Raw genomic sequence first — 288,358 nt, forward strand, 5'->3', positions numbered from 1 at the left:
AGGTCGCGGCCCCTTCGTGATTCTCCCCGCAGCCTCTGGTCACCTTCAGGCCCCCGGGCAGCAGCAATCACGGCGTGGGCAGCCGAGGTTAAATGGAATTTAAAAATAAGCGAGGTGGGCACTCGCCAGGCTGGCAAAGCGCTCCTCAGCGCTATAATCAAAAATAAAGCGCTCGAAAGCGCTATGGGCAAATAAGCGCTCCCAAAGCGCTAGAACACAAAGTACAAAGGGTCCTTCCAGAAATGCAGCTCCACCATGCTGCACAAAGGTCCAGAGAGTCCCAGGGGGCAAAGCAAAGTCCCCCCCATCAGCCCAGCAAGGCAGAGGGGTCCCCCAGGAGTCCAGGAAAGTCCATCAGGTGCCCAGGGGCTGGGCAGAGCCAGGGATTCCCCTTAGCTCAAGCAGCAGCAGCCCCTGGCAGATTCAAGTTGAAAACAAGAACCATTTGGAAGGGGATACAACCCCTTTTTATACAGTGCAAAACCTTTGAAGTTCTTTGAAGCCCTTTGAAGCAGGCAGTGTGAGAACCAGCTGGACTGGTTTAGAGGGAAGTCCCCTTCAGTATCAGGGACAGAGGTGTCAGTCGCCCAGCGGGAGGTGGAGCCAGCTTTGTAGTTACACAGGAACAGCCCTTCACTATCAGGTGCCATCTCCTCCCACTTCCCTGGCAGCAGATGCTGCCTTTCATCCATGGGCTGACTTCAGACAACCTCCTGGGCTCTCCAGCCCCTGTCATCCTCAAACCAGACAGTCAATCCACAAGCAGGCCCATGCACTCTGGGCCAGGCTCACCAGCCAATCACACACTAGCACCAACTTGCACAAATATGCCAACTTCCAAAAGTAGGACTTCTAGACTAGACACAGCCATGCTGCATACATCATTTTGCAGCATTCATTCTCACGAGTTCTCTCATACCAAACTCGCCCCTGCACTCCCCACGCATCAGGAACTACCATGGGCATACATATTCCCCATTCATTCCTATGGGAGGGCAGGTCACTCACCATTCATCCACAGAGAGCTCAAGCACTTTACACTGTACCACAGTGAAAAAGTGCGCAGAGGCCTAAAATCACCAATACCAGGTTCCATAAATAGGCTAGGAAAACGCAAAAAGTCTAGGGGTGAACCTGCCTAATGGGCCGGGTCCAACAATGTCAATTACACGAAGATATCATGACAAATGTTGGACAAATATTATGTGATGTAGAATGTATAAAGAAATGCCTATAACAATATGTTTGAAAAAGGAGAATGGGACGTGTCCTGGTACCTCTTGAAAGGTAAGGGCTAGAAAGAAAGGTGAATTGGTTCCAAGTTCAGAGTGACCAGACCTTGGGAGCAAGCCAATGGGAGAAGAAAGCTTTGTCTGTTGAGGCTGAGAGGGACAAGTGGAAGTCTTTTTGAGGCATTGTCACAGTATTGTTCTTCTTCCAGGACCTGGTGGGACTCTGCCTTACTAACTGTGAGAAGCTGTCCGCTAGGAGCCTGCAGACACTGCTTGACTTCAGCCCCACCCTGGGCTCCTTGAGTCTCTTAGGCTGCGGTAACATTTTCTACGAAGAGGAGAATGCGGGTGGCTCCGAGGACTACGACTGCCGAACCCATCCCGGCAGCTTCGAGTCAAGGACTTCACTTTTCAGGATTTCAGACGCCTGAGACTTCTTAATCTCGGGAGCGTGACAAAAGGAGTGGATGTGAAAAGACTGATTCAACCTCTGACCTGCTTGACCGCCCTTGACCTTTCTGGGATCCAGCTGTCTGACCTTGGCTTCCTCACACAGTGGACGGACAGCCTCGTCTCTTTAGTGCTTTACAACACTGACCTGTCCGAGGATCACATCCGGGCAATCATTCAGCTGCAGAAACTCAGGTCAGCATCTGGCACCGGCTCTGCCCAGGGATGTCCTGGCTCACATTATACATCTTATTGTCCCTCTAATTTTCACCCATATTTATTTATTTATTTATTTATTTATAAAGTTTTATATGAAGCAAAGGTAACAAATCAGAACATTAGTCTAACATGGGAAATCTAAGATACACCTGGGTGCACAAAGAATGTGCTAGATGATGAAGCACAATGACTCAAGGGGAGCAAAACTCAACAATCATGTACAGGAACAACAACCAAAACCAACAAACAATGATCAAATACAAGAACAACAATTGACACCATAGTATGTCTGATGTGCCCAGAACTAAATTCCGGACACTCAAAACTCACACCCTTCATCTCTCAGCACTCCCAAAATCATGATTGACTGACTCGGAGTCTCATCCTTCTTCATAGGTTCCTTGCTTATGTAATTGAACTATTTGCGTCACTAATAGGCTGTAAAACAACCGGGGTAGGTACGCATGGTGCACAAGCCACCACCAGGGTAATGTGTACAGAAAGGCCAGGTTGCAGCTGCGCACAGTCCTAGTGGTGCACAAAGCACCTTCCATCACCCAGAGGTCGATTCATTCATCTGTCAGTGCCCAAGGACTCCAGGAGGTTCTCCATAAAGTACTATACACACAGCTCTCCTCATCATCCCTCTGGATAGTGTGGGTATTTCCTGTGCAGAGTACACTTCACAACGTGCAATGCTATGGTTAATAGCACATAGTCACAAGTCTGAACACGTTGAGATCGGCAGCAGCTGTCTGCTTTTTGCCTCTGATAAAATATTGCAGTAGCGATGCTTATGTTTGTCTCCCTCTGGGAACTGAAGACAGCAATAATATTATCCTGCGCTGTGGTCTTGTTATATCTTGGTTTTAGAAGAATTTAACAAAATGTTATGTTTGGACTATTTCACCTTCAGTCACTCGTGAGCATAATATTAGTTGCATATATGTTAGCCGGAGAAAGCAGTAAATGGAGTGTGGGTGGTAATGGATAGAATGAGGTGGCCAGGTATCGTGATGGGACAGGTGGGCTGGAACAGTCTGCATGTCTTCCATCTCTTTACCACGGGACAGGAAAAGCAGAGAAAAGATAGCACTGATAGACATCTTTCTTTCTATGGAGTTAATGGTAATTGAGCAACATTTTATTATCCCCTCATTATCCCGCTGCGCAGTAAATCAGCCCGGGCCCAGCGTGTGTAACCCAAAGCAGCCGAGTGCCAGTCACCACTCACTATTGGACATTGATACGGCCCGGTCCTCAGTCATCCGAGAATACATTGTCAGAAAATGGTGCGCCAAAATGAACGTGTGCAGCATTGGTTGTCAGGATCTGTTTTCAAATTGCACCATGTGAAAAGGCCCAGAATGAAGCAACAAACATAATAACATAATGGGATCCGAGCAACAGTTGCTCAGCATTCTTATCTCAAAGTCTGTTATGGGGTGTCCTGTCCAGCCCTGGGCAAGTGAAACTGAGTGAAAACAACAACGCTCACCCTGCCATTGCCCGGAGGCCGCCAAATCCTGCCAGGGGGCCGCCACTCCAGTGAATGATCCTTCCGATCCTCGTCCTGACGGCCCCTGGGGTTTGGCGGCCCTGTGCAGGTGCACAGTTTGCACATGCCTAGGGCTTTTTAACTTCACTTCTTCACACACTCACAAGAAAATCCAGCTCCGCTGCAGTTGCAGGCGTCGAAGCACACCTGAGTGGCACTCGGTCGCTCAGGTGGACCCCGATGATGAAGCATGTCACCGACCAGGTCGGTGAGTGAGGGGTTTATTAAGAAAGAAAGAATTCTTTCTTTCCCCATTTTTTGCTCTCTGCGCTAGATCACTGGGACTCTGGTTCCTGGGGATACTCCTTTCTTTTGTCAATGTATCTGCGACCCACATCCACACAACCCTTCCACTGTCTTAAACTAAGCTTTTCACTATAGAAAGGAGTGTTGCATGCGTTTGGGGAGTGGTAGGGATATGAAGGGGGCTTGGGACAAAGCCGCATAGGGGTACTTGTGCGGTGTTGAGGCCTGAGGCGGTGCCAGGAGGTGGGCTAGAGGGTGTTGTGAGGGAGTATAGGGATCTTAGGGGGGACATTACAATGGCGGGAAATCCGCGACCGCCGGGCCAGCAGGGAGGACCGCTGGCCCGGCAGTTGCGGATTTCCCGCCATCACCCTGAAAATTTCCACCACCAAATTAGGATGCCGGTGAGAATGTGAAGGGTACTGCGGTGGACGGAAAGACCGTCCGCCGTGGTCCCGCACAGCGGGCCTTTTCCGCCCGCCGTGCAGGACCCAGTACCATGGGGCAATGGAGGCGGTGCCGTGCAGGCACCGCCGTGGGCATTATGATGCCTGTCTCTTTGCGGCGGCGTTGGACAGGCGGAGAATGCCTTTGGGGGCCCGTTGCGGGCCCCCAGCGGGTGGGGGGTGGGATGCTGCACGTGGGGGTACCTATGGTACCCCCCTACATATGCATGTACAAGGGGGTTGTTTATAATAAATAAAAAAGGTTCATGGAATACAGCCATCACTACCAGGTGCTTAGCTTTTTCGAGAGCTATTGGGGCATTAATGCAGTTCGCAAACAAGCTGGGTGGCAGGGCTGTACGCATCTTGCTTGATATTTACAAAGCTAAGTGCGTATCGACTGCCATATGTACGAGTACCTGCGAGAAAACAGACCCCCAGGAGCCGGATCGTGAAGGAATCAGTGTCTAAAATGCCGGACATATAAATTCCGACTCCCCATAAAGACTTCATATCCCTAAGGAGGGAGCTTTGTACCATTTGAATCAAAACAACCCCCTACCTACAAAAAAGATTTTTACAGGTGGTGTTAAAGTCAAGACACACTGGTTGTCCCGCGCCGTGTGCTTGAGGACTCCGACCAATTCATTTGGTAGTACCGAGATAGAGTTTATGGTCCTGATGAGAACTCAGAAATTAAGAAGAGTTCGAAATGCGTAGACCCTGTACTATTCTATGCCATAAGATTGTAAACAAAGATAAGAACTACTTGTGAAAATTACAAATAGGTCTAAAAGAATATCTATGGCAGTATTGTTTGACATTATATTGTTTTGTAAAATTGTAAATTTGTACCTGTTTTTGTAGAGCGTGTGAGAGTGTTTTGTACAAAAGGATGTATGTGAGAGTGTGAGTGGGGGAGTGTTTTAAATGTACATAAGGTATTTCACAATTTTGTATGTTATATGTTTTTGCAAAATGACTTTTGAGAATAACTAAAAAATTCAAATGAAGTAAAAAGAAAATAAAAAACTAACGATTCATTCTATGAACTTAGATCGCCTCACTTCTTGTTTCAATCAAAGGTGAGATTTAGACTGTATGACAAACAATGAAAGGCAGCATTGGCATTCTTTTCTAGTGTTGATATATACGGGGCCGGCATTTGGGGCATCTCAGACTGTCAGGAAATCCAGGTGAAGTAAAATAGCTTTCTTAGATATCTGTTAGCCGTCCCTAGGTCCACCCCAACCTATGCCTGCCATAAGGAACTTGCCTTGGTTTATATCACTGATTTAATTAGGACCAGTCCAGTGTTGCTCTGGCATAAGATCTGGACCTCCACTGAAACGGATCTTAAGAGGGCGATCATTGCAGACTGCATGAGACTTTAGGGGTCAAAAAACATACAGTGGCTTTCTTATGTTAAGGATTTCCTAACAAATATTGGGCACCCAGAACTCTACTATACGCCTTTACTGATAAATTCCATCTCCAAAAAAACGCTTAAAGAAAAATGTACCTCTTTTCTGGCTGATCAACGCTGGTCTGTTGAGGGAAAGAAGGCTTCCGTCCTCTACCATCATTTTTTACTGCAGGAGCCTGGCCTGCAGCTTTATTTGTGTCCTGAGCTGGGTAGTTATGACAGAATGCTATTAGCACGGCTGAGAATGGGTAATATCTTTACGATGGTTACCTTCCCAGCCACAAATGATTGGTGTAAAAACCTAAGTAACTGCCCATGCGATGACCTCTCAGTGCAGTCTACCACTCATTGTATTCTCTTTTGTACATTTTATGGGTGGGGAAGGACAAGATACTTAATCCCCTTGTTTAAGCGCTGGGGCTTAAGGCAGTGTAGACCGGCTCTTTTCAAGATTTTTCTACTTCAGGATGAAATAACGATTATCACTGTATCAAAGTTTTTTAAATTCATCATTAGATGTAGAACTTCTATGAGCTAATGAATTTTTGAACTGCATTAGGCACTTTGTGTAAATAGTCTGGAAATGTATCGATGTAGTCGAACTGTATTTGTTCGTATCAAATCAAAATTGAATTTTTACTGTTTTAATGTTTTTTTTATATGTGCTTTTATGATTTCTATGGAATCAAATAAAGCTATCTTTGACTTGACTTGACCCACACACTGACCTGTCAGACCAGCCCATCAGACACCGCCTGATTGCCCTATGGGCAGGGCACAAGTCCTTAAAAACGAAGTGGAGGGATGCTGTCACCTTTCGTGACGTCACGACAGGAAGTGACGTCATGAAAGGTGGCTTGCACCAGCGGGCTCATTGCCTCCCCTCGCTCACCCTTTAGATGCGATTGTTCAACGCTCGGTGGCTCATGTTGCCTCTCAGGACCAGGGTCACATGGTCAGATTCCACTGCCTGTTCTCTGTGGCGCTAGCTTACTCGGAAATAACTTTTAAAGCACTTGGCCTCTCTGGGACGAGAACCAATTTCGTCCCTGAGAGGCCAAAGAGTGAAGTCCAGCTATTTGGCAGGGTGACGGCGTCCACCTGGTAAAATAAGTGGGGGGACGCCGTCTACCCGCGTGGTACCTCGACTCGAGCCCTGCCTATGGGCCAGTCCGACACTGCAAAGGGATTCGCTCAGCCTAGGGGCCTTGGGCTGTTAGAACTCCTGACACGGGTTCCGGCAGTTGTGTTAACAAATCGTCCTTTGTACCTTTAAGGACACCTTGTTATTGTCCGGGCTCTTGCTCGGGACACTTGTGTTTATCTTTAAGTCTGACCCGCGCTCCGCTGCTCTCCCTGGGGGTTCTGCTCGAACTCCTGCCGTTGGAGCAGTTACACCGAGGACGCCAGAGGGGCGGGCGGAGGTTCCCCGCTCTCCCGAGCCTCTAACATTAAATCTTCTTCTCTTCATCTGGATTTCTTTTCCGACCTCACTTAACGCCGGCTGAAGAGAGTAGTGCAGGCTTAGTGCGAGAGGCCTCGGGCGCTGGCGGGAGCCCGGAGGGGAGGGGAGGGCGGCTGTGGGCAGAGCGTGGAGAGGAGGCGGTAGGAGGGGGGCTGAGCGCCGGAACCAGCTGCAACCCACTCTCAGTCTACCCCCCCTCCTGAGATCCGCTGCGGGCGGGCGCAGGCACCAGACTATCAGCAGCTCAGGCTCGGGTTTCAGAGCTCAGCTGAGCACAGAGCAGGCTGGGACAGGCAGCAGAGGCGAGCAGGCAGCCAGTGGAGCCGACTGGGCACCTGAGAGCACGCACAGCAGGCAAGAGCCGGATTAGAGAAGGTAGCGCAAGAAAAACCGTGGAGCACAGCAACCGGAACAGGAGGAATCCGGAGCAGGCGCCGGCATCGCCCACCCCGGGAGCAGCGTAGAGACCATAGGAAGCAGAGCACCCACCGCCAAGACAGGCGTAGAGCCCGGGGCCGGCCGGCAAGAGGGTGAGCAGCACCGTGCAGGGCCAGAGCTGGCACCCAGCACTGGCAGCAGGACGGGCAGCATCCAGCCCCAGGAAGACCAAGCGCCTAGAGGCGTGTAGCGCCCAGAGGAGTGTAGCGCCCAGAGGCGCCTTGCACCCAGACAGTTACTAGTTAGATCAGTCCGAACACTCCGGGGCCAGCAGCAGGGCGGGACTGGACTGTGGCACCGGAGCCATGCCACCTTAGGGCACCCGGCAGTGGCATCAGGAGGCCTGGGCCCCGGCGCCCGAGGAGTGACTGAACTTGGAGAAGCATGGCAGGCATGGAGAGGCGACCCCGCGGCGAAGAGTGCGGGCACCCCTCCTGTGGCACGGGCCAGAGGCCAGGTATGGGCACCGTTCAGAGGGTGGCCGCGAGCCAGCGGATCAAGAACCCCGGCTACAGAACTGTGCTGAGGTCAGCGGGGTGTCAGGGAAGCCGTGACCCCGAGAACTGCACTGTGCTGGCACCGGGGTGGTGCCCGGGGCAGACCGGATCGCAGATCGGACTCGCCCGGACACCAGTTCGATATCAGGGGACCAGGCACCCCCAGATAGCAGCCCTCCTGCCTCTAGCCTGGTGTCAGGATGAAAGAGCCCCCCATAAGGGGCATGCCCATGCACCTGTGGGCAGCCATGATAGGCTGGCGGCACTGGCAGCGCACAGGGACCCGGAAAGGGAGCTGCTCTGGGCCCGGCTCTTTGACCAGCTGGACACCAACAAGGATGGCCGAGTGGACATTAACGAGCTGCGAGAGGGGCTGGCAGCGATGGGCTGGCACGCATTCACCAACGTAGAGGAGGTGAGTGTGGCATCCGTGGGAGGGCAGAAGGTGAGACTGGCACCCAGGGCACGGGGAAAGGGAGGAGGGGGTGGGATCCGTGGGAGGGGGCGAGGAACGGACAGAAGGTGAGACTCTGGCACCAATGAGGAGGGAAGAGGAAAGGCTGGAAGGTGAGAAGCACGCCCATGTGACCTGGTCGGAAAGGGCCAGGGAGGGTGTCAGGGGAGCAGGCATCCTGAGGTGGGAACCCTCCGGACAGTGGTAGGGTGTCAGAGGGACAGAACCGGAGGGGGAAAGACGGAAAACGAGAGGTATACTTATGGAAGAAGAGGAGAAAGGGTAGAAGGGGAAAGTGCCCCCCGCTGGGAGGGGACAACGAAAGGGTGAAGGGTGACAGTCAAAGGAGCTCACAGGAGGGAGAGAGAAAAGGGCCAAGAGCATTGTATTGTAATTGCATTTATATAGCACTTACTACCCCTGACGAGGCGTCGAAGCGCTTTTTCGGCGAGTAGCACGCTACTCCGGAACCCATAAAAGATTAGTGGGGAGTTTGTATAGTGAAAATCTGAAAGTGATTTGAGAGATGGATATGTTAGTCAGTTATTTGGATAGAGAAGGTTGGTGCATTCATGGAAGTGCAACATGAAAGGGCTGGTGGAGAGTTCCAAGCCAGTAGGGCACGTGAAGGGTGGAAAGTGCACTCACGGAGGTGAATTGCGGTGGCCCGGTAGGTAATCCAAAAGCCCCACAGGTCCGGGAGGAGGGAGGGATGGAAGGGGATGATAGCTGGTTAGCAGTTGAAATCAGCTCCTGTGGGACAGGGACAATAAAGATCTGGCATGTGAGTAGAGCACCCACGGGTTTGGGACTGAGGATAGCTGAGGGATTAGTGGGTCAACCATAGGCAAGACATGTGGATGCTCAGTAGCCAAGAGTGGGGCCCAGAGGTGACAAGAGGGGTCCAGCTCTTCCTAAGACTTCACCCAGACACTGTTCACAACTCCAGTGCTCTGTGAGCAGCAGGTGCTGCAGGGCCTAAATAAAGTCTCACCCTCTCTCTCTTGACACCTCGGTTTTGAAGACCTTTCCTGTTTTATTATCCACTGGTCAGGTGTTTATATTCACCTTCTCGAGCAGCAAAGAGGGCAAGGCCTCTTAACTTTGTTGGGTAGCGATAAGCATCATTGTGGAAAGGGAAAGCTCGAATCTGGGCAGGTCAATGGGGTGTTTTTGAGCAGACGCATTTTTATACTAAGCAGGCAAATGATACCTCAGGATAATAAGATGGAAAAATATTTTTATGTGTAGTGCATACATAGTGGCCGCGTTAGAAAGCGTATGGGGTACTGTGTGGTCCTGTTTAAAAATATAGCGTTAAGTAGCAACCAAAAAATGGCTAAAAAACAGTCAACCTATTGTAAAGTACTCAAATTGGCTCAAAACCAGCTAACAAGGTTCAGTCTGATACTCCTACATCTGGAGTAATGCCTTCATTAGGGCACTGGCCTGGAGTTAAAAAAGGCCTTCCTCCCTTAGGAATCCACGGCTCCGTTCTTCCAGACCTTTGTTTGTAGTGACGCAGAGCGCTTTCTCTCCAGGGTTTTATTTGCTCCTCGTGGGGAGGGTTTTCAAAGTGAGCAAATAATCTTGTTTTTGTCTGGGAGCAGTTAACCCGTTCTATTGGCCAATTCAAAGAGAGATCATTCGTCTGCTTTTCACGCAAGACGTTAATAGTCAGTATCTTCCCAAATGAGACCCCAGGAGGATGGCGACTTGTGACCCCTCCTCCCATTTCCAGATTACCAACCCCCTCTTGGAGGTGTGTGTGGGGGGGGGGGGGGGTATACATCAAATGGGATCTTTCTCTTGAAAATGAACCTAGATGGCCTGGGGGTCTCAGTCCAGTCAGAGTCCACTAAAATGACATTAGGGAAAGTCATTCCCTTCCTTATGCGCCTTCCAAATAGACGCAAATCCTCTTTTCTCTAGTTCTAGGTGGTGCTGATGGGCAGAAGCAGGGGGTGTCCAGTGGAGGGGGGAACTGTGGGCGCACGAGCAATCAAGTATTGAAATGAAAGGAGTTGAGAACGAGGGGGCACCCAGGGCTGGTGAGGAGAGGCCATCTTGCATCACTTGGGAGTGAGGGGTTAGATGGGTGATAGGGGCACCCATGGTTGAACATAGGATAACCGTGATAACTGTGCAGTGTTGGGTGGAGGTGCCAGGGCAGTCACCATACAGCAGATGGCAGAGGTGCATTTACCCCTGGCTGTGGAAGTTCCTAGGGCGCAAGTGCTCTGGTGTCCTGGGTTGTGGTTGGCATTCAACCGGTTGTCAGTGGTCTGTGTGTCACATTTGTTGAAGGCCCTCGGGCTGCTGGTGCTTCAGTTCTTCTCACGGCCGCTCTTGTCCCTCCCAGGAGATCCTCAAGGAGGGTGACAAAGACCAGGATGGGCAGCTGGACTTTGAGGAGTTTACCCGCTACCTGCAGGAGCGAGAGAGTAAACTGCTCCTCATGTTCCACAGCCTGGACAAGAACAACGACGGTATGCAACAACTCCTGCCCCGCCTGCGCTCCTGCAGCTTCTCAAGGTCTCTCTCTTCTGTGTCGCAGACTGCCTCCCCCGTCTCCTATCCTTTGTGCTTTCTTACCTCTTGTGTATTTCTTACCTTGCTTGTTTCCTCCTTTGCCTGTCTCTGTCACAATCCTGCATGTTATTTCGGGCTCAAAAATTCTCTTCCGTGCCCTTAAAGAGGTGGCACATGCCTGGTTGCTGGAGTTATGTTATATTTGCTTATATAGCGCACAGCTGCCCCAGCTAAGGGGCGTCCCGGCGCTTTTAAGCCTGTCAAGCCAACTTTTAGTTGATGATGTTTCTCTGATTGGATCCAGTACCACCATTGCCCTAAACACCAAAACCCATGTGCTACGAACCCTTGTACTCAATCAAACGTGACCACATATCTACATTCGGCTGTGACCATTTACCCCAGACCAAATATTTGTGACCAGTAAGCTTTCCCCCATCCTCATGTGGACATAGACTACTTTTCTCACGTTCTACTATCCCTGATTCCCATGTGACCACTGAACCTTACTTGAACCAGGGGCGTAGCTTCAGTGGGGGGTGTTTGACCCCTCTAATAAATGTATTTTCCGATTAATAATTCGGGTATAGGTGCATTCAGTCATGTATGGTGAGGTGTCTGTAGAATTTTACCAGGACTTTTTGCATACACACAGACAGAAACGCACACATACTGTAAATGTAAATGTGTTTGTATTTATATAGCACCTTCTACCCAGAGGTCTCGTAGCGCTGTATTCATACCGCTGTGGAACCCATCCTGGCTTTCCCTGTGAGATGTCCACTCCTGGGCACCCCCAAGGTGAAGCCAGGCATCCTAGCATTGTGGGGGCTGTTGTGGAGATTAAGCAAGCTATTGCCCAGCGTTGCAGAGTGGGACTCCATGATTGGACTAGGCACCGAGGCGAGAATTATCAGGTCCGGGGAGATTGAGTCCAAGAGCCGCCGAGGCAGGAATTGAACCCTGGTCCCGGGCCAAACCTCTGCATCAGGGTCTGCCGCTCTAACCATTGAGCCACGCTTCTCCACGCTGTTCCTCTCGGTTTTGAAAGTACTCAAAAATTTTATTTTATAAAATATTGTTTTTTCTTTCACTTAGTACTTCTACCATTCTGCATTCCTCTCCTTTTTTACTGCATGTTAGGCCCCTCTTATGCTCCCTGCTTGTCCTATAATTTTCTTTTTACATTATATGCCTGCTGGATTGTTGGGAAATCTGAAGCCTACATCTTCCTAGTCTTACTGACCAAGCTACGCCCCTGCTTGAGACCCGTATCCTCATGACCCATTAAACATGACCTCAATCTAGGGAAAGCCTTGCTGTATGAGAATGTCCTTATCCTGGGTAGTATACAAAGGTAACAGTTACCAGGGAGAAGGCAAGTGCAGAGACAAGTAGGACAACATAAGATAAATTGAAAACAAAACACAATAGACCCAATCAATAACACAGTCCTTTAGCAAAGTTCTCGCCACTCCCTTAGAGCTGTAACACATGACTGCACATTGCAACATAGTAAAATTCTATTTTTTTTAAACTGTCATTATCTTTAAAATCTTATGATTTAAGAAATCTGTAGGTGGAAACTGGTAGTACACGAATATATTACAACAGCATTAGACTCTCCTCAAATTGCCCCAGCTTTCGATCAGTGCCTCTAATTAAACAAGCACTGGCGTTGCCAATAGGTCTCGCAGTAGGAAAGTTGGAGCTATTACAATTGCAAATAACAATGCCTTTTATTTTTGTTTTCATTTTAAAAACATAAAGGGCTTTGTCATTTACAAAACCAATAGCTCCAACTTTCCTAATGCGAGACCTATTGTGCACTGCACAGTGTGGGTGAAAGTGGCACTGCGTGGGTGTGAATGGCTTTGAGTGAGTGGCGTTGCGTGGGTGAGTGGCGTTGCGTGGGTGAGTGGCGTTGCGTGTGTGAGTGGCGTTGCATGTGTGAGTGGCGTTGCGTGTGTGAGTGGTGTTGCGTGTGTGAGTGGCGTTGCGTGTGTGAGTGGCGTTGCGTGGATGAGTGGTGTTGCGTGGATGAGTGGCGTTGCATGGATGAGTGGCGTTGCACGTGTGAGTGGCGTGGCGTGGATGAGTGGGGTTGCGTGGGTGAGTTGCGCTGCATGTGTGAGTGGCGTTGCATGTGTGAGTGGCTTTGCGTGGATGAGTGGCTTTGCGTGGATGAGTGGCGTTGCATGTGTGAGTGGCGTTGCATGGGTGAGTGGCGTTGCATGGGTGAGTGGCGTTGCCTGGATGAGTGGCGTTGCCTGGATGAGTGGTGTTGCGTGGATGAGTGGTGTTGCGTGGATGAGTGGCGTTGCGTGGATGAGTGGCGTTGCGTGGATGAGTGGCGTTGCGTGGATGAGTGGCGTTGCGTGGATGAGTGGGGTTGCGTGGATGAGTGGGGTTGCGTGGATGAGTGGGGTTGCGTGGATGAGTGGGGTTGCGTGGATGAGTTGCGTTGCGTGGATGAGTTGCGTTGCGTGGATGAGTTGCGTTGCGTTTGTGAGTGGTGTTGCTTGGGTGAGTGGCGTTGCGTGGGTGAGTGTGGGCTTGCGTGGGTGTGAGTGGCGTTGCGTGTCTGAAAGTGGTGCTGTGTGGGTGAAAGTGGCACAGAGCCTTTGATGTGGCCTGGCGCAGGAGAAATGCTGCTGCTGGGAACAGATGGCCTGGCCGTGAAGCAGGGGGCGGGGCAGCGCTGGGGAAGCCTGTGGGAGGGTGATTGATGCCTTTGATGTGGGGAGGGAGGAGAGCCTTTTGCGAGCCTTGTGCAGGAGAAATGCTGCCGATGCGCGTGCATATTACACTATTTCACGTTTTTCATTTATTCTCTTTTACTTGTAAAGGGGCCATTATTAGTCCCAAACTATAGAAAAGTTAGACCGAAGTGTCACTTTTGGAACATTAGTGAAACCACACCACCACACAGCATCAGCAAGCGTGCACACGCAAACTGGAAACTGATTAACAGAGATCTCCTTCCCAAAATGTCTAATTGACAACGCATTTCGTTTCACGCAGTATGCTGCTCTGTGAGCAAGGACACGCTGTACTCTGCAAATGTGGGAAAGTGGGCAATTTTATATATGAAGCTTGCAGAAACGACATCACCATAAATTATACCATAAAATATATATTTCTCGTGGCAAAATTGCAAAAACGTTTTACTTTTTCAAAAAGTCTAACACAATTAATTAAAATGTTCGAAATCGTAAAAATAAATGTGACTCAAATAACAGATGAATGAATCAGCCTGCAGATTTCAAAGGACATTATTGTAGGCGATGCGATGTGGGTAAGTATAGAGTGCAGGCACGGTGAAAGGAGATGCGTGGAGGATGGGGGCGGGCTTGGGAAACAGAGTACGGCCGGCCATGAATAATTAGGGGAGGAGAAGCCCTTTGATGTGCTGGGCTGGCCCTGAATGCGCGTGCTTGTTCACGTGAACTTCATGAAAACCGCGGGGCTGAAAGCCCTTTGGTTTGACGATGTTTTCGCCACTTGAATTCTCGCTCCGCTCGATGCGCTTGCGCACATCGATAGGTCGCGAGACCTAAAAACGCAGTTTAGAAAAATGTGTGCTGTTTCTTGTGCAACTACTCTCTACGTCAAGCTCAAATACTCTGGCCCCATCAAGAAAACAAAATGGTGGCCTGGGAGGCTTGTGGAAGGGGCCGAAAGGGAAGCAAAATAGAGCAGTTTCCCTTAAAACATTGTAACCTCCATTGGCCATAGTCCTCATCGTTTGTATGTGTGTATGTGGTATTTGTATGCCGCAGATCTAGCCTAAAGGCAATGAAGTTGGCCTCAAAGGTCAATGAGTGACTGGACGGGTAGCCAGGTTCTGAGAGTGGAGGTGGGCTCTTACCTGAAAACCCATCTGTTCGCAAAAGAGTGTTGATTTACCCTGAGCTCGCCACAGTAATCAGTTGAAAGAGCTGCGAGGCCTCCGGGTAGTTATGCGCTATACAAGTGCAATTTTTCATTTCATTTCATTTCATTACTCTGTCGTGAGGTATACTGTACTTTAAAGAGTTGTGTCTTCAGCTCTTTCCTAAATTGCAGCAGTCTTGATTGATACAGTGATATCTTTATAGATCTTGGGTGCCTGGATACAGAACACCCATTCCCTTTTTTTTGTTTGTTTGTTTCTTTGGCGGGGGTTGGCGATGGATGCAGCTGGAAAGTAACAACGTACATAAGATGCACTAAAAATGACACTTGCTCTGACAACGCAAAACACACTGGAAGTTAAGTGAGCTAATTTCCAGAAAATAAAACATTGTAAAACAATAACAGACACCAATAAAGCATAAAGAAAAAAACGCTATTGATTTACCTCAGACACAAGGACAGAGTACTAGATAATTTTAGCAATATATTTGGAAGCTTTTGCAGGCAAACCCAGATGCTGCATCTAAAGGGAGTTAATTACCAGGACTTTTGTAATGCAATTGAGATTTGGGAAAAGCTGCAAGGAGACGCCTTTGAAATCAGAAAGCACAGCCTGGCCTAGAAGTGCTGTGTGGATCAACCACTGCAAACACCTATGACGGCTGATTTGATGCTTCACATAGAAATTCTGATCTCATCAACCAAAAATGTACAGCGAAAAATCACCCACCAAAATCCACAACAGAGCTGCGGCTAACAGGATTTAGGAATAACTTCAACAGAAGGAAGCAACAGCAGCCACCGAGGCTGATTCTAAATAGAGCTTAGAAAAAATAGTGTCCACAAACTAGGGTTTCACAACTTGTTGTAACTATATGGGTGGAGGCAAGCTAGTTCCTGGTTTACATAAAAATATCAGAATGTGTTGTAGAAATATGGGTGGAGGCAAACTAGTTGTATTTATATAATTAACTTTCTGCGTTCAGTAACTGCGAAAGAGGGCTCCTCGAAGAGTTCTCCGCTGAAGGTCCAAGCTCTTTCTGGTTGTAGCATTTGTGAAAAGTGAGCAGTGTCGCAGTACGCCAATTGTTCATACCATTTAGAAGTAAACCGCGCAGCCGCCTCTCCATTTGAAGTCGTTGTTATGCTGCATTGCTGGGATTGACATGTGTGTGTGGGTGTGTTTTGACTGTAATTTGGATCAGGATCAATTTTTTAATCTTATTTAATTCAAGTAGCTCTGGGCTGCCGCGTGGCAAAGGTAATAGGCCGTTTATTTGCCAGACACTGAAGTGGGATCAGCCTATGAGATTATGGATACACAGTGTTGAGTAATACATCAAACTGAATTGTGGATTTAATGCAGGCCTGGTCGTGGCAGACTCAAGGACTGCAGCGTTTTGGGAGTTGGCTTTCACCTGCTAGACTGACAAGAACCAGAAGTGATGGGCTTCAGGATAGTTTAGACTCACACCCTAAAGGCTGAGGGAACAAAACTTTAGCAGTAAGGCATTTATTCTTATAACGCCATTTCCATAAACAAATGTACAGCTCTGTCACAAAGTAACATTTCAAAGTAGATTGAGGCAGCTAGATCTATCTACTTAGCACAAGAGGCTGTTACCGTGGTGAATAGACATCAAAGAAACAAATAATTGAATGACATTTTTTTTCACAGTAAATAGAACAAGCATTTGCAATGCAATAGGTCTCGCATTTACACAAGTTTGAGCTTTTGGCATTTTAAATGGCAATGCCTTTTATTTATGTTTTGGTTTTTAAAACATAAATAAAAGGCATTGTCATTTACAATGCTAATAGTTTAAACTTTAGCAAAAGTGAGACCTATTGCATTGCAAATGCTTGTTTAAAGAACACCTCAGACACTACTTCCCCAACCTACCAACCTTCAGCGATAGGATAAAACTGCAAGATGCCAAAAGTAAGTCAAAAAATGTGATTCAAAAGCATCACAATCTTCTATTCGTCTGGACTGTGTAAAACTTAAACCTCAATCAGAAGGTTTCTTAGTCCTTTAAAATTATCAAAATTGGTGAAATACAGACACTGGCCTGGACAATTTAAGTAGGCCTCTAGTGGCAGCAGAGTGCTTTTAACCACTAGGAATCTTAAAGATTTGCCGCGGAAGAGGTAGATAGAACCTGGAGAGTTGAGAATTAATTGGAGAGCTGGAAAGAGGAAAAGCTGAACCAGGACATTTTAACGACACTCCGCAGGATGAACTGCAATTTAAAAGGAAAATTACGTATTTTCCTTAAACAAAGAAGGGATATTCTGGGAAAAGTAAAGGGCGAACCAGCACTTGCAAAAATCTGGCATACATTGCTATTTATAGTACTCTCCTCATGCCAAACTCGGCGCAGCCATTTGCTGTGTTGCAACGAATCTGAAGAATTCTGCGTTGGCAGGTGGTTCCACCAATACAAAAGACTGACATGGTGGAGTTACCAAATACTGACTGCACCACTGAGGTACGAGTACATGAAGGCTCGGCAGAGGTAAAAGGAGCAAGTAGTTAGTAGCATTTCAATCTAAAACATGCTGCTCAACAAAAATCTCTTAATAATGCAATGCCTTTAACACAGCTCCGATCAACTTGGCTTACAGCACTATTTTTTAGGAAAGACCAACATAGCGCACCAAAAGTGCAATTATCCCAACTGGAAAGTTCTAAGCATTGGTATTGCTTTCACCTGCTTTGTAGAGAACGTAACTGACCAACACGATAATATAGCTGGGCCTCGCACTGTCATCAAAAACCGACACCTTCAAATAAACTTATGGAGGGAGGCCTTCGGGAGATCGTAATAGCATTGACTGGAAAAAGTATCACAATAACAGAACTATTAGTGTACCCAGTATAATGAAGTACTTGATACATTTAAGGCTCACATTGACAACGCAAGGTAATCATCCTATTAAGAGCAGTCGTCTTTTCAAAAGCTCCCTTTCAAAACAAGGGCTCAGCTGTTGGACCGAATGTTTCATGAATGATGACTGGGCACATAGGTAACATACTGCTAGGACCAGTTCTTCCTGTTACAGCTACAGTTTACAGAACACGTATTCAGCAAATCCTTTCAACATTTAAACCAGCGTGATCTGTGGCTCGTGCACTCGCTCACGAAGGTGACGCGCGCGTTCACAGCCCGTGTCTCCAAAAGTGCGCTAGCAGACATGGTCTCCTATGTGCCGGAAGTCCCGCCTCCTCGAGCCCCCGAGAAAGTAGAGGAAAAGTCCTCCCGCGGCCCGGGGCTCCCGTGAGCTGTGGAGAGCCCCGGAGCCGCCTGTGCAGAGGAGTAGCCTTTTGTCCCGCGGCCCCAGAGAAGAGCTGCAGAGCCGAGGAGTCACACCGGGAGCAAAGAAAAATGCTGCGGAAAGAGCCCCGAGGAGCGGGAGCTCTCGTGTAGCCCCCGCCAGCAGAGCCCGGTGAGAGTCGTGAGGTGAGGGGGGGAGGGCTGGGGGGGGGGGAGAGCTCCGGACCTTTGCCACAGTGCCACCGAGCGGCCCCACCTGGTCAGCAGGGCCGCTCCAACGAGACCCCCAAGAAAACGCTGTATTGCCCTTGCAGGCCGGTCCTGGCCTGCATGGCATTATGGGCTGCGCCGCATATTAAATGAGCGGCTCTCCCGCTGCTCCGGGGAGAGTCGCGCTGGCGCTTCGCCGCTTCCTGGGCCCTAGGTGGGGGGTCCGGCGATTGACTGAATATAGAGACACTCCGCACGTTTAAGACGCGTTGACGCCAGCCCCTTTTAAGAAGAAAAAAACCCCCAAAACTGACAATGTAGCGCGTGCACCGCCAAGCAGCCAAGGTGCCAAAGCGCGCCCACGAGGTAAAATCTCCGGCAGGAGAAGCGCGTGTCAGTCTGCTGTCCACATTCCCCCAAAAGTGATAACATTAGTTGTCTCGCCCTAGACAGCAAGCTTTGCTTTGCTTTCGTCTAGGCTCGACCTAAAAATGGTTAGGGATGGGTATCCAATACGGGGAATTCTCCCATCAACCCTTTTTGCAGAGAGTGAGATGCTTCTGGACAGGAAGCATCCTTTTGAATCCCTCACAGTTTTCTGCTCACCCCATTACTACACGGCAACTTATCCTGCCACCCTGCGTTCAGTACCACCACCGCCCTACCCCATTAATAGACTTTGTCCCATTCCAGACTTCTACCAACAGTCTTGCCCAATATGTCTTTCCCATCGGTAGGATACCCGCTGCCTCACTCGATGCTGAACAGAAACAGTATTTGGTGAAAAGTGTTTTCAACAATGTCCCAGTGCAACAGCTGCTACTATAGAGCAGTTTGCCCACCAATGGATCTAGCTAGTAGAAGTGGCCCAGTTGAGTACACAGAGTACACCCATTGTCTTTACCAATGAGAAATATTACAAATGAGCAGCCGCTTTGCCTGAGGCAATGAGAACCGACCCCAGTGAGTACACCCCATTGCCTCAGTCTATTATATGGTCTCCATTTCAACACTCCACTTTGCCTCTGTCAATGAGAAACTGTCCAATCGAGCACACGTCTTTGCCTCAGCCAATGACAAATTCTGCAGTTCAGCATGCCGCCTTGCCTCAGCCAATGAGAATCCATCCTGTATCATGTTCCAAAATGAGGATGAGTCCTTTCACATGGTCTTCTTGAAGGGCACACCTAACAAACACAGAGGCGCTTGTTTATTGGTGGGGGTCATTGTGGGCCCTCGCAACCAGTGCAGTGCTAAATCACGAGCAACATTATTTCTAGATTGGCTTTTATATAATTTTAAGCAATTTGAGTTTCAGGACCCAATTCTCTTTCCAGAAGGAGCACCATTGAAGGATGCAAACTGCGAAATGCATGATGCTTTATTGATTGTATTGTAACATTTATATAGTACCTCCTCTCTGTGGGGGCACGGTAGCACTTTCCTGCATGGGGGCACATTAAACAGAGTAGAGTGTGGTTGGAAGGGTGTTGTCTTTCTTTTTGATCTATGTGGTAGTTGTTTCCATGATGGGAGTGGTGATCACCGAAGTGCAGTTATCGTGTTATGAGACATATTGATTTGAAGTGTCATGGGTGGAGAAGTATGAGAGAAAGGCACAGAGTGCATGGTTTTCAGTAAGCTGGCAGCTTTGATCAGCCTTGCAGTTCCCGTTATGGTATTTCCTATGATCACATCCACTTAGGTGGCTATCGTACAGATCTGTCTATTTTGAGACTTGTGTTTATGGTCCTGAGCAAGCATAAGATGGAGGAAGAGATGGCCAAGATGTCTAATAAGCACACATTTGATATAATCATCCCATAAATGATTGTCATTGATATCAAGAAGCGGGCATAGTATGTAATTAGCAAACACAAGGAGCTGATGGACAGAGCACTGAAACTTTTCAGACACTCACCCCCCCCCAGTTACAGAGCTAGGTTGAATCCATCATTGTTCTTTAGCTCGCTTCGCCACCCCAGTTCAGACCCAGCCATATGAATGGAAGGTCGCAGCTGTAAAACCACTACAAAAAAAACAACTTGCGGACCCCACTACCCTCTCAAACCTACGACCAATTTCTCATCTTCCTTGTCTTAGTAATATTACTGAAAAAGTTGTCAACCATCAACTTACTACTTTTTGGGAAGAGGCCAATCTGCTTCACCCTAACCAATCAGGTTTTAGATCTCAGAGCTCTACAGAGTCGACCCTACTGTATACGGCTGAATCCCTCAGAGCAGCTCTAGAACAAGGAAAATATGTGGTACTGGTCTTATTAGACCTGGCGGCGGTGTTTGACACGGTTTCACACGTCTCTCTTCCTTTGGCATATCGCACACAGTTCTGGCTTGGCTAAAGAATTTCTTGCAGGACCGAAGACAAGTTATCACTTCAGGTCCCTATAAATCAGGAGTTAAATCAATGCTTTCCGAGGTCCCTCGGGGGTCAAGTCTCAGCCCTACTCTTTTTAATGCCGATATGGCCCCCCTAATTAGGCTGACATCGTCATTTAACATAGAGAGTATATCATTTCTTTGAAATGAAAAAACATAGAGAGTATATCATATGCGGACGATACGCAGCTAATTCTTGTCTTGGAGAATAACACAGCTCGGCATAAGAAAATCTACACCAATGTCTCACTGCTACCTTCAACTGGATGAAGACCAACCATCTAAAATATAATTATGAAAAAACAGAAATATTACCGCTAGGAAAAGGGAACTTTTTCTCTCCCAAGTCCTGGTGGCCAGCTGACGTCACCCCCACCCAACACAGTGAATTTGGTTCGAAACGTAGGAATCAAATTTGATGCCACTCTTTCCTTTAAACAACAATAACTGTCAGTTGCTGGGACTTGTTTTCACATTATAAAAACGCGTTAAAAATTCTTTGACTTGCTTCCCATTGCTGCCAGACAGAGAGTTGCTGTGTCCTTAATAACATCAAGACTTGACTACTGCAACAGCCTTATTGCAGGCACAAATAAGGCCGTTTTCCACAGGCTTCAGATGATCCAACATGCAGCTGCACATCTAGTGCTGAAATGGCCTAGGCAGTCATCTGCATCAGCAGCCCTAGAAATACTTCATTGGCTGCCAATTCATAAACGCGTCCTTTTCAAGGTTCTGCTAATCACTTTCAGGACAGTCCAGGACAAAAGTCCCCTCTATATTCGAACCAAATGCAGGCATTATTTACCCACTCGGAACCTCAGGTCCTCCAATGCCAACTTGCTGAAGGTTCCAGCGTTTAGACTCATTTAAAAAGGAGGGAAATCACTTGTAGTAATAGGGTTGAAGGCCTGGAACATACTTCCTTTCAAGCTCCGTCAAATTCAATCCGAGACTCGCTTCAGGAAAGCTCTGAAAACTTGGATCTTCACTACATCTGACTCCGTATGGAGAACTCTAATCTAATACCTTCTTCTTCGCGTCTCTTATGCATCTAGTATGGGTTCATCAGCAAGGATTTCTATGTTGCCGCTTAGAGCCATGATGCTCCTTTTGAAGTGCAAGTGCGCTTTATAAGTGCCAAATTACATTACATATGCAAATCAGTCTGACCCTGTGCCTCATGGGAACAGTCCAGCCCGAACTGCAAAGCCAGGTCCTCCCTGGACCAGAAACAAGCATCCTGGGACCGGTTTCGGGGTAACACCCCTCATCAGCCATGCTAGCTTGAATCCAGTGGCAAAGTGAGCACAGGACCCATGTCTGGGCATACCCTGCCAATGTAGGGAGGAGCACTGAAACTTTTCAGACACTCACCTGTGACTGGGGGTAAGTGTCTGAAAAGTTTTCAGCACTCCGTCCATCATCTCCTTGTGTTTGCTTTGTTCACCAAGCAGTTTAAGGGAATTTGAACTACAGTTGGCTGCACAACCGCTCGTTGTTACAGCATTAGTATTAGTGAGGGCCAATTGGTTATGTATGAATTTTACTACTATGTAATATCCAAGTTAAACACAGGTCAGCCCTTCGTAACTTTTTGCAAACATGTAATATTTGCCGTAATATTAGCCATATCACTGAAGATGTTTACAATTCCATTGTTATTTGTGAATCATGTGTGCTTACTTTCACTACATCAGCCGTCAAATCCATAACTTCTAACTGGAAAGAGGCAAACTCCTTATTTGTTCATAGTTGGTGGGCATGGATTACTTTTACAAGATTGGGTAACAGATTTTCCACTGTGACCCGTACTCAGACTCTACTTAGACATGAACTTTTTATGAAACTTCTCTATTGTTATATCTCACAAAATATGTAATTCAACAAAATATTATCATCTGTTTTTTACAGATTGTTATATACATATATGACAAGGTAGCTTACTTACTTTAATTTGTAATTATTATTTATTTAGATTTGTATTTATTTTTCTTCTATCGTCTCCCTTATCGTATTTCATCTACTAATATTCTAATATTTTCACTATATATATATATATATATATATATATATATATATAGCATTTTACTGCCTGAAACCCGTCATACGGCTACTGCAAGAATAATCGGTTTCTGCCACAAAGTTTGGGTCCGTGACTCTCTTTCCACAACAGAAGGAAGCTGGAAAGCTGGAGGGAGTCTACTTACCGATCTATATCTATATATCTATATATAATGTTTTGAGCAGAGTCTTTGCAAACATGAGGAGAGTGAGCTGGTCAAGCTGTTGCATATCAGTGGAGTGTAGATTGCGCTTGAAGAAGCAATTCTTGTTCAAGCTTCTGTCTCAAGTGACGGTGCCTTCATCATGGAAACAGCAATGCTTTCCCTTCTCTTCTGAACTGTACGTGCTCCTAGAAGCTTCAAGTCTTAGCTGGTATTGTATTCTTGAGCTTGACAGCTGGTACTGAGAAATCAGTGCCCCCTGTGGATTTCTTAGTATAAGGCGGTATGACGATCCACGGTGCAAGCCCGAAGCACAGTGTACCATTTTATGTATTGCTTGAATTTAATTTATAGGTATAGTGGTTTTCTCACGGGGAGTCTCTGATGACGATGCAAAGTGCCTTGAACCTTGCTCGTCCACCAACAGGTAGCCAGCGAAGAAATTTCAGGACTGGTGTTGTGTGTTCTCTAGGGTGGAGGCACAGAAGGAGTCTGATGGTATAGTCGAGCTTGGAGATTACAGGCATAGATGGTATCTTTTATTGGTATCCAAGCTACAGGAAGATGCGTTGCAGTGGTTTCTTTGTGGCATGTGGTATCGAGGATAGGTCTGAATTCATGGGTCGCGTACCTCTCAATGTAGTTGGAATGGCAGTAGAGTCCCTTGGTACATGTGTCATTAGAATGGTGTTTTTGCCATTGTCTGTAAATTATAGTGTCTGTCTTTGTGGTACTGAGGTTTATGTGGTTTTCTATAATCCATGCTTTACAAGCACCCGCACAGTAGTCCAGTAATGCCTTATAGAGGTCTTCTGGACTACTGATTTTTAGAATTATTTGCTTATCCTCTACATATTGTAGCAGGTGAAGTTGGGCAGTCTAATCACGTCTGGTGAGGGTGTTGGGTAGATGTTGAATAAGAGAGGAGATATGATGGCCCCCCGAGGAATGCCACAATATTTAATCTGAGGGGCTGATTTGAATGATGGGTTGCCACCAATCATTAGCTGCCTTTAAAGTATGAGGCAATCGATTTCAGGGAATGTTCACATATGTAAAGATGATGGAGTCTTTGTAGTAGTGTGTAGTAATGTACAGTGTCAAATGCTGCTGGGAAACTTCAGAAGCAATAGGGTGGCCACTCTCTTCCTGTCCACTGTGAGTTGCGGGTCATCCCATAAGGATGCCGTCTGCTCCCTGCCCCTCAGCGCCTCCCATCAGTTCACTAATCATCGTTGCTATGAATGGTATCTTTGAAGATGTTTGGAGGTCTGGATTCAAAGTTGACCCTAATGGTGTACTGGCAATGAAACTATACAGTCACGGAGGGCAAGCAGTGATATTCCATTACAGGCACTACTTGCTGAAATACCAAATCTTGACATCTGACCCACGGGACCATGTCTCTCCGCCCCAAATGTATTTGGGACCCTAATTCCTTAGCTAATTTTCCCTAATTGTGCAAAATATTTGATCCACCTTTCTTTTCATTTGTGAATGACCCTTTCCACCTTTACCTTATGTGATCCTGTTAGCTATGCCATTATCACCCTTGTTCCCTCGTGACCTTGACCCTTCTGTGTATGTTTTCTCCCTCAGGACATATTGATGTGTCCGAGATTCAGGAGACATTTCACAGTCTTGGTGTTTACATCTCCATGCAGCAGGCTGAGAAAATCTTGCAGAGGTAAGCGTACTCTAGGGCGTGATACGTGTCTGCTTACTAAACCTTAGAGCATGCTATGTGTCCCCGAACAGGTGTGTCTTCTGATCAGAGAGGGAGAGAGAGACAACGTTTCAGCAGTTAAATGTGAGGGTCTTCCTCAGGGCACCCGGTGAAAGAATGTAAAAGCATCCTATGGCTGCAGACCGAGGAGCGGGATGCCACCCCACATATAGGTCCTTACAGCTGAAGGAAATTCTAGAAAAGAGTAGATACTGAGAAACCCACACCCTAGTGAAACCTACACAGTCAACCACTGGAACCTGTTGATAATAAAAAAGGACAGACCGAAATTGTCATCTCTGGCTCTCCGTAACTCTTTGGTCTGGAAAAAGTAGTTATTTTAGTATTGAGGGGCTTCGGTTTTTTTGTTTTCCTTCTGGAGCAGCAACTGGAGAAAGGACGTCATGGAAATCAGCATTGCTAGCAGCATTGTAGAACAAGCATTTGCAATGCAATAGGTCTCGCATTTGCGCGAGTTTAAGCAATGGGCATTGCACATGAAAATGCCTTTTATTGATCTGTTTTGATAATTAACACATAAATAAAAGGCATTGTCATTTACAATGCCAAAACCTCTAAACCTATTTCATTTCAAAGATGCGTCCGCCATTGTCCTGGACTGCTTGGAATGTAAAAGCATGCATGGCACGCGGAATGCTGCTGGAAAGCATGTTGTGCCTGCAGTAGGAGTAACTCATTAAAGAAAATAGTGCTTACAGATTAAATAAAGCAAACACAAGGAGATGATGGACGGAGAGCTGAAACCTTTCAGACACTCACCCCCAGTCACAGATCTGGGTTGAATCCATAATCGTCTGAAAAGTTTCAGCACTCCGTCCATCATCTCCTTGTGTTTTCAGATTAAATAGGACATACCATGTAACAACAGAAGTAAAAGGGCCTGTTCTCATGGAAGGATACCAATGAAGACAAGGCGGTATTAAGGAGGGAGTAACAAGCCTGTTAATGAATCAGAAGCCAGCATTTACGAAGGACGTTGAAGCAAGCCAATGAAAAATACTCTAATACAGCATGTCTTGCAGAGCAGCGCAGGCGCTGCCAAGGCTTGACCTAAATATGAACATGCACACAACTTGCATGCAATAGATTCAAGCTCCGTATTTCTGGACACTCAAAATCCACACTTTAAACAAACAAAAGAAACAAATAATCTATGTATACTAAGTACTAGGGTGATATAAATAGACCATGTGTCAGAGATTGTGGCCAGTTGTCTACACTGGTTTCCAAGTGCCCTGATTTGAACGGTAACCACTAAAGTTCTGTAATAGTGTTAGTGTATTAAAATAAAATGTATTTAAAAAAAAGTCTACTGCAGGTTTTTCTGTAAATTCTGTCACACAAACCAGCCAAGGCCTCACCTTTCCCTCTGACCCTTCTCAGCACTTCATGCTGTTGTCAGAACTTTCTGTGCCTGATATTATTCCTTGTCACATGTCATTATTACCATGGCTGGACTGGTCAGCCGGGCAACTGGCAATCCCCTGGGAGGCTGGTGCATGTTACACGATCCCGGCCACAACTTGAAAGTGTTGCTCTGGTTCTATTGCGCATTATTGGCACGTCTACACATCGGGGCTAAATTGATCATTTTTGCCAGGGCTGTTCTAAGTTCCCAGTCTGACCCTGATTATTAACGTTCTAAAGGGGATAGGTTTTTAGAGAGCAACAAGGAGGCTCCTTGGCTAGATGTGTTCCCTGTCTCTGGAAGCACAGTCTATTGGGGAATAAAAACTAGGCGCTACTTCTTTTCTCAGGTTGAAGCTCCAGGTCTATCTGGACATACTAAACCCACCCTATTTTTTGTCGCCTCAGCCTGGTGCCAGTCTGTCTCTGCCAGCCTTCTTATCTCCCATCTGATCTATGGCTGAAATTTGATATGTTATCACCTTGTCAATGGAGTTTATGTTCAAAAGTAAAGCAAAGAAGAAAAAAACAGGTACACATGGGTGTCCTCTAACTGACCCTTAAAAGAATTGGAAAACGTCTGCTGGGAAATGACCATTCTAGTGTGCAGATATCGCCTAAGCAAGCCCCTTTCACACATGGCGCTGGCGCCAGGAAATTTTCCATTCTAGGAGAGAGGCCAAGGTTCGCACTAGACAGAGGAATCTTCGCACTTAGTGAGCGGGCACGTGCCCATTGCTTTGAACTTGCCAACAAAAGCGCTACTCTGCCAAGAAGTAGTGAACTTGCGTCATTCCCAACCAACTCTGGGGCTTGATCCGGGACCATCCTCCTTGGAAGTCTGGAAGAGCTTCCCCCACCCCCATTGTTTAGCCTTTACATGGCTACTAAAAGCCCATTTGTCCAAGCTAAGATCACTAGCGCAGAGAGACCCACTTTAGGTACTTCTTGTTCTATAAGTAAATTCATTCCGTCATTTGCATGCTGCGTGCCCTGTTCTCACCTGCGCTGTTTGTCATTGTAGCATGGACCAAGATGGCAGCATGACCATCAACTGGTATGAGTGGAGAGACCACTTCCTGCTGAACCCGCTGGAGAACATGGAAGAAGTCGTGCACTACTGGAAGCATTCCTCGGTAAGGGAGCATGGGGCAACAGTCGCGGGAGAGGGGTGCAGATTTTTGGGCCTTTGAAGGACTCCCGTAGATTTCCCTTTCTTCGCTCCAATGGGTCAATATTTTTGTAAACAATAATTTCTACTGAATATTTCTGTCAGACGATATTTTGATTTCCCTTCTCTGGTACCATACCCTACTTGAAGTATTCTACTGTTCACCTCTAATGGCCTAGGAGTGATGGCCCTCCGGAGAATTCCACAGTGAGTGCGGCACAGGTGGCGTAGAAGTAGTAACGGAAATTAATGAACACATGAATTAATTAAAGCTTGTGTAGCAACCGCCTTTCAGTACATTCTCTGTATGTGCCACAGCTAACACACCAGAGCCCTGTAGGCCAAGGTAACTATGTGATGATTATCCTTCATTTAAGATCTACAGCTTCTGAGCTGCTTGAACCAGAGCAGTCAGCCCTGTACAAAAAACAACTAACCACCACCCCCTTCAAAACCTCTGACATGTAGGTCTGGATCACCCTCAAAGCAAGATCCTGTTACTTGGTATCTTATTAGTGTTGCTGTGGTGTGATGAGGAGGTGCGAAAACTGTTCGTGGGGCTTTGGTTGGTCATGAATAACTATCATCTTTTAGACCCATTGTCGCTGGAGGAGTGCTTAATTTGAACCAGTGGTTTCCGGTGTCTGAGATGACCACAGCAACATTCCATTATTATTTTGGTATACATTAAAAATTACTATTACCTGTCTCCCAAGCGATTCTTGTAGCTTTGGAGGCCTGGAATAGTCTGAATTGTCACGTTTGTAAGAGTGTGATAGTTAGTAGTTGTGTTGTTACTATCATTGGAAGCTCAAACAGGGCCAATGTGTGCTGCAGTGGCCTCCTGCGAGAGCCCTGGAACTTGTATTTAAGAAAAATTAAGCACCGCACTGAAGGATGTACCACATCATTTTCATGTTTATGCTATCTGTGAATAGAGGAATATACCTTTATTTTGCGTTCCTTGTGGCGGGTAGCCATTTTGCGTTGGCTTTTCAGCAGGTGCTGCAATAGCTGCCCTTCGAGCAGTGGGAGGGAAGAGCCATCTTCTGTTGCTATGGTTGGGAGGAAGATACCATCTGCTTCTGCAGTAGTAGGCGGGGAGGTGTCCTCTTCGGTTGGTCTGGTGATGGAGGAGGTGTTGCTTCCACCTGCCTCGCTGGCTTGGGGCTGTGATCCTCTGCAGAGATGAGAGAAGACCTGCTCTCTCCAACAGTTTTCTCATTATAATTGAAAGGAAGTGCCATGTTTTACTCTTGCTGTGATTCCATGGGAGATGTCTTCATCTGCTACTCATTCTGTGATTGGAGGAGGAGTGGCATTCCACCGATGTGATTGGAGAGGATGTGACCTGTTGCTTATAACTACTGTGAATGGATGAGAAGTGCCATGCTTTGCTGTTCTTGCTTCGATTGGGAGGTGCCACAGGTTAGTTGCCATGTTATGCTTATTGTGCTGTGGTTGGCGAAGACTTGCCATGGTTTGCTGCTCTTGCTGTTATTAAATGTGATGTGTGCTGTTTTTGCTATAACCCGAAGTGAACAGTTACTTTCCACTAATGTATATGTGACTGGAATAGAGATATCATATTTGTGGCTTTTACTGTGCTTGAATGGGAGGTTCCTTTTCTAGGTCTCTCCTACCAAACAGTTTAGCTGTTTCTTTGCAAACATTTTTTTTGTTTTTTTAAGATGACCCAGCAGCTGAAGTTTTTTATGGGGTCACTACACTCCTCAAAAAGCGCTTTTGCACAAATAATGTTTTTTTGTATTTATCATCTTAAATCAGTAAATAAACAAAAAAAAAAGGAAATGGCACCTGTGTGGTGATGCATGCACAAATGCACGTCATCACATATGCGAAATCACTGGACCTTTTAGCTCTAATTATTCGGATCTTTTTAGGGGATGCTACTCGGTATCGGTACAAACTATTGTCCAATCCAGTCGGTCAACAACATGAAACCTTTGGCTTTGCCAGTGCTTGTTTCTACATCTTACTGAGGCTGTGTGCCTTGCGATTGGGAGTGGGGTGCCATGTTGCACTAACCTTGCTGTGATTGGAAGGAGGTATAATATTTTATGCCTTTTGTTGTGATTGAAGGGGTGGTGTCTAATTTCTGTTTCTTGATCTGGTTGCAGAGGAGGTACCCGGCTTTGCTTCTCTTGTTGCTGTTTTACGAGATGTAACCCATACTCTGTTTGAGGTATGAGCCATAGTGTGCCTCTTGTGCTATGACTCTAGAGGTGTTCCCATGGACTTTACAGTTAACCCCTTCGCTGCGGGGAGGGGGGGGGGGCGCGCAGCGGCGCTGTGCTGGTGAGGAGCTCAGCTTGTCATGAAGTGCAGCAGAGCTGCCCTCATGACGAGCTCAGCTCCTCATGGCCGCACCCGTTTTTGGAACGTTCAGCACAGCGGGGAAATTAGCCCCGCGTGCAAACGTTCCAACGGCCGTGACTAGCTGAGCTCGTCAGCAGCACCCATGAGTGTAAGGTGAGGTGCCATGATGCCTACAGAGATGAAAAATAAAATGGTTGTAAAGTTAATTCATTATCATTACCATTTTATTTTTCGTCACAACGTCCTGAACCGAGTGTCAGGACTGAATGGAGCCTGCTGAATGGCATCCGAGAGGAGGGGTGGCAGATGGCTACCTGTGCACTGTTTAAAGTGGGCATTTCCCTTTGGCCAGCCGTCTCGCGATGGCCAGCCAGACAAGCGCACTTTAAACCTCTCAACCAGCTGGGTTGAGAGCATGTGCGGGCATCCAGTGCCCGCCTCCAATCCTGGCGCTTCTGTCATGCTTGTTAACAGCATGAGAGAAGCACCAGGATTGGTCAAGGGAGTTAGCTGGAGCTCTGACGTCACAGAGAAGAAGAGGACCGGAGCGAGGAGGACAGTTGCTGCACGGCAAGTAACTTTTTTGTTTTATTTAATGCAATTTCCCCACCCCCCCACCTCACTCGCAGTAGTTGTGAGCCGCCACTGACTTTTCCTCTTTTGTTCTGAGGAGAGATGAAGTACTGCTCGTACTGTGGTTTCGGGGTTAGAGGATCTGTTTGCTGCTCTCTTGTTCTTGTGCTGAAAGGGAGATACTATGTTCTGTTGCTGCTATTGCGATTGGTAGTGCTCGTGCTGGTTGTTGTCTTTTGCTGCTCCTATGACAGGGTGAGTGTCATGTTTCACCGCTTTTGCTCTGTTTGGAATGAGAGTGCCAACTTCTTTTGTCCTTCTAGAGTTTTTAAGGGTCATCTACTGCATCTGGCCTTGCTCTTTTAAATACCAAGGAATGTGAGTAGGGAGCCCATTACAAGCGGTAGACGTTCTATAAGCAGCGGAGTAGTGTAAAACTGCACTGGCTGAGGAGATGCGAGCACAGTCAATTAAACAGTCAGCTCAGGAAGCAAAGATGCTCTGCTAAACAGAGTCCGCTCAGAAAGCAATGATTAACTGTAAAACAGCTCAGGAAGTAAGGGTGCACTGTAAAACAGGATCAACTTAGAAAGCAAGGATGCACTGTAAAACAGAGTTACCTCAAGAAGCAAGGATGCACTGTAAAACAGGCAGCTCAGGAAGCAGGGTTGCACTGTAAAACAGGGTCAGCTCAGGAAGCAGGGTTGCACTGTAAAACAGGGTCAGCTCAGGAAGCAAGATTGCACTGTAAAACAGGTAGCTCAGAAAGCAAGGGTGCACTGTAAAACAGTGTCAGCTCATGAAGCAAGGACGCACTGTAAAACATTCTGCTCAGAAAGCAAGAATGCACTGTAAAACAGTCTGCTCAGGAAGTAAGGATGCACTGTGAAGCAGTCGGCTCTGGAAGGAAGGATGCACTGTAAAACAGTCAGCTCTGGAAGCAAGGATGCACTGTAAAACAGTCAGCTCAGGAAGCAAGGATGCACTCTAAAACAGTTACCTCAAGAAGCAAGGATGCACTGAACAACAGGCAGCTCGGGAAGCAATGGTGCACTGTAAAACAGGGTCAGCTAAGGAAGCAAGGATGCACTGTAAAACAGTTACCTCAAGAAGCAAGGATGCACTGTAAAATGGGCAGCTCAGGAAGCAGGGTTGCACTGTAAAACAGGGTCAGCTCAGGAAGCAAGATTGCACTGTAAAACAGGCAGCTCAGAAAGCAAGGGTGCACTGTAAAACAGTGTCAGCTCATGAAGCAAGGATGCACTGTAAAACAGTCTGCTCAGAAAGCAAGAATGCACTGTAAAACAGTCTGCTCAGGAAGTAAGGATGCACTGTAAAGCAGTCAGCTCTGGAAGCAAGGATGCACTGTAAAGCAGTCAGCTCAGGAAGCAAAGATGCATTGTAAAACATTCAGCTCAGGAAGCAAGGATGCTCTGCTAAACAGAGTCAGCTCAGAAAGCAATGATTAACTGTAAAACAGCTCAGGAAGTAAGGGTGCACTGTAAAACAGGATCAACTCAGAAAGCAAGGATGCACTGTAAAACAGGCAGCTCATGAAGCAGGGTTGCACTGTAAAACTGGGTCTGCTCAGGAAGCAGGGTTACACTGTAAAACAGGGTCAGCTCAGGAAGCAAGATTGCACTGTAAAACAGGCAGCTCCGAAAGCAAGGGTGCACTGTAAAACAGTGTCAGCTCATGAAGCAATGATGCACTGTAAAACAGTCTGCTCAGGAAGTAAGGATGCACTGTAAAGCAGTCCGCTCTGGAATCAAGGATGCACTGTAAAACAGTCAGCCCTGGAAGCAAGGATGCACTGTAAAACAGTTACCTCAAGAAGCATGGATGCACTGTAAAACAGGCAGCTCAGGACGCAATGGTGCACTGTAAAACAGGGTCAGCTAAGGAAGCAAGGATGCACTGTAAAACAGTTACCTCAAGAAGCAAGGATGCACTGTAAAACAGGCAGCTCATGAAGCAGGGTTGCACTGTAAAACAGGATCTGCTCAGGAAGCAGGGTTACACTGTAAAACAGGGTCAGCTCAGGAAGCAAGATTGCACTGTAAAACAGGCCGCTCAGAAAGCAAGGGTGCACTGTAAAACAGTGTCAGCTCATGAAGCAATGATGCACTGTAAAACAGTCTGCTCAGGAAGTAAGGATGCACTGTAAAGCAGTCCGCTCTGGAATCAAGGATGCACTGTAAAACAGTCAGCTCTGGAAGCAAGGATGCACTGTAAAACAGTCAGCTCTGGAAGCAAGGATGCACTGTAAAACAGTTACCTCAAGAAGCATGGATGCACTGTAAAACAGGCAGCTCAGGAAGCAATGGTGCACTGTAAAACAGGGTCAGCTAAGGAAGCAAGGATGCACTGTAAAACAGTTACCTCAAGAAGCAAGGATGCACTGTAAAATAGGCAGCTCAGGAAGCAGGGTTGCACTGTAAAACAGGGTCAGCTCAGGAAGCAAGATTGCACTGTAAAACAGGCAGCTCAGAAAGCAAGGGTGCACTGTAAAACAGTGTCAGCTCATGAAGCAAGGATGCACTGTAAAACAGTCTGCTCAGAAAGCAAGAATGCACTGTAAAACAGTCTGCTCAGGAAGTAAGGATGCACTGTAAAGCAGTCAGCTCTGGAAGCAAGGATGCACAGTAAAGCAGTCAGCTCAGGAAGCAAAGATGCATTGTAAAACATTCAGCTCAGGAAGCAAGGATGCTCTGCTAAACAGAGTCAGCTCAGAAAGCAATGATTAACTGTAAAACAGCTCAGGAAGTAAGGGTGCACTGTAAAACAGGATCAACTCAGAAAGCAAGGATGCACTGTAAAACAGAGTTACCTCAAGAAGCAAGGATGCACTGTAAAACAGGCAGCTCATGAAGCAGGGTTGCACTGTAAAACAGGGTCGGCTCAGGAAGCAGGGTTACACTGTAAAACAGGGTCAGCTCAGGAAGCAAGATTGCACTGTAAAACAGGCAGCTCAGAAAGCAAGGGTGCACTGTAAAACAGTGTCAGCTCATGAAGCAATGATGCACTGTAAAACAGTCTGCTCAGGAAGTAAGGATGCACTGTAAAGCAGTCCGCTCTGGAATCAAGGATGCACTGTAAAACAGTCAGCTCTGGAAGCAAGGATGCACTGTAAAACAGTCAGCTCTGGAAGCAAGGATGCACTGTAAAACAGTTACCTCAAGAAGCATGGATGCACTGTAAAACAGGCAGCTCAGGAAGCAATGGTGCACTGTAAAACAGGGTCAGCTAAGGAAGCAAGGATGCACTGTAAAACAGTTACCTCAAGAAGCAAGGATGCACTGTAAAACAGGCAGCTCATGAAGCAGGGTTGCACTGTAAAACAGGGTCTGCTCAGGAAGCAGGGTTACACTGTAAAACAGGGTCAGCTCAGGAAGCAAGATTGCACTGTAAAACAGGCAGCTCAGAAAGCAAGGGTGCACTGTAAAACAGTGTCAGCTCATGAAGCAATGATGCACTGTAAAACAGTCTGCTCAGGAAGTAAGGATGCACTGTAAAGCAGTCCGCTCTGGAATCAAGGATGCACTGTAAAACAGTCAGCTCTGGAAGCAAGGATGCACTGTAAAACAGTCCGCTCTGGAAGCAAGGATGCACTGTAAAACAGTTACCTCAAGAAGCATGGATGCACTGTAAAACAGGCAGCTCAGGAAGCAATGGTGCACTGTAAAACAGGGTCAGCTAAGGAAGCAAGGATGCACTGTAAAACAGTTACCTCAAGAAGCAAGGATGCACTGTAAAATAGGCAGCTCAGGAAGCAGGGTTGCACTGTAAAACAGGGTCAGCTCAGGAAGCAAGATTGCACTGTAAAACAGGCAGCTCAGAAAGCAAGGGTGCACTGTAAAACAGTGTCAGCTCATGAAGCAAGGATGCACTGTAAAACAGTCTGCTCAGAAAGCAAGAATGCACTGTAAAACAGTCTGCTCGGGAAGTAAGGATGCACTGTAAAGCAGTCAGCTCTGGAAGCAAGGATGCACTGTAAAGCAGTCAGCTCTGGAAGCAAGGATGCACTGTAAAACAGGCAGCTCAGGAAGCAATGGTGCACTGTAAAACAGGGTCAGCTAAGGAAGCAATGGTGCACTGTAAAACAGGGTCAGCTAAGGAAGCAAGGATGCACTGTAAAACAGGGTCAGCTCAGGAAGCAAGGATGCACTGTAAAACGGGGTCAGCTCATGAAGCAAGGGTGCACTGTAAAACAGGGTCAGCTCAGGAAGCAAGGATCAACTGTAAAACAGGGTCAGCTCAGGAAGCAAGGATGCACTGTAAAACGGGGTCGCTCAGGAAGCAAGGGTGCACTGTAAAACAGGGTCAGCTCAAGAAGCAAGGATGCACTGTAAAACAGGGTTCGCTCAGGAAGCAAGGATGCACTGTAAACAGGGTCAGCTCAGGAAGCAAGGATGCACTGTAAAACGGTGTTAGCTCAGGAAGCAAGGGTGCACCGTAAAACAGGGTCCGCTCAGGAAGCAAGGATGCACTGTAAAACAGGGTCAGCTCAGGAAGCAAGGATGCACTGTAAAACGGGGTCAGCTCAGGAAGCAAGGGTGCACTGTAAAACAGGGTCAGCTCAGGAAGCAAGGATGCACTGTAAAACGGGGTCAGCTCAGGAAGCAAGGGTGCACTGTAAAACAGTGTCAGCTCAGGAATCAAGGATGCACTGTAAAACAGGCAGCTCAGGAAGCAAGGGTGCACTGTAAAATAGGGTCAGCTCAGGAAGCAAGGATGCACTGTAAAACGGGGTCAGCTCAGGAAGCAAGGGTGCACTGTAAAACAGTGTCAGCTCATAAAGCAAGGGTGCACTGTAAAACAGGCAGCTCAGGTAGCAAGGGTGCACCGTAAAACAGGGTCTGCTCAGGAAGCAAGGATGCACTGTAAAACATAGTCCTCTCAGAAAGCAAGGATGCAGTGCTAAACAGTCAGCTCGGGAAGCAAGGGTGCACCGTAAACAGTGCTGCTGTAAAAAAAGAGAATTACTGCTAAATAAGGCTCGCTCGAATACCATGCTAAACTACTTTCTCAGAAAATAAAGACCCCATGCCAAACGGTTTTGGCTCAAAAACAGAAATGCTTCACTGCAAAGGTGTTTTTGCTCGTAAAAAACAAGAATTCACTCCCAAACTGTTCCAGCTCATAAAACAAGGATTCACTGCAAAATAGTTTTGTCTCCTAAAAAAACTGGAATTCGCAGCAAAACAGTTCTGGCTAAAATGATTGATTGAAATGCCGCACGTTCATGTAGCAGAGGCCAACATTTTAAAATCTCCCAGTGGTGTCCCTTAGTTACAGGTGGTTGAGGACAGTCTGCGTATTCTGACACCCTGAAGTGTTTTGGTGCAGAAGGTTCTCTTGTTTTGGACTTGTGATGTTGGAGGTGGGTGTCAGCCTTGCGCTGTAATGGGTTGTGATGCCCTTTGCCTGCCTCTTAGTGACAGCTATCGTATTTTGCTCTTGGAAGTGTTAGGGGCATGACTTCTTTTTCTGGTCGTGAGGGGGGTGTCCTTGTTTTCTTCTCTAGGGCAAGACCTTCTGGTCTTGCAGTCACAAAATAGTAGGAGCAGAGGTGCCATCTTTTTCTGGCCTGGTAGTGTTAGGTGGAGGAGCCATACGTGTCTAGTGATGTGCCATCTCTTTGGCCTTTCCTTAGGGATGTATTGTCTTCTGGTTTTGTAGTTTTGGGTGATCCGCCATCCTCCTCTAGCCTTGTAGTGTAAGTGGAAGCAACAACATCTCATGGTCTTCTACTACGAGATGCTGTACCACCTTCTTCTAGTCTTTCTGTTCAGGAAATTGCCATTTTCTTCTACGTGTGTGCAGATAGTATGGGATTTACCATCGTAAGTTCGGTTTGTGTGTTGCAGGAGGGAAAGGAGTGTAGTTTTCTTTTGGGATTGCAGTAGAAGACAAAGGCACCAGCATCTTCTGGTGTTGTAGAATGCACTTTGTATTGGGTATGTAGCGATATCTTCTTCAAGTCTAGTTGAGCTGAGGATCCATGTTTTTGGCATGTAGTGCTGGGTGGGTGTGGCATCTTCTTTCTGTCTTATATGGAGAGGTGCAAAATCTGGGGAATGCCTAGTTACTGATTTGAAGTGCTGTTATTTGATTTAAACATACACTGTGAGACCCAATGTTTTAATCCTTTTGGATCTGATTATCCATTTAATTTTTCTTTTTTTAATTCAAAACACTTTTTATCATTTCAAAGGCGTCTGAATGTCAAGAAGACACTTATTCATTTAAACATTAATAGACGAAATTATATACAACATACACATACAATGATAATACTTTGACTAAACTTGTGAAACATTTACAACATACACAAATGCACCTATATCTGCACCCACTGGTTTTCACTAATGCTTTGGAACATAACCTTTTTTTCAAAAATTAGAGACAGATGTCATCATATTTGAATTTCAGATATTTAGATAATTATATTTTCAAACAAAAAGAGCTGACGCGTTTCAAGTCCTTATATAACTTGTGGGACTCTCATCAGGGCTTCTGAGTTATTAGTCCTCTGTGTTCTGGGTTTAGTGTGTGCATAAAATATCAATAAACAAACAAACATTACGTATTAGTGCATAATTGGTCCTCCCTTTTTCTCAATCTTTTTAGTGCTTTACAATTCAAGAAGAGTTACCTTCTTTTAGTGTGCGACGGGGATCATTTCTTATTCAATGCAGGGCTGTGGGGACAAGAGGGGGAACGGCTTGAGTGTTGGAATGGCTTATCAACAATGTTTTGTTCTCAAGGCATTTCAAACTTTCATATTAACCCGCGTACCTGGATTAAAGCAGCCTGGGACAGGACAATATCCCTAATTGTTGGGCGACCTGTTGTTTGCTTTCTTCTGTCAAACAAGATACCAACAAAGTGTCAGCGACTCACTATATTAAAAATATTCAAACTGTTCAGTTTTTCGAGTCACTCGCTTACTCGCTTACCTGATTTATAACATGCAGCGCTTGTTCATTTGGAATGCGCTGACCTTCAAAATCACTTTATCTGGCAGTCCTGATCCGCGTGCTTCTGTTTAAATGAAGATGCAACAATGTTTCAAAGGCGCAATATGTTTAAACAATTCATTATTCTTTTGCTTGTGTAACTCGCTGGATCGCGTATCTGATTATGCGCGGTGTCTGTTCCGTTGAGACACGCTGTTCATCAATTTCATTTACGGGGCGCTTCGATGTACACTACACGGACCCTGTTGGCGGCAATTCGGATCTTTTTTAATGAGCAAACCCACTCTTACAAAGATGAGAGAAATCTTTAGCAGTGGCACCTGGTTCTCTTACTTTTTAGCATGTGTCCATTCACTCATGTTCTTCCCTCGTGTCTCCTTCACAGCCTCTCTGTTTCCATTGTGGCAGCCTTGATGACTTCCTGTTTCCTCATAGATTTGAGCGGCAGGTTATCCTGTTGGATTATTGGTGTTGTAGTTTCTACTCATACTCGCGAAAGTTCAGTCATTTTATTGAGGCCAGATCTAGTGCAATTAAATTTCAACATAAGGTATGCTTCTTTTTGTAGGAGTAGTTCCTCTAGGTCTCCTCCTCTCACATTTGCCGCAATAACTGTTAGCACAGTCCATTTCAAATCATTTTCTCCATGATTGTTTTCAATGTAATGAGAAACCATAGGTGCATTTAAAACGTTCTTCCTGATTCTTGAGCGGTGTTGCACAATCCGTTGATTTAATCTGTTGGTTTGTTTTGTCAATGTAAATCTTTTGGCAAGGGCGCATTATGGCATAAATTACGTTCTTTGTTCTGGAGTTCGTAAATTATATGGAGAGGTGGCATCTTCTGGTCTTGCAGCAGCTGGAAAGGAAGGAAACACTTTGTCGTCGAATAGCGCCCCTAGGGAGAGTTGTTCTCTTCTTCAATGTCTGTAAAAGTGGAAGAGGGGGTGCAGTCTTCTTCTCACCTTGTAATGTTAAAGGGAGATTCCATCATCTTTTTTCCTCTGCGGTGGAAGGAAGGCCGTTCCGTCTTCATCTTGTCTTGAGTGTTTGGGGGAAGGGCATATCTGCTTGTAATTGTACATTATTTTTATGGCCAAAGGTGCTTCTTTATGGCTTCGTAAAGTTCGTGAGAAGGGCCTCTTTTAGTCCTGTTGTGGTAAAGGAAGGGGAGATGCCACATTCTTATTCTCTTTTGTGATCAGGGAGATATGCCTTTTCATGTGGTCCTTTATTAAGAAATTAGAATTCTTTACACAGAATAATTGCTAAAGGATGAGAGATACCATTGTCTTATCATCTTGTAGTTCTGGAGCTGGGGTTGTCCTTTGCATACGGTGTTAGAGGAAGGAGTCATTGTCCTCTGGTCTTGTGGCATTATGGGTGTAGCTCATCTTTCTCTGATTGTGTTGTAAACCAAAAAGAAGGCGCCAAGTGTGACTGGTCTTCTAATGGATAGGAGAGAAATCACCACTTTCTTTTTTCTTTCTTAGGGGAGAGGTTGCCATTTTAGGTCTCATCTACATTGCAAAAGTCCTATTGGGGGCATATCAAGAGCTTACAGTGGGCTAAAGCGCACCCATCCTCTTCTGTTTGTCCCACTCCGGGAGCATAGCCTCTTTACCGTCCTTTTGATTGGCTAACTTGCATCCTTTCACTGCTCACGTTTCGGTAACAACTTTTTTCTTTTAGGTTCAGCACACTCCCTCTCTTCTGTGCTTCTCCCAGCACCAAACTTCCCCACCACCATGCCTTTTGTTGCACTCTACCTCATGTTCTTCTGCCCATACCACCTGTTCTCTCCCTTGTGTGCTGCCTTTCTTTCTCTTCCTCCACCCACCCGGTTTTATTTATAGTTATCTCCTCCAACACCCCACTCTTCAACCCTCAGGTCCTTTAAAAAAATATATATTTTTTAAATATTTTATGTTTTTTAGAGGGCCTGGCAGCAAATTGCTGCTGGACTTTCTTCATTTAAAGTGTTTTCTCCCAACTCCAATTTTATTTTTTTATTTTTATTTACTGATCCATTGGTAAAGAAAATGAAAATGTTCCTCTGGTCATTTTGTAGGGGTTCACATGCGTGGTGATGTTTGTGTAATGACGCACGTATGCACAGATGTATTAACGGAATGTTGCCGTTTTCTTCTGGCCAGTGTGGTTTGGAATATCGAGGACTGGCTATTGAATGGTCACAATATCGTGACCGCAATATCGAGGACCAATATATCGACAAGTTTGTATAGATTTTTCTGATTCCACATATTCGTACATTGTTTACATATATACCATCCATAGCTCATAAATGATATCTTAAGAATAGCAAATCCAAATGTTGGTCACACTATTGTGACCATTCGATATTTTGTCCTCAATATTCCCTACCACAATTCATATCACCTTATAGTAATGAATGAAAACTGTCATTTTCTTTTGATATTTTACAACTGAAGGAGAAAAAGCGCCATCTTCTTTGGGTCGTGTAGGGTTGGTGCCATCTTTTTTTTTTTTCTCTGTAGTTTTAGTGGAGCTGTGCCATTTTCTTCTGGTCTAGGGATATTAGGGGAGTCATCTCACTCTACTCCGTCTGATCATGAAGTGTAAACCGATGGGAAGTGCCATTTTGTCCTGGTGTTGCTGTGCTATCCCAAGTGCCAACATCTTTTGATCTAATCTTCAAGAATTAGCAGAGTGAAAGTATCTTACAATATGAAGGCCAAGCTTTCATTTTATGATATTTTAGTGTCAGTGGAGGGGAAATTCCGACTTCTCTTTTTGTACTGATCAGAGAAGCCATCTTCAATCCATCTTGTGTTAAAGTAGGGGAGACATTTTTCTCTCATCTTTAGAACCAAGTGGAGATGCAATTTTTCTCTTATCTTATACTCTTAAAGGAGGGTCTCTTCTTCAAATATTTTGATATTAGCAAAGAGAAGATGCAAATGTACTGTTATTATGTTGTTAGAGGAGAGGACTCCACTTGTGGTCTTTTGATGTTAGCAGATGGGAATTGCAATTTAATTCCTGTATTATAGTGTTAGAGGAAAGGTTTCCTCTTCTTTTGTGCATATGAAATTAAAAAGGAGAAGTATGTAGTATTACTCTTGTCTGGGAGAGGTTATGGAGAGGTCTGCTTGCACAACGTAGTCTTAGATAAGTTCAAAAGCCATCTTCTAGTGTGCAGTTATTGGAGAGGGGCTGATATCTTGTTGTCTTGCACTGGGTGGCAGGGGAATGCTATATTCTTTTGGCTAGTGGGAGGAGAGAAGTTGCTGAGATTTTCTGGTCATCAAATGGTTGGTGACTTGCACAGTTTAGTAATAATAATGTTAAAATGTCAAAGCGTGCAGCTACTAGAATGTCCTGCCACTAAGCAGTTTAATGACCCATCATAACCAAAGATATCTACTCATTTGCCGAGAGAAATATATCCAAGACTGGTCATTGCTGGTGTTAAATTTTTGGAATGGGGTAGCGATTCAGATTACATTTTGGGAGCGAAAGTGATCAAACTGTAGGTCAGCTATTCTAAGAAGCTTTGTAGTCGCTAATCCTGCAATTTCCAAAATTCGAGAGTTTGTGATCAGAAAATGGGGTTTGGTTATTCACTAAACCCAATGTATGATTTGAAAGAGGTTTACTGAATTGCAAAAAGGGTTTAGAAATGGATACCAAATCACAGTTTGGAAGGGACAAATTTAGGGTGTCCTTCTGTTAAAAATAAAAAAAATGAAAATCACAGATCTCAGGATAGTTTATAGAACTCTAATATGCATGTAATGCAAAAAAATAGGCAACAAGTTTTCAAAAATAAGTAAGACCATGCCTAATCATCGAATGAGCGCTTCTTGACAATCAGTTGGAGCCTGAAACACTAAAATCTCTACATTTTGGTGCTACAGTTAGACACTTGTTCTCAATGCAAGTGAATAGAAGCGGGAGCGTGTGATAAAACTGAAACCTACAGATAGGCACTAATGATCAGGCGCCAAGGTTTCCTGGTGGAAACAATGCAAGAAGGCCTTAGAAGAAGATACAAATATACAAATATCCCCAGCGAGCTGACTCTACAACTTTCAAAAATTCTTGCATTGGTGTGCCAAGTTCAAAATGAGGCTATGCTTTCTAGTACTATGGTGCTAAAATGTGCAGTGTATAACACAGGGGGATAAAATGGAAACAAATTAAAAATGTAAGTGTTGAACCATCCTACGGCTTCAGTGGACTTCAAACAAGTACAGAAACGAACTAGCAATTGATTAATAAAATATAGAAGCATACATTAAAAAGTATGTCTGTGGATTAGCATTTTGTAGTATTTAAGTAATCATTAAGGCATACATTGGAGTGAGTTTACATCCTTACTTCTAATTTGTAATGCAGTATGTGCTGTATCAATGGGTTGCATCCACAGTTCTGATCGCAAACCTTTTCAATGTTACTGACACCTCAATGAAAGTGATAACTCACTTGTTTCTTGGGGTGAAGGCAACTCTCAAACACATTTTTTAAAAGATACACTTTTTTATTTAAACACAGCCTCGTTTCCCTTAGGGTAAACTGGCTGCATTTAAAAAGAAAGTTAACTTTATTTATAAGCGACTCCCAGGCATGGTGGGCTGCTGATTCTAGCAGGCCACCATCCATCTGATGGCCTCCAATTAGTGACCTCATTCATTATTATGGGGTTGGTTGGAGTGTGCCCAACCCCACTCTGAATGACAATTTCATGAACCTACTTAATAGTACATATGGCAGGTTTGCACATCACAGTTCATTCACAAAAACTTCACGCTGTAAGAATATTTTGGAGATTCCATTGCCGGAACTGATATTCTAAGCACGCTGCAGTCTCTGGAAGTCTGTTGCTTCGTGACTTAAAATGTGTGTTTTTTTTTTTTTTTTTTGTATTTCGTGCATTAGAACCTTCCAAAAACGGCGCACCTGACAAAGCTACTTACTGCAGGTGCAGGGGTGAATGAAATCCCTGGGCAGGCAGAGGTGGGGGGAGGGGGGAGGGGGTGAGCAGCAACCTGAGCTGTGTTCAGCACTCTGATCCCTTCGCCCTCTGCCCTCGCTGTTCTCACGGGTAGGAGTGCAGAGGTGGGCACCTTGCCCACGGCGCTAACTCGCCAGATGAAGTCTGAGCTCGCGAGGGCTGTGGCTAGAACATATAATCTGCATAGTGCCAATATCGGCGCGCCCACCATCCCTCCAAATACATGAACCCCCATCAAAATAATTGGACAAGACAACTTGTTGTTGGGAAAAGTAGTCGCAGGTTTATTAGCATATCATTGCTAAAACATGGTGGGTTAACTTACAGATGATCCAAGGCAAGCCGCCCCTCGCAGCTTGCCACCTGATAGGCCAAGTAGCCCGCGGCCTTGGCCTTGCGGTGCTTAGCGGTTGATGGTGAGAGGGTAGCCCCTCACCTGTCCGGTGAACCATTGGTCCACCCTCTAGCCCACGCCCCCCCCCTACGAGGGGCGGAGCGTTCAAGCAACCCCCGGTTGTCCAGGTAACCAACCGCCCGTAGGATAACGGGGCGCCGTCGCACCCCCAGGGTCCACCGCACGGATCTCCCAGGGATAATAGGCCTCAGCACCCTTTGTGCTTCTGCATAGGGTACTCCTAAGTACCTTTCGCCTCTGGATCATCATGTAACTCCTCCTGCAACACAAATAACAATTCATTAAATCCTAAACCCCCCTTGCCACCCGAGATGTAGGGTAAGCGGCAGGGAGGGCAACATCGAGGGCAGTGAAGACAAAAGAGACTGCTCAGGGGCGTGTAGGAGACCTAAATACCTTGTCCCCCCACGCCCCCCAATAAATACCGATGACGTCATGGCCTGGGCAGCGGCCTCCGGCCACTGGACCCCAGAGGGCTGGTGCGCCGGTTCTCCTGTGGCACTAAGGTGCCCGCCCTCTTATGAGGGTCACCTGCGGCTCCGTGTCGGGCGGCCTGCATAGTGCCAATATCGGCGCGCCCACCATCCCTCCAAATACATGAACCCCCATCAAAATAATTGGACAAGACAACTTGTTGTTGGGAAAAGTAGTCGCAGGTTTATTAGCATATCATTGCTAAAACATGGTGGGTTAACTTACAGATGATCCAAGGCAAGCCGCCCCTCGCAGCTTGCCACCTGATAGGCCAAGTAGCCCGCGGCCTTGGCCTTGCGGTGCTTAGCGGTTGATGGTGAGAGGGTAGCCCCTCACCTGTCCGGTGAACCATTGGTCCACCCTCTAGCCCACGCCCCCCCCCTACGAGGGGCGGAGCGTTCAAGCAACCCCCGGTTGTCCAGGTAACCAACCGCCCGTAGGATAACGGGGCGCCGTCGCACCCCCAGGGTCCACCGCACAGATCTCCCAGGGATAATAGGCCTCAGCACCCTTTGTGCTTCTGCATAGGGTACTCCTAAGTACCTTTCGCCTCTGGATCATCATGTAATTCCTCCACAGCCCTGTATGTGGCGACCGTCACAGGCAGGGCCCCCCACCATATCTACCTCCTATATGCAGCCCGAAGAGCTTAGTGCCTCCTGAATGTCCAGCAGAAATAAATCCATGCCTACGTTGGACAAGTGGACGCCTTCCTCGTCCAGGCAACCTGGGGCTTTGGCATGGAGTTCCCCATGTCGGATAAAACCAAAGCCCATCAGCTCAGCGAATTTACGCATAGCGCAGTTTACTTTTCTTCGCGCCCCTTCCACTGCTTGCCCAGAGCGAGCACCTGCCCAACACCGGCGTGGTGTGATTTCCGACCACCAAAGATCACAAGGACCCAATAGATTGCTGATTTTGATGATGTTAACTTTCATGTCCCTTAAGAGAAATCTTTTCCCCAGGCAAGGCAGGTCGTTCCCTCCCACGTGCAGGATGAGCACGTCTGGGGGCTGAGCGTTCCCTTGTAACTCCTGTGTTAGCAAACCAAGCACCCCGCTCCATCGTAAGCCAGTGACTCCATGCCAAAGAAACCGAGTTTTGTTAAACCCATGTTTCCACTTTCTCTTCTCTGCCCACTGGGCGAACCTGGAAACCCCTTTGTGTCCCAGCACCCAGACCGTTGTTCCTGGTAATTAAAGAGAAGTTTTGTATGTAACTATTTATTAAACACACCTAGCTGTTCCTTACTTGCTATAACTAGGGTCTCTTCCTTAATCGGAAAAAAAAAAGGTCCATGCCAACGTGGACCGCTGACCCCAGGGTCCAGCAACAGCAATGGAGTTTGGCCTGTAGCACACATGTAAAAAAAAAAAAAAAAAAAAAAAAAAAGACCAAAACTCTGCTCCAAATATTTACGCATGGCGCAGCACACCGCATGCGAGCCAGCTGCCGCACTGTCCCGGACAGGGCATCAAGCCACGGGAGCTTGGGATAATAAATCGGACCACAGAGCTCACCTGTTACCAATGTGTGGCCAATTCCCCTTGTGCTCTAACTCTATGGTGCATGCTAGCCCCAGAGCCCAGGCAATAGACAGTAGTTCTCCATAGCTCCCTGGCGACACAGCATGGTGTCACAACAAGGTAGAGGGAAAGGTGTGCTGCCTGTGGATGGTACTGAAAACCTCCATGACGGGCCAACTGGTGCGGTCTACCCTGCTTGCTGACCCTAAGACCGGACACAGAATCCCGGTCCACAGCACAGGACCTCCTGCGTGTTGGCTCCGTCGCCTCCCCTGACTAGCGCCTTGCCTATAGAGATGGCGACATGTCTGACCGCTTAAAAAATGTAATGGGAACCTCCACAAAGGGGCAACTAGGGCAGTTACCCTGCTTGCCGACTCAGTGACCGGACACAGAAAACCCGGTCCCTGTTAACCACCCGTGTGAGCGTAGATACATCCACCAGGCCGGAGTCGGGCTATCAGGTTTTGTGTCACCTGCTTAGCAGAGATCCCATAGGGGGATCCGCTGGTACCCAAAAGTGTCCCAGCAAATATTGCGTCCTGCACTAGGCCCCTAATGACCATCTCAGTACCCAGAGGACATCTGAGCGCCCGATGCCCCATCACAGCTTTAAGTTAATGGCATAGGGCCCCGCACCCCCAGTCAGTGTGTGTGACCTGCATTAATTGAAAGTGACCAGAAAGTTTGAATGACTTGACCGATCACGCGGATCAACCCCTTGTCCATGCCTGCCCCCATCACCTAATACATTGGTTGGGCAGCCCACCGCTGGTCGCAAGCTTCCTCATCAAGCGTATGGGGCCAGTGAACGATTCGCACAGGCAGCATCCCTTATGGCATTGTGCAGGGATCTCCTCGTGTTAGACACTTGTGCAAGTCGTCCCACTGTGCCTGGACTGCGTATTACCCTAGGAAGCTTAAACAAGCAGCCTATACAACTGAAAGTGCATCCTGAGGCACTATGGAAACTAAAACTTCCTCATCTCACTACCTGGTAGTGAACACTGCCAAAGGAATCCAGACTACCTTACCTGAAAACACCTAAATTGATATTGTCTGGGTGAAAAGCACCCAACTGAACAAGGCCGTTGTCCGCGGGAGCCGAAACCTGTCTGCCTGTCTACAAGGAAAGCCTAGATACTGTCTGGGCAAACTAGCAGGACCAACTCGTGGTGCATGCCTGCCCATCCATCCTCCCATCTGTCGACGTAGACAAAGCTCTTTAGTTGTGTAAGCCAACAAAGCCACACTTGGAGATATCATGCATACCCGCCCCCGAGCTGGCCACCCTTGGCCGGGCCGCACGGTAACCTTGCTATGTGTGAGGATTTCAATGGTACAGTACAAAGGGGGGGGGGGGGGTAGGTTCACTGCCGTTCACAGGCCGTAAAGAGTTTGCCTAAGTCACATCCCTTCAACGCCGTGCAAGGTACTCCTAATACTTGTAAATAGTACCAAAGCGACCCCCTTTGCCTGTCTTACATTGGGCCCTAAGCATAAAACCAGCAGCCTCACCAACTGTGTCAACATGCATTGCATCCAGAAACACCACTGCTCGCTCACTATTACTTCCCGGCCTGCTAAACTACACAAGAAAAGGGGCCCCACTACGGTACCTAACAATTCCTAACTGGAAAATTGTCATGGAACCGCCTACCCGTGGACATAGCCACTGGCCCTCCCAGCGTCCCTTCACATAAAAGCTAAAACAACCGTCTACATGGCCACGAAGTGCCAACCTGGGACCCATGTTAAAAACACGTAAAGGTTAGAAAGTATCAGCCTGAAACCAAAGGAACCAGACCAGAGAGGCAACGGTGAGCTCGACCATAAGGGACAGGGTGCTAAAGCAGGCCCCAAACTCAGAGCAAATTGGTAAAGCGTTACCCTATTGCCACCATGCCGGGGTATGGACCACTGGCGAATCAAGGTACAATTGTGGGTTTCTCAGCGTGGGCCAACCTGGGACACTTCCAAGTCAATACAGCCGCACCCCAACGCCTAAATGGGCCAGATAGCGGTAAGTTGTATCATCCGGACCCGGGGCGGAGCCAGACTTGGTCCTATTGGGGTCAGGCTGAAGGGGGTATGTGCGTCTACATCAGGCCCAAATTCTGTGTAAGTTGCCCAAGCATCCTAGGCGCGGATGGGCCTGCGTCAGGAACTGGCGCGACTGAGATACAACAAAAGAGAGTCTCGGCGCGGGCCAGGTAACGGGAGGAAAAGTGTGGCTAAAGCGAGCCCAACAAATCAACCGGGCTACCCAGCGTGTACAGTCAAGAGCCAGGAGCTAGCCTGGAAATTCCCAACTATACCCTTGCCTCACTGTAAGTACCCACAAAAGGGGCACTGCCTCGACTGCCAGCCCCTCCGCTGGCAATGTCCATGCATCCTCGTTGCATCAGAAAACGGAGTAACCAAGGCACTACCTGCGTAGCCCAGCTATGGCTAGCCGCCTCCATAAAAGGCTGCCAACATTAAACTACCAAGTGTGACACTCATCCTGATGGTGCGGACTAGTGACCAGAATAGTAGTGCTTGGTCTAACTAGGAAGTGGAAAGGTAGGAATAAGTCTCCCCCTGACAACTAACGATCATGAAACAATCCAAGTATCAAAAAACAGGCAGACACTGTCTCCCAAGTGGGGTGACCCCTCCAAAAACCCCTCCAGCCCATTTGCATAGTGTGAAGTGGGCAGAACAGTAAGTAGGAGGTGTGGCGATCTAGTGTTTGAGAGTCCGCCATATAGTGCAGAAAGTCCTTCTACCTGCGATTGGTCCTCTATTAGAAACATGCACACGTCACTGACTCCTGTAACATGCTGATTGCTGCCTCTTTAACAAACTATGCTTCCAGTACGTGCACAAGTGCCAACATTGCCTACGGAGTCTGTTGGAACTGTCTGACTGTCTGCCATGTAATCCATGGAAATACCTCACTTGCACATTGAAAGCGTCTGTAACTGCGTACAGGTCCCATTCTTCCTGAATGCACCTTTTGCTACTTCTTGTGGGGCATGAATGAATTAAAGCCATGGTCGTCCTAGTACCTCACACGGAACTACATATCGTAGGCAGGAGACCTACTTTCACTCTAACGCTAACCAATACTCGATGTGAAGGGTCTCTACTTTGTATGCTTTCAATGATACCGAACGGCATCCACCTGCGTGCAAGCTCTCTTCACTGACTAGGGCAACAAACCTAACCGCACACCTGCACAGGATGCCCATCAAACGCCGCGCCCGGTCAGCCTTACTCCCGCAAATGAACATCCCTGCAGAGTAAGTACAAGTCGGACCTGGCCAAATAATGACACCACCTCACCTAGAAAGAAGTAGCGTGACCTTAGGCTGGACCAGCCTCCGGCAAAACACGGGGAAGGAGCATGCCTCAGAGAGGTGCCTGCTCACCGGACCTGGGGGCTCGATCCATGCTAAAGGGATAAGTAGGGAGTCAATAGTGCAAGGGTGAAGTCTACCCTAGGTAACACGCATGTACCCAGTGCTTGATAACGAAAGAGTTGACAGCAGAGAAACGATGACTTCCCGCAAACCACCGCTACACTGCAGTGTCACCCCGTGGCTTGTCATGGCGCAAGGCCCTAATGCCACACGATACCAAACCACCCAAATCAAGTGCTGTACTCACTGGCGGGGCAAGCCTGGCGCTATGGCTATCCCAGCCGTAAGGCGAAATAACGGTGGAACATGCCCTAAACTAGACTAGGCCCATGTCACCTAACTGAAAATTGAAGGGCAATAAAGCACGCAGTGGCGGCCACTGCCAACCACCTGCAAGCACTCACACCCACCCAGCTCTCCGCAAGCTGCCCAGCACCCACTGTCCCCCGTGTCAGCCCCAGCCATGGGAAAACCAGTGGATGTGATGTTGTCATTATGAATCTTACTAAGTTCATCACTGAAAGAGCCAGGGTAAGGCCTACTAAATTGAGCCTGCCTAGGTCGCTGTCGTAAGGAAGACAGATCCCGAGCCCCGCACGAAGGCCAAAAGCAAGGGGAAAGTAAACCAGGAGAGCAATGGCTGACATACGCTTTGGCCCAGGGCACAGAAAGGGTAGACTGAAGGGCGTCTGTTGAAGAAAGCGGCCCGCAACCCGAGCCCCCGTGCCGCAGGCCGGTAAAGAAACCTCGAGAGCGACAGTGTCCATCTCTGCTTACTGTGTTGCCTGATTGCGCGGCCCAAAAGCGGGTCCGTGCCCTCCTAGCTCAGTGTGCATTGTCCTCGAGGGGGGCCGCCCGCTTTGTAACTGGCCTATATCATACCTAAAATGTGGCAAGGAGCGAAACCGCAAGTCAGCAGCCTGAAAAGGAGCACCCAAATACCAATTAGAATGCCGACAGGCGTATTCCCCCCAAATAACTAGGAACTGAAGCAGATGGCTGAAACCGGCGCCAATCCCCACATGCGCCGGACATCTCGCAAAACGTTTCCCATGCAACTGGCCGCCATAACCAACGTGTGCCGAAAATAGTAACGCATACAGACCATGAAAATGGCCGATGCCAAGCCCCGAGGCCAGCTTGCCACCTGATAGGCCAAATAGCCCGCGGCCTTGCCTTGCGGTGCTTGGCGGTTGATGGTGAGAGGGTAGCCCCTCACCTGTCCGGTGAACCATTGGTCCACCCTCTAGCCCACGCCCCCCCCCTACGAGGGGCGGAGCGTTCAAGCAACCCCCGGTTGTCCAGGTAACCAACCTCCGTAAGCGGAGGCAGCGTCCCAACCCACTGAGCTATAACGATGCTCCCCATAGCCCGCGACCGGGAAGCCGAATGAGCAGTGTGGCGCCCCCCGCTCAGGTGGGCCGCATGTCCTGATCGAGGGAGCAGTCTTATTTACAACGGCGGGGCGGGAGGTGGTAGTGACCAACCTCACCGCATGTATCCTCCCTACCCGACCGTGCCTCTGACACCAACCCGCGCGCCAACACTCGCGCCACCGGGTCCCACACAACATGCAACAGCCAAAGACCCGCAGAGAGGGTACATCAAAAGCGGCACATTCCCTGACCCCGAGAGTCAGGTCAGGCATACTGCCCGCCGCCCCCACACCCCCGCTCCCAAATGCCGGGGGAATTCCAAGCCCGGGAAGGGCCAAGCGCTCTGGAAGTACCCTGGCCCTCCGGACCTCGCGGTAAGGGTTCCACCGTTTAATGTTCCCCCCAAACCCGCCCCGCAATAGGCACAAATAATTGTACAGACGCGCACAAGGATTCAGCAACAGAATGCTCCCCACAACACGCCCCGCAATCGGCACAATTAATTATTCAGACGCGCACAAGAATCCCGCAACCTACTGCCCCCCACAACCCGCCCCGCAATAGGAACAATGAAGGAGGAAACAGACGCGCACCAGGGTTCAGCTATTGAATGCTCCCCACACACCCGCCCCGCAATAGGAACAAATAATGAAACACTGCCCGAAACGGAAAGCCTTATCCCAAACCCTGTGCTCCGCAACAATCCCCCACATAGACGGACCCAAGCCCCCCAACGGCGCCCCCCCCCCAGGATGCCAGGCCCAAACGGCTCTCACCTTAAGTCCGTGACATCCAACATCGAGGGCAGTGAAGACAAAAGAGACTGCTCAGGGGCGTGTAGGAGACCTAAATACCTTGTCCCCCCACGCCCCCCAATAAATACCGATGACGTCATGGCCTGGGCAGCGGCCTCCGGCCACTGGACCCCAGAGGGCTGGTGCGCCGGTTCTCCTGTGGCACTAAGGTGCCCGCCCTCTTATGAGGGTCACCTGCGGCTCCGTGTCGGGCGGCCTGCATATATATCCCTTTCGCTGTCAGGCACAGACAGGATTACCCTGGCAGAACTGGGTCAGGTGAAGTGACCCCTGAGACACTGGCTCACGTCAGAAACACGGGCAGAGGTACGGTATGTCGGCAGAATGAGAGAACATTGCAGAGTTTATGACAGCTGGAAGAGTTAAGAATTGTTTGGAGAGGTAGGGAACGCTTGGAGGTGAAGGGAATGCTGGGAGTGTAAAGAGAATTGGAGGAAAGCTGCAGTGCTCTGGGAAGCTGCGAGACTTGGGAAACACCGGGAGAGTTAGGAAACACTTTGTGCTGGGAGAGTTGGGGAATGCTGGGAAAGTTGGAACCACGTGTGCGGGTGGATGAAAGGTAAAGCAGTAAAAGAGGTAAATTGAACTTTCACTTAGGAGCGGATTGCTGGCAGGTGTAAGCAGTGCTTGGAAAGGTAAGGGGCTCTGGGAAAGGCAGGGAGATCTGGGAGCGATAGAGGCACGCTGGAAGAGTTAGGCTGTGGAACACTAACCTAATTAGTAACTTGAGGACACTGGCAGAGCTGGACAAAGACTGGAGGCGGGCGTGGGACGTTGAAAACCTGCAAAAGATTCAGGGGAGACGTTGAGAGAGATAGGCGGGCCACTGGTATTATGCGATTCTGACACCAATGCGTTTTCTGCATAGTTATGGACTTGCCGCTTTTGCCACATAAACCTCTACCTGCTGCTTAATATGCAAATGTAAGAAGCGTGTTTTCATCTTAAACTGTTTAAAATTTACTAAAACTGCAGCAGTACTTATTGCTACCCAGTGGATGGCCCTTTCCAGCGATCGACAGGTCCCCTTTCCATTGTTTACTGCTATATTTGAGTGTTAAACTGGCACTAATGAGGCGAAACGTTTGCCAAGGCAGAGTTCACCTGCGTAGAAATGACAAAATAAAGAAATACTACTATCACAAATTATGCTGCAGTACGCCGCATATTTTGGCTTTTCTAGCCGCATAATTTAGTCCTCTCCTGCCGCATAATTTTTGGTGGCCCTGAACATGGGGTATGGCCATTATGCGAGGATGCTGGCAAAGCTTGGAACCGCTCGGACAATTGAAGGTCTCGTGCAGAGTGCAAGGTTGTGAGAGGAAGAGGGATGCTGGGGGCTGAGAGGCGGAAGGAAGATGATGGGAGAGATAGGAGGGAAGTCCTGCACAGTGAAATACTTCAAGATGGGGGCTGGAGTGGGGCGCTAAGAACGTTAGACAAAACAACGCAGGCAAGGCTGGGAAATGCTGGCAGAGAAAACTAAAGTTGAGGGAGCACGCCTGCTGCGAGGTTTAGGAAATGGCGGGAGAGATCAGGGTCATTGTTCGAGCCGGGGTGGCGGGGCCGCCACTGAGCGGCCTTTAGACTCCGTGCCTCGTGTTCCGTCGGGTTGTCCTTGTTTTATTCTTGTCCAAAAGAGCTGTTTCAGAGGGTAAATACCGACAACAAAGCGCTGCAGCAACAAAGGCCTTGCTGTTTTTATCAGATGAGACGTGCTTGTCGCTTGTTCGCTTTTGTGAGGCTTTTTTATAATGTATCCCTGCATGTTGAGCCTCGTGTGCGCTTTGTGCAGTTTCCTGGCCGTAGCAAGTGACAGAGAACCAACCAACTAGCCCGATTTATTCATAGTTAAAAACCTAAAGAATGTATTCATTGTGCGAAAATAAACTCCTGTTTGTATCATTGTCACTTTTTACGACACAATACATTTCATAGTGTACATTTTAAAGTATGCTGTTTAAAACATCCTTGTATACGACACAGAATTATTCTTCAAAATATTGCAATTGCCTAAAAACCAAAGCTGTTATGTGTTTAGCTGTTAAATTTTAGTCTGTGTTATGATTGCCTTTACAATGGAGATATTTTTTTGATTCTTTTGAGCAAAATTTAAAACACTTTGAACTGTGACAAAGGCAAGAAACACTGCTAGAGAGAGGAAATAATTGCTTTTCCTGCCCGAGCCATTCTCTTCCTGTATTTTCTCTTCTGCTCTTCCTGCCTCCTCCCCTTTCCTGATCTTACGCCTTCTCTTCCTGAGTGCCTATTTTAGGTTGAGCCTACCAGGCAGCAGAAGCCATCTGTTTGCGAAAAGACTGATTGTCCGCTTGCAGCGGAGTCGGACTCCGCCTCTTGCTGACCATTGGTTGGCTTAATTGTCACTCTCCTGTGCTTACTTATTATTTGTTAGCTAGTGTGGGCTTTCCTTCTTCTTTTTTATGGTCTGACTTTACAGCGCAGCTGTCGCCAGACAGTTATGTGAGGATGACCAGAGAGAGGCTTTGACTCCGCCCACATGTGGGAGCCAGGAGTACATGTTTTGATTGAGCAGAAGTTGTGTGCTTCCATGGAAAAAAGTCATGCAGCACATTATACTGGGTGCTGCAGTATCGACTGCAGCAGTTGGGTGACCACTCCAAACACTGTTTTCAAAATAGTGCAGTGAGCGTCCCCAGCAATATAATAAATGTCACCTTATTTCGTGTTGTAAGGGTGAACATTGCACAGTTCTAGTTTTACACCCAAACGTACAATAAATTCAAGAACTCGTATGCCTCCTGTGGCCACCTGTGGAACAGCCCGTAGACTATCCATAACCAGTAGTTCAAAGTACCTGCCTATGCTGGACCTAAAAAATACTGCAGTATATAGGAAAGGATTCGCTCAATTACAGCACGAGACGAGCTCGCCTTCTCATCTCCTTCCCTATTCAGCAGAGCACAGCAAGTGTCAAATGCATCTCTCCTTGGACCACCTACAATGCAAGGGCCATGGCATAGACTTGGCATTTGAGTATGTGCAAGCTTAATAAGTCACCACAGCCTGCAAACTCAAGTGATAAAGTGTGTACCCTTGCACTGGGCTTTCCCAACCTGGGCACATTCACAGGCCAACAGGGTACACAAGCGACCTGTACATTCTTGTACTGTGCAAGCCAGCCGGGCACACAGGGCACAGGAAATGGCATACAACATTCACCTTAAACACCAAAGGCCCGATTACAATGAGTCTTGGAAGCCTCTGACTGCTGTTCGAAGGCTTTCCGAGCCTGAACACGGTTTCAGTTTCGACCGCCGCATTACAATGCAGGCGGTCAAAACTGATACCGGACAGTCATTCTGGATGGATTCTGATGGGCTCAAGGAGCCCGTCAGCCAGTCAGAGACCGGCACGTAATCCCTATGGACGGCATTTCAGTAATTGGGATTGCCATATCAGTTTCGACCAGCTTTCCATGTCGGGCTTTCTGACAGGGAAAGCCTGTCGGAAAGCGACATTGGGGGTCCCTAGCAGGGCCCCCTTCACCGTGCGGCCTCTGGTTGGAAGCTGAGGGGGCATCTATGGGGCCCCCCTGTTGATGCATGCACTGTGTGGCAAGCACCCTGAGGTGCCTGCCACGCTGTGCGGGGTTGAACAGATTTTCTGACTTCTCTATCAGAGCTTGTGCTACGGTCGGTATACGGCTGCAGCACAAGCTCCCATTGGGAAATGGGAGTGTGCGACCACACCATGTGCGTCACATTGTAATAACCGACCCATACTGATAAGACATCATAATAAGACCCTTAGTGTTATCCAGCCGTCTGCGCCATCAATTCTGGTTAACATATCGCAGACCTTGACATAAGGCCCTCCATCTTCACCCTATCCATAATTAGCAGCAATACGCCACGAGTGATGCACAACTCTCACCCCCCTGCCACCGATGGCAGCAGGGCAGTGCTCATGACGTACAAACCTCACTTTTTCTGGTAGGAAGGCATGGCAAGCGATGATATAAAAATCACATTGACCACCTCCTGTACTTGGAGCGCAAGTGAAATGCATACCTCACCCATGCCCTTCCCAGAGAGCAAAACACAGACAAATATTTTTAAAGCACCTACCACGCCCGCAGCGGAGCTTTCTCCAAATAGGCCTGTGACCGGGAGAGCTGGGATTGCACGGAGTCCGACCCCTCTCTAATGGCTGCTCCCTGGGGACATCCTGTCTGTGTGAGGAAGGGTATTGCTGTACTCCAAACACTATTTTGAAGATGGTGGGGCATTTACTTATGGTCACTGGAAATCAATGGATCACTGTAAGCCTCGCTCACAAACAAAGAGGTGGTGTTGTGAATAACACGGGAAAGAGTGCTGGTTCTGGAAAATCAGAGCCGGGGGGGGGGGAGGGGAGAAAGGCTAAATTTGAGTCTAACACAAAGAACCTACCATGCGCGTAGCAGAGAGACCTCCAAATAGGCCAGTGACAGGGGGAGCTTCAGTGCACGGACCCACTATTTTGAAGAGGGTATGGCATTTGCTTAGATCATTGGAAGCGTTGCGCACACAAAGAGGTGTTGTGATGAATAAATAAAAGTACGTAACACAGGGAACCCTTGCTGAGTGGATGAGGGGGCGGGGTAGCTCCCGTTGTGTGAAGTTGTTGGGGAAGTGAAATGCTGACTCCAGAGTGTTTTAAGACTAGAAGCAGCGCCGTGTGCCAGAGAGCGGCAAGGAGAGGGGGAAAGAAAGTAGTGCACTAAAACAAAACATTTGGCCCATAATGAAAGGATCCCTGTAGCAGGGGCGGTCGCCAGGGTGGAAACAAAACAGCCACAAGGTGGGACAAATGTACACTATTCACCAACGAAAGCAATGGATTTTGTAAAGGCAAACCAATCAACAAATGAAAACATGGTGGTCATGTTGAAATCCCCCAGAGAGATTATAGCATGCTTCACAGAGCAACACGTTCGTGCTGCCTCAAGGCTCGACCTAAAAAGCACTTTTGCACTTAATTTTCTTCTTTTTATTTATCAATCCAACTTCAATTTCTAAATAAAAAGAAAAAGCGCATGTGTTATTTTGTAGTTGTGGGCATGTCTACAAAATGAAGCGGCTGGCTGTGTCGTAGCCTTTTTTTCCTCTTTAGCCATGCTTCACAGCATCTTTGATTCTGTACTATATCACTGAAAAACCACTGGGAAAGCCAATAGGTTAAAAAGCTAAAACCTGCTTGCTTTGTCGAAATGTTTTGTGCCCTAGTCACTCCTTTTCTTGTTCTTGCCCACTTAGTCACCAGTTGACCTCCCAGCCGTAGCCTTTCCTTTTCCTGTTCTTGACCTTTCTCTTCTTGTGTCAGATGTTTGCCCCAGTCCCTCTCTTGCTGTTACTGTCCCTCATCTTCCTCCTGTTACATTTGCTGGGCCTAATTGGCCTTCATGCCTCTCAATTATTTTTCCAGTGAACTTCAGCTTAGACAGGCTGCTTTCAGAGGTGGATGGGTTTCTATGACTCAACCATAAAAAAGACTCCATGATGGCATACTAGTTGTGGCCTCCTGCGTGTGGGGCTGGTTTAAATATGTTTGCGATTCTGATAATGGTGTCCAGTCCTTACCAGTACATATCTAATTCTGGCCTGTACTGAACATGTTTTTGGCCCTCTTCTTCCTCCTTGACATCTCATGCTTTTGTCCCTTTTCTTCCTGATTTTGACCTTTCAACCTAGGTCTTGCCCTTTCCTGGTACTGCCCATCATCTTTTTCTGCTATGTTTACTCTCCAGATCCTTCGTCTCCCTCTTCTGACCCACCCTTTCCTGTCTTGTTACTATCTCCTCTTTCAGTTTTTGCTCTTCCTCAGTTATCTTTCATTTCCTTTCTCGTCCTTTACCAGTTCCTTCTTCTCTGCTGTTCTCGCCTTCTTTACTGCCAGTTCCTGATTTCTCCTACTCCCCACCCTCTTTTTAGTAATCCTCCTTCTTAAGTCCCGCTCTACCTGCACATGGTGTGCTTTTCTTTGTCCACCCTTAATCCTCCTTTGGCGCTTTCCCTCCCGCCTCTTCTAAATATTAACTATTTTTTGTACGTTTCTAATTTGTTGCGGTCATAAAGTCAGTGAAGGGGAAGTGAACATCTTGTACGTTGGACACCAGCCATCAGAAGACCTAGAATTACTTTGTGTGCCACAAACACACCTTAGATCCTAGTGTTCCAGGAGAATGGCACCACAGACCTACATTGACCTACCTCAAGGTCACCATTGGGATCCAGGTGAAATATTGTCCCCTTTATTTCTAGGTCACCTCTAAATGTGATTATTCTCTTGGAGGATTAGCCTCTTCCATACCCAAACACTCTTGTGTCTTTGAGAGATTCTAGAGCCCCCTCTTTGTCAAGAACATTCTTGATGTCCTTTTCAGTTATATATTGCCTTCTGGGGTGTGTACATTCGGAAACCTTCCTGCTCTCCCCTAGACGAATTGTGCTTCGTATCATAGACTATTCGTTCTCTCTGTTCTGGAGATGGAATTGGCTGCTTCCTTTCCAGAGCTAAGAACATTTCCTCTGTCCCCAACTTAGAATGCGCTATTTCCTCTACAGAGCACACCACCTGTCCCTAAGATGCAAGAGCATGGAACATTCTGCTGTCCTTGTGATGAAATATGTCTTCTTCGCCTCCAGTGAATGGAACGTTCCTGCTGCCTCCAGGGTGGAATAGGCTCCCTCCCCTTCTTACCCCAGAAACCTCCTATTGTTCCCTGGATGGAGCATCACTTCCTCCTCCCCAGAGAAACAGAAAAGCCACGCTGCCCTCCTGAAATTGGACTTGTCTTTCCTCCCCATGGCACACACCATTCCCGTTGACCCTGTGGTGGAACCCTGTGGTCCTTAATCCACAAAGCACAGAACATCCCGGTTCCCCTACAGAGCACAGTATATCTCGGCTGTCCCCAGAGATGAGGGTGAAGTGGGACTTGCTCCTTTCCAGAGCGAAGAACATTCCTCCGGTCTTCAGGATGGAATGGGCTTGTTCCACTCTGTAGCACAAAACATCCCTACTCTCCTGGAGAATATTCCAGCTGTTCGCCAAAATGGAATGTGGCGCCTTCCTTTACAGAGCTCAGACTAAGGAATGAGACAAGCTCCCCTCAAACCAGAGAACGTTCCCTCTGACCTCAGCATCCAGTGTGTGCACTTTCCCTCCAGAGCGCAGAACCAGGATGGAATCGGGTTTGTTCCTCTTCAGAATACAGAAAGATCCTGCTGTCCTCCGTATGGAATGAATGCCCTCCAAAGGCACAGAACACTCCTGCTCTCCCCTGAATGGAATGGTTCCGATCCTCTCCAGACCATAGCACATTCTCGCTGTCCCTGAGATGAATTATGACTTATTTATCTCAAGGGCACATTAATTCCTTCTCTTCCTGGAGTGGATATGGCCTCCTTTCCCCCTAGAACACAGAACATTCCCATTGTTCCCTGGACGGAGTGGGACTCCACAGTACAGAAAGGTCCTGGTGTCTCCTGGAATGGGATAGATTTCCTTCCTTTCTATTGCACAGAACATTGCTGCTGCCCCTGGGTTGGAATTGGATTCCATACACTCTAGAACACAGAACATTCCCACTGTCCTCTGGACTCGTTAACCTCTACAATCCTTGGAACAGTTATGGAATGTACACTCTCCTCTCCACAGAACATTTGGGATGGAATATGTCTCCCTTCTCTCCAGACCACACAGCATTCCTTCTCTTCCTGAAATGGAAAGTGATCCTTCCTCTCTTTCTAGAGCACAGCACGTTCCACTGGTCCCTTGTTGGAATGTGATTTTGTTTTATTGTTCCTGCTGACCCCGTGACAGAGACTTGCCAGTCCATGCTGACCCTGCCAACCCTTCTGCACCGAACCGAGGGCATTTACTAAGAGATGGCAAGAAGGGGCCAGTGGAGTCAGAGCAAGTGTTCAGGGGGCATTTGAATTCCATGAACTGCCCCTCCGGCTCTGTGCTGCACTAACTGCCTCTGGTGCTCTCTGCTGCATAAACTGCCCCGCCTCTGTGAGTTCCATTAACCACACCGGGGGCTCTTCGCTCCATTAATGGCCTGCTTGGGATCTGAGGTCAGAGGCAGAGTCAGGTAAGAAGGGCCCGGGGATATGCGGAGCGGTGAAGGCAGGTTTCTCAAGACGCTGGGAAGGTCTGGCTGTGAGCCCAGGCAGGAGGAAACCTGTAGGCAGCTGGCACAAACTGGCAGCATACCAGTGTGCGCAGCAGGGATTGAAGAAAGAGAAGGAGGAGAGGAGGGAGCGACGGGTACTAACAAGTGGGCGAGAGGAAAGAGAGGGACCGAGAGAGACAGCAACACGGTAAAAGAGACAAGACGCGCGAGAGAGGAAGATAGAAGAACATATCTGGGGAAAGAGGGGTACAAGAGGGAGAGAGACTGGCACAGAGAGAGAGAAGAAGCTATGGGTAAACACATGGAGGGAGAGGTGAACGGACAAGAGAAGAGAGAAAGAGAGAGAGAGCAAGAAAGACTGAGATGAGAGGTCCACTAAGAAGAATCACGAGAGACTGCCTGGTAATACCCCTAAATCCTTGTGTGTGCCAAAGATGTTTGGGGGCCCCTGTTTGGCGCAACTTTGAATTTTGTTGGCCACTTTGTACTAATTAAAGCCCTGTGCTGCCTTACAATATTGAATTGTACGTTGAAGGTAGAGTTACAAAAATATACAGAAGTGAGCTAGAGTGAATGTTCACTTTCTCGGGGGCCCTGGGCAATTGCCCAATTTCTCCATGCCTTAAAACTTCTCTGAGCATGCCGCCATGGTCTCAGGCACCAGCCTGACACCGAGATACGGATAGGGCATTGAAGCAGTGGCCTGAATGTGAGGCACTTATTGTGTGTGGCACAGTGGCAGAGATATCTGGACCTCTGTAGTTCTATGCATTCTCTGTACCAAAGACCACCAACACACAGCAATTGACAAAATGAACTGCAATACCTCGTCACTTTGGTATTCCCACCAACGAGTGGCAAAAAGTAGCTGCTAAGAAATTGAATCGGTGACCAGTGCCTGATCATCCCTCTTGCAGGGAGTGATTGAGCCCGACTGGCCTGTGGGTCGATGAGAGGTGCATAGAGAGACCGGTGCTTCCAAAAGGCCAGTAGAGCTGGGACGGAGCCAGGCAAGAGCTAGGTGTATGACAAATCTCTGATTTTTTTTCTCCAAAGGTTGTGATCTGTCCGCAAACACTGGCCTACCTAAGATGCAGAAATCTCACAATCGATTAAATTGTAGAGTAAAATAACTGAAATATTCAGTGTAAAATCAAGATAGGAAGAGTTTGATAGTCGGGAGGTGTTTCGTTCACACTGCTATTGCTATTAGTTATTAAAGGCCTACGGTGTCGGCCTCCTTAATGTCTTTGTGAGCCAAAACCCACAACACATTAAATGCATAACTGTACTGAGCTGGTGATTACCAAGACCAACAGATACTTTGTGAAACTAATCAATGAATCAATCAAGGGTTTATGAAGCGCAGCTACTCGCCTGAAAGGGTCTCAAGGGGCTGAGGGGGGGGGGGGGTGAGGGGGGAGGCGCAGCTCCCGGAACTTCACGACGCTCCGTATAAGAGCCAGGTCTTAAGGTCCTTCAAGAACTTGGGGAGTGACTGTAGGAATGGCTCTGTATATACTATACCAAAGTGAGGTATAGTGTGCACAGAGTCCAGTGGAACCTTAAAGGTAGGCAGAGGTAAAGTTAGATAGCACATCACTCTCTATTTGGGGTAGTGTGGTTGAGCAGTAAGGCTTTATGAGAGAACAGTGTTAAGTTACTTTTAACATTTCTTTTCTTACACAGTGTAGTATACCTGGATACTACACTCTGATATTTCCTGTAAACAGGTAAGTAAAATCGTTTTTGTTAGTACAATTTTAAAGAATTTCTTTAGGTTTTCCAACTCTACACTTAAAAACTTTTCATAGAAAAACAGTCAGTTATCGTATGGAGGAAAATAGTGTTATCAGTTTAAAGGTAAGTACTTTGTTGTGGGAGTTGGTGTTCTGGGGTTAGACTCAGGGGTCCCCAAGGTTTAAGGATGCACTCTTGTTACACCCTCAACGGCACTAGGGCGGCCAGGTGCAGAGTGCTGAGGCCTAATATTATCCAATGGGTGATAGGGGGCCTCCGGTTGGTGGCTGCTGTCGAGCAGGCCACTGGGTTGTGGGAGCAAAGCTCCTGGACTTAAGCTCAGGGCAAATGAGGGTTTAGGCCTGCACAAAATTTGCACCCTCAGCTGCCCTGGGGTGGCCGGGTGCAGAGTGCTGTTTTGGCATCAGAAACCCTGTAACTTTCAATGGGAAGTCTTCGGTTTGCAAAAGCACTGCAGGCTCAGGGACATAGGTCTTCTGGGTGCGACCACCACTTGGAGAGGTAAGTTGGGATCTTGGGGATCTTGGGGGTTGGTTAGGCATCATCGGTTGGGGCGTTTGGTGCAGGGGTGCCTTTGAGGGTCAGATCGTCTTACCAGCTCCTGCTTGAATTGGTTGGGGGGACCTTCCGGTTGGAGGCTGCAGGCGTCCGCTGGAGGCTTGAGGCAGGTCAGGGGTTGCCGGATCTCGGGTCAGGATCGCTGGGGGGACCTACTCTTGATGTTGGGCCACTCGAACTCGGGCAGTGGGAGTCGGGTGCAGACCCGCGGATCCTTGTGGAACTGGAGTCTGTTGTTTGAACAAATCCAGTGTTCAAGGGAGAAGGAGACTTTGGGATTGAAGGCAGACAGGTCCCCCGGGTTTGTCGAGGTTGCTGGCTGCAGGTCACACTGGGATTTCACTGGAGCAGGTGCGAGGTGGGGACAGGCCGGTAGGGCTGGGGCCAAGTCTGTGGGCGTCCTCCTCTTGTTAGATTTAGCACTGCTGTTTGGTCTTTCTTCTTCTTTTCTTCTTGCAGGTTCTTGTCTGAGGAAGCAAGGTTCAGGGGTGCTCCTAAATACTAGATTTAGGGTAGTTACAGGTAGGTAAAAAGGTTCGGACCAATGGGTCCCTTCCCTAGGGTGGGTACCTCCGCTATTATACCACCCTGCAGTGGGACGGGGGCAGAAGCCTTTCCCTGGTTGGCTGAGTCCCCCCATCTGCAAGATGGCGGGGACTGAGATTTGTGCTTCACCTCCCCTCCCCCACCTGAGGGGTGGAGTTGGCAAAGGTGGGCACACCTCTCTTCCTCACTTGTTTTTCCCGCCAGTTCTCCCACGCAAAGTGGGGGTCAGAATAAATGGGCACCAGTTGCTGAAAGTAGCAGGTGGCCAGGAGAAGCTCACAAAGGTGGCAAGCCTTTGAAGCTTCCCCTTCTTCGTGGACCCTGCCCATCCTGAGGGAGGAGGCTTGGCACCTCGTCCATAGAATGTGCATTGTTTCAGGCCCCCAAGAGCAGCAGGCTCTCGACCCAGGGGTCCAGAAACATGCCTGGTGGTGGCTGCTGAAGTCAGCCCCTTAGCCTGGACACTAGTGGTACGTCTTTTTCAGGGGACATGTCTAAGATGCCCTGTGTGTGAATTTTTCATTAAATCCCACACTGGCATCAGTGTGGGTTTACAGTTTTCAGTGTAGCCATTATGGTGCTATGGAGTTCGTAATGACAAACTCCCAGAACCATATACTCTTAATGGCAGCACTGTACTTACAATGTCTAAGTATGGACTTACAACATTAAAGATAATGGGGTGACCCGGTGTCCCTCAGAACCTGGATATTTATAATATATAAAACAATTGGTTCTGTTGGGTGATACAATTGCTGTGATTGCTGTATTCAATACAAGGATTCCTTATTTCCTTTAAAAGTAAAACACTTTTAGATAAGAGCACACCCAGAAGACATAGGTTGAGTTGATTGAGAAGAATGGACTTAGACACTGTAGGGGTACAAGGCTCATGCACCTGTACCCTCACCACTGGTATAGTGCACCCAGCCAGAGGGGTGACTGGTCTATGCCAGGGCAGTAAGTTGTAGGCATGGCACACATTTCTCACAATAGTCACTTTTGTATTTTTGCAATTTATTTGTGTCTATGACAGCCATTTAATATTCAATACCTTTTGAGAATATAAGAGTAAATCAACTCAACCTATGTCTTCTGGATGTGCTGTTATCTAAAATTGTTTTCCTTTTAAAGGAAATAAGGAATCCTAGTATTGAATACAGCAATCACAGCAATTGTATCACCCAACAGAACCAATTGTTTTCTATATTAAAAATGGACTTAGATGCTGTAGGGGTACTCGGCTCGTACACCTGTACTCCCACCACTGGTAGAGTGCACCCAGCCAGAGAGGTGACTGATCTATGCCAGGGCAGTGGGTTGTAGGAATGTGTGCCATGTCCACTCTTCACTTTGTTCTGTACCAAGAGACGCAGCCTGCAGAGGCAGTGTGTGAGTGTAATGGTACAGGGCCTCTAAGGGTTGCGCATTAAGTGCTGCAGCCCTTAGAGGTCTTGCCTGGTCACAGTGCCTTGGGTACCTGTGGAACCATTTACCAGGGGCTGACCTGTGGCCAGCGATGCCAATTGGTTTTGTTTTTAATTCAAGTTTAGGGAAAGAACATAGGCCCTTGGCACCTGATTGGCAGGAGCCCAGGGCACACTCAGTCAAAGCACATCAGCAGTTAAGCAAAAAGTGGGGGCTACCATTCAGAAAGAGGGCACTGTCTCGCAGTGACGGTGTCTGTCTGAGGTGGAGCGGGAGGGTGTGTCATGCCTTGGCAGCGAGAAGGGAGAAGGAGCATCTTCCTTCTCTGGTCTTCTTGATGCAAGGTACAGTCGCAAGGGAGAGCTGGGCCCAGCGGAGGGATCTTTGGGGTGTGTGGAACGCGAGGATGTGGTTCATGTAGGCGGGTCTGGTGTTGTGAAGGGCCTTGTGAGCGTGGGTGAGAATCTTGAAGGTGATTCTCCTCTCGACGGGGTGCCAGTGTAGTGTTCGTAGGTGTTGGCTGATGTGGCAGTGGCGTTAGTCGGTTGAGGACTAGTCTGGCGGCGGCGTTCTGGAGTTTGCAGGTGAGATTCTTGTTGATCCCAGCTTAGAGTGTGTTGCTGTAATCCAGTCTGCTTCTGATGAGGGCGTGAGTGTAGGTTTTCCTGTGTTTGGGGGGAATCCAATTGAAGGTCTTTTGAAGTAGGCGGAGGGTGTGGTAGCAGGAAGAGATGATGGCTTTGATCTGGTGGTCCATGTTGAGTTTGGAGTCCAGGAAGATTCTGAGGTTGTGTGCGTGGTCTGTGGGGGAGGGGGAAGTTCCCTAAGACGGGAGGCCACCAGGTGCCGTTCCAGACGCCGGGTGCAGGTTCATGATTAGCACCTCCTGTTTTGTCCATTTTTAGTTGTAGGCAGCTGTTCTTCACCCATCTGGTGACTGCTTCCATTCCGTCTTAAAAGTTGTGTTTGGTGATGTTGGGTTCATTGGATAGGGAGAGGATGAGTTTGGTATCGTCTGCGTATGATACGATGTTGAATCTGTGTGATCTGACGATGGATACGAGCGGGACCATGTCAGGGTCGGACTGGGAATCAAAACCGGCCCTGGCAAAGTGCTCGCCTGCCCCCCGAGGGGGAGGTTGGGGGTGCGACCGAGCTCTTTGCCGGGGCCGGTTTTCGGACGATTTTGTTACAGGGACGATTTTGCAGCTATGCTGCAAAAACTGCCCTGTAACAAAAACGGCCCCCACCCTTGCGGCGCTCCGGGGGATTGTCCGGTGCCCGCAACGGCCAGTCCGGCCCTGGACCATGTAGACGTTGAACATGGTCGGGCTGATGGAGGATCCTTGTGGGACTCTGCTGGTGGCTGGTGTGGCATCCGAGAGGAAAGGAGGGAGTCTGACCCGTTGCGTTCTGCCAGAAAGAAAAGACCGGATCCAGTCGAGGGCTTTGTTCTGGCTGACCTGCGACGTGGAGTGTGAGGGCTAGAATGCGATGGGAGACTGTGTCGAAGGCCGCGGTGAGGTCCAACAAACAAAATTTAAATGTGCTGAGAACTAAATTATTTGCAAGTGCATTCTGGGAAAAACATTTTGAGTTAAAAAGTCAAAAATCACCCTCCAACATTTCAGTCTTTGGCCAGTGAATTGCACACACAGCATTTTGACAACCAGATCACCAGCTTCGAGCCCTTTTCTCGGGGTTCTGAGCATTCCAAGGTTCTGGCTTAATGGCTAGAGCGGCTGATTTTGAAGCTGGGGCTCCAGGTTCGAGTCTGGCTCCAATATTCTGTGATTCTGGGCACATCACAATCTCCCCGCGCCTAAACAAATGTATATTTCAGTCTGTAACGCAACTGGTGCTCTTGTAAAGTGTGATACTGTTACGTTGAATTTCGCGCTGTATAAAACGGCAAAAAAATATAGCTGGTAGGGCTAGTGATGTTTACACGGCTGTCTACGCCAAGCTCAAACTCTCGTTTCACTTCGGAATTGATTACTAAAAAATCAAATTATAGCCATAAAAATTGCAATTCCAGTAAATCCCATTCTCTGACTTTCTTAGACATTTTCTTGGTTATTCAGGTGGTTGGCCACTAGCGACCACAACGATAACATTTCCTATTTCTAGAGTCCTGTGACCAGTTAAGTGTGCAACTTTTCACTGAATGAAGGTTGGCACAAATAGTGGTCAGGTCCCTACTATAATGTCCCAAGGGTTTGTTTGAATAATTTAAAAAATGTGGCACAAACTGTCTTTAATTAACAGTTCATAAATCAATCGTTTAAGTGGATTGCAACTTTGTTTTGTATTGATTTCCAAACTGTGAAGATCGTTTAGGCGTACTGGGATAGCCAAACGTCCAACAGAATGCAGTGTTTGCCTGAAAATAGGCACTTAAGGGGTATTTGCTTATAATTGATTGTGAGGAAACTAAGATGAATGGAAAAACCCTCACATCAGCTTGAGTGCGACGTCAACGTTCCAAGTGGCGTCACTGCGTTTCAACTGACGTTACAACATTCCATCTGACCTCACAGTAAGACTGGTCACCCGGACTCCCTTTGACCTCGCCGTGTTCTTGTGACCTCATAGCCCTCCATGCTGGGTTGCCCTGGCGACGGCCTCGGCCGTGTCTCTACTGTGTTGGGAGCAGGCACTGGCCTGACTCGCCTGGAGGTTGTCTGAGCTCTGAGCGCTCACCCCCCCACCCCAACGGACCGAGGCCGAACAACAATGGGAATCCGGCCTGGAGCTTCTCTCTTCTTCTACATTCATTCTGGATCTGCCCTACTGGAGGAGGAGGTAACACCCCGAGCCCCTATCCCCATTTTCCGAGCCAGGACCCGCCCCTACCTGTATTACATCCTGCTGGGCCTGAAGCCGGGGTAACGCAGCGAGAGGTGCAGGGGTCTATGTACAGCGAGCTTCCCAGGCCAGCTCTGCCAATACATCATAATCCTGACCAGCAACCCCTCCGCCCTCCCCGCTGAGTGCTTCAAGTATATGAAAAGTGGAGCGATTTCTAACTGGATTAAGGAGTGGGTGTAGCCTAGAGAGGCCTTCGTGTGCAGTAGAGTTTACGGCCTAGTATGAGGGCTAGTCTCCTGTGCTTCTTAAGTACGCCAACTAAATCATTCTGAATACAGAAAATGAATGTATTCCCCCCCCCCCCCCACTGCTCGAGAAGCTAATAGCGGTTTCCCCACAATTAAGAGGCCTTTTCAAGGTAGGGGTGAATAAAGAGAGGGAGTACTATTATTACCAGCAGGTAAGGTTAGTGGCAACTTTCTAAATTGGTCGACACACGGCAGTAGTAAACACATTTCTTGAATCAAAATCAATCCTCTCTTTCTCTCTCAAACGCTCACCCCCTCCCAATTGTCCGACCAGTCTAGACATAATTGACCTCGGGAGCCATTAGCTGCCCCAATTTCATTCCTCGCGTTTCTACCTGAGCTCATCTCATGCCCAGAGGGGTAGGAGGATTCTCATAGCGCAGAACCTGAATGGCAGGTTCTAAAAGAAATCGTCCTCATTATCTTCATCGTCCTGCCTCTTACCTCCCAGCTCTAGGTGACGCTTAAATTCTGGAAGGAACTCTGCACCATTTTTTTTCTTCCATACTTTTAACAACCCCCCCCCAAAAAAAAAAAACACTCGTACTCCTGCTTTCTGTACTATATGTATATGTTTTTGAACTAGTGGTTTGTATTTGCCTGCTATCAAAACCCAATAAGAAAGCCCGCACACATGTTAATCAAAAGTTAGAGAAATGAGAGAACCAAGTGTTGAGATATATGTCGACTCGATGACCTGTGGGTCATCTTCCGGCTCCTTCTCTTTTTTGCTAGTTCCTCGAGGATGTCACAGAGATCCAATAACTTGCAATGCATGGGTTTGGTTATTATCTTAAACTCACTTCTCTTTCTTCTTGTCACCCATTCCCAGTGGCACAGTACCGAGACTTTACCTTTACGTTGCCTAGGTTTTAGCTATAACGTTTAGACCCACTACAAATGACATATGTCACTGTGTAGTGCAGGGGATTTAAAGTGAATCGAAAGAGCCGATGTTGGTGGAACAAGGGCCTTCACAATTGAGGCAAGACAATTTTTGACGGTTTTAATTTAACAGGTAAGCTCTTATCTGTTGAGACTCGTACTGAGTTGTACAATGATCAAAAAGGGCGAGCCTTCCTAGTGTCTTTCCTTTATTCACAGTTGGAATTAAAAGGACTCAAATTAAACATTTTGAGTTAGTCCCCTGCATCATTTGTATTCTGCTGTTAGTGCTTACTGTGACGCAGTCCTTGCTGGTGTTATTTTGGCTTGCCAGGTTTTTGATACATCCACTCCTGAACATGCCACTAAATCTACTTAATTGGGTTGACTTAGTCTCTGGGAAAGCCTGCTCCCTGAAGGTTAATGTAGGAAAATGGGTTACTGGTTGAGGGAGGTGAAATTCTTCTCAAGAAGCGACCACAATTCTCGTCGAGGTGAAACACAAGCAAACCCCAAATTAACCTGTGGTGCTCAGCCCCCTGGTACCTTGGCCCAAAAGCAATCAGGCCTAACTTGAACGCAATGTGTAAAGTATTTATGCAGCACCTCAAACAATAATAAAGTGAGTAAAATGTAATTGATTATTTGAGACCAAAACTACAAAAATCAAATCCGTAGAACCGGTGAAATGTAGTTTTAAGGATATCAGTGAAAATAGTGCTTGGAAGCACAAAGCAAAAACTGTGGATATCTAGTCATGCCTGACCGGGACAAAGTCACAAGTTGACGTTGACTGCGATGGACGCAGGCCGGATACAGGAGCAAAGTAAAGCCTATAGAACAAAATACCTTAAAGCAAGGTTAATGAGCTTTGCCAGATCCTGTTTCGAGGATGCGTCACGCAGCGCCTACTGAGATGTCCTGCATTGTGAATGTGCTACGCAGCAGTTATTCTGAGGAGCTGCGGGGCTGCAATGCGAGGTCCTGCTTTGAAAATGCATTGCACAGCAGCAGTTCTGAGGAGCTGCATTAATGGTGCATCCCACAGTGGCAGTTCTGAGGAGTTGCGGGGTCCTGCGTCGGGGATGCATCTCGCTGCTGCAGTTCTGATTTGGGGCTGCGAGGTGATGTGTCACTCTGCATTGGTTCTGCCTCAGAGAATACAGCTGGGCTGGCAGAGCATCTTCAGACCCACTTCCAAGGGTCTAGGACTGAGGTGGCACCACTTGGGGAGGCAAGACTCGCAGCTGGCAGTTTCCAGGTGTGGGTTCAAGGTGGTTGGAGCCTTATTATGGGCCTGAGGCTCGGATCAGGAGGCCAGCCAACTAGCCTTGGAGTCACTCTGGTTTTCCTGGGTTCAAGATGCAAGTCCAGTCCTTCTCTCTCAGGTAGCAGGGCAACAGAGTAGCAGTCCTTCTTTCAGAGCAGCACAGTAGTCCTTCTGAGTCTTCCACAGTTCCAGACTGTTACTGAAGAGTTTGGTATTAGGTCCAATATGTATACCTGGTGCCCACTTTGAAGTAGGAGAAGTTCCTAGAGGCTTCCACCCCAGAGGTAATCAGAATTTCCTGCCTCCCCGAACTATCTCCAGTTTGTCTGGGATTACAAAAGACTAGTGTCAAACTCTTTGCTTATCTTGAGCCTTTGTGATGTGTAAGTGTAGTAGGTGACAGCTCCCCCCTCACCTAGTCAGAGATGGCCCATCCTGCCAACACCTATTCCTCTATTGTCTTGCTGTCTCTGAGCAATACTCAAAGACCAACTGCCAGCTACACCCAGTCATGTGACCCGGGATATAGGCTGCAGGCACCAAATAGGACAAGAAAATGGTAAGATTCTAAAAGTGTCATTTTCAGAATTGTGACTTAAAATTTGTCTTTACCATTAAAGAGAGGTTTCAATTACAATTTCTTAGACACCAAACTCAACATTGCTACCTGCTCCCAATTGAAAGTTATCACTTATTAAATGTAACAAATTAGGCCAATGTTATCTTATAGGAGAGGCAGGCCTCGCAGTAGTGAACAACACATTTCTGATGGATACATCTGCCAGTGGATTCCTCACCTTGTGAATATCCCCCTGCGTCAGCAACGTTCGGAAAATTCTTTTGTAGCACGCCGGCGTGGACGACGTCACAGGAGCACGGCATCGCGCTCGACTCCGACTGACATCACCGACTCCTTATAAGGCCTACGTCGGCGTGATATCAGTTCCCTTTTTTCCTCCTCGTCGACGCGAACGGTTTCTTGGGATCTTCTGTGTTACGGATAGTTACTTTGTTGCTATTGTGAACTTTTGTTCTGTATCTGCTTAGTTTTGCTGTCTTCCGTCGAGATGTCAACGAAGAAGACAGGATTTAAGCCATGCAATTCATGTGGGAGGATGATGTCCATCACCGATCCACATCAAGAATGTCTATGGTGTCTGGGTTCAGATCACAACGTCAAGGGTTGTCGATCCTGTTAAAAAATTAACCCAAAGGCTCTTCGGGAACGGGAGGCAAAACGTCTAGTTGCCAAAATGAAGGGTAAGGGCGCTAAAAGGACTTCGAGGTCAAGATCGAGACGTTTGAGGTCGAAGTCTAAATCGAAGTAGAGTTCGAGGTCCCGATCTAGGTCGGCATCGGGTCATAATTCTGGTTCATCTAGAAAGAATCACAAGAGAAAGAAGCACAGTTCGAGACACCATTCCGGCAGGGAGTCGGACTCGAAAAAGAAGTTATCTACTCGAAGACATCTTAAGGACACGATTTCTCCCTCTCCAGTTCGTACTTCTGAAGGTGAGGCCACACCTTTACAGTCTCAGGAGCCTGCACCGGCTCCGGTATCGAATCCGCCTCCGGATCCGTATCAGTCTTCGGTGCATGATGAAGGAGAAGAAGTTCCTCAGGGATCGACTACTCAGGTACGACGTCCCGAAGAAGAAGAGGAACAGGAGGAGTCTAATCCAGTGCAGCCTCCTCAGGAGCAGCTGGTAGGCTCTAACCCTCAGTTTCCTGGTCAGGACCCATCGCATTTTCTAAACACTATGTATGGCGTTTATGTGAGAGCAATGTTCCCCTATGGTGCACCCGCTGGTCCCATGGGTCCATTGGCTTACAATCTGGGTGTGCCTCAGGCATATGCTCCGGCTCCTTTCCTTCCGTTTATGCAGACGCCGACTCCACCATGGCATCTCTCGGCGCCACCGAGGTCGTCAACTCCGTACATGGCTTCACCGGCTCCGGAGCGACCTCCAGCTTCTCATTCAAAGGCGGCTTCAACTCCTCATTCGACGCCGGCTCCGGCTCCATCGGAGTCGTTACCGGATTGGACGACGTCGGTTCGAATAGAGTGGTCGAGGCGTAGAGCGCAGCACCTTTTGGAGGAAAGAAATTTTGGAGAAGCTGAGATTGAAGAGGGCGAGCTTCGGGATCAGGAGGATTATTTTGAAGAGTTGCATGATGCAAGTGGACTGGAACCTTCACCAGAATGGGAGTGTCCCACGGTATCTGATGCTCCTTCTAAGGATGTGGCGCCTTACCATGTGGTAATTAAGAAGGCTGCGGAGCTCTTGAATTTGACTTTACCATCTGTGGAGTACAAGTCGAACATCCTTACTAAAGTTCTCCATTCTCCATCCTCAGTGGTTGAGCCAACTCTTCCATTTACTGAGGCTCTTACTGATCCCATATTGGAGGTATGGAGTAGACCACTTACTGCTCCTGCAGTGTCAAAGACAGTAGCAAGAGTATAGAGTGGTGCCTGGAGATCCAGAATTCTTGTCCACTTATCCTTTGCCAGAGAGTTTGGTGGTTCAGGCTGCTTGCTCGAAAAGATCTGCAGGTGCTTTTCCCCAGGTTCCTGGAGATAAAGACTCTAAGAAGCAGGATCAGAATGCTAAGAAGGTGTTTTCGTCAGGCAGTATGGCCCTAAAGTCTACTAATGCTCCTTGTCTGCTAGGCAGATATGTCCATGCTTTGATGGATACAGTGAAACAGCTATCGCGTAAGCTTCCTGAGGAGGATAGAAAGAACTTTAATGAAGTAATATCTGACACGCAGGCGGCAGCTCGGCAGGTCATACAAAGTGTTATGGACACAGCAGATTCAGTGGCTAGGATCATGGAGGCTTCGGTCGCCACTAGAAGAGCTGCTTGGCTAAAGACGTCCGAGTTTTCTGCGGATGTTCAGGCTGCTCTGATGGATTTGCCTTTTAATGGCTCTGGCCTTTTCGGAAAGAAAGCTGATGCTGCTTTGTAAAGGTTTAAGGATAGCAGAGCGACGGCAAGATCTTTGGGTTTGTAGACTAGAGGCTCTGTCTCCAAAAGGTACAAGGGTTTTGGAAGGTCTACTTTTCGTTCCTTTAAGCAAACCCAGCAGCAAGGTGATGGCTGCACATCTCAGAAGGTCAGGGATTCCAGTATTCCCTTATCTGGACGATCCGGAGGTAGTGCTCCATCATCTGCAAGAGACAACTCAGTTGTTGCACAGGTTGGGTTTTTTGATAAATGTACCCAAATCTCACCTGGTGCCCTCCCAGCGCAACCTGTTCATAAGTGCGGTACTGGACACAACTGTGTGTCGTGCATTCCCTCCACCTCTAAGGATTCACGACATACAGGAAATGATTCCTTTATTTTTCAATGGAGCGGTTGTTCCTGTCCTTAAGGTCCTTCGCCTGCTCGGTCTGATGGCTTCCTGCATTCTGTTGGTCAACAATGCATGCTGGCACATGAGGGCACTCCAGTGTTGCCTCCGCAGGCAGTGGTATCAACACAACGGAGATCTCAGGGAGTCTGTGAGGATCTCCAGAGAAACTGCGGCGGATCTGACTTGGTGGGGAGTGGAAGGCAACCTGTCTCAAGGTAAGCCTTTTCAACTGCCTCCAGCTATGGCCACAGTGATAACGGATGCATCCACTCTAGGGTGGGGTGCTCATCTGGAGGTCAAAGGTCTTTGGTCTCCAGAGGAAAGGTTGCTTCACATCAACCTTCTGGAATTGGGGGCGATACGTTTGGCACTCTAGGCCTTCCTCCCTTCCCTTCGCGGTCGGTCCAAGTCCTGACGGACAACACCACAGCGATGTGGTATGTCAACAAACAGGGAGGAGTAGGGTCGCAGTGTCTCTGCAGAGAGGCTCTGCGACTCTGGTCCTGGGTTCAGGACCATCAGATTTGTCTGATGGCCATCTGGCCGGAGTTCTGAACGTTCGTGTAGACCGTCTCAGTCGGCAGTTCTCAGCCGACCACGAGTGGAGGCTCCATCCGGAGGTAGTTCGTCACGTTTTTCGGACGTGGGGAACTCCTCAGGTGGACCTGTTCGCCACTCGCGAGAATGCTCACTGCCCGTCATTCTGCAGTCTCCAGTACCCGATGCAGGGAGCTTTGGGGGACGCGTTTCAGTTGAGTTGGGACTCAAGACTCCTTTACTCGTTTCCTCCCATACCCTTGATTCCTCGGGTTCTGAGGAATGTGGTAAATAAAAAACGAATTATTTACGCAGTTCGGAATTTCTATAATTACCCAAGAAAATGGTAATGCATAAAATGAGGAGCAGAGTCCGTGGTCTTCGAGTTGAAAGGGTTTTATTCCAGAACTCGAGTTAAGGGAGAGCTCCTTCACCAAGCGGGTTCAGGAGTAGTGTACTTTGCTTGAAACATAACAGCACTTATATACAGTACGAGTACAATCAGAAAGAAGGAGTTCCCTTAGACTTGATTCAATCATTCATGATGTAAGCATACAGAAGACATAGCATACTTGTTCTCGTTTAAAGAATAACCTGAATAGCATTTACACATAGACAAACATATTGCATCGGGGTGATTGTGGTGACAAGTTACAGAGTTGCTAGTATCTGAGGACAGAGAATCGAGGCATTCTCACAGGGTAATTTCTGTCGGAAAGGTAAAGAGGACGAGGCATTGTGCGTTCTTTACTTCGTACACAAAGGTGGTGATGTTTCACAATGGTATGTGTGTGCAGCGGGGAAAAGGAAGAATGGGCTGTAGTAAATTATTCTTCTTCGTGGCTGTCTCGTGTGTTTGATTAGGTTTTCCCTTGGTTGTTAACCCAACCCGTGGCTGTCCTCGCAAACTAGGAAATCATTGACGAGCGAGAGCTGCTCGTTCGGTGACAGAGTTAGGGAGGGGGGTTTTCCGAGTCAACCATCCGACTGACTCCGTTCTTGTCTAAGGGAAAATATCGAACGGGGCGGAAACCCGTAGGTTACATGGTAGCTGGACATTATTCTTTGCATGTGTCAGCTTTACGAGAAAGAGAGCAGGCAAGAGGGGGTACAACGGGGTTTGTGCTTGAAGTAGGAGGATCGGCTTGCCTGGTCGATGTCAGGGTGGATAGGGTGCATGATGGGACACTAGGGGAAAAGGGAGCTTTTTAGTCAAATTCCACATTCCCTCCTTGTCCCATAGAAACCCTATTACAGAAATTCTTAATCAATTTCTATATTCATCAGGTCGTATATTTGCTCCTGTAACATGATCATTTCATTTTTCTTTCCTCTGTTTCGTGGACGAGGAGTACAGGAAGTGGCACACAGTCCAATAAGGGCGGGGCCACACTGGACACATAGGCAACAGGTGAGGATAGTGGCGAAAACGAGTCCCAGGACTGTTAGTGCCTTCCACCCCCAGGTGGACAGGAGATCCCATAACCAGCCGGTCAGGGACCATGTGCCGGTGTCCATATCCAATTTATCGGATAGTACATGGAGGCGGTAGATAGCAGAATAAACTGATGGGGCGTTGTCTGGAATAAATACACAACAACTGGACCCAATTACCTTACATACACCACCACGGTCGGCTAACAGGACATCTAAAACTATACGGTGCTGCAGTGTCATGAGCCTGTCTGCAGCGACCTCAGCTGTAATGCTATTTAAGGCGCCAGTTGTTTCGTCTATGGCGGCCTGAACTACACTGGTTAGTTGCCGGATGTGGCGACTATTTGCCATAGGTCCCCAGAAAGGGAGAAAATCTTTAAAGAAGTCTCCTACTTCTTGTCCTGTAGTATCTTCTGCATCTATGACCCCCCTTCGTTGTCTTCTAACTTGGGTCAGAGGGTCAATCAGGTGGTAATTGGCGGGGGCTGTGTAAGTCGGTGGTAATAGGAATGCGATGTAGCACTTTCCAGACCAGCCTTGGGGCAACCAGGTGCGCGCATGGGGTTCACAAATGAAATAGGTGTTTGGGGGAGTTACTATGGTCGGAAAATCGGGAGCGGGCAGTGTGTATGTCCTGTCACACTCGCTGTTCCCCATTACTTCCCCTTTTCCTTTCCCCCTTATGCAAAACCGGACGTTTTGCGGTACTACCCAACCTCCTTGATCTGTCCGTCTTTGATCGACGGAAAACATTTCCCTGAAGGAAGCAATGTCATGGAACTGGGAGTAACTGATATTTTCATGATCTTCGGCCCTCCCCCAGGTAACAGTGAGATCCACCATTTTAGAAACAGCCTTTACTATTTTGGTCTTTACCTCGTTCCAATTACTTTCGTTTTTCAATTTGGTCGGGGGAATGTTTCTGACTGAGGCAGAGAATATCATGGCTAAGGCATAGGCGGATCCTGAATAACCAAACGGGAGGGAGAAAAAGGGCATTCCCTTATGTACGGAATGTGGCATCAAGCCACAAACCCAGCAGTTGGTCTTGTTGACTATGAGCTGGTGGAAATGGAGGGTGGAAATGAATGTATTATTTATAAATTCCTTTCTTCTGTCCTCGAGGTGTGGGGGAAGATCAACATAGGAATGCATAGTGGTATTCTTTACAAGTGTGGAAGAATGTGGAGGGAAAACTGTACATAAGATTCATCCCAGGCAGGCTGCTACACAGCAAACAAGTAACATTGTAAACAGAAAGATCGAGAACCTGCTATGCAGTAATTTGACATAATTAGTCTTTTTCCATTGACGCACCGCGTCATTTCTCCTCATGATGTCTATGGATTTAATATCAAGATGTCTCTGAACACGAGATCAAAACGTCTCCCAGGAGCCGCTTCGCCAAGAGCTTGTTCCTGGGCTTAATTAGCCACTGGTGCGTTATGATCAGGTGCAATGTCTTTAGTTTGTTTTTGGTGAGATCGCAGCCGCGATCTGTATTCCTGTTGAGGAGTGAGTTCTGGAATTGGGGAAATTATATCCGGGGCGTTTGTAGCTGTTGAACAAGGTACAGTGTCTGTGGGTGTAGGTCCAAAAAATTTCCGACAGTGGCTAGCGTGGAGCCATCCTTTGCGTCCTTCCACTTTGACGGCGGTCCTCGTGGTCAGGAGGACCAGCTTAGGAGCTGTCCATCTCTTCTCCAGGGGGCTGGTACGATCGAAATTTCGGACCAATATCCAGTCGCCGGGCCTGATGGTGTGTTCTCCAGGCGTGGTGTGGTCTGGAAATGCTGCTGTAACCTGTGAACGACAAGATTGGAGTGCAGACATCAAGGAAGCCAGGTAATCTGTAAACATATTAGAATCAATGTCAGTCAGTTTTTTAGGAGAAGGGACACCCCAGATGTTAGGAGGTCTCCCGAATGTTATTTCGAAAGGGGACAGTCCCGTCTGGGAATGTGCCATCATTCGCATATAAAAGAGAGCGACCCAGTCTATCCCTTTTTCTGCACATACTTTGGCTAGTTTTGTTTTCAAGGTCTGGTTGTGCCTTTCTACCAGGCCAGCTGCCTGAGGGTGTCGGACACAATGGAATCTCCAGGAATATCCCAACAAAAGAGAAACAACCTCCATCAATTTGGAGGAGAAAGGCTGTCCATTGTCCGAATAAATGACCCTTGGTAACCCATACCTGGGGAAGAATTCTCTCACTAATTGCTTAGCGGTTGTCTGGGCACCATAGTCTGGGACGGGATATGCTTCAGTCCATCGTGTCAGTGTACACACTACCACTAGCACATATTTGTACCCTCTCCATCTGTCCATCTGGATATAATCCATTTGGAGGACTTCGAAGGGATGATCAGGAGGCTGGAATCCACCTTGTTCCACTGATACACCTTTACCAGGATTAAATTGGGAACATATCATACAAGTTTTTACTTTTTGCTTGGCTGCAGATCTCAGATGTTTGTTAAACCAGATATTCCGTAAACTATCCAGCATACCTTTCTCGCCTAGGTGGGCGGGACTATGGGCCGTGTCAATTATGACTTGTACCATGGAATCAGGGAGAAACCACACTGTTCGGTCTTTGGTCATCCAACCTTGATCTGTCTGGACCCCTCCTTGTTCAGCCCATTTCTTTATTTCATCTGTGGTGGCATGTGTCTGTATGTCTAGCACATCCTTCAAGGGGTCTCTCACTACCATAGTGACAGTCTGTGTTGGTACCTGAGAGTCTGATGTGTTCACTGGACTCTGGGCTGTCTGTTTAGCAGTCCGGTCCGCTAAGTCATTTCCTTTGGATATGGTGTCTGTAGCTTTGGTATGTGCTTTGCATTTCAGAATAGCTATGGCTGTAGGTAGGTGTATGGCATCTAGTAGGGCTTGAATCAGGGGACCATGTTGTATCTTGGCCCCATGTGAGGTAAGGAAACCTCTTTCCTGCCACAACACTCCAAAATTGTGAACTACACCGAATGCGTACTGGGAATCGGTATAGATGTTCACTTTCAATTGTTTTGCCCATATGCAGGCCTGTGTCAGAGCGATGAGCTCTGCTGCTTGGGCTGACAGAATGTCAATTCTTTGGGTCTCTATAACTTTACAGTCCGTTGTTACTGCATAGGCTGCCACTAACTCTCCAGCACTTGTCCTCATGCACGACCCATCCACATAGTGTTACATCAGGATCTGGGAGTGCAACATCTGTTAGGTCTTGTCTTGGTTTTGTCACTACGTCGATCATTTCCACACAGTCATGTTGTGTCGTGTCATCTGAGCTTGAGGGCAAAAGGGTAGCAGGATTCAACATGTTGCATCGTCTGATCTCTATGTGTGGCTGAAAGAGCATTAGTTCGTATCCTGTCAGTCTTGCTACAGTCAGGTGTTGGGTCTGCGTTCTGTTCAAAAGGACTTCCACAGCATGTGGTACTTGTACTATCAGGGGATGTCCTAACACTATTGAATCACTTTGTCTTATGGCCAGGGCTGTAGCCGCAACGGATTTCAGACATGCGGGCAAAGCTTGTGCTACGGGGTCCAATGTGCTAGAAAAATAAGCACAGGGTCTGTTTCTTCCTGCTTGGTCTTGTGTGAGGACGGATAGTGCTGTTCCGTCACGTTCTGTCACAAACAGGGTAAAAGGCTTGCTGTAGTTCGGGGTGGCCAGAACTGGTGCTTGACACAGAGCTAGTTTCAGAGCTTCAAATGCTTGGGAGTGTTCCGACGTCCAAGGGAGAGTTGTATGAGTGGCTGCTTCCACTGTGGTTAACTGTATGAGTGGCTTGACTATGTGGGCATACTGAGGGATCCATTGTCTGCAATATGAAGTGAGACCAATGAATGCGCGCACTTCTTTCTGTGACTTTGGCTGTGAAATTGTCGAAATCAGTTGGATTCGTTCTTGTGTTAGTTGCCTACCCTCTTTCGACAGTAAATGTCCTAAGTAAGCTACTTGCTGTGCGCAGAACTGTAATTTTGAGGGAGATACCTTGTGACCTTTGTCAGGAAATGTAGGACTGTGAGATGCTTTTTCACATTCTGGTTCTGTCCTTGCTGTGACGAGGATGTCATCTACATACTGTATCAACGCTGTGTTGGCAGGCATATTGATACTGTCAAGTTGTTTTTTTAGTGCTTGGCTGTAGATGCTTGGACTTTCTGTAAAGCCTTGGGGAGCTCTAGTGAACCTGAAGCTTCGTCCTTTTAAACTGAATCCGAAAAGATATTGACTGTCGGGATGTATAGGAATGCTGAAAAACGCATTCTTCAAGTCGATGACTGTGAAAAATGCAGCTTCGGGATCTATGGCAGTCAATAGTGAAGAAATATCTGGGACCACCGGATATTGTGGGATCACACATTTGTTCAGTTCTCGGAGATCAACCACCAGTCGGTAGACCGGGGGTGCCTGAGGGTCAGTCCTTTTGAGGACCGGAAGAACTGGAGAATTGCAAACATTTGAATCAGTCTCTATCACCACACCATGCTCTGAGTTCTTGGATTATTTTTAGTAAGGCTTGTTCAGCCTCGGGTGGAATCTTATATTGTCGTATACGGGGTAAGACTACACCCTCCTTGAGTGTGACTTGATGTGGGGTGATGTCCATGTATCCGACATCAGTCGAGCTTTTTGCCCACAAATGTCCTTTAGTCTGGGGTCGAGTTCTTTGACTGTGAAATGTCCTTTGAAATCTCGTAGGAACAATTTTACTCCTTCCGGTGAACAGCATATTACTGCTCCTAGTTCTTTGAGTGTCTTGATACCTAGTAAATTCTCTGGGCACGTTTCTGTAAGGACCAAATCAGTAGTACGTGTCAGAGGGCCTACTCCTAAAGAGACTTGTTCAGATACTTTGTTTATGATCGGTTTTCCTGAAAATCCCAGAGATATATTATGTGAGCCAGAGAGAGGAACCTCTGGGACTTCCTTATGACTTATGGTAGTCCTACTCGCCCCTGTATCTATGAGGAATTTTCTGTCTTGTCCCAGTAAGTGAGCTTGTACATATGGACCTTTCTGATCTACTGGAACTGGAATAAGGGGCAAATCACTTTCTCTCTCAAGGCTGTCTCATGCACACGGTTCAAACTCGGGGTAATCTGATTGGGCGTACTGGTACATCTGTGTGGTAGCAGTAGCGGCCTTCTGAACCTGTGGCGACGTAATGGTTTGAGGCTGCTGAGTGTTACCTGGTCTAGGAGTGTGAGGGCGTTCTTTCGTCCTTCCTGTCGCTATGTTATGTTTCAGAACTGGACATTCTTTCACAAAATGGCCCTGTTGTTTGCAGTAGTTACAAGTACCTTTATTGGCCCAACATTACCTTTGGGGCCTGCATTTACTGGTGCCGTCTGTGCAACCGGTACCTTCATTTTTGGGTCTTTTACTCTTTTCTTTTCCTGTTCCTATTCCTCCCTTATTCCGTTGTGGTGGTACTGTAACATCTGTAACATTTATGAAGGACTATTTGCTTGCCAGGTACTCTCAATTTTCAACACTCTATTCCTGATGTGGGGTAAGGCGTTGTCCACCAATTTGGACACAAAAAGATGAGGATATGCCTCGCTGCTATGTGCGAGACCACTATTTATAGAAAAACATTTCTCTAATCTGGTGTAGTAATCACCTGTATCCTCGTCTGGCTTTTGTTTACAGGCAGAAATGGCATCCCAATCTTTATTTTCGTTGTGAACAACAGAGGCAAGACCTGTATGAGGACACTGGGCAGTTCTCTCACGCGCTCACCTAAACCTTCACCTGGTTTTCTGTCTGTCTCTTCTTGTTCTAGGGCAGTCCACGTGATCTTTTTACCACCCACCTCCCAATCCTTTCCCTTCAATTTGTCAAATATGCCTGTAGGTAGAATTACTTTAAGGAGTATTATTATATCTGGATATGTAAAACTACCCGTTTGGAGGATATCTTTCAATTCCCTATGAAATCCTCCGGGATCTTTTTCGTGAGAGGGCACCATCTTTTTCATTTCCATTATCTCGAATTTGGTTAGGGGAGTATACACATGTATTAGTTGCAGTGTACCATCTGGCTGGGGTATGGGGTGGACTTCTCGTAAAGGATATTGGCCTATACTGTAAGGTTCATGATCTGAGGAGGCTAAGGTAAGTTGGAGGAAACGGAGGCGCAGATCCAGAATGGTGTTGATCAATTCCGGTCCCCGAGACCTCCATCTATCTGTCACTACTTCTTGTAACAATTTGTATAGCTTGTCTGGTCGGTGGAAGTTATTCTCGTATAAGGTAGCCAGGTGTTGGACCAAATAAATACCTGCTAGTCGTTGTTCTGCTCGGGGGAGAGTCAAAAACATTTGCGCTACTATATCTGGGCCATACACCCGATGCTGTGATATCCAATGGGTGGCAGACCGGGCCAATTCTTTTTCTTGCTGTGTAAGGGGAGGCTCATTGTCCATCCATTCACCTAGGGCTCTTTCTGTGGACTGAAAAAGATCTTCCGAAGAAGGATCTAATCTTTTAATTTTCTGCGACATTCGTGGGGTTCGCCACTTGGAGCCAGGACAATGTCGCGCTACACCCAGGAAATTCATTCTATCTAGTGTCGGACTATCATCTTCCTCTGAGTCGTCCTCCTGTGTGACTTTCTCAGAGTGAATAGTGACAATTTTCTTAACCAGTCTTTTAGTTATTTTGTCGATCTGATGTCCCAGATCGTGTGCTCCTCTGTGTATCTGATCGCTAAGATCTATTAACTCAGAGTCTACGCTTCCATTACCCGGGTCTAGTTCCCGGATCAGACAATTTATGATGAACCGCAGGAGCAGTCCACTGATGGGAACTTTTCTGTTCTTCATGACCTGGACCAGAGTATCCGGACCTTCACCTGTCCGTATGAATTCGTAAACTCTATCCAAATGCCTTGTTATATCAGTGACCTTTTGGAGTTGACCCACGACTAGTCTTAATCTTTCTGATATCGTGGTCATTGGGCCACTACCGGGTTCGGGGTCGTAAGGACACTCAAGAGGTGGGACATCATCTTTATCCTCAGCCCCGTTCCCGGACACTCCTAAATCAGAGGTAGAACCACCGGTTACTAGTTCAGGAGTACGTATGGACGGGCGTGTTCTAGGCATGTTTACATAAGCGGGGTGGTGGCTCGGACAGATAGGCAGGGAGGAAATTTTTGGGAGCAGTGGGAATTACTTTCACCGGGGACTTGGGGTGTTCTTCTACAATTTTTTCAGACAAAACGGGATAAATACCAGTAACAAGAGTGTTTCTCTCTCTCTCTCTACCTGTTCAGCTAGGACTTTCTCACCTTCTTCCTGTAATTGCTTTTGTTTAGCCTGTTCCGACATTCTCTTACTTTTCTCGACTTTCCCTAGTTCTTTCTGGGCCCTCCTATGCGCTTCCTTACGCCATAACTCAATGGCTTCTGTCTGTGAGGGCCTCGCCTTTCTTTTCCATAACTCTTCCTCCACTCTCATAATGCATTCTATATCCCATGTACCTGTGGCAGGCCACCTATACGCCATCTCTAATTTCTTAGTATAGTCTACCCAAAGGTCTAAAAACAATATGGCACTCAATCCATGTTTGTTGTACATGAAATATCCAGGAGTATCTCTAGGCGGAACTTTAACTGGTTTTTCTAACAGATTCTTTTTGGTGCCAATTGTACGTAATTTGGAAAATAGAGGCATTCTTAAACTCAACAAATTACGATTTAAAAGACTTGGAATATACAAAAACAAAACGAACACTTTATACACTAGAATATAGTGCAACCGTATCGGTTTCACGAATGAAACACGTCTTTACCGTTTTCCAAAAATGGAACCCGTCTTTATACTATCTCAGTGGTACTCACCAAGAAGCAAAACTTGAAGACCTGGTCATCGGACTCTTGACGCTTGCGCAGGAATTCGGGGCTCCAAAGACCTCGGACTCGGCACTTTCACTGGCCAGGCTCTGGGTTGGGACACTCCGCTATCTTCTTCACCGCCTCGTGTGGATGATCAGTCGCAGTCTGCCTCCTCCTCGTCTCGAGGGAGTTAGCGGGAACACCCCGCTGTTGTGCACTTGAAGTCCGTCGAAAGTATGGAAAGGGACAAGGACCCGACTTACATCGCCGGCGCGTAGGGAAGAGGGAGCATCCCTGTTCAGGCGCCAATTAATGTGGTAAATAATAAATAATTATTTACGCCGTTCGGAATTTCTATAATTACCCAAGAAAATGGTAATGCATAAAATGAGGAGCAGAGTCCGTGGTCTTCGAGTTGAAAGGGTTTTATTCCAGAACTCGAGTTAAGGGAGAGCTCCTTCACCAAGCGGGTTCAGGAGTAGTGTACTTTGCTTGAAACATAACAGCACTTATATACAGTACGAGTACAATCAGAAAGAAGGAGTTCCCTTAGACTTGAATCAATCATTCATGATGTAAGCATACAGAAGACATAGCATACTTGTTCTCGTTTAAAGAATAACCTGAATAGCATTTACACATAGACAAACGTATTGCATCGGGGTGATTGTGGTGACAAGTTACAGAGTTGCTAGTATCTGAGGACAGAGAATCGAGGCATTGTCACAGGGTCATTTCTGTCGGAAAGGTAAAGAGGACGAGGCATTGTGCGTTCTTTACTTCGTACACAAAGGTGGTGATGTTTCACAATGGTATGTGTGTGAAGCGGGGAAAAGGAAGAATGGGCTGCAGTAAACTATTCTTCTTCATGGCTGTCTCGTGTGTTTGATTAGGTTTTCCCTTGGTTGTTAACCCAACCCGTGGCTGTCCTCGCAAACTAGGAAATCATTGACGAGCGAGAGCTGCTCGTTCGGTGACAGAGTTAGGGAGGAGGGGTTTTCCGAGTCAACCATCCGACTGACTCCGTTCTTGTCTAAGGGAAAATATCGAACGGGACGGAAACCCGTAGGTTACATGGTAGCTGGACATTATTCTTTGCATGTGTCAGCTTTACGAGAAAGAGAGCAGGCAAGAGGGGGCACAATGGGATTTGTGCTTGAAGTAGGAGGATCGGCTTGCCTGGTCGATGTCAGGGTGGATAGGGTGCATGATGGGACACCAGGGGAAAAGGGAGCTTTTTAGTCAAATTCCACAGGAAGATTCGCCAAGACCGGGCCCAAGTCATATTGGTCGCCCCGGATTGGCCAAGAAGGGTGTGGTACACAGATCTTCTCCACCTCTCCTCGTGCCCGCCGCTCTGTCTCCCTTTCAGGGCAGATCTCCTCTATCAGATGGCGGGGCAGGTTCTACACCCCCACCTCCAGACCTTACACCTTCATGCCTGGAGATTGAACGGGGAAACCTGAATTCCTTTTCTCTCCCACCTGATGTGGTGGATGTCATTCTATCGGCCAGGCGTGACTTCACCAAGTCTATTTATTCATACAGATGGTCTAAATTTGTCACTTGGTGTGGAGAGAAATCTGTGGACCCATTGAAGGCTCGTTTATCTAATATACTACAATTTTCTCTTTCTTTGGCGCAGCAAGGGTTTGCTGTTGCCACTGTCAAGGGTTATCTTTCAGCTTTGTCGGCTTTTCTTTGTTTGCCGGATCAGCCGTCATTGTTCAAATCTCCTGTGGTTTTAAGATTTTTGAAGGGCCTTACAAATACATTTCCTCCTACTCCCTTTATTGTGCCTCAATGGGACTTAAATCTGGTGCTTACTTTCCTGATGGGTTCTCCTTTCGAACCTTTGCACAAATGTCCCTTGAGACTTTTGTCTTTTAAGACGGTTTTCCTGGTTGCTATTACCTCAGCAAGGAGGGTAAGTGTGCTTCAAGCTCTTAGTTCGAAGCCATTCTTGACCATTCATGCTGAACGAATGGTTCTTAGGACCAGGGCTGCTTTTCTGCCTAAGGTGGTGACTCCCTTCCATCTAGGACAGTCTATTACCCTTCCTACTTTCTATCCTCCCCCTCACCCTTCCAAGGAGGAGGAGAGACTTCATCGCCTGGATCCTAAGAGGGCGGTGAGCTTCTACCTGGACAGAACCGGAGAGTTCAGGGTGGATGACCAGCTCTTTGTTGGATTTGCTGGCTGCAAGAAAGGAAAAGCAGTGCATAAGCGCACACTTTCAAGATGGATCATACTTTGCATCAAGATCTGCTACTCCCTGGAGGGTAAGGAACCTCCAGAGGGTATAAGGGCTCATTCTACTAGAGCAAAGTCTTCAACATCTGCTTTGTCTAGGGGTGTGCCTGTAGAGGATATTTGTAGGGCAGAAACTAGGGCCTCCCTCCACACTTTCGCGAAGCATTACTGCTTGGATTCTGAGGTGAGGAGGGACGGCCACTTTGCGCGTTCTGTCCTCCAGGATTTTCTGTTATAGGGGAGGGGACACCCTCCTCCGGGATTGGGGACTGCTGTGGGACTCTATTCACAAGGTGAGGAATCCACTGGCAGATGTATCTATCAGAAGAACAAGTTACATACCTTCGGTAACGCTTTTTCTGGTAGATACAGTATCTGCCTGTGGATTCCTCACATGCCCACCGCCTCCCCGTTGTCCACTCTTCTATACCTTAGATAAGGGCAATGTTTTAATGTATATATGTTATTCTCAAAAGTAGTGTTTTATTCTACTTGAATTACTGCATTGTATTTACACTGTGTGTGTTATCTTGACTATTGTATACTGTGTATATATCTACTGTTGTTGGTCCGCCCGTGTGCCTCGATGGCACGGAAAAAAGGGCGGAACTGACGTCATCACGCCGGCGTGGGCCTATTATGTTGTCGGCGGAGTCACGCGCGATGTTGTGCCTCTGTGACGTCGTCCACGTTGGCGCGAAGCTACAAAAAAGAATTTCCGAATGTTGCTGACGCAAGGGGATATTCACAAGGTGAGGAATCCACAGGCAGATACTGTATCTACCAGAAAAAGCGTTACCAAAGGTAAGTAACTTGTTCTTTAGGGCTTAAAAGAATTGTAGATTTGGCCGCCCTTAGACCACTTGTTTACTGGGTTCGATTATGGGTCACTCCGGAGTTAAAGGAATTTAGAGATTGCCTTGTTGAATTGTTATGTATTAGGGGTGCCAAATCAGTACCATCTGTCAAATTTGTTTCTGAATGGTTTAATAAGCTGGGACTGACCAGGCCATGCATCAACCCAGACAGAATGTCTAAGACTGATTTTAATATCATGAAATCTAGTTGCAGGATTTACATTCAAGATACTAGTTTAAATAACCAATTAAATGGTACCTTAACAAATAGATTTTTAAGATATTAAACCGTATACCCCGTTATGAGACATTTTTATAGTTTTTTTCGTCCCCTCTCGCTAAAAGTCTTTATATCCGTTTTCGACTTGCCACTTTACCCCTGAGATCAATAACTAAGTCAATGGCATAAGGCCCTCGCATTTGGCCGGCATGTGGCCTGGCAGACGAAGATGAGGCGCACATATTATTTTTCTGTCCTAGTTATCATGGCCCGTACCGGAAATTGATTATTCCCATTTGTTGAAATCTGAAATTGACAAATTATTTAGCGGCTTTTAGAATATTAAAGAGTGGCCCCACCAGAAGTAATTGTCATTGCTATGAGCACATTTTTACAGGCTGTCTGGCACAAACGTGGCAGACTACTGATTGTGCCTTCAAGTGAGTAGGTCACATTTTTAACTACTGTTTTATTCTGACAATATTCATTTTATATATAGAGTTGAAACATAATTTTTGTGTTTTTATGTACTGGTTGCTTAATTTGCACATAGCTCTGCTTGACCTTTGCTCTTAATTCGGACACAAGTAATGGCTATAGAAAATGAATTCTGAGGAGTAGTATTGTTTTTAAAGGAATTGTGTTGTGACATGTCTTAAAATGGTTTTTGGATGTATTTTCGCAATGTTTTGCACATGTGCACTTTGATGGTACTTGGCTACCGAATAAAGTATATTAGTACTACTACTACTATAGCAATGTCCTTGTTCCTGAGTGCCTAGTTTACCCTACACAGAGGAGAATTTGGGCACTAAGATTTTATTTAACTTCAGGTCTCTGAGCCCATGAATGTGCATGTTGCCAGTTGGTGTCTATCTTGTTTGTGATACTGAAAATATTTTCTTAGTTAATGGGTTACATTTCTCATAGCTATCGTAGTGGGCTCCATGCCCAGAAAGTGCTCTTTTTCTGGTTGGAAAATCACATTCAAATGGTTTAAAGAGGTTTTTGCCAAAATGCTGCCCTTGCTTAGGACATCTTGCACAACTAAAAAGGCAGTCCTTTCATAGGAGTTTTGTTTGTACTCCGTTGTCTACAAGCTAAGATGTAAAAAACACATCGAGCAGGCTAATTGTCACAGAGCACCCCAACAAGAAAGCCAGCCTCTGGTGCAGTGGCAAGTTGTGAGCAGGGAGATTCATAAGGTCACCGAAGGGAAGGCGGTGGTACAGTTAACTAAAAGCAAAAAAAGTCAAATGTTTGCTAGCAGTCTGTGTTTCATTGACGTGTAGTGCTGGAGGATTTAGATAGACGTGACCTGCATCTCCCTACTGTTCAGTGGTCCATGGTGTAGTAAGTAAGTAAATTTGCTGGGCCTGAAACATCACCCAGGCAGGTTTCAGTTACTGCCACTAAGTTCACGTTGCTGCTGGCATTAAGGTAACACAGCAAGCAGTGGCGCACTGCCTGCCAAATGTTATCACTAGTAACCTATTGCTGGTATCTAAAGAGGCCATCTTCCAGATAGTGTCACTCTACACTGCGCCTGAAATTACTGAGTAAGCCGAAGGTCTTTAAGGTAGTAAGATAGAACGGAAACAGATTTTAAAACAGATTGTTCATCCTATGATATTAGATGTGGACAAAATTAAGAATTTCTTTCCCACTCTTTCGAGCTGCCTGGGGCTCACTCCCCTCACCTGTGGCACCGTTGAGGATTCTGTGGACTTAACCTCCACTTGGGCTTGCAGGAGTATTTAAGGGCAATACTTTTACCTTGGAGATACCCAGCAGGGACCATCTCACAGGGAAAGCCAGGACGGGTTCCCCAGCGGTCTACAGCGCTGAGATACCCCATGGCAGGGTGATACATGCGCTTTACAAGACACCATTACACCATTCCTTGGCCTGATTCCCTCCTGGAAAGCATTTGTAGATTTCTCCATATGTTATTTCCATTAATGGTAACACAAATATGGCGCTAACTGCTGGATGTCTGACATTAAAACTGGACTTTGTGTTGGCGATAGCCTTGCACAGAGCATCCGCGAACTCCAGTTTTGCTCTTTCTATCCATGGACACTTATCAGAGACCCTTTGGTGCCTTATACCCACCAGTACAACATATTTCTGTAGTCAAATGTCTATCTGAATCAGAGATTTTGCTCCTGGTGTTGTTGTCTAATCTTCATTTCGCTGGTCTTCAAGAATGTCTGCACTATCTGAATGTAAAGGAATGTAGGCGTTTAACCCTGACCTCATAAATAAATTCAGCTTCACTTTATTGGTGTGCTCCATATGGGTGCAGAAGTAGAACTATGCTCTGGAAAGGTTTTGTCAGTTGTTTCAGAGCGCAAACAAATGCACTAATTTCTCAGGAGTTGGTTACAAAAGAGAGAGCACAGATTCAGAGGATCAGAACTGTTACAGGTAAATAACAATTTCCCTTCACTGCTTGCCTTTTTGGATTCAGGAAAAGGAGACCTTTGCAAGCGCCGTTTGTATAATGGCAAGAACATGGAGTACTTCCTCGCCCTAATGGGATGTGAACTACACATTAGTGTGAGGCCTGTTTTGGGGGATCCTAGGTCAGTCAAAGATTTCTGGGTAATAACTTTAACCATTAGAAACTCAGGCGCAATAACTTGAAACTTCATGAAGCTCTTTACTTTGTAAAAGAACACCACTTTCTTAAAGATATGTAAGCTATTCTATGTTCCAGATCTACAAAGAAAACCAGAAGTGCCTAGCAGCATCTGAGATTGCGAAAGCTTTTCTCGCTCCTAGGCACTAGGAGCCAGATGTACAAAGCAGTGTTTTTGTCACAAGCATTCCGATTCGGAGTTTGCGACCAAAATGGGTTTAGGCGTGTGCTATACGTCCCTTCCAGATAGAAATTCCTAGCCATGAAAGGTTTAGAACTGAAATAGCGTCTGTTTAAGTGGTAACCTATTCATGAAAGGGAATGGATCACTTCAGGACCCTTCCCCTTTGTGAATGTTAAAAAAAAAAAAATTGGGAGTGGCAGCAGGGACGGCTCCTCAGCAATGACCGAGGAAAGTCGCCCCACTGCTTTCAAGCTGTGCAGAAGCAAAAACATAAAATAAAAATAACTTTCTGTTATCATTTTATGTTTGGCTGATTTACAGGCCGGCGGGTGGGAGGGGCCTCTTTGTGAGCAGGCAGTGGAGGAGTAGTTTGCCCACTCCTAAAAGTGTGCAGTGACTGTTTGGCCACCCAAACCAGTTATGCGCACTTTCCCACTTCTCCATGCAGGCTGTATTACAGCCTGCATGGAGAGCAGAGCCTCCCCCCTACAACCCCGGGCCGTGTCACTGTGCTCAGACCAATCACAATGCTGGCTGCTTCCTGTTCCTGAAATCAGAAGCAGGAGAGCAGGAGCAGTGACACGGGACCGGGCGGCGACAAGGTAAGTGATTTTTTTTTTTATTTCCCTCGCACAACCACAACCCCCCCCCCAAACCCCCACTCTCCCCAACCCCACACTCCCCCAAACCCCCTCCCATCCCCCCCCATGCCCCCCGTCTGCATTTTTTAAAAAAAGGCTTACTTTATTAAAATGCAATCCCAGACAATGTGGCTTGCTGTCCCCAGCAAGCCACCATTCCGGGGATGGTATCCAATCGTAGTGATTCATAATTTATGACTCACCTCATTCAAATGAATCAGGTAGATTGGATTATGACCCACTTAGATTCATATTTTTAATTTGTATATTAGGTTGGTTCTTTAAAATCTACTAGTTGCAAACATACTGATTGCAATTTATGACCAGTAATTTGCAATTCGATATTGATACATCTGGCCCTTGATGTTAAGTTTTTTTTACTTAAAGTTAAGCAGAAAAGTTAATGTTGTCCTATCGGAGTTTGTTTGAATAATATCAAGATTCCTCTGAAGGGTTTGGGTTCTCTATCAATCATGGAGAAGAGGAGCAAGACAGGAGGACACACAGTTACAACATTGTAACTGATATGTCCGGCTGTCTTTTAGCCAGCAGCTGAGATTTCAGATAAAGGTTTTCGACAGAATGTCAGGAATACACCCTGTGCACCTGCTGTGATCCTTAACGCCCAAACCCAAAGAACCCACCACCCAAAGAATGAGGTGCCCACCATGCAAATACTTGTAGGTGATACTGGGGCTCTTTTTAGGGGTGTCCAATGATGTGCCGTGTCCGGTCACCAGTGCCCATTTGCGGGGGCATCATCAAAGCACTAGAGTCTTAAGTCCAGTAGCCTCTGAATTAGGGGTTTGGGATACTTGGCTGTTTGGGGTGCTGGTACACGTTAAATGTCCCTTTGTAGGTGGGCGTAGCTGTGAGGCCTGTATCTGTAAAATCACTAGTCTCATGAAAATATTTTTTTCTGTGGTGAGGATGTGCTCACCTTGGCCCTTCTAATACAATGGGATTCAGGAGGTCCAGTGGAGAGTTGGCTACTGGCTTTGCCAAGGTCTTGATAGTGGCCTTAAACTGCAATATCTCCAGAGCTGCTACAGCTAGGAAGACAATTGCTACCGTACCAAAATCAGGGTACCATCCTGCAGCAGAATAGAGAGCTCCCACATCCAAGAGTTTAAGTTAGCATTGCTCTGTTCTCTCAGGGATCGCTAGGGAGGGAGGTAACAGCACCCTACAGAAATTTAGAGCTTCAGGGATATGATGCAGGGTCACCATTTTCGATTGTGAGCACAATGTAGCACCTCTTCAACCCGAATGGTGTTGATGGTTCAGAGGCAGCTTTATTGGGCAACCTCAGGCCCATCAGCAGAACCTTAGGTTTCGTCTCTTCCCCCTATCGCGTGCACTCCAGCTCCCCTTGCAGGTAAGTTTGTCCTTTTTTCCACAGGCCCAGCGAGTCTTATCGTACAGTCCAGAGGAATAATAGCAACTTCGCAGTGGTTCAACAACTGACTTTCCAGTGTACTTGTCTCCTGATGCTGGTGTGCGAGACCTGTTTGGTGATGAGCTGAATCGAAATTTGCCTAGCTTACGTAACGGTAAGTTTCAATTCTATTAAAGACACGGAGGCGAGGATTATGCTATATCTTCCTTCGCTTTATTAACATAAAGACTCCACAGCAGCTTAGGAAAAGATATAATAAGAACAAAAATGCTTTAAACATAAAGCATTAACGTAATGTTCAACAAAAATAAACAACAACTCCCAAGAGTCTCTTGCGTAACAATAGTCCATAGTCCTTTTACTCTGTCCATCATCACTATATAACCGAACTACTCATCATCTTCCTCCTCTTTCTTCGCGCAGATCACGCTTGAGCCTCATTGGTCCTGCTTAGCACCGTCGTTGCCTGTCAAAAAAGGAACAGCGTCAGCGAGGTGGCCCAAGAATGCGACAACAAGGCGAGGAGCATTCAGTGAATAACACAGTACTGACAATGTAAAGGAAAACGCTTTACTTACTGCCATACGGGTGGGTAGAGACACCACTGTGGCCCGGGTGGGATAATCCTCGCCTCCGTGTCCTTAATAGATTTGAAACTTACCGTTACGTAAGCTAGGCAAATTTCGATTCTATGTCAGGACCGGAGGCTTCAGATTATGCTAGTTTAAAGCTTACTTACCACCAACTGAGCCAAATCCACCACCGGCTTAAAATAAAACCTCTTGAAGGTGGAATCCGAGGACCAATCCGCCGCGCGCATTAGGTCCTCCAGACGAGCACCCACCGAGAATGCCTTAGAGGCCATGGCCCCCCTGGCGGAGTGTGCTCCAAAGAGAGAAGTATTGATGCCCGCTTCTTGCATGACCCATCGCACCCACCGAGCAATAGTAGGCGAGGAGACAGCTTTGTGTGGCTTCCGCAGGGCAATCAACAACTGACGCTCGCCCGGAGGGCGCAGATCCAAGGTCAGGTCCTCATATGCTTTGAGGCATTGCACGACACACAACTTAGGAGTGTCAGTGAAGGCTGGATAAGAAATGGAACGCGACGACGTCTTAGTACGCCGGCCCACGGTGAAAGTAACCCCATCCGGGGAAAAAATGCGTGCAGAGACATCCAGCGCGCGCACGTCCGAGACGCGCCTACAAGAAACCAGACATAACAACATGGCTAACTTCGCCGACAGCTCCTTAAGAGACAGATAAGAATTGGCTGGCCACGACAGGAACAAATTCAGAACCAAATTAACGTCCCAAAGGACGGAGTACCTGGGTTCTGGCGGCAGTGCGAGGCGAACAGCCCGCAGAAGCCGACACACAAAAGGATGTTCCCCTACCGGGTGGCCATCGATGTTATCATGGCCCGCAGAAATCGCCGACCGTATAGCATTGATCGTCCTATACGCTAGACCCTTGTCGGCCAAATGCGCCAGGAAATTCAGCACGGGAACAAGGCCTGCGACCACGGGATCCAGATCCCTTCGTAAACACCAACGCATCCACTTAAGCCAAGCGGATCTGTAACGCTTCGTCGTACTGTCGGCCCATGCTTTGGAGAGCAAGTGCTCAGCCGACCCCGAAAGGCCCGGGAGCGCCCAGCGTCTCCTGAGAGCCTCCACGCCACGAGGCGGAGAGTGTTCTGCACGATGAGAGGGTGAGGTTCCTGATCCGGGTTCGTCAGGAGCAGAGGAAACCGGGGGAGTAGGATTGGAAAATCCCAAGAAAGTTCCAGAAGAACCGGAAACCATACTTGAGACCTCCACAGCGGTGTAACCAACACCAGTTCCGCACCCTGGCGGCGTATTTGAGCCGCCGTTCGCATGATCATGGAGAACGGGGGAAACGCGAACGGCTGATCCCGACTCCAATCCTGCAAGAACGCGTCCGTGGCCTCCGCTAGAGGGTCCGGCCTCCAGCTGTAAAACCGCGGCAGCTGGTGGTCGAGACGGGACGCAAAGAGGTCCACCGAGAAGGGACCCCAAAGGGAGTGTAGCCACTGGAAGACTTCCGGATCCAGTTTCCACTGGCTGGCGTCCCTGAGATGTCGAGAGTGCCAATCCGCTACCTGATTGCACTGGCCTGGCAGATACTCCGCCGTCACCGCAATGTGACGAGACAGGCAATAATCCCAGAAATCCTTCGCTAAATCCGCCAAGGCGCGGGAACGAGGACCTCCTAGGTGGTTCACATACCGAACCGCCGAAATATTGTCCATCCGTAACAGGACACAAGCCTTGACCGAGTCTTTGGTCCAACAGCGAACTGCGAAGGAGCCCGCAAGGAGCTCCAAACAATTGATATGTAATTGTTGTTCTTCCGACGACCAGGCGCCGCCGGTGGAGAAATCCCCGCACCGGGCGCCCCAGCCCGACCTGCTGGCGTCGGACTCTATTATCAGGTCCGGAGCCGAACCGAAGATCGCTCGCCCATTCCATGCCTCCATGTGAGACAGCCACCATGACATTTCCTCCTTCACTTCGTCCGTGAGGGGAACCCACTGGTCGTAACACATCCCACGGCGCAGATGCTGCGCCTTCAAGCGTTGCAGAGCCCTGTAGTGCAGCGGGCCCGGAAAAATCGCCTGGATGGAGGACGAGAGAAGGCCCACCACCTTGGCGATATGACGCAGTGACGTACGCTCTCTTGCGATCGTCTGCCGAAGCAGGTGTCGAATCTTCGCGACCTTCCGACCCGGCAGGCTCAAGACCGCCTGTACCGAGTCCACCACGAAACCCAAAAAGGTGATCTGCTGAGTGGGAACCAAAACCGACTTGGAGCCGTTGATGACGAACCCTAGTCTCTGAAGCAGGCCGACAGCTTGACGCAGCTGGCCCGCCAACACCTCCGGGCACTGCCCCATGAGGAGGATGTCGTCTAAGTATACAAGCATCCGGACCCCCTGACTTCTGAGAAACTCCACCACCGGGTGGAGGACCTTCGTGAAGCACCACGGGGCCGAAGAAAGACCGAACGGCAGGGCGGTGAATTCGAACACCTTGTCGTCCCACAGGAATTGTAGGAAACGACGATGAGGGGGGTGGATGGGAACGACCAAGTAGGCATCCTTGAGATCCAGTCGTACCATCCAATCCCGAGGGAGGAGCACGTCTCGAAGGAGGTGGATCCCCTCCATCTTGAAGTGACGGTAGACCAACCACCCATTGAACTCTTTGAGATTGATCACCGTCCTCTTGCCCCCATCCGTCTTGTCCACTAGGAAGACGTTGCTGAGGAACCCATGTGGGTGGCGCGTTGATAGACGGATGGCTCCCTTGCGCAGCAAGTTTGAGACCTCTTCGTCTATCAATCGCGCGTCGGATTCTGAAAAAACCATCGGGCGCGGGGGCCTCGCCTGAGTTGGCTGGTCGTAAAACTCGATATGGAAACCTCTTACAGTTTGCAAAACCCAAGCGTCGGCAGTGAGCAATTCCCACTCCCCGTAAAAGCTTGCCAGCCGCCCCCCAATCGGAACTTGATCCAAGCAAAGTACACTTACCGGGGGCATTTCCTTGTCCGGAGTTCTTCTTGAACCCTCTGCCACCATAGCGCTGTCCCCTCGTGGGGTAGAAGTTGGTGTAGTTGGCTGAGGTCTGGTACTGACCTCTTCCGGAGCCTTGTCCTCGGTTGTTGGTCTGCTGACCACGGCCGATCGCGCGGCCCCTGCCGCGACCGGCCCCTCCAGAAAAACGCTGGTGGAAGACCTTCTTGATGCTGGACTGAGCCTTGTCCAGCGACGTGAACGTATTCACGAACTTTCCCAGCTCGCGGATGAAAGGCTCACCGAAGAGGCCACCCTGAGTCACGGCACCTGCCTCCGACGAGGCCAGGTCCCCCAGCTTCGGATCCAGCTTGATAAGGAGCGAACGCCGCCTTTCCGTGGACAGGGCACAGTTGGCGTTGCCCAAAAATACGATCACCCTCTGGGCCCAGTTAGAGAGCACCTCCGGAGAAATGGTAGTGCCATTCACTCGAGCCTCCTCCGCCATATCGAGGATCTTCGTGGCGGGCCCGACCGCATCCAACAACTTGTCCTGGCAAGCCCGCCAGGACCGGTCGATCCCCTTCCTGGGGTCCTTCATGAATTTCGCCAGGAAGGTGGCCATCTTGGGGTCCAACTCTGGTGTCATGGCCACTTTCCCTTCCAGGGTAGGCCGAGGGCATTCCCCACGCAGGCAACCCCTCGCCTCCTTTTCTAGGGGCTTGCGCAGCCTGCCCGCGACAAACTTCGCCACCGTCTCCCCCGGGGCCCAGGCCGCGGATCGGGGGTGGACGATCTCGTCCGGGTCCAGCATGCCCGACTCGTCTCGGGGCATCTCCTTCGCTGAAGGTGTCGGAAGCCAAGAGCGGGTCGACTCCCCGTCGTCATCCGAGTCCGGAGAGTCGTAGATCGGGGAGGCGGGCGCCGTAGACAAGTCGCCCGAAGTGCCAGGATCCACCAAGGGTGCAGGGGGCACCGCCGTCGCCTTGGCCAGGAAGGCGTCACGAAGCCGCTCGAAAGCGCCCCTGTCCACGCCTTGGGCCTCTGATGAAGGTCCCTCCCCACGAGGTCTCTTCGGAGCGGGTGGCAACCCGCCGGACGTCCCCGGGAGTTCGGGGGACGGAGGCACCTGCGCCGCTGCCAGCTTCGCGCACTCCTCCACGATGCGGGCGGAAAGGCGGTCCTCCATGGGCCCTACCACCTCCGTCACGCAACGATAGATGGAGTTGTCTACCGCCTGATAGAACTCATCATCCTGCAGATAGGGGCAGGCTTCCTCATCGTATTCCCCTTCCATCTCGGAACCAAGGGCAAATGCGGGGCACCCAAGAGGGCGGCAACCGAGAAAGTTCTCGAATGTGGGCAGGCCAAGCGGCTGCGATCACGTTTTGGGCCAGCTGACGTGGCAGGTGGGCTGCACCAAGCGCGCAGACCCTCCTCACTGGGACCGGGTCTACGTACCCCTCAAGCGCGCTAGGCCACACACGGGTAAAGAGGTGCACAGATCTCGCCCGAAGGCGATTCACGCGGTCAGAACCGCCATACAGACCCCAGAGGGCGTCAAAAAGTGGGCAAAAGTACTGACCCGGATCACCAGGTGTCAGAGGGGTACGCGAGGATCGGCCCCCGCGCAAGCAGACCCTACGGCGTGGCTCCTCGCACTGCGGAGGCGCGCCGGAGGGTCGGCGAGACGACAGGCCGCCCCCTTGCGGTCTATGTACACACCGCACACAAGTGGGAATAAAGTCGCGTAGGAACGAAGAACGTTCCCGCAACTGGGGACTCTGTAAGGGAATAAACCATGCAAGGAGTCCCCCCCAAAGATCGTACACAAGACAATCAATCACAATGAAAAGGCAACAAATAGAAAAGCACTTATCTGGCTGCGGGAGCAGCGAAGAAAGAGGGGGAAGATGATGAGTAGTCCGGTTATATAGTGATGATGGACAGAGTAAAAGGACTATGGACTATTGTTACGCAAGAGACTCTTGGGAGTTGTTGTTTATTTTTGTTGAACATTACGTTAATGCTTTATGTTTAAAGCATTTTTGTTCTTATTATATCTTTTCCTAAGCTGCTGTGGAGTCTTTATGTTAATAAAGCGAAGGAAGATATAGCATAATCTGAAGCCTCCGGTCCTGACATAGATTCAGTTCAACAAAATACCAACTCAGGAGGCCAATATGAACCCTCCTCTGCTGGCCAGGCCTGGACAATCAAGGAGATTGCAAGCTTTGAATTTCTTGGTGCTCCTTCCATCCTGGAGCTGCATACTTCAGGTGTGATTTCTTCACCGGGTGGCCATGCAGCCTAGCATTCTCCCTGTCACCCATGTTGGCAGTGTTAAATAGATATAGAAAGGCTCCAAAACATGGAGGCGCTCTTACAAGGGAGTGACAACCATTAAAAAAAAAAGGAAAGAACAGTAGGTTGTCCTCTTGCAGTGAAGCTGCGACTACATCCGTCAAAGAGATCCGGCTGGCTACCTCCCCCCATCTATTGGAAATAACTTGTTTTGTGGCGAGGGACAGAAGATATGTATGTGCATGATTCCAGTGGCAGAAAAAAACATAAACAACCATGCACAAAGGTGACCAACATTATGTGTAGCACTCACACGTTCGAGCACACTCGTCTTATGCACAAAGACCTATGTGGCAAGGCCTTCCAGGCCATATATCATGAGGTTAAAGTAGTATGAACTCTGGACATGAAGGTACTCCTTCAGCTAGTTCATCAAATTCACCCCTTTTGATTCATTTTCTCGCCATTAGACAAGGCTGTTATTTTTTCAAGCATTTCATATTATCTCCTTTTCCTAGGGATAGTGCTGTAACTTATAGATCCATCGTAAGTGCTCAATAAAGAGGTACTAATGATTGCTGTAGCCACCTTCTGCAGAAAATTCAAGTACTGAAAGTACAAAAATAAAGTCCCACTAGATTTCTACTGGCATATTTTTAGAACAGCGCTGGGTACCCCCCCCCCCCATTAATTTAGTGCATTTGTTATTTTTTACTGAATTTATTTAGGTGCTCCATCACCCAATATATTATTTTTCTGCCACTAGTTTCCTTCTTTCGATGCTCCTTTGAGCATCAGTTCTGTCCATATCGGTCTCTAAGCTTTCATTAACTCCTTCGTTTCTCGTTCTGATCAGTGTCAAGGTCTGAGTGCCAGGCGTGATTTCTTGATATCTGTAGGCTCTGAATTGCTAGTGAGCCTCGTCACTTCCTGTGTCCAAGGTCCACAGCCTTGGGGTTGTTTTCGACTGCAGCCCAACACGTGACCCTGACTAGTGCTCCAGGCAATTGGAGATTTTGCAATTTAGTAAGAGCTCAAACCACTCCATAGGTGGTGTGATCTTGTGCCTTAGGGAACCAAGACGTCTAAGCTCTTTTTGTGGCCTCACGTCCTGACGACACTTAATGATCTTTAAAAAAATCAATATCACTTTCTACTCCAGTTTCTCTTCTCTCCACTCAAGGCATTGAATCGGAGACACGCCTTCATTTCAGATCGATTAGACTGTGGTGACATTTTAAAGAGATTTTCTGTGTGTCTACGTGTGTACAAGAAAAATAAACAATACTTGGGATATCCTACAAAATTTACCACGCGTTTAATGAAAAAAAAGTTATTAAGCAAGAAAAGGTAATGCAAAGCGATTGCAGTTTCAACAGACCAGAGCGTCGCTCTTTATCAGCTGGAGCATGTAATTCGACTATCTGCACATTTTCAAGTATATTTATACAATTTTTCTAAATACAAGTGAATGGATACAAGAATGTGACAAGAAAGGAAACTAACGGAAAGCTATTAATGAGCAGGTGCCAGTATCTTTTTGTGAGGCATAATGTGAGAAGACCAGGCAGACAGAGAAAGTTAATACTAACAGAAACTGACTCTACTGTCTGAAACCCTTGCTTCCTTGTACCAACTTCAGAACGAGACTACGCTTTACTAGCATGGTTTAGCAAATGTGCAGTTGTACAACAGGAAATTATAAGGCTACATTACATTTAAATACAAAAGAATGCACATAAATACTAAGATTTTAGTGCTTTTAAGCTGATCTACAAAGGAAATAATGTAATAATGAAATGTAACAGTGCATGTTAGTGTGCACATGAGCAGTGCCATTTTCTTAGTACACGTGTACATTGAGGCGCGTATATGGGTAAATCCACTTTCTCACTCCAGTTGTTCCAAAATGTGGCAACCCAAACAGGGAACTGCGTCTCTGCATTCAAAAATAATCCCCTCAGCTCTCTGTGATCTGCCCTTACCGTTCCTGCCCTTCAGAATCAGATTTAAGATGGCTAAAAAGACTAAGACCCAGACCTTCAATCTGCAAATCCCCTTCAATCGACATATTCCCTCAAGGGCACCACGTAAGGCCCGAAGAGCCTGTCAGACTGCTATACACAAACATGTTACGCCCTGCTTGATGAGGGTGTGCATTCTCTCCTAGTGTGCTGAGAGGTTTCACCCTACCGCGAGACGGCAGTCATTCCTAAGTGCATCTTCAGTGGTATTTGCATAGTAAGGCATTAACATGTTTTAATCAGTTGTGCTCAGGTAGTGGCAGTTAGTGGACACACAGCAATGCAGGACGTGGCAATGAGAATGTGTCCACCGGTGAGCTTAGGGACATAAGAGTGGAAACTGGGAAAGTCCTCTCAATTTCTTTGGTCTAATTGCTGATATTGACGTTGCCTGATATAGCAGGATCTGGGCAGTGGCACATGTTTGTAGAGGTGTAAATTGAGCTGACTCCTAACACTGCCATCTTTGCTCTCAGGTTTTGGACATTGGCGAGAATCTGACAGTGCCTGATGAATTCTCAGTGAAGGAGAAGAAGACTGGTATGTGGTGGAAACAGCTGATGGCTGGCGCGATGGCAGGTGCCGTCTCCAGAACTGGCACCGCACCACTGGACCGGCTCAAGGTCTTCATGCAGGTAAACCTCTGTCTGCACACCTTTCATTGCTCTTCCATTCTATACTGGCGTCCTACTTTGTTACCAGGTGCCCCGTGCAATTTATTTTATTTTACTGCCTAGTATGCCTTAGTTTCCGTCACATTAAATGTTGTCTTGTGCAATAATGTCTTGTCGCAAGGAGTTCCTTGCATTCTGCCATGTACAGTGCTGCGTCTTTACATTTAGAAACCTTTACTTTCTACACTGCAGAATGTTGCATGGTTTTATATAGCGATCCTTACAGTCTGCCATGTGGGATGCCGCCTTGCATGACTGTGCTGCATGGAAGCTACTTCTACCACGTTTCATGGTCGCTTATCCTCATTGAATGTTTCCTTATGCTAGGGTGGTTTTTCTCTTTTGCCTCATCAAATGTCTCTTATGCCAGCTATAATCTTAGAACAGTGTGGATGTTTGTTCTTCCACAGTGTGAGTTCCTGTTCCTTACCCATTGCGAATTTATGACCTTTCCGGTGTGTTGGCTCTTGGTGATCGACAGTGGGGGTCATCGACCATTCAGCGCTCTGAGCTCATAGCCCTTTTACAGTGTGGATTGTTATCCCTTCCATAGTAAGGTCTATTGTCCTTTCCATGATATAGCCTTTAAACCTAGAGTGTAGGCAGGGCTGTCACAAGGGGAGGGCAGTTGTGAGTCGTTGTCCCAGGTAATCTGCATTTTCAGACCCCATTCTCCTTTTACAACGTGTTTGTAGATGTCCTAGAACAGAAGGCCTAACCTGTTACTTAATGCAGCTAACACAGCACCTACACTTGGTGGTGCCAAATTCTGTGTTTTCTGTTTCACCAGAGTACATGTCTTCTGAATACCGAGCTGCTCGTTCGATCAAAATACGCAACAAAAATTGTTGCTGGCCCCACAAAACCTTCTGACATGTATGAGTGCGGGCTTTTGTAAAGCACACAGACACTTGTCTGGCTTTTTACAGTTGATGGCTGACATGGAGTTTACATGATGCTGTGGGTGTGATTTTGTTTATGCCCATGTTCATGACCGTGTACCTGTATTCCAGGGTACCTTCCTACATCACAGTGCCTGTTAACCAGTTAAATGCCAGTATCCCACTGTTGATAGTCAAGGGTAGTGCTTGTGTCCCAGGGTCAATGCCTAGGACCTGGTGCTTCAGTGTCCATGTCTGAACCTCCTTGCCCCTTTGTCAGTATCCCAGATTTCTTGACCCCCCCCCCCCACTCCATAACCCCTCGTCAGACCGATTTCTGTATCTTGCCCACTCCACCAACACAGATTAGGCCTGTTAATCTAGCAGCTGACTAGACTAGCCTACACTTTCCAAACTTAAGGTAAAGAAAGGTACCAGGGGGTCAGCTCACATGTCTCAGGAAAAGTGCAAACCCTGCATTGGATCACAACAGCAAATTGCTTCCAAACAGAACTGGAAACCTACTCTGTGTACTGGTATCCAACCTCAAGTATACACTGTGTGAGAAAATCTCTTCACTGCATGACTGTTTGAAGAGCGCTGATGCTGTGTGAGTTAGCAAATCAGCAGCTGTTTTTCAACTCGCTAATTTGATCATCTCTACTTACTATATCTCCTATCCTTCCTCTTCCCTGATCTCTCTGCACATTTCTCAACAGTCTATCATGGATGCTAAAGAACGCTTTTGCATCCTGAAGGTTGCTTGCACAGGTGCTAAATTTTTCTCCTCGTATCTCTCATACTGCTCCTGAATTTTCTGGTGCCTCACTCCACTCCTGCCTGCCTACTCCTGTTCGGTACTACATTATACCTTGAAAACTCAATTTTAGAGAAATACCAAGCTGTTGAAAAATCAGTTAAACAGAAATTAGATGACTTTCAAGGAAAATGTGTATTAGACCAGTGATGGAGAATATATATATATATATATATATATATATATCCACACAAAATCCAGTGAAGACGTTCTTTTGTTACAAGAAAAAACCGGAGCCGTGGCCACAATAGCAAAATCTGTTTATTTTGCAACGTCTAGGTCCCGACGTCTATCTGAGTTACATCACTCCTTTCTCACGGGTATGTATTATATATATATTTTTTATTTATTAATATATATATATATATATATATATCCATATCCATATCCATATCAGCATTTCCCCGTTCCGGAGCCCCAGACTCTTCAGGGCGGCCTCACACAATGAGCACGGAGCAGCCCATCAAAAACACACAGGTCACACAAACACCGTGAGGCCCAATACTGTCAAAGTGGCTTTATTTCCAAAATCAAGCAGGGCCAGATTCCATTTGTCTAACGTTTCGGCACCATTGCCTTGATCACAGACTGGAACACAAGCGCCCAGGTGCGCTTGGGCGTACTTTAACCAATTGCATCACGTGACTGACATCACCATACTACTGATCCCACAGTGCATTGTAAGGGTATTTTATAAAATGCAAGCTGGAAGTCCAAAGATGTTAAGACCTTCGTGGTGATTATTTCGAAATACAAGCGCTGTTGTTGCTGTGGGGTTATCTTTAAAAACAGTCAGGTGAGTTTGTACATACCGCAAATGTTCTCATGGCATGTTACATTCCAGAAAGATAGCTTTTCACTGCACGATCATAACAGGATATCGTCCTGTTTGAATCCCTTCCATGCGCCGTTCTTTTTTTTTTGCTCTAGTGGCATTCCTTAGTAGGTTGAATATATATATATATATATATTTTTTTTTTTTTACCAAGAAAGTAAGTTGCGTTGCTAAGTCAGACTTGCAAATGCTATTGTATTGTTGGGTTTATCTAGCACTCTATGACCCTAAAGAGGTCACAAAGCACTCAAGCGTTCACAGTGAAAATTACAAGGAAACCAGTTTGACAGAAAGGGATCAGCAGAACTGGTTTCACCAGGTTTGTTTTTCTCCAAACTCACCTACAGCCATCCTTTTCCTGCAGGTGTCCTTCATGTTTCTGTCTTTAAGGCTGTACTTTTCATGCTGTGCACCAGTTGCTTAACTCCCCTTATTACCTCATTTGGTTTCTCTTTACCTCGCTGCAAAAACACACTTGCCTCTTTTCCTCCACTCCACACACAAAACAGCAATTGTCTTACAGCTGTACACCACCGGATGTTCATTGTTCTCTTGGCTTCACTCATCTAGCACTGATCTTTTATACTTTCCAGCCACTTCCACACCTACTTTCCATTCGTACCATTTACTATTCCTATTCCTCACAATGACGTATTCCCCCATCACTCAGAAACCTTAAAGAATTCTTACACAAAAGGATAGGACTAAACTTCTCAATAACTACAACTGCTGCCAGATTCCAGTGGCTCAGTATTAGATACATTAATTCTAGCTTCTCATTTCATGCCACCAGGTCACCCATAAAATACTAGTCATACTAGTCATGAATGTGCCTGTTCTTGCGTAGAGGCCTTCAAAGCCTTCGTCCCCGTTAAAAGTATCCGATTTGTAAAACCAGTGCTATTTAATCTTTCACACTATCAACTTTTCTCTCATCTTGCTGATAGCTGGTAGATGTGCCAGCTACAGAGTTCATTCAGGCTCCTTGTACCAATTTCCAAGGCAGTTCATGGCCTATCTCTTCCCCTTTACCTTGCCAGCTCTTTCTTCTGGTATTCTTTCACTCAGTCACTCTGCTCACCTTGACATCCTCTTTTTTCCTAGACCCTTCTTTACTCCATGCTGCTACTGCTCGTTCTATGCACAGTGCCTCCACCTCAAAGGGACACTTATACAACAAGGATCACTCTCTCCTCATCCGTTTTCAACACTTTTCTCAAATCCCATCTTGTCACCCTGATACTCACGAATACAACCCGCCCGCTGACCTGCTATCCTTTTAACTCACAGAGTTCCATACACACTCTTGGGTTGCCCACATAGGTCACTGAAGCAACCCTTCCACCTATTCACATACGGAAACATCTTGTATCAGTTAATTTAAATATGTAAATTACTTTTGTGTTATGCAGTTAGTTGATTGTCTCTTCCATCACCTCTCAAAATTTGACTTAGTGCCCTGGTTACATACCAATAATATTTATTATCCTTAGTCTTTAACATCCTCGTCGCAATCATTATATGTGGGGTGGAACCCACATCATGACGTGACAAAAACCAGGAAGTAGAAGTAGATATGCTATGAGCTGAACCCCAATGTTTAGTATAAAGCATAGCCTACCCATAACGTTTCCTGTATATAGCAAACCCAACCTGAGGCCAGCAGTTCTAGAGAGACCGGGCCGGCAGTAATCACTATGATGAGGATATTAAGGACTAAGCTTAATTAAGATTACCCCGTGTACCACAGCATTATCCCCTTGGCCTACATTTTCGCCTCAACCATTACATGTGAGAATACCAAAGCTCTGTTCACCAAAAATTACTCAATCATCCGTGCAAAAAATATCTCTATTATGCTGAATCTAAATCCTTTAATAGGGAAAAGCAAGAAGTCAAGACAAAATAATTTTTTTAGATCATCAGTCGGTAAACTACGGCATCACTGATTTCAATACTCTGTTCAAAACTTACACTAGCAATTCTCAAACCTTCAATTCTATAATGTTTTAGAAAAGTGTGAGGCACTCCCATGTGCTTGCTCTGCAAATGTCTGTCAAAGAAGTTTCATTGAATTAAGACAACAAAGCTGCAACACTCCTGGTTGATCTAGCTAAGATCCGATCAAGCACCTTAGCAGTCTCATAAGCAGTTTCAGTTGTCTCGTTAATCCATCTGCTTGTAGAAATCTTGGAAGTTTTATTTTCCTGATATGAACCACCAAAAATAATAAACAAATGATCAAATATCCTATGCTTAGAATTGGTGGTTTGCATAGTAGGGCTCCCATTCAATCAATTCTTCTTTCTGTGATTAGCAGTACAAGACAAACAACTTTTAAAGTCTAGAATTTTAATTCAACTGATTTAAGAGGTTGGAAAGAAAACCATTGCAAACACTTGAGAACTAAAGTTAAGTCCCAAGGTCAGAAGAAAGAACAAACAACAGTTCTGGGTAGAGTTAAACTCTTAAAGGAGTCTAAATCAAAGATTTCCATTCACAGTAAAACCTCCCTACGGTTCACAAAATGCATTAATACCTGCCGATTGTGCCCCCAGAGCCCTTAAGGTGGTGACTGTTAATCCCTTGTTAAAACCCTCAAACAAGAACTGATGCACCAGTTAATTCCACAATATACAGAAAGAAACATTCTTTTAAGAACACCACTCCTGAAACACTCTAATGTCTTGAATAATATTTTACTATCGGGGGGGGGGGGGGTGTCTAGACAGTTGAATAGCTAGGAACTAAAGTTTACAAAAAGTGATGGCTAGAAAGCTTGAATTAATCTCAAGCACACTGGTAATTACTCTACTACATCCCAGTCCCTCGTTATTTTGAACATCAGGCTACCTCAGTTTGGACCCAGATTAATGCAAATCAGTCTTGACCCTGCTACAACGGGAATCGTCTGGCCTGAGCTTCTAAGTCAAATCCCCCCTGAACCGTAACAGGGGCAACCTACGATTGGTTTCACCCTTGTTATGTGCTCATCGGCCCAATATAGCGTGGATCTCCAGTATTAAATCTTTCATAGATTCACATAGTTTAATCTTCCCCGTCGTCATAGTTGGAGCCCCAATGTATTTAAAACAAGCAGTCTCATGTAAATACATTAAAAGCCATAGAGAAAGCAGTTGACATTGTTAACAAATTCACATTGTTTTAATGGACTCAAACTTTAGCCAATGAGAGGCAAGACCCTGGACCATTCTTTCCCTGCAGAGCCACCATTCCTCAGATTTTCTAACCGCAGGTCGTGTGTAAGGGAGTCCTTCGGAGCTTTGCTCAGTTTGTTACAGTTGTGAACTTTTGACCCTCCTTTCTCTTCTCAAAATATGCATCAGATACAACTCTGAGGTACTGCCTCAATATTTTCTCAAGTATGTCTGAAAAATCCATGAAAAGACTTTTAAGGCCATGCAAATCCTGTGGCAAGCCTTAACTTTTTCATGAAGATCCTCACAAAGAGTGCCTATACTGTCTGCATCTCTGCATCCCAGCCATAAACCAAAGGATTACAAGCACTGCAGAACTTTTTCTGCCAAGACACTTACGGACAGAGAAGCCAGGCCAGGCTTCTACTATGGCTTCAGAGGAAAAAGTCCAGATCAGACTGGCTCTGATGAAGAGGAAAGTCCAAAATGTTCCCCACTTGAGGGAAAGCGCAAAAATGAGGGTTCTAACTCATATGCTAAGGACTCAAACCCATCTAGGATTGCTGAAAAAACATCTGATAAATCAGCCTCTAAAGACTCTTCTAGTCAGTCACCGAAACGGTCTGCTGCTTCTTCTGTTCCAGGCACACCTCAGAAGGATTTAACAGCAGTACCAGCATTCACAAAAACATTGTTGTCAATATTTTCACCATCGTCAATATTTACATCGGCTGCTCCTTCAGTGACCATGGTCACCTCTACCACATCCATGACTGCTTCGTCGACAACGGTTTTCAAACCCGTCTACGATGTATTTGCAGTGGCCATTTCCATTCAGAAGATCCTCCTACCGTCTATGAGCCCATCAACGAAACAGAAAAAATGGCACTGTTGACAGAAGGTGCATCAGCACAATTGAGACCAGATATTACTTATCCAGGTAAGGTTTTCCCTCTGCCTCCGGTTCACTTGCTAGACATAGAAGAGTCTGGTGATGAAGAACATTTTGGCCTGGCTTTTAGCCCTTCTCAATTGTGGGCAAAATGCCAAGAGTCAGAGGATGACTTAGATCATGACAGGGACACTTCTCCTTATCTGGAAAGGGGTTTCTCAATCACTACTCGCCAGCCACTCGTTTCCCACAGATATAATACTTTCCAGGAGAACTATCCCTAGCAAGACCAAGATGATGAACTCCGGATTTCGAGGAAAGACACTATTTCGGTGCCCATTTCCTTGGTCTCTGATCTGAGGCACATGATCAATGACTATTATAAGCGCTTCCCTGAGTCAGCAGTGCCAGTTTCTCTAATTCTGGCCGAAGCACATGTGCAGTACGCAACACTTCGACCTAAAAGTCCTGCACCTCTGTGCACGCAAGACTCCAGGGTAGCATTTCCTCCCATTACCATCAGAGACGATTACATTGAGAGTGATCCAGATGACCAACCTGAAGAAGGTGACATTCTTCAGGATCTAGGAACAGTGGGTAAAAAAAGGGATGATTACGTAGCTTCATCTTCACAGTTACCAGCAAGTTCCCCTCCTGAGTACATCGGTGGGTTTCATGAGCTACTGGAGCATGCATAAAAGGGATTTTATCTGCCTCTCCCGTGAAAACAAACAGCTTTTTTCTGGGTGATTTTAAAGACTATGCAATAAAGTCAGTCAGATCGACACATAATGTCAACTACATATGGAAAGACGGCGGGAAGTTAATTAAAAATCCATCTTCTGCCGTTGCTGTAGTCCCACGTATGGAACAAAAGTACAAAGCACCGGACTTTTCACCAGCCTGCTTTATAGGGCACCCACGTCCAGATTTGGTGATAATGCAGGCTACTCAAATGCCTTCCAGGAATCTATCTGCCCCTTGCTCATCGCCTCCAGACAAGGAAGGAGAGAGGCTTGGCAATATTGGTAAGCATTTTGCAGCTATGTTAGCCACTTCCATCAGGGCTTCAAATGCGGTAGCCATTTTGAGTCGTCCCGATCGCCAAATGTGGTCCGACTTCTCTTCTCTTTCGGAGCATTTCTTAGAGGATAAGAAAAAGGAGGTAAGAGAAATCTTGCAAAAGGGTTGCAAATCGTCCTCGAGATTATTGACACGGTCATGGACATCTCATCCGTTGCTTTCCGGCCGATGGTGGGTGTTTCAGTTCTGCACTGTCAGGGCTGTTTGAAGCCATCTCGTTCTGCCCTGAAGTTCAAACTAAAATTATGGACATCACCTTTTTTAACACATATTGTATTCATTTCCAGGTTTTTAATATGCACAATACATCTTTAGCTTTGAATACATTTTCAGTTTAACCGGTATCTAGCGCAATATTTCCATTCCTCTATTACTTATACATAATATCGGATATATTCATGTTGCTGTACTCCTCCACTCAAGTCTATATAGTGAAGTAATACATACATATATCAGGATGAGCATTTTTGGTAAACCACTTGTTTAACTCCAACCCCCCCCCCCCCCCCCCCCTTTTAAAACAGAACAACTAAATAGAAACCACTACGGTCTGAATGACTGTTTCGTGTATGATATCCATATGAAATGATAGTAATGGAATGAGGGGTGGGGGGGTGGCCGGGCAGGGACGTACCCTCAAACCAGTAATTGATGACAATACATTTAACATACGCTATTACATTCTATGCGGTTAAAGCCATGGGAGGGGAGGTGGGTCTTTAACATTCACTCATTCTCCCTGATCAGCTGTAGTATTTATTTTGAACTGTTCTACCAAATGGGCCCACTCCATTTTAATAGTTTTTTTCCTAAGTCCCCTGTACTCCTCGCGCTGTAGCGCTTCCCTTTCGGCAGTAACCCACTTGAGGACTTCTTCTCTCCACACTCACTCACACGGCGCTCCGTGAGATTTTCATTGTTGCGAGATCAATCTCTTGGCCAATATTAAGGAAAGCCCCGTAAAGTGGTGCAGTACCTTCGCCTTTTTGGGGAGCGGGGGAAGACCCATGAGACCTGCCTCAAGAGTGGACCAAGAAGAGTGCTCGGATATTTCGATTTGGCCCAGTGTAACCTCATTCCAAAACCCCTTCAAGGAGGGACAGGCCCACATCATGTGGATGAAATCAGAATCCGATCGGCAGCACCTAGGGCAGTCTGAAGAAGCAGTTGGGTACATTGATTGTATCGTCCGTGGTGTTAGATAAGCCCTGTGCAAAATTAGTAGCTGTATGAATTTAAGTCGAACATTGAGAGATACTCACTTGGTATACTCTGGAACCATTGCCCATTCCCTATCAATGAGATCCCTTTGATGGGAAAATTTTATTTGGCAAACATGTGGATGAGGCTCTTCAGACCATCAAGGCAGACACGGAAACAGTGTGCTCCCGTGGAATGCTGCAACAGAGGCATTTTCAGCCTTTTCGAAGAGGAAGAGGCCAATATGGTCAAAGACCTTCATATCAATCTTACAGATACCAACCATATACTCAGCAATGTTGTTGTTGCCCAGTATACTGGGATCAGTATACAGCAGTACAAGTCTTCCTCATCGGTTTACTCGAGACAGCCAGCGCATGCAAAGAGACAGTGATGTTCCTCAAGCACCAGTCACTTCTTACCTGCATCAAACCTCAAACTATAGTCTCTCCATTTACCATCAATAGCAGAGCATCACCACAGACAAATGGGTGTTAAACATTATACATCAGGGTCACACCCTAGAATTTGTTCCAAACCCCCTTACCATCCACCTCCAAAAAAAAGCATCAACATCTCTCTTTCCTGAAACAGGAAGCATCTCTGCTTCTCTAGAAAGGGGACATAGAAGAAGTTCCTTTCCGACAGCATGGTAAAGGTTTCTATTCAAACCTCTTCCACATTAAGAAAAAGTCTGGGGAATGGAGAGAGGTCGTGGACCTCCGACAGCTAAACAAATATAGCAAGAAGCCACCTGTCAGAATGCTGCCACTCAGGAAATTGTATTGCTACTCAACAAAGGGGATGTCATGACATCTCTCGATCTCTTTGATGCATATTTCCCCATTTCCATTCATGTGTAGTATCGACGTTACCTGAGGTTCAAGGTGGCAGGGTGCCACTACCAGTTGAAAGTTCTTCCTTTTGGCATACGGTTGGTCCCCAGAGTTTTCACAAAGTGCATGGCATCGGTAGCTGCTTTCCTGAGAAGAAATGGGCACCAGGTATTCTCCTACCTTATGACTGGTTAGTCTAAGGATGCTCGTTCGGCTCTGTAGAAGTCTTCTCTCATACCAACACGATCGCTTGTGTTTCTAGGGGCCATTATGGACAGCAAGGTAGAAAAATCCTTCCCATCTACAGAACGGGTCCACAAAATAATGGACACGGCTGCTTCTCAGATAAAAAGAAAGTCTACTCCAGTAAAAGTTCAAATCCATACCGGAGATGGTATCCTCGTACATTAGCCTACACCTACACGAATTGTCACTTAAACATGAGGCCATTGCAGGACCAGCTGGATGCGCAATGGGTTCAAAGCCACGTTTCATTCAAGGATATCATCAACATCACCCCTGTAATGAAGCAAGCATTGTCATGGTGGGGAAAGCACAGCATTTCAGTAAAAGCCGAGCATGTCCCAGGCATAGAAAACGAATGGGCGGACTCTCTCAGCAGAAGGCGACACAATGCCACATATGGGAAATAAACCAAAAACAATTATCTCAAATATTCAAGTAGTGGGGTACCCTTAATCTCAATCTTTTTGCAAAACAAGAACTGCTAAATGTTTGCACCCAGATTGCCTCAAAAAGGGTCTATGGGGAATGCTCTTCAGATACAATGGTCAGGAATATTCCCTTATGTGTTTCCACCCTATCCTCTGGTTCCCACCAACAGCCAAATATTGCATCTTTAGATAAAGTCTCTTGCTTTATGTACATGTCACCTCATGAACATGAGTTTGGGTCTCTAACTATTCCAGAAGAATGCAGATCTATCCTAGAACAGTCCTGTGCTGTTATAACTAACAAGTCCTATGTGGCCAAATAGAAAAGATTCTGTTGCTGATTTTTCAAAAACCATAGACATCACTCTTCTCCGGAGCAGCTGTTGCCATATGTCCTTCACCTGGCAGGCAGCTCATGAAACTGCCTTTTGAGCCAATAAACAAGGCGACTGTGAAATATGTTTCATGGAAAACATCCCTTCTATCGGCTCTCACATCTGCCAAAAAGATCAGTGAGGTTCAAGCTTTTACTATCACGGAACCGTTTCTACAGTTCAGAGAAGATAAGGTGTTGTTGAAAACCAACCCCAAATTCACCCAGAAGCATCAACTTCTTTGCAGAATGATGACCCCATTATTCTGTCAACATACTTTAAGAACCCTTCTTCAGCTGTGGAGAGGGCTCACCATTCTCTGGATATCAAACTGTGCTTGAAATTTTACATTCACAGAACTAAGACTTTCAGAAAATCGGATCAGCTTTTCATCACTTTCATGCCTCCCAGAAAGGGCAGCGCACTCTCAAGAAACAGTATAGCAATTTGGGTGTCGTTTGTGATTGCGCTTTTTGTCACAACAAGGCTGGAAGACTGCTATCCAGGAAGGTAGCTGCACATTCTATGAGAAAGTGCCTTGTTTGATGGAGTATCGCTTCCAGACATCTGTAGAACAGCAACGTGGTCGAATGTTCATACCTTCACCAAATACTACTGTTTGGATTTAGCATGGAAAACAGATGCTGCGGTCAGACAGGCAGTTTTGAGTTACCTGTTACATTAAGGTACAGACTGTTATTCTCTTTATTTCACTGCAATAATTTTCATGATGATCTACTGTTCATGCTTATATTTCCATTATTTGCACCTTCGTTGTTTTTACTTCACAAGGTATCTTGCATTTAGAGAATGGTTTTTGCCTAACCCTTCTCCAAGTGTTCTTTTCTTAGTACTAGCTACTCTGATTCAAGCATGTGACTCTATGAAAGATTAGTAGAGAAAAATCAAGTTACTTACCTGTACACTGTGGTTCTCCAGTATTGATATCTTTCATAGATTCACATGCGGCCCGCCCTCCTTCCATTTAGGCACACCACTTAGATACCTCACTGATAAATATTTACACTTGTGCTCGAAATCTGAAGTATGGTGGCTCTGCAGGGGAAGAGTGGTCCAGGGTCCTGCCTTTGATTGGCTGAAGTTTGGGTGTATTTAAACAATGTGAATTGTTTAACAATGCCACTTGCTTTCTCTATGTCTTTTAATATAGTTACATGAGACTGCTTGTTTTAAATACTGTGGGGCGCCAACTATGACGACATTGAATATTCTAGCATGTGAATCTATGAAAGATATCAATATTTGAGAACCACATTGTACAGGTAAGTAATTTGTTTTCTCCAGTGACAGTGTGCATGGGACCAACATTTGGGTATACCCATCCTATTTAGGGGGACATACTCAAGTATACAAAAAATGATGGATGGACTGCTTGAATTAATCTGAGCCACTGGTAATTAGTTGGGATTGCATCCCAGTCCATGATTACTTTGCACACTATCCCATCTCAGTTTACACCCAGCTTTATGTAAATCAGTCTTGGCCCAACTGCCCATCCAGATCCTCCCTGAACCGGAACACAAGCAACCCAGGACCAATTTGGGTTTAGCATGGTTCCAGTGACCGTGGGCATGGGACCCACGTGATGGGTATGCCCAGACTTGGGTCCTGTGCACACAGTGTCACTGGAACCGAGCTATGCCTGACTGATGAGCTCATAACAAGGGTGAAACCATTCCCATGTTGCTTGGGCTCGACATGGAACTTTACACCTACTCCCGAATCTAAGCCTGGGACAGGAAAAATAACAAGAAGGATTAGGGCTAAACGATGCTTTATATCCCCGCTTAAGGTAGGTGGGTGTATGACAAATCTACTTTTACTGCTTGGTTTTTGTTGTGTTCATGAGGTGCAATACATAGGACATAGTAAAATTGCATCTGTAACCACTGAAAAACAGCTTTCTTTTCTGTGTATCTCGATTTTCAGCTGTGTAAATCATTGCCTCCCTGCAAATACCTCTCTCAGCGCATGTTTGTTTCCTGGTGTTTAGTTCTTTCCTGTGCATCAGTGTCCTTATCTTTGCATCCTTAGGCTAATATCTCTTTCCTAGAGTTCAAATTTACACACATTTGTCCCAGTGCCCATGTCAGCATTAGAATATGTCCCCTTGGGTCTGTCTGCTGATGTCTGTGTCTTTAAACCTTTTACCCTGTGTCCATGTCTGTTTTTTAGTGTTATTGTCCCATTATTCTTGTACCACTGTCCATTTTCATGCTCCAGTGTCAGTGCCCATGGAAAGTCAGTGTCCTCTTCCATGGTCTGAGTTCTGTGTCCATGTCCAGTGTCCATTTTTATGCCGGTGTCAGTGATTGCATTTCTGTGACTATTTCTATTTTTTCAAGTGCTAGTGTCTCCCTGTTTCTGATAGATACATCTTCCAGTGGATTCCTCACCTTTTGAATATCCCCTGCGCAGCAGCCTATCGGAAACTTTTGTAGCTCTCCACGCCGGCGAGGTCATGGACGACGTCACAGAGGTTACGACTCCACTCGCGCCCCGCTGACGTCACTGGATCCATAATAGGGCCTCGTCGGCGTGATGACGTCAGTTCCCTTTTGTCCGCGCCGTCGATGCCAACGGTTTTTTGGAACTCTCCGTAGTTACATTGTAATTTCTAGTGTTCTCGTCTGTTCTTCTTGTTTCCTTTCTAAAATGTCGGGAAGAAAATCAGGTTTCAAGCCCTGTAGAGAGTGCGGGAAGCAAATGTCCATCACTGACCCGCATCAGGACTGTGTTTGGTGGTTATCTTCCGATCACGACGTCGAAGAATGTGCGTGCTGTAGGAAGATGAACCCGAAGGCATTGAAGGAAAGGGAGGCGAAATTGTTTATGGCCAAGATGAAGAACGAGGAAAAGAAGGCGAGTAAAAGTAAATCAAGATCAAGGTCGAGGTCTCATTCCGAATCCAGGTCGGGTTCGAAGTCGGGTTCGGGGCATTCGAAGTCGAAAAGACTTAAGAAGAAGAAGCACTCTTCGAGGCGCCACTCTGATAAAGAACCGGCGCCGAAGTCATCTTCTCCTCAGTGTCGCAGAGATGACGTCGATCCTTTGCATTCGAATCCGGCTTCACCAGTGAAAGTTGTGACTTCTGAAGTTGAGGTCTCTCGATCTCTGACACCGGCTCCCTCGGATTCGGTTCACTCTCCGGATCTTGGTGAGGTTGAGCCAGAGCATGAAGATCAGGAGAAGCCTGAGGAGGTTCCTTTATCGGCGCCGGCTGGCCAGACGCCAGGAGCACCGGCTTCAGAGACGGCGCCGGGTAATTATCTTCCATTCCCGGCTCCAGGTCAGGACCCATCATATTACCTTAACGCAATGTATAGCGTCTTTGCCAGGGCTATGTACCCCTCTGGTGCACCTGCGGGTCCCATGGGTCATTTTGCCTTTAATTTGTGTGTTCCCCAAGCTTATGCCCAGGCTCCATTTATGCCCTTTATGCCAGTGACGCCGTCCTGGAACTTTCCGGCGCCGAGGGCCCCGACGCCGTATCGGGAATCTCCGACGCCGTATCGAGGTTCTCCGGCGCCGTCTGGACGTCCTCGTTTGGAGTCTGTGGCGCCGTCTAGTCCGCGTTCGACGCCGTTCCCGAGGCCGACGGAGTCGGTCGTGGAGCCATTGACTCCAGCCCCCAGGATTCGCTTCAGGAGGAAGCCCAGAGGGCTGTAGAGGAGGAACGCTATCGGCAAGAGATGGAGGAAGGTGAACTTCCTGAATCTGAGGACTCTTTTGCGGAGTTAAAGGACGCAAGTGGCCTTGATGTCTCGCCTGAGTGGGATTTTTCTCCTGGTCCGGATGCTCCATCTAAGGATGCAGCTCCCTATCATATGGTGGTGAGAAAAGCTGCGGAGTTATTGGACATTATTCTACCTTCCACTGAGTTTTAGTCCAAACTTCTGACTGAAGTGTTGCATTCTCCCACATCTGTGTCTGAACCTCTATTACCATTTAATGAGGCAATTTTGGAGCCAGTGTTGGAGGTTTGGAAGAAGCCTTTGTCTGCACCTGCGGTCTCCAGGACTGTGGCACGGAGATATAGGGGGGCACCTGAAGATCCGGAGTTTTTGTCGGCTCATCCTTTGCCTGAGAGCCTTGTAGTTCAGGCGGCTTGCTCAAAGAAGTCTTCAGGGGCATTTCCTCAGGTTCCGGCTGAAAGGGATTCAAAGCGCATTGACCAGTCTGCCAAAAAGGTATTCTCATCTGCAAACATGGCGCTAAAATCTACAAATGCTACTTTTTTGATGGGAAGGTATATCCATGCCTTGATGGATTCTTCTAAGCATTTGCTGCCTAAACTGTCTGATGAAGATAAGAAAAATTTTCAGGAGGTTTTGGACGATACCCAGGCTGCTGCTCGTCAAGTCATCCAGAGCGGCCTAGATACGGCTGACTCAGTGGCAAGGATTATGGGCTCTGCAGTAGCTACGAGAAGGGGGGCTTGGTTGAAGTCTTCAGGCTTTTCTTCTGATGTGCAGGCTACTCTGTTGGACTTGCCATTTGATGGAACAGGACTTTTTGGTAAGAAGGCAGATGCCGCTCTTGAGAGATTCAAAGATTGCAAGGCCACAGCAAGATCACTTGGCTTGCAGACTCCATCTAGAGGAACTTTTAGAAGGTATAGAGGTTTTGGGAAGTTGCCCTTTCGTCCGCAAGGACAGCCTCGGCAGCAGCAGCAACAAAATACGCTGTATAAGTCCTATAGAGGAAAAGGTAGAGGTCGTCCAGGAGGTCGTCAACCCTCCTCCTCTTCTTCTTCTACATCACCCCCTATCACCGCAGCAAAGCAGCCCTAGATTCCCCATTCTCAATCATATTGGTCCTGTTGGGGGTCGGCTTACCCATTTTCTGCGGGATTGGGAATCGGTCACTAAAGACCAATGGGTTGTCAATCTTGTGGCAAATGGGTATGCTCTTCCCTTTCGGGAATTTCCTCCAAATTACCCTCCTTGCCAAGGGGCTTGCTCAGAAGAACATCTCCGTCTCCTACAGGAGGAAGTTCTGACCTTGTTAAAGAAAGGCGCAATAGAGGTGGTTCCGGAGCAGGAAAGGGGTCAGGGATGCTACTCCCGGTATTTCCTGATTCCCAAGAAGGATGGCAGGTTGCGTCCAATCCTAGATCTCAGGATCTTGAACCTTTATCTGAAACAAGAGAAGTTCAAGATGCTCACCCTTGCGCAGGTTCTTCAAGCGCTGTTGGAAGAAGACTGTATGGTGTCGCTCAATTTGCAGGACACGTATTTTCATATTCCGATCCTGGAGTCGCACAGGAAGTATCTCCGCTTCACGGTGGGTTCGCAGCACTACCAGTTTGCGGTCCTTCCGTTTGGAATTACTACTGCGCCTCGAGTCTTTACTAAGGTGATGGCAGTGGTGGCAGCACATCTCAGAAGGTCGGGGATTCCGGTTTTCCCCTATCTGGACGACTGGCTGACCAAAGCGGAGTCTCCAGAGAAGGTGCTACATCATCTGCAAGAGACAACTCAGTTGTTGTACCGATTGGGTTTTCGATAAATGTACCCAAGTGTCACCGGGTGCCCTCCCAGCGCAACCTGTTCATAGATGCGGTACTGGACACAACTGTTTGTCGTGCATTCCCTCCTCCTCAAAGGATTCACGACATGCAGGAAATTATTCCTTTATTTTACAATGGAGCGGTTGTTCCAGTCCTGAAGGTCCTTCGCTTGCTCGGTCTGTTTGCTTCCTGTATTCTCCTGATCAACCATGCACGCTGGCACATGAGGGCACTCCAGTGGTGCCTCCGCAGGCACTGGTATCAACACAACGGGGATCTCGGGGAGTCTGTGAGGATATCCAGAGAAACTGCAGCAGATCTGTCTTGGTGGAGCGTGGAGGGCAATCTGTCTCAAGGAAAGCCCTTTCATCTGTCTCCATCGGCTGCCACGGTGATAACTGATGCATCCACTCTAGGGTGGGGTGCTCATCTGGGGGATCTGGAGATCAAGGGTCTTTGGTCTCCGGAAGAAAGGTTGCTTCACATCAACCTTCTGGAGTGAAGGGTGATTAGTTTGGCACTCAACGCCTTCCTCCCTTCCCTTCGTGGTCTGTCGGTTCAGGTCCTGACGGACAACACGACCGCGATGTGGTATATCAACAAGCAGGGAGGAGTGGGATCGCATCTTCTCTGCAGAGAAGCCTTGCGTCTCTGGTCCTGGGTTCAGGACCACCAGATTTGTCTGATGGCAAATCATCTGGCCGGAGTTCTAAACGTTCGTGCAGACAGTCTCAGTCGGCAGTTCTCAGCCGATCACGAGTGGAGGCTTCATCCAGAGGTGGTTCGTCACGTCTTCCGGATGTGGGGGACTCCTCGGGTGGACCTGTTCGCCACTCATGAGAACACCCACTGCCTGTCGTTCTGCAGCCTCCAGTATCTGATGCAGGGAGCCGTGGGGGACGCGTTTCAGTTGAGTTGAGAACCGCAACTCCTTTACGCGTTTCCCCCCATACCCTTGATTCCTCGGGTTCTGAGGAAGATTCGCCCAGACCGGGCACAAGTTATTTTGATCGCCCCGGATTGGCCAAGAAGGGTGTGGTACACAGATCTTCTCCACCTCTCCTCGTGCTCTCCGCTCCGTCTCCCTCTCAGGGCAGATCTCCTCTCTCAGATGGAGGGGCAGGTTCTACACCCCCATCTCCAAACCTTACACCTTCATGCCTTGAGATTGAACGGGACAACCTGAATTCTTTTTCTCTTCCACACAATGTGGTGAATGTCATATTATCCGCCAGGCGTGACTCCACCAAGTCGATCTATTCCTATAGGTGGTCCAAAGTCTATTGACCCCTTGAGGGCTCGGCTCGTTTGTCCAACATTCTTCAATTTGCTCTTTCTTTGGCCCAACAGGGTTTTGCTGTGGCGACTGTAAAAGGCTATTTGTCGGCCTTGTCGGCATTCCTTTGTTTGCCGGAACATCCGTCTTTATTTAAGTCACCTATTGTTTTACGTTTTATCAAAGGTCTTACCAACAAATTCCCTCCAACTCCATTTATTGTGCCTCAATGGGACTTGAATCTAGTCTTGACTTACTTGATGGGTTCACCCTTTGAACCCTTACACAAGTGTCCCATGAGACTTCTGTCTTTCAAGACTGTTTTTCTTGTAGCAATTACCTCGGCAAGGAGGGTAAGTGAGCTTCAAGCTCGGAGTTCAAAACCCCCATTCCTGACCATTCATGCTGAGAGAATGGTACTTAGTACCAGTGCTGCTTTTCTGCCTAAGGTGGTAACTCTCTTCCATCTGGGGAAGTCCATTACCCTCCCTACCTTTTTATCCTCCCACTCACCCTTCCAAGGAGTAGGAGCGGCTTCACCGTCTAGACCCTAAGAGGGCGGTGAGTTTCTACCTCAATAGGAATAAAGACTATCGTGTGGACGACCAGCTTTTCGTTTGATTTGCTGGCTGTAAGAGAGGAAAAGCGGTGCAGAAGCGCACTCTGTCGAGATGGATAATCCTGTGTATAAAGATCTGCTACGCCCTTGCTGGTAAGGAACCTCTAGAAGGTATAAGGGCTCACTCTACTAGAGCAAAGTCATCAACGTCTGCTTTATCTAGAGGTGTACCGGTTGAGGATATTTGTAGAGCCGCAACTTGGGCCTCCCTCCACACTTACTGCTTGGATTCCGAGGTGAGGAGGGATGGCCTCTTTGCGCGCTCTGTCCTCCAAGATTTCTTGGTATAGCAGAGTGGACACCCTCCTTCGGGAGTGGGGACTGCTGTGGGATTCTATTCACAAGGTGAGGAATCCACTGGCAGATGTATCTATCAGAAGAACAAGTTACTTACCTTCGGTAACGCTTTTTCTGGTAAATACAGTATCTGCCTGTGGATTCCTCACTGGCCAACCCGCCTCCCCGTTGTCCTCTCTTCTATACCTACTAAGTGTATATTTGTTAAAAATTTTAAATGGATATATTTATATGTTCATGCACATTGCATTGATTTCACACTGTGTGTGCTGTTTTGAATACTGTGTATTATGTATACGATATACGATTACTGTTATGTCGGTCTGTCTGGAAAAAAAGGGCGGAACTGACGTCATCACGCCGACGAGGCCCTATTATCGATCCAGAGACGTCAGCGGGGTCGCGAGCGGAGTCGTACCCTCTGTGACGTCGTCCATGACCTCGCCGGCGTGGAGAGCTACAAAGGTTTCCGATTGGCTGCTGCACAGGGGATATTCACAAGGTGAGGAATCCACAGGCAGATACTGTATCTACCAGAAAAAGCATTACCGAAGGTAAGTAATTTGTTCTCCTTGGACATATTGTGATAGGCCAATACCTTTGTTTCAATGTTGTTCTCTTAATGTAGTTATAGGTGGGTCTTGTGCACTAGTATTCATGACCCTGCATTCTTTTCCCATTATGCATGTCAAAGTTTCTCTTTGTTTCTAAGGCAGTACTTAATTTGTGCTGGTGCTTTCCGGTGCTTAGCTCCAGCACTTAATTATTAGTCCCGGGTCTACACGCAATGCTGCACGTCATTGATTATAACGCCTCTGCACAGAGTGTTTTGTCATGGAACTTGAAGTAACACTGACTACACACCAGGAAGGGTCCGATTTGGAAGGCAGCCCTATGTGTCATCTGCTCTCATCCTCCTGGACCTCTCGGCCGCCTTCGACACGGTCTGCCATCGCACTCTAAAAACACGCCTCCAAGAAGCCGGTATCCAAGAGAAGGCCCTCGACTGGACCACATCCTTCCTCTCCGACAGATCCCAGAGCGTCCGCCTCTCACCTTTCCGATCCGAAGCCACCGACATCATCTGCGGCGTCCCCCAGGGCTCCTCCCTCAGCCCGACGCTGTTCAACATCTACATGGCCCCCCTCGCACAAGTAGCTCGCCACCACAACCTCAACATCATCTCCTACGCTGACGACATTCAGCTCATCCTCTCCCTCACCAAGGACCCACGCACCGCCTAAACCAACATCCACGATGGAATGAAGGCTATCGCCGACTGGATGAGGAGCAGCCGTCTGAAACTGAACTCTGACAAGACGGAGGTCCTCATCCTCGAACCCAACCCCTCAGCCTGGGACGATTCCTGCTGGCCAACCACTCTGGGGACAGCACCGACACCCACCGACCACGCACGCAATCTTGGATTCATCCTCGACTCCTCCCTCTCCATGTCCAAACAGGTCAACGCCGTCTCCTCCTCCTGCTACAACACCCTCTGCAGGATCTACAAGTGGATCTCGACCGAAACAAGAAGAACAGTGAACAGGCCCTCAGCAGCAGGCTGGACTATGGCAATACACTCTACGCCGGAATCCCAGCCAAACACCTACGACGACTACAGCGCATCCAAAATGCCTCCGCCCGACTGATCATCAAAGTCCCCCGCCGCTACCACATCATCCCCCACCTGAGGAACCTACACTGGCTCCCCGTCGACAAGAGGATCACCTTCAAACTCCTCTCCCACGCACACAAAGCACTCCACAACGCTAGACCAGCCTACCTGAACAGCAGACTCAGCTTCCACACCCCTCGCCGCCAGCTCCGCTCCGCCAGCCTCGCCGTCGTCCCCCGCATCCAGCGAACCACCTCCGGCGGCAGATCCTTCTACGACCTCGCCGCCAAGGCCTGAAACACCCTTCTTACCCGCCTACGGCAGACCGAAGACCTACTCGCCTTCAGAAGACTCCTCAAGACCTGGCTCTTCGAACCGTAGCAAAGCTTCCACCCCCCCTTCCACCCCTCTCAGCGCCTTGAGACCCTCACGGGTAAATAGCGCGCTCTACAAATAGATTGATTGATTGACTCGAAAAAAGTCAGTGTGCTCACTGCTCCTTGAGTTGAAACTGAAACAGAATGGACATTGGATCGTCTGGCACTGCTAAGGAGCGGGGGGATACTGTGACATGCCAGTAAGAGGGTACTGACTGTAACATCATAAACAGAGTGCCTGCGTAGTGCGTATACTGCCTAGGTGCTGCTAGAGCTGTGTTCTGGTGTGCCGCCGGGCAGGCCAGTGAAATTAAAAAAACGTCCGGTAAGGCGACATGCAGGAAGCATCACGCCGGTCAGTTTACTGCCCGTCTGCTCATGCTGCGCTGGTATCTGCAAGTATGGAGGAGACAGAGAGAGATAAGTTAATGTCCGTGTCCTGCTTCTCGTCCGCAGTGCCAGTGCAGTCACTGTCTGACTCTGACTGTGAGTCTGCTGAGCTGAGCTTGACTGTCTGTCTCAGGCAGTGGTCTCATCGGACCCGACACATCACTTTTTTCAAGTCGGTGAATGAGTCAGTCGAGTCCACCACGCACAGTCGGCCACAGTCAGTAGTACTGGTACTCCGGTCCGGTCCCTTCCAGCGAACTGTGTTGCGGGCTGCCCGGCGGCAGCTGTGCCCAGGCCTGCACTGGTTGAGTCAAGAGGAGAAAATTGAGATTCATGAATGAATGAATCTCAGTTTTCTTCTTCTCAACCATTAATGACTGAAATTCTGCAGCGGCTGCCAGTGTCTGTCTCATATGTTGATGGCGTGGTGCCGCACTTAACAGTGTTCCTGGCCCTGCCGGTGGGCTGAATTGGGCTAGATTTTAGTTCTGCGGGGGCTGGGGATGTGCGACAGGAGCGAACGTGCGCAGATTTCAGATTGCGCATCCATTGCCATGCCCCAGCATACCTGCACGGCCGCATCCCACCACCAAATAATCGTGGTTTAATCAACAGACGGCCAGCCACGGCCTTCAACTCGGTCACTCTGAGTGCCAGCCAGCGCGACCCACCCACCCGACAACGACGTTGGTGTTAAAGGGACTGGCTGGCAGTGGCAGCAGAGCAGTAGATAGTAGCTAGTACCGCCCGGCAGCCAACAGCACCCAGGTGAGGCAGGCCGCTGGCAAGATTAGTGGCACTGTGGCACGCGCCTGGCACTAGGCCTCACCGCCCCCAATCAGTTAATAAAGCTTACGCGCAGCAGCCTTAGGCAGTGGCAGTGATGTGCACTGACTCTGCAGTCAGAAGTTCAGGCCCGGCTCACCACGAATGAACCGCGCTGCCGCCAAGGTTAAGCCAGTGAGTTAAGCTGAGCACAGACACAGTAGAAGTAACTTTAACAGTTAACTACTAATAGCGTAGTAAGTAGCCGCCTTGCACCCGCCCCATAATTCCACGATCATCAATCATGATGCCAAGAGGAGAATGGATATTCATGATGCTGAATGAATCTCTTCTCAATTTGATATGTTGATGGCGAGGCGGCTGTGGCCCTTAGTTTAGTGTTGCTTTCCTGGTGGGCGGGGTGGGAGGGACACTGATTTGGGCTCGGTTTTGGTTCTGCAGGGTTTGGGGTTTTGCGCAGTTGGCAGTGTGGCATGTGCAGTTTCATTTTTTCAGATTACACATTGACACACCCCAGTAGACCCCTCACGGGCCGGCCGCAGCCCACCACACCGAGTCATCCTACTGGGTCTGACCCGTTCGGCTACTTCAACACCAGCAAACCAGTGCTACCCGATGATGACATTTGCATTGAGGAGTCCACGACTGGCAGCAGTCGTACGGTACCGCCGGTAGCAACAGCACCAGGTGAGGCAGGCATGCAGTGGCAGGCAGGCGGCAGGCCTAATGCTGCCCTAAGCAGCAGCCTAAGGCAGTGCTGCACTATCTGCACTGCACTCAGTGTGTCTCGGCCCAGCATGAACGAACCACTAAGTTTAAGTTAGCAATAGACAGCAGTAGTGTTAAACAGTACTGAAGATAAGAAGTTGATCCTAGTTTGATTCCTGAGGCGGAAAGCCAGGAATCCAGACGCTTATTTTAAATTTCACTGTATTGTTACTTTATGTTCCACTAACCTGATACTTGCTTTTAAGAATTGCGGGAAGGGCAGATTTACATGCTCTCTGCTTCATTGGGGCATAATTGTTGCAGTTTCTTTCCTTAGCGCTAATAGTGGGCGCCATCTTGCTAGAAAGACGAGTTAGCGGGCCAGTCATTGGCGACATACAACACCTGACTTCCGGGATAAAATGATACCTCATACCCGGACGTGCAGCGGACGCGTGCACGCCGATGGCGCGCCCAAGGCAAGCCCGTCCGCGCCGGGCCACGACGGGGGATGAGTAATGCTGGCCAATTGGGCACCGACCCTTTGACTTTCACGAGTAAAGCGCTACGTGGCATCGGAAAGAGGGCCCCAAACAACCAAGAGAAAACCCCCATCTGTTCCACTATTCTACCAAATATCTTAGAAGGGCCATTAGGGTGCAGGGCTTGTAGGAGCCAATGAGAATTAGGGGATATCGCCCCCGCTGCAACTTATGAAGGATCGAACTACATTTTATGCAATGTTCGCTCACTGATAAAACATGCTATTCAAATTTGGGATATTTTATCTTCGCTTTCCCCAGACATATGTTTCCTGACAGAAACTTGGCTGACCCCCCATAGCACCCCGGCAATTAATATAGCGATTCCGGATGTCTATAAGCTTATCCACTTGGACAGAGCGGGGAAAGTGGGAGGGGGAATTGCCATTGCATTTAAAGAGAATGTAAAGGTCCAATGGCTAGACACGCTTAGGAATGAGAAGCTAGAGATAGGTCTTTTTAGGGTCAGCATCTCACCTACCAAGACCTGGGAGGGCGCACTTTTGTACCGTCCACCTAGTTCAAAATCGAACTTTGTCAACCTTGTGACAGAGTTCATTGCCGCACAGGTCGTAGCCTCCAGGAGTTTTATACTGTTGGAAGATTTTAACTACCATGGAGAAGCCACCCAGGATCCAGAAGTGGCGCAGCTGCTTTCAGGACTATCAGACATGGGTCTGGGACAATACGTCCTCTGCCCTACACACACAGCTGGACATACATTGGACATGATATTTTCGAATAATGAAACCCTAGTAGTTGCGAATGCTCAGCCTCTGACCTGGACAGATCATTATTTGATCTCTTTCAGCTGCCCAGAGGAAATGAAATATGAACAGGCGCAACCACCCAGACTAAAAAAACCTCAGAAAGCCAGACCTTGGCAGAAACTTACCGTAGAAGCATTTGAGGGAAAGTTTCAGATCTTTGAGAATCAGGTTGAGGAATCGAGGGACCACGATACGGGGGCGCTACTGGCAAATTTTAACCGGGCTTTGACTCAGACACTGGACGTGGTTATCCCGGAAAAGAACACCAAGCCTGGGCTTAGCCGAGTCTCAGCACCCTGGTACTCAGGGGCTCTAAAAACTGAAAAATCCTCCTGTAAAACTTTGGAGAGACAATGGAGACGATCCAAAAATGAGGGGGACAAAAGGACCTATAAAAAAAGCTCTAGCAGGCTACCACCACAATATCAAATCGGCCAGATGCATATACATCCAAAAGCAAATAGAACAGGCAGAGAATTCTGTAAAGACATTGTTTGATATTGTGAAGGGCTTCTCTTCCCCGCAGGCCTGCATGCAACAACCAATGGAAACACAGGAGCTCTGTGAGGCGTTAGCCTCCTACTTCCAGGATAAAATCTCCCTGATATATGAGAACTTTCCTAAAAATAAAAGCACCAGCTTAGTTGAACCTTGTGCCCATATTGTGGTGCCGGGAAATGGCCTCAACCAGTTTGAGCCTATTACCCGGCAGGATGTCATTCGTCTTCTCCAAACATCAAAGTCAGGATCCCCGAGTGTCACTTGCCCGCCATATGTCATGGCCTTGATTGCAACCAGCTGTGCGCCGGCTATTCAGGAGATCTTTAACTCCTCGATGGCCAGCGACTACATTCCCATGACGTGGAAGGAAGCCCACGTGCGCTCTATCCTTAAAAAACCTTCAGCAGATCCTGCAGTCCTTAGCAACTATAGGCCCATATCACTACTCCCTCTGCTGGCAAAGATATTGGAGGCACACATTAACACTCAATTGAGCCAGTATCTGGAGTCCAATAACATTCTGGATACATCGCAGTCCGGCTTTCGGCCGGGATTTAGTACAGAGACTGCCATTTTGTCAGTCACGGATTCCATCAGGCGAACGCTGGACGGAGGGGGATCCGTGATGCTTATTCTTCTGGACCTCTCCGCAGCATTTGATACTGTGTCACATCAACTGCTGGCGGAGAGGCTGCAGGATTGCGGAATCGGGGATCTGGCACTGAAGTGGCTGGCCCACTTCCTGGCTAACCGGAAACAACAGTTTATGATGGGCCCTTTCAGATCTTCCAAATACCTGTTGGAGAGAGGGGTCCCACAGGGTTCGTGCTTAAGCCCGACCCTCTTCAATGTATGTATGGCTCCACTAGCCAGAATAGTGCGGCAGTATGGGTTTGAGGTCGTCTCATATGCAGATGACACTCAACTGATTTTCCCTATTGGGAAAAATCTGGCAGAGGAAAGAGCACGTTTCGCACAAGGAATGCTGGCTATTGCAAACTGGATGGCAGAATCCTGCCTCCAATTAAACCCGGGAAAGACAGAGCTAATGTTTCTGGAAAAAGACAGGAACTCGTGCTGGACGACTGGTGGCCAGCAGAGCTGGGCACCGCCCCAGTCCCCTCGGACTCAGTGAAAAGTCTGGGAATCCAGCTTGAAGAAACCTGTCTATGAAAAAAAATGTCAGCAATATAATGAGCTCTTGCTATTACAGCCTACGGCTCTTGCGGAAAATTATTCCTTATCTCCCCTTGAGCCATCGCAGGACGGTAGTCCAAGCATGAGTAATTAGTGGAATGGACTATGGCAATGCTCTGCTGGCGGAAGTAGGAGTCACGCAGCTAGCAAAGCTCCAAGTCATTAAAAACACGGCCGCCTGGGTGGTTCTAAATCGCCCCCCGGGTACCGCTTCGCTCCCCCTTCTGAAGGAACTGCATTGGCTGCCGGTCAAAACTAGAGCTTTCTTCAAAACCTGCTGCCTAGTCTTTAAATTACGAAAACAAAGGTCCTAAGCCTAGAACAATATTTCATGCCAATGTTATATAGACCACAATAGGCTGCTATATACTTTTCCTTTTCCCAGCCGGGAAAGGGATTTATTTGTAAAATATAACAAGTGTTCAGAACTTGGAATACATTTTGACAACAAACATTTTTGTTTGCAGTAAAGCACAGTCCTGTGCCGTACTTGAAGGTGAGAGTAGATTAAAGAAAAAGTATGATAGAAAGAAAAGTTTACTTCAGGCAAGGAGAGGTGAGAAAACTGGGTACTGTTTTACATCAAAATTGACAGTGATTCCTAGAGTAGTACATACAAACAGTAGTATACATTAATTAGCTGTATGTCTACTAAAAAGAGTCGACGGCGTTTCGATCCCGGGCTCAAATTATAAAGGGATCATCTTCAGGACTTAGAAATTATATTGCCTGGTATAACAGTATGTACGCCTGTTAGGGAAGAAAACAGGGGAAAAACAGAGAAGCAATAGGAATTAGGTTGCTTTCTGATGCTGAAATTAGAGGTCAACTGAGTAGATACTTACATAATTCGGAATCGCAGTGCAGTGAAAGTGCCAGCAGACGTGTTGTTTAGATAAAGGTGTACTGGAGTGCAGTACTGGTGCTCGCCAAAGATGCTGGGGTCACAGCATCTTTGGCGACCCGTATAAAACCTCCTGCACGACTAAAACTAGTGCCCACATAACCGAGGGCACCAAGCACCAGCCTATTGTGGTCTATATAACATTGGCATGAAATATTGTTCTAGGCTTAGGACCTTTGTTTTCGTAAATTAACGGATACACATGGTCCATAGTCACCTAGTGGGTCCCCCTTGTTTTGAGAAAAGCCTAGTCTTTAAAGCCATGAGGGAAATTGGCCCAAAATATCTACAAATCAAACTATGCAAACTGACATCGTCTTGTAATTTAAGATCTAATGATAAAGCTCTCCTAGCGATGCTGCGTATCTATCGGAATCGCCTGGGAGGTAAAGCCTTTTCATACGTCGGCCCCAAATACTGGAACTCCCTACCGGAAGTGCTGCGAAAGTCCCCCTCTTACCTGACTTTAAGGAAACATCTGAAAGCCTTCGTATATTGATGACATGCTCTGGGTTTTCGCTGCTCTCGGCAGCTGAACTAGGTAGCGCGGAGATGCCCCCGGGTGATTCATGCGCTTTACAAAATACCAAATACCATACTTAGTTAAGTAACTTAACTAGTAGCGCGGTAGCCACCATGCACCCATGCCTTGAATGATCATCATCATGCCAATAAGGGGCCGCCCATGCCATGCCAAACCAACGCTGCTTTTTTGGGGGGGGAGCGTGACGGTCGTCAGAAGGTCACTCGCACGCCACTGTGTGGTAGTACTGTCTCTCTGTGCAGCATGCTGCATGAATGAATGATGAGATCAGTGCAGTGCACTGCCTGGCCGGCAGCTGCCTAGTACTAGGCTAGCCGCCGCCGGCCATACAAAGGCACACATGTTTTTTATGCTGGCCTCAGTGTGGAAGTGGAACCCCAGGTTGAAATGTGCCGAGACTACTGATGCTTACTGATGATAGCTCGGGGTCTAAATCCTTTCTGCGAAGACTCAAACAGAAGAGATCTGAGGGTCAGTGAGGGTCATAGGTTTAGCCTAGGACAGGTCCATGCTGAGATGACCTCAAGACTCCCATGTTCGTAAGGGCAGGCTCAGGCTGATATTACTGTATGCATTGGCATGCCATCAACGCGGTACTGCCATTGATGGGGCGGCAAGTGGCAGCTGCAAGAGATTCTCCACTCGGTGCTGTTTGCAGCATGGTAGTGGTAATGAGAACCTGTATCACTAAGATGCAACCGCATGTCTCTTTGAGACTTTTTAGATGCCCTGCTAAATGTGGGTGCATCTCCCGCCACATAAGATGCAACTGCATGTTTCTTTGCCAGTGGAGGTAGTGGGCGGAGCCTGAGAAAAGTAGGTGTGGCCTCCGACAAACATTTGAGCACCTGCACTTCATATTTTACAAATTAAGCACTGTTCTACGGGATCATTGTGGCCATCTGTCTGCATGTACCAGTATACATGTGCATCAGTGTTTGTTTCCCAAGGTATGTACCTGTCTTATACATACTTGTTTCAGTGTTTGTATCTTAATGTGCTTCTACTCATGTGTGCCTGTGTTGGTGTTCATTTCCTAGTGTACGTGTCCCTGTGCCATTAAGATAGGCACCTTTCAGTGTCAATGTCCAAGTGTCCATGGTACAGTGTAAATGGTCAACTGTTCCTGTGTACATGTTCAAGTAGACCTGTTCCATTGGTTCTAGTTTCCATGTCCAAGTATTCGTGTTTTTGTGTTAATGTTTCAGTTGTTCTAGTGTCTATGTCCTGTGTAAGTATTCAAGTGCACATGTTTCATTGGTTCTTTCATCCACGCCCAAGTGTTAATGTTCTAGTCTATAGGTTCCTGTGTGCATGTCAAGTATCCATATTCTAGTGTGCATGTTCCAGTGATTACAGTTTCCGTGTTTACCTGTTCATGTTCTAGTGTACATAATCCAGTTGTTCTAGTGTCCTTGTTGGAGTGTATAGGTTCCATTGGTTCTAGAATCCATGCCCAAGTGACCATGTTCAATAGCACATGTTCCAGTGTCCAAGTTTTTGTGTCCATGTTCTAGTGTGCTTGTGCCAGTATTCCTGTCCAAGTGTCCATGTTCTGGTGTACATGTTCCAGCAGTTGTAGTTTCCACATCCTTGTGTTCATGTTCTTGTACGCAGGCTCAATATCTGTGTCCAAGTAGCCATCTTCTACTGAACACAGGTCTGTGTCCATGCACACTTATCCATGTTCTAAAGTACATATTCCAGCGGCAATATTCAAATGTCCATGTCCAATTGTCCATGTTATCGTGTACCTGTTTCACTGTCCTTGTCCAGGTGGCCATGTTTTAGTGTGCATGTTCCAGTGGTTGTAGTTTCCATGCCCAAGTGTCCATGTTGTAGTGGACTCCTTCCAGTGTCTTTGTTCTAGTGTACATGTTCCAATTCCCATTTCAAAAGTCCATGTTATAGCATACATATCCTAGTGTGCGTGTCCATGTGTTTGTTTTCCAGTGTATATGTTCCAGTGGTTCTAGTGGGTGGGATTCATTGGTTCTGGTCTCCAAGTTCTCATGTCGGTGTTCGAGTGTGCAGATTCCATAGGTTCTAGTATCCATGCCCAATTGTCCATGTTCTAGAGCATATGTTCAAGTGCCCATGTCCAAGTGTCCATGTTCTAATATTCCCATTCAACTGTTGATGTTCTTGTGCCCATGTCCAGGTGTCCATGTTGTAGTGTGCATGTTCAAGTGGTTGTAGAGTTCATGCCCGCATATTTATGTTCTAGTGTACATGTTCCAGTGGTTATAGTGTCTATGTCTCCATGTCAGTGTTCAAGTGTACATGTTATTCAGAAAACAGCAGCCAGGTTAGTCTGCAATTTACGAAACAGATCACCATAGCTTCAGACCTTAAAAACACTTAGCTATGTGCCCATGCGCAGGAGGACAATGTTCAGGTTGATCTGTCATGCTCATTGGGCCTTCTATAGATCTGGCCTTCTTTATCTGAGCAGTATAATTATAGAGTTATCAGCCAACAAGAGCCTAAAGATATTCAATTCACGCCTTAATCAAGCACATCTGGATCTGCAGAGCTAGAATTGGCTCCTATTTACCAGCAAGACGCTGGAATAGTCGACCACTTGGGATAGAACTCATCCCTGAGATGCTTCTCTTCAGGAAAGCCCTAAAGAAACAACTGTTTAATTTTTAAACCTCGGTTTTTTTCGGAGTCTCTATTGCCTATCCTGATCACACTTGACCGTGCAAGGATTATCCCTTCAGGGATGAGTTTTTATGCATTTACAAATCAGATTAACATAATTTAGTATCCTTGTCCAGGTGTCCTTGTTCAGGAGTTCATGTTCCAGTGCTTCCAAAATCCATGTTTCAGTGTCAGTTGTCAGTATTCCAGTGCATGGTGTCTTTTCTCCGCTCACTGTGCTGTCTCTTCTTATCCTGTTAAGGTTCACGCCTCGAAGACGAACAGCATGAACGTGTTGAGTGGGCTGCGCGAGATGATCAAGGAGGGAGGTCTTGTGTCACTCTGGAGGGGGAACGGGATTAACGTTTTGAAGATTGCGCCAGAGACCGCCATCAAATTCATGGCTTACGAACAGGTGAGATTTTTACACTGCCATGTGTGATAAAAAAAAGGGCCAGTTTGAGATGGCATCAGATTCATGAGCAGGAAATGTGTATGCAATTACCAAGTGGCTAGGCACGAATGTCATTATAAAATACCACCAGGTCCATGACGTATAACAGATGACGTCTGCATCTCTTGAGGCAGTTGGACAGGAGAGGTCATTGTGGGACACCTTTGGATTTATGTAGCATGCACAGGTGAGTCCTTTGCACCTACGAAGTTATGGTCAGTGTGCACTGCCAGCATGTTATTAATGTACAAGCAGACTGTGCAGTTCCCCCAAGACGTCGAATGCGTGGATTAATCTGAAGCGCCATCAAGTTGATTGAGTAGAATAAGCAGGTGAGATACTCTGTATTTTAGGGCTGTCATAGGTGAGCTCAGTGCACAAATTTGCTGCAGCAGCCAACAGTGTGACTAAAAGGCCCGTGTGAGTCCCACCGACAATCTTAATGTGATGCTTAGTCCTAGTTTGATGTCATGCTGTGTACTAAAGGTGTGTGACATTGTCTCTATTTTGAAAGTGCCGTGCTTGCATGCAGTGCTGGAATTGGAAAAATACATCTGGAACCTACAAATCGGGGGTCAAGGTGTGGCAGGTGAAAAGGGGTGGAGTCACAAGGGGGCAAGGGCAAGTCATGAAAAGTGGAGTCTGAAAGTCAACTTATGCATTTATTTAGAAAACATTCTGCTGTACAGACATTGGCAACAATGCAAACCTGACAGTAACTTTGTTCAGGGTTACTTAATTGATCACAAAGAAGCTGCACATTAAGATCTCGTAAGGAGTTAAGGCACCTGGTGCAGAGATCCTTGTGTGCAGAGTACATTTTGGGGATTACGTTAAAAGCAAGATAACTCTGGTAGCCAATGCACTTACTTGAAATATCTGTTTTTTTCTAGTCAAAGTTTAGACTCATAAAGTAGCATAGAGATTTAATCTCAACCACTGCGCCTTTTAACCTATGCCTGCTCATGACCATGATATATATTTAAACAAAATCTCCCTCAATGGAAAACCTTGTGTAGTAACCAACTAAGTGGACTATTAACATAAGAAAATACAATAAGGGGACCTGCAGAGCTACTCAAAACTGCCAGTATATTGAAAACCATAAACTACGTGCCTGTCTCTCCCCTCAAGCGCAACCCAAGGGCATGAGCCCAACAACATGCTAGCTGGTACACAGAGGTACTCAGACGGACGAAAAATAACTGCAAGCAACTGGAGTGCAAGTGGAGAGCGAGCCAAGACCCGCAGACAAAACATCTTCTAACACACCTCTAGGTGCTACCACCAGCCGATCCATAACAACAAGCGCACATCTCTGGCAGACGTCGTCAACACCAGCATAAACATCAGCAAGGACATTGTTTGCCATCGTCCAAGATTTCACCATGCCTCCAGCCACTTCCAGCAACATCAGCCCTTCGTAAGACCTCTTCAACAAACTCAATTTTTTTTTGTTACAATATCACCTCGATATACTGCAACTTTTGCCCTTAGCCAGAAGCCAACATCCTTGCAACTAAACTTCCCATCATGCCCGAAGAATGTACCCTGACCTCAGGACCCGCTGTCACTGCGAACGAAACTGCCACACCATAAAGTCCATCCACGCGCTGGACCACATCGGACCACTGCCCCACCAAAGCTTTACCAAAGGACTACGACCGATTGGCGAAGCATTAACACCCATCCTCAATGTGTCTTATCGACTCAGCCACTTTCCTGACACCTTGAAACCTGCCACAGTTACACCCCTGCTCAAGAAACTATCTGCTAACCCATCCATGCTTGCTAAGTACAGAACTATCTCCCTCTTACCATACCATGGTCTTAGAGAAGGTCTTAGAGAAGCTCATCAACCAGCGCCTCACCGACCACATCAGCAAGTACCAACTCCTCAATGCCACGCAGTCTGGCTTCAGGCACAACCAGTGTACAGAAATTGTTGCTCATCGACACTCCAAATGACATTTGCGTGATCCTGTACACAGGAGAAGCTGTAGCCATTATCCTTCCCTCCTGGACCTTTCTGCAGCATCGAACAAGGTCACACACCCCATCTGCATCAGACACCTCCACAAGACTGGCATCTAAGACGCCACTCTCCGCTAGACCTCCTTCATTTAAAAAATATATATATGTTTATTGTATTTTCCATGTTTAGAAAATCCACATTTCACCTACAGTACCAACATCTGTGGTCAGAGAAGGGACATTGCTCTTGCTTGATCATAGCAATATCCAACATAACATGATCAGGCCCTTCACTCCCCTTACATAGATACTATTCATTATGGAGGAGCAAGAGAGCCGAACTGGCATAACATAAAGCATATATGTTAGGTATATAAGAAGAATCAGTAGAATAAGAACTGCAACAAACATATTTGTGTTTCATCATGAACAACATCAAAAAGATAGAAACAAAAATGGTATAACAAACTAAACCCTGTAAGTGTATATCCAGCCTCACCCCACCACCTGTGCCACCAAGTTCCCCGCTCATTTCTCGATTTCCCCATTAGGGCTCCCTCCTTCACACATCACCATCCCTGCTTAGCAACATACATTCAGTTCCTACACCACCGGTCAGCATGGTGCCACCATGGAGCAAATGGTTGGGTGATCTGATTGTCCCCCTCATTCTACACTGCTCTTCAGTTGAGCTGCATGTGTCTTCACGGGGCTCGGTCATCTGAGTCTACCTCCAACTTCTCCAGGTAATTATCCCATGGGCCCAGGTGGGTCCTCCCCTCTTCCCCTTGTGTGTAGCATCTATGTATCGCTAGATCAGCTACAGCCCATTTATGCATTTCAGCTTACCACCGGCTCAGAGGGGGAGCCGTGGTCGATTTTCCACATCATGGCGATACATCACTTGGCAAGGATCAAGGCCTGGTTCTGCAACCGCAGTAGTCCCTTCGTCTTCTTCGAAATATATCCCTTGTCCAGTAGACACCAGACTTGGTCTAGTGGGAACAGGCAGCCCGTCACCTCCGCCACACTCTGTGCCACTTGCAGCAAAAAAGGGGACATACGACCACACCATGAGTATAAAGTCTGCTTCATTCGTCCCACACCTAGGGCATGTTCATACTCGCCACAATACTAATTATAACCTAGGTCACAGGCAATCTTCTCTTAAACTGTTTAGAAATGATATCCCTCACGTTGCAATCAATTACAACTACCTCCCCTCTTTTAATGATTATGGAGTAGGGGGTATATCAATCTCGTGCCCAACTTAAAAGTGCCCGTCCCTTTAAAACAGACAGATGTGAAACCATATACCACTGTGAAAAAAAGTGTGTGGAAGCGAGATGGCACCTCACGGGCGCACCACCAATGGGGCACCTGGCAGGTACTCACCAGGATAGCCTGTTATCATCATTGGTGCCATCAAGCTCAGAGAAAAGTGTCCAAGTGAAAACAAATATGTGTTTGCGAGAGCAAGTGCAGTGGAAAAAACAAATCACACAAAATAGTGTCGCACAACATAAAACATACGCATACAGCACGGACACACAAACTTTATTCCTGTTCTTTCGTGCTGATTGCATAATTAAAAAAGTGAATCTGGCTACTACTTATGCAGCCATATTCTACTTGCCGACAGATTTCATTGCCATAGTGTTCGTCTGGCAATTTATTCAGGGCATACAGTTTTTTAAGCCACTGCTTTGGACACCGGGGCTTCACAACCTCTAACGGCAGCTATCTCTCATACCGGCCGAGAGATACTAAAAACACGTATAGACTAACTCCTCCTGTGAGTCGAGTGAATGCCGGCTGGTCTCCCACTATCGTTAAGAATACGAAGGGCACGACAGATAACTCACAGAAGGAGTTAGTCTATATATGGCTGCATAAGTAGTAGCCAGATTCAACATACGTATGTTTTATGTGTGACACTATTTTCTGTGTTTTGTTTTTTCCGCTGCACTTCCTCTCGCAAACACATATTTGTTTTCACTTGGACACTTTTCTCTGAGCTTGATGGCACCAATGATAACAGGGCTATCCCGGTGAGTACCTGCCAGGTGCCCCATTGGTGGTGCGCCTGTGAGGTGCCATCTCGCTTCCACACACTTTTTTTCACAGTGGTATATGGTTTCACATCTGTCTGTTTTAAAGGGACGGGCTCTTTTAAGTTGGCACAAGATTGATATACCCCCTACCCCATAATCATTAAAAGAGGGGAGGTAGTTGTAATTGATTGCAACGTGAGGGATATCATTTCTAAACAGTTTGAGAAGATTGCCTGTGACCTAGGTTATAATTGGTATTGTGACTTGATGAGTGGAGGGCGACCTAGGTCCTGAATTCCCTCTTTGCTCTTTGTTGTTGTTGGCATGTGCTACTCGCCCCTGGATACATCCTCCCATTCCTCTTTGGGGTTCGGATATGCTTGGTGATGGTGGTGTCACCTTTCAAACCAACTGAATTCAACAGGTCCACACCTTATCCAATATATCACCGGAAAAACCAACCTTCCACCAGTCCCACAGTGTCTCAGTTTGCCCAGTGGAGTGTTGCGGCTGGGCAGTGTATAAGTAAGTGATAGCTTTGGTGGAACCCCCCTGTCAGTGCCACCTCCAATGGAACCCCAATGGGTGGTGTCCCCTGATCCTTGCCCACGTCCCATGCATCACATCCCTGAGGGCAGAGTAAAGCATAAACAGCTTCATTCCCTTTCCCTAGTCAAGCATCAGTTCTTTGAAAGTGTGCTAACCCTCATCAGACATCACATCAGCCCAGGACCAGATCCCTACCCCTTCCCAGTCTCTAGTCCAGTATGCCACACCCGAAATTGCACACTCAGGCATTGTCCATATGGGAAGGATGGGAACATAAGGCGTGGATTTCACACCTCCACAAGCATAGACACCGTCGGAAGCCCTGGGCGGAGTGGTATCCACTAGCCTTTGTAAGAGGGGTCACTCCCAATTTGTCCACCAACCCGCATATTCTAGGGCTCACACTAACCATCGCATTGGACACTGCAGCCGGGCAGCCGCGTAATGTAACTCATAATTGGGGGCACCCAGTTCGTCCTCGTCTAAGTGGGATTTGGGATTATAGGATACCAAGGGCCACTCAACGTCTGCCATCACCCCGTATTAGGGTCGTCAATAATCCCTGCAGTTCCCTAAAAAATGACTTCCATATGATTATCAGAATGACTGCAAAAAAATAGAAAAGTCTGGGCAGCACCAACATTTTAGAAATGGCGATCTTGCCCATCAGCAACAGTGGAAAGCCAGTCTAGAAAAGAAGCAACCAACAAATGGAGACCATAGCCCTTGCTATATTTCCCTTCAGTAAGGCATCCACCCCATCATATACCTGCACTCCCAGATATTTAATGGTGTCAAATTGGCAGGTCAGACCAGTGCGTGGCAAAGCCTCTCTCTGGCCGGCTGTTGGTGTTGTCAAGGGAAACAGGCATGACTTGTCCCTATTGATACAGAGCCTATGTATTCTCCCAAAGTCATCTATTACTGACATCACTCCCGGAAGCACATCAGGGTCTACCATCAGATACACCAGTGCATCATTTGCATATAATGATATGACCTGTGGCTGCCCCAGTATACCATGAGGCCCTGCTGCTGCCCCCCGATCTTGTAATAGGCATGCCAGTGGCTTTATCACCAGGGCAAATAAAGGGGAGAAGGGGCATCCCTGTCTTGTCCACCTGGCAATTGGGAATGGGTCAGAAATTACTCCCCCGGCTCGCACCTGTGCGACGGGGCATGGTATATAACCGTGCCACCCATCTAAGAAAGGACGACCCAATTCCCATTTGTCGTATGACCGCCATGAGGTTTGGCCACACCAAGGCCTGGTAGTCACTGTAGAATTCAGTTGGGAAGTCATACGTGCCCGGTACCTTCCCACGTGCAATCTGTGCTATCGCCCCCTTTATTTACTCGAAGATTAATGGACCATCCAGTTCCTGTTGGTGTAGAAGGTTGGTTGTGGGAATTCTCACCCTCATCAGATATGCGGGAAATGTGTCCATAGTTACGCAAGAGGCCTCCTTATATAACCCCATGCAGTATTCCTCAAATGCTGGTATGATCTCAAGCTGCAAATTCACCACCTACCCCGCCCGAAGCAGAGAGCTGATATGGGACCACTAGGGTCTCCAACCACAACAGCCAAGCCAATTAGCATCCGGCCTTGTCTCCTAGCTGGTGTTATCGCTGAAGGTAGGTTTTATAATCAAATTTCGACACCCTGCACAAATGTGCCCTATATTCCTTTCGCAGCCCCACCAGCACTGCATGATGATTTGGGCATGTCACACATTCTTTTTCTAGCACCCAGGATGGTCCTCCATTGTAAGCATTTCTACCCTCAGGCCCTGTACCACACCATGCACCATTTTCTGATAGATAAATCTGCCGTGTGGATTCCTCACCTTGTGAATATCCCCCTTGCGTCAGCAACATTCGGAAATTCTTTTTGTAGCTTCGCGCCGACGTGGACGCGGACGTCACAGAGACACGGCTCCGCTCGCAACTCCGCTGACGTCACCGACGCCTACAATAGGCCCACGCCGGCGTGATGACATCAGTTCCCTTTTTTCCGCGTCGTCGACGCTAACGGTTTTCGGGGATCGTGCTGTAGCTTTTCAGTACCTTTGTTACTATTTACCTGTTATTCTGTATAACTTCATATTCTTCGAGATGTCGTCGAAGAAGACTGGTTTCAAGGCTTGCGGCGAATGTGGCAAGACTATGTCCATCACTAATCCACATGACTGCTGTGTCTGGTGTTTAAGCTCCGACCATGACGTCGAGGACTGTGCTTGCTGCAAAAAGATGACTTCGAAGGCGCTGAGCGAAAGAGAGGCGAAACTCCTTGTGGCTAAGCTTAAGAGTAAGAAGGAAAAGAAATCTTCGAAGTCTCGAACTCGTCGTTCGAGGTCGAGGTCTCGATCGAGGTCACGCTCGGAGTCGTCTTCAGCTCACGCTTCGAAGTCTTCGAGGAAGAAGCACAAGAAGAGGAGCCACGAGTCACGTCATCACTCCGGAAAAGACTCTGGTTCGAGACCAAAGCACCAGGTTAAGCTCCTGAGTAAAGAGGTGGTGGTTTCGGAGTCGGAGCATGTCTCTGTTGGTGAGGCTTCACAACCAGGTTCGCCCGAGTCACAGGAGCAGGTCCATTCTCCAGTTCCATCCAATCCTTCTGGTCAGGAGGATGAAGGTGAGGAGCAGGGGGCTGGTGAAGTCGAGGTTCCGGTGCCTGCGGGTTCGTCGACCCCGGTTCCAGGACTCGTTGAAGAGGTCGACGTCGTCTCGACTCCGCCTCCTCAGGAACGACCAAGAGATTCTTATCCTGAGTTTCCAGCTCCAGGTCAGGATCCATCTCAGTTTCTGAACGCCATGTTTGGTGTCTATTCTAGGGCAATGTTCCCGTCTGGTGCACCTGTTGGTCCCACGGGTCCTAAGGCTTTCAACTTGGGTGTTCCCCAAGCTTACGCCCCTGCGCCCTTCATGCCCTTTATGCCGGCTATACCACCGCATTGGCATTTTCCGACACCTCTGGTGTCGTCGACGCCGAAGCGCTCGACGCCGACTCCGTCGACGCCAGTCACATCGACGCCGATGCCTACGACTCCGAGGCGAGATTCTGTCCGACCTCGAGCTGAGAAGCCTCGTCCGACGTCTGGTTCGACGCCGGCTCCGGCGCCGTCGGAGTCGATTCCGAACCCGTTGGCTTCGGTTGCGAAGGAAAGGTCTCGGAGAAGGGCTCAGAGACTCCTGGAAGAAAATAGGTATCAGTATTCAGATACTGAGGAAGGAGAGTTACGGGATTCTGAGGATCCTTTTGAGGATTTGTGTGAGGCCAGTGGGCTTGAACTGTCACCTGAATGGGAGTTGGCTTCAGTTTCTAATGTGCCATCAAAGGATGTGGTGCCTTATCACACTGTTATTAAAAAAGCAGCGAGCCTTTTGAACATTACTCTTCCTACTGCTGACTATAAGCCTAACATCTTGACAGAGGTTCTTCATTCTCCCTCGTCAGTAGTTGAGCCTGTGTTACCCTTCAACTAGGCCTTGACTGAGCCCATCTATGAGGTTTGTGCTCCTGCAGTTTCAAGAACAGCTGCGAGGAGGTACAGAGTGGCACCTGAGGACCCTGCGTTTTTATCTATTCATCCCTTGCCTGAGAGTTTGGTGGTGCAGGCTGCTTGCTCTAAGAAGTCTGCTGGAGCTTTCCCACAGGTTCCTGGGGACAAGGAGTCCAGGAAGCAAGATCAGGGTGCCAGGAAGGTCTTCTTGTCAGCCAGTACGGCTTTAAAGTCAACCAATGCAACGTGCCTGATGGGGAGGTATATCCATGCCTTGATGGATTCTGTCAAGCAGCTAGTTACGAAAATTCCTGAAGATGACCGGAAGGATTTTCAGGAGGTGATTTCAGACACTCAAGCAGCTGCGAGACAGGTGATTCAGAGTGGCCTGGACACTGCTGATTCGGTGGCAAGGGTCATGGGTTCATCTGTGGCCACCAGGAGGGCCGCCTGGCTTAAGTCATCAGAGTTCTCTGCGGACGTCCAGTCTGCATTGTTGGACTTGCCTTTTGATGGCTCAGGATTGTTTGGCAAGAAGGCTGATGCTGCCTTGGAACGTTTTAAGGACAGTAGGGCTACTGCAAAGTCCTTGGGTCTTCAGTCCAGAGGAACTACTCTTAAACGCTTTGGGGGGTTTGGAAGATCTTCTTTTCGCTCTTACAGACCTTTCCAGCAGCAGCCTCAGCAGCAACAAAATACGCTGTACAAGTCGTACAGGGGCAGACAAAGATCCCGCCCTAGAGGTCGTCAATCCTCCTCCTCCTCCTCCTCTCCTTCCCAACCCCCAGCCAATGCAGCAAAGCAGCCCTAGATCCGCCATTCCGGATCATGTGGGCCCAGTGGGGGGTCGGCTTACTCATTTCCTACAAGATTGGGAATTCATTACATCGGATCTTTGGGTTCTCAATCTTGTAGGGAATGGGTATGCACTTCCTTTCCGGGAATTCCCTCCCAATTACCCTCCTTGCCAGGGTTATTGTTCGGAGGACCACCTGCTTCGCCTTCAGGAAGAAGTCCTGGCTCTTTTCAAAAAAGGTGCGATAGAGGTGGTTCCAGAGCAGGAAAGGGGTCAGGGGTGCTACTCCCGGTATTTCCTGATCCCCAAGAAAGATGGCAGACTTCGGCCTATCCTGGATCTCAGGATCTTGAACCTTTACCTGAAACAGGAAAAGTTCAAGATGCTCACTCTTGCACAGGTTCTTCAAGCGCTGCTGGAAGAAGACTGGATGGTGTCAATCGACTTGCAGGATGCGTATTTTCATATTCCCATCCTGAAGTCGCACAGAAAGTATCTCCGTTTTACGGTGGGGTCACAACACTACCAGTTTGTGGTTCTTCCGTTTGGTCTTACTACTGCGCCTCGAGTCTTCACCAAGGTGATGGCGGTGGTGGCAGCTCATCTCAGAAGATCGGGGATACATGTGTTTCCGTATCTAGACGACTGGCTGATCAAAACAGAGTCGCCGGAGAAGGTGCTCCATCATCTGCAGGAGACGACTCAGTTGTTGCACAGGTTGGGTTTTTCGATAAATGTACCCAAATCTCACCTGGTGCCCTCACAGCGCAACCTGTCCATAGGTGCGGTACTGGACACTACTGTATGTCGCGCATTCCCTCCCCCTCAAAGGATTCGCGACATTCAGGAGATAATTCCTTTGTTTTTTCCTGGAGCGGTTGTTCCAGTCCTGAAGGTCCTTCGCCTGCTCGGTCTGATGGCTTCATGCATCCTGTTGGTCAACCATGCACGCTGGCACATGAGGGCACTCCAGTGGTGCCTCCGCAGGCAGTGGTATCAGCACAACGGAGATCTCAGGGAGTCAGTGAAGATCTCCAGAGAAACTGCAGCGGATCTGTCTTGGTGGAGTGTGGAAGGCAATCTGTCTGAGGGAAAGCCTTTTCAGATTCCTCCTTCGGTTGCCACAGTAATATCGGACGCGTCCACCCTCGGGTGGGGTACTCATCTGGGGGACCTGGAGGTCAAAGGTCTTTGGTCTCCAGAGGAAAGGTTGCTTCACATCAACCTTCTGGAATTGCGGGCAATACGTCTGGCGCTCAAGGCCTTCCTCCCTTCCCTTCGCCGTCAGTCGGTCCAAGTCCTAACGGACAACACGACCGCGATGTGGTACATCAACAAACAGGGAGGAGTAGGGTCGCAGTGTCTCTGCAGAGAGGCTCTGCGTCTCTGGTCCTGGGTTCAGGTCCATTAGATTTGTCTGATGGCAAATCATCTGGCCGGAGTTCAGAACGTTCGTGCAGACAGTCTCAGTCGGCAGTTCTCTGCCGATCACGAGTGGAGGCTCCATCCAGAGGTAGTTCACAACATCTTTCGGATGTGGGGGACTCCTCGGGTGAACCTGTTCGCCACTCACGAGAATGCTCACTGCCTGTCATTCTGCAGCCTCCAGTTTCCGATGCAGGGAGCCTTGGGGGATGCGTTTCAGTTGAGTTGGAGCTCGCAACTCCTTTACGCGTTTCCTCCCATACCCTTGATTCCTCGGGTTCTGAGGAAAGTTCGCCAAGACCGGGCCCGAGTCATATTGATTTCCCCGGATTGGCCAAGAAGGGTGTGGTACTCAGACCTTCTCCACCTCTCCTCTCACCCGCCGCTCCGTCTCCCTCACAGGGCAGATCTCCTCTCTCAGTGGGAGGGGCAGGTTCTACACCCCCACCTCCAGACCTTACACCTTCATGCCTGGAGATTGAACGGGGCAACCTGATTTCTTTTTCTCTCCCTCACGATGTGGTGGATGTCATTTTGTCAGCCAGGCGTGACTCCACTAAGTCCATCTATTCTTATAGGTGGTCTAAGTTTGTTATTTGGTGCAGGGAGAAGTCCATGGACCCTTTTGAGGGCCCATTTATCTGATGTTCTCCAGTTTGCCCTTTCTCTGGCACAGCAGGGGCTTGCTGTTGCCACAGTGAAGGGTTATCTGTCAGCGCTGTCGGCGTTTATTTGTTTGCCTGACCAGCCTTCTCTGTTTAAGTCTCCTACAGTTTTGAGGTTTTTGAAGGGCCTCATTAATAAGTTCCCTCCTGTCCCTTTTATTGTGCCTCAGTGGGATTTGAATCTAGTTCTGACATTTTTAATGGGTGCTCCTTTTGAGCCTCTTCATAAATGTACCATGAGGCTCCTGACTTTCAAAACTGTTTTCCTCGTTGCGATAACTTCGGCAAGGAGGGTAAGTGAGCTTCAAGCTCTTAGTTCCAAGCCCCCATTCCTGTCCATTCATGCTGATCGAATGGTTCTAAGGACCAGGGCTGCTTTTCTGCCGAAGGTGGTGTCTTCTTTCCACCTTGGTCAATCCGTCACCCTCCCTTCCTTTTATCCTCCCCCCTCACCCTTCCAAGGAGGAGGAGAGGTTGCACCGTCTGAACCCCAAGAGGGCGGTGTCTTTTTATTTGGACAGAACTAGAGACTGTCGCATGGACGACCAGCTCTTTATTGGCTTTGCTGGCTGCAAGAAGGGAAGAGCGGTCCATAAGAGGACTTTGTCGAGATGGATCGTCCTCTGCATTAAGATCTGCTACTCTTTGGCCGGTAAGGAACCACCAGAGGGCATAAGAGCTCATTCGACTAGGGCTAAGTCTTCGACCTCTGCATTGGCTAGAGGTGTGCCTGTAGAGGATATTTGTAGGGCCGCAACTTGGTCTTCCCTCCACACTTTCGCGAAGCACTACTGCTTGGATACCGAAGTGAGAAGGGATGGTCATTCTGCGCGCTCTGTTCTTCAGGATTTCCTGGTCTAGAAGAGTGGACACCCTCCTCCGGGAGTGGGGACTGCTGTGGGACTCTATTCACAAGGTGAGGAATCCAGACGGCAGATGTATCTATCAGAAGAACAAGTTACTTACCTTCGGTAACGCTTCTTCTGGTAGATACAATATCTGCCTGTGGATTCCTCACTGACCCACCCGCCTCCCCGTTGTCCACTCTTCTTTGCCAGAGTATCTCTAATGGATTGTTTTATTGTAATATGTTTATTTGCATTTGCTTCACACTGTGTGTGTTACTTTTATTTCTATACTGTGTATATTGTGTACATTACTACTGTCATCGGTCCGTCCGTGTGCCTCGAAGGCACGGAAAAAAGGGCGGAACTGATGTCATCACGCCGGCGTGGGCCTATTGTAGGCGTCGGTGACGTCAGCGGAGTCGCGAGCGGAGCCGTGTCTGTGACGTCCACGTCGGCGCGAAGCTACAAAAAGAATTTCCGAATGTTGCTGACGCAAGGGGGATATTCACAAGGTGAGAAATCCACAGGCAGATATTGTATCTACCAGAAAAAGCATTACCGAAGGTAAGTAACTTGTTCTTCAGGCACACACCCCTCAAAATTACCTTGAAAACATTACATTCAGGCATGGTGTCCGAAGTGAACCTCTTGTTTTTCTGAAAGTATCTCTCTATGAATTTGCCTATCCACGCACAGAACCCTGCATCACTCAGGGCAGATGTAGCTAAGCACCAGGTGGGGAGCTTCTGTCTTGGTCTTCCCCACATGAGTGATATCAACTAGGGGTTGTGATCCTAAATTGTGCGCCCCAAGTATTCTGCTTGTGTGCACTGCAAGACCAAGCCAGGGGAGCCAAATACTACATCAAGGGCCAGATGTAGGTAGGCCGTTACCGATCGGTAACGGCCGAAAATACCGATTTTGGGCCCTTACCGATCGGTATACAGCCATCGAGATGTAGGGCAAAGAAAAAAGTCAAAATCGGAGCGAAAACCGAATCGGAATGAGTACCGAATGGAAAAGAATCCGATACGTACATACCGAAAATCGGATATGTAACGAATCGGTAACACACCGAATCGGATGCAAACACCGAATCGGTCCATGTACCGAATCGGTAGTGACACCGATTCGGAAAATAACCGATTCGGTCCATGTACCGAATCGGTAGTGACACCGAATCGGAAATTATCCGAATCGGTCCATGTACCGAATCGGTAGTGACACCGAATCGGAAATTATCCGAATCGGTCCATGTACCGAATCGGTAGATACACCGAATCGGAATAAAGCTGATTCGGTCCATGTACCGAATCGGTAGATACACCGATTCGGACATGAGCCGAATCGGAGAACCTACCGATTCGTTTGAATCACCGATCGGGAAATTCCCCGAATCGGACAGATGGGGAGATGTAGGGAGGCACAGAAACACCGATTTCGGCTCAAAATTGGTAGAATTCACTCGGTATTTACCATGGATTACAATCAGATGGTAACCAACTCCAACCCATAAAAACAGCCCCAAAATGCATTGCAACTTGCAGGATGGCAGCTTTTTATGTCATTGCGAGGCGGCTACGGCTACAGCAGGAAGGACAGAGGGAATGGCAAAGAAATGAACAGGTCTACAGACAGAGGATAACCCTGTTCATGCTCACAGAGGCAGAGATCCTACAGAGATACAGGCTGGACTCTGACACCATTCTTGAGCTCATCAGGGACCTCAAACCATTGTTGGACCACCACACCCCAAGGGCACACGCCATCCCAGCACACGTCCAGGTGCTATGCAGCCTACACCTGCTTGCGTCTGGCAGCTATCAAAGTGGAGTTGCAGCGGCAGGAGGGGTGACCCAGAGCAGCCTGTCAAGGTTCTTCCACACATTCCTTGACGCCATGATACACAGGATGGACCAATACATCTCTTTCCCTGCAACCCACGCAGAACTGCTACAAACTAAAGCTGACTTCTACCAGATGGCACAATTTCCCCAAATCATTGGCTGCATAGATGGCACGCACATTCCGATTTGCCCACCAGCGGACACAGAATACATATACCGCAATCGGAAGTCTACGCACACCATCAACGTGCAGGTGATCTGCAATGCGAAGTGCACCATCACAGACCTGGTAGCAAAATTCCCAGGGAGTACCCACGACTCCTATATTTTCCAACAGAGCGGCATCTATGCACGGCTGATGGCTGGCGAATTTGGTGAAGGATACCTCCTAGGTGAGACACATCATCAGACCCCCATAACACAAAGTAGCTAGGTGTAATACATGTATGCATGTGTGTAATGTTACCCCTTTCCCTTCCAGGCGACAGTGCATATGCCCTCCGCTCATTCATACTCACCCCCTACCTCAACCCCTCCACACCCAGCCAAAGGAGGTATAACCGGGCCCACAAAAGCACAAGGAATGTCGTCGAACGGACCTTTGGCATCTGGAAAAGTAGATTCAGATGCCTGCACAAGAGTGGAGGTGCAAGGCAGTATACCCCCATCACCTGCTGCAAGATCATAGCTGTATGTGCAATGTTACACAACCTGGCGGTGAAGAAGGGCACTGAGGTGGAGTTGTCTGACTACGAGGACCATGACGACGACGAAGCTGTGCCACTAACACAGCCAGCTGGGGTGTCTACGCCAAGTGATGGCAGATACAGACGTGAGGAGATTACAGAAAACTATTTCTGAGTGAGTACAGATGCACAGACAGGTAAATGGTTGTGGTGAAAAGCAAATTTTAATACTGTTGCAACACAGTTACTGCACTGATGTGCAACAAAAAAAAAGTGTAATAGCTAAGAAAACAAACGTCTAAGGTCCAGGTTGCCTCACCCGCCCTTGCAAGCCTACTTCTTTGAGCGCTTGGCAGCCCCACTGGGGTGTCCCTCACCCCCTTCAGAATGTCCTGCGGCTTCTGCGGAGCGCCTGGTGCTCCTGCGTGGCTCTGACGCAGCGCTGGCCGGGCTGCTGCGGCTGCTGCTGTCCCCAGCATCCCCCAGGTCCAGGGCAGGATTTGCGGCAGTGTTTGAGATAATCATGGCCTCCATTGCTGTAGTGATGCGGGCCATTCCCCTTGTTATCTCGGCGGTATTTTGGGTGAGACTTGACTCCATGTTGGCACCGCGCTGACAGAGTTGCGCCGTTGCAGCAGCAAGGCGGCTTATGGAGCGGTTTTGCACGCGGGTATCCCGCCTGCGCGAGAGCTCATGCTCCTCTAGTCTGCCGCATAACTGGGTAATGGCAGTGGTTAGCCTGCCTAGACCTGCTGCTACCTCCTTGTTGGTATCTACAAAGGCCTTGAAACCTTTCACCATCTCCCCCATCTGCAGGTTGTGCTGCAGGAGCTGGCGTTGGCAGGCCATGATGGACTTCGCCTGCTGCCTTTGGATTTTCACCATATTCCCTTCAAGGCCCAGGAAGACACTGCCCTCCGGTGCTGGCGCTGCAGTGCTGGGAATGGCACGGCGCCGGGTACTGCTGCTGCCGGCCTGCTGAGTGGGCTGGGGTGCCACTGGTGGGGGTGTGGTGCTGGCCGGGGCCTGAGCCCCTGCTCCCAGGACAGGGTTTACTGGAGCCACAGCCATAATCGTGGCAGGAGCTGGTGTAGGTGGATGGAGGTCCTTTGTCGGGGAGTTCTCTGGGGAGAACAGCAAGGGGGGTGTGCTCGGCATTTGTGGGGAGTGAAGTAAATCATAGGCAATTGCCAGGTCTCCCTCAATACCCAGCCCAATGGTGTTGTCCTCCTCCTCCTCGGCAGCCTGACTCGTGCTCGGCCCTGCGACTGCACTGGTAGTTGGTGCTGCTGCCTCTGTTGTCTGTGGTTCTCCGCCTGATGGTGCCCCTAGGTACAAAGAAGCATTTGTAAATTGAGTGCCGATGTATTACAGTCAGTACAATTAAAGCATTCCACATGTCCTTGCATCTCCTTAGAATGTGTTCCACTGTTTCCTATCTTGTGATTCTGCACTGCCATATTTTGCTAACTTACATATACCATGATGCTTGTCTCTTGTATGTTGGTTACAGTACTGGGCTGGGGTTTGGCTGTGCATTGTGTCTAATGGGGAGGTGTCTGGTAGGGTGTGTCATGATGCGCATGCTTCTTACCTGTAGCTGTAGCTCTGGCTGAGCTGTCCAGGGTCCCAATTCCGGTCACGCTCTCCCTCTCAATGGTGCTGGACACCAGTTCCTCCAGCTCTGTGAGGGGTGGCGCCGGGTTCCTGCCTCCACCTGTCACTCCAGCTTGCCTCTGGATCTCAGCCATCTTACGTTTGGTCAGGCTGCGGATATCGTAGAAGCGCTTCTTCAGCTCATCAAGGGACCTGGGGGTGACACCTACAGCATTGACCTTTTGGGCGATTTCACTCCAGAGCCTCCTCTTGGTGCTGTCCGGCACATTGAGGGACAGCTTCCCGAATAGCTGCCTGTGCACCCTCACCACCTCCTCAACCAACACCTGCAGCTCGATGCTGCTGAACTTTGGCTTCCTCTTCTGGCTGGACTTCTGGCTCTCACTGGGGTTTGCCATCTTGCTCTGAACAGTTCTCTACCTCCTACTCCCACTGTTGCTAACTGTGAGTGTTCAGCTCAGGCTGGCTCTCCAGAAAGTTCTTAATTAGCTGCACCTGCCAGGGTTGCCACTCCCTGTTTGGGTGGGGGAGGGGGGATCCACCTCATTGGCTGATTCGGCTTTTACCGAATCGGCTTTTACCGAATCGGCTTTTACCGAATCGGATTTTACCGAATCGGATTTTAACGAATCGGTAAAATCCGATTCGGATTTTACCGATTCGGTTTCTTCAATGCATTCCTATGGGCTTTTTGCCCATGGGTGTGTTTTCATACCTCCGATTCGGTAATTGCCGAATCGGATTTTACAGACTCGGCTATTTCCGATTCGGTGGTAGCCGATTCGGCTATTTCCGATTCGGTGGTAGCCGATTCGGTACTTTCCGATTCGGTCCGTGCCGAATCGGTACGTAGCGATTCACATTACCGATGCCGACCGATTCGGTATTATTTCGCTGTTTGTTTGCTACATCTCGTTTTCCGATTTCAGAATACCGATTCGGCCCGCCTCGGTATTTTGAATTCGGAAAATCCCTTTTACCTACATCGGGCCCCTAGTCTGGAGTGTAGTGTATATACTGCTGAATAATGGGAGTATTCCTTATCTTCAGGAACCAGCAGCTGCCATATCTCCCCACTTGCATGTTGTCTGCCCATGTGCGTAGCTTTTGAGAGACATTACAGTACTTCGCCCCCAGTAGCAGAGGCATTGTGTTCGAGGCATGTGGGCTGCTGAATTCATATCTGTGCATAGATCGCCGCCTGGTGTTGGGTCCGGATGATTGCACATTGTTGTCCTGGAAGAGTCTTCGAAGTATCACGAGATAGGTGGCTCCTCCCCTGGACTACAGTGCGCATGGGCATCCTCTCCATCCTCAGATTGTTTTTTTCCGCCATTGGGTTCGGATATACTTTCTTAACTCAAGTTCGGTATCGATATAAAACACTTTTCGCAAGGCCAAAAGGCCTTCGGGCGTCGGTATTGTCTTTCGTTCGGTGCCTCGTACTTGATCCAGTTCGTCGAACAGGATGTCAAAGGCCGTTTGCCTTTTTCGACACCAAAGGCCCCATCAACGATCGACGATGGAACGGAGCCCGTTCAAAAGATGCCCCATCTGCAACTCCAAATACCCTCACATTGATGTGCACCCAGTGTGCAATAAATGCCTATGCCTACACCACGACGAGGCCAGCTGCATGGCCTGTTCCAAGTTCCGGTCAAAGAAGACACTTCGGCTTCGACACGCCGCAAGACATTCGGTGCAGAAAACAGCGCCCGACCCGGAGAACATCTTCGAGGCTGATGACGACGAGGGCGTCGTTGAAGAAGATCCTGACCAACATTCAGACCTTGCGTCGGAGCACAACTCTAACTATGATGTGGACGAAGAAGAAGACTACGTCCATGAGGAAGACGTCGTCGAGGTAGGAGACGACGCAGAGGCCATCGGAGCCATCGATGACGACTCGAGCGATGAGCAGGGCCCACCCGCAGTCGCGGGGCCCAATACTGACACTGTACTTTCTAAGGCTCAGATCGAGGCATCGCCGGAAGGCCTTAGCCAAGATCCTAATCCACTTTCTATAGCCCCGCGTCAAGGCCCGGCTAAGAATACTTCTAAAGAGCCATCGGTCGATCAACTACAATCAGCGGTGAAATCGAAACCGAAACCGACAGATGCTAAATCGAAACCGAAACTGCTAAAGACAGTCCTCGGATCGACGGCCTCGGATTCGTCGGCTCCAATCAAATCAAAGAGTGTCATCGACCCTTCGGGGTCACAAGGGGGCGTCGGCCCGAAGTCCGGGGCGCCGAAGCCTGTCTCTACGGTCAAGCACGTCGCACTGACGCCGTCGACGTCCAAAGATGGCGACACTGGCAAAGGACACAAGGCTAAAAAGACTCTCGATCCGAAGCTTCCAGCCTCCAAGCCAATAGTGGGCAAGGCCTTCGAGTCGAAAAGCAAACTTGACCCGAAAGAGCATGTCGCTCGAAGCAAAAGAGCGTGCCTGCTGCGCACCGCGAGCTCGAGTCGACGCAAGGCCGCAAGCAGACTAGTGATCAGACGAAGTCGGTCGGATCGAAGACAGCGCCACCCTCGAAGAAGGTCGGTTCGTCTCCAATGCTTACGCCACCAATTAAGTACGGACTGCCCCGACCGCTCGACCCAAGGCGTTCAAGCCACAAAAGAGCACCGACACGGCCAAAAAGGTGTCGGTAGTTTCAAGAAATCAGCCCATTGAGGAGGATGTGGTGTTCCAAGCGCCATCCTATGACAATCAGTCAAAACTGTTCATCGACTCGGATTCTGGCAGACTCACTATTTACAAACGGAAGATCATTCCAGAAAATCCTTTGGAGTCATACAAGACCCCTCTCAAAAAGAAAAGGGATTCTGTCACCTCACCTGTTCTTTTTGAACCTGTGGAGTCCTATGGACAAGAATATGCCTATTCTCCCACACACACCAATGAGGATGTGGGGGAGGGATACAATGAGGAAGAATTTACTTATCCCGTTGACACAGATCAAGAGGAATCTCAACCCTGGACTGACCCTGTTGACCCTGGTGAACCACACACCACGCCTGACACTCAGTCCTATACCGGATAAACCTCGCCTACTGAAGATACTGCTGCGTTTAACGCATTGATTGAAAGGGCAGCCAATAACCATGACGTGGAAATGCACGTTGACCCAGTGGAGGAAGACTTTTTGTTTGATACTTTCTCAACTTCAGAAAGATCTGTAAAGACATTGCCTATGCTAAAGGGTGTCCTTAAACACGCTACTGACATTTTCAAGGAGACCACGAGGGCAAGGGTTGTAAACCCAAGGATTGAAAGGAAATACCGGCCTGCGCCTGTGGACCCTACGTACATCAAGGGCCAGCTCCCATTGGACTCCCTAGTGGTGGCTAATGCTCGTAAGAGAGCGAACTCTCAAACAAGTGGTGATGCTCCTCCTCTGGACAAAGAATCCAAAATCTTAGAAGCTTCTGGCAAACGAGTAGCGGCTCAAGCGGCAAATATTTGGAGAATCTCAAATACACAGGCCCTATTAGCCAGATATGATAGGGCTCATTACGACACGTTAGAGAAGCTACTACAACACCTGCCTGATGCTTATAAGGAGGGAGCAGAAATGCTAATACAGGAGGGGAAGTTAATTTCCAATGCATCCATTAAGTGTGCGCTCGATGCAGCGGACACAGCAGCTAGGGCCATCAACACAAGTGTGATGCTTAGAAGGCATGCCTTGCTACGCATCTCTGGTTTTAAGCCAGAGATCCAAACCACTTTACTCAATCAGCCGGTTAACCCTGACTTTCTCTTTGGTCCTGATGTAGACACGACCTTTGAAAAAATTAAAAAAGACACTGAGACCGCAAAATCCATGGGAGCTCTGCAGTCACAACAGTTCAGGGACGGTTCCTTTCGTCGCTCCGGTAACAGGGGAGCCTCTAGAGGTCAAGCATCACAGCAAGCCCAATACAACAAAGGGGGCACGCAGGCCACCTATAACAAAAACAACAGGGGTGGATATCGTGGGAACAGCACCAAAGGCAGAGGACGAGGAAATAATAATGCCAGATCCTCCGCCACCAATAAACAGTGACGTCTTGTCACTGCCCACAGACCATATAACACCGGTCGGGGGAAACTTCAGCAGTTCCTACCGGTCTGGGAAGGCATTACCACAGACAGGTGGGTGAGACAACTTATCCAATACGGCTATTGTCTGGAACTAACCTCCACTCCACCCAACATACCCCCAAGGCACCGTCCTATGTCCGCAGAGAACATGCACTTATTGCAGCAAGAAGTAATCTGCATGCTGCAAAAAGGGGCCATAGAACTTGTGCCTTTAGAACAGCAGGGTACAGGGGTGTACTCACTGTACTTCTTAATCCCAAAGAAGGACGGGTCTCTCCGGCCCATTCTAGACCTCAGACCCCTGAACCAGTACATCTTGTCAGAACATTTTCACATGCTGACTTTGCATCAAGTTCTACCATTGCTCAGTCAGGGGGACTTCCTAGCAACCCTAGTCCTAAAGGACGCATATTTCCACATTCCAATTTACCCAGGACACAGGAAATATCTCAGGTTCACCATAAACAACCAGCATTACCAGTTCAAGGTCCTGCCTTTCGGGGTCACCGCTGCCCCCAGGGTGTTCACCAAGTGCTTGGCGACAGTGGCTGCGCACCTTCGGAGACAACACATCCATGTCTATCCTTATCTGGATGACTAGCTTGTCCAAGCAAAGTCAGCCCAGCAATGTGCCAGCCACAGGTCCCGCACGATTCACCTCCTACACAGTCTAGGATTTTCACTGAATTACCCAAAATCACATCTTCAACCCGCACATGTACAACAGTACCTAGGAGCGACAATAAACACTCTGACAGCAACAGCGCAGCCAAACTCTGCCAGAGTCAACAGCATGCAATTGCTGATTCAGAAATTCAGGCCCCAACACTCACTCCCAGCGCAGGTCTTTATGCAGCCGATAGGTATGATGGCCTCCTGCATCTTCATAGTCCCTCACGCGAGGCTACACATGCGTCCGCTTCAGGAGTGCCTGGCACGACAGTGGAACCAGGCTCAGGGCCGTCTTCCGCTTCCACCCGGACCACTAGTGAGATTGTCTCCAGGCCATCAAGCCAGTTCACTCTGTATAAAGTATGCATGTGATATAAAGTGCTCTGACACCCTACATTGCAATGAGTAGCGTGGAAATAAGTTACTAACCTGTAGTTCTGGTTTTCAGCATTGGTATCTTTCATAGATTTACATGCTTCAATCAATACCCATTACCAGACCTAGAAACCCCGGTAAATTTACAAACAGCAGTCATATGTACATATTATTAAACATAAATACACACATTACCTTGATAAAAAATGTTCTCTTTTCTCTCCTATCTACATCATCATCTAATCAGAAACCATCTCGCTCAGCTGATCCCCTGACTGAAGCCTCCAACTGTCAGATGTTATAACCCACATTTTTTTTTATCATAATCATATTAGAAGCCTCACTGTCGGGGAGGTGGGTGGACTTCCTGTGAACCTATGGAAGATACAAATGCTGGAGAACAAGAGTTACAGGCAAGTAGCTAATTTCCTTCTCCATCATTGGATCTTTCATAGATTGACATGCTTTGAATACTGACTAAGAAAGCAGTACCAACTGATATAATTAGCGGAAGGTGGGAATACTACTATTCCCCTCCCCCCCCCCTCTGCAGCCTCCTTTCTTGCATGCATGTCAATACAGTAATGCTTTACAAAAGCATGCGTCGTCTTCCACGTTGCAGCTTTACATATATCTTCCAACGACACCTCAGCATAAAATGCAGCTGTGACCGCCATTCTTCTTGTTGAATGTGCCTTGACTCATCCCTATAATGGCCTTTTCATGAGTTTATGTCCTGTAGTAATACAAGATGTAACCCGCGTAGCAATGTAGCAAACTGTCTCTCCTTTACTTTTAAATCCAAAGGCCATAAATAAATGTTGTTGTTTTATGCATCTCCCTAGTTGCCTTTAAATATAATTTCACACATTTTCTAATATCTAATGAAAGCAAGGTTTTTTTCTGGCACAGTCACAGGATTCTAAAAGAACATTGGCAATATCCATTCATTCATTCAATCTTTTTTTTGATCACAAGATCACAAAAGGCAATTAACTGTAGAAAAGCACTCATCCCCACCATTAAAAAGATACACAGTCTTATTATAATTAATGGGTATATAACATTAATGTACAATCATTCAAGAGTTCCAAACATTAAAAATGTCAAATGATTTGCTAAAAAACATTAAAATTCATATTAGTATAAAAATAGGTGAAACAAGTCTCCAGTACAATTTACATTTCTAGACGGGAAAAAGAACCTTGGCATGCACAATCATAGGTAGGCACAAATAATCAGGTTCGGGGTTTGTCAAATGTACACCAATTTTATACAAAAAGGGTGTTTCAAGATATCGAAGGAAAACTCCACCTTTGGTTGGAATAATAACCAATTTCCGGCATGATACCAGCCTGCCCTATTCTACATCTTTTAGTTTCCTTTACAAACATTAGGTTAGATAGGCTTAGATGGACTCAATAACCTCCATCATTTTTCTTTCCCGGATTGTCCACATCCAACTCAGGAATTTGGCAACAGCTATTACACATGGTACATTATTGTCGGTCAGCAGTATTTTCATTTTAATAGCACTGCTCCCAACGCCCATATTCTTACATAATGGCTGCAACATTTTTTCCATGGAGCCTGGTATTCCGGGCAAAGTAAGTTTCCTCATATTCAAAACACAACTTAAACTTACTGTCATTTTCACTATGCCATTTGCATGTAAATGCCTTTACAGATAATGAACCTACCCGAAATTGAAAATCTAGATGTCTATCCCTTGGTTTGGTGATAACATTTCAATAATGCTCATATTGTGGGCAGGGCTTGAACTCTAAAAATGTGCCTGTCAGTGATGTTGACTCTGAGGTAATTGTACTATTCTTCACCACTATAGACCAATAGAGCCTTTTCATCTCTTTTTTGGGGGGAAATTGTTGTCTCTCTCGCTCATCCCACAAATGTCGCAATCCCATACTAACCAGTGTTGTTTTTACATTTTGCAGCCACTTGATTTTGCATGAGGTATCCAAATCCCATACATCTTTTAGAGCAGCTGCATACTGTGATAACTCGGGGGTAGTCCATAGTCTCCGCCAGTAAGCAATTGGACAAAACTTTGCAACGTTGTCCAGTCTACTGCAACCTAAGTCGTAGAAAATTGGCTTTAATGGAGTGCTTGGTGCTAAGACTAATGGTTTTAAATCATTAAAACCCTAGAGTTCAGCGCCATAAGTTACAGAGGCTATGACTTTTGTATTATAGATTTTAAGTAAGGGATGCATGGGTTGGGTATGTGAGGACTTATATTTTTTCAGCAAACACCAGCTAAATGGCAATGCTTTAGGGCCATGGTATCTATCTGGGGATTCCAATTAAGTTTATTCCCCAACGTAATCCCCAGATAATTAAAAACATGAGTTTTTCCAAAAGTTCTCCCTTTAGGGACACCCTACCCTTAATTGCTCAGTGTTTATGGAGGATCATAAATTTTGTTTTATCTGCGTTTATCACCAACCCACGATCTTTACAAAAACCCTCAAACCTTATTAAGGCCCTCTGCACACCACTCTCTGTCTTGAAGATGATTAAAGTATCGTCTGCGTCTGTAAACATAAGTATGGGAGTTTTAACATCGGAAAAGCAGAAAAGTAATCTATAACCCCATTAATAAACTGTGAAAATAGAGTCGGTGCCAAAACACACCCTTGACGCACCCCTTTGGATACTGGGAATGGGTTTGTTTTATTACCCAGAGTACTCCAACAAACTTGGGCATAGTTCCCTGCATGTAGGTGCTCCACAACAGAAAGCAATCCTGCAGGCATACCCAAATCCTTACAGACCCTCCAAAGTTTGCTTCAAGAAACCAAGTCGAAAGCGGATTTTAAATCCACAAAGGCGGCGTAGATGGTACCAACAGCCAGCACAACAACACGCCAATAAATCAAAACAAACCGGAAGACCTGATCTATTGTACTCGCATTAGTACAAATTCTTGCCTGTAATGGGGTTAATATATCCTTAACAGCAATCCAATCTTGTATCCTATTTAGTATCATTCTATCCATAATTTTTTGAATGGCATCTATGAGACTGATTGGTCTGTAATTAGTTGGGCACGAGCTATCACCTTTTTTGAATATTGGCAAAATCTCATCACCCTTCCACGTATCTGGAATAACTGCACCGCTAGCTATTGCATTCACTAGCAAGAGTATATACTCTTGCCAGATAACCATATCATTCTGAAACAAATTGGCCGGGACTCCATCAGGACCAGGAGCTCTACCATTAGCAACTGAACCCAGTGCTACTTCTACTTCCCCTATGTCAAAATTCAAAACTATGTCAGGAGACGAAATAGTATGAACGTCCTCATTATCACCCCCTGCCTCCAAAGCAAATTGAGCAGCAAAATGGGAGACCCACATCTCCGGGGCTACATGATTATGGGGTGGCGGAGCTTGCCCCCCCCTCTTGCCCATTTTACCTGCTGCCAAAAAAACTGGGAGTTCCTTTCTTTGCTGGCCTGATAATGGTCTGCCCGCCTCTGTTGGTCCCAATAATTTTTGGCTTTATTTAATACAGATTTATATTTTTGTCGGGTGAGCTTGACAGCAGTATGATAATTTTGCTTGATGGATGCAGCCACTGACTTATAGGTTGCCCTGCAATCCTTATTATACCAATTAGCGTCTTTACACTTCCAATTACTCGAACTAATAACTGGTTTTAAAAAGAAGGAACTAATTTTACGAAACAGATCCTCGTGCAGCTTTGTAATTCTATTGTTTAAATCGGATTGTGTTGCAATAGCTCGGAGCACTTCCAAAGTTTTAGAGACTGTAGCCTTTATATCTATAACTGTTTGTTCGCTGGTCACTACGTTGTCCCATTTTACCCTCCCCATACTGCTACAAAGCTGAATCTCTCTAGTTTAATGTGGTAATGGTGGAATTGGCAGCTGACTTGGACCCGTAGTTTTCATCATTAATGAAAGAGGATTATGGTCACTTTCAACTCTCTCCAAAGCCTCCATGTCACAAAATAGGGACCAATGTTCCAAGTTAATGGACTATCAATAGTGAGTATACACATGGTAAAACCCAAATTCTGCTTGACCCAAATAGTTAGCCCCCCTGAAGGTCTGTCTTTCTGCCCTTGAATTGACAGTTTGTAAAAATTAAGCTATCCCAACCTATATAAAGGTTTGGTGGACCACGTCTCCTGAAAAATGCAGATGTCATAATGTTCTATTAATTCCTGTCAATCCGGGGACTCTAATTTAGACTGCAGTCCCGCGACATTCCAGGAAATGTAAGATATCAGTACGGGATTAAATTGTTTCAACAAATCAAGACTACTAGTATGGTTACTTAGTGGATCATTCTTACTCCCCTTATCTAGGTGTGGGGTTTGATAACTAGCTGGCCCGTTATTACTTGTCAAATTTGAGTGCTCTTCGGGCATTAGTCAATCACAGGAATCCAAACCACTGAGGGGGGCAAATCTATTCTCTATGTTTACTCCCATACCACCAGGGTTACCTAGGACACCACATTTTGGTCCCTTAACCGTAGGCACACCTATACCACCAATTCCACTACCCCAAATATTTGGTGACTTAAAAAAGAACGCATAGGGCAATGCTCTAATTAGGGCACCATCGCATGAATTCCAACACAGTTGGTCTACAAGAAATCGTGGCGTTATTCGGTTGTTGAAATTTAAAACCACACAATCTCCCCCCAATGTTTTTTGGGCTGATCCTAGCCATTCTACTCTTCTAGCCATTATAACTTGATTACTAAGTGAGTCCCCCTCAATCCCTCTTTCGGTTACTTGGTGGGTCAACCAGTGCAAAGATTTATTTTTTAGTTGGGCAGTAGACTCAGCTTGGTCCTCTCTCAAGGGTGGGACATTTCCCAGGATCAATACAAGTGGGGATGATGCCTCTGGCAGGTATAGTGACTGGCGCACAGTGTGGGATTGCCATGAATTCACACCGTGCTGCAATGCGCCAGCCTCCTTTTCAACCACCTTCAATGGTAATCCGGTATTAGTAACCCGACCTGCTATGTTGGCTGAGAAATGTGACCCGGGGTTTGGTTTGGAATTTATATTAGTGTTTATCCAGTATTTGGGTATCTTTCATAGATTCACATGCCTGAATCATTCCCTGTCGTTGGGATGGGAGTCCTCGGTACATAAATAAAGTAATGTCCATTAGACATATAGGGCCATATATATCAACACCCTCATTTGCTATTCTCAAATAGCGATTTTGTAGAAATCGCTTTTTGGGAATTGCAAAAAGGGATGTATGTAAAAAATCGCAATTTTTTTAGCGATTTCTTAATATTCCTTAATTGCGATTAGCAAATTGCGAAATCGCAATTAAGGAATACTTTCCCATTCATTTCTATGAGGCAGGAGGCCCATAGGAATGAATGGGAAGGTCTTCTCAATTTCCGATTCGCAATTTGAGAATCGCAAATTGAGAATAATTTCAAGGGTGCAAGGGTGTCATAAGGACACCCTGATGCACCCCTGAAATTTACATGTGTGCGCATATGGCGCACAGTGCGCCACATGGCACTTTCACAAATGGCAAAAAATGCATTTGTGAAAGAAATCGCAAATTACCACCAACTTGAAGTTGGTAGTAATTTGCGATTTCTTAAGGAGAAATCGCAAAACTTCAGTGGTTGCTGCATAGCATTTAAGGAATCGCAATTTGTGATTCCTTAAATGCTTACACAAAGTTAAGGAATCGCAAATTTTGAGAATCCTTAATTTTGCATTGCGATTATCCTCATACATACTGTTTTCCGAATTTTGATTCTCAAACGCTGCTTTTTTGCGATTCGCAGCATTTGCTAATCAAAATTCAGTTGATACATATGGCCCATAGAGTAATAGGCCAAAGGCCTCACTTTAAATATACATAAAGACGCTCTCTGTGGTGGGTATCCCTAACAAGGGCCCCCTAATTGCAGATGGGTCTGAGCACTCAGAAACTACTGCTGGATTGAGGTCTGGACATTTACGTCCCTAGCCTTTCTATTTGCAACAGATTCTCCTCGATGAACAATAGTTTGCTTAATAAAGGATTCAATTGACCGGTAACCAAAGTTTCCAGTCTTTTCCACTGATCACAATCGAAGTCCGGTGGGATATGAGTAGTACCGTTAGGCTTAGTTTGTATTATTGGCCCTTGGTCGTTTTCTAAAACCATTATTTCTGATAGATACATCTGCCGTGTGGATTCCTCACCTTGTAAATATCCCCTTGCGTCAGCAACATTCGGAAATTCTTTTGTAGCCTCGCGCCGACGTGGACTCGGACGTCATAGAGACACGACATCGCTCGCGACTCCGCTGACGTCACCGACGCCTACAATAGGCCCACACCGGCGTGATGACATCAGTTCCCTTTTTCCGCGTCGTCGACGCTAACGGTTTCGGGATACTCTGTAGCTTCTGGTATCTTTGATACTTTATTTCTTCGATTCTCCATTCTCTGACCTTTTTGCTCGGTTGTCATGTCGACAAAGAAGACAGGGTTTAAACCTTGTAGAGAATGTGGGAAGATGATGTCCGTTACGGACCCTCACCAAGACTGCATATGGTGTTTGAGTTCGGATCACGACGTTGGTGGGTGTTCATCATGTCAGAAGATGAATCCGAAGGCTCTTCGGGAAAGAGAATCAAAGCTTCTTGTGGCTAAGCTTAAGGCGAGAAAAGTTAGGAAATCTTCAAAGCACTCAAGGAGATCGAAGTCGAGCTCCAGGTCGAGGTCTCGAGAGGCGTCGGCCTCGAAGTCTTCATCTGATCACGCTTCCTGTTCTCGAAAGAAGCATAAGAAAAGGAGGCATGAATCCCGTCATCATTCAGGTGATAAGTCCGGTTCTAGATCGAGATCTCCCAGGAGGATGAAGTCGAAAGTGATTCCTCCACAAGTGTCGGATCATGAAGGTGAGGCTTCGCCTTCGGAGTCAGTGGTCCATTCTCCGACTCCGGTTCCGGATCCGGCTCCATCTCCGGCTCCGGATGACGCCTATGGATTTCCTGTAGAGGAGGAGACTTCGAATCCTGTTGTGGAAACAGATTCAAACCTGCCTCGAGGTCAACCTGAGCATCCACCATTCCCGGCTCCAGGTCAGGACCCGTCTGCGTTTTTAAACGCGATGTGTGGTGTTTTCTCAAGGTCATGGTACCCCTCTGGTGCGCCTTCGGGTCCCATGGGTCCTATGGCCTTTAATTTGGGTGTTCCTCACTCATATGCTCCGGCACCTTTCATGCCGTATATGCCAGCCCCGACTCCGCAGTGGCAGTACCAAGCTCCACCGAGGTCGTCGTCGGTATCGGCGCCGGCCCGGCCGAAGTCGACGACTCCGGCTCCGACGTCACCTAGCAAGTCTGTGGTTCCACCTTCCAAGCCCTCGGATTCGATTCCGAAGTCGGCGCCGGCGGATTCGGCGTTGGATTCGGCTGCACTTCGAGTTAAAGTCAGGTCTCGAAGAGAGGCTCAACGTCTGCTTGAAGAACAGAGAGTTGATGAGTCTTCCTCTGACATGGAGGAAGGTGAGCTGGATGGAGGTTGTTTTGATGACCTGGCAGAGGCAATTGGTCTCGAATTTTCCCCGGAATGGGCTTTGCCTTCAGGACCTGATGCACCCTCCAGGGATGTTCAACCATATCATGTTGTCATGAAGAAGGCAGCAGGTCTTTTGGGTTTGACATTGCCTACTGTCGAATTTAAGTCAAATTTACTGACTGAGGTTCTTCATTCTCCAAACTCAGCAGTGGAACCTTTACTACCTTTTAATGATGCCTTAAAGGAACCCATTATGGAGGTATGGAAGAAGCCTTTTTCTGCTCCTGCAGTTTCGAAAAGTGTGGCCAGGAGATATAGAGTTGCACCTGAGGACCCTGCATTCTTGTCATCGCACCCTTCTCCTGAGAGTTTGGTGATTCAGGCCGCTTGTTCTAAAAAATCAGTTGGGGCTTTTCCGCAGGTGCCTGGCGACAAAGAGGCCAAGAAGGAGGATCAAATAGCAAAAAATACTTTTTCTTCGGCTAGTATGGCATTGAAGTCTTCTAATGCTGCTTGCCTTATGGAAAGATATATTCATGCTCTTATGGACTCTATGCGGACATCAATCACTAAGGTTCCTGAGGATAACAGAAAAGACTTTGAGGAAGCCTTGTCTGACTCTCAAGCGGCTGCCCGTCAAGTCATCCAAAGCGGGCTTGATACTACGGATTCTGTGGCAAGGATCATGGGCACAGCGGTTGCCACAAGGCGTTCAGCCTGGTTGAAGTCGTCTGATTTTTCAGTTGATGTGCGGTCTGCTTTATTGGATTTGCCTTTCGATGGTGAGGGGCTCTTTGGAAGGAAGGCAGACGCTGCCTTGGAGAGATTCAAGGACAGCAGGGCTACTGCTAGATCTCTTGGCCTTCAGGTCAGAGGTTCTACGACCAGGAGGTTTAGAGGTTTTGGCCGCTCTAATTTTCGTTCATACAGACAGGGTCAGCAGCAGCAACAACAGCAGCAGAATACCTTGTATAGGTCATACAGGGGAAAGCAGAGAGCACGTCCTCGAGGGCGTCAAGCCTCTTCCTCCACCACCTCCTCCAACCCCCCCAACCACAGAAAAGCAGCCCTAGATCCGCCATTCAGGATCATGTAGGCCCAGTGGGGGGTCGGCTTACCCACTTTCTACGAGATTGGGAATCGGTTACATCAGATCTTTGGGTTCTCAATCTCGTAGAAAATGGGTATGCCCTTCCCTTTCGGGAATTCCCTCCCAATTACCCTCCTTGCCAGGGGTATTGCTCAGAAGAACATCTGTTACTCCTTCAGGAGGAAGTCCAAACTCTATTGAGGAAAGGTGCGATAGAGGTGGTCCCAGAGCGGGAAAGGGGTCTGGGATGCTACTCCCGGTATTTCCTGATTCCCAAGAAGGATGGCAGGCATCGTCCAATCCTGGATCTCAGGATCTTGAATTTTTATCTGAAGCAGGAGAAATTCAAGATGCTCACCCTTGCTCAGGTTCTTCAGGCTCTGCTGGAAGAAGACTGGATGGTGTCGCTCGATTTGCAGGATGCGTATTTTCATATCCCAATCCTGAAGTCGCACAGGAAGTATCTCCGTTTTACGGTGGGATCGCAGCACTATCAGTTTGCGGTCCTTCCGTTTAGACTTACTACTGCGCCTCGAGTCTTCACCAAGGTGATGGCAGTGGTGGCGGCGCATCTCAGAAGTTCGGGGATTCCTGTATTCCCGTATCTGGACGACTGGCTAATCAAAGCGGAGTCGTCGGAGATTGTGCTTCATCATCTGCAGGAGACAACCCAGTTGTTGTACAGGTTGGGTTTTTCGATAAATGTACCCAAGTCTCACCTGGTGCCCTCCCAGCGCAACCTGTTCATAGGTGCAGTACTGGACACAACTGTATGTCGTGCATTCCCTCCTCCTCAAAGGATTCGCGACATACAGGATATAATTCCTTTATTTTACAATGGAGCGGTTGTTCCAGTCCTGAAGGTCCTTTGCCTGCTCGGTCTGATGGCTTCTTGCATTCTGTTGGTCAACCATGCACGCTGGCACATGAGGGCGCTCCAGTGGTGCCTCCGCAGGCAGTGGTATCAGGACAACGGAGATCTCAGGGACTCTGTGAGGATCTCCAGAGAAGCTGCGGCGGATCTGTCTTGGTGGGGTGTGGAATGCAACCTGTCTCAAGGAAAGCCTTTTCAGCTGCCTCCATCGGTGGCCACGGTGATAACGGATGCATCCACTCTCGGGTGGGGTGCTCATCTGGGGGATCTGGAGGTCAAGGGCCTTTTGGTCTCCAGAGGAAAGGTTACTTCACATCAACCTTCTGGAATTGCGGGCGATTTGTTTAGCGCTCAAGGCCTTCCTCCCTTCCCTTCGCGGTCAGTCGGTTCAAGTCCTGACGGACAACTCAACCGCGATGTGGTACATCAACAAGCAGGGAGGAGTGGGATCGTAGTGTCTCTGCAGAGAGGCTCTGCGTCTCTGGACCTGGGTTTCAGGACCATCAGATTTGTCTGATGGCAAATCATCTGGCCGGAGTTCTGAACGTGCGAGCAGACAGTCTCAGTCGGCAGTTCTCTGCCGACCACGAGTGGAGGCTTCACCCAGAGGTTGTTCTCGACATTTTTCAGATGTGGGGGACTCCTCGGGTGGACCTGTTCGCCACTCGCGAGAATGCTCACTGCCCGTCGTTCTGCAGTCTCCAGTATCCGATGCAAGGAGCCTTGGGGGACGCGTTTCAGTTGAGTTGGGGAAAGCAACTCCTTTACGCGTTTCCTCCCATACCCTTGATTCCTCGGGTTCTGAGGAAGATTCGCCAAGACCGGGCCCAAGTTATTTTGGTCGCCCCGGACTGGCCAAGAAGGGTGTGGTACGCAGATCTTCTCCACCCCTCCTCTCACCAGCCGCTCCGTCTCCCTCTCAGGGCAGACCTCCTCTCTCAGATGGAGGGGCAGGTTCTACACCCCCACCTCCAGACATTACACCTTCATGCCTGGAGATTGAGCGGGGCAACCTGAATTCCTTTTCCCTTCCGCCTGACGTTGTGGATGTAATTTTGTCCGCCAGGCGTGACTCCACTAAGTCCATCTATTCTTATAGATGGTCAAAATTTGTCAAGTGGTGTAGGGAGAAGTCTATTGACCCTGTGAGAGCCCATTTGTCTGATGTTCTCCAGTTTGCCCTTTCTCTGGCGCAACAGGGGCTTGCTGTTGCTACTGTGAAGGGCTATCTTTCGGCGCTGTCTGCATTTCTCTGCTTGCCTGACCAGCCATCTCTTTTTAAATCTCCTGTGGTTTTAAGATTCTTGAAGGGCCTCACAAATAAGTTCCCTCCTTCGCCTTTTGTTTTGCCTCAGTGGGACTTAAATCTTGTATTGTCTTTTTTGATGGGTGCTCCCTTTGAGCCTCTTCACAAATGTCCCATGAGGCTTCTTACTTTTAAAACAGTCTTCCTCGTTGCAATAACCTCGGCAAGGAGGGTTAGTGAGCTTCAAGCTCTTAGTTCTAAGCCCCCGTTCCTGTCCATTCATGCTGATCGAATGGTTCTCAGGACCAGGGCTGCTTTTCTGCCTAAGGTGGTGACTCCCTTCCATTTGGGTCAGTCCATTACCTTACCATCCTTTTATCCTCCCCCTCACCCTTCTAAGGAGGAAGAGAGACTGCACCGTCTGGACCCTAAGAGGGCGGTTTCCTTTTACTTGGACAGATCCAAGGATTTTCGTTTGGAAGACCAGCTCTTCGTTGGGTTTGCTGGGTGCAAGAAAGGAAAGGCGGTCCATAAAAGAACCCTGTCAAGATGGATCGTCCTCTGCATAAAGATCTGCTACTCTTTGGCCGGTAAGGAACCACCCGAGGGTATAAGAGCTCATTCTACAAGAGCTAAGTCTTCGACCTCAGCGTTGGCTAGAGTTGTACCTGTTGAGGATATTTGTAGAGCGGCAACTTGGTCTTCCCTCCACACTTTCGCGAAGCATTACTGCTTGGATTCCGTAGTGAGGAGGGACGGTCACTTTGCACGCTCTGTCCTTCAGGACTTCCTGGTTTAGAAGAGTGGACACCCTCCTCTGGGAGTGGGGACTGCTGTGGGACTCTATTCACAAGGTGAGGAATCCACACGGCAGATGTATCTATCAGAAGAACAAGTTACTTACCTTCGGTAACGCTTTTTCTGGTAGATACAATATCTGCCTGTGGATTCCTCACTGACCCACCCGCCTCCCCGTTGTCCACTCTTCTATGCCAGAGTTATGGTACTGTAATGTATATTTATTTTGTTGTCAAGGAAATGTTTCAATTGCTTTCATGCATTTGCTTTGCACTGTGTGTTTTGCCTTGACTATTGTGTACTGTGTATACTTTGTATATATCTACTGTCATTGGTCCGTCCGTGTGCCTCGATGGCACGGAAAAAAGGGCGGAACTGATGTCATCACGCCGGCGTGGGCCTATTGTAGGCGTCGGTGACGTCAGCGGAGTCGCGAGCGATGTCGTGTCTCTATGACGTCCGAGTCCACGTCGGCGCGAGGCTACAAAAGAATTTCCGAATGTTGCTGACGCAAGGGGATATTCACAAGGTGAGGACTCCACAGGCAGATATTGTATCTACCAGAAAAAGCGTTACCGAAGGTAAGTAACTTGTTCGTTCCCTGAATGCAGGTAACCTCAGAAGTGGAAGGGTATGACAAACCATTGGAATACTGTGAGATCAAAATGCTTCTGGTTGGGACAATCCCAACAGTAGGGAGGAAAGCATTCAAATGAAGAGGAGACAACTGAGAGACAACCAAGCCATCCATTCATGAGCAAGGGATTGAACTAAAGCGAACACTGCTTGGAAGCACCAGGTCTGATCAGAAGACAGTTAAAACTGTGTCTGTAGCTGAAACCTAAAAAAAAAGGAGATTGGTTTTCTTAGTGAAGCTTAACTCAGTGAGGCTTGTACATTGGAATTTGAGTGGCCTATGACCTGATTTCAGCTCTAGAAACAGCAGAGATGAGCAGTGGAACAATATATTAATGTGACGGAATGTGATGGGATCTGGGGCTAAGGTTTGCACGCACAATGTCTCAAAACATTATGACTTATATTTCCTTGCATTGATTTACCCCAGGTGGTCCAGTGGACTTTAAATAAAGCTTACAAAGTGTTTTAATCAACAAACGTCAACAAAACCAAAGTACTATTGCCAGAAAACATTTTTAACCAGGCATATAACTCCTGCCTTAAAGCAGTTAAGCTGCCTATGGCAAGAGGGATCTCTTTCAAAGCTCTCTGCACTGCACAGTGTGTAATATATAGGACTGGATCAGTTTTTCTACAGTAAAAATTGTTGCTGTGCATCTAAAAAAGAAACCTTGGGTAGACAGTGCTGCTCCTTGTCATCACCCTTTCAGAAGAATTTGCAGAGGTTGGAAGCTGCGCCTCGGTCCAGGGCCGGCTTTAGCGCTGGCGCGCCCAGTGTGACAATGTTAGTTGCCTCCCCCCATGACCACCTCTACCGCTGATTCTGAATTAGTTGTATAGTGCCATTCATACCAGTAAAGGATGTCAGAGCACTTTGCATCACACACACATTGCAAAGAGACAATCAAACATACGTGTGTAAATCAGCTTATAGGAAATGTTACATAAGCCAAAGGACTAAAAGTGTATGAGTCACGCCATCCGTACTTGTAGACCCTTTAGTTTAGGAGTGCTTGTGGTGGAGAAGCAAGAACTCAGAGTTGGAAAAAAAATAAACCACAGAGTTGGGAGTTTTCTTTGATAATAAGAATCAATTTCTACCCAAATTAACCCTTTTTTAACATTAATCTATGCTCTAATGTATACTTTGCAGTGTTTATGCGGTTCTATGATGACAGTTAATACCTCACTATTCTATGTTAGGACTTTAAGTTGTAAATTGCAAGCGACAAAAGGATGTCTCTTTTAAAAGCAGTAACCTGCTGATCTATTTACATTAAATGCACTCTGTATTCTACATGGTACACGTTCTTTGTAGCAGGCATATTAACCTTCTGCACTACCTTCACATAAACCAAAACATCAACTATACAGAACTCCAATCTCTCTCTAGGAAAAACATTAATCACAGGAGTTAACTTGACATTTTTTGGGAGGCGTGGTAACTGCCGGAGGAAAGGAACGCTCCAACAGGTGCTTTAAATACAGAATAAACTTGCAAACATGGAGTCCCCAGGAAGCCAGCACCCGGTGCGGTGGCACCGGTCGCACCGCCCTAGAGCCGGCCCTGCCTCCTTACATTCTGCAAGCTATGAAATGCCTTACCCAACAAAACCAGATTGATCAGCAGTTGGTTAAACAAAGAAGTGGTTCTGTTGGGTAAGACAAAAGTGATTTGACGATGCGATTAATGCAATCCGAGATGAACACTTTCCAATAATCACAGCTCTCGAAGTTGGTACTTAATCAATAAGTCATGAGATCAAATGGTTGTACTATGTATTTATATCAGAATTACTTCATTCAGTGACAACATACATTACATGGATAGACTGTCGGAATCAATGTTGAAGTGCAATTGAGTGACATTTGTGCATTGTGCTCAAACTGTGAAAAATATATACAGTGAGAACATTTTAATACATACAAATATATACAGGTGTTTTGAATGGTCAGATACTAGTCATAGTCATAGGGCTTTATTTCGATAAAAAATATATCATAAAAGCATCACATTGTATGCAACATATTTACATAAGCACACATTTTAACAGGTCATTATTTCATATTATTTTTAAGATTTAAAAACTAAAACGCTAAAATCACGATTAAAAGTTAGAATTTAACCATATTTTAAAACCAAATTAGACATTTTTGTGTGAACTTTTTAGCCCTAATGGACCATGTCCATGCTAAAAACTTAGAAAGTCCACAAACATACAATGGCCGTGCGTCCGACATTAAAATCCGGAGTGCCTCATTTGAGTGTCTAGTTCCCATGGCCTGGCATATAGCTTTGAGCCATCTTCGTCTTGGGTGGGCATATGCCGGACAAGCAAACAGGATATGAAGTACAGTTTCAATACTAGTATAACAAGTGGGGCAAAAAGATGTTGTCTGGAACAGGAGCTTCCAGTGAGCGGTTAAAGCGCGCACTGGAAGTGCCCCTACCCTAAATCTAAAATATAGAGCCCTGTCATAAGATTTCCATGCAATGTCTAAGTATGGTTGCCGGAATGGTACATCCTTATGCCTTAGGAACTCCTCCGTCAACCTACCAAGGGTTGGGTCAATACTAGTTCTAGAGGCGACCCATTTCCAATAGAGGGACTTTAAGGTCGCTTTCAGGGGAGAGGACCGTGTGTCCCAGGCATCACTAAGGCCTAACTTACCAAGTAGAAATTTAACATCTTTGAGCCATTTTATCTTATGCCATCCCTCCATTGTCATAACTTCCGCCAGCCCCTTCGCATACTTGGCAAGTTCCGGTACTCGCCAGAGCCGGGCCCATAAGAGCAATGGCCAAAGTTTTGCCAGATCGTTAATGGAATGGCATCCTAAATCAAGCAACAAGGGAGTCAGTGGGGTGCTCTGTGGAAGTGACATAATGCCCCTAAAAAATTATTTTCAGACCTTACCAATAGATCCATATTAGAAGTGCCCCAGAGCTCTGCCCCATACAGGGCAGAACTAACGTCCTTCGCCTTATAAATGTCAATAACAGAGGCAATCGGTCTAGTTGAAGAGGAGCGCTGCTCTTTAAGGAGAGCCCCCGTGACCCTCTTGTGGCTTAACAGCATTTTACAAAGATGTGGGATCCACTGCATGGTATCCGATATACGAATACCTAAATAGTCGAATACAGTGACCCTCTCCATGGATACATGGTTTAATACAGGGGGTCGCCCAAATTTTTTTCGGGGGGTTCAGCACCAAAAACTTAGTCTTGTCTGAATTTATTACTAGGCCACGTTGGAAACAAAAAGCCTGAAAGTTATCCAGGAGGCCTTGAAGGCCTTAGATATTAGAAGCGTATCATTGGCGAATAAGAGGGTAGGGATACGCTCGCCCGCCAGGGATGGAGCATCTGATGGTTTTTGAAGTAAGTGCTCAACCACCCTATTCACATATAGTGAAAAGAGGGTCGGAGCAAGAACACATCCCTGGCGGACCCCTCTCCCCACCGGAATCCTGTTGGTTTTCTGCCCCTCAGTACCCCACCTCACTTGCGCGAAGTTGCCTTCGTGAAGCCTCACTAGAATAGACAAGATGTTAGGTGGAATCCCCATATCTGACAGCACCCCCCATAGACGCCCTCTGGGCACAAGGTCAAAGGCAGTCCTTAAATCAATAAATGCAAAATAAAGACTGCCTTTGCCTATGACGACCACTTTCCAATAGATTAGTAATAATCTGAAAGCCTGCTCTATTGTGCCGGTGCCAGCCCTGAAGCCCGCTTGATAATCGGAGAGAATCTCATTGTCCTCAGCCCATTGTAGGATTCTTTCAAGTACCACCTTCCCCACAACTTTCTGGGTGGAATCTAATAAGCTTATTGGGCGGTAGTTGGAGGGATCGTCCCTCTGGCCCTTTTTATAGATAGGGACGACCTCGGCCCCCTTCCACGACTCGGGGATGGCGGCACCTTTATCAATAGAAATCAGTAGAGTATGAATAAGCTTCCCCCATTCCAGGAGGTTGGAGCAAAGCAAGTCTCCGGGGATACCGTCAGGGCCGGCTGCCTTTTGGGGCACAATGAGACTTATTGTGTGTTCAACTTCCTTGACTGAAAAGGGAAATGGATTGTTTTCTCCGGGCAGTATTTGAGAACTGCATGGAGCGGAATCACTAGAAACTCCTGGCTGACATGAATACAAATTAGAGAAGTGGTCAAACCACACCTGATCAGAGATATTACAGGTAATAAGATCGATGTCAGGCCTATTCCTTGCTCTTATAGTGCTCCAGAATCGACCTGTGTCCCGCCCAGTGCTAGCCTCTTTTAATATTTGCCAGTACAGATCCTCCCACACCTTTTTGGCATTAGTAACCGCCAAATAGTACTCTTTCCTGGCGTGCTGGATCAGAGGTTGTGACTTCATCTTGACAGCCTTAATTAAAGCCAACTTCTTCTGTCTACAGTAAGTTTTATACCAACCCTGCTTTGCCTTAGGCCTCTGGGGCCCTTTTGTCCTGCCCCCTCGTGTTTGTACCAGGAATAGATTTCCTATGGACTCTGTGGTATCCTGGAATACTGAGTTAGCCCAGGAAGGGTCTTGATGCTCCTGGAGGGCCGCCTCCATCTCGCTTAGTGAGGCTGCCAATAATGTTCCTATAGCCTGGACCTTGCCTTCATCTAAGGCAACTTTGGACCACTTAAGGCGCCTTCCGCAATTAGATGGTAGAACTTTTGAGGTGGACTTTACTTCATTTGGAGGCCGTAGGCCACTTTGACTTGGCCACAGGTGCTTTAGACTCAAGGACAGCGAGTTGTGGTCGCTATCTACAGTAGATAGTATTACCATATCCTGAATAAATTTCCAATGTGTTATATCAAGGAGAATGTAGTCAATCCTTGACGTATGGTTGGGCCTATTGTACGTGTGAGCACCTAAAGGATCTGAGGCAGTTCTACCGTTTTTGTGCTCTTAAACCGAACTCCAGGGTCAGCGCATTCAGCTGGATAGCCCTTTGCGTCCATCTTTTTATTGGTTGAATCGCTAACGCTGGTATGCCCCTCCTTGAGTCATCCTCAGTAAGATCTAGGATGTCCTCTACCGCAAGGGGCTCAAATACACAATTAAGGTCCCCCGCGACCAGTACATGCGTGCCATTACCACACTCTCCAAGAGATTTTTCTAGCAACGCTACTGTCGGGGATAATGAACTGCCTTTGGTGCCCCTGGCATATATGTTAAATATATCAAGAGATCTCCCCCTGCCTGGGCCTCTTATTGAGATCCCAAGAATATCTGGCGAGCTGCACTGCTTTTGTATAATACTACAGCCCAGGGAAATGCTCACCCAAATGAGGAGCCCGCCCGAGGGCTGACCCCTCCCCGAAGATGGCAAGACTGCAGGTATAAAATACGTGGTGTAGCCAACCTTGTAGTTAGGTTTCATACTCCAGGTCTCCTGAAAGATACAGATAATGTGGGACTCCACCAAAGTGTTCCAATCAGGAAGATCTAACTTCTTGGCGATGCCTGCTATATTCCAACTGATAACCTTCTACATCGGCCCATCAGTCACCTCTAGATCATGTGGGCAGTTAGATTGTTCTAAATATAGCGTTGAATGTTCTCCGCCAGGGTCAATCCCCATGAGTGGTGGCAATAGATCATGTGATGGAGAAACAGTGCTCTGTTGGGCAGATAGGGCTACTGGGGGAATGGAAGTGCCTAAGGAACTAGCAGATATATCCTTACAGTTAAATGGGCAAAATCTGATGATGGAATGGTTCCCAAGTTCCCCCCCCCCCCCCCCCCCCTTACATTTACAGTAATTAGTTACCGCAGCTTGGGATACTTGCTGAAGCCCACCTCCCCAATGAATTATTTCTGATGAAGTTAAATTCAGGGGTGTTTGAATGATCTCTGGAGAGAGAATTGGAAACCTTAGAATCACTGCGCCTTCTGTAGTCGGGGTTAAGGGACAAAAAATGCTAAATCAAATGATCGCTATGTCAATACCCAAAACTGCTGTCGTGGTGGTTGATGCATCTACAAAAAGCAGGATTTGGGAAAAAATTGGACCTGGCAGCATGCCCTCCCCAGGGTTGGTTTCCAATGCCCTGTCCCTGATGACAACCGAAAGGGAGTGAGTAAAAGTATCCCAAATCATGCGTACTAATTCCGGTATCACCTTGTACATTCTGCTGGTCACAGATGTGCCTAGCCACTCGTATGTCCCTAAAGTTGACTAAAATACAATCCCCTTTGGTGTCTTTGGTCCTTTTTCCCACCCATCTAACTCTTCTAACAAGAAGAATCTTGCCGTCTAGTTCCCTGGGGAGGGGCCTATTTTTATTTAACCAAAAGGTGGTTTTATTTTTAAGTTCAGCGTATGATTCGGTTTTGCCCAGCTTTAGGGAAGGGACTCCAACCAATGCAACTACATAAGGCAAACAGGCTGGAGGCAAGTCAATAGAAGGGAGATTGGATTCCATGCTATGGGCTAAGTCAGACGTTAAGGGTGGATCTTTGCTCTGCCTATCTGTTTTTCTATCATTTTGATTATCTTTCAAAATCTGTGTAGGTGCCCTGTTACAAGCGCTCTTAGCCCCTTTAGTTGAAGATTGATCTATTAAGTTACTAGCCTTGTTTGATGTAGCTACTGTTGCTGGATCTTTGTTCATTATTGTAGTTCGCAACAGGGGATTAGTTCCACTTGGAGTCCCTTTGGCAAGTTGTTGGTTAGAGGGTGTGTGTTTACCTATTTCTGCGTAAGCTGCAGAAGGGGTTTGCTTCTGTACACCTGTTGCGAGATTATTTTTGGAGTGTAACTTAATTAGGGCCTTTACAGAAAAAAAGTTGTAGAGGGTCCCTTGTTCAAAGTGATCTAATCTTGTTGTTAGTTCTTTTAACCTCTCAATCACCGGTAAGATTAGAGACTTCAGGATTGGCTCAATGTGGGCAATAAGAGGGATTTCTTTATCAACATTGGGAGGGGACGCTATGTTTAAGTTAGCGTTGGTTTGCTGGATATCATTACCACTGCCCAAACCACTGCTCACTGGTATAATAGGAGTTTTTTCCAAAACGTTGTCTAATCTTTCCCAGAAGCATTCGTCTACTGATGGACCTAAATCCTTGGCAATGTCAGGTACAACATTAGGTACCTTGACATTAACATTCTTTCCCCTTGTTGTACAGGGTTTGGCAGGTACTTTCTTCAGTTTACTCCCCCCTGCCAATCCCTTGCTACTACTCATAGTTGGGTGTTCCTTGAAAGCATATTTTGATCTACGCTTTACCAACTGCCCTCTAGTTGTAACACATGAGCTCACACTATTTGGACTTGACTGCGAGCTAGGGGCTGAATTAATATTAGCTGGCATATTGCAGTAACCCTTATCAATAGGGACCTCTTTCTCGGATGGGAAATCATCGATGGCCTCATTTTGAAAAATAGGAGGAGTCAGTGATAGCCTCGCAGCAAGAGGGTAGATCTCCAGGGATGAGTTACCCAGCGTAGAGACTACATCCTGAGATATTAGTGAGTGACTACCTCCAGGAAGAGCGGCAAAAGACGGTCCCAATAGCGAATCCTGGGAATTGGCAGAGAATATTGATATATTGGCAAGGGGGTAAAGAGGGAACAGGGCTGACAGGTAACGAGAGGCGGCGCTCTGTATTCTCTATGGCGTTTGCCACCACTCCGATAGTTTTCTGGAGCATGCGATCTATGGCTGTCAGGCTAGGGAGTTGGAGTTTCGCAGCCTCCTTTTGCTTTGGGGGAGGGGCTGAGATCGCGGGGTTACGCCTCACCATTTTTTATCACTATAGGTATCGTAGTGTAAAGTGTAAAAACAGATGCAATGCAATCAGCAAGTGCTAAACATTACCTCTTGAGATAGACCACAGTAGAAGACCACCATCTGATAGATAACATTCACTACCAACAATTAAGTAATGCAATTTGGAGCGTTTAGCAGCCAGAGATAAGCATGCAAGGGCCCAATCAAAGGTAACAGATAGCAAGTCCCCAGAGCTCAAATGAGCAAAGCCAAAGGGGGTGGCCCAGCCCAGCCTCACCCGGCCACTAACGGCCAAAAACGGTCCCGCTCTTATCCCGGGCTTCTCCCGGGACGCTCATGCACGCTCCCGCGTAGCGGAATGGCCAAAGGAAGTTTATAGGCCGGTGTTGGGGGCGGTAACAAGCCCCGTCCCAGGTGCGGGCAGCCCCAGAGCCTTCTGGGAGATGGAGTCCGTCAAGTTTGTTCAGAGCCTTCAGGGAAATTAAGGAGCAGCCCGTAGGTAGGTCCGAGTGCAGCGGGTCCTCAGACACTACCCCTGCGCTTCCTCAAGAGCAGCCCAAGATCGGCAAGAAAATCCAATTTTACCTGGGAGGCACTCACGGACGCAGCGGCACCCCAGATACTGATTTTTAGCCAGGGATTCCTATTCCTCGTATCGGAATCCTGGTGGTACTGGACCTATGACAAGCGTTGACGTTTCAACCCTTAAGTGCGCCAATGGGTGGTCACGGCGGGTCTTTCTCAAGACAGAAGTGTAGGGCTGATTTGATGACGAGACAGTTCTTTTTGGAGGCCGGAGAACCTCAACAGGGCACAATGGCCAAAGTATCCGTGATTTGAATTGATCCGGTTGGAGAACTAGACGATGGTGAAAAGTCCCATCCGTCTGCTGCATGTAGTCAATACAGATTGATCAGCAACCAACTCGAAATCAGAAAAGCAATAAAACCTCGGCTTTTTCCCAGAGTATGACCCAACTCACCCTACAGGCCGAATTTAGTGTTCGACAGATGCAGGATGGAGGTGGGAGAGGTGTGACGCAGCGGCCAGGGCGGCTGACCCCGGAGCACGGGGGTGCTCGGCTCGATCCTTGGCGCCAGTGGCAGCTCAGCTCAGCTCAGCACCATGTGACTCTGGGCAATAGCTCACTTAATCTCCCTGACTGCCCCCAGCACCTTGAGACTCCTAGGGGCGAGTAGTTTGCGCTTTACAAATACCAGATTTATATCTGCCAAAAAATGGCAGATGTACTATCCGCGCCATTTAGAGTGCATCGAGGTGCTATACACTTTAAATATGGCGGCGGCACATCCGCCTCTATTTTGTGGATGTTCCACATCTGCCAAACTCTGAATAAGGACTTTATTTTGGATAAAGTAATCTATAAGTGTTCCTGGGTAGATGTCATTTCCGAATGGGTTAGCAGTACTCCGTGGATCTGGGCACTATCACTCCTTAATACACACAATAACACGCTACTTTGATTGTTTTCCATTGTCCAAGTAGGTTGGTTTCCAGCGGTGGGGGCGGACCGAGTTTTGCACCCATGAACCTAATACGAATCGGAGCACTCAGTGGTATTAAGTGCGAGATGAAGGAGTCACGAGTAATTTACTCAACAATCCAAAAATCGCTTTGGACCTCATAGGGAAAGCGCTGCGTAAATATCAATACTTTACAGCCCAGCCAGACACCGATTCTTGACCTCCGTGGTTCTTTGCCGAAGTTTTAAAGATATTCCCGCTTTAACCTCTAGATGGCAGGCGCATGCAGAACACGTGAATGACCTGAAGCTGAAATGAACGTTACGGGTAAGCTGTTGATTCACTTTACACCTACCGGTAGCTTCTGTTTATGTGATAGTTAATATAGGGAAGTAGATTTCCTATGCTGTACAGAAGTGCTTTAATTATACAGCTGGATTCTGGTGGCTCCATGCTGACCTTGGGACCGGGCTTTCTAATCACAGCCTCCGTATTTGAGTTTACAATCATGTGATTCTGAGCAAATTACTTAATCGGTATGTGCCATCAAGCCTAAATTCATATAAGGTTTATCATTTAAAAATGTAAATATGTGCAGTGTACTATTATATATAACCGGAAGGATGACCTTATGAGACGAACATTTACCGCTAACCAATGTGGTGTTCTACAGGTCTTGAATTTAAATTGTAGCAAATCAGGCTCTTCCCTCCATTCTTTCAAGGTGGACAAACAGAGTGCCATACATTAGTTCCATGCCATGTCTAAATGCTAAACATTTGTGGTGAGATGGGGGAATGCACACCTTTTTTAACCACTTTTTTTCTACATTTTTTTCTCTCCAACTTCACTTTTATCCATCCTTCGTCAAAATTGCGTGCAGATTGGCTGGAGGCATGCCCTGCTGCCACTAGTTACACAAACTATGAGAGATGAGGGACTGTGAAGCCCCTGAAACCAAATGCACAGCTTTGTGCCGCTTTTAGCGTGCACCTTATTATTTAAGCAACTTTAAGCTTTAATCCACAGTATACCAAACTTTAAACTTATTTAAACTCTTCTAAATCAACTCTTTTTGTTATCTCCGTTTTGTCCAGATATTCAACACTCGAGGTATAGTATGCCAATTTACAAGTTTCTTATATTCAAACTGTGCCTATCCAGGCCTTATAGAAAGAATATGATTGATGCAAAAAGTTCATCGCAAGCAGTCTTTAATGTTTCATATAAAGATACCCAATGCATTTCGGGCTGCCATGTGCCCTTCGTCGGGGGTCACTACAAATTAAACATAATATGAATGAATTAATAAAAATTCTCTTACTACGTGCACAATGTTACAACAGAATTTCTCAATTTCATTTCCTCCGTTTTTCATGTATAATAAAAACATTACTGCAAGCTGCATACTGTCACTGGGTCTCCCTCTTATTAAATGAAGCTTCCCATCTCGTGCCTCCCTGCTCAGGATGTAATCCCATTTTCAAACCCACTGTTTATTACATGAATTGGTCACTGTGTTACTCCCACCCCTCCACTCTCTAACCTTCTGTGCTCATAACTGTACCGATGTTTCTCTAAGGAAATCCCCTCCTTTTTAACGTCAAGTCTGTAAATTCGAAAGCATGTGCATTGCTACATTTTTCTTTCAATCTGACATTAACCCGTTTACAGCTCGAAATCCCTCTTACGCGCGTCCTCAAGATACCTGATGTCTAAGTCTCCCACCATTACGCATACCTGCTTGACTGTTGAAGCGTCTCCCTTCCTCGTCATGATTGTTCCCAGCTGTTAGAGAATTTCCCTTCCGCCCGTTCTTACATCATTACACCCCTGCATTCTCTCTTCCCATTGGCTCAAAACCTAAAGCTTCCTGTTCCTTCCCGCCTTAGATGCAAAAAAGAACTACATTTCCCAGAATACAATTCTGCAGTACAAAATACATTCCATCTTTGTTTGTTAAGTAAGTGAATGTCACAGTCTTTAAAAAGTTCTCAAATTCAGTTGCTGTTGGTGCATGTGATTCATTCGAACCCCATGCGATGAACTTTGATGTTTTTTTCGAGTGTTTTTGAAATCTCCAAGCGCTCTTCTGATGAATATGTCCTTTCTTACGACGGGTGCAATCCCTAGGTAGGGCTGTAGTTATAACAATTGTGGTGAGATGGGGGAATGCACACCTTTTTTAACCACTTTTTTTCTACATTTTTTTCTCTCCAACTTCACTTTAATCCAGCTGGAAACGGGTTAATGTCAGATTGAAAGAAAAATGTAGCAATGCACATGCTTTCGAATTTACAGACTTGACGTTAAAAAGGAGGGGATTTCCTTAGAGAAACATCGGTACAGTTATGAGCACAGAAGGTTAGAGAGTGGAGGGGTGGGAGTAACACAGTGACCAATTCATGTAATAAACAGTGGGTTTGAAAATGGGATTACATCCTGAGCAGGGAGGCACGAGATGGGAAGCTTCATTTAATAAGAGGGAGACCCAGTGACAGTATGCAGCTTGCAGTAATGTTTTTATTATACATGAAAAACGGAGGAAATGAAATTGAGAAATTCTGTTGTAACATTGTGCACGTAGTAAGAGAATTTTTATTAATTCATTCATATTATGTTTAATTTGTAGTGACCCCCGACGAAGGGCACATGGCAGCCCGAAATGCATTGGGTATCTTTATATGAAACATTAAAGACTGCTTGCGATGAACTTTTTGCATCAATCATATTCTTTCTATAAGGCCTGGATAGGCACAGTTTGAATATAAGAAACTTGTAAATTGGCATACTATACCTCGAGTGTTGAATATCTGGACAAAACGGAGATAACAAAAAGAGTTGATTTAGAAGAGTTTAAATAAGTTTAAAGTTTGGTATACTGTGGATTAAAGCTTAAAGTTGCTTAAATAATAAGGTGCACGCTAAAAGCGGCACAAAGCTGTGCATTTGGTTTCAGGGGCTTCACAGTCCCTCATCTCTCATAGTTTGTGTAACTAGTGGCAGCAGGGCATGCCTCCAGCCAATCTGCACGCAATTTTGACGAAGGATGGATAAAAGTGAAGTTGGAGAGAAAAAAATGTAGAAAAAAAGTGGTTAAAAAAGGTGTGCATTCCCCCATCTCACCACAATTGTTATAACTACAGCCCTACCTAGGGATTGCACCCGTCGTAAGAAAGGACATATTCATTAGAAGAGCGCTTGGAGATTTCAAAAACACTCGAAAAAAACATCAAAGTTCATCGCATGGGGTTCGAATGAATCACATGCACCAACAGCAACTGAATTTGAGAACTTTTTAAAGACTGTGACATTCACTTACTTAACAAACAAAGATGGAATGTATTTTGTACTGCAGAATTGTATTCTGGGAAATGTAGTTCTTTTTTGCATCTAAGGCGGGAAGGAACAGGAAGCTTTAGGTTTTGAGCCAATGGGAAGAGAGAATGCAGGGGTGTAATGATGTAAGAACGGGCGGAAGGGAAATTCTCTAACAGCTGGGAACAATCATGACGAGGAAGGGAGACGCTTCAACAGTCAAGCAGGTATGCGTAATGGTGGGAGACTTAGACATCAGGTATCTTGAGGACGCGCGTAAGAGGGATTTCGAGCTGTAAACGGGTTAATGTCAGATTGAAAGAAAAATGTAGCAATGCACATGCTTTCGAATTTACAGACTTGACGTTAAAAAGGAGGGGATTTCCTTAGAGAAACATCGGTACAGTTATGAGCACAGAAGGTTAGAGAGTGGAGGGGTGGGAGTAACACAGTGACCAATTCATGTAATAAACAGTGGGTTTGAAAATGGGATTACATCCTGAGCAGGGAGGCACGAGATGGGAAGCTTCATTTAATAAGAGGGAGACCCAGTGACAGTATGCAGCTTGCAGTAATGTTTTTATTATACATGAAAAACGGAGGAAATGAAATTGAGAAATTCTGTTGTAACATTGTGCACGTAGTAAGAGAATTTTTATTAATTCATTCATATTATGTTTAATTTGTAGTGACCCCCGACGAAGGGCACATGGCAGCCCGAAATGCATTGGGTATCTTTATATGAAACATTAAAGACTGCTTGCGATGAACTTTTTGCATCAATCATATTCTTTCTATAAGGCCTGGATAGGCACAGTTTGAATATAAGAAACTTGTAAATTGGCATACTATACCTCGAGTGTTGAATATCTGGACAAAACGGAGATAACAAAAAGAGTTGATTTAGAAGAGTTTAAATAAGTTTAAAGTTTGGTATACTGTGGATTAAAGCTTAAAGTTGCTTAAATAATAAGGTGCACGCTAAAAGCGGCACAAAGCTGTGCATTTGGTTTCAGGGGCTTCACAGTCCCTCATCTCTCATAGTAAATGCTAAACATGGCAGTGTGGTGTAGGTCTATACATGCGTGAGTGTGTGTGTGTTTATAAACTACTGGCCGTCACCAGTAGGTAGTTATAGTTAGGACCTGGTTTCCATGGGGAAAGTGTTTTTTTTCTAATAACTTTGGCTCCATTTGACGAATCTTCAAAACATTTTCAAAACTAGTTTGCTGCTCACTTCAGCTGATGTCCAGAAATTTTCAGGGTTATCCATCAAGAAGCTGCCGAAAAATACAGGGGTCCAAAAACGCATTTTCCCCATGTAATTTCCCTTAGGGATTTTACATTCAACTACAGCCTGAACCGCTGAACAGAATGACACCAAATTTGTCAGAAAGCTAGATCTTGATCCAGAAAGAGTGCATTTTGTAATTTGGTGTAAATCTAATCAATAGTGTTGGAGTTATTAATGTAAAAAAGATGTTCCCAGGAAGGAAAAATAAAACTGATAGAAGGGATCAGGGTAGAGGTACCCTGACCCCATGCGACTGATGGAGGGGATCTAAAAGGGACCACCCTCGTGGGTAAGAAATTGCCCAAAACGTTTTTGGGGGGGGCACGCGAGGATCCGCTGATCTACCACTGGCGTTCAGTGTTGGCCCCGTGGGAATCCACAAAAGATTTGCAGATCCAGACCCCCAAAAAAAAGAAAATACACCCACTCGCACGCACTCACACCCACACATACACACACACACACATGCAGACACTCACACACTGCCCCTGGATCCATACCCCAATAAAAAAAAAAATACACCCACTCACAGACCCAATCCCTCCCATTCCCATACAACCCCTCACACATCCATACACACACTCACACACCCATACAATCACTCACACACCCTCTTACACATTCATACAGTCACTGAGACATCCACTCAGAGTCCCAGAGAATGACTCACAGACCCACAGTGGCACTCACACACCCATACAGCCACTTACACACTCACTCACACATCTATACAGCAAAACCACTCACACCCATACAGTCCCTCACAAACCACTCAGACAGCCACCCAGCACCCCTACATCCCTATACAACCTCTCACACATCCATACACCCACTCACACACCGATACAGTCACTCAGACACTCTCTCACACACCTATACAGTCACAGATACATCCACTCAGAGACCCACTACTAACCCACTCACAGACCCACAAAGGCACTCGCACACCCACTCATACAGCCACGTATGCTGCATGCTGGGGTTGGCGGACTCTTTGCATGGCATGGGGTTGGGTGCACATGGGGGGTTGGCCGCAGGGCAGCAAATCCCCCACTGCGTATTGCCAAAGGCCATGCGCAGAATGGAGTTTGCTGCATGTGGTGGGTTAGCCACAGGGCCTGCCGACAAGTCAGGCCCTGCGACCGTGCACGGTGGTGGCTGGATTAACATATGGTAATTAAAATGCAGTGAATGCACAACAAAGAAGGATCGAGAGATTAAGCTTTCCCTCATTCTCCCATCAAACCTATACAACTCACTAACAAGAAGGAGGTTTACTATTGGGTAATGAATACTAGATTACACCCCCTTCTATAAAAGTGGGCCAAATGGTCCCACAATGGTTAGAAGGAAAAAGAGACAGAAAAAATGAAAACTGGACCCTAGAAGGGGGCTGGAAAATTGAAGTGTCAGAGTTACCTCTGAAAGGTAAAGAACCAATTTGTGAATCCCAAAGAGTTGTAACTACTGCCCTCACCCACTCAATGAGTGGCATACTTCATTATAGGGCCGCTACGACAGCCTGACGAGACCACCGTTCAAGTAGAAGCGCAAGAAAAAAGAAAGAAAATATAGTAATGAAAAAATGGAATAGGGAGGGATCCCTAATGCAAAGAAAAAAAATCTAAAACTGCCTAAGTTGGTATCCAAGACCTTTATTATGGATCCCACTTGGAAGGATTAAAAGGTCAAATACTACAGGTATATGGGAAAGTAACGTCACCATTACCCTGTCTGTTGTATCAACATGTTTCTGCCCTAGATTACTGCCTGATAGGGTTGTTGGCATTCATCAGGATACAGATCCCTAAAGAAAGTCCTAATAATGTTCCCTCCTAATCTTGTCAGTAGCTGGTAGGGTACTTATTAATGGCAATACTTGCCCTTTTTGTAGACACACATCGTCTGCATACCTACAGGTGTAAAACAACATTCATTATTATAATGATATTTAATCATATTGATGTATACAGGCCTCAGCAAGGCCTGCGAGTGCGAAAAGGGTTCGCTCTTCTGTACGCAAAGTCCTCAGACTACATAAGAAATTGGCACGGAAACTGGAAATACAAAAAGATAGTTTAATAAACTCTTAAAGGTGGTACTACAGCCCACGCAACACTCTGCAGTATTGTACAAGGTAGCACAAAGAACTCAGACATGTAGTCCCCTTTTATACACAAAGAAGGGGCTCATAAGTGGGCGGTTACAACTCGGAGAGCATGATTTACAGCCATATATGGACATTTCTCAAACATAATCGATACATAGAACCCCTCGAATGCACATTCCAATCTCCTCTAAACAAGAACAGATGTTACACGTACTGGGCATGCGCTAAATAGGCTGGAACTATTTATAGCCTGTTGCTGGGCAAACTCCAGGGGTGACAATCAGCGAGGTAGGACTGGCCTCATGGCGAGCACATGGCGGAATGTAGCCTACAAGATGGACGCTGGAAAACAAGATGGAGTCCGGCCGTACTCCCAAATATGAGCGGAAAAAAACTACACCGAAGACACAATAACATGTCTTCAGCGAATGCTTAACATTATCGCTGTTTTATTTACAACAGACGACCCTTTCAGCTTTTGCTGAAGACATTCGGTTTTCTTGGATAATCTAAATACTCATCGTTTATATCGATGCTCATCATATCCGCTATCTCTCTAGTTATAGTTTTCTTATGGGCAGCATCCACAACAGCTTGTTTATTAGGCACACAAAGTGAAACATACAACAAGCATATCATAGGGCTACATTGAATGCATACACAGCAGGTGAATAATATGGAACAATTATACATAGTCCAGTGAGGACCTTCCAACCCCATGTAGAAATCAAGGTCCAGAACCACCCAGAGAAAGTCCAAGACCCATTTTCTTGATGTATATCAGCTGCAATTTTGTGTAATTTGTTAATGGCTTTATACACAGAAGGAGTATGGTCAGGGATGAACACACAGCAGCTACTTCCGATAATTCTACAAGCTCCACCCCTATCTGCTAACATAACGTCGAGAACCATTCGGTTCTGCAACGCAACAATCCTAGTAATTTGTAGCTCTTCAGTAAGGTTCCCAAGAGCTGCAGCAGTTTGATCAGTAATAACTTCCACTACTCTTGTCAATCGCCGTATTTTCCTGCTATTCAGAGCAGCTCCCTCAAAGAAAAACAGACCTAAATTGAAATCTATGTATTGTTGCAGACTAGTGTCCGTCTGATCAACATCATCTATGGATAAAGTTCGTTTGAATCTGTTCACAGTTACATTATTCAATAATTTCAAATCTTTATGATATGAGGCAGGTGCCAAGAATACAGGTGGCAATAAGAACGATACATAACATACTCTAGACCAACCGGCTGGTAATCGATAATAGCCCTTATTTCCACATACGAAATAGGTGTTATGTGAAGCAAGGAAAGTACTGTTAGTCAGGCCATCAATGTTCAGTACAACAATACAATCGCTAAAACCTACAGGGATGTGGCCTACACTCTGTACACATAAATCAGCTTGTGCTTGGGCCACTGAAATCACAAACTTCTCTTGCCCAGCAGTGTCTCTAGTGTTCGTGAAGACATAAGGGGTCGATTCATTGTCTGGTCGATATTCTTCCCACTCCCATATAGTTCCGTTGGCTTGTGGATAGCCGTCTTTATCTTGGTGACATTCCTTGTTCAATTTAAAAATCAGTCGTCCTACGGTAGGCTTCCTTGTAGCAAAAAGCAAAGTGTACCACGCTCTACAAGAGCCATTGTGAGAAAAGGGAAGTGGTATGAACGGTGTCCCCCCTTTCTTTTGATGCGCTGGCACCATCCCACATATCCAGCAGTTTGTGGCATTTGTAGCAACGTGGGTATGATGCAACATCTGAATGAAGGTGTTATTCAAATATGACTGTCGGTGTTTCAACTCTTGATATGGGAGTGTATAGAAAAAGTGCTCATTCGGGACTGGAGTAGAAACAACATACAGTTCACGGGCAGGAGCTTTCTCCTCAACAAACCACATGACTGTAGCAATGACTGCTATAACGAAAATGAACCCTACAGAACCAAAAATCTTCTTTTTATCCATTTTGAACAAATGTACACAATATCTTCCTGAAACTAAAGTGTTGTCAGAACTCCTACCCCTGAGGTAGCCGTTGTTTTCTTCACCATCAGGCCAAGACGGGTGTCACTACTCTAATGCATGATTGATCCCCCCCCCCCCTTGCCTCATTGGCTCTCCGTTTCACAAACCTAGGGACCGTTCTGACAACTTCTCATACAATTACAGATTCTCTCCTGGGTCGCAGATTGTATCTTCTCGATGCAGGCGTTGTTTGGTCCGGGAAGAACTCCTCAGAATCGTCAGGTACCACAGCACGGCCTCTCTCCGTAGTCAGGATATCTCGATGATCAGTCAGCACAGCAGGTTCCACCAAATCAGGTTGCACTTTCCGGCAGTGAATGGAATGTATCCAGTTCCTGCGATTTGTCACTCATACTGCTGTTCTTGTGGCTAGGAGGACCTGTTCAGGGCCACACCATCTCGGCTCCAGACTACTTGACCTCTCAAAGGACTTTACCAAGACGAAATCACCAGGCCGGAGATTGTGACCTTCTCCTGTGGACCGATCAGGGAGTGCTTCTCGAACCTGCTGATGAATGGAAACCAAGCTATCAGTTAATTGTGCCAAATAATCATTCATTAAAACACAAGGTACATCATACACTGAACTTGGTTTGGGCACCCCCATATATTCATGGGGCGCCCAAAAACTATCTCATAGGGCGTTAGGCCCGTCCGAGAGTGTGGTACCGATCTGATAGACAACAACGCCAAAGGCAGAGCATCTGGCCAAGTCAGAGAAGTGGAAGCCTGAATCTTCGCTATCTTCAATTTAAGTGTGCCATTATACTTTTCCACCAATCCAGCCGATTGAGGGTGGAATACTGCGTGGAACTTCTGTACAATGCCTAACCCCTTCAGGACATACTTAATAACGTCCGCCACAAAATGGGGCCCGTTATCACTCCACAACAATCTACAAACACCAAAACGAGGGAAAAATTCCTTCAAAAGCACCTTAGCAGTAGTCATGGCAGTATTGTACTTAGTAGGGTATGCTTCAATCCATTTACTGAATGCACAAATCACAACCAAGACGTACTTTAGATTATTACAGCGTTCCAGCTGAATATAATCCATTTGCAATACTTCAAAAGGTGCAGTGGGTGTTGCAAATCCTCCTGCTGGAGTTCGTGTCCCTTTTCCCGGATTGTATTTAAGGCAAATCATGCAGGTATGCACCACTCTCTTAGTTGTGCTAGCAATCTCTGGATGCTCCCATGCTTGCGTAAGCAATTTCACAATTTTCAAAGCTCCAACATGTGCTAGCCCATGTGCCATCCGAACCATAGGTTGTACGAAAGCTGTGGGTAACTTCCACTTATCCATCTGCTTATTCCTCCAACAACCCTCATCATCCAATTCTCCATCTTTGGACCATTGGTCTCGTTCTTTCTCAGTAGCAGTCTTTTGCATTTCTAGTACTTCTCCCCTAGCATCGTGCCACCGCTCAGCTTGTGACTTCACGACATACATTGAAGTAGAGCCAGGCTGCATTGCAGTTTCACGTGCCACTCGATCTACAAAAGCGTTTCCTTGTCCCACTTTATCTGTCACTTTCTTGTGTGCACTACATTTCACAATAGCTATCTTCTTAGGGAGCGTCAATACAGTCAAAAGGTTTTGTACTAATTCTCCATACATTATCTGGGTTCCATGTGATGTCAAAAAGCCCCTTTCCTTCCAGAGCAGGCCAAAATCGTGCGCTACTCCGAAAGCATAGCGGCTGTCTGTGTAGACATTCACACATAATCCTGCACTAAGCTCACAAGCTTGTGTCAACGCTATCAGTTCTGCTGCCTGAGCTGATTTCTGTGGTATGCATGCTGTCTCCACTATCGTGTGTAATGTGGTAATTGCATATGCTGCGGAAGTGGTTCCGTCTGGTAACTTTAAACAGGACCCATCCACCCACAGCTCTCCATCCACATCTGTAAAGGGCGTATCTTGTAAATCAATACGACCCTTTGTCTGTTCCTCGGTCACAAAGACACAGTCATGTGTCTCTTGCGCCTCAGGCTGAGTCGCTGGGAAGGGCAACAACGTAGCTGGATTCAATGTTGCACATCTCTTCAACGTTATGTGAGGAGCCAACAATGTCAGTTCATATCCTGTCAGACGAGCACTAGTTAAATGCTGCGTCTTTGTCTGATTCAAAAGGGCATCAACAGCATGTGGGACCAACACCAACAGCTTATGAGATAAGACTATCCCTTCACTCTGGCGTATTGACACAGCTGTCGCCGCAACTGATCGAAAACACCCAGGTAACGCAAGGGCAATAGGATCAAGTACTGCTGAGAAGTATGCACAAGGGCGCTGCTTATCGCCGTGCATCTGCACTAACACTGATAACGCGCACCCATCTCTCTCATGCACATACAATGTAAAGAGCTTTGTGTAGTCAGGGGTGCCTAATACTGGTGCTGAACAAAGGGCCTGACGTAATTGGTGAAAAGCATTCTCACATTCATCCGTCCATGGAAGGGGAACTGGGGTATCCTTTGTCAACAAGCCTAACAATGGTTTAACTATGTATGAGAATCCTAATATCCACTGTCTACAAAAGGAGGTGGGACCCAGAAAAGCTCGAACATCTTTCTGCGTGGAGGGTACTGGTGTGTCTAAAATGACTTGAATACGATCTGGTGTAAGTGCACGCCCCTCCTTAGACAAAAGGTGACCTTAGTAGGTTACCTTTGGTCTACAATATTGCAGTTTCTTTTTCGATACTTTGATTGTGGGATGCCAAGAAGGTAAGTAAAGACAAGGTGCACTCTTCACATTGTTCAGGGGTGTCGGCGGCCAACAAGATGTCATCGACATATTGTATAAGCGCCACACCGTCCGGTAAAACAAAGGAATCCAATTGTCGTTTCAATGCCTGACTGTAGATGCTAGGGCTCTCAGTAAAGCCTTGAGGAACCCTACAAAATCTGTACGATCTATTATTCAACGTGAAACCGAAAAGGTATCGGCTATCAGGATGAATAGGGATCGAAAAGAAGGCGTTCTTCAAGTCTATAACAGAGAACGTTGACGCAGTAGGCGGGACCAAAGTAAGGAGTGTCGTAATATCGGAAACCACTGGGTATTGAGGTATCACTATCTTGTTAACCTCCTCGATAAATCCTGGTGTCAGTGTCTTTCTTCAAAATCGGTAGGATAGGACTGTTGCACACATTGTATGGAACTTCTTCAACCACCCCAACTTTAATCAAATCCTGAACTATCTGTATAAGCGCCTCCTCCCCCTCCCGTGATATCCGATACTGAGGCAGGCGTGGCAACACAGCTCCCTCCTTTACACTAATGTGCACCGGAGGGATAATCATCTGACCCACGTCGGTATCAGACGTGGCCCACAAAAAATCAGGCAAAGAGGCCAGTGCAGCCTCTATGGTGATCATGTACACCCTCTCCATTGATGGATAATTGTCATTTAATATAACACGTACTCCCTCAGGGGAGCACCGTATCGTGGCCCGAAAATATTTGAGCATATCCAGGCCAACAATATTATCAGGAGTGTTTGGGGAAAGTAGGAAGGGACATGGCGCAGCAAACTGATCTACATAAAGTGCAAGAGGTTGTGACAGTGGGCTAACAGAAGGCGTTCCATCGACCCCTATTGACGTAATTGTTGAGCCAGATAGGGGAGCCCTCAGAACCAATTTTTTAGACAAAGCGCTACGAGTAGCTCCTGTGTCAACCAGGAACCTATCAGTAGAGCCCAAAACATGTGCTGTAACATAAGGACCCCTCTGGTCTACTGGCACTTCAGCTGGTTCCTTACCCCATCCTACGCAATCCTACTGTGAATCATGCTGCTCGAGAGGTGCATAGTCAGACATTTGATACTGATTTCCATCGATCAAAAACATTGGACCCATCTCGGGGTCGTACATTAGAATCAAATCTAACTCGGTCATTCGTGTTGTTTCTAGGGCCTGAAAAGTTTCCTCTACCCCTCATAGACCCCTGCCCACGCTCCTGTCACTGAGCACGCAACAACGGGCACTCATTCGCCCAATGGCCTCTCTGCCTACAATACGCACATTGATCCCGGGCCAAATCAGTTCGGCCCGAAGGAGAGTTAGGAAAAGTCCTGCCGCCCCGATCATTACCTCTACGAGGCGGTCCATATACTTGCGCTAACATAACCTTCGTTTTCAGATCTTTAGATTTCGTCTCCTCACTACCCTTTGCTTCTAATTCCTGACGCTCGTAATACTGAGCCATCGTCAGGAGGGATGCTGGTGTCGAAGTCGTCCAAGAACTTTCACTCGCTTTTAATCGAGCTGCTATACTTGGCAATAAATTTGAAACATATTTATCAACAAAAAGGTGTCGTCCGTGAGCGACTGACCACGAAAATCATGAAATGTTTCTTCAAATCGTGTGAAGAAATCTGAAACGGATTCGTCTACTTTCTGTTTGCATGACGCTAACATAGTCCAATCAATCTTTTTAGGGGGAATACGCGTTTTCAATTTAGCTACAATAGCAGCCAGAAGATCTAAAATGGCCTGGGGCGGCTTCTGTGCTGGTCTCCTCTCCCTGTCCTCATTCTCAAGATCCGCCCATCGAACTTTGAAAGCCTGAAGGTCATCAACCTTTCGTATTGACCTCCACATATCTGGGGGTAATATAAGCCCAAAGAATAAATCAATATCAGACAGAGTCATAGTGCAGGAATTCAAAGCCCCCTCAACTTCTTCATAAAAGGCTGCAGGATTCTTTCGAGGATCAGGTAATGCTGCCTTTAATGCCATAACATCAGCCCTATTCCAAGGAGTATACACCCAGTTATAGATAAAATACCCTTGAGCATCAGGAGACCCTTTATCCAAACTAGTACCCGCTCCTTTAGGAGGAACATACAAAGGCGCCGCCTCCCGCATTGGTTTAGCATGCACTGCATCGATCTTATCTGAATAAAAGATGGATGACTGCTTCCCACCGCCAGTCGGATTCAACTGCTCTTCGCCAGCTTTCCGTTTCCGCGCGTCATCCCGTAGCCGAAACGTTTCATCCCGTAACGCAAATAACCGTCGGATGGCATCGGGTACCTGGGGAGAGAGAAAAAGACCTTTACGCAAATCCTTTGCATCAGCTATCACATCCACTGGTTCGAGAACATCGGAATATTTCCGAAAGGCTGACGCTACTTCATTAGAAAGATAATCAGTAAAATATAATTTCTCCCTATCTTCCCATGACTCTAGCTCTGTCAACAAGTCAGCGAGCGTAATAGAATCCTTATTAACCCGATGAGCAATCTTACGAGGCTCGGTCATACGGTCGAGCGATAACATAGACCGCGTATCCACTTTCTGTCCGGGCGGTCTAGAATCTTGATCTCCTCCACTCGGGGCAGACGGACCAGCGTACGGGGGTGGTGAGCGATCTAATAACGAAAAATCATCATCCGATTTATTAAGGACAGGATAAAGAGGCTGTCGAACAGGGTACTGGCCAGATATTTGCAACCGACGTTCTTTCTCCTGCTTCTCTTCTAATTCTTTCGCTTCGCGTTTTTTTCCTCATGCGCCTTCTCACACTCACTCTTTCGTTGCTCTTTCTCAATCGGAGCTAGCTCCCGCTTCTCCCGCTCTCGCACCTCTTTCACCCACATTCGTATACATTCAAACATGTCTTGCCTCACTCGCCGCTGACACATACATTGCTCCACATACTCAATTTTCCTCAAATCAAACGATCCATACCTAGGCCATCGCAACTCAGGATCCTTATTTGTATATTTCCGCCACAACGTGCAGTACATTATGGGGGAAAGACCAAATTTAACATACATATCTCTATTCGGCGTCCCCTCTGGGGGAGCCGGTTGTGATTCTTCAAGTACCAACCGGTCATTTCCAAAACAGCAGCACCACTTACGAAGTGCGCTAAAAACAGGCATGTCTAAAATAATGCAGAATATGCAATATTATACTAAAATGGCACTTAAGACGTTGCACCGCTCAAATTCATAGGTCAGGAGAAATATCCCCACATTGGCTGCCTATATGGGTTGCAACTCCTATATATATATATATATATATATATATATATATATATATATTCGCAGACTCAATAATATGACTAGTCCCTACCAAACAATCAATCAAAGGAGTCGGGCAAGCGTATAAAACTGCCTTGCCAAACAAGACTATCAAAGGCTGGGAGCAAGCATCATACAACGATTCTTAACAATCAAGAGCGTCCAGATTCCAACTGCCAAGTTCCGAATTCGCCCAAACGGCCACTCGCGGCAAACCGACAGAAGAGGTCTCAGTCGATGACCGGCGCCACCCAGATGGTCAGATCGGAAGGGAAGGAAGAATACCTCGGGATACCAGGACTAAAGGCGCCGCTGGCAGTGATCACGTCCCCGGCAAAGTTCCAATCCTTCGTCACAACCAGTCCTTCGAGCGTCCGAGTCGCCGATGAGCCCCACGTGACGGGCGCCAATTGATGTATACAGGCCTCAGCAAGGCCTGCGAGTGCGAAAAGGGTTCGCTCTTCTGTACGCAAAGTCCTCAGACTACATAAGAAATTGGCACGAAAACTGGAAATACAAAAAGATAGTTTAATAAACCTTTAAAGGTGGTACTACAGCCCACACAACACTCTGCAGTATTGTACAAGGTAGCACAAAGAACTCGGACATGCAGTCACCTTTTGTACACAAAGAAGGGGCTCATAAGTGGGCAGTTACAACTCAGAGAGCATGATTTACAGCCATATATGGACATTTCTCGAACATAATCGATACATAGAACCCCTCGAATGCACATTCCAATCTCCTCTAAACAAGAACAGATGTTACACGTACTGGGCATGCGCTAAATAAGCTGGAACTATTTATAGCCTGTTGCTTGGCAAACTCAAGGGGTGACAATCAGCGAGGTAGGACTTGCCTCGTGGCGAGCACATGGTGGAATGTAGCCTACAAGATGGACGCTGGAAAACAAGATGGAGTCTGGCCGTTTTCCCAAATATGAGCGGAAAAAAACTACACTGAGGACACAATAACATGTCTTCAGCGAATGCTTAACATTATCGATGTTTTATTTACAACAATATGACTATAACCTTCCTTAACCCCTTCGATGCGATTTTTCCCGTGTGCGGCCGCCGGCCGAACACGGGCGGGCCATGACGAACCCCAGCCGTCATCAGCACACAAGCACCGTAGTGCATGACGGCTGGGGTTCGTCACCAGCATGGAAGGGGTTAACCCCACCATAGGTAATTCATCTTTTAACTTATTGTGTTGCTCTCCACCAAATGTATGTTCCCCCTCATATTAAAATCATATACCCAGTGAAAGGTGACACACTCCATGTTTTCTCCAATATTTCCCCAGGTGTCCAGTTGCCTGTATGGTGCCCTACTTACCTGAGTTTCATCAATGATGATCCTAACTCGCCTATAGTCACACTCTAAAATTGAACACCAAAGGCCGACGTTTAGTAGATTGGAAGTCATGTATAGCCATACGAGTGTCTATGATCAAGGTGATTAATCTAAAAAAATCACCACTTTTCTGTGCATCATACTTTTATTCAGAGTACCCCTAGCTATATCGATGCTAGTAGTTGTAATTAAATATGCAGGCTTTGTGGCCAACCCACACTGTGCGCGGCCTAAGGACGTGCACAGGGTGGTGTTGGATATATGTGGGGAGTTGGCTGCAGGACCCGGCCATGGGGGCAACCTCTGCCAAGGCCTTGCACGGTTGCTGTTGGATTAACATATGGCAATTTAATATAAATTTATGTAAAAAAAACAAAACACTGAAAAAAATAAAGGTTACAGAGATGTTATAGGTAGGAAATAAAATTTTAAAAACCTTCGCCATGCGGCCTTTAACATAAAAAAGAAAAAAAAAGGTTTGAGGACAACACATTCATAAAAAAATATTTTATAAAAAGAATAATAATTGAGCAGCAGGAGCCGCTAATTTATTATCCACTGCTGCTGACAAGGAGCGCCCCATAATGCCCTGCAAGGGCTATTTGTTTACATTTTTTAATTCTGATGGTGCTTCTAAAAGGGACAGGGACCCCACCGAACATTTTTTTTTTATGTTGCAGGGGGCTGGGAGGAGTGCAGCAGCCCCACAGCAACAAAAAAAAAACGTTAAGTCTCCTGGCTCATTAAATCCATGACCCCAGGAGTGGTTACCACTTTATTTTAAAGCTCTCCAAGCTGGAGCTGTATGCTCTTCAATTGCAGTGCAGAGCTCCATTGAGATCGTTTCTGTGGCTATAATTTGCAGCTTGAAAAATGTTTTCAAAAAGACTCAAACACTAGCCTAATGTTTTTGAAAACATTTTTACAAATAAAATAACACAATCGCCATTATTAAATATTGCTATAGATGAATTTATGAAATATACATTTGATTATAGTTATTGGTGACTTTTTGATCTAGCCAACAGACCCACCACTTTTTGTTTTTTTTGGCACTTTCAGAAAGCCAGTGGGTCTGCCTCACTTAAAATGACACCCTTAATAGTGTTACATGACATAGTCAGCTGTGCGCTTCAGCAGGGGGTTGGTTGCTGGAAATGGCCGTTGGCCATGCAGTGGGAGGGGGTTGGGCGTACACGGAGAGTTGGGTGCTACACCCACACCCGACATGGCAATTGACATCTTACTTTGGGTTTTAAAAAAACAGAAATGAACTGGAAATAAATCAAAAGTTAAAGTGACACTATAGTTAGGAATTGTAATAATATGTTACTTTACTTTAAAAATACCTTAGAAATTCACTGAAAAAAACAAGGCTATGGGGCATTGTAGTTAGGTAAAAATGTCAGTTAAAACATACCATTTTAATTGAACAAAACTACTGAAATTCATCAGTTATAGTTATCTCAAGTAACTGTAACTCATGTCCTAAGGAAACTATAACTCACACCCTCGCCATGCACTGCTAATTACCCTTACATATTACATCACTCATGACATCACTGATAACATCCTGCAATATCTGAAATGACAACACTGTGCATGGTGTGAGCAAGAGTTATAGTTATTTTAGGGCACACGTTATAGTTACTTGACATAACTACAACTGGTGAACACACACTAACATACATATACACATGCACATATAAAGACATCTCATTTTAGCTCAACAACGTTTTCCAAATACTAAACATCACAACTTCAGTGATATATTGACATTCCTCTGTTCAAAAATTTCTCCAAATGGTCGGACAGTTATACTGTAGGAGGCTCTGTCAAATTTCTATCTGAAAAATGATTTCCTAAAATCCAGAACCCCAGAGCAATATTTTGGATTTTAGATCAACTTGTAGGAATTCTTTCAGTAGTCTATGTGAAATATGTGTTTAATTTGTAACGCCATTTGTGTTTTTTTATTGAATCTGATGATGATTCTGTTGAAACTTGTGAAGCCTTTTATAATGTGCGGAGGGCACTGATTCTATCAAGAGTTTTTGTTTACCAAGCATACAGATTATGTCGACTGTTCGTGTTCTTTGAGACTGTAGCAAGTGCATTTAGGCCTGTGCTCAGTGTAACATTAATATAGCTGTGCACACAGTTATTTTGCTTTGGCAGCATCCAAGGTCATTATGTGCTGCTGGCATGGATTTGGGTATTCAGGAGTTCAGTGTGTACTCCTAGCATCATTCCGAATGTATGGAGTCAGCATGTACTGCTGGCACTGATCTGGTTGTGTGTGGTCAGTGTGTGCTGCCACTACTAATTTTGCTTTGCCTGGAGTCACTTGTGAATGATTGACACTAATCAGGCTATTAATGGGTGGTTGGCAGCCACAGTTTATGCTGTGTGAGGCCTCTCTTTGTGGCTGGCACTCTTCTGGCTATTTGTGAGATTGGTGTACGCTGCAGCCACTACTCTAGCTGCTAGTGGAGTTTTTATGCGCTGCTGGCAGAGATGCGGCTCTCCATGGGGTTGTTGTGTGCTACTAGTAGTATTGTAGCCATTCATGGGTCACACTTTGGGGCTGCCTCTGATGCTGCTCTGCAGGTCACAAGAGTATGCTTCTGGCAATAATCGAGCTGTGCATGGTGTCATTATGTGTGGCTGGCAGTGATGGGTGTGGCAGTGGATTCAGTGTTGCTCAAGTACTGCTTTTTTGAGTGAGTGGAATCAAAATGCAATTGATGGTGTTCTAGTTGTTTATGGGGTCAGTTTGCTGATGGTGCTTATGCAGCTATGTAAGGCGCCAGTCAGTGCGTGTCACTCTGTGTATGAGTCCCTTTGTGTGCCTCAGACGTATTTGGGTGCATGTGGGGTCAGTGTGGGCTGCCCCTGCTGATGTGGTTATGAAAATTAACACTATACATTTAGGTTGGCCACTACCCTTGGTTTTGTAACCAGACTTCCCATTATGTAAGAATAGTTCGGATTAGGTGTTGTTCGCTTTTAGGGCAATTACAGCATTAACTTAATGAATTTAGAATGTAACACGAGCAGAAGCATAAATAAAACATTGGATGTGCTGAATGAACACCTCAGTTTGTTGCTTGGACTTATGGAATGTTTTTATTTTAGATTAAGCGACTGATCCGGGGACCGCAGGAGACCCTGCGTGTTCAAGAGAGGTTCGTGGCTGGGTCCCTGGCAGGCGCCACTGCTCAAACCATTATCTACCCAATGGAGGTGAGACCCATAAGGAGCACTGGCTTGGGTTAAACAGTGAGTGTCCATAGAGACCAATGAAGGGGGTAATTTGTATGAGTCTGTCCACAGAGACCAGTGATCTGAGAGGCCAATAAATAAAATGAATATGATCAAGGATGTCCATAGTGACTGGTGATGGGGTGAGTTTTGCTCTACTCCCCACGGAGACCAGTAAGGAGTATGGTCCCTTATTATAAATTGAGGCATTTGACAAAAATAACATTGACTGCTGATTGGTCTAACTTCCACTTGCCACAGAGGCCAGTGACAAAGTTGGCCACTGATTCTTCAGTGCAAACATGACATTTGGCCTCGTGCCATACTGTTGTTTCTGTAATATCCCAAATCCTTCTGGATATAAGTAGTTGGTGATTTTCCAAGGCTTGTCCTGTTCTGTGGCTAGGTTCTTGACCGTAAGTTCATGGCTTGCTAAAACGTTGCACAAAACCTGTGAGTGTTACGCACTGATGACCCTGATAACTGCAGTCTTCTTGTCTACAGGTGTTGAAGACCCGCTTAGCCCTGCGGAAGACCGGTCAGTATTCTGGAATGGTAGACTGTGCCAAGCAAATCATTCAGAAGGAAGGTGTGCGAGCATTCTCCAAGGGTTACCTACCAAACATCCTGGGAATCATCCCGTATGCTGGCATTGATCTGGCAGTATATGAGGTAGGAATGTGTTGCTGGCATCTACATAGGAATGCAGTCTGAGTCTGCCAGGGTTACTGATCTGGGTCTGCACAAGGTCAGTCTGATGCGCTGCATTTATGTAACTGTATATGGAGTCAATGCTGTGGGCACTTTTCATGTTGTTTAAGAGCGGAGTGTGTCTAAGGCCCTGATTCGACTGAGTATGAGGTAAATGTTTGCTATCTGCATTGGTCTGCCTGTGTGTGTAGCTAGTGTACTAGATTTGGCACAGATCACAATGTGTATATGATCACTCTGTGTCACCAGCATCCATATGGCTGTCTTAGGGTACAGTGCGTCTGTTGCACGCACTTCTCTAGTTGTCTGTGCTTAGCGGGTCTAACACAGCACTTTGCGGCATCATAGAAGGTCTCTCTCTGTTGTGTCTGCAGTAATATGGCTATACAACCACTGTTGCTGATCTGGCATGGCTTGTTCTAGGGCAAAGCAACATGTGGCATGCACTTAGGAACCCATCTCCCGGGGCATCCGAGCCCCACCAGTGAACAAAAAATGTAGCCTCATTGGTAGTAGCTGAGAGGGGTTGCAAAATATCACTTTGCATATTGTGGCAAAAACCTTTTTATCAGCACTGTGCAGACCCTCCAGGATTTCGCGATTTGCAAAAAAAATCGCAAAATCTGCAGTTTTGTAAAAATGCAGTGATTTTTACAAAACTGCCCGTGAAATTTGGAAAATTTAGATATGGGGTTTAGTTTGAGCAAAGCAAGATCTAATGAGCGGCAGTCATGGGTTCCAGAAAGACGGCCATTATAGCAAAGTGCTGCAAAAAGTACAAGTGGGTCGGGAGGGATAGATCATCAAATACTTAAATCATAAAGACTCCAAATTCCCTTATATTCGGAACACTAGTCTCCACATCAATTTTATATCTACATCAATGATTGCATACCTAATCAAAAAGCAGGATTACCAAATGAATTTATAATAATCCATCATACAAATTAATGCTTTTATATGATTCGATCAATGATATCTAGTTTACACATATATCTACAACCAATATGTACAACTGACCACAAACACAAAACAAATTTCTTACATTTAGGTTAGAAAACTTTTTCACCCAGACAATCGCACTAAAAAAAGACCAGTGTCCCCCTCCTTATTCAGGGAGTATACTCAGAGGTAGTCCTGTATAAACACAATCAGTTCTAAAAAATCAGGAACAACAAATCAACAATTGTGATGACTCAAAGTCTCATAATTCAAATAATATCCCCAGACTCCACTTGTGAAGCATGTCGATGCGGACGCGTTTCGGCCTTCCGATATCTTGGCCTCCTCAGGACGAGGGTGAAATGAAAGTGTCTGATGTCCAACTCTTTATCGGGCTTGCAATTCCACTCAAGCAATTCAAGGGTCCATATCTCGTCTCAGGGGAGAAAAATCACCAGCAGAACAGAAAGGAGTAGCCTGGTCCAAAATAACGTTTGTGTGCCGTATTGAATCCGGAACCATGAATCCATCAATAACACATATGTGATAGTGCTGGGCTAGAGAAAGTTCCCATCAGCCCACCCATCTGGTGGAGTATCGTCACGTGGGAGATGTATCATAAATCCAAAACTCAACCAATGCACCTAGTAATGATGCGGAGATGGATTTTGAAGATATGTTCTTAAGCCACAGTGCTTCACAGATAGTGCTAATGGAGTGCAGTGCAAGTGAGAAAAAATGTGAAAAAGAAGTGAAGATAAAATTGACTCATAGAACCAAAAGTGAGTTTAATAGGTATGGTCTAAGGTCAAACTTAAAAACAACGCCAAATAGTTTTAAATAATAACTATATAGTGGCATGGTATATCAAGGTCGACATGTTTCAGCTAGATGGACAATTGGTCCAAGCTTTCTTCAGGACCAGGTGAAAATAGCGACTGCAAGTTGAAGTGAGTAAATATAGAAATCGTGACTGTGTACTTATATAGCGGATAGATCCTACCAGATACTCTGAGCCCAGATGTTCTCTGGTGGTCATCCAAGCATACGGTCTCTCCTAAGAACAAAGAAGAGTGTACAACAGTAGTCAAAAGACGTGTATAATGGTATCAAGGATACAAGAAACAAATACTAAGCACACAAACATTGTGGAAGAGAGATTCTCTCTCCCTCACAGAAGACATAAGGTTCTCCTGGTATTAACGTGTCTAGATCACAAACAGTAAGAGCTTAAACATTTGACTCACCCAGCGTTCTGTGGGAGTATGCCTCACCTCACCCGGCACCCACTCGGGAAGAAGGAGGCCCCGCTCTGTCAAAGTGGAAATGGAATGAAGACCTCAGAACAATATCAGAGGTGCGAGGATACATATGATCAAACATTTCCAAAAATCTACTAACAAAAACTAGTTGTCTAAGGAAAGAGATTCAACCTCATTTGAACCACTGACTATGACTATGCAGAAAAAATCATGGAAAAAGCCAAGACTGAGTGAGCTGAATACAGAATTGGCTTGTATGCATGGCAATTTGAAAACGGGTATTGCGCATGCGTGCATACATCGTGAGGCTAGTGTTTTGGTGGTGTAGCGGCTGCGCATGTGTAGTGCAGGAAGTATGCACACCTTGCGCCTGCGCACATGTGTCACAAAGACGGCGGGATTCTGAACTCGCTAAGCGCAAACAAAGTGGTCCTGTTGTTTACCACCAAAGGGTGCAAGCTTCAAGTTAATTTATATAAAACAGCTTGTTAAGTTCTAATAAAACGTTATGCACTTCCAAGGGCTAAGTGTAGCAAGGAATTTCAACTATGCTAAAAACCAGTGAAGGCAAAATACTAAAGATGTTTTAGAATGTAGGGTTATCCTGTGTTAAGATGTCACAGGATAGAAACTGGCAGGCATCTAGAACAAGGGTCGGTTTAAATGGTGATGAGGGGCATGCCTTCGCCAAATAGGTAACAGTAAGGACAACAGGATAATACCATTCTTAAATAAGAGTAGTAAAGAGGCAGTATCATCAAGGCTGAACTCAGATGGACTAGTGAGTGGTATGTACTACGCTTGAAAAGAGGGAAAAATGGCGATACAACCGGACTGACAATAAGTTGTTTACAGTGATGTCTAGGGTATATCGTCATTAAGGCCTTGAATGTGGCTTTTGAGAAGAAAGACCCATTTCTGTTCCTTTTTGAATAGGAATTTCGACACATCACTGATATGGGGAGGAATATATGGCTGCTCTAGGACAACCCAATTCATTTCATCCGCTGTGTGCCGGAGCTCTAAAAAGTGATTTGTGAGTTTAGTGGCCTGTTTGCAGCATCTGATGGTGCTTTTATGTTCCCCGATTCTCAATTTAATTTTCCGGGTGGTGTAGCCAATGTATCTTAAGGAACAAGGACAGGTAATCATGTAAATGACGTTGTCAGTGTTACAGTTTGTATGTTTCTTCAGGACCCACGTCCTACCTGTCCCGATATCAACTGTGTTGGTTTTAGCCGTCTGTGGGCACACGCTGCATGACCCACACGGGTAATGACCCGAGACTGGAGGGAGACCCCATAAGGTTGTTGAGCTGTCGGTGTTGAATGTCCTAGGTCTGGTGTGGACAAGGGTGTCTCGCAAACTTGGTGCCCTTTTGAATGAGAAGAGAGGTGGGGGGATGTTGGCATTGGTGGTATTCAAAATGCCCCAATGCTTGCGCACTACTTTTTGAATATTGTTCGACAGTGCATTGAATGTGCTAACAAAAGTGAGTCTTTCTAGAGGTGGTTTGGGTGGACGTCTCTCAATTAGTGCATCACGATTGTTGTTTGATGCACGTTTCCATGCTCTTTTTACGAGATGCTTAGGATATTGACGATCCTGCAATTGGGAGGCTAGCACAGTGGCATGTTTGTTGAACAATGTCTTAGATGAACAATTCCTCCTGCGAGCGCCCACCTACACCAGCTGGAATAGATTTTTCAATCAGCATAGCTATAAATAGACACGCGTGCTCACCAGCCAACTACCTCCACTCCCTCACGGATGTTGGTGTAGAGGTACCGACGGACAGGTAGGGGACCAAACTGCGCTGCCCTGCATTATGACCCCAGCTACTTTTAATTACTTGATAGATTACTTGTTAACTGTACCATCTCTATGGTACTCTTTTTCCTGTCATCAAATTGCCATGCATACAAGCCAATTCTGTATTCAGCTCACTCAGTCTTGGCTTTTTCCATGATTTTTTCTGCATAGTCCTAGTCAGTGGTTCAAATGAGGTTGAATCTCTTTCCTTAGACAACTAGTTTTTGTTAGTAGATTTTTGGAAATGTTTGACCATATGTATCCTCGCACCTCTGATATTGTTCTGAGGCCTTCATTCCATTTCCACTTTGACAGAGCGGGGCCTCCTTCTTCCCGAGTGGGTGCCGGGTGAGGTGAGGCATACTCCCACAGAACGCTGGGTGAGTCAAATGTTTAAGCTCTTACTGTTTGTGATCTAGACATGTTAATACCAGGAGAACCTTATGTCTTCTGTGAGGGAGAGAGAATCTCTCCTCCACAATGTTTGTGTGCTTAGTATTTGTTTCTTGTATCCTTGATACCATTATACACGTCTTTTGACTACTGTTGTACACTCTTCTTTGTTCTTAGGAGAGACCGTATGCTTGGATGACCACCAGAGAACATCTGGGCTCAGAGTATCTGGTAGGATCTATCCGCTATATAAGTACACAGTCACGATTTCTATATTTACTCACTTCAACTTGCAGTCGCTATTTTCACCTGGTCCTGAAGAAAGCTTGGACCAATTGTCCATCTAGCTAAAACATGTCGACCTTGATATACCATGCCACTATATAGTTATTATTTAAAATTATTTGGCGTTGTTTTTAAGTTTGACCTTAGACCATACCTATTAAACTCACTTTTGGTTCTGAGTCAATTTTATCTTCACTTCTTTTTCACATTTTTTCTCACTTGCACTGCACTCCATTAGCACTATCTGTGAAGCACTGTGGCTTAAGAACATATCTTCAAAATCCATCTCAGCATCATTACTAGGTGCATTGGTTGAGTTTTGGATTTATGATACATCTCCCACGTGACGATACTCCACCAGATGGGTGGGCTGATGGGAATTTTCTCTAGCCCAGCACTATCGCATATGTGTTATTGATGGAGTCATGGTTCCGGATTCAATACGGCACACAAACGTTATTTTGGACCAGGCTACTCCTTTCTGTTCTGCTAGTGATAATTAGGGCCTGAGTTACCCTGGTCGTTAAATATGCCCTTTTGACCCTCCTTACTTTATTTTTGTCAAGAGAAAAATCACCACCCACGGGCATCCTCCTACGGGTAAATTTCTTTCCTTTATTTTCTTATTCTTGCTGTTCTCCCGGTACTGATTCCTCGCAAATTTCGGGACTCCAACAGCACTCTCTCCTTACTCTAACCCGACGCGCTAAGTGCATCCCGATAATGTCTTCAAGTGGTTAACCCGGTCCTGTGAACCGCACAGATAACCGTGAGAACATGGTTGAGCCTTCTCGAAGCCGAGCAATACTTTTTCTTTATTTGCTCATTTAATAGATGTTTTTATAGAGCACAAATTCCATCCAGTTGGGTGCCAAGGCGCTATAGCTGCCATCGTACTTGTATAAATCATGATGGGAAGAGCGCAGCGCTTGCTGAGTACGCGTGACAAGAGAAATACCGAAATAAACCCCATGTTCCACTCGAGTGCACTGTGCCTTGCTGCATGCACACGGGCAGAGCACACAGCCGGGCACTGTAACAATATGTATGTGGTCATGTTTTAAATATATTCATCGTACAGCAAAAGTGCAAGTGATGGCTTTGTGATTTTTAATATATAATATTGTATATGGTAAATAAGCCGCCATGCCCGTCTACTCAACCTAAGTTCACATGCGTCATGTACTCGCTGCGCCAAGATATTTCTGGCTGATGGTGGGCGCTTTGTATAAGTAGAAGCAGACAATTATGGCGATTTGAATGTGGCAGAAGGCAGCGTTTTGACTGTGTCGACAAATCCTCGTTTAAACTTGGGGGTTAATGCAGCCTGGGACCACGACCGTGCTACTGTGTTCCCACTTCACCAATAGCAGCCTTGAAGGCGTGGGGTGTGCGTGAGGGGCAGTGCAGATGTTTAAATACCAGGCCACAGTGTCGGGTGGGGGAGGATCTGGGTTTCTCCAGTATTGGGGTATCTTTCAGAGATTCACATGCCTGAATCATTTCCCGTCGTCGGAGTGGAGTCCCATGGTACATAAAAAAAGAAATAAACATGCATAACATAATTATATCCTAGGTATACTAGAACCAGGAAGTAAACAGCTAGGAGAAATAGGAAAAAAAAATTCCACTTGCATGACTCATCCAAGTCAATATATATAGTCCAAACTACAGCCAATCAGGCGTCAGCACCTTCCAGAATGTTCTCCTCAGAGGCTCAGGCTCTCAGATGTTCTACCGCACGTCATGTGAAGGGAGTCTCCATGAGCTTCATTTATAATGTCTTCCTCAAAGAAATCTCTCTCTATAGGCCTTGTGAGTCTTGTGGGAAGCTCTGGCTGTTTTCAGAAGATCCTCACAAGAAGTGCATTTACTGCTTTTATACCCTGCCCACCAGGTGAGAGACTTCAAGATCTGTAGAACTTTACCTCAGAAGACTCTGAGGGCTAGAGAGGGGCGTTTACTTCTGTGGCTACAGAAGATTAAGGATCAGGACAATCCATTAACAGAAGTTGGGAGTATTGCTTCTTTTTAGCAGGAACAGGGGTGGGAGCACACTGCTTCACCTCCCAGCAAGGTTCGCCCCTGGCATTGTGGTAAATGCAGTTCCAGTTATTTGCTTGCTTCAAGAGTGTTCGAGTGTTTCGCCACAGTTGGCGCAGATAGTGCTGATCTCTAGACACGTGTTTCTGGTTCTTTAACCGTCATCAGTAGAGATTACAGTCTTTGAAATTTGGGGTTTGCGGAGTAGGCTGCCAACAACTTTTCTCAAATCAGGTACCTCTCACAGGCATGTGGGTGCTTCATCCACGAGCTCGTCAGCTCAATGACTCACGGGAGTACTTTTAAACAGGAACAGGGGTGGAGCCACCACTTCACCTCCCAGCAAGGTTCGCCCCTGGCATTGTGGTAAATGCAGTTTCAGTTACTTGCTTGCTTCAAGAGTGCTTCTTTTCAGACTACCTCCTCTAGGAAGAGGACTGCTGACACAAACTTATCTTCTACTGGGACTAAAGTGGCAAAAAAACAGCACACTTCCAAGAGTGCTAAGATGCCTTCTAATTCAAAAAAGGCTATTCCATGTTCTAAAAGTAAGACTATGCCTTCTACACCTCCGAAAAAAACTACAAAGTCTCAAGCCTCAAAAAAGGTGTCTGACAAGGATTTACCTCAGAAAAGAGGTCCCTCGTCGACAAGCTCGACGACGACTCCTTCGCCAACGAAGCCTTCCGTCGCTGCGGTGACGACGTTGACTGTTACTTTCTCATCGCCGAAGCCACAGATGATGATGTCGTCGGCATCTTCGCCGTCAACGCTGGTACATGTCTCCGTGAAACCAGTCCCGTCGAAGAAGGAGAGAATATCTACAGTCGACGTTCCTTCGACGACGAAGATTAAAAGAGTGTCGTCGACGATTGCCTCGACGACGATTGCCTCGACGACGTCCGCCTCGTCGACGGTCCCCTCATCGACGACTCCTCCATCGACGGCTGTCTCGTCGACGCTGCAATTGTCTTCGTGTATGGCTCTTCAGGTTTGGTCTTCATCTACGCCTGCAGCATCTTCTACATCGTCTCCGGCACCATCTACACAGTTACTACCGTCGACGGCAACATCTTCTTTGCTACAAAGACGTGGTTCTTCATTGGAGATCCTTTCTCCAATTACCATTTCCTCTACTAAAGTTCCTCTCAAGTTACCGAAACAATTGTTGGACTATGATGATGAATCGGATGAGGGTGACGGATTTCGTACTTCCAGAAGTCCTTCTGAGCTTTTCATTAAATATCAAGATGTGGACCAGGATGATGATTTTTGCCAGGAAACTGTTACTTCACCTCCAGATCCAATTCCTATGGCCCAAATGCCTTTGGATCTTCTAAATAATTTGCAATACATGTTGGCCGATTATTATCGCCGTTTTCCTCCATCTGAATTGGCTTCCTCTATGCCACCCACACCTGCTCCTCAACATTCATCAGCAATGAGGTCACTCAGGCCACTTTCTCCCGTACCTTCGCATCACTCTCAGGACGCTCACACTTCTGACGACGATAGGGAGGAAGGAGAATTGGATGACCGATCGCTCCTTACGGAATGGGATGACTACCAGATACAAACTCCGTCTACATCCACTCCTGCTCCTGCCGACTCCCCTCCAGTTGATATTGGAGGTTTTCATCTTCTCATGGAAAGGGCTACTCAACGATTTCTTTTTCCTATGGAAACAAAAAAGGATGAGTGTTTCCTTTATGATTTCAAGGATCAACCAAGGAATGAGATAAGGTCTATCCCAATTATTGACTTCATTTGGCAGGAAGGACTAAAGGTTATGAAGGCTCCTGCCTCTATTCCTGCGGTCCTGCCCCGCCTCAAGAAAAAAAACAAGGCGCCGGACAACTCGCCTGCATGTTTGATAGGACAGCCAAAGGCAGATTCTGTGATCACTCAAGCAGCTCCACGTCGAGCGTGGAATCCCTCCTCTCCACTGTCAGCTCCTCCTGATCGAGATGGGAGACGTCTGGACGCTTTTGGGAAGAAGATTTCGACCATGGCATCAACAACGGTCCGTGCAGCTAACTCACTGGCTATCTTAGGACGATATGATAGACCGATGTGGTCAGACATCTCTCCTTACATCGACATGTCGTCTGTGTATGTTGCGTCTACAGGTTTTCAACAACTGCCAGGTATGAGAAGTTAGCCTGGCATATGATATCCACTAGTTCTAGTGGGCACCTTGCACCAGTCTAATCGACCCTTATTGATGATGGTTGTAAAGTCAACCTTATAGAAAGCTATCCTACTGGTAGCATGAACCAGCAGTCTTCAGGCTAAGACTTCAGGAGGAGAGTTAAGCAAGTTGTTTTACCATATATAATCCCTTGAATACCAAATGAAACGACACCACACAAGGTATATATCAGATATATATGTATTTAATCTAAACACAACCTCTCTGCACTCTTTAGGAGGACAGAGGTAAAAATACAATACAAGTCACAAGGTTAATATACGATAAGTTGCACAGTATACGTTATGCCCTAGGGGCATCACAAACCATATACTAAAAGTGGTTTAGGTACCACGTGAGAGTTAGAAAGCAGGCCTAGGGCCTGTAGAATCGCTGGGGCTACACTAAACAACTAAGGGTTAGGAAGTAGGAGACCCACGGGAGCCGGGTGCAGTGTCTAAACACAGACTCGGGTTCCCATTGACTTTCTATGGAGTTCGTAAAAGATACAGAGTTACAATTTAAGGACACTTCCGGATGGACTAGTATGGAACCCTTTTAAACTAGGACACTTCGAGAGTCAAGACCCACGAGAACACCGGAGTACTCGTGTTACCTCACCCAGGGAAGCCGGGTGCATAGGTGTCTTTTCGTGTCGGGTTTCGTCGTCGTTTTCTTTGGAGAGCTGCAAAGTGCTGCAGGCGACCAGAGGAAAAGTGTCCGGGTGGATCGGTGATGTGAAGAACCTGAAAGCAGAGGGGACAGAGTCTGGGTCACTAGCCAGTGACCAGGAAGGAACCAGGTGATGTTGCGTGCTTGAAGGTGAAGAAGGTGAGTTTGTCTCTTCAGCCACGAGGTCCAAGAGGCATCGACGATGACCAGGCGCTGGATTCGATCTGTCCCATGATGGATCTAGATGACTGCAGTGTCTGTGTCCGGATTGGACCCAACAAGCCTTGGCAACCGCAACCCACGCAGGATGTTGAGATTGGTTCTGTTGCAGACCAGCAAGGTCTGTGGCGCTTCTCCTTTTCAGGGAAGCTGGAGCAAGCCAGGAGCAACCAGGAAAGCAAAGTAAATTCAAGATGGCGTCTTCAGGGGGCTCACTAGCCAACGGGCAAGGACCCGGGAAGACTCGTCGAGCTCAAATGCAAAGGCGGGGCCCACAGGAAACTCGCTGAGTGTGGGAGCCTGAGCTTCAGTGCAAATGGTGCTCGGAGCTGGGGCTTCTCGCACCCCAATGCACAACTTACTGAGGCTTCAGAAAAGGAGTGCAGGTAGCAAAATGCAGGATGTCCAAGATGTCCGGTCCCACGTCTCTCGTGTCCGCCACGGGTCTCAGCTTTGATGTGGATGTGGGTCGGGGTCAGAGAAGTCTGGAAGTCCAGTTCTTGAGTCGCAGAGTCTTCGGGTTCCGACGGGAGCCTTGAAACTGCAGACCGGCAAAGATGCTGTTGGTGCCTGTTTGCACATGGTGGTCACTCCTTGACCACAATGTAATGTAATGTAAACAGATTTATAAAGCGCATGGATAACCGGAAGCGTCCCAGCGCTAGAAGAAAGAGCCAAGCTCACAAAGGGAAGTGGAGTCAGTTGGATCACTGGGGAAAAAGTAAAGTTTTGAGAAGCTTCCGGAACCGTAAGTGGCATGGTTCAGCTCGCAGCTTCCGGGGAAGAGCATTCCACAGAGTTGCTGCATTCACAGAGAATCGGCGACCTCCAGTACGCGCTTTCTTTACTCTCCGAATTCTGGCCAGGCATTCGTGATTAGATCGAAGGGGCCTGTTGGCCTTATATGTCAAGACTAAACTCTTCAAAATAGAAGGTCCCTTACCTTGTACAGATTTGTGAGTGATACACAAGGGAGATGTCTTCTGTCTTCCAGTCAGAATGGAATGTCGAAGGTCCAAGATATGATTCGTCCAGGATAATCTAAACTCCTGGGGACACAGCACAGCTCCTATACTTATACTAAGGATGGGGGCTGGATTACCTGACTAGGTCCCTCCTATGGATGGACCTGAGAAGGGGATGGTTACACCCCTTTCCCTTTGTCCAGTTTCGCGCCAGAGCTGGGGCTGGAGTGCCCCAGCAACTGGTTTGAACCGGGCTATGCATGAAGCACCTTGTGTGCCCCAGGCAGTGTCTAGATGCACTCACTGAATGCAGCCCTCCCTGCCCCAATACACAAAACCCCTGTCTGGGGAGGTACTGGCACCTTCCTGGACAGGAAACCTATTGTCCAGGCCGCCCTTGCTGGAGTTTCCCCCAGCAACAGGAGGTCAGACTCATGTCTGTGGCAGCAGCATCCATTTTGTGATGCTGAGGCTCTGTTTAACTTTAACCGGGTAAAGCAGTAAGCCACATGTCTTTTCCCTCTAGGAGGGTGGAATGCTACCACCGCCGCCAGAGTTGGCGGGGGGGGGGGGGGGGTAGTATTCCAAAGTGTTTGACACCTTATACTACATGTTTTGAGAAAGCCACAAGCATTAACCGCAAGGATTATAATGCACTTAATAGTATATGGTATGGCTATATCATAGCACAGCTATAAGGAGATGGTCCCGAAAGCTGCAGAGGGGCTCAGCTCATGCTAGGGCACCCTCGCACATAAAACCAAGCACTCTGCTTCCAGGATTGTCGAGGCCTACTATAGAAGTGGCTTATAGGTGTATATGTGTCTATATATAAAGGTAGATATAGGTATACTATATCTAAGTAAAGGATGATTACACCACCTCACCCAGGCTGTGTGAACAGACCTGTGGTGTCAGTTTGGAAGGCAAACCAGGGGTGGCACAATACATGCTGCAGCCCCTGGTAGGCCTAGGGTACACCTATGCCCTGGGTACCTATGGTACACTATACAGGGGCTCACAAGGGTGACCCAGTAACCAATCTGGTATGTACCTAGGGTACATGGAGTCCATTTTATAGAGAAAGCAGATAGTCTGGGGCCCTGAATAGCAGGGTCCTAGGCCAACTAAGTCGAAAACCAGCAAAACACCAGAAAAAAAGTTGGGGTAACCATATAGTCAGATTCCACCTTCCTACAGCAGGTGCCGCAGTCCTGGTTAAAATCAACATCATTTTGCCAGGAAGTTCAGGCAAAAATAATGGATATGCCTTTTGACGGCGAGTCTCTTTTCGGTCAGCATGTTGATGAGGCCTTACAAGCCATTTAAAAGGATATTGAGACAGCAAGATCTCTAGGAACTCTTCAGTTTTGAAAACCGCCTTTTTGTGGCGCTAGGGGCCGCGGATCCTTCTCTTCTAGAGGAGGTTATAATCAACAAAGGCAATATCAATCCTATCGGAGTAACCAACGTTACTCTTCCCAACGCCAACAGTCCTTCAGGCAGCAACCATCTACCTCCTACTCACAAAACGGAAGGAAGTCTAATTACTGCGGGCGTGATACATCCAAGAAACAGTGACAATTGCCACCTGCTCTACCACTTACCCCTTTAAAAGTAAGAGGAAGAATCTCCAGTTTTTACTCAAATTGGTCGAATATAACAACGGATAGATGGGTCTTGGACATTGTAACCAGAGGCCATGTTTTAGAATTTGTAGAACTCCCTCCAAATTCTCCTCCCGAGGGACCACCTCCAGCTCACTTGTCAGAGCTTTTTTCCCAAATAAATTTGATGTTAAGGAAGGGAGCGATCGAAGTAGGTCCTCGACTGCAAAGAGGAACCGGTTTTTATTCCAGATTTTTTCTAATACAGAAGAAATCTGGAGACTAGCGTCTCTTCCTCGGTCTCCGCTCCCTCAATAAATATCTCAAAAAACTATCCTTCCAGATGCTAACCTTTCAAGAAATCCTTCAAATCCTTACGGCGGGGGCTCACATGACTACCCTCGACCTCCAAGACGCCTATTTTCATGTACCAATCCTACCCAGACACATAAAGTTCTTGAGGTTAAGAGTGTCTGGCAGGGACTTCCAGTTCAAAGTCCTTCCATTCGGATTACGTTCCTCACCCAGGGTCTTTAGCAAGGTCTTAGCACCGGTGGCTGCCCACCTTCGACTGGAAGGAATTCAAATTTTTCCCTGTTAAGACGACTGCCTTCTCAAGGCGAATTCCTTCACAATTGCAAACGCCCATACTCCGAGATGTCGGTCTCTTTGCCAATCTCTGGGCCTCACCATCAATTTCGACAAGTCTCACCTCGTCCCATCACAAGAAAGAACGTTCTTGGGAACCACCATAGACACTCTGCGGACGCAAGCCTTTGTCTCAAAAGAAAGGCAACTGAAAGTTTGCAAACTCGCCCAGTTTCTGTGGTCAAAAAGGTGCGTTTCAGACCGACAGTTTGAGTCGCTTCTGAGGATGCTTTCATCCTGCATTCCCCTGGTCCCCAACTGCTGTCTCAAGATGAGACCTCTGCAAGAGGAGCTCAACAAGCAGTGGTTGCAAGTTTCGGGATTCTTCGACAATCTCATTCACATCAGCCCTCAAATGCAGGAAGCTCTACGCTGGTAGACTTACAGGAGAAACGTGGCAGCAGGCTGTTCATTTCTAGTGGAGGTTCCAACATTCGTCCTCAGCTCGGGTGCCTCCCTCGAGGGATGGGGAGCATACCTACAAGGACTAACAGTCAGCGGTAAATGGGATGCTCCGCAACGAACTTGGCATATCAACCGCTTAGAGTTGCTAGCGATCTTCCTAGCCCTGAAGTCTTTTCACACCATTGTTCACAGAGCATCAGTGTTGATCCGAACGGACAACACGACAAGTATGCACTACTTGACCAAACAAGGAGGGACAAGGTCTGCTTTGCTGTCTCAAGAAGCTCAACAGATTTGGGACTGGGCGATCAGACATCGAATAAATCTGTCAGCAGCCCATGTCCCAGGAGTTTCCAATGTTCTAGCGGATTCCCTCAGCAGGTCAACAATTTCCAATCACGAGTGGGAGCTCCATCAACCAACCTTGGATTGTATTTTTCAGAAGTGGAGTCAAACCGATCTGGATTTGTTCGCGACCAGTCTGAACCACAAATACCTATTCTTCGCAAGTTGGCTTCCCCACAAGGACTCGTGCGGGAATGCGTTTTCGATGAACTGGTTGCAGATTTATGCTTTCGCTTTCCCACCGATACCGTTGGTTCCCAGGGTTCACCGTAAAATGAATTTATTGCTCATTGGATTTCTGATGCAATTTGCATCCAGGCAGACCATTACAAACCACTCCGAGAGCACACTCTACTAGAGCAGTCTCTTCCTCTACTGCTCTTTTTGCTGGTGTACCTATTCATGAAATCTACAGAGCTGCTACGTGGTCCAGCAGATACACATTTTTACTAAGCATTACTGCCTGGAGGCTGCTAGCAATGCAGACACATCTGTGGGACAAGCGGTTCTCCGTAATCTTTTTAAATAAGGTGAGCCTCTGTTCTTCCCACCTCCTCTTCGGTATGTCTTACATACATTTCTCTTATGGTTGTTTATGGATAAATATATGTGAATGTGTATATATATATTTTTTGATATGTATATATATATATATATATATCACAGAGATAGATCTTATATACCTACATATATATGTATCTAGCTCTGTGATTACATATTGCCTCTAATATGCAAATGGTTTTATGTCATGATCAGAATCTCACGAGTATTATGATGGGTTCACTGCTCTCATTCAGGCATGTGAATCTATGAAAGCTACCCCAATACTGGAGAACAATAGTTACTTACCTGTAATCTGTGGTTCTACTGTATTGGGAGCTTTCATAGATTCACGTGCAACCCACCAACCTCCCCTCAGAAGCACTTCTATACTCTTTTGTTGTTACTCTAGATCACACTTGTGCTAGAAAATTTGAGAGCCTGAGCCTCTGAGGAGAACATTCTGGAGGGTGCGGACGCCTGATTGGCTGTAGTTTGGACTATATATAATAACTTGGACGAGTCATGAAAGTGCGAAAATGTTTTCATATTCCTCTTAGCTGTTTACTTTCTGGTTCTAGTATACCTAGGATATAATTATGTTATGCATGTTTATTGCTATTGTTATGTACCATGGGCAGTGGCGGCTGGTGACATTTGAAAACAGTGGGGCGTAAAAGTTGGGCATGACAGCAAGCAAAGTGAGCAAGCAAAGCTAATAAAAGTGGGTACACGTTGGGTCCTCCTCTCAAAAGAAAATTGGAAAAGGATTGGCAAATGGTGATTTTTAAAGCAAAAGTATTCTGAAACAGACCGCCGGGCTGCCTGAATAGCACACCAAGTCTGTTTATGTGGGCAGGTGGGATGCAGGGACAGAGGGCCAGAAGTCCCTTCTGGTATCTAATGCTACAAGCGGCCTCCAGCCCTCCCTTTACCAGACCAGCAGTGAGAGCACAAACCGCACTGGTGGTAACTGTGGACTCTGCAAACAGCGGCTGCAATCGCAGTCACAGCTGATGTAAAACGCTCAAAGTTCTCAAGGCTTAAACTCCTGGAAACCAACACAGTGCAAGATTAATGTCATTAAACATAAACGAGCGTGAGATTAATGTAATTGAATAAACAAACACAGCAAGTGAATAATGTCACAACGCAGCGGGTATTAATGTCCTTAAATAGACACTGAAACGCCTCTTCTTCCATAGCATGGGTGAGCAGGCAGTAAAACAAGCATATTCCGTGGTTTTGCACATGCTGCCACCCTTCACTTTTCACTGTGATACAAACTCGCAGCACCAGTGGTTTCGGGTCCACTCACTATAGTGCAATGCCCACCACACTGCGAGCCTGCTTCGTGCTCCCGCTCTCTCAGCACCACGGTTTGAGAGACAACTTAGTGCTCAGCAATACCCTGCGCAACCGGTGAGTGTGCACACTTTTCAACTCACACCGCCATGGAGTGTTTAGTACAGTGCTTCGGTAACTTCATAGCGCTATTGCAGTGATATAGCGGTGTGTCAAATTAGTTTTTGAGCAAGTTAAAGTCCGCATTAGCAACATAAATCTATCTTCCCTCTGGCTCGGGCTGAGCCCAAGTTCTCACCACATGCTGAGAAACAAATACGGAATTGTGAATCATTTTCGCGCCATGTTGGATTTTAGCTTTTGTGAATCAAATCAGATTTACAGTCAGTCTACAACTGAAAAATGAAACACTAGACCGTTACATTAACCAGCCCTAAAAGGCAGATAAAAAAATGCATGGGTCACCATAGTCGGAGGCAGAACGGGGAGTGTGAAAAGTGAGAACGTTTCAGGTAGGCTGGTACTCCTCGCTGTGGGAGAGAAAGCAGTGCCAGAAAAACATCAGGCCTCACTTGTGTCGTGCAAAGTATTTATCCAAGTAATGTTTAATAAAATTCCCAACTATATTTAATAAAATTCACAACTATAGCATTTTGCATAGAAAGTTCGGTGATTTTCCTTTGACCTCACACATGTAAATCTTCCCTAGTCTAAATGGTAAGGCATAACATTTTCCTTTCAACGTTTAGTATTATGCTGAAACCAGATGTGAGTTGTGTGACTATTTTACATTAAAAAGAAAGTATGCTGCAATTGGTACGGGATTCACCACCCATTAAGACTATGTCGCTGACTGTGATACTCTCAAGGGAAATGTCTGCCATATCGAACATTTACCGTGGTAAAAAAAAAAAAAAATCCATGCAGCGTTTTCAGACGCAGGAATCGTTTTGGGGCGAAAATGCGGAGAAAACAAGCATAGACATTTATGCAAAAGTTCAGATTTTGCATACGAAAGTCCAAATGCATAGAATTTCACACCCTTTGCCACATTTTTCATAGTTTTTCAAGGTTTTTAAAGTAAGTGCATTAAATTGTCAGGAAGGAAACTTTACACACTCGGAGGGCAAACAAATGAATCCATCTCAGCTCTGTCGTCTCTCAGATGCACTGAATGATCACAAAATGAGGTTCTTGGCCCAATTACCCCTTCAAAGGCACCGCAAGCAGTTGCGGCCGGCAAGACGGGCAGGTGAGAGGGGGGGACAGGAGTGTTGCGCAGGGGACGGCAAGGGTAATAAAATAAAGAAAACTTACCTTCCTCCGGACCTTGGCTCCTTCTCCACACCCCGGACCGAATCACGTGCCGTGCCGCCGCCTCAGACTCGTGTGTTCCATCAGCTGTTTGAAATGCACCACGCTGCACGATGGAATCTCAGCCAATCCTGGCGCTGCATTAGCAACACCACTGCGCCAGGATTGGCTAAGAGCAGGGTTAGTGCCTGCCCTTATGAGACCCAGGGAGCCCGGGTCCCTCGCACTCTGAGTCGCTGTTGGGGAGGGAGGGGAAGGTACTGTACCATGAGCGCATGCGCGGGCAAGTCCAAAAAATGAGTAGCCAAACATTGACATGCGCAGACTGCAGCTGCGCTGTTTCTGCAGACTGCTGTACTGTGCTGTCAATCACTGCCACAGCCCCGCCCCCACACCTGCCGCGATGTCAGCCTTGTCCCGGTAATTGAGCTAGGATTGCCGCAGAGAAGTTTGTGAGTGCGCGCTCACGCTCAGATTTATAATATGTACATTTTTAATCCTGCCTCAGCGTGACGGTTGTCCATGGCTAGTGGGGCAACGCCCCAACGCCCCCAATGGACGCACCGCCACTGAATGATTCAGGCATGTGAATCTATGAAAGATACCAATACTGAAGAACCACAGATTACAGGTAAGTAACTTTTGTTCTTCTGCTCAGTGAGAACTGGGTTGGTCACTTCTGTAGCAGCTCTTCCGATGGCGGTTTGTGGAGGAGCCTTCCTGTAAGGAAAGAGGTGGCTCTCCATTGTTAGATCACCTGTGAGCTGCAGAGCACCTTCTCTGATGAGACTGCCCTGCGCCCTTGAGAAATGGAGCTCTTAGACATCCGTCGCGTTTGTTACTGTCAAGCACGTGCCCCGAGCAGTGCACGACACAGGATCACCCTGTGCTTAAATAGCCTTTTTGTCCCCATCTCCGAAGAGCCGAGTTTTGAGGTCACTTGATTGTAGGTACAATGTTTTAAAGGTAGGTTGGGGTGAAGTGCACCATTAGATGATTTCAATAAACTGTCGACAGGGATTATTCGATCGGCACTGGCTTTATCTGAGAGTTCGTTTTTAAACATATGTACATGCCTTTATATGCCAAAAAATGCAAATGGAAATCAAACCATTGCCTTGACTTAAGAGCACCCTTGTGAAAAAAAGAATGAATAATTATGAAGTGTAGCTGCATCTTCCGTCCATCCATCCATTCACCCATCCCTGCACCAATCTTGGGCACCTATCTGTCTACCCTCCCATCCTAAGCACTGTCATCCATCCAGCCATCAATTCATCCAGCCATCCATACATACATATATACATCTGTGCCTGCACCTATCCTATATAACAATGCAACATTGTCTCTACAGGTAACCATTTAGTAGACAAATACATAAAGAAAACAAATCAATTGTAGCGCATTGTAGGAACTATTTATACACTGTTTTGTAACCATTTCCCAAAGTATTACTTTTTGCTTAGTTTTTTCGCCGAAACATCATTTTAATGCACGTGTCACATGCGCCGTTCACCTTCTACAGGAGCACATTTGTGAACACCAATGTTTGGGTTACACTTGCATAAAATGTAATTTAGGTATCAAGAGAGAGGGTACCCCACTGTCACCAGGGAACAGGGTACAGTGACAACAAGTCAAATCAGAATCCCTGGGCACACGCTCACTATCCTTTCGCACCACTCTAGGTTCACAATCAGACTTTATCAGGGAATACAAGTACAATATATTAAGTAGACTAAATATTAATTTCCACAACAAAATTGGAACGTTCACAGTCTAGTTTTAATCAAAAACACATTACATAAAAAAGATTTAGCGCTTTACAACACAGTTAAAGAAATTTTTTCAAAGAAAGTTTTCTTTGAAAAGGAATAAAATACAACAATTAATTATAACATTTCATAGCATATATTATCAGAATCAAGTTAAAAAACGAAGAGAGATACACAAATAACATTTCGTCGAATCAAAAGTAACATATGGAAACAAATATCGGAAAACCTAACAAGGAAAGAAAAGTAAAAGTAAAGGTATTGGTCTTATAACTTGCCTCCTAGTTTAAACCAGTCAAGGCTATATTTATTTTTACATGGTCCCCCTCCTATCCTATTTTGGGGATAGACACTATATGTCTTATGTCTTACTCACAAACTCCTCACAGTAAGGTTATAGTGGCTCTGACTCTATGCATATGAGCCTGGTGTCTCTATTTTAGGGATGTGATACATTATATCTCTCTATGGGCTTATTGTTGTTACCCGTCGTGACATTAGGCTTGTCATAGCGTTAAGTTATAAATTATAAATTGAACTCCCTTGGGCTGAACAAGCATTGGATTGTGGGGATAGATAAATCTGGGTGTTAGACGATACTCCCTACACAACGCACACTATTTCCTGCAATAAAGGGACTACTCTACCCCGGTTACCCGCGTCTCGAGTAGCGTGCAGTTCTAACTCTCTCTTACCTTGTTTAATCCGGAGTCGCGTCTCTGCCTCGTCTCGACACCTACACAGGTACCGGCCGTAGCCCGCCTTTTATGTGTGTCGATATCACCTACAATCGGTTTCACCTGGGGGGCGTGCCTCAGTAGCGTTACCCTTTCCACAGGGAGCGCCATCTTGGAACGGCATGAGTGTGGCAATGCCGTGTGTCTGTCACGGGAAGTGTAATAGAGAGTAGGACCCATTTATTTACAGCAATATATTTGGATTTACTGCTTCTCTTAATTATTGAATAGTTCTATGGGATTTTCCTGGATTACCGCGATGTTACACTTCTCTCCTGTATATTTACAGAGAGGGTGCAAGTCACCACGCTTTGAAGCAAATAACCCCAATAACAGAAGTCCTGAGGAAGGTGCTACAACATCTTGTGTCCTGCACCGAAACGCGTCGACGCATTTCCAACACAGAGAATCCAACTAGGCCCAGTGAACAACCGATATACATGTATCTTTTTTACTGTTGTTCATTTGTGTACAAAAAACTATAAGCCTTTGGATCTACTCACCAGTAGTGGCAAAGACAACAAGAGGCCACAGATAATATAAGGGGTTTCTTTCCTTGTTAGGTTTTCCGATATTTGTTTCCATATGTTACTTATGATTCGACGGAAATGTTATTTGTGTATCTCTCTTCGTTTTTTAACTTGATTCTGATAATATATGCTATGAAATGTTATAATTAATTGTTGTATTTTATTCCTTTTCAAAGAAAACTTTCTTTGAAAAAATGTCTTTAACTGTGTTGTAAAGCGCTAAATCTTTTTTATGTAATGTGTTTCTGATAGATACATCTGCCGTGTGGATTCCTCACCTTGTGAATATCCCCCTTGCGCCAGCAACATTCGGAAATTCTTTTTCGTAGCCTCGCGCCGACGTGGATAGGACGTCACAGAGACACGGCTCCGCTCGCGACTCCGCTGACGTCACCGACGCCTACAATAGGCCCACGCCGGCGTGATGACATCAGTTCCCTTTTTTCCGCGTCGTCGACGCTAACGGTTATCGGGAATCTCTGTAGCCTACTGGTACTTTGTTGCCGTTTTGTTACTTAATTCTGCTTCTCTGTATCCTGTCTCTTCGAGGATGTCATCCAAGAAGACTGGCTTCAAGCCCTGCAGGGAGTGCGGTAAAATGATGTCCATTACCGACCCCCATGAAGACTGCATCTGGTGTTTAAGTTCCGACCATGATGTGGAGGATTGTTCTTCGTGTCGGAAGATGAATCCGAAGGCCCTGAGGGAGAGAGAAGCCAAACTTCTGGTTGCGAAGGTGAAAGCTGGAAAGGAGAAGTCGTCGAGGTCTCGTTCTAGAAGGGCGAGGTCGAAGTCCAGGGCGAGGTCGAGGTCTGCTTCTCGAGAGAGGTCGTCTTCGAAGTCAGCGTCGGATCATCGGATAATTACTGGTTGAGACATTGTGGCATTGTTACAAATATCTAGCCGGGTTTTGACTGAAAGTAATTTGAGTGGTGTATAGGTTAGTCAGTTATTTGGATTCAGAAGGATAGCGGAGGGATAGAAGAGGGAAAAAGGTTTGCATTTATACAACGCAAGTTACCCCTGCAGGGGTGCCTACATGGGCACTAGAACATCCCAGGGAGAAATACAGCTCCCTTCCACGAGGTTAGGACTGGAGCTGTGCTTCCGTAGAGCTGCAGACACTTTAAACCTGCCTATTTCAAAGTGGAATACTCTGCTAAAACAGTTTCCATTGATTTAAGGCTGAAAATGAATGATTATTTGTAAAAGAAAGTGCCGCAAAAATGCCGCTAAATTTCAATATTTGTGCCGCTCAATTCCCATATTTGTGCCGCTAAATGTGCTAATCCATGCCACAATATCCTGGGGGGTCTGATTGTGTACAAGGTCCCTGAAAAAAAAAACTGTGTATGTGATCAGCCTGTTTTCAGAAGTATTAACGATATAAGAACCAGCAATAAAACCAGATAGGATTAATATTATTTAGCTATTATTATTTTTTGATTGTAAATGTTCCCTAACTTTTTCTTTCCCCATCATAGTATTAGAATGCAAGTCGTTTGCAGGAACCCCTATTAACCCCTTCACTGCGGCGGCTATAATGCCGCAGTGCTAAGGGGGCAGTGCGGAAGAGCGGCGGGCGCATGCTGGTGACGGAACCGCTCCGTCACCAGCCGCGGTTGCGCTGTGCTCATGACGGAGCGGTTCTGTCACGGCCCCGCCCGCTCAATAGAACGTTCAGCGCAGGCGTGGAATTCGCGCCGCGCAGGCGTTCCGAGCGGGCCGTGATGGAACCGCTCCATCATCAGCACAGCGCGACCGCGGCTGATGACGGAGTGGTTCCGTCACCAGCAGAGGAGGGGTTAATAGGTCTCTTAAACCACATTCTTCTGTTTCTAAAATATTCGAAATGTCCACTTTAAAACTCAGATAACATGGAGCAATTAGTTGTCCTCCATACAGTTATTGCATGCTTGAAATGTCATTAGTCGTCACTGCACATTTATTTCGCAGGTATTTTGGTAAGAAAATGCTTTACTTTTGGTAAGAATATCTAGCAGTTCTCCTTATATTACTAAGAGGATATGTTAACATTGTGATGTCTCTCACAGTAGAGTTTTCTAATATAGCTGACTCAGATCTGGGGTGTGGAAATCTACGGCACCCTTGCTCAAAATTAACTATAGATTTGGTAACTAAATAAATGCCTTTTTAATTAGTTGGTATGTATTTACAGCTTACTTCGCATATCAATCTGCTTCCACAACAAGTTTTAAAAAAATTGAGGCTTTTGTTCTAAAATGTGACTTTTTTTTAAAGGCATCTTCCCACCATTAATAGACTAAGAAGGCAGAAAATACGATCTCGAGCTGACAATTGCAGTGTGGACACTGTAGGCGTCAGGTCAATGATATCATGAGTCACACTGTCTTCACCTATTGTTGGCACCAAAAAAACTTCATTTAAGTCAACAAAATTCTTTTCATGTCCTACCACTAGACATCAGGACAGTGCACAGCATGTGAAGCTAGAATACTCTCAAACTTATTGTTACAGGGTAACCCTCTACAGTAGGATTTTCTGATTCACATCATAAGGCAAATCATAAAAAGCCTGGTTTAACAAGTTAAACACATTTTCCAAACTAAATCCTGAAACTCATTTTTCTTTCTCCTATGAAACGATAACCAGCATATCTCTTAAAAGAATATCAATGATGATTAAGTCATGTCTACTCAAACTCTAAAGCATTCACTCAATGTAGGTGTGGCAAAGAAGATGAGGAATATGGCCATAGGTTTATGGAGACCTGAGCAGCTCAGAGAGGGTCTTTTTTATTCAACTTATTCCAGTAACTGAATGGTGCAGCCTCTTAGGACCAGGCCCGAGAAGACAAGTGCACCAGTGCATTTAGGTTTATGGAGCCAGCCGTTTTAAGGGCTAGGTAACCAAAGGTGACACTTTGGAGCTTTGTCGTCTATGAGACACCCCAGTATCAGTCAGCTGTTAGGAGGAGCCAACTAGAGATCCTTATGCTGACAGTGAAAGAGGCCCGTGGCACGAAAAACAGACCGTTGTCTAAACCACTTTGCTATTCTGGTTTATTGTTGCTGTTCTTTGAGATAAACACGTTTATAAGGGACAATGGACCCAATAGGATTGGTCGGGGTCCTTGGGTAGTAGCGAGTTTTAAACACCGTGTTCCCTAAACAAGGACAATAGTTTCTAAGAATGTATATAGAACCAGAATCAGCATTATACTTGAAACTGTCCTTCCGGGCAGATATATTTTTTAATTCTGAAAATGTAAATTAGAAACAATGAAGTGGAACACATGCCTGCGTCCTACTAGGTGAACATACAGAAAAAACAAAAAACAAACAGGACAGCTCAGGCAGAGCAACTTGCTTACATGTTATACATTTGATTAGTGCAAGCAGAAATATGGTGAGACACTGTACACATAAATGATGTGCATTGTGAAAGTGTTTACGGAGTACATATGGTCGACGACGTTTTGATCCCTTTTGGACAATATTGGGTTCATTATCAAGATATTTTATTTACATGCCTGAGTAAAGGGTGGCAGTTTCCATATGAAATTCACTGGAATTGGTGTGTGCCGCGTCCGCGGTTACACTGCTGTGGAGCTCTTGGGTGATCCGTGGGCCGTAGTCCTGTAGCTCATGTGGAGTGTACCTGTAGTCTTTTCAATGTGTGAACTCCATAAATCTTGAAAGAATCTGAACTGTAGCAGACTATCCATCTGGCGGTATATACACCTTCGTAATGAGGTTACCACACAGCGAGTGACAGATTATCTGATTTCCACCAAAGACATTAACTGTGATCTGCAGTTCACAAGTCTTAATCTTCCAACGTTTCATGATCAGGAAATTTAGTACCAATTACATTGGGTAATAGTAACACCCATTACTTAAAGTGATTGGAAACAACAGAAATGTGGAATGAATCCTTCGATAAAAAACTAATTATTTTGTTCTAAATCACAAATGTATAGAATTTTCAGTATCAGGTTTATGAAGAGCATCCTCAGCAGAAGAAGAGAGTGGCCTAGGCTTTAAGCCTGGAAGGAATATTTCCAATTTTAGCTGAAAGTCCTAGATAATGCTTAAAATACATCCGGGCACTGTGCTGAAGCCTAGTTTACACTTTTGAAAGGCAGCATAAGGTTCCTAAGCACAACAAGCCTGTGAGCCCTTGATCATTCTGGCTGATGTAATGGTTGCTAAAACATCTACCTTGACCCACAAAAAGTTCAGATCACAAAGAACCACATGTTCAAATACCTTGTATGACATAGACCTTAGAATACAATTTGGATCCAATTATGGAGCAGTATATTTAGGGGGGGTGAAGTTGGAGCCACCAATCAAAATGTCCTTTTAGCAATATTGTTTCAGTTTCGGTGAGAAAACCTAGACGGATCCATTCAAGTATGTGGCAGTGGCACACCGCTTGCATGAGTCAAATGTTTTGTTGGCACTCGCTAGGTAGGGGATTTAAGAAAGGACATCATGAGTTGCAAAAACCAGATGAAGTCATTTCTCCAATGCCTGTAAACAGAACCGTAACTCTTCACTATTATCAGGTTTGTATGAGGGATCTTACTAGTAATGGGTAGGGTCTTAAATTTGACCACATAAAAAAGCATGTGAAAATAAGCAGATGTCTCGGGACCCACACCTTCAAGGTTTGCAGGGAAATGGACAAATCATCCCTGTTGCAGAGGCAGGGTTCTCCGAACGGGTTCTTGAGACAGTAGAAAGAGATATGAAAACTAGAAGATTGAAGGTTATGTGAGTGCGATTGCAATAAGAGTAGTGGGGAGGCTTATCCTGAACTTGTGAATCATTGGAAAAGAGGGAAATACAAAAGATATTTCCTAATCAGTTGAACAGGAGCACTTCTCCATGAAAACTCTTTCCCCATCTAAGTTCACAGGGCCTGATTCAGATCTTGGCGGACGGGTTACTCCATCACAACAGTGACTGATATTCCGTTCTCCGCAATATAAATCCCATTATATCCTATGGGATTTATATTTTTGGCAGACGGAATATCCGTCACCGTTCTGATGGAGTAACTCATCTGTCTTGATCTAAATCGGACTCAAAGTTGGGAAATAGCAGAGACCTCAATCTTGGGAAACGTTGCGTTGTTGCAGATGCGCTGGGTAACTATATTGGAACATTCCCATGTGTGAGCAGCAAAGCATAAACGACTTTGCTGTTCACTGAACACTGTTTCCCTCTGAAGAACAGTCTGGTCTGTAATTTTGTGAAGAAGGAACCAGTTGCACAGCGCATTCATTTTATTTATTTATAATCTGAACAGTTTTCTTGAAACTCCCCCACTTTACTTTAACCCTTCACTAAAACAAAGTCTGAACCTAAAGCCTGCTACATGTGTGTTACTTGCCCCTTCCCGCTTTAATGTATCCGAGACTCTGTTACCTGGTTAGACCTCCTCTTCTGGAAATGCTGTTCTCCTACAGCACTTGTTCCCCCGTAATTCCTTTGTGATCCTTCCACCCGCATGCATGGCACACCCTATATTACCCTTTATGTGCCCTGAACTCTCTATTGACCTCTGATTGTACTTAACTGACAAGTCTTATAACGACTTGTAGTCTCCAAGTATCCAGATGACCCTTCAGAGGTCCTTTTCATTCCTGTTTAAACCAGACTTAATTTTGTCTTGCTGCAGACCCTGAAGAACATGTGGTTACAGAAGTACAGCAAAAACACAGCCGACCCAGGTGTGCTGGTGCTGCTGGCATGTGGCACCGCCTCCAGCACCTGTGGGCAGATTGCCAGCTACCCCTTGGCCCTGGTACGGACCCGGATGCAGGCTCAAGGTGAGTTGGCCTTTAAGGCAACCCAGCACAGGAGAGAATGGCCTTACAGGCCTCAAACAATCTATTTGCCCACTTGCAATTGTGAGTAAAAGTTTATCAGGTCGAGCTATTTTTAGCACCTACCATTCCCATCTGTTGAGTAAACTTAGGCTGGAAAGGAATAGGTGTTCTGTTCATTCAGAAAGTGAATGAGCAATAAAGATGCCATTAAATCTTGTTTTATCTTGACACATTACATTTGCTGTCTGTTCAAGGAAAGAGGTCAAATACCAGTTTGTCTTTTAACTGCTGCTTGGAAAATGAGTTTTATTTTTCTCTCTTTCAAGTGAGCGGTCTGAAGAGATCCGTTATTTTTCTTCAACACATAACATTTAAATAAATAGCCTGTAAATTATTATTGAAAATATTTCAAAATATATCGGGAGTTACAAAAGTACATTTTTTTAATTAAGAAGTGTGATTCAAACAAAGAGTTAATAGGAGTAAAACAAACCAGAACACTACACTTGGTGATGTGCAAATGACACATATTTGCAGAAATTCTACTTCAAACATTATTGTTTTTACACTATATAGTTGTATCAGTGAAGCTGCATGCCAGTGGGAAAGTTTGTGGCCATTTCAATGTAAATTCTGCTGATTACAAATGACAGTGTGCTACCACTTCATGCTTTAGTTATGTGTTTATTAAAAGTGATAGTTTTAAACAATTTTTGAGAAACATTCCTGCCCCCGCTGATAATTCTGTTAATGAACTAAGAGGCAATTCAGGGGTCATGTGTATCCTATGAATGTATGATGTTATTATGCCATACATTACCACGCAGTAGGTTACAGCGCGGACATTATATCGTCCGGTTTGTTACCACGCATGGCTTTACACCGCAAGTCGTTTCTATGACTTGCACTAGATGGCGTGCTGGACTTAGGAATAGTATAAATTACTATTCCTACGCCAGTTAGCGCAACAGCAGGTAATGTGTTGGATTTAAAATCCAACACATTCCCTGGTGTTGCGCCCCGTCTAGCGCAAGTCATAGAAATGACTTGCAATGTAATGCCATGCATGGTAACAACGTGGACGATGTAACGTCCGCGTTGTAACCTACCCGCGTGGTTTTGACAGCATTGTAAATGCTATTTCCCGTATCCTATACGTGATTAGATTTGTATTATATATAGAAAAAGTTTAGTCGATTAAACCAAACAAAGGAGTTTTTTGTACAACAGACATGTTGAACTCGCATATTTGAAGGTTCTCTCCTATGTGATAATGAAGTAAATGGTGGCTCAATTAATTAAATTATTTGCTCTGGATCACATTATTTGAAACCAGTTTTTGCGTCTTAAGCATTATAAATAGGTCGAGTAGATTATTTAAGTCACTACACCTGCAGGTCTAGTAACATTTTTATGATTTTTCTACGCCTGCTTTAAGAGTTTTCATCACATGCTTTGGATGATATTCTCCTGGGACATTGTTGTGATTGAAGAAGGAGTAATGTCAACTGTTAAGAGTTTGAATCTTAGAGGGAGGAAGGTTCTGTGATATTTGTGTTTTGTGGAAACCTCATTAATTTTTGCTTTCTCCTCTCTCCCCCTCGACAGCTTCAATTGAGGGTGCTCCCCAATTCTCTATGCTTGGACTTTTCCGAAACATTTTGTCGCAGGAAGGAGTGTTTGGACTGTACCGGGGCATTGCCCCCAACTTCATGAAGGTCATCCCGGCTGTCAGCATCAGCTACGTAGTGTATGAGAACATGAAATTTGCCCTTGGTGTTACTTCAAGATGAAATTCTGGGATGCCTAGTACCCTGCTTAAAGCCCAATGATTCACCAACACAGGGAGATGATGGGAGAAATAGTGTGTGACCCAATCAGCTGTGGCCAAGGACCTATGATTGCATCCAACACCCAAAGTGTTTTGGGTGGGGATCTAAAAACTAGTTGGTCAGCAACCAGCAGCCTACCACAGAGCACACAATTCAAACTGAGTAAAGATCAAAGAACTGGTGTAGACAGAGCAGAGCAAAACTTAATGAAGCAGTGCATTGCTCATTCACCCATGGTGAAAGGCATAAGAACCATTATGCCAACACAATTCTAAGTGACCTAAAGACTACCCATATGGAAGTGGACGAATATTCAACAAGCCCTGACAACACCAGTCCAATACAAACAACATCACTGACTGTTCTTGCCCTGGGACACAGGAACCATATGACCAACAGTTAACAATAAGGATGCGTAATTTAGCCACCCGGCATAGAACTGACCGAATCTATGTATCATCTAACCAGTTGTGTGGCCTTTGACCCAAGAAGTGATGTGTTATCTATTAAACCAGCAATACATGAAGATCAGCTAAGGAAAGGGTGAAGAATATGATTACCAATTGTTAGTAAGCAACGATTACCCAAGTGACGCAAATCAAATGAATGCATTATCCAACAAGCTGGGCCATAACACCCATTAACTGATGAACCAACAAACTATCAATGAACAAATGTTACCCGTCTCAAAAAACTGATTCTTAGCCAAATAAGTTAAGGTGTATTGCTGAACCACTAATTCACTACTCAGCTATCTCTAACACAGACTCCACTAAATCAACAACTCATCTCAAAAGTTCGATACAGTACTAATCCATTACCTGTGCAGGTCTGTACTCTGGAAAAGAAACTGATCTTTTATCGTTTCTGCTCTGACCTCCAACAGAAGCACTGGCCCACCACCCATGGTTTCTGACCTCTGACACAGGAAACTATAAACCATGCAACCCGCCCAACCTCTGCCACAGGGAATGATCAATCACTCCGCCACCTCTGACACAGGAACTCATCTTTCACCCAGGCCACATATCCTCAGACAATGGAACTGATCAATCGCTCAACTAGTCCTGACCCTAGATTAGACATGTGGGGTTAAGTAAACAGCCACAGATTTGTTTCACATATCTCTGTAGTAACCAGTACTGAAGCAGGATTCGAATGTAGCAGTTAAGTGCAAATGAGTGAAAGACTAAGACTTCTGACCCCTACAGCAGAGATCTTGTGAATGTTTGAAAGCATGTAAAAGTAATTGAAGTGATGAAGTTGCATGTCCTGAAAAAAGTTGAGTTGCAGACTCACAACAGAGCAGCACCTTCCTCTCAACCCTAAGTTATAGAATGTATCCTAGCTGCTCATCTTTTATCACTACTGAAAAGTCCTTTTGGTAGCTATTTCTGAAATGCATCTATTTCACGCCAAAGCCTGTTGCCACCTTTGAACTCATGGCACGCTTCATTTCCGAGCAGTGGGCATACGCTTGTTTTCTACCTCTTTGTCCATCCTGGTCCAGCTGTGCATCCCACAACTCACTGACACATGAATTTCTACATTTGCTTTCCAATAAGAATTTTTCTCTACCCCATCAACCACATGAATGCCTGCCGGGTAACTTTAACAGAGTTGAGGAATTCACATATAAATCAAGGCACACAAGTTGCAATAATGTGCCTAGCTCACTCATATTGGCAGCAGGGGAGGAATAGCTTCTTATTGGTCTGTATGTCTGGCATCTTCTGTGTATTCAGGGCATCTTTATTTTGGTCTTTGGCAATGACATATCTTGGGGCTTTGGCCTGATCTGCCATAGGTCCACAGGCAATTATGTGCCATCACATCATCATCTTATGGGACTGGCCATCACTGGATCTTTAACAGTTTATTTTGCAATCTGATGTTGGCTTATCATGTGTCATTGAAATTCGGTTATCTTTGATGTTTCTGCTATTCTCAGGTCTTTAGTGTTGGCCTAAATTGTCTCTTAGGCATAACCTTATCTTGGGTGCAGGTATATCTCTGGTCTTTGCCGCTGGCTTGCAATGGACCTACGACAACAATTTATCTTGTGTCTTTGCCACTAGCATACCCTGAATCTCTGATGCCTTCTTATGTTGGGTGTCTGTCATTGGCTTAATCTTGAGTCTTTTCTGCTACCATATTTTAGGTCATTGTGCTAACTAATTTTATTTGTTTGAGGTCAGCCTTTTTTAGTGTCTTAGGCAGTAAGTTCTTTTCTATCTTTAACACTGTATTTATCTTTGGGGTTGACCACTGGTTTTTTTAGAGAGTTGTTTTGCATCTTTAGCATCAGCATATCACTGTTATTTGACACTGGGCTACCTTGTTCTTTGGCACTATTTTGGGGAGGTATTTAGCACTGGACAATCTTGGTTATTTGTCACCAATTTATACTATGCGCTTTGTAGTAATTTCTTATGAATCCTTGACGTCCGTTGAAATTATCTTTGTTCTTTTTCACTGGTTTATCTTCAGCCTTTAGCACCAATTTATACAGAGTCGGTTGTGCTGGTTTATCTCGGATCACTGGTGTCAGGTTATTAGCGCTCTTCAGCACTGGTTTATGTTGGAACTTTGCTGTAGGTTATTATAGATATTTAATACTACACTTCCTGATTCTTTGCCACAGCGTTAGCTTGTGGGCAATGCACTGGTTTCTTTCCAGTCTTTTCACTGGCATTTTTTAAGTCCACACTGCTGGTCATATTTGTTGTCAGACTTGCCTTTGGTCTATGGAGGCAGTTTAGTGTGAGTCTCTGGGACGATCCTAACTTGGGTACTTGGAGCTTTCATATGTTTGGTTTTGGGAATATAATAGTTTGGGGGTTTTAAGTCGTACATTCAGTGGCCTCTGAGTAACAATTACTTAGGTCTTAATTGGCATATTATCTTTAGAATTCTTCACTGTTTTACCCGAGCCCTCTTTCCTTCTGTGTGACTACTTTAAGGTCCTCGGGCTGGCTTTAGTGTTGGAATGAGGCATGTGCATAGTTGAGTTATGAGTATCGTGGTTATGTGCTGAGTGTGTTATATGGTCATAAAATGGATCATACGCAGATGGAGGTCACAGACTTCATCTCTGATACCAAGGACTTGTAGGGAGATGGAGGGTATCTGGGCAGCTCCCTGGTGGGAGGATGTAAGAAGAATGTTGCATGCTTTGGCTCTGGTGGATAGGTTGTAGGAAGTTAGGTGTAAGAATCTTGTGAGTTTTTATATTCTCTCATTTACATTTCATAAATATTATTTTTTGTAATCTAAGACTTGTCCTCAAGTTGAGACTTTTTGTCCCAGTTTTATCCCCACCCTTTTCTACCTCTTTCATTGGGATACCGCAACTGGAGCATGACAGGCAAACTTTTAACAAGGACTTATACCCGCTCGCTCAGCACTGCCTGCACCTTTGAATTCAATGCACAGTGAATCCTGCATGTTTCTGCACTGTCATGATGTCAACAGCCCTCTCAGGTCTGAATGTAGAAACAAGACTTGGGTCTTGGGCTGCATAGAAAGGACTTTGAATGTATAAAATTGTAAAATCTTTGATTGTTTGAAACTTTTCTTCTAGTGAACCAACTAAACTTACTAAAATTCTTTAGTCTAAAATAACCATTGTGCCCAGCAGATACCATTTGGCTTTAGGAAAGCTACATCCCCTGCAGCTTCCACAGTGCTCTGGTGAAGACCTAGTGTGTAGAGATACAGTTCAGCCCAAGAGACACAAATGGAGTGTGTGGAATCCAAAGTTCTCTCCGAAAGCCATGGTGCTCAGGATAATACTCAGCTGGGCTCTTTGGAAGCTATAGAGCTCTACCCAACCCACTAGACTCTGGAGACCCCACTGGACAGTGGATGCACCACTGGGAACGTGAAACGCCTCTCTGAGAAAACTACTAGAGATTGAGTAAGCTGCAGCGAGAATGGGACCTGGACAAATTTGCTGGGCTTAAGGGCTGCCGTTTAACTTAAAGTAAGCCACTTTGCCCTGGGAAAGCTGTTGTTTTCTGGTGAAAACTGCATCTGGGCTCTAATGAAGCTGGTGGGTTCTGGGGAAGCAAATGTCCTCTGTGAAAGTTGGTGGGCTATTGGAAAGCTGTGAGGTTCTTAAGAAGCTGCCAGGCTGTGGGGAAGCTGGTAAACTCTGGGGAAGTATCTGGGCTCTCTGGAAGCTGCTGGTCTCTAGGTAAGCTCCTTGTCTGGAGGAATGCTGCTGGGTTATAGGAAAGATGATGGGCTGTGGGGACACTGAAGGGTTCTGGGGAGGTTTCTGCACTTTAAGGAAGGTCCTGTGCTCTAGAGAAGCCCCTGACCGGTAGGAGATTTGTTGGGCTTTGTTGAAGCTGCTGAGCTCTGAGAAAGCAGCTGGGAGACTGGGAGGCTTTCAGGATTCCACATCCAAGTATAAAAAAGTGTCTAGTGTGGCTCAGTTATCTAATGCATCTACTCTAGGGATTTGTGAGTCAAACCTCACTGTCAGAAGTGCTCTCCAAACCTTTGTGTTATGTTATCAATAGAACCAAGTTGTAATGGGATTAGTACTCAGACTGCATACAAGCTCATTTACAATGCTACGCGGCCAACGCACAGGCTTAAGTGATTAGTATATGTTTTTATGGCAGTCATTCCAAAACATGGTACCACTTAGCATTTCTCAATGTGGCATGGGAGCCCTCAAAGAGGGTTCTTCTCTGGAAGCACAAGTTCAAGAGATTAAAGTGGGACCAGATTGACAGATCTGTGAATATCTGGAAAAATATAACCTCAGATAAGTGTCTTGTCTCTTTCAGATATAAAATTGTGGTTAATGCATAGAGTTCCATATGACACCAACGATCTATCCACTATAAAACGAGAAAGGGAAGGAGGAATATCTCCTATTAGTGGAAGAAATAGAAGGGCTCCCTGAAATGGGAGGTGTTGAGAAGAGGACAAACTGCATATTCGTAGCATTTGTGGCTGTAGATACATATGCTCTGCAAAGTCCTGCGATCTAGTGTTGGGCTTGGCTATTTGCAACTCGTTTTCCTTAGAAGAAGTCTTTCAAGTCACAAAGTCTTGGTGACTCCATCTCTAGCCATGAATGCACATAGGCACTGACTCCATTATCAGATTGTTTTTCACCGCCATACGGTTTCGATGTGTTTTAGTGTTACTCCAATTCTCAATGAGTTTGTCAGTTCCAGTCATGGTTCTGGAGTCTGTTGCCTTCCTTCCCATTGCTGAGAAGACTCTTTGATGCATTTCCTTTCTTACGACGCCCCCTTCATTCCTTGAGCCCATTGTTGTCGAGTGACCTGGCTAATTGGCCCTCGAGACCCTTTGGACCACCATGCCCTCCATACTAGTTTTGGAGAATGAGGACATGCTGGGAGTGATGGAATGGACACCCTTCAGAAAATGGCCTCCTTTCTATTCTAAATTCCCCAGGGCCGATCTGCACGTCACCTGCAACCTCTGCCTTTCACCGGAGCACGACAAGAACCAGTGTGACTCTTGTTCGGCATTCTGAAGCAAGAAAACACCGCATCAGTGAGTAGACAGACTGTGGGCCCACAGCAGGATGACCCAGAAACTACTGCAAATCTAAACCTAGCACCCCCCCATCCTCCCCCCGCCGTCGGGGGATGGTGATCGGCCCTTGTGCTTAGGCCGCCACCACTCTCGAGCACAGTTTGAAACTGAAACAAGTACTCAGAGCAAGGAAAATAGCCTTTCAGTATCCTCAACCCTTAGCTGGGTTCGGGTCAGAGGACACCTTTCAGCACCAGACACTTGAAATTGGCTTCTCTGTTGAGGTTGAAAGCTCAATTGCCATTTAAATAACCTGCTTCAATGCTGAAATCGCGGTCCGCTAGGAAGCAGTTCAGTGCTGAGTCCAAGGAAAAGCCTTTCCTAGTAAGACTGCAGCAGGAGTTATACAAGAGGCAGAGGCAGCTTATCATTCCTCCGTGCACAGGCCAGCTCTCCTCCTCGGAAAAGACTCTGCCAAAAAAGCACAGACTTTCCTTCAAAGACATGCCACCACTGGACACTTCTGCACCTCCATTGTCAACCCAAAGGTGCAGGGAGAAGGCTATGGCCCCTCCTCCTCCTCCTCCTATGCTGCAGGGAAGAGAATTATTGTGTGGACATTCTTGCAAGGCAACAAGCTACCACTGGTCACACTGTCCTCAGAACTCTGTTTCAGACCTTTGCATCGGCACCATCCACTGGCTAGCCACCACTTAGGGAGTACTGCTTTACAGTTGATGCAGAGTGTGTGTATCTATAACCAGACATGCTACAAACAGATTATGTTACTTACTCTGGAAGGGTCTGTCTGATGCATGTAGTGCTGTAGATTCATATGTGCCCACCCTCCTCCCAGGAAGCCAATATTTGCTATGAAAATCTTTCACCTTTTCTGCGTTCCTCTCTTTTTACACGCATGGTCACTAATCTGTCCTACTTACTACTCCATATCTACTCTTGCCCACTGGGAAAATACCAGTGTAACAATGGAGTTGGGGCACATGCTCATTCTCCACCACTGGAGTCAGTGAGACCTAGTCTCTTGAAAGAGTTCTTCGAATAAAAAAAAGTTACAAGCGGCCAAGCCCTACACTCGATGGCAGGGGTATGTAGAGCATGTGAATCTGCAGCACTGCATGCAACAAACAGATGCTTACAGGGTCAGTAACATAAGCCATTCCACATACTAAGAGCAGCAAATAATGGAGGTCTACCGCCATTGTGTACTTTGTGTCCCTGAACAGTCATTTGCGAAGGGAACCACCATGTGGTTAGTTAGTCATCAGAAGGGACGTAATGAAATTATTTCAGGAAGCCGACATTTATACATAACTGCATTATGTGGTAATTGGAAAGCATTACTACTAATTCATGATTTTACCCATCACATTAAATTTATTGTAGCATATATATAACAGTACATACTCCTGACAAGGCTGCAAAACACTACACTTTTCCTCAGTTCTAGCGCACCCTTTCAGAAGAGAGTAAGTGTGGTTTGTCCTTTGTGGGATATCTTCATTGCTGTTTCAAGGGTGTTTAGAAAATATGACAGTTGTGTCTACTCAAGTGCAGTGAATAACTATTCATTGTTTTACTCATGTCAAAGAACCTCTGCACTCAGGTCAATTGAAGTCTTAGAATGTTTCCTAACAAAAGAAAAATATATCTGAATCCTAGAATCAACTGACAAGGAGGTCTCACTGCAACCTAATAAAACTTAGCCATGCTAAGCCAAGGCAAAAATATTTGAAAGTTTTTAACGAACAGGCTTTCAATGGGAATCGCATGGGGTTATTTTAGGAAAAAGGGACACATGTGCTGGAGACTGAGGTTGAGAAAGGAAGAAGATGGCCTTCATTTGTTACAATAATGTATAGTTTTCTCTCTGTGCAAGCCAATTAACACTTCCTGCAGCACTAGTATCTTTCATAGATTAACATGCTTGTATCATTTCACATTGTCAGACCAGGAACTTCATGTAACTTCGAAACAGCAGTATTCATACACTTGTTAACACTGAATGTCAATCAAACATTTTCTATTCTATCCACATCATTATAATTGACGCAAACTCCAGCTAGTCAGAGCTCACTACACCTAGTTGGTCCATTGACAGAAGCTTCCAACTGTCAGATTTTGTAAGCCTAAAGCTCTTTTTTTAACTTTTAAAAGCCTTATTATACGAGGAGGTGGGTAAGCTGAATGACAATCTATGAAAGGTACCATGCTGGAGAACCAGAGTTACAGGTAAGTAGCTTGTTTCCTTCTTTAGTATTGAAGCTTTCATAGATTCACATGCTTGAATCCAGACTAACAAAGCAGTAGTAATGTGCATTTTTGGGAAGGGGGGAATGAGCCTTACCTACCACAAACAGGTTTCTGAATACCTTCTGTCCCACCACAGTCTCTTTATGGCATGCATAGCTTTACAAAAACATGTGTCATTTTCCACTTTGCTATCTTCCAAACGCTCTTCAATGAAGTTCTTGCAAGGAAATCATCTGTTGTTGCCATTGCTCTTGTCGTATGTGCCTTTACTAATCTCAACAAAGGCCTCTTCATTGCAGCATGAGCTGTGGTAACACATGCCACAGTCCATTTTGCAATTGTTTGTTTAGATACTGTATTCCCTTTACTTCCTAATCCAAACCCACAAAGAGTTGATCCATCCTGCGTATCTCCTTTGTTGCTCGCAAATAAAACTTTAGACACCTCTTTATGACTAAATATTGTAATGTTCTTTCAGCCGTTGTTAACTGGATTCACAAAATTAATTTCTAACAATCTTTTGCCTTAAATGAAACTTAGTTGGTACCTTCAGAATGCATTTTGGATTTGTCCTCATTATCACGTTATCCTTTGAAAAATTAAAGTATGGCTCTATACAACACAAAGCGTGCAGCTCACTAACTCTCCCTGCTGATGTAATTGCTAGCAAAAAAGCAGCTTTACACGTTAAAAACTTTAATGTTGCTCTATATATTGTTTCAAACAGCGCCTTCATCAAAGCCATCAAGACAGTATTTAGCTTCCATTATGGCACTAGCTTTGGAACTGGAGGGAATCTTCTGAACAATCCTTTCATAAATTATTTTACCTTTCTCTGAGAATGTAAAGATATTTTATTTGGTGATCTCAGAAATCTTTATTACTGCTACGTGCACCTTAACTGATTCAAAAGACAAACCTGTCTCTGCTAAGTGTAATTGATAAGGTAAAAATTTATGTGACTACATATTCATCGGATCCAAAATTTTCCTACGTGCCATATCGCAAAACTTTTCCATTTCAGATTGTACGTTATGAGTGTCGCCTGTGCTCTTTTTTTCGTACCTCTCTACATCCAATTTTAAGGGCATGATTTATGATTTGGCAGACGGCCCGTCATTCTGCCATGGGGGCAGAGTGAATTACTCGACCCACATGGCAGAGGGACCGTCCTCCGCATTTTTAAATGACTCTCGAACAGGCAGTCATTTATAATGCATTAGAAGGAACAGCTTCATCTCCCATAGTGGGGGTTATTATTAGCAATTTACTGTCACTCACCGCCAGGGTTTGCCTGGCGGTGAGGGATAGTAAAAACAAAGGCTATATGTCCATCCACCCTGATTGGTTGGGCAGACATATAGCTGTTTCTCTGACAGCCCTTACTCCGCCGGGCCATCGAAGAGGTTTAGCTATGGCGGTGATGGAGATGTCATCACCGAAGCCAAACCTATGGTCTGCCTGCTTTCAAATTGAGCGGGCAGACCATTTTGTTGGGGTTATGGATACTACGCCATGTTGCAAAGGATTATTCTTACCACCAACATGTAAATCAGGCCCAAAGTCCTGATGAGCCATGCTGTTAGGTGAAGACACTGGGTCGTGAAGTATTTGATCCGTGTTCTTTGAAAGTAGTTGAATATTGAGCTTGAACTGAAATGGCTTCTCTACCCCCAAATCCCATAAATCTGCATACCGATGTTGGTGGGGTTCTGCAGGTGCTACTAGAATCACCTTGCATCTCTCCCTCCTCGTCTTGCATATTATCTTTGCAATCTGTGGCATTGGAGGTAGTGGATATACATACTTCCCTGTCCAGTTTATTGTAAATGCATTGCCTTGTGATCCTGGGCAAATTATCATCTTGTGAAATTCATGTATTTCCAGTTTTTATCTGTCACAAACATGTCCAAATCTGGTTCCCCCATTTTTTAAATATATAGTTGACTTGCCTGGTGTCTATTTCCCACTCACGGTTATCCATATAACGTCTGGCTTAACTGATCTGCCTCTTTGTTGTGCAACCCCAGAATGTGTTCCACCAGCAACAAAACATTGTTGTGGATTGCCGATCTCAACTGAATGCAAAAAGACATAGTTCCTAGAATTACCTTGAGAATCCTCACTGAAACCTTTTCTTTTCCTGATAAAAAAGACGCTAGCTTAATTCATTTGTTCGAGGCATGTGGGCTGCTGAATTCATATCTGTGCATAGATCGCCGCCTAGTGTTCGGTCCGGATGATTGCACCTTGTTGTCCTGGAAGAGTCTTCGAAGTATCACGAGATAGGTGGCTCCTCCCTTGGACTACAGTGCGCATGGGCATCCTCTCCATCTTCAGATTGTTTTTTTCCGCCATTGGGTTCAGATGTTTTTCCTACACTCGAAGTTCGGAATCGAAACAAAACTTTTTTAAAGGCCAAAAGGCCTTCGAAATCGACGGTATTGGTTCCACTCTGTGCCTATTACCTCAGATAAACTTCCTTCTTCTCTCCGGTCGTCGACGTGGCCCGTTGGGCCTTTCGACGCCACGTGGGCCTATAGTCGATGGAACGAGTCCATTTAAATTCTGCCCACAATGCCATTCCAAGTACCCGCATACTGACAGACACCCAGTATGCAACAAGTGCTTGTCACCGGACCATAAAGAAGAAGATTGCCTGGCTTGTGCCCAATTCCGTTCCAAAAAGTTGATCCGGAATCGACGGGCCGCTAGGCAAGAGATGCAGAGACCAGCACAAGACCCGGAAAACATTTTCGACGAGGACCAAGAGCTCGTCGACGTACAAGACTCGGCTCTACAGCCCCGACCCGAAAAAGGCTGAAAAAACACCTAAGCCTACAAAACCAACAAAACATGTCATCCAAAAACAAACGTCGAACCAAAAAAGACAAAACCCAAGGATTCGACTCAAAAACCAAGGACAGTGGAAGAAGATCTCTTTCACCCTGATCCTATAGAAGAGGAACAATCAAAACTGTACAAAGACCCTGAGACTGGGAAAGTAACAGTTTACAGAAAAAAGAAGAGACCAGTGGACACTGAACCTTCTTCACCAATTCCTCTAAAGAAAAAGAAAGACTCTGTCGGGTTTCACCCTTGCCCAAAAAGCTGCAGGAACGATGTATGGCCCAACCCACCTCCTGCACCCCACAGTCGCTCTCTGACAATCACCCAGCGAGCAAACTATTGAGCACAGGGAGAGGGAGGGAGTAAGGATCCTGGAGAGCGGTGAACGTCTATCTGGACCACCCCAGAGAACAGTTTAGTCACAATAGGTCTGCACCTGGAAAACAATAACACCTGATTATTCTACTGCTCCTGCTCACTCTATGAAATCCCACCCCTCTCCTTCTATGACCAGGCAGCAACAGCAAGCACAAACATGACTCTTACCAATACACGGTGGCAGCGTAGTCCCACTGGGGGGGTCTTGTAATCCTCTTGTGAAGACAGACGTAATATATCCAATAGGAGCTGTGAGGTAACACTACTCCAAATAATGTCTCCAGGAAAATATAAAAAAGGGTGAAAAGTCACTGTTTTGACATAAAAAACCCCGTACCATTTCTCAATGTCCCAAAATACCAGGTGCGGGGAGGGAAAAGGGAAATATCGAAAGGTGGCAGCCGCTACCTTCGAAGTCCTTCGAACGCCAAAAGAAACCAAACTTCCACACAACGATGTGGACCGAATCCAGAACAACACGCAAGTAGACGCCGCAAGTCCGCTTTGCTGCACATATATCCAAGGCAAGCCGTCTGCGTCTGCTGTGACTCCCCGGGATCCCAGGGGAGTATCCAAAAAGGGTATCGGAGCCCCGATAACCCCACCACAGTTCCAGCACCAGAGAGCACATGAACTCGGATCCACAACAACGGAAGGGAGAGAAGGGAGGGGGGGGGGCGGGACAGGAACGGAAGCAATCCAAGGGAAGGACAGACGAAAACTCACGAGCCCATGAGTGAGAGGAAGCCAAAGAAGCAACTACTACCACGGGAACCTGACCTGGAGGTAACTCCCAACGCCAGATCGAAACCAAGCAAGGACGCAGGGGCGTGCATGACATTTAACCCCAAGCCAGGTAGGTCATGAGATGTAGCATGCATGGTCATAGAAAGAGGGCTAACCCTAACAGACTCTGCCACTTCTCCACTTAGACCTTTCCAACCTGTCTCTCCTAGTATGCCTACCACGCCTTATGCCCCTTACTCTCCAACACAGTCAGCGTATAATGTAGATTATGAAGAAGAGTATCCTGAGCAGGATTATAACTATCCACAGGTCCAAGAGACACAGGATAACACATGGGACAATCAACAAGACCCATATGATACACATCCCATCCCTGACACCTCCTCCTATCCAGTTAAACCATCACCCACAGGTGATTCAGTAGCATTTAACCTACTAGAGGACAGGGCCGCACTATACCACAATGTTGATATGCATAGTGACCCAATAGAGGAGGATTTCCTTTTTGACACATTTGCCTCTTCTGAGAGAACAGTTAAAACACTCCCTATGTTAAAGGGTGTACTAAAACATGCCAATTACATATTTAAGGATGCAGCTAGAGCACGTGAAAAAATATAGGCCTGCCCCTACAGACCCCACATACATTAAAGGTCAACTACCACTGGATTCACTAGTTGTAGCTAATGCACGTAAAAGGGCTAACTCCCAAACAACTGGAGAAGCACCACCTCCTGATAAGGAATCCAAAATCCTTAAAGCCTCAGGAAAAAGAGTGGCTGCACAGGCAGCCAATTCATGGAGAATAGCTAACACGCAGGCTCGATTAACCCGCTACGATAGGGCACACTACGAAAGACTAGAGCGCATAATGCGACATCTACCTGAGCCACTCAAAGAACAAGCTGATGCTCTTATTCAGGAGGGGAAGCTCATCACAAATGCTTCCATTAAATGTGCATTAGACGCAGCAGATACCGCAACAAGATCCGTTAACACTAGTGTCTTGCTAAGACAACACGCATGGCTACGCATCTCAGGCTTTAAAAGCGAGGTGCAATCTACTATTCTAAACCAGCCGGTCAATCCAGACTTCCTCTTTGGACCAGCAGTAGATAATATTCTGGACAAAATGAAAAAAGACACTGAGACTGCAAAATCAATGGGTGCGTTGCAGTTCCAACAGCATAAAAGCTCCTTTCGGCGCTCATCATACAGAGGAGCTGCACTAGACAACACCGCACAAGGTGCCTCGGCATAAAAAGCCAATACCCAGTGCAGCTTCAATAAAAGTCCCAATCGAGGTGGATACAGAGGAAATAGCAATAAGGGGAGAGGACGTGGAGGCAATAACAACAGAACCTCCACTGCCACAAAACAGTGACTTCAATACACTACCTCCAGACCACATAACACCGGTCGGAGGAAGAATACAACAGTTCCTACCAGTCTGGAACAACATTACCACAGACAGGTGGGTAAGAAATTATCCAGTATGGCTACTGTCTAGAACTGACTTCTACTCCACCCAACATACCACCCAAACACCGTCCAATGTCCGCGGAACACATCGCTCTCTTACAACAAGAGGTGAAAAGTATGCTGGAAAAGGGGGCCATAGAGCCAGTCCCTCTCCAGCACCAAGGAACAGGAGTATACTCACTATACTTCTTCATTCCCAAGAAGGACGGGTCCCTCAGACCAATACTGGACCTCAGACCCCTAAACCAGTATATACTTTCGGAGCACTTCCACATGATCACTCTACAGCAAGTCCTACCGTTGCTAAGGCAAGCAGACTTCCTAGCAACCTTAGACCTCAAGGATGCATACTTCCACCTACCTATACATCCTTCTCACAGAAAGTATCTCAAGTTCACAATCCAAGACCAGCACTATCAATTCAAAGTTCTCCCCTTTGGGGTAACCACAGCTCCAAGAGTGTTCACCAAATGTCTAGCGACAGTAGCTGCACATCTAAGGAGACAACATATTCACGTTTATCCATACTTGGACGATTGGCTGATACAAGCAAAATCGTACAAACAGTGCAAAAGCCATATGTCTCAAACACTTCAGCTGCTAAACAGCTTAGGTTTTTCAATAAACTACCCAAAATCCAACCTACAGCCATCCCACATACAGCAATATCTGGGAGCTACTATAAACACCTCGCTAGCAAAGGCATATCCAAACGCAGCGAGAATAACCCGTATGCAAATGCTCATTCGCAAATTCCAACCACAACACTCCCTGTCAGCTCGAGTGTTCATGCAGCTCATAGGCATGATGGCCTCCTGCATTTTCATTGTCCCTCATGCCCGACTTCACATGCGTCCACTGCAGGAATGCCCAGCAAAACAGTGGAACCAAGCTCAGGGACTATTAAAGGACCTAGTGTTGGTAAACAGTTGTGCATACAACTCTCTGCAGTGGTGGAACCCACAAAACCTTTCCAAAGGACGACTGTTCCAAGAGCAGGTTCCACAGATAGGGTTAACAGCGGACGCATCACTGTTAGGTTGGGGAGCCCACGTACTCCAATACACAGTGCAGGGACTTTGGACAACCCAGCAGAAGAAATTGCATATCAACCATTTGGAGTTGCTAGCAATATTTCTAGCTCTAAAAGCATTCCAGAAACACCTGCACAACAAGACTGTGTTGATCCGGATGGACAACATAACAGCCATGTACTACATACAGAAACAGGGAGGAACGCACTCTCTACAACTGTCTCACTTAGCGCAAAGCATATGGAAGCGGGCAATTCCAAAAAACATCTTTCTCCTGGCAGAACACCTCCCAGGGAACGACAATCAAATAGCGGATCTACTCAGCAGACACAGCCAGCAGCTACACGAATGGGAAATTCACCCTCAAGTCCTCCAACCATTCAAAAATGGGGGCACCCAGAAATAGAACTGTTTGCCACAAAAGACAACTCAAAATGCCAGTACTTTGCCGCCAGGTTCCCACATCCGTTGTCACAGGGCAATGCGATATGGATGAACTAGTCAGGCAGATTTGTGTATGCTTTTCCCCCAGCTCCACTAATTTCACTAGTGGCACGCAAACTCCGGCAACAGTCTGACACAATGATCCTAGTCGCTCCAACATGGGCAAGGCAACCATGGTACACAACGTTCCTAGAACTTTCAGTAGTGCCTCATCAAAGACTAAAACTCAGACCCAATCTTCTGACTCAGAGCCATGGCGAAATCAAACACCCAGATCCCAATCAGTTGAACCTAGCGATCTGGCTCCTGAAGTCTTAGAGTTCGGATACCTTAACTTGCCTCCAGACTGCATGAATATTATCAAGGAGGCAAGAAGGCCAACAACTAGGGCATGTTATGCGACTAAATGGAAAAGATTTGTTATTTACTGTAACAATAACCAAATCAATCCATTATATGCTTCTATACAAAACATCATATGCCAACTGTTGCACCTTCAAAGGTGCAACCTAGCTTATTCTTCTTTAAGACTTTAAGAGAGGCTTTACCGCTCTTACACATATGGAACACGTCCATTGCAACAGGCATATTTCCGGATTGTTGGAAACATGCCACTCTCCTTTCCCTGAAAAAGAAGCCAAATGGCGCTCCGGATGATCTAAGTAATCTCCGCCCAATCTCCCTTATAGCAGCCCCGGGCAAAATGCTCGAAAAATTGATACAACGTCAATTGAACAGATTTATCGAGGACAACGAGATTCTGCATGAAACTCAATCAGGCTTCAGATCGGGATTTAGCACCGAGACTGCCCTCATTGAGGTGGCTGAGTCGATTAGATGGTCTTTAGATTCAGGAGCATCAGCCATGCTGGTACTCCTGGATCTATCAGCCGCATTTGATACGGTGGATCACGACAGATTGATCTCACGGCTGAAGGATATAGGACTGAAAGATAAAGCGTTGGGCTGGCTACAATCCTATCTTACAGATCGCTCCCAGAAAGTAGCGCTGGGCACCTTCACCTCAAAACCAAAACACCTCAAGTGTGGCGTCCCTCAGGGGTCGGCTCTCAGCCCATTACTTTTTAATGTTTATTTAGCCCCACTCTTTACCTTGATCTCAAAATGGGGAGTGAAGGCAATTTCGTATGCAGATGATACGCAATTAGTCTTCCCTTTCTCTGACGTATCTGAGGCAGCCTTCAGCAAATTGAGGGGATGTCTTCGGGATATTTCCAGCTGGATGAATACTAACAAATTAAAACTGAATGCTGGCAAAACGGAGGTTGTCTTTTTTGGCAAACATAATCGTCCTCCCTCTGACTTGTGGTGGCCTCCTGAAATGGGTCCCCCCCCCTCCTCCTAGCACCTATGCGAAGAACTTAGGTGTCAGATGGGACGAGGGTCTCTCCTTTTCGTCACACATACAACAAGTCACAACTGGCTGTCTTTTCAAACTTAGGAACCTTCGGAAGTTCCTTGCGCTTTTGCCAGCAGACTGCCGAAAAATGGTAGTCCATGCAACAGTTACATCCAGATTGGACTACGCGAATGGCCTATATCTTGGCCTACCCAAATACTTGGTACATCGCCTGCAGATCGTGCAGAATGCGGCTGCGAGACTGCTAAAACACATCCCTTTTAGACAGCATGTCTCTCCACATCTACACGACCTGCATTGGCTCCCTGTGGCTAGTAGAATAAAGTTCAAAGCTCTAACCTTGGCGTTCAGAGCACTTAAGGGGTCCTGTCCTGATTACTTAAAACTTAGACTCCCCAGGTATCACCAGGAGAGGCACCTGCGTTCTAACGCTCGGCTTCAGCTCCTCGTCCCTCGCGCCAAAAAAGCCAGACTCGGTGGCAGGTCCTTCTCTGCTAACACGGCAATTCTTTGGAATACCCTGCCGGTCGCCATCCAAGCTGCCACGACTGAATCCTGTTTCAAGAAACTAATAAAGACCTGGCTTTTTGCCCAGAAAAAATAAGCACTCTTCCCCCCTTTTTTTTGTTTTTCCTGCCTAACAAGAGTTGCCCACCTAGCGCCGGGACACCTCCTTGTGAGGTAGCTGATCGCGCTTTAGAAATATCAGTATTATTATTATTATTATTATAAGACTACACTTAGCTGCTATAGCAGCATACCTCCAAAACAGACAACACCTTTCACTGTTTAGAGAACCAGCAATAAAAGCTTTCATGGAGGGCCTCAAAAGAGTAATTCCTCCAAAACACCCACCTTCACCAGTCTGGAATCTAAACGTGGTACTCACCAGACTTATGGGGCCTCCCTTTGAACCTCTACATTCATGTGAACTACAATTTCTCACATGGAAGTTGGCTTTCCTTATTGCTATTACCTCACTTAGAAGAGTTAGCGAGCTACAAGCACTAACTATTCAAGAACCATTTATGCAAATACACGCACACAGGGTAGTACTTAGAACAAACCCTAAATTTATGCCAAAGTCCTAACCAATTTCCACATCACCCAATCCATAGAACTACCAGTGTTCTTCCAAAATCCACAGCCAGTAGCTGAAAGAGCCCTACACACCCTAGATGTCAAAAGAGCTCTGCTATATTATGTTGACAGGACAAAGGCATTCAGAACCACAACACAAAGGGAATCCCATTTCAAAGTCAGGAATAGCCAGATGGATAGTTAAATGCATTCAAATATGCTATCAAAAAGCTAAACGTACTTTAACAGTCCCCCCAAGAGCACACTCCACGTGCAAAATGGGGGCATCCATGGCTTTCCTAGGAAATATTCCCCTTGAGGATATCTGTAGAGCAGCCACATGGTCTACCATACACACTTTCACAAAACATTAATGTGGAGACGTACATTCCAAACAGCAAGCTGCTGTAGGACAGGCTGTTCTTAAAACTCTTTTTCAAACCGCTGCAGCTGGCACAGGTAGCCACCGCTAGAGGAGATACTGCTATACAGTCTATGCACAGATATGAATTCAGCAGCCCACATGCCTCGAACGGAATATGCTACTTACCAGTATGTATCTGTTTTCGGCATGTAGGGTTGCTGACATTCATATCGCCCACCCTCCTCCACGGTGCCTGTTACAGCTGTAGCATTTCTCTCTTTTGCATAGACATTTCTTACTGTACTATACTCCATCTCTGCCACAATGGCGAAAAACAATCTGAAGATGGAGAGGATGCCCACGCGCACTGTAGTCCAAGGGAGGAGCCACCTATCTCGTGATACTTCGAAGACTCTTCCAGGACAACAAGGTGCAATCATCCGGAACCAACACTAGGCGGCGATCTATGCACAGATATGAATGTCAGCAGCCCTACATGCCAAGAACAGATGCATTCTGGTAAGTAGCATATTCCTTTTCCTCTTTCCTGTGACGAAAACAACATTGCCTATGATGTTACTGTCCTCGCACCCAAACAAACCAAATCCCATGTGGGTAATGTAGTATGTATCCTCTAAATCTATTGAACTCAGAAACTCTCCTCTCTTTAGAAACAGAAAATTTCCTGCAGTGTGATCATACAGAAACTCTGTTTCTTTATGAATATGTTCAATTCCCTTAGGTCCACTATTGGAGTCCACAGATGTTTTTAACATGACCAAGAACATCCAGTGGAAGCCCTTGTACTACTCCTACAATGGTACCTTCTTGATAACTTCTTTTCCCATTAACTTTATCTTTCTTCATTCCCTCAAACGTCTGTGCCTCTCTGGTCTTGGTGGAATTGATGGCGGGGTTTCAGAAATTCCAAACGTATAATTATTACAGGAGAGTAACTTATTTCCTTTCTCATCTTGAGAACCAGGATGTGAAACAAAGAGAGGTTGCAAGTGTCTAAGTCTGGCATTTCCTCTAGGCACCATTACCAAAAGCAAGCAAACATAGATGCAGCAATTATAGTTATGCAAAGGCAATGGTTTTCGTTGACCATTCCTCCATCTTGAAATATTTATTAGGGCAGCTTCTGAAACATCAATAATCATTCAACAAAAAACATTAAAATTCATATCGGGCTCTAAAGAACCTTAATCAGAACCCACCAAATCATCAATCATATGCAGTTTCATAATGCTTTCACATACTTGTTCAATCTTTTCATGTGTGCTCAGAGAAACATTAGTCTAAACATGTAACATCCATAGTGTATGTGTGAACAAAACCCCCTTTGAATTTGTTAGATAGGCAGCCCTACTCCACAGATAGTTAACAGCATAGCATAGAAGCAGGCAAATTCAGAATGTTCTACGGGCAGTTTCTTATAGACGTTATTACTTTTAGCAGACGTGTCTGATGGCAGGTAGAAAAATTGCCTGGCTAACAAGATCCAAACCAGTCCTTGGGAAACCCCACATAAGGAGACTGTCTGTGCCAGGTCATCCAGCAGCCTGGTAACATGCTTTCTGATGGATACATCTGCCTGTGGATTCCTCCCCTTTTGAAATACCTGAGCACCAGCATTCCACAGAAACTTTTTCTTAGCTCTTCCACGTCGACTAAGACGTCACAATGGCATGGCTCCGCTCGCGACCCCGCGTGACGTCTCTGTAGCCATAAGAAGACCTCGTCGGCGTGCTGACGTCCGTTCCCTTTTTTCCGCTCCATCAGCGCGTAACTATTTTCTGGGGCACTCCAATTGGTTTAGTTTTACTATGTTTCTGTTTCACTCTTGGTGTAGCAGTGTTACAGCTACTTTGAAGAAGTCTGGATTCAAGCTTTGCAGGGAGTGTGGGGACATATATCCACCACAGATCATCACAACGACTGTCTCTGGTGCCTTTTGTTTGGAACACGACGTCATAGGTTGTTCCAGTTGTCAGAAGATGAATCAGAGGGCACTGAAAGATTGTGAGGCAAAGCTTTTCATGGCACGGGTGAAAAAGGAGAAGAAGGGTCGTAAGAGATCAAAATTGAACTTGTCAGCCTCGCATAGCTCGAAGTCGAGGAAGCACAAGAAAAGGCAAAGGTATGAATCTCAACGTCGATCTTCAAAGGGTAGCGCTTTAAGGTCGGCTTCTCCAGCTCAGTAACATCATACTAAGGATGTCGTCTTGCCGTCGCCTTCTCCTTCTCAAACGACTCCGACCCACTCTCCGATGACGAGGGGTTCTCTGGTGCCCAGGGTTTCTCCGGTGCCGAGGTATTCTCCGGAGCCCAGGGAGTCTTCTCCTTTTCCTGTGGCTTTGTCTGTACCGGATCTGACGTCTTCGGCGCTGCTGCCTCAGCCTTCCACGCGGCCTTGATTGGAATCAGACTCTGTTCCTTGTCCACCTTTTCCAGGTCCAGGGTCGGATCCATCACATTTTCTCAATGGGATGTTTGGCATGTTAGCCAAGGCTTCCTACCCTACAGATGCGCCGTCTGGCCCTGTGGGTCCGCCTGACTTTAATTTGGGCATCCCCTAACAGTATGCCCAGGCACCCTTCTTGCACTTTATGCCAACAGCGCTGTCATGGCAGTTTCCGGCTCTGGTGTTGGGACGTCATCTTTTTGACTCCGTTGCCCGCTTCCGAGGGTCCTACTTCGACGCCGGCACCGATGTCTCCTGCACCGCACCTGGCGCCACTGACGCTGATTCCGAAAAGACGTTCAAGAAGAAAAGCCCAAAGGCAGCTGGAGGAAGAGGAGTACCAGCAGGATGAGGTGGAAAAAGGAGAAACCCACGGCTCCGTTGATGAATTCGAGGGGCTGTGAGATCCAGGGGTTTAGACACTTCCCCGGAGTGGGAGCTTTCATTGCCAAAGGCCTTACCTTTGCAGGATGTTGCACCATACCATGCTGTCATCAGGAAGGCGGCTGAACTTTTGGACCTTCAACTGCCCACAGCTGAGATCAGGCCAAATATTCTTACTGAGGTGTTGCATTCACCATCTTCTTTTGTAGAACCTCTATTGCCTTTTAATGATGCTTTAACAGAGCCGATTCTGGAGGTGTGGCAGAAACCCTCATCTGCCCCTGCTGTTTCAAGGACTGTGGCAAAAAGGTATAAGCCTGCCCCTGCCAATAACGCCTTTCTTACTGCCCTTCCTTCACCCGAAAGCTTTGTGGTACAGGCATCTTGTTCTAAGCAATCGGCCGGGTCGTTTCCCACAACTCCGGGAGACAGGGACTCCAATAAATTGGAGCAGTCTGCCAAGAAGGTTTTCTCCTCTGCAAGTATTGCGTTAAAGTCAACTAATGCCATATGCTTGTTGGGGAAGTATATCCATGCGTTAATGGACTTGGCTAAACAGTTGGCTCCTAAGTTACCAGTGAATCTGTTTTGGATGTTTTGGCAGACACGCAGGCTGCAGCCCGTCAGGTAATCCAGTCGGGTCTGGATACTGCAGATTCAGAAGCCAGGGTGATGGGTTCCTCCGTGGCTACCAGGAGGCATGCCTGGCTCAAGTCTTCAGAGTTTTCCCCGAATGTGCAGCCTACTCTTCTCAATCTGCCGTTTGATGGATCCAGATTTTTTGGTGCAAAGGCGGATTCAGCTCTACAGCGTTTCAAAGATAGTAGAGCTATTGCGAAATCCTTAGGTCTGCAGTCCCAATAAAACTGCTCCTATTGAAGCTGTCAGCAGACTCTGCATCAACAGCAGCAGCAGATCCCTCTGTACAGATCGTACAGAGGAAAGGGTAGAGGTCGTCTGCGGGGGGCTCTCGGCAACTCTCCTCCTCTTCTTCCTCTCATGTCCCCACTGCTTGTACCGTGGAAAAGCCTCTCTAGATCCCCCATCTTGGAGCATGTTGGTCCTGTAGGGGATTGGGTGTCCCATTTTCTACAAGATTAGAAATCTATTACATCAGACCTTTGGGTTTTGAATCTTGTGGAAAATGGGTATGCCCTACCCTTCTGAGAGTTTCCACCTCCTTACCCTCCTCGCCAGGGCTGGTGTTCAGAGAACCATTTGCTGCTCCTGCAGCAGGAGGTTCTTTCTTTACTGCAGAATGGCATGATATAAGTGGTTCCGGAGCAAGAAATGGGTCGGGATGCTACTCCTGCTATTTCTTGAACCCCAAGAATGACAGCAGGTTAAGACCAATTCTAAACCTCAGGGTCTTGAATTTTTACCTCAAGCAGGGAAGATTCAAGATGTTGACCCTAGCTTAGGTTCTTCTGGCACTGCAGCAAGAAGACTGGATGGTGTTGATCGATTTGCAGGATGCGTATTTCCACATTCCCATCCTGAAGTCGCATCTGAAGTATCTCCGTTTTATGGTAGGGTCTCAGCACTACCAGTTTGTGGTCCTGCCTTTCAGCCTCACTTCTGCACCTCAGGTCTTCACAAAGGTGATGGCAGTGGTGGTAGCTCATCTCAGAAAGTCGAGATTCCTGTTTTCCCTTATCTGGACGACTGGCTGTTCAAAGCAAAGCGGCCAGAATTGGTGCTGCATCATCTCCATTATTGCTTGGATTCTGAGGTGAGAAGGGATGTTCATTGCTTGATTGGCAAGAGAAAGCGAGTGGTATGATGAACACATCCAAAGATGCAGTGCATGCAGATTATCACATTGTTCACCCAAATTGGCATACTTCCATTTACATTCATGGGCAGGTGGGTGTGCATTCAGCATAAAGAAAGGTTCCAATTCCATTTGTATTGATCCAGAAGTTGCACGTAAGCATTGTATTTATGGAGGAAACCATTGTCTTGGAGATTGGTAGCAGGTGCCGAATAGTTGATTAGTTCACGCCTGGCCTCCTGCTCCAGGCACGGCCATACAGTGAGCCAACCAACAAGCATTGGAGCAAACCAGGTGCGGCACGGCCCATTAAGGGGTCAAGTAGTTTAGAGGTTTCCCAATATTAGTGTTTTAGGCTATAGGTATGAATAGCACAAGGGGCTGCATCACGAGGAGATCTGTGGGGCTGAGCTGCTGCAACAGGAGTACTCCCTAGTACTGAGGAGGGGCACAGTGGGTCATCAAGGCAGTCACAGTCTATGCAGCAGGAGTAGAACCTCCTCAGCTGGTACAGCAGCGGCAGCTCAGTCAACCGGTCTGGAGTGTTTTATGTCAGTGGTCCATTTGCAGCGTGATGTGTGAATCTTAAGAAATCAGTCCTTGGCTCTTCACAGCAGTATTAATGGTGAGCAGGACTTGACGGGGCCTTGACAATAGGGTTGGCGTGAAGACCTCCGGTGATGGAGCTTCTCATGAATCCAGTAGCCAGGCTACAGATCATGCATGACACCATTAGATGAGTAGGGTAACTTGTGCATGAGAACAGAAGCAGTTGAGACAGTGAATCAGTTGCTTGTAATTATGTGGCATCATATAATTTAAGCGCAGATCAAGTACAGCTGGAGAGGTAGATGGCAACCACTCGCCCTAGTTTGTCCCTCCAAACTCCAACAGAGTTCTTTTTACAGGGCTGTTTTGACTAACCCCTGATTTTCCACATAGGAGGCACACTTGTGATTCAGCATGATCTTGTAAAGAGTGTATCAGGGGCTCAGTAACACAGGCTAGAAAAGAAAGTAACTTGAAAATTGAAAGAACGGGTCCCCTTTTTGGCAAGTCGGGTAGCTAGTCTATTGGTTCTTCACAGTACATTTGAAAATAGCCATTTTAGAAGGTAGTTGAAGAGCTTCATGTCACCTCTTGATAGAGGTTCTATTTTCAGTATTGACTAAGGAATTCTCATTGCTTCCAGAAGATCCCCAAGTCAAGAACAACCTGAAAGTGTACTTTGAATCAGTAAAATGTGTTACTTTTTTGACATATAAGCTCACATAAGAGCGATCAATTCAGCTACTTGGTGAACATTTGGTAAACAATGGCCGTCAATCAGTGCTTAATTTGAGACGATGGTTTCCGGTATTCGGCACCAGCACTTAATGGTCAACACCGGGGACGTATGACAGCCAGCCACAGGGTGGCGCTGTTTGCCCAAATGAGTGATGAACACAACAACAGTTGTTTAATAATTCTATGTACATTAAAAATGACTGTCACCCAAATATATAAAAATAGATTGGGTGGCAGGTATTAGTCATTTTTAATTTATAAAAAAGTCTGAATTGTCATTAGTAACGCAATAGGTGGTGCAAGCTGCTGTGATCCCCTGCCATTTCTGTACCAATTAAGTGCTGCTGTGATTAATATCATGCAGAGTTCATATGGCAAAGCCAGCAACATGAGAATCTTTACCATGTCTAAGACATGAACCGTCAACACCATATACAAGACCACAGTTTGGCAACGGTGCATAAGTGAGATCAGTACTTGGTTTGGTTAGGTGGGCTCCTGTGTGGATGCAATCATGAGGTTCACCATCGAGAGCATATAGGAAAAGATATGCATAGTTTAGGGCAACATATAAGTGTAATATGAGATGCAGACAGTAAGACTATTTCATAGCGTGATAATCTGGAGATGGAAAGATGCTGAGTTTTAACGGTCAATAACCATGCAAATACAATATGAGGTACAGCAACAGTGAGAATGGGTCCTGACACAATGTTTCCAAAAGCCTTAACTAGCTGAGCAGCCGCAGCCAGCAGGCACAGCAGCACCCCAGAATAGACAGCATAAAAAGAATAAGCAATCAGTTTCTTCTTATCACCGTAATGTTGAAGCAGAATCCCTAGGGCAAAGTTCTTCCTTTCATGGCAGTACAACATGAAAGATATAAAGTAATTGGGCAAACTAAATGCAGATGCAGAAGGCAGCGCTTGTTTCATAGATGAGAATGCAAAGGTTTGTGGGTATCTTCGTAAAAGATCGAGCAATGGTTTGGCCATTAGCTTTAGCCAAAACCCACTGCCTGCGTTAGCCCGACATTCCCAAAAGACTTTCAGCCCGATTCATCAAGCGAAATTGCACTCGCAAAGGGCCAGATTCTAAGAATCTGGCCCTTTGCGAGTGCAATTTTTGCATTTGGGATTCATCATCCCAAATGCAAAAATCGCTATTAGAGAAATCGCAAATTTGTGAGGAATTGGATTTAAGGAATCGCTAATAGAGATTCCTTAAATGCAATTCATCAACCACTTTGAAATTGCGAATTCGCAATATTTGGTCGCAATTTACCACGAAGTCTGACTTCGTGGTAAATTGCGAAAAAAGAGTAAAAAACACTTTAGTGCATTTTTTTCTTTTGCATGTTACACACACACATGTTCTTTGGACATGTGTGTGCGCAACACCTGTTTGAATTTGCATTTAAGGGGTGCTACAGGGTGTCCTTTGAACACCCTTGGCACCCTTTAAATCGCTATCTTATTTGCGATTAGCAAATTGCTAATCGCAAATAAGGAATACTCCCCATTAATTCCTATGGGCCTTTTGGCCCATAGGAATGAATGGGGAGTTATTCCTTATTTGCGATTAGCAATTTGCTAATCGCAAATAAGGAATGTGTAGGAATTGCATTTTATTTTGCGATTCCTACATGAATCCCGTTTTGCGAGTCTGTAATAGCGATTCCTTATGAATCGCTATTAAAGACTCGCAAAACGGGTCTTTGATTAATCTGGCTGTTAGTATCTGGGAGACTTTAACAGGTCTGGGAAGCTTACGGGCCTACTTTTAATTTAGTCTGAAGATTGGTGTTATTCGCCCGCTGAATGCTGAAACCTGAATTTCAAACTAAGAGTAAGCAAAATTGTAATTTCACCCCTTCTTAGATAATTCAGCTCCATATTGTTAAATCTATGGCACTGTTCAGCTCTCTTCCTGAGCTGACCCACACAGGCACTTTTGCAGCACACATTGAAAGAGGGATTTCTTCTCTTTGCACCTCTCAGGTAGGCACATCCTTTTTGGTGCAAACCCATGTTTAGTGCCTCTAGTAAATCTGGGTTTTCATGAAAATACATGGATGGATGCACTGGAGCACCCATGCTCTGCCCATATGATGCCTACCTGATGCAGTGTTTACAATGCCACACAAGGTGAAGCAAATCAGCTGTTGCCTAACTTTGTAAATCTGGACTAGCATTTTTCATTGTGGCTGTACCAAAAAAGTACAGCTCCTACGACGCAAAACGTTAGTAAATATGAGCCGTGGAGTCAATCTTACATTGGTCCATTGAGCTAGAATACACCAACAAAATAATCAATACACTGAACCAGTATAGATCCTTTCAGAAAGATCAGGGGTCCAGATCCTCTTGAGAGTTTGTAAGAAGATAGAAGGGGATTCCGTATGGGTTAATTTAGACCATTGGATTCAGGCCCCAGAAAATCCAAAGGCAAAAAAGTATTGACTTTCAGGATGTATTGAGGTGGAGAAGAAAGCAAAACATAAGACTGCAACAGTTAGCCATGCAGCAGCAACTGATGTACATGACAGAATAGTAGCAGAATTAGGTACAACATAACAGGAGAACCTGGCAGCACAGACGTTATTAATAACATGAAAATCTTGCAGAAAATGAAAATGTTTTCTACCAGGATTTTTGGTTGGCAGAATATGAGTGCATTTCTTCCTATAGGCACATTTAAATAGACACCATCACTGGACAATGCACCATACATTTCAACTTGCCTAAGAGATCCCTTCATAGAAGGTTCACTGGTGAGGTAGGGCTCAAAAGGAAAGCATCATATTCAGCGATGGGACCTAGAGAATAGAAACATGGTTTATAACTTAATGTGGAACATATGTGTTAGAAATGCCAATTGCATCAATAGATTCACCTTAGAGAAGTAGTCAGGAGAATTCAGAGGTTTTCAGTGCAGATCTACTAGCACTATTATTATTAAGGCATTAGTTGGGCTTTCCATTCATAACACATCATGGGTTTAGCCCTTTTTGATCTATACGGATTGAATCATTCATAGAGCAGTCAGCTCCTGTCATGCTGTCCTAAAATGTAGCATATTGGTTTTGTGGAATCTGAATAAATCAGCTGGGCGTGTGATCCCTTAGGCAGTTTAGGGCATTCACATTTTCAGAACCTCAACTACCCACAATTGAAATACGAGGAACCACGCGGCAGAACTGAATTTCTTCCCCCTCCATGGCTTTGTCCGGACCTTCCATTTCACTGCTCACCATGGCCATTCGACTTCCCCATTCATCCACAGCCCTTCCCTTTGTTGGAATGATAGTATTTGCAAAGTAATTAGTTTGGACTTAGTTCCCTCATTTTTTCTTTCCTGTATAGTAATTCAAGGACCTGCAACAATAAGTAGTTTGAAAGGACCTTTAGTTCACAACTCATGCAGATGATTCACGGTTGTTCCTGTACCTTAGACAGCAACCCCAGAACAAATGCATTACCAATAGCTTTTTGAACATTTGCAGTAATATAGCAATACCAGAATAGCTATCTAATACACCTTTACAATGATCAAATTAATCAGATGGAGTGTCACCCTTGTTATGTTTGCAAATATTAATCTTGGTCCAATGGGTTTTAATCATACATGCACCTCTAACGACAATAAGAGCAGCTACACAGGTACTTGTCACGCCCAATTGGCTTTTCTAATAATTAAGCTATCACTTCATTTGGTATAATGGAACGAAACAGCTCAAATTGAAATTAAATTAAATGAGTGTTTTTATAGTGGGCGTGTCTGCTGTGGCGTCTTAGCGCTTACTGCCCTTGATTTTTGCAGTGGGGGTATAAGAGCTGCTATGGTTTAGGGACAAATAACCATGTTTTCAGTTCCTTTCTGAACAATAGTAGATTGGTTTGGTTTCTGAGGTGGATAGACAATGAGTTCCATAATTTAGGGCCAAGTGCCGAAAGCTTCTGCCACCCCATTTGAAAGTTCTTACCCTCGGAACTACAAGTAAAGAGGCAGATGATGATCTGAGACTTCTCTGTGGGATATAGCACTTGATATGTTGGCTAAGTTGGGCCGGTCCCACTCCATACAAAGTCTTATGCACAATACACATATATTTTAATTAGATCCTTTCTTAGACAGGCAGCCAATGCAGATACCGAATGGCTTGACTTATTGGGCTAAATTTAGAAATCTCAAGTAATGTTCGGCGGCCTCATTCCGTAAAGTCTGTAATTTACTTATCACACTTTTTTGCTCCCAGGTCGAGTGAGTTGAGGTAATCAATCTTGGGTAGTATCAAGGCTGTTACAACAGTTTTTCTAAGGGCAATGGGAATGAAAGGTAACATTTTCGTAGGATTTTTAAGGTGTGGAAACAGGAGGAAGTAACGCTGTTGACCTGTTCTGATAGTGAGAGATGGTCATCTATGATAATTCCAAGGTTTTTTACCGGCTGAGGGCAAAGCCCAGCTGTATCCAGCCACCAAGTAGGATTCCAGACAGAGGTGTCTCTTCCAAACGTAACCACTTCCGTTTTACCGGTGTTCAACTTCAGGCAGTTGTCTTGCATCCAACTATTGATATGTCTCATGCAGGCATTAAAGCTTACTGCCACAGTATCTGGTTTAGAGGATAAGGGGACGAGTATTTGTGTGTCGTCAGCGTAACAGATGGCCGTGAAGCCATGAGATCGTATGAGTTTTGCCAACGGTGTGACGTACACGTTAAACAGAGTTGGGGAAAATGATGATCCTTGGGGGACCCCACATGGTAACGCGTAAAGATGTGATCTATCTGATTGTTCTCTATCAGTTAAGTACGATTAAAGAATGTCTGAGGCTTTGTCTGCGATCCCTATTTCGGCCAATCGCTGGATAAGTATGTGGTGGTCGACCGTATAAAAATCAGCCGACAAGTCCAGTAGAATCGCATGGCTTCCCCCCCCCCCTTCCCGGTCAAGTTGGACACGTATGTCCTCTGTGGTGATAATTTGTTTATAACCTCCAAATACAGTTTACAGTACTTCACAAAACGTCTGAATATTATTCTATATACTAGGGAATTTTTGTTTGTTGTTCATTAGGTCAACTAGGGACCAGGGTACATGGCTGGTGAGTAACCTTCTACTTCATTCCCTTGGAATTCCTTCAATTTTTAAAATCAGAGTAGTTAACGCTTTTCAAGAAGTCCTTAACAAGATGATTCCACAGTTAGACTTCCACCTCAAATGTTGAATCTGAATTTGCTCTTAACAGGGTTTATGTGACTTTCTTTGAGTCAACGCATACGTTTCCCAGGAAGGAGTGAACTTTGAAGCTCTCATTTTTCATGTTGCTATTACTTTTAGCAGGTGGATGGGAGGGAGATCTACAAGCATGCCCTGTCCGATAGGGTAATATTTGCAACGTAATCAAGGTTTCTAATCAATGCTGCATCTAGTTTGCGCATAAACAAGGCAATTGAACTGCCTTCTTTGTATTAACACTCAGCAGCCCACTGAGAGGTTGCATTATACATTAGATAGGGAAAAGAGTTTTCATCTATTATATAGACAGAGGAACTCTAAAAAAAACAAGAACTCTGTATAGTTGTAAAACAACAAGGGTAATGTGCACACATACAGAAATTGCTAAGAGTATAGTAGGATGTTTACCGTTATACTTTATTAGCTAAGAAACAGTTACCTTTTAGACCTCAGGCACACTCGACCCACTGAAAAACTACATCTTAGGCTATCTTGGATAACATAACAGAACACAAAATCTGCAGAGCAGCAACATGGAGTATGGCTTCCATACTATCATGTGCCAATATTGTATGCTTATCAAGTCAAACAGCATTATTACGGTCAATAGTATTAAGAAAACACATTTCGTACCACTCTAATTGTTCACTCTGTTATTGTCAAGATACTGGCTACAAAAAAAATGGCTTTTCTTATTTTGTATTCTGTCTCTATTATAGATTCTCATGCAAAGCGCACTGTCTACCCAACATGTAGCAGTGTAGTCAACATATTATCTGTATATATTTATTCTTATGTTACTGAGCACAAACTATGATGCAGAATAAAGTCTGACATTGTGGTCCTTTGTCAGTTGTGGTTTGACGTTATAGAGAGCCATTCCAAACACACCTATGACAAATACCCACTTTTAGATAGATTTAACAGAAAAGCAGGATGGTATTTCCTATCCCAGTCACTAGATAGCACCAACTGACTAGATGTGAATCTACACTCAGTGCAAGTTTGAAAACTATTGTTCAGGCAAGTATTGTTTTTCTGGCAAAATGATTATGCTGAACCCTCACCGTGGATATTCATGCGGATACCAAGAGTGAGATTCTCACTTTGTTTGAGACACTAAAAAAGAAGTTGATGTAATTACTCCAATTTCAAACGTCTTGATGCAAAACCAGGGTGGTAGCCGCAATCAAGGCAGTCAGCCATGTGAAACTTTAGATTTTAGGGGTAGGTATGAGTATAGGATAGTAAAGTTATTTTTAGGGTTTAGGGGTGAGTAGGGGTATAGGGTATAGGGTGGTAAGGGTGTTCAGAGTTTAAGAGTAAAGGGTGGTATGGGTAGTTTAGGGGGTAGGGGTATAGGGTAGAGCCTCCTCTGCATTGTTTAAAAAATGTTTTTGAAGTTTGGCTCCAGGGAGTTGGCGATCCCGGGGCAGCGGGGGCCAAGCGGGCCACCCGCATTTGAATGGAATAGTGCTCTGGGGAGGAGGCGGTCCCCGGGTCAGCGAGGGACCCGTGGGACTCCCCGCATACAATTATAACACTGCTCAGGGGAGGTGGCGGTCCCCAGGGCTTTGAAGAGCTTGCTTTTTCTTTTCTTTTTGCTGCGAATATCGTAAATTCACATGTGAGCGAGGCCATTTTGTGGTGGCCGATACGTGTCATGGACATGTGTGAATACATCAAAGAAAAATCTGCATTAAAGAGTCTGTGTGTGGTTGACTTGAATTTCAGTTTCGGGATGTGTGTGTGTGTGTGTGTGTGTGTGTGGATATATATATATATATTTTTTTTGGGGGGGGGTATACAAATGACGCGGCACTCGCAGTTTGGATTTATGCTTGATTTAATCTCCAGTTAGCACTCAAACCAACGTGTTTCAGCCCTCTCACGGCTTTGCTCACGGGGGCTGAAACACATTGGTTTGAGTGCTAACTGGAGATTAAATCAAGCATAAATCCAAGCTGTGAGTGCAGCGTCATTTGTATCCAAAATTGAACATTTTGGGCCAGGGTCCAGCCCCAACGCAGAGCACCCGCTGGTGAGCACGCAGGATCAAAGGATCACATTGTAAGCATATACATATATACATACACTCCAAACAGCTTTCCAGATGTAAAAGGAGAAACGGACACTCCAATACGCTTCAGTTGCAGGTTATAATTTATTTGATTTTTTCAAGTGAAATGCATGTGCAAATCAAGAAAGACGCGTTTCGGCGATCCTAGTCGCCTTGTTCAGTAAAACGCTTGTGCCATGTACCCAACAGACATTTAAACACCCAAAGCATCACGTGATAGGTTGTCACCTGACCTATGACGGACATAGTGGACAGACTTCCACGTCCCACTAGTCCATCACTGTGCACCCGCAATGTTCATTTATATTTTCATGCAAGGTTTGTGCAGGCTGAACATTTTTTTAAATGTTTTGAACATTCTGAAACATTTTATATCTGTACAAATACATTTTGTAAGAAATCCCACTTGTACATATATGTTTGTAAAAACAAAATATGTTAAATTCAATTGAAACACGAGTTATCTACAAATAGGCATTTCTTCAATCCGTTTCATAAACTGCCATTAACCTAAATGTTACCACAGCACATCACTTAATAGTAATGTTGTATGGCTTGGCCATGAATTACTAATTAAAATGACCGCAATATAAACATTGCCCTTCTAAAGGTGAACAACCAGATAAGTGAATAAAGTGCAAGTGCTAAATTATAAAAATAAGTATCTAACGGTTCACACCTCCCGTCCGGGAATTGTAAATGTGAACTGAAGATGTTCAGCAGGGAGAAAGAACAGCCTTGTTAAATCTACGTGTAATCACAATCGAGCTATATACAATTATTTCATTCATTTACGCAAATGAATAACTTCAAATCATTGCTGTTTGAACCAACACAAGCACAGAATATTAACTTGAGAGCACTCCTGTTAATAAAACTTGCAACTGAAAACTGTGCCTAAAGGACTGATTATTGAATCACTGATGACAAAATGCACCACATTGTTGGTCACCAATCTCACTGTACTTAATCATGCTAATGTTTTGGATTATTCAGTCTGTGCAAATGCGCCAATAAATAGTATAAAACCATTCATTCATAAAAATATATAAATAAGCAATAAAATACACATAAATTGATCACATTGCAAAAAGACCTAAACACATTGAATACATATTAAAAGAGCATGATTAACAAAGATAAAATTCATATTCAATTAAAGTGCATGTCATTTGTGAGCTCCGAGCTACCTATTGTTGTGATTAAAGATAATAGTGCAAATCCTTGCATAAATTGAGCCCTCTGGGATACTTGGTGTCGAGCTCAATGATGTATTTAGTTTCCAACTGTCTAAGACTTTTTTCCCTGTTGCCACCACTTTTGTTCTGTGGGACGTTGTCAATGACATAGTATTGCAGAACATTCAGATTGTTATTATGTTCTGCTTTTATATGTCTGGCAAACGAGTAAGTTGGATCTGAATTAACAGTAGCTCTAAGGTGTTGCAGAATACGAGCATGAACTTAAAGTTTTGTGCTCCCAACGTATTGTAATCCGCACACACATTTAAGCACATACACGGCGTGATCTGTACGACAGGTAAAATGTCCATTCAATTTAATAAGGACATCGGTAAAGGCTGAAGTGTATGTATATGTATTCACCCTAAACTTACATGCATGGCATGTACTACATTTAAAAAAAACTTTTTGGGGGAAAGCCAGTTGCCTTTATTATAGATTTCAGGACTTGTCTTGACTAGATCACTGCGCATAGAATGCGCTTTTCTATAAGTAAATTTAGGTTTGCTCGGAAGTACACCCTGAAGAACAACATCTGTAAGAACAATCGGCCATTGAGTATTAATGATTTTTTGTATAGTGTGGGACTGCCTACTATATGTAGATATAAACCTACATGGGTCTGAGTTAGATTTTGCTGCTTCAGCCCCCACTGTGGCTATTGCTGTGGATCTATTTTTGGGACACTTCGGAGTTGTAGTAAGAAGTTCTAGTCTGTTTTTACTATTAGCTTTTTTCATTGCCAAATCAAGTTTGTGTGGATCATATCCACGTTCCATCAATCTAAGTTTGGCAATTCCTTGGGCCTCTATCAATGGTTTATCCGAACTGCAGGCTCTACGAATTCTAAGGAATTCACCATACGGGAGACTAGCAATTGTATGATGGGGATGGAAGCTAGAGTCATGTAGTAACGTATTGCCAGCCGTGTGCTTTCTATACAAACAAGTCTCCATTGCCTCATCATTAACTTTAACAGTGTTCTCAAGGCAGTTAGCAGTTAAGAGGTCAACATAAGATGTACATTTTAAATTGTGTGCATTGATATTAATAAGATCCACAAATCTATTGGCTTCTTCTTGGGTCCCCTTCCATATGATGAAAACATCAGCTATGAACCTCCTCATTTCAACCACATGTTGGTCGTAAAGTGTCTTGTGCTCAACTTTGAGGTCATGCTCCTCCCACCATCCTACATGTAAACATGCATGTCTGGGGGAGAAGCATGCCCCCATTGCCACACCCTGTTTTTGCCTGTATATTTTACCATCAAACATAAAAACATTATTAAAAAGGCACCATTGTATCATTTTTAGCAACATTTGATTATGCTGATACATGTCAATATTCCTGCGTTTAAGATAATAATCCACAGCTCGGAGCCCATCTTCATGTTTGATGCTTGTATACAGTGCAGCAATGTCAAGAGTTAAAAACAAATAGTCCTTGGCCCATTGCACAGTATTTAATTTGGATAAAAAATCATTAGAATCTCGCAGGTAGGAAGGTAGAGTCATGACATGTTTCTGGAGATAATGGTCAACATATCTGGAGGTGCATTCAAATGTGTTGTTAATGGCAGATATTATCGGTCTTCCTGGCATCGGGTTTATGCCTTTATGTACTTTAGGAATTAAGTAGAAGGTGGGTAGAGTAGGATGTTCTTTGTGAAGAAATCTAAATTCATCTTTGGAAATAAGACCTTCCCTTTGCCACCTTAACAACTCAACCTTGTAATCCCCATTGATCCTCTTAACAGCCACTCCATTGCTAGGTTCATAGCACTGTATGTCATTTAGATGATTAAAAGCCTCTGTTCTATATGATGCCTTATCCCAAAGAACAATGTTTCCCCCCTTATCTGGGTTGTTGATGACAACAGAGTCATTATTCTTACGTTTATTCATTAGTTGAAAGTACTCCTTGTTATTTCCTTTGTATTTGTTGTTAGGATTGCAGGTTTTTCTGTACAAAGATTTCAATTCATCGGTTAGACGTTCATGGAAAATATCGAATGCGTCCCTAGGCATGATGGGAACAAACGTAGAGGCGGCTTTGAAGTGACTACACCCTGGTGAGGAAATGTTGACATTCTTCCTGGGCTACCATGTGAACGTTAATTTCTTCAAAACTGGAATTGGGTTCGCCCACCCGTAGGGCATGTAGTGTTGTTAATAACTGGATCTCTCCAGCGGTGAGGCCTCCCTTGGATGTCTGAATTGGAGGCAGTATTTTATCTTTTCCATGATTTTTGATGGTGAAATATTTTTTAAGTTTCATTTTCCGAATAAATTTGTATACATCTACTCGAGTTTGTACATAATTATAATTGCTCTCGGGGCAAAAGCTCAAACCTAAAGCCAGCAACTGTTTTTCCGCATCATTTAGTTGAATATTTGTTAAATTGATAATTGTTTGGTAGACTGATGTATTTACTTGCGCCAATTCTTTCTCCTCGGTTGTCCTTTGCCTTGTTCGTTTTGCACATTTCTGTCTTTCCCGCCGTCTGCTGTTCCTTTCTTTGTTGTTGGCACCTGTGGATTTCTCGGTCGTAATGACTGCTTTCTTTGCTCCTGGATAAAATCAATTTTCACAGCATAGGAAAGTGGTCCTAGGGCTGCATTTACAGTGCCATCCGCACAGCTGCTGCGGTCAGAATCGGTGTCACTAAGCAAAGCATCAGAACTCGAGGCTGAAGCTATTGTAGCAGATGCCTGGTTGCTGGCTTGTGGTTCTCCTTGACACATGCCAGTTCTATTAAGCACTTTCTGTTTCTTTACATTATCGTATTTTCGAGCAAAGGTAAAAACCTGCCCCTGCTCGTAGTCATCTTTGTCCCTGGCGAATTTCCAGACTTTTCTCGTCTTGATAGTGTCTTCTTGTTTGTTCATTCTTTCCTGCACCTTTACACTTTTTTCAATAAATTCTTTGTTACTGGGATTGGTGAGCAATTCTATTTCATTTTGATGCGTATTATTTCTTTCATGTCGTGTTCTCTGTCAATTCTTGCATATTTAATAAGCAGCCCACTCTTTCAAGACGAGCGGATTAGGATTTTCAAAACTGGGGGCCAGCATAATTCCCAGACCTCTTGGCACCCGCCCAGCTTCATGGTACTTTTCTAGAGATTTAATTTCCCACCACTTCGTGAGTTCGTTTCTATTGTGTTTCTCTAATAGTTTTCAAAGGCTTCTCAGGTCTGCATTCTGCGCTGTTTTGTCTGCGCTTTGGTTGGTTTTATCAGCGACAATCGGTAAATTTAAAAATAGCTCTTTTGCTACTTTCTCCTTATTTCTGAGCGTTTCGTCCGTCATTGCGACATGCAATTCTCTCACTTGAATATTAAAATCGTTCAGACAATGTAACTTTTGCCTTCGAATATACCTCGCAACCTTTTAGCACCTCCCAACCCGCTCTCAATGATTTTATATATATATATATATATATATATATATATATATATATATATATATATATATATATATATATTTACACATTTTTTGTCTCTTTTCTACAATGAAAACCTGCCAACAAGATCTTAATTTAACCTCAATATTTCACACATTATTTGACTGTGTGCTCCTGATATGCTTCCATACCAAATCCCGAATTGCCTTCTCAGTTATAAACCTTTAACATTCTCTCACAATACATCTTCAATAAATGTCACGCTCCGTGCCGATATCGCATTATGTAATTCTCCACACTCAATAGAGAAAGCAGTGCCCTTCAAGCATGCACAGTCTTACATTTGTACGGCTCTAGCCTTAAACTATCTGAACCTTAGCACTTTTCCTGTTGAGAACTCGTCCCTTAAATACCGCAATCTACTCTTTATCGTGCCCGCCTAGTTTTAAAGTATCCTAATTATTTTCAAAATGGTGTGTTTTCATTGGGTGAGGCCCTAAGACACGATCTTCCCAAGCAGTCACATCATAACATTACTTGTCTACAACTGGACCCTTAGCTACAATATCAGTAAAAAAAAAAATGCCCAAAATAATTATAAACCTGCATACCAATTACCCAAAATTAAAATCTAATATAAATTAAGAATAAAAAAATGCAGCGATGCTACAGGAAACACACTTCAGCCCGTCCACAACTACCACGTTTGCATCCCGTTGGGCAACCTATTCGCGTTTCTCCTCATATTCTTCCTATGCCCGGGGCACAGCCATACTGGTGCACCGATCTCTCCAAAACACTCCCATTGGTTCCCATGAGGACTCACAAGGTAGATACACTATCATTTGGGGTCGGCTGGCAACTCGATCTATCACTTTCGTCTCCTGTTATGGGCTAAACACTGATGACCCAGAGTTCTTCTGGGTACTCAGGGGTAAGATCCTAGATATCGGGCCACATGTTTACTATGGGGCAGAGACTTTCATGTTACTTTGAATCCCACACTAGACCGCTCACACCCGCAACCGCACCACTACTCAAATGCACATTACACCTTCAAATCGATTGTTGAGGACCATGACTTGATTGATACCTGGTGCCATTTACACCCGCAGCTCCGGGGGGGATCCTGTTACACCACGGCTCGCTCCTCCTGGTCAAGAATAGATGGGTGGTTCATCACTAAGGGCCTCGCCCCCTGGCTGACACACGCTTCATATCTCTCCCACACATATTCCAACCACTCGCCAACACTCATCACCCTTACTCCCCCCCTAACTCGCCCTTCCTATCCTTGCGCCTGAATCCACAAAATCAACTAGATCCAGTATTCCTACAGGAGCTGGAATAAGAAATAGCGGATTTCTTCCCACAAAATGAAAACTCGGTCAAACAATACTCCACGATACGGGAGGCTTTTAAAGTCGCCATCCGCGGAATTTGTATTGCAAAAAGTGGAAGGATTCTGAGAGACATCCGCTCTACGCTTCGCAAACTAGAAGTGGAGCTTAAACAAATAGAGAACATGATACAAACAGCCCCCACTCCAGAACTGCAGGCCCGGCTGAGAAGCTTACTCACTGATTATCAGGCAAAAGCTGAAAATGAATGTATATTTAGAGGGAAATATCACCAGGCATGCCGTTATGGAGAGGGCGAGAGACCGGGGAAGATACTCGCATCCCTGATTCGCCCTCCCAGCTTCTCCAATGTGGTCCTTGAGGTTGAGGACGAGGACTGCCAGATATATAGAAATACTACTGAGATAGAAGAAACCTTCTGCGGTTTCTACAGAACCCTATACAAGACACATAGAACTCACCTGGTAGACTTCACCCCCTTTTTTTGAAGACACCGCAATAGCCTGGCTGGGCGATAGGCAGAAGGAATTCCTCCTGGCACACCATGAGGATGAAGAAATCATATCCGCCATAATGCAACACCAATCAGGCAAAGCCCCGGGCCGGATGGCCTTCCAGCCGAATTTTTTTTAAAAACATTCCGTCATCTACTCATTCCTGTACTACGACGTGTTCGAGGAGGCTCGGGAAGCTGGCATATTACCCCCAACGATGCGCGAGGCGTGCATTATCTCCCTGCCCAAACCAGGCAAGCCAACCTTGTACTGCGACTCCTATAGACCCCTCTCATTAATAAATGTCGATGCCAAAATATTCGCAAAATTAATCGCCAATCGCACAGCCCTCTATTGGCCCCTCTGGTACTCCCAGATCAGTTGGGCTTTGTACCCAACAGAGGCACATCTCACAACTTGCGCACATTGTTTGCGGTTCTCCATGACATTAAGCCTGAAATGAACGCTGCAGCGATATTTCTTGACGCTACTAAGGTGTTCGATCATTAGAATGGGACTATCTTGCCGACGTTCTGCAACGCATCGAGTTCCCTGCACCTTTCTTGCCTGAATTGACCTGTTGTACGCTGGCCTGCAGACGAGTCATGGTCAACGGAGTCCAATCCTCCCCTTTCAAAAGTACCGGAGGCACCCGCCAGGGCTGTCCCCTCGCCCCTACTTTTCGTCATAGCGATCAAACCCTTGGCGGCCAAGGTCCGACAACATTTCAAAGACCATGCACTGAGCTACCCAGAGAGGCAAATTTTAGTTTCCCTATATGCCGACCACCTAACGTTATATTTGCGTAATCCGAACGAAAGCCTCAACCCCATTCTCTGGCTTCTCATCCTGTTTGGTCACCTCTCCGAAGTAAACATCAACTGGGGAAAATCCCGGATATTCCCCCTTACAGATGCCACCACACGATTTGAACCGGACTATCCACTCACATGGTGTGGGGACACACTTGCATACCTAGGAATAGTAGCTTCCCGAAATCGCGACAAACTAATGCTGTCCAACTATGACTATGGACGAGCGCTTGACCTCCTCTCAACAAATATAGCCAGATGGATGGCACTAACCCTCTCCATGGCTGTCAGAGCCTCCCTGATCAAAATGGTGGTACTTCCCAAATTACTTTACCTCTTTGCAAACATCCCTTATGCCCGTAGTCGCCATTTCTTTAAAGACATTAGAATTCAACTGATTCACCTTGTATGGGAGGGGGAAACAGGCCAGACTGAACTGGGATACCCTCACACAACCCTTTGCTGCTGGAGGATTTGAGATACCTGATTTAAAACTGTACTTCATCTGTGTTCAGGCTCACTTTGCAACCTACTGGATAAATCCTCCCCCATACATGCCTAACCTTGCGATAGAGGATGGATACATAACCCCCACACCATATTCAGCATATTTGAGCACCCTCACGGTCCCGAGACACCAGGCCTCCACCACTGTGCAATGCACAACTAGCGCCTGGCGAGATCTTGCCAGCCGAACCCATTGTCCCCTACTCTACTCACCCCTACTTCCCCTTCAGGGGAGACATGATCTCCCGGTCACACAGGAAGGGGGATGCCGCCGCCTGTTACGCAAGCTATCCTGTCTCACCTGGGACCAACTCTATGAGAAAGGGAAATTCCGCACTAGCGACAAATTCTTCTGAACTTCCTCTCCCACCCCTTTAAAGCAATTTTATTACATTAGGCTACGGCAAGATGTGCGGACCCTTATCCCATGTTTCCCACAAGAACCTTCCATCATGCCCCCGACACGCTCTTTTGCAACAAACTACTCCCACGCATGTGGTGTCGTACCTATATCGCACCGCCCAATGCGAGTGCGATCCCCCACCAGCTAAGAATAAATGGGAGGGAGAGCTGGGACACCCACTCACTGACGAACAATGGCCCTTTTGCTGTCTCCAAACTGGGGAAATCTCCGCCAGTAGCAGACTGCGCATTATACACTAAGAATATTTACACCGTTTGTACTATACGCCAGCATGTTTACATCGCCTTCAATTGCGTGATAACGATCAATGCAAAAGATGTGGTGAGGAAGGAGCGGATATCAAGCACTTGGCCTGGGACTGCACGCCTGTTCGCCGGTACTGGGGAGAAGTTTTGCTGGCTTTAGATCAAATGACAGGGACACATATTCTGGAAGACCTCCTTACTGCACTCCTGGGATACACTGAACCGCTACCTGCGAAGATACGGTAATATATTTCCCTGGCGCTTCTCCTTGCTAAGCGACGAATTGCCTGTAAATGGGACAGAGGAAGGACCCCTAAATTTAAGGATTGGCTACACGACCTCACACATTGCCAAGAACAGTTACATTCATATGCTGAACTCTTACAGCCCTCGAGACATCTGGGGTCCTCTCCAAACGTACCTCCTGGAACACACGACCACCGTGGATAAAACCACTGACTCCCGCGCTGCGGGGGTTGACACACAGGATAGAGATGGGAATTGATGCATGGGGGACACCACACAGGAAACCTTAGGGTTTGGGGCACACCATGTGGGAACGTATTTCAGAGGATGGACTTACAGATTGCGGACATTTAACTCTGTCAAGCCTGGTGAATAGTGGCACTGTTCATATGTTATTTGAATTTTAGATCATAAATGTTTTTGCGACCTTTATTGTGGCCAGATACAGTAAATGTCCACCTGATGCTGTGTACCCCCCTTCTGACCCTGATACTATATCGTATGTTAACTTGCATTGCCAGCCCGCTGGGGATGTAGGCACTATGCTGTGTATGGAACCATCTGGCACCAATAAAGGTTTTTGAAAACTAAAAAAATGCAATAAAACCAAGTCCACTCATAACCTGAAATTCTAACTAACCAGTATTCGAACTCCCATATATGACTACTGTGTACATATTCCCTATCTGTTGAGCCATAGTCTCTTTCACTAATCACATCTCTGCACATCAAATACTTATTCCACAATCTCCATAGCTGCCATATTAAATATGGATTGAATACTGGTTATTTAGAATTTCACAAATATGTACAAAATTGCCATTGGCCAACCAATATACAACCCCTCCCAAGCTATTTTCTTGTTTTATATAGCGCAAACTCTACCTGAAGGCATCAGAGCACTTTACATGAGCACCAGTTGCATTACAGATGGACACATTAATTTTTAGGCATGGGTACATGAAGTGATTTGCCCAGATTCACAGGATGCTTTAGCTTCCTGCCAGACCCGAACCTGCTTCCCCGGCTTTAAAGTCTGCTGTTCTAGCCGTTAAGCCACACCCCCTCCCCAAAGAAATATTCTCTCACAATCAGTAAGTCGGGTCTACTTCCTTTGTCATCGTTTTTCATCATAAACAGATCAGGCCTACGGCATATGAAATAACATTCCCCAGTGAATAATCAAGCGTGTAGCCTTTCTCATGGGCTTGTCTACTTAATCAACTTGGGCCTGTTGTGAAGATCTTCCACCTCTTCCCCCTGAGATTAATCCTTAGAATCAACAGAAATAACAGACACCAATGACTGACCCTGGGCGAAGAGGGTTTGGCGAAGAGAGAGAGAGTGATGGTTCTGGTGTACCTGAAGCTCCTGTGGAAGGAATGATGGGTATGTGTTGATCCTTTTCAGCAGAACATTTCACGTTCTAGTTGTAAGTCACACTTCTTCTGCCAGGAGAGGCTCTCTGGGGCAAAAGAACACACTCACTTTAGGCAACCATACATGACAGCTTTAAACCCAGTGTGAGCATGCTCTTCTTGCCCCTGCTCTTCAGTTACATGTGGCTTACCTTCATAATCCCTGAACCCACTTGCGGAAAACACCATCAAGCTTACCCTTCTACTGTCTGTAAGATGAAATTAGACTTAGGTTGAAAAAATGTATTTTCCCTCAAAAAAAGTTTATTTTAAAGTTTTTTGGGTGTGAGTGCATGACAAAATATGAAATAAGAATTACTGAAAGGAGGGAGCGTGGCCCGGGCACCGAGCTCGATGGACACATTTCGGTGAAGTTCTGCCCTTCCACGGCTTAAAACAGCTAAAATATCCGAATATCTCTCCGTATTTACACCCACAGATGAGCAGCGGAACAACGACTTACCTCAGCAGTTGATCGGTATAGTACCAGGCACCGGTGACGGAGAAAACAGCAGCCGACAGAAATGTGCTGATCGGGCCTGCAAAGCCTCAGGCTCGAGTTTGGTCCAGCCGTTGGGAACATCCGGTGGAGGCGGCCATAAAAACAACATCAGCGACGGAGCCCGACCGATCAGTGGACCAGCAACCAGGTGGGGGCCCGGATTGTTGAATTGGCTGACAATCGTTCTCTCCCCACCCCTCAGGGAGAAGTGCACGGAGAGCTGTCTGATTGTGCCCGAGACTGAGGCACGACTGCTGGGAGAGAGGCAGCCCGGTGAAAAGCACTGGCAGTGCCTGAGGGAGACGATCCTTGGGCAGAACGACCCCTAAACTCGCCCAGATCCCAGAGGCACTGACATAGGAGCAGAGTGGCGCAGCTGAACTGAGCAAGGGAGGCTCTGGTCTCGATTGGATCGCCGCCAAGGGGTGGGTCCCGGCCCTCGGGAGCACAGCGGCATCTGCGGTGTGGTGAATGGTGCCCGACTGCCGTCTGGATGGTTGATTGTTTAACAAGGTGTCTCCACTTTTGCATCCTTCGGCCCTGCTGAGGCCCGCCTTAAGTAACTATGACGTGGGCCGTGGCAACGTGGTTAGCAGGGGCCCAGTGGAAACTGGAAGCGGGTACAGATGGATTGGAGACTACAATACTAAGGCTGCAAGGCAACGTGTGCCTGTGTCTTGACTGGCGAAGGATTGAGAGTGTTGCGCGGTACGCTGGTAGACGGTGGAAGAATTAGGGAGATAATCCCCCTGGATAAAAAGCTGCAGGTAAAGGCGTTGGTTGCAATTACACGACATGGCTCAGAATTGACTGGGAGCTCTGGGTGATCGGGGCACCTCAAAATGATTGGTACTTAAATGTTCTGGGCACCCGGACGTCTCAGACCACTGGGAGTGCGGTCGGGAAAACGTGATTCATGCTAAGGGTGGGAGCATAGGTCCTGGAACCGGACACCCACCTCACTAACGCCAAGGAATAGAGAGACGAGCCCGGAAACATCATCAGTCCAGCAAAATTCGTAACAGCACGGACTACCCCCGTCGGACTGATAAAGGGGAGAAAGACCCCAAAAGCAGGGGCAAGTAACACTGAAGACTCTCCTTCGGATGCAGGCATATAGTATCTACACTCCAAGATAAATATGCCACACAGAAGCTGGGAAGCTGGGAGAAACGGACACTGCTAGTAAAGGGGATGCAGATAAACAGCGGGCCCAGACAAAAGGGAACCAACACTTAAGGAAGTCATGGCGGCTATAGTGGGGACACCTACCTCTCGGGAACACAGGATGGACTCCATTTCTGTCAAAATGACACAGTTACGAGCTGATTTGCATAAAACTAGCAAAAAGGTTAAAAATATGGAACTGGTGACCACAGAACTCAGCAATGAAACCTATTGGATGCGACAAGAGATCAATTACCTACAGGCCGCCCAGAAACGGACGGAAAGTACGCTGGATGAGAATGAAGGGCAGTCGTGGCGCAATAATGTTCGGATCATAGGTGTTGCTGAGAGGGCAGAAGGGCCAGCTGCCGACCTGTTCGTGGAGGTCCTAATTGTGAATCACCTGAAGCCCAAACACCTATCTCCATACTTCATGGTGGAGAGGGCGCATCGGGTCCCGGGGGTAGACCCAAACAGGGAGCCCCCGTGCCCTATACTGGCTAAACTTCTCAACTTCATAGATAGAGACACCATACTTCAAACAGCTCGTTCAAACTCTCCGATTATAACTCCGAATTGAGGCAGACAAACGTACCTGGTTCTTTGATGCCCCAGAACAGGGGCAGGAATGGTTGGAGGGCTGCAGACCAGCGTAAGATCACAATGCACAATGAGGGAAAGGCCGTTCTCCCACAGGACAATTACACTCAGGGGATTGACCTGCAAGAAGCACCGACTAGAAAGGGCTCAAGCATTGCCATGATATCTTAAGGCGTTGCCCAGATTTCGAAAATCGACGGATCAAGAGGACTCCACAGCACGCTAAGTGACTCTGTTCCGGCATTAAATGTACAACTGTATTTGATCAAGGGGTGTATAGAGGTAGGCTGTTGAAGAAGGAGGGGCCACCCCCTCACCGTTTCAATAAGTCTAGAACTAGGGCGGCAGACTCTCTGCACAGTTGGGGACGTGGGCATTTTTAGGCCTAGAGTGCGGGGAAGCAGGTGGGGGGAAGTTTGTGAGTTAGATGTAGTTTAGCAAAGTTAAGTAACTGTACAGTAAAATGCTTAATCAGGTGTGAAAGCGGTGTTGCATGTGGACCGCCAACCACCTGCCCTAAAAGGTTCATGTGCAATTAGAAGACAATGTCCTGAAAGGTAAAAGTCATTAGGCAGTTAATCATAGCATGCACATAGCATTACTTGGGTGGACAAGAAGGAGATAACTCATAGTTTTGTCAAAAAAGAACTTATTCAGTTTTATGTGGAAAAAATTCATTTCATGGTCGAATACAGTTAAAGAAACAGCACTGCATAGAATGTAATGACAACCACATAGGACTTGGTGCAACAAACGTGAATAAATAGTGCAGGTGGCGACGCAAGTGAAAGAGAACAGCGTAATCGGCGCACTGTGCAAGTGGTGCAAGCTATTTACAGTGGGTGGCTAGAACGGCGCATGTGACATTGTGATATCACAGTGGGCACAATTAGTATTGATTCAGATCTAAAGCCACTAGGAGAAAAGTGCGCCTATTATTCAGGCTGTTGGGTCGACGGCGTTTCGATCCGGAGAAGTTAGGATCATCATCAGGACTGGTTGTCTGAATTGGGAAGTGCTTTAAGGGATCCCAGTGAATATGGATCCTAAAGACTAAGTAGAGAAGGTAGGTTGGTATACGGCAGCTAGGTGAGTCACCGATGAATTGGTGTCAACGCTAATGGGCCATTCTAGCCGGCCGAGTCGCGCTAGCGGTCAGCGCTCTATCAATCAGCGTGACCGTCCGTGTACAATTGCAGTCAGGTTCTGGACGAGTGTTGCACGGCAAGAGCAATGCTTCCGTGTCACGCTGATTGATAGAGCGCTGACCGCTAGCGCGACTCGGCCGGCTAGAATGCAGTACCCACAACCAAGCAATTAACCGAGCAAGGCCAACCCACAAGGCCAGAGAATTCTTCTGTTACGAGCAAGGGACCAGCTACAATAGACATGTATTTACGCCTGGCCCATTAGCGTTGACACCAATTCATCGGTGACTCACATAGCTGCCGTATACCAACCTACCTTCTCTACTTAGTCTTTAGGATCCATATTCACTGGGATCCCTTAAAGCACTTCCCAATTCAGACAACCAGTCCTGATGATGATCCTAACTTCTCCGGATCGAAACGCCGTCGACCCAACAGCCTGAATAACAGGCGCACTTTTCTCCTAGTGGCTTTAGATCTGAATCAAAACTAATTGTGCCCACTGTGATATCACAATGTCACATGCGCCGTTCTAGCCACCCACTGTAAATAACTTGTACCACTTGCACAGTGCGCCGATTACGCTGTTCTCTTTCACTTGCGTCGCCACCTGCACTATTTATTCACGTTTGTTTCACCAAGTCCTATGTGGTTGTCATTACATTCTATGCAGTGCTGTTTCTTTAACTGTATTCGACCATGAAATGAATTTTTTCCACATAAAACTGAATGTTATTTTTTGACAAAACTATGAGTTATCTCCTTTTTGTCCCCCCAAGTAATGCTATGTGCATGCTATGATTAACTGTCTAATGACTTTTACCTTTCAGGACATTGTCTTCTAATTGCACCTTATCTACCCAGTCCTGACTTGGTCTAAGGGTTATACTCCTGTCTTGTCTAAAAGGTTCATGAGCATTGACGTAATCGGGAATGCGCATTCAGTGGGGAGGGCTAAAGACAGTCTAAAACTATGGTGTAGCTATGACATATGTGGATCCACTGATGAGGGGAAGAAATTTAGACTCTTATCCTGGAACGTAAACGGGCTGGGAGACAAGTTGAAGAGGGGAATAGTATTACAGTTCATAAAACGGCATGCCCCGGAAGTGGTCTTGCTCCAGGAGACACACCTTGTGGGGAACACATGCAAGGCACTATATAAATGGGGTTACCGATTGGTGGTGCACTCGGGGTTCACGTCTGGATCAAGAGGTGTCGGCATCATGCTCCGAAAATCCTTTCCTATGTCCATTGAACAAACATGGGTCGATAACCTGGGCAGGTATGCAGCAGTGACTGGGAAATGGGAGGGCAGGTCACTAACATTGGTATCAGTATATGTCCATCCGGGACTCCAAACAGTGGCGTTAGGGGACTTGGGGAGAGCCATGATGGAGTTCCCGGAGGGGGGGGGCTCCTGCTGGGAGGCGACTTTAACTCGGTGGGCTGTGGTAGACTCGATCACTGTCCTCCCAGAGATCTAACGTCCACACAGATGGCCCTGCCCACCTTTCTTGACACATTTCATTCTGGGGCAAACAACAGCCTCTCTCAGATCGACTACCTCCTTATGCCAGCAGATCAGGGCAGGCATTATACATAAGTTAGACATATGGTGCAGGGCATCCCTAATCACTCCCCGATATGGGTGCAGATGGGGAGGGACGAGGGTCAAGTTGAAAGAATAGCGCCAATCTACCCCTGGTATTTAAGCAACTCCACCATAAAACAGATCATCACTCAGTTGATTGAAGACTCATTCCGTGAGAATGAGGGGTCGTTAAGGTCAGCACAGACGCTTTGGGAAGCATTTAAGACAGTTGTACAGAGACAGGCAATTTCCCAGATAACTGGGGCGAAAAGAGGGAAAAATGCTGAGCTGACTAAACTAGAAAAGGAGATCCTAAAGCTAGAAGGTGAATTGCTGACGGCAGGCGAACCAGACACTGGGCACAAACTTCGACTTAAGAAGGAAGAATACAACACTTTTGTGACAGACAGGGCTAAAGTGCTACATAGGGAAAAACACAGTAGAAAATAAGAGCTGAGGGATACAGCACGCAAATTGCTGGTGTGGCTTGACCAACACGATCGGGCAAGCCACCTGGTCACGGAACTCACAGTTGAGATCAGGGAATTAATAACTGAAACCCAGTCAATAGCAGATGAGTCAGCTAGATACTATACCCAGATATACAAATCTCAAACTGTATTTCCAGTGTAAGAATCAAGGGCCTTATTGATGGATATCACACTTCGGACCCTATCAGAAGAAGACAAGAACTTCCTTGAAAGTGCAATTACCAGCGACGAGGTCGCACAGGCCATCAGGGGTCTACAGTCGAGAAAAGCGATGGGCCCAAATGGCCTCCCAATAGAACTTGACAAACTAAAACCCGATAAAATTGCCCCCTACCTCAAAGCGATATATGAGGAAAGTTGAGAATCTGGACGGCTTCCCCGGGACTAACGGCTTGCCACAGTGGTAGTTCTACACAAGGATGGTAAACCTAGGGACCAGTGTTCCTCGTATAGGTCCATTTTGCTTCTAAATGCCGAGGACAATGTACTAGCTAAATTGCTGGTGACACGCCTGATCGGAGTAATTTCCGGATTGGTTCATCCAGAAACTCCTCCCTAAACCTGCATAGGCGTCATGGAGAGCTGGGCAGGGTAGACACTTTAAGAGAGGATGCGGTGGTGGTGTCCTTGAACGCCACCATAGCGTTCAACAGAATCGAATGGCCATATCTCTTTGCTGTGCTGGAAAAGTTGGGATTTGGACAAGAAATAATTGGATGGGTGAGACTCCTCTACTCTGAACCACTGGCACAAGTGGTAGTCAATAATAAAAAATCGGAGGTTTTCACCCTCCGTAGGGGGATGAGACAGCGATATCCTCTGTCCCTGTTACTTTTTGCTCTTGCACTAGAGCCTTTGGCGAGCTGGATCCGGAAGGATCCCATAACAATATCCTGCTATACTTAGCATCCCGCGAGTATCAATCAGTAGAGTCCTCAACATATTTACCACTTTTGGCAGATACTCTAGATCAGGGGTCCCCAAACCGGTCCTGGAGTGCCGGTTCCATGCCAGATTTTTAAAATTACTACATGTATCTCAATTGGGATATCCAAAAAATCTGGCATGGATCCGGCCCTCCAGAACCGGTTTGGAGACCTCTGCTCTAGATACACCGTCAACTGGACTAAGTCGCTGATCTATATATAACGGGGGAAGTTTCAACCCCTGCCTAGGGGATGTAGCATGACAGAGGCGGAAGACTGTTTTAAATATCTAGGTATATACATTGCCAGAGACCAAAAATCATACTATGATCACAATCTCCTACGACCAATGCGACGCCTTAGAAGTGATGTGGAGCACTGGAAATCTCTCCCGCTGTCTCTGCTGGGCAGGGCTGCACTTTTTAAAATGATGGCTTTGCCCCGATTCCTATACGTTCTACATAACTCACCTGGTCCTGTTGGGGCGGCATACTTTGTGGCCATAGAGCGAGAACAAAGAATGTTATTGTGGGTGAAGGGCATGCCACAAATATCATTCCCAAAGTTGGAATGGAGATGGTATGATGTGTGGTATAGGCCTTACAGATATTAAAAGATACTACTGGGCAGCACAACTGGCAACTATCAACCAGGGTATGTACCGTCCACTCGATACCCGGGATATAGAATGTACAGATGGCTTCTGCCAGGTGGGTACTACACTAGGGCACGTTTCTCTAGACTTGCCAATCTACGACTGATGGGACCCACTCTACACTCAGTTCAGACCTGGGATATCACACATAAAAGTCTATGATGGGAATTACGGGGACCACTCCCTTGTGGGACTCATACCTGCTAGGAACCCTTCGGAACACCAAGGGATTTGACAAGTGGGATCTAATCGGACTGTCTCGGTGGGAGTTATATGGAAAGAGGTTAAGGTGAAAATGTTTTCAGTATTCCAACGAGAATGTGAACTCGCAGATTCAGAAATCTTTAGGTACTACCAGGTGGGCCATGCCCTAAACACAAATATACAGTTAGGGGAGGCACTACCAGAGGCAACTCCACTTGAGGACAGGCTACTAGATGGGTATATACCTAAGAAATCTATATCCCTCATTTACCGAAAGTTATTTAATCACACCCCTGATCCTCTGGAGAGGCTTAGGGAAAAATGGGTAGGCAACCTATTAGAACTGGATGATGAAGATTGGACGGAGGCACTTGCCTCCACCTAGGAAGTCGCAATTATCCAGTATTGGGGTACCTTTCATAGAATTACATACTTAGAATCATCCCCGCTGATAAGGTGGGAGTCTCGCGGTATAACAAAACATATACATTATAGTCATAATAACATTATACAATAGACTACTATGGACAGCAAAGTCACTACATTAGCCTATAGCCTATTTTAGTCCTTTTGCAAAAAGAACCAAACTTGGAACACAGCCAATCAAGCTGCAGCACCCTCTTAGAACCTTCCACAGAGAGGCAAACCCTCACACCTTCAGATTTTCGTAACACAAGTGACAGTAAATATGCCATAATGATAAGGTAAGCCTCTCCGGGAAGGAGGGTGGGTCGCATGTGAATCTATGAAAGCTACCAATACTTGATAACTGAAGTTACAGGTAAGTAACTCGTTTTCTTTTCCAGTATTGGGGTATCTTTCATAGATTTACATGCTTAGAATCAGAGTAGCTAGCAGTAAACAATACTTAGTTGAATAGTGGATGGTGGGTATCATAAGAAAAAACAATAGATACCTCGTAAACTCAATACAATAATGCAGTATATATTTTAACCCGCATAATGGGCAATTCATAAAGATATGCATCAAAATAAATATATATGCAATAATGAACATGTCAATTTGTAAAGCTACAATCACCTCCCTACAGAGGCTTACCTTATTTAAAAAGGTTTCGCAACACTGCTTGACCCACTGTTGGTTCAGCCTCTGTTGCCAGATCCAGGCAGTAATGCTGTGTAAAAGTGTGCACATTTTTCCAGGTTGCAGCATGGCAAATCTTCTCTAAAGGTACTCCAGCAAAAAGAGCAGTAGAGGAGGATACTGCCCTAGTAGATTGAGCCTTCGATTTGTTTGACAAAGGATGTCCAGCGTTGAAATGGCAGAATTGGATAGTAGATGCAATCCACCTTGCGATAGTGGACTTCGTCACAGCTGATCCTGGTTTTTGAACACCATAGGAAATAAATAATTGGTCGGATTTTAAGATTGGAAACAGTACGTGAAATGTAGAACTTTAAACATCTCTTGACATCCAAGGTATGTAAAGATTTCTCAGCAGGGGAAGAAGGATTAGGAAGAAAGAGCGTAATATTACAAGCTCGTGGAGATGGAATGAAGAGGGTCCAAGTTTGGTTCTTTTTGCATAAGGACTAAGATAGGCTAATGTAGTGACTTTGCTGTCCATAGTAGCCTATTGTATAATGTTATTATGACTATAATGTATATGTTTTGTAATACCGCGAGACTCCCACCCCGTCGGCGGGGATGATTCTAAGCATGTGACTCTATGAAAGATACCAATACTGGATAACTGAAGTTACAGATAAGTATCTCTTTTTCTTCCATCACGACTTAAATTGGTGCAAATTAAAGTTCTCCATAGAGTATATTATTCGGGTCCAGCATTGTTTCACATGGGATATAGAGACGATTCCAGCTGTAGGAGTCATTGTGGTAGTGAAGGTACATGTCTGTATATCTAGTGGGATTGTCCCGGAATCAGCAGGTATTGGACAGACGTTCTTAATTGTATGGGAGAAGTTCTGGGACTGGACCAGACCTTAGAGGTCAAAAGGTATCTGTTGAATGTGTGGGGACCGACAGACCTAAGTAGCAAGGATAGAATATGGGCAACCCTGGGAAGTATGGTAGACAAGCTTAATATTGCTAGAATGTGGGGGTCAAGTGAAGCCCCAGGCCTAAGCTTGTGGAAAAAAGACATGGACTGGTGCATGTTTTGAGAAAAAAATGTATATGTTTCCAGGGGCTGCCCGAAGAAGTGGTCTCAAGTGTGGGCCAAATGGAATGCCTATTGTGGTAATATTTGTACCCCCCTCCTGTTCCTCCCCTTCCATTGCTGGATGAATCCGTACAGAATAATCATGGTGAAGATTGATATGATAAACTGTCATGGGGTTGGGATAACATCTAAAGGAACAAAGCTTAAATCAGTATGCACTAAACACCTGCTGTTTGAATGTGTACATGTAAAATGCTGTTCTTCAATAAAACGAGTTACAAAAAACGAATTACTGAAAGAAATTAGAGTCAAACTATGGATCCTGTGAACACTGACCCCTGCACTAAATTCTAAGCGCATATTTTTAGTTTTGTCACTGATGATAGCAGTCAAATTAACAGTTTTTTTATTTTGTGTTACTTCACACATTGCATACAATGTCATTTTATCATCTGCTGAAACGTCCTCTTTTAAATTCAGACTGTAAGGGCCTCCTTGAATAAAGGAGAAACCAAAAACGAAATGTGTGTGGCTTTTGCCCTAACTTGAGGTCCATATAATGGTCCGAAGTAGATTGAGCGTTGAGCGGTAGTGAGAGAATGATGCCATAGTCAAGGTGAGGGTAGTGGAGTAATCTGAAGGACTAGATTTCAAGGTTGTAGATAGTCACCTCGAAAGAACGGAATTCCAAGAGAGGTTGCAAGCCCCCCAGCTTCCAGACAACAGTATCAGAGTTGCTCTTGACGCAGGTGGCAGGTGGAGTCGGTGGGAGACAGTAATGCTTCAGATTAATTAATGAAGCCAAGTGGGTGGCACACTTTGAACATTGTATTTATAGCCTGTTATGCATGTGAATAATGCTGCCTGCCAATCAGAAGACCGTGTTTGGCAGGGTAGAAAACAGGCCGTTAATTAGTCTGCAGTCTTTGTACAAACAAAATCAAAATATCTGAAAGAAACATGTTAGTTAGATTCCTTTCCTTAGAATTTTCCCAGGCATCAGACTGGATCCGGAAAGTTTTAGTCAGCAGTACCCCTGCGCGTCGGTAGGCGTCGTCTGCGGCTTCCGGTCCGTCGTCGGCATCGTGATCGCCGAGATGAGGTCGTCATAGTACTTACATGCCGCCCTCTCGCGCTGCCGTCAATTCTTCTTTTTTCCGCGCCAGCAAGCACAGATCTGAGAAGAGCTAGTACCCTTAGTCACTTTTTGACGAACTTTTTGGTCTTTTTGACTATCTTTTTCGAGTCGACTTCGACTCCTGGTGCCGGTAGGGATGCCCAGTTTCAAGCCGTGTGACGCCTGTCACCGACTGATGTCGGTTACCGACCCCCACCGCCGGTGTCTCTACTGTCTAGGGGCCGACCACGACGACAAGTCGTGCCCCGACTGTCGGGCCTTGACCTCAAAAGCTAGGCGGGAGCGGTCCCGTAAGCTTCTCGAGATCCGACAGTTGTGGAGGGACCGGTCGCAGAGCCGCAGCCACCACCGCTCACCGGGTTCCAAGTCCTCGCATTCAGGTAGGTCGAGGCATGGGAAGAAGAAGTCGAAGAGGCGACATCGCTCTTCTGACTCCCCTCGTCGGTCACGCGACTTGACCGAGGGTTCGGGTGGCACCACCCACGCGGCTCCGCCCTAGCTGCAGCGGTGGCAACCAGCACCCCACCCTCCGGTCCCTCGGCTCAATGCGATGCCGGCTGAGATTCAAGACTTCCTCGTGGCCATGAGGACTCTCTTTCCACCCTCGAGACCTGCTGGCGCGCCTTCGGGCCCCGTGGGGCTGACTTGGGGTCCTAGCGTGCCGGCGGCTTCGGCCCCGGCGTCGGTGGCAACTTCGGTCCCAGCACCGCAGGACCCCCCGGGATCCAGGCCTGAAACCCTGTCAACACCAGTCAACCTCACGACTCCACCGCTGGCGTCGACCCCTATAGTGCCACTCCCGGCACCGTCCTCGTTCGACGAGGCCCCCGGTTTCAGTCCGGCGTCGGACACGCGCCGCTCGGCGCCATCTCTGGCGTACGTGGGTGAGCAATTCATCTGTGACCTAGCGCCGTCATTTATGCCTGTTTATTAGGACGCGGATGAAGGGGAGGACTGAGAGGGGTCTGAGGACCCTCCGGCACCACAGTGCCAGTTAAGTCAGGACTGGGCAGACGAGCTGGGGGAGGCCAGTGGTCTTGACACATCGCCTGACACTGGCTTTATCTCTCCTCCCTCCGTGGCTACGGAGGAGGGTGCTACATATGGTGTAGTGTTGCGCAGGGCAGCCAGGGCCTTGGCTCTTGAGCACCCTGCTGCGGCCGTGAGGACTAATCTTCTCACCGAGGTGCTTCAACCGCCAGTAAGCTCTTCGGAGCCTATTCTGCCGTTTGATGAGGCCCTCAAGGACGTTCTGATGGGCACCTGGTCCAAGCCCTCCACAGTGCCCCCTGTGGATCGGAACGTGGCCCGACGCCACCACCCGGCTTCAGGCGAACCCTGCTTCCTGTCCATACACCCTACCCCGAGAGCCTGGTGATCCAGGCCTCTACGTCCCAGACCGCATTCCCGACTGCTCCCCCGGATCTGGAATCCAAAAGGCTTGATCAGGTTGGGAAGAAACTGTTCTCCCCAGTCAGCTTGGGGTTGCGGTCCATTAATACTGCATGCCTTTTGGGCCGTTACACCTACTCTCTGTGGGATACGGTGGCGGATGTGCTGCCTCAGTGTCCGGAGGAGGCCCAGACACAGCTCGCCCAGGCTCTTGCTGAGGGGCAGGACGCAGTGCGGTATTCCATCCGATGTGGACTTGATGCCACAGACTCACTCACTAGGCAGTGCGATTTTCACGACGGTGGTGATCCATCGCCACGCCTGGCTGAGGTCCGCCAATTTTTCAGGGGATGTCCAGAACACGCTCATGGACATGCCCTCCAATGGCCGTAGACAGTGCACTTGAGCGTTTCAAGTACTCCAGGGCTACAGCCAAGTTCTTGGGCCTGTCGGGTCAGCATCAGCAGACTTTTGCTTTTCGCCCCTTTCGTGGCCAAGGAAAGGGTACCCCAACACGTTTGTTCAGCCACAGGCCGCAGAACCAACCTCAACGCGGTCACGGACGTGGTAACCGCTGTGGCAGTGCACGGGGACAGAGGCCCGGTCAGTCCACATCCACTCCCGCAGCATCCGCCTCAAAGCCTTCCTAGTCCGAGCTTTCAGGCCCATTCAACGCCAGTAGGAGGCAGGGTCCCCCATCACCTACTCCACTAGCGTACCATCACTTCGGACAGGTGGGTGCTGCAAATCGTCCGAAGGGGCTACTCCCTCCCCTTCGAGGCGACCCCTCCAGCCATGCCACAGCAGTACCACCACATGTCGGGGGATCACTTGCAACTTCTGCAGGAGGAAGTTACGGCCCTCTTGGCCAAGGGGGCCATCGAGTGCATTCCAGGGCCAGAAGTAGGTTGTGGTTGCTACTCACACTACTTTCTGATTCCCAAGAAGGGCAAAGGGGGCCTGTGCCCTATACTTGACCTCCGGAGCACCAACGGCTTCCTCATGAAGGATAAGTAGTTGAAGATGCTGACTTTAGCACAGGTCCTGGCTGCCCTGGACCCTGGAGACTGGATGGTTGCGTTGGTCTTGCAGGACGCATATTTCCACATCCCCGTCCTGCCGGCCCACCGGCGTTACCTGCGGTTCATGGTAGGCCACGAGCACTTTCAGTTTACCGTGCTCCCCTTCGACCTCACCAGCGCCCCTCGGGTGTTCAAGAAACTAATGGCGGTGGTCGCAGCTCATCTGAGCAGATTAGGGATTCCAGTCTTCCCCTATCTCAACAACTGGTTGTTGAAAGTGGGCTCGCCCCAGACAGTCGTCTCCCACCTCTAGACTACGGCCGATCTCCTGCACTCGCAGGGGTTCTCCACTAACATGCCAAAGTCACACTTGAGTCCCTCTCAGACACTCCTCTTCATCGGAGCAGTTCTGGACTCGGCACAGTTTCGGGTTTATCCTCCCGAACAGCGGGTTCAGGATATTCCGGCTCTGATTCCGATCTTTCGGCCTTTAACCGGAGTTTCGGTCAGGCTGACGCTGCGGCTCCTGGGGCTGATTGCATCCTGTTGGTACATCACGCCTGGTGGCGGATGCAGGCTCTGCAGTGGGACCTGAATTCCAGGGGGCACAGCATCAGGGCAACCTGTCCGACCATGTCCTGATCTCAGAGGGCACTGCGACATAGCTGCAGTGGTGGCTCACGGACCGCGATTGGGTCAGTGGCAGATCCCTCTCCCTTCCCCAACCGGAGCACATAGTGGTGACGGATGCGTCCCTCCTGGGATAGGGGGACACTTGGGAGAGGGGGAGATCAGAGGCCTCTGGTCTCCGGTGGAGTCCCGGCTCCATATCAGCCTTCTAGAACTGCGGGTGATCCGGCTTGCACTGAAGGCATTCCTTCACTCTGTCCGGGGAAGTGTAGTGCAGGTGTTCACAGACAACACCACCGCCATGTGGTATTGCAACAAACAGGGCGGGGTGGGGTCGTGGACCCTTTGTCAGGAGGCTTTGCACCTCTGGACATGGTGGCTGGAACACCAGGGCATCACCCTGGTGGTTCAACACCTGGCAGTTTCCCTGAACGCCAGGGCAGACAAACTCAGCCGTCGGTGCATGATGGATCACGAATGGCGTCTGAACTCGGACGTGGCGCAAGGTATCTTTTAGCAGTGGGGAGAGCCTTGGTTAGATCTATTCAGCACCGAAGAGACCGCGCAATATCATCACTGCAACCTTTAAGAGGGAAACTAAGATCTTCCTAATGAGTAAGTTCCTTCCATAGGCAAGACAGTTCATCACTAGCACCATGACATAGATATGACCAATCAGTGAGAAAGCCTTACACCGTGTAAGATCAAACCTTGAGCACTCCATTGGCGTCCTGGCACGTGTGTATTGTATAAAAAATGGTGAACTAAACAATAAGTAAGTCGAGCTATTGTCTTTTTTATTTCTCAAAATTCTCATGAGCGATCATCATATTTCAGCATATGATTCAATATCCTTGTGATCAATAAGTATATATACGGTACAAAAGGGGGTGGTGATGGACGGAGCATCTGAATCAATCAAACACTTACACCCAGTCAAAAGATCTGGGTTTAATCCATCACCGTTCTTTAGCCCACTCTGCCACCCCAGTTCAGACAATGCTATATGCAAATCAGTCTGACCCTGTGCCTTATGGGAACAGTCCAGCCCGAACTGCCAAGCCATGTCTTCCCTGGACCGTAAACAATCTTCCGAGGACCGGTTTCTGGCATTCCAGCCGTCTTCAGCCCGGCGTGCTTGAATCCAGTGGCAAAGTGAGCAAGGGACTCACGTCTGAGCATACCCTGCCCCACTTATGGCGGCCAAAAGCGGTACAAAAGGGGGTGGTGATGGACGGAGCATCTGAATCAATCAAACACTCACACCCAGTCAAAAGATCTGGGTTTAATCCATCACCGTTCTTTAACCCACTCTGCCACCCCGGTTCAGACATGGCTATATGCAAATCAGTCTGACCCTGTGCCTCAGGGGAACAGTCCAGCCCGAACTGCCAAGCCATGTCTTCCCTGGACCGGAAACAAGCTTCCGAGGACCGGTTTCTGGCATTCCAGCCGTCTTCAGCCCGGCTTGCTTGAATCCAGTGGCAAAGTGAGCAAGGGACTCACGTCTGAGCATACCCTGCCACACTTATGGCGGCCAAAAGCGGTACAAAAGGGGGTGGTGATGGACGGAGCATCTGAATCAATCAAACACTTACACCCAGTCAAAAGATCTGGGTTTAATCCATCACCGTTCTTTAGCCCACTCTGCCACCCCAGTTCAGACATGGCTATATGCAAATCAGTCTGATCCTGTGCCTCATGGGAACAGTCCAGCCCGAACTGCCAAGCCATGTCTTCCCTGGACCGGAAACAAGCTTCCGAGGACCGGTTTCTGGCATTCCAGCCGTCTTCAGCCCGGCTTGCTTGAATCCAGTGGCAAAGTGAGCAAGGGACTCACGTCTGAGCATACTCTGACACACTTATGGCGGCCAAAAGCGGTACAAAAGGGGGTGGTGATGGACGGAGCATCTGAATCAATCAAACACTTACACCCAGTCAAAAGATCTGGGTTTAATCCATCACCGTTCTTTAGCCCACTCTGCCACCCCAGTTCAGACATGGCTATATGCAAATCAGTCTGACCCTGTGCCTCATGGGAACAGTCCAGCCCGAACTGCCAAGCCATGGCATGGTGAGCAAAAAAACTATGGAATTACTCCCAGATCTCTGTACTGGGGTGAATGTATGACATTGTTCTGCATTCTGTCCATCACCTGTTGTTTTTTGCATTTGTCACCCCGAGTGAGACGGGTATACTCAGACGTGAGTCCCATGCTCTCCATGCCACTGGAATCAAGCTATCCAGGTTGATGAGGGCTGAAAGCCCGAAACCGGTCCTTGGATGCTTGTTTCCAGTCCAGGGAGGACCTGGCTTGGCAGTTCGGGCTGGACTGTTCCCATGGGGCACAGGGTCAAGACTGATTTGCATATGGCTGGGTTCAAACTGGAATGGCATGGTGAGCAAAAAAACTATGGATTTAGGCCCAGATCTCTGTACTGGGGTGAATGTATGACATTGTTCTGCATTCTGTCCATCACCTGTTGTTTTTTGCATTTGTCACCCCCAGTGAGACGGGTATGCTCAGACGTGAGTCCCGTGCTCTCCATGCCACTGGAATCAAGCTATCCAGGCTGATGAGGGCTGAAAGCCCGAAACCGGTCCTTGGATGCTTGTTTCCAGTCCACACGCACACGTCAATTTAACTAGCGTCTTCCGAGTTCTTTCGACTTTCACACGCGCATTATCGGACGAGCACAAACTAACAGAGGCTTTGAGCGGGTAAGCTCCGTCTTTTTACGGTTCACTTACGAACTTTTTCTCTACATTAACAGTCGATTGCTGCTCGTAGGATGATTATCGAGCATGCCCACGCGGGTTTACCTGTAATACATTTGTTTAGTTTCCAGGTTCTACTTCACTTGCGGCTTCGCTATTCACAGCGTGCTGTATCAGCACGTTTCCTTGGGTCTTTGGGCTTATGCCACCTTACATCCTGTTTTAACCTCGCTTCACAGCGCCGGTTCTATTCTTATTGTAGTTTGTTTATCTTCGAGGCTGTATTTACACTGTAATATCACCTACTACGATTCCTCACGCACTCCATTCTTTTTGTTTCTTCATATTGCACATAATTATGTCAACAGACTACTAATTTTTTGTGCATTCCACCATATCGCAGATCAGCGCTAGACCCTTGTTTTATGTAATTTTTTCACAGATTCCCCCATGCACGAAATGCATAGGGGATAGTGCTCACTTCCTGTGAATTCTTAATCAGCCTGAACTTTGAATGATGGATATATATACTTATTGATCACAAGGATATTGAATCATATGCTGAAATATGATGATCGCTCATGAGAATTTTGAGAAATAAAAAAGACAAGAGCTCGACTTACTTATTGTTTAGTTCACCATTTTTTTATACAACACACACTCGTCAGGACGCCGTTGGAGTGCTCAAGGTTTGGCCTTACATGGTGTAAGGCTTTCTCACTGATATCTATTTTGCACCTCACGGACTAGGAGGTGATCACCCTGAGCACCCTAAGTTCAAAAAGAGTTAATTTCACTTTTGGAATTTTCGATTACAAGAGAGTGCAGCGGTATCTACATTCATAGATATGACCAAGACATAACAACAACGGAAGTGAAGAGAAAGTCGCCAGCTTTCTTGGGAATAGCCACGGTCGGTACTATACTACTCCTGACCCAGAATTGGAGAATATAGAATGTACATGAAAAGACACTTAAAAACTATTGCATTCGGGAAGTCCCTGTACACCATATATATAGTTATATTCCAAATCTACCTCATGTCACTGTATATTCTGTTGTTAACCGTTTATTTTTTGTTAACCCTATATGGATGTATACTTACCTACGTCTTATTACTATGAATCGTTATACTATACAAGACTTGTCTCTAATCTACCTCATGTAATGTTAAGCACTCTGATACCCAAGGGTCATGTTCGCGCTATAGAAAACTCTTTAAATAAAATAAATCAGTTCTGCGCTTTGGAATTTGCAAGGCGGCACTCGCTCGGCGACGCTTTTCATCGCGAGGGGAGCTGCGGTCTGTTGTACACCTTTCCGCCTATACCACTTCTGCCCAGAGTGCTGAAGAAGATCAGGCGCGACCGGTCCCAAGTCATCCTTGTGGCTCCGGATTGGGCACGAAGGTACTGGTATCCCGAGCTACTCAGTATGTCAGTCTATCCCCGTTTTGTCTGCCTCTTCAGGAGGACCTTCGGTCGCAGCAACAGGGGACGGTCCTCCACCCGAACCTGTCCAGTTTCCACCTACATGATTGGAGATTGAGGGGCGACAGTTGAGGCCATTTGACTTGCCTCCTGAAGTCTGTGATGTCATTTTGGCACCAAGGCGTCCCTCCACAAAAATGGTATACGCCTGCAGGTGGAAAACGTTTGTGGCATGGTGCACAGCAAAGGCTGTGGATCCACTCTCTGCCCCTCATTCAGAAAGTCTCCTCTTTCTTCTTTCTCTTGCCCAGCAGGGCTCTGCTCTGGGCACTATCAAAGGCTATCTCGTGGCCATTTCAGCCTTCTTGAGGCTTCCTGATCAGCCTTCTCTTGTCAAGTCCCCTGTTTTAAATAGGTTCTTGAAAGGCATCACGCACATGTTCCCTCCTGTTCCTTTTGTGATGCCTCAGTGGTACTTGAACCTGGTTCTTACTTATCTAATGTGCGCTCCCTTCGAGCCACTTCATAATTGCCCTCTTCGTCTTCTGACCCTCAAGACTGCTTTCCTGGTTGCCATAACCTCTGCTAGAAGAGTGAGTGAGCTCCAGGCTCTTTCATCTAAACCTCCTTTCCTCTCAGTCCATCCAGACAAGGTTGTTCTGAGGAATTGTCCTTCTTTTCTGCCCAAGTTTTTTACTGCCTTTCACATCGGTGAGTCATTACCTTGCCCACCTTCTTTCCGCCTCTGCATCCCTCAGAAGAGGAAGATAGGCTCCACCGTCTGGACCCAAAACGTGTGCTTTCCTTTTACCTCAACCGCACAAACAGTTCCGGGTGGATGACCAACTCTTTGTTGGCTATGTGGGCGCTAAGAAGGGACGGGCGGTGCACAAGCGGACCATCTCTCGGTGGGTCGTTTTGTGCATCAAGGTCTATTACTCCTTGGCTAAAAAGGAGCCTCCTGTGGGGTTGCATGCCCATTCCACTCAGGCCACGGCGGCCACTACTGCCCTGGGTCGGGGAGTCCCCTTGCTGGACATTAGTCAGGCAGCTACGTTGGCTTTGCTGCACACGTTTGCCAAGCACTAGTGCCTGGACAGTCAGGTCCTGAGAGATGGCTTTTTTTCCGTTCCGCTCTCCAGGACTTCCTGGTGTGATCTTGGGTCGCAGACCCACCACCGGTGTTGGTATTGCTGGGGTATCTACTCAAAGGTAAGGAATCTAACTAACGTGTTTCTTTCAGATGAACAAGTTACTTACCTTCGGTAATGATATATCTGTAAGAAACATTAATTAGTTAGATTCCTTACCGCCCCACCCATCCTTGCCGTTCTGTGAACCGATATCTAGGGTTAAGGTATCTCCCTTTGAGGGCCCTAGTTTCATGGCACCAGTGTCGGTTTCTTGCATGGCTCTGCGTTCCTGGCTCAGAAAGCTATGTACAGAACTAAAGTCAGCGCGCGAGGGCGGCGTCTAAGTACTCCGACAACATCATCCCGGCGATCACGACGACGCAGACGACGGACGCGGACCCACAGACGACGCCTATCGATGTGCAGGGGCACTGCTGACGAAAACTTTTTGGATCCAGTCTGACGACTGGGGATATTCTAAAGTAAGGAATCTAACTAACTAATGTTTCTAACATATATATCGTTACACAAGTTAAGTAACTTGTTCACTAGACACTCTGGAAGGAAACTAGGGCAGCTGGAAAGGGGGCTCTTCAATTGTACAGCAGTGTATAATTGGTCTTTAATTGCTCAGCAAACTAGGCAACAAAAACAAAATACCAGACACTCCAACAGGAAACAAGGACAGCATGAAATGGAAAACTTTAATTGATTGCTCAGCAGTGTATTTTGTTTTAACAAGAAATGCATTTGTACTTCATTAAACAGACTTGTTTACAGTGCACACAATCTAAAGTGAACAGCATGCCTTTAAAATTAATCACTCAGCAAGGCATGCAAAATAAAGTACAAACCAGAGTACATTGCATGTGCTTAATTGGAAAATACTGATGACAATTGAAGAAAATGCTGTACAGGCAGACCGTCGTATAACAATTGCATTGCGTATACACTAGTGACCATCAGGCCTGCAGTCATAAAAATTAAAAACTGGTACAAAATTGTATTCGGCAAAACAATTTCCAACCTTCTCAAAAGGTCTAGCAATGACCCTAGGGGTTTGTCAGAAGGGATAACCAACACCAAAACCATTGCCTACTATGTTCATCTGTGATATTCCATATAAACAAATGCCTGTCTAGAGCCTTTAGCACAGTGTAATAGCATTCCACGCTGAAAGGCCTATTGGGTTTCAGAAATGCTTTTCACAATAAATAAGTCAAACCTCCTGCCTTTGACATATGTTTTCATAATAAGCAGATTGGACCTAATGCAAAGGAAATAACTTTTCCCAGTGAACCAATAAGGTATAGAGGGGCATATTATCAAGGACATATCGCGGAGTTATATGCACTTTAGCGCAGCAAAAGTGGCGAAAGAATTATTGCCCCATTCTCAAGCTGGTGCAAACTGCAGAAATCGCCAGTTTTCGAGCGATAGCTTCTGCAAAAAACTTCGCCACGGATGAGAGCGACAACTAACGCTAATGCTACGCAGAGTAGGCGTTTCCGTGCAAAAAGACATTAAAACACCACTTTGCGATAGTCTCAACGACCAACCAGATCCGCGATGCGATCCAAAAACAGGCGATAAGACGTGTTAGCAGCCGGGATTTAATACCTGCCTTTTACTGGTGTTAAGCAGGACGACAACCTGCAGTATGAAAGGGAACCCAGCCCAGAGCCACATCTGAAGACCAACAGATGCCATGGAGCCAATTATCATGCAGCTTGGAGACCCAAGAGGGCTACAACGGCCACCGCCACCACCCCCAGGACCACCCCACCCCTAGGATGCCCCCAGACTACCACTGAGGCAGCGCAGAACAAGACAGCGGGCCTTCCGAACATGCACCAGCCTCAGAGACTTAATGCCAGAGGATGTCATTGCCCACTACAGACTCAAATGGACAACCATCCTCGGCATCCTGACCAACATTGCCCACAAGCTGACAGTACCAACGCAGTGGACAACCAACATCCCTCAGCAGACAAGCTGTTAGCTGTGCTGCACCTGTTGGCCTCGGGTACCTTTCCAACCAACAACTGCCAGAGTCGGAGGAGTCTCACAGCCAGCCCTATCAAACTTTCTCACACATGTCCTGGATGCATGTCGACAAAAGCAACGGCGGGCCCCTGTATCCGCACCACACGCTAGTCCCAATTCGTAGTGTTCCTGCGCAACCAACCCCAACCTCAGCCATTGTCTGGCACCTCTGTTCTCCAGGTCCAAGATTGTAGTTTCTGAAATGGGTGTGCGTCAGGTCATGAAGCCCCGTAGACAACAGTAGTGGAAAAACAGTTCTTTATTACAAAAACATAAATGAACTACACGAAAACATCAGCCAACGCGTTCCATTCCCAACAGGGAACTCCATCAGCGCAACTTGCGGATCCAATTAACTGCATATGGTCCGGGAACTACCCAATACAATTCCATATTCCGAAAGTCCGTATTCAGAAACCTGTTGGATAAATGGTGACAATGGCCAAGCGTCCATATAGTCACAAACGTAATTTGGTACAGTGTATTGCACTTGGACAAACCGGAATGCTTACAGGTATGATCAATCCTGCACAAAAAGACTGTAACAGGAGTCTGTGTGGTGGTAACCTTCAAAAAAGGAAGTTGACGACCACATGAACTTCTGTTACGGTCTCATTAGGCAGGATTTATCATACCTGCAAGCATCACGGTTTGTATCAGCTTGATACCCCACCACCTTCACTTCCCCCACACTGCACAGGAACAGCTAGAGACTAAGCAAGGGAACTACGCCATAGCAGGCTTCCCGCATGTGTTGGGGCAATTGACTGCACACATGTACTACCTGTGCCCCCTGCCGACACTGCACACAATCACCGCAGCAGAAACTCCAAGCATTCCACCAATGTGCAGGCAAAAGTGGACCACCAGGGCCTGTTCACCAATGTTGTTGCAAACTTCCCCGGCAGTGTGCATGATTCCTACATCTTCCGCAAGCACCCCAGCCCTGGTCCCCAGACTGGTCCGCCGCCCAGCGATGATTGCCCGACCCTGCACACCCAGGCCTCAATGCTTAACTGCCGCCACCGGCATGTCTCCAAGACGGCCCACCACGTGCCGGTGGAACCTCCTCAGCCGTTGCTGGATTCCACGCCACAGGCCCCAGCGCACCCTCCTGCACTGCACGTGGGGTCATGTCGGCGCACACTGCCGTCCAGCTGGGCTCACAATTCAAATCAAATCTTGATTTGTAGGACAGCGTAGGGAGGCCTACGCATCGCGGCAGGCTGCACACCTGCTCCGCTCTGGTGCCACTAACTCAGTGCACCACAAGTCATCACCACGTTGTGGGAGGCCCTTGCCAGCCAAAGTGCCTCGGCTGCCACCAACTCTGTGCACAGCAAGTCACAGTCTCATGGCGGTAGGCCCGTGCCAGCCAAAGTGCCTCGGCTGCCACCAACTCTGTGCACCGCAAGTCATGGGCCCTTTATGATTGAGTCTTGTAGTGCGGACACCATCAAGTCATGTCACCTCCAGCGGTGGGTAATGTGATGTGGTAGGGCCCTAGGCCCTCATAATTAAATAATGACCACACGGACACACTCAGAGAGATAGTGGAAATGGCGCGAGCACGTGCGCCCGGCCCGTTTTATTGGCAGAGTCATATGTCCTGTGATGCCTGTGCTTGATGGGTGTGGTGTGGATGTAAACCAGCCTTCAGGGAGTGGCTGTGGCATGCTGACAACTAGACCTGTGATCAGCAGATCACTACAGGAAATACCTGGGAGATGTAGCGTTATCGTCCCCCCCTGTAAGCGTAAGCGGAGTGGGCTGGCCTGGCCTATGCCAGTCCAGCATAGGGGTGTGAAGAAAGACTCCGGGGCTCTGGGTGTGGCTCCGTTCTGGGCTGGACAAAGAAGTAACTAATGCGTGTGTCTCTGTTGTAGTGTCTACGCCACCTGGACCGCAATCGGTAATTTTGCACCTTGTGACTCAAGTCCCACAACATGAGCAAGATGGACGTAAGGGCGAATCACTGACCCTACATTCATCCATACTTCCACACTTGAATGATCATAGACATGACACATCTGTGTGAATTAGAATGTTTAATGCACTGGCTTCCAGTCAGAAAGCGCATAAGGTTCAAAATCTGTTGCCTAGTGCACAAATCATTAAATGGACAAGGCCCGAAATATTTAAAAAACAAACTACAGGAATATTGCCCGGAAAGAACATTGTGCTCTTCAAACAAAAATCTCCTAAAAATACCAAGAGTTCGTACTGTCAGAAATGGAGATAGGAGTTTCTCGAAGGTGGGCCCTATGGCATGGAACTCCCTGCCTACGGCTTTAAGATCAAATCAGAATCATAAAATCTTCCGGAGAGAACTCAAAACATTACTATTCAAGGCAGCTGCATAACAACTCTTCTCTCTCGCATTTCCCATACCCTCTGCCAGCGCTGTGAGACCTAATGGTGAAATGTGCACTTTATAAAAATAAATACATACATACATACATACATTCAGTGGAGTGTTGTAGTTGGAGCAGTACAGGGCCATGCAAACCCCTCTTTACATTGTTGCCCCATGGAGGGCCAGCCAGAGTCCTTTAGGGAATGACAAGTTGATCGGAAGAGGAAGAGTTCAGTCCGCAGTCTGATTGCTGTGTCATTGGTAACCAAACAGAATATGGCAGTCCATATCGAGGTCCAAGGTGAGTGTGTCAGAGTGTATCGGGGACAGTGGAAGGTGATGATGCATAGGGCAGAACAAAGCAGAAACAGGCCATATGGCGGAGAGGAATGCTACTGCGTCCTTCTTACCACTGAGGCAGAATCTACAACATCTTCGTCCTCTGATGTATCATGTGCCTCACAGGTGGGTGGTGGTGTTTTGTCTGCATCACTATGTGGCAGTGACACATCAGGGGCTGGCGGTGAAATGTCTGCTGCACTGTGTGGCACTGACACTTCAGGGGGCAGAGATGTGGATGTAGTGGTAGTAGCGGCATTCATCCGCCTCCCATGGAGAGCCAGCCAGAGTCCTTTAGGGAATGACAAGTTGATCGGAAGAGGAAGAGTTCAGTCCGCAGTCTGATTGCTGTGTCATTGGTAACCAAACAGAATATGGCAGCCCATATCGAGGTTCAAGGTGAGTGTTGCAGAGTGTATCGGGAACAGTGGAAGGTGATGATGCATAGGGCAGAACAAAGCAGAAACAGGCCATATGGCGGAGAGGAATGCTACGGCGTCCTTCTTACCACTGAGGCAGAATCTTCAACATCTTCTTCCTCTGATGTATCAAGTGCCTCACATGTGGGTGGTGGTGTTTTGTCTGCATCACTATGTGGCAGTGACACATCAGGGGCCGGCGGTGGAATGTCTGCCGCACTGTGTGGCACTGACACTTCAGGTGGCAGAGATGTGGATGTAGTGGTAGTAGAGGCATTCATCCGCGCCAGGCCTTTTTGCAGCAATACCATGATGAGGGTCTGCAGGGCATGGAAGAACCCAGCTACGTATCGCTGGTGTGCAGACGTGGCAGCAGTTCTTTCCACCTGTGTCCGCTCCATGTTCGCCATGATCCTCCGCATGTGTTCCAACTCCGGGCTGACATCGCTGGAGCCACTCTGACTAGACAGTTGTTCTTGTCTCTGAGTCAGGACTCCAGCTATGTCAGCCATGGATCATTGGAGAGCATGTAGTGGACTGTGGGTGTCTGTTAGGGACTTTGAGTGGTCCCTGATGGGACTTAGATACCCATGTATGGCAACTAGTTTGGATGCAATGAGGTCAAACCCCACCCACACCTGTTCAGCCATATTCTCCTGGCACCCCAACACACGGTATTGGAAGACCATATGTTGTTCGCAGGTGTCCTCGGAGGCAGCCGTGGCAGTGGGTGTTTCCTGCTGTGTGGTCTGTGCAGGGGGTGGGGGTCTCCTTGATGCCGATGGGCTGCTCTGCTCCTGGAGGTGAGGTGCCGAGGGTGTGCATGGCTGTTTGAAGGGCATCGGTGTCGAAGGTGGGGAGGTCCTCTTCGTCATCAGTGAAGAATTGTTGGGTCTGCTCTGCAGGAGGTGTTGATTCTCCCTCTGCAATGTGAAGGGGAAAGGCAGTTTAACATTGTGTTCAAATGTATGTTGGCGTTTTTTACATGTTTACATACAGACTGCATGACAGTGTACATTGTGACTGTCTGGGATGAGCAGCCTATTTGAAGCAGGAAAGTGGACATTTTGACAACATCACAGATGTGTGTTTGTACTTGTACATTATCAACTTACATTTCACTGCTATGCCAAATGTGATTGGCCAGTTTCTACACACAAGCGACACCAGTTGTGTCCTCTGTTCTGTTGTGAACATGTTGCAGTTTGTACCACATTGTTGTCAATGTTGATGTGCTCTGAATGTTATGTGTGTGTGCTGCATTTTAGGAGAGTCGCCCCTGCAGCTCTGATTTTGCTGCGCATTATCTCTTTCATGCGGTGTGCCTTTGACTTCTGTGCTAATAGAGTGCTGAGATGTTGCATACTTGGGTACATTGGGCTCTTGGTGGGAGTTGGGAGTCTGGGGCATGGTTTGTCCGCAGATGTGTTGTTGACGTCAGGGGTTGTTTGTGCAGGTGGATGTGTAAGAGTGTGACCTGCTCCCTTACCGATGTGGTCCACACTCAGCCACCTCAGTGTCGTGGTGTGCAACATTTCATGATATATTGACTGCAGCAATGCTATTCATCATGCAGTGTCACTTGCATTGTCAATGTTGGTCACAGGCACACCGCTTTGCTGGGTTTAGCACACCGCTTTGCTGGGTTTAGCACATGTGTATGGGTTGGTTGTGAGATTGGTGGTGTGTGGGAAGGGCCCCCTCTGGGCATATAGTCGGTGAATCTCAGCCGAGAGACACTGTTAGCTGTGTGTTGTGTGTTGCTGAAGGTCAGAACGAGGACGGCGGTATTTGTGTAAATGTTTTTAAAATGAATCACGATTTTTAAAACTGAATTGTAGTATTGTATACCTGAATTGCACATTCTTCCACCCTCCCAGGCCCCGGTCCGTCGCGCAAATTGCCGTTTGTGCGGAGGGCTTCCGGGAGAAGAACTTCACTTCCGGTAGGGGCAGCGCTCTAGCTTTGGAGCTCATCACTGTATTTAAACTGCACCCCACGCGCACACGCAGCGGGCGCGCCAAAGGCAAGCCCGTCTGCAGCCCGGCCGGGACCAGGGGCCAGGATCCCTGTCCGTTTTAACAAAACCAAGACCATCTGTCTTAGTTACGACTCACAGACACTGCGGAACCTAAAGGCAGCCACTGATGCTACGTGTCTCCATGCTATGTGCCCAGATAATAACGCCCCAAACTGCCCCCACTGTGATTTTAAATTTAAAACCATCACTTTAACAGACCATGACCCCCAGCCACCTATAAAAATGTTTCTTCTAAACTGCCCCTCCTTGACAAAGCATTCTGTAGAAATGTCACTTCTCCTGGAAACTCTAAACCCTGATGCTATCTTCCTATCTGAAACATGGCTGCAAGATGAGGCGGATCCTGCCATCTCACAGATTCTACAGCCGGGATATTCACTTCACAGAATTGACCGGAAAACAGGAAGAGGTGGGGGGCTAGGGATAATTTCAGGGATTGTTTCCGTTGTCGCTCTTCCTCAGCCGAACTGTCCGACTGTGAAAGCATAAGTTTTGCACTGGAATTCTCACCCACATTGACCTTCTCTGGTCTGCTACTCTATCGGCCTCCTGGACAGATGGGCCAGTTTCTTGACTCCCTCCCCTTCTTTGTCGCCGAGTTAGCTCTATCCCCGGCAAATTTCACAGTTCTTGGAGATCTCAACATTCACCTAGATGACCCCGCTGATCGCCAAGGCTCTTCTATCCAACTTAGCAGCTCTTCAAATTATACAGAAGGGCTCCGAACCCACACATATCAAGGGCCATCTGTTAGATGCTATGCTCAGCAATGATCATAAGCTCCTCGTGGGCCTCCCGATTCCCATTCCTTGGTCAGATCACCTGCTCGTGCCATTTGACTGGGAAAATATGATTCCTCCCCCAGTTCTAACCCTAGCCCCACTGATGGGGAGGAACTGGTCGAATCTCTCCACTAGCCAGTGGGCACGTTCCCTGACTGCCACTCCCCCGGGGACGAGCGAAGACCCGGATATGTCGAACAGGAACTTCAACGTCTGGATACAGACATCGCTTGACTCTGTAGCCCCCCTGAAAATCCTACAAAAAAAAACCAAGTCTAAAGAAGCACCATGGTTTACTTCTAACCTGAGAGAGCTGAAACAAAAGTGCAGGAAGCTAGAGAGGGAATGGAGACAGGCATCTGGGGCGGAAAGTAGAACCAACTATAGAGAAGCGATCAGGAAGTATAAGGCGGGAATAAAAACGGCGCAATCCTCATTCTATGAGCAAAAGATAAGAACTGCAGCCAACACCCCGACGGAAATCTTCTAGATCGCTAAAACACTTATTAATATCCCTCAAAATCTCCCTGACCCCAAAGAGGCCCAAAACCGATGCGACAAGCAGGCGGAATATTTTCACCCAAAAATCCAGCTCATTTCCTTCTCTTTTACCTCAACTAGGAGCAAATCCAACTCACCTGGGGTTGAGAACATCCCCGCAGTTATACACTGCCCTTTAACGGAATTCCCCCTGCTTGACGAGGAGTCACTGAACACTCTAATGCTAAAAGTGTCGTCTGGCTCTCCTACTGACTCAGCCCATCCGCGCCATCTGCTGCTAGTCACTGATATAATCAGACCAGTAATTATGAACACTCTAAATGCTTCTATCACCTCAGGAACAGTGCTTCTGGCATGGAAATGCGCCCAAGTCAGAGCACTACTGAAAAAACCCAACCTCGACCCTGCAATCATGGCTAATTACCGCCCGATCTCCCTCCTTGCATGGCTGGGCAAGCTGCTAGAGAAGCATATCAATTCCACTCTGGTCAACCATTTGGAGCTTAACAACTTACTCCATGACTCCCAAGCAGGCTTCCGCCCGAAGCTCGGGATGGAAGTTGCCCTTTTAGCAGTGACAGAATCAGCTCGGAGGTACATGGACCAAGGCGGCACTACAGCAATTATCTTGCTGGATCTTAGTGCCGCCTTTGACACAGAGGACCATAACATCTTGCTCTCACTCATAAGACACTTCGGAGTCACAGGGCTAGCTCTCACCTGGCTGCAATCCTTCTTGGAAGACCGGGTGTTCCAGGTCTCGGAGGGTGCCACTCAATCCAAGCCATGGCCCCTCAACTGCAGAGTCCATCAGGGCTCTTCCCTAAGTCCCACCCTTTTTATTATTTGTATGGAGCCCTTAGCACAGATAGTGCACTCCTTCGGTATCAAAATTGTCACCTATGCAGACAACACCCAACTGGTGGTTGCTTTCAACCATCCCGCGGGCTCGTCTAGCACTCTGGGTAGCTGCCTGGAAGCAGTAGCCGATTGGATGGCACTCTCCGATCTGAAATTAAATGGGGACAAGACGGAACTGATGTTCCTGGGTAAGACCCACTCTCCCAGAGCAGCCATTGACTGGCCGACCTGTATGGGCACTTTACCTGAACCCAAAGAGCAGATCAAAAGTCTTGGAGTATGGCTAGACAGCCCCTTAGGTTTCAACCATCAAGCCACCAAACTCTCTGCAACTTGCTTCAGCCTGGTGAGGATGCTGAGGAAAATTCTGCCTCTCCTCCCCTTTCAAGCTCGGAAGATCATGGTGCAGGATATTATCCTGTCCCGCCTGGACTACGGGAACGCCCTGTACTTAGGCGCTCCGGCGAGCTCCATCAAAAAACTTCAGGTCACTCAGAACTCCGTAGCTCGCCTATTGCTTGGACTGCCTCGGAGACACTCAGGGTCAGCCGCTTTGAAAAAACTCCATTGGCTGCCTATACAGGCCAGGATCCAATTCAAGGCGATGTGCATAGCCCATAAAGCTATGTGGCATGCAGGCCCTGCACTGATCTGCTCCCTAGTCACCGCTACCACCCCCCAAGAATTCTACGCTCCAGTACCTCCTTCCTGGCAGCAACTCGGAAAATTAAACGAGCCAGATTGGGGGGGCGTTCATTCTCTTGGAACGCCGCCTCCTTTTGGAACTCCATGCCCCTTACCTTACGTAGCGAACAAGACCTACTTAAGCTCCGCAAACTTCTGAAAACCTTCCTCTTCCAGTAACTTGCACTGTCTGATAGCTGCCTCCACCCACCTGTCCTAAGCGCTACGAGGCCTCCGGGTAGAAATGCGCTCTATAAAAGCCCATTTCATTTCATTTAATTTCATAGTCGATGGAGGCCTACTTGCTGTTTCTAGGTGTGCTGCAGTGTGCCAAGGGGGTCAGGGACATGATCCAGAGTCATTGTGGGTGTGCTCTGTGCTATACTTAA

General features: G+C 46.5%; 1 protein-coding gene across 1 annotated transcript; it reads left to right on the forward strand.

Annotated features, from left to right (window-relative positions):
• Positions 1-6,959: 6,959 nt before the first annotated feature.
• On the forward strand, positions 6,960-221,659 carry LOC147748697 (mitochondrial adenyl nucleotide antiporter SLC25A23-like). Its single transcript, XM_086963605.1, has 10 exons — positions 6,960-8,392; positions 10,794-10,920; positions 24,575-24,662; positions 27,154-27,265; positions 97,663-97,821; positions 127,581-127,733; positions 189,618-189,725; positions 190,248-190,415; positions 216,118-216,268; positions 217,877-221,659. Exons 1-10 carry the CDS (start codon positions 7,865-7,867, stop codon positions 218,059-218,061), a joined length of 1,779 nt encoding a protein of 592 aa, XP_086819731.1. The 5' UTR covers positions 6,960-7,864; the 3' UTR covers positions 218,062-221,659.
• Positions 221,660-288,358: the final 66,699 nt, after the last annotated feature.

This window comes from Lissotriton vulgaris, chromosome 1_1, assembly GCF_964263255.1.
Source record: "Lissotriton vulgaris chromosome 1_1, aLisVul1.2, whole genome shotgun sequence".
In the NCBI taxonomy this organism is placed as follows: Eukaryota; Metazoa; Chordata; class Amphibia; order Caudata; family Salamandridae; genus Lissotriton; species Lissotriton vulgaris.

Bases quoted from the DNA above. Each gene is read 5' to 3' on its own strand.
- LOC147748697 (XM_086963605.1), top strand. From the start codon at position 7,865: ATGGCAGGCATGGAGAGGCGACCCCGCGGCGAAGAGTGCGGGCACCCC. The intron at 24,663-27,153 runs GTAAGCGTACTC...TTGTCATTGTAG, and splicing joins GCTGAGAAAATCTTGCAGAG to CATGGACCAAGATGGCAGCA. The intron at 216,269-217,876 runs GTGAGTTGGCCT...CCCCCTCGACAG, and splicing joins GACCCGGATGCAGGCTCAAG to CTTCAATTGAGGGTGCTCCC.